The following is a 258,489-nucleotide window of genomic DNA, read 5'->3' as shown; positions in this document are numbered from 1 at the left end:
TCACCAAACCCACCAGACTCCATGTAAATAATCAGTAATTCTACTATATTATTGTAAAACACACTTCATTCAAAGTCGACATTTAACAAAAACTATCAAAAGCCATCTTGGTTCGTCTTTCCACTGTTCCAACAATCACCGCTCTGGTTTGGTTGAAATAAACCCTTAATTCACCCATTTACATGTGGAAATATGCTGGCTCTATACACGCTAAAATTACGAGAAAGAAGAAAGAAAGAAGGTGACAGACATCTGACCGAAAAGAAGGACATCCGGCGAAATTTCCAGCATAGCAATCCCGGAAGTGGAACGTCATGTTTCCCAAAGCCCAAGATGACGTCCTCAAATGTCTTGTTTTGTCCACAACTCAAAGATATTCAGTTTACTGTCGCAGAGGAGAGAAGAAACTAGAAAATGTTCACCACATTAACGACTGATGTATAAGAACGCGGCTGGCTGTGTAGGGAGGAGGTCAGGGAAGATGGGTGTACGTTCAAACACAGGACTTTCAAGCCAGAGAGTTCACTTCCCCAAGAGTTTCACCCAGGAAATGCGTGTTCCTTACAAGTGTTTTAATCCAAACTGTGATCTTTTTCCTAATCTTAACTAGTCGTTTTGGTGCGCCAAAATGCTCATATTTTGTGGACTAAATGTAACAGTAATGCCCGCCAAAAACGAGCGGCAGCTTGCGGTGCTTTGTACCCAGCTCAAAGTCACCCATTTATGGCTAAACACATCTACTAACTGCTGCTGATTTGCCCGAGCTGTGACGGAGGTCCGTAGCCTGCATCGCGAAGCTCTGTAACAGCTTAAACAACTAGCAACTGCCGGAGTTCGTAGCCACCCGGCGTCACGTTGACCAGAGGCGGTCTCCTAATTTCATAGGATATCATACAGGCCCGTCCACCAGATTTTGACTGATCTGTGAGTTTCTCTCTTCTCAATTCTTCCCATGTTACTAAAGCCCTTTTGTCCACATGAATCCTGTCACTTGATCTTTGTTGTAGCTCTCAAACCTCCGTTGCTCCTTTTTCATTAGTAGCATTGTTCTGTTCTCTTGACACTCTTACATCTTCTGCATAATGGATCCTTCTTTCCACTCTTACTTTTTGGATTTAATTGTCTAGTCTCATAACCTTACATCCACCATATTCCACATTATGCGCTCCTCCACAGTTACAGCATTTTGGTAGCACCCCTGTTTTTACACTTTTCATATTTGTGGTCATTTCGATAAGGAAACCTGGCAAGGATCCATGTAAACCCACTAGTTATAGGCCAATAGCACTAGGGGTGTCCTGAATACCAGTTTTTGTGCTTTGAAGCTTTGGCACTAATCAACAGCGAATATTCAAAGATTTGTTTGTGACGGTCGTGGCGGGTGGGACTGCTCAGGACTCAGGGCACGTTCTGACCAACAGAAACAGCAATCCGGCAATTCTCCGCAGGGTTATGCGGCAGTGGGAATGTCACCTATACGGCCTATTTGTGTGACATCCTGTTGTGTTCTTTTACCCCCCAATGTAGCACAAGAAGACTTTATATTTCACAGGTACTGTTTTCCGACCGCACTTGAAGGCAACTTCATTTCCCGGAGAAGGAGAGAAAACAGTCAGCTGCTCGTCAAACTCCCGGGCAGTTCAGTGCTTTTGTTTGGTGTTTCAAAACTTTCTTGTGGCAGCAATAGAGGCAGTGATGTTTCCTGTTTCCTATACTGGACTAGGCAGTAGGCAAATTAACAGGGACTCTCAGGAAGGGAGGGAGGCTGTGTGTGTGTGTGTGTGTGTGTGTGTGTGTGTGTGTGTGTGTGTGTGTGTGTGTGTGTGTGTGTGTGTGTGTGTGTGTGTGTGTGCGTGCGTGCGTGCGTGTAAGTATGAAGGCACTGCCTTGAATGACCATCTGCTAACAGGACCTGATCTCACAAATGGAATGACTGGAGTGCTCTGCCGGTTCCGTAAGCATCCCATCGCAGTCATGTGTGATGTAGAAAAAATGTTCCACAGGTTTCACGTTAGCAAAGAAGACAGAGATTATCTGCGGTTCCTGTGGTAAGAAAAGAGACACAAATGCAGAGCCTATAGAATATCGTATGAAGGTTCACCTCTTTGGAGCATCATCATCTCCAGGCTGTGCCAATTATGGCATGAAGCATCTCACCAGCCAGAATGAGAGAGAGCATCTTTCAGCAGCTAGCTTCATCAAAAAACATTTCTATGTAGATGATGGCTTAATAAGCCTAGAGTCTGTTGATGAGGCAATCAAGCTGGTGAAATAAGCCCAAGCTGTGTGTGCTAAAGGAAAGTTGCACCTTCACAAGTTCCTTTCCAATAATCGTGAGGTGCTGGAGTCTATCAGTGTCACTGAATGTGCTAATGAGGTGAAGAATGTGGATCTCAGCTATGATGACTTTCCAGAACAGAGAGTCTTAGGAGTACGGTGGAATGTGGAAAAGGACGTCTTCTCCTTCAAGATCTCACTTGACGAGAAACCATCCGCACGACGTGGAATTCTCTCCATTGTGGCCTCTTTGTACGATCCGTTAGGATTCCTAGCCCCGTTCATAATATCTGGAAAGAGGGTGCTGCAAGAGATGTGTCAGAAGGGCATCGGTTGGGACGAACCACTACCCAAAGAGTTGAAGTCAAGGTGGGACAGTTGGTTAAATGACTTAGGAAACCTTGAAAATATTCAGATCCCTAGGTGTTTCACACCTGAAAACTTCGGCAAGGTTCTGAAAGTTGAGCTGCATCACTTTTCAGATGCTAGCAGTCAAGGCTATGGACAGTGCTCATGCATCAGATTGGTGAGCGAAGATAATGTACACTGCGTCTTGGTCTTGGGTAAAGCGAGAGTGGCTCCTACAAAAATTGTCACAATCCCAAGATTAGAGCTGACCGCAGCAGTGATCTCAGCTGCTGTGAGCAGTATGCTGAAGGAGGAGCTGGAGCTCAGGGTTGACAGAGAGTATTTTTGGACAGATTCCCAAGTAGTTCTTGGGTATATCAACAATGAAGCTTGAAGGTTTCATGTCTTTGTTGCAAATCGTGTCCAGAGAATAAGGGAAACCACAAACCCAGGACAGTGGTACTACGTTGACACAGTGGAGAACCCTGCTGATCATGCCTCGAGAGGCCTCAAAGTAGCAGAGCTGATCAACTCAAATTGGTTCATGGGGCCCAAGTTCCTATGGGAGAGAGAAGTAGTTACAAACCAAGGATCTTCAGAGCTGCTGGTGGGAGACCCTGAGGTTAAGACAATCCAAGTACTGAAAACTGAGGCTGCAAAGCAAGTTGAGTTTCAAGAGAGACTGTCACGTTTCTCAAAATGGACCACAGTGGTAAACGTCATTGCTCGGATTCAACGATTAGCTAAGAGGATAAATAAGTCAACCCCCTTAAATGTGGAGGAAAGAAGGGGGGCTACACTCACTCTCATAAAGCTAGCACAGCAACATGCCTTCAAAGAAGAGTTGCATATACTCAGTCAGGAATCAGGAAAGCTGCCTTGTAACCACCAACTGTATCAGCTTGACCCATTCCTCCAAGATGGTGTTATGAGAATGGGAGGACGACTGAGGAGAGCATCTGCTCCTCTTGATCTGAGACACCCAATTATTCTTCCAAGAGATGGTGTTGTCACACGGCTCATCCTTGCAAACCATCACAATAAAACACAGCACCAGGGCAGAGGACAAACCCTCAATGAACTGAGAGCAAATGGATACTGGATTGTTGGCTGTAGTAAGGCAGTAGCACAGTACATAAGGCAGTGTGTTCCCTGTAGAAGAGCTCGTGGGCCACCAGAAGAACAACGGATGTCAGATCTACCTACAGACCGCATTGATTCTTCACCACCATTCACCTACTGCGGCATGGACTGTTTTGGTCCGTTCTATACTAAGCAGGGTCGCAAGGAACACAAACGGTATGGTCTCCTGTTCACGTGCCTATGCTCCAGAGCAGTCCACATAGAGATGTTGAAAGACGTGACGACCGATGCATTCATCAATGCCTTACGGCGTTTCATAGCCATCCGTGGAGCTGTTCGACATATCAGATCAGATCAAGGATCCAACTTTGTGGGAGCAAGAAATGAATTGGAAAGAGCTCTAAACGAAGTAAACAAAGAAAGAGTAAATGCATATCTGGCAGATAAGCAGTGTGACTTCCTTATGAATGTGCCAGGCTCAAGTCATGCTGGAGGCATATGGGAACGGTCAGGGGTGTGTTATGCTCAGTCATTGCACACAGTGCTGGAAGGTTGGATGATGGTTCTTTAAGGACATTCCTTTATGAAGCCATGTCCATTGTAAATAACCGCCAACTCACTGTTGACAGTATTAGTGATCCCATGATCTGATTACCATGAAATTCTCTGTTCCTCTGCCTCTACCAGGTAAATTTGTAGAGGAAGATTTGTATGCCAGAAAGCGGTGGAGATGAGTGCAATATCTGTCGGAACAATTCTGGAGAAAGGAATATCTTGCCAACATCGCTCTTAGGCAAAAGTGGCATGCTTCAAGACACAATGTGCAAGTTGGTGATATTGTGATTGTCAAGGAAGGAGAGCTCCCTCGAAATGAATGGAAACTTGCCAGAGTTCTTGAGGTTCGTAAGGATGATGACAGACTAGTTAGGAGAGTTATGCTTCGGATAGAAGAACGGAAGTTAGGAAAAGGAGCTCTCAGCAAGCCATCCATTGTAAACATGGAAACGACCCATTCAAAAGTTAGTGGTTCTTGTAGAGAGCAGCTGAATCAAAAAAATAAAAAATAAACCATCTGTCTCTTAACTCAGTCAGTCACTCATGTATCCCTTTCTTAGTGTAGGGAATCAAGTTTAACTTGTGTGTGGAAAACAGTTTTCCCAATTGATATTATAACATGCAACTGTGTGTTGAGCTATTTAGATGTCAATTTGACTGAAGAGTTTTGTACACTGTTGATTAACCATATTGCTCAGGTTTACAGATGTTCTTTGAGTGATCTTTAACAAAGTGCTTGGAAATTACCATTGATTTGTTTTGAAGAGTGTGTAATGTATTAAACTTTACTTTTCTTTTGGTTATTAATTTAATCAAAAGTAATTTGGTGGGAGTGTAGCTGATGCTGGAAAGTGTATATTTGTTGCCATGACAACACCAAAAATCAATATAAGTGATCTGTACGATTGCTAGGTGGTTTCAGTTTTATACATTATTATAAAACATTGTTCACTGAATTTCGAGTTATTTATAAGTTAAACTGAGTTGTATTTTGTCTTTTGGTATATTCAGTACAAACGACTTTTATTTTGGTAAGCTACAAAATTCAGGACCGGATGTTTTGGTGAGAAGCGCGAACGGTTAAGCTCCTGTTTTGTTTTATTCTACTGCTGGTCTACCAGGCGAACACATTTTCACAGTGTTCCATCATACTTCTATAAGGAATAAAGGTGAATATGGACATCAGTATGAAGTGTGGACTCCTTCATCACCAGGGTAGTTACAGAGGGGAAATGAACTCCTGGTTGCAGAAAAGTGTCCCTATGGAAGTCTGTGAGAGTCATGCTAGCCAGCAGGAATACAGGAATAGTAGAAGCAGCAGTATGATGATCTTTAAAATGATTCAGAATAGTGGAGCAAGAATCCCATCTTTTATAAATAAAGGAATCGTTTTCAGTTTTGAAGGTGACATCTTACTGGCTTCATGATATGATTCACTTATGTTGGGGTGGCCTCTAGTCCCCCAGTAAGAGCGTGCGCCCCATATAGGCTGAGTCCTTTGCAGCGGCCCTGGTTCGAATCCGACCTGCAGCCCTTTGCTGCATGTTTCCCCTCTCTTTCTCTCCCCCTTTCCTGTATCCACTGTCACTATCAAATAAAGGGAAAAGCCCCAAATAATAATCTAAAAAAAAAAAAAAAAGATTCACTTATGTAGCTTCCTTTGTAATAGTGATTTACAGTAAGCTACTGGTTACTTGAATTGTCAATATTTGTGTGTCTGAAATAAACCTAATGCCATTCAAAGTTGTCAGTAAGTTTAGAATAAATTACTTAAATGAATACATTTGCCACAAAAAGATTTTCCATTTTACTATTAATAACATCAACGAACAAACAATACTTTCACAAAAAGGTAAGAATGATGTGTAAATCCCACAACTATATTGCACCATTTTATTGTTTCTTTGTTTCTCCGATTTCTTGCATAGGTCAATTCAATATTTAAGAGAAAATATTTTATAGTTTCTTTCTACCAATATACACAAAATAAGAAAACGTTTTAAAGGTTCACTGTACAAAAATACTATTTTTAAAAATATAAGTTACCACTAGCAATAGAAAAATGAGTTTAAAATATGTCATTAACAATTTATGTTCAGAATATTGCAGAATTTAATAAACAGTTCATGGCTATGTCCTTCGGAAGAGGTAGAGAAAACAAACACACTGTAAATAGGGGCACAACTCCACCCAAATACAAAATTCCTACATCCAATACTGCATTATACTGTACACAAAATGGTACCACAAAATAATACACATACACACAGCTACACAGAGTTTCATTCTAAAACACTCAAAATGTCATGGTTTAGAGGTGCTGACGCAGAGGAGGTGCACTGCAGTGTCATTGTAAAAGGATAAGGGCTTTTGACAAGATATACATATTCTTCTTTCTGGGTAACAGGAGCTCGTAGATACTCACAGAGGAGCTGACCTGTACACTTTCAAGAGCTGAAAGACTTCATCAAATTACCAGGGTAACGTTTTGTGGGCAACTGCATTACCTTGTAAATCTTTCAGACAAACAACGACCTAGTCCATCTTGCCTAATGATTGGGTGGCAGCACAGTGCACCCTTACGTCTCAAGCCAGTCAAGTTTGACTTTAAATGGGTTTGGAGGTGGCAGCAACAACAGCAACAGGACTATTCAGTTAAAATTAAGCCATTCTTAAAAAAGAACAAGCTAGACATGTCACTAATGAGCAACTATAGGCCAATATCAAACCTTCCACTTTTAAGTAAAATCATTGAAAAAGCGGTTTTCCAACAACTAACCCTTTTCTCGTAACTAACAACAACAGTTTTGATGCCTCCCAGTCAGGTTTTCGACCACACCACAGCACTGAGACGGCTCTTGTTAAAGTCTTTAATGACATCCACTCAAACACAGATAGTTGCAAAACTACAGTCTTAGTATTACTCGATCTCAGTGCTGCATTTGACACGGTCAACCACGATATATTACTAGACCGATCGGAAAACTGGGTTGGCCTTTCTGGGCCAGTACTAAACTGGTTTGAATCCTATTTAAAGAATAGGGACTACTTTGTGTCTATAGATAATTATAAATCTGAGCATACAAATATGACGTGTGGAGTTCCCCAAGGCTCCATTCTGGGGCATCTTCTGTTTAATATCTACATGCTTCCACTGGCTCAGATTATGGAAAACAACAAAATAAGTTACCATAGTTATGCGGACGACACACAAATTTACATTACCTTTTATTCTTGTATTTTAATTGTTTTTATGTAAAGCACTTTGAATTGCCCTGTTGCTGAAATGTGCTATACAAATGAAGCTGCCTTGCCTTGCCTTAAAAAGAAGTGGTATCTCTCCAGTAATACGGATTAGGTTCGGTTTTGTGAGGATCAGCTTCAAGGTGAAAAAGTCTTTCACAACTAAAAGTAGCAGCACAATATGTTGAGAGTAGTAGAGTTGTTTTCCTTGTACTGTACAAGTTACTGCTTTTTAAAGTCGCTGATAGAAAATGCCTGTAATAATAATAATAATAATAATAATAATAATAATAAACTAAATTCCCTTATTTTATTTCATTTTTAACTATGTGGATAGCTTTTCTTTGACCATATTGCCCTGCTCTTTGAAAAATATACCCCACATATTTAACCTTTTAGCTGCAGATGTCATGGAAAGCTCCCATACAAGTACAGAAGGGAAAATTCTGCTTGGGGCCAATGAAATTAAAATGTCACTAATGCAAGGGCATTTGACTTGATTGAACTTAGTAACAGTTTTCGAAAAAATTACTTGGAAAGTCATTTTGGAATGAAACATGTCGAAATAGCTTCAAAAAACAAACATCTGTAAAACACATCCTGTAGCTAAACACACAGGCACATATACACATACAGTACTGTACATACACATAAGCTTAAACACACTTGAGGTTTACCACATGCCACAACGGAACGGTACATTACAAATATTTATCTCAAAACGTCATTTAATCTGCATTATATAATTAAAACTGTAGGTTGTGGAGAAATGCTACGTTTCTTTTTAATCTCAATAATATATAAATAAATGTACCAAATTCATTTTGACACATTTGTATAACCACCATAAACAAACAAAACCAGTGGAAAAAGACTGGCAACATCACTGCATTTTAAATGTTATACCATAGGATCCGATTTGGCAGTAAGTCTGATCACTATTTTACGGCACAAAAGGGTTGCATTTTCTTTTCAAACCGAGAAAAAACCTTTAGATTTTCTAATAACGGAAAGATTGAAAGACTACAATAAAGCAAAACAGTAAGGTAGAGTGTGTATCTATTGTAGATTCACAGTATATATGCTTCCTTTTAGCAACAGGAAGCAATAGACTAATATAAGCTTCAGTACAACACTGAATATTTCAAGATGTTCCTCCATCAGACAAACATCTCCTTGTTCACCCACATGAGTGTGCGCGTGTCGTTGGGTTTGCACTCATACTCGATGCTGTTGAAGCTGTTTCCCCACTGGCAGTGGTCCCTTTTGTTGTAGTTGTAGTACTTCACCTGCCACACCGTTTCAAACATCCCGGCCTCTGTGAACTGAAGGAGAAACACATGCACAGACGAGTACATGAGTCGACAGATGGGAATACACACACACACATAAAAAACCCTTGTAGACACACACCATATCATCATTTGAAAAATCATGTAAAGGTGAAATGAAGAGGAAGCATACTGACTGGACAGATGGACACACACACACACACACACACACACACACACACACACACACACACACACACACACACACACACACAGTAAACTGGACATATGGGTAGGATACATCAAACCAGATTATGTATGTAAGAATCTTTTTTACATTGTGTTTGAACCTGTAGTCCTGCTCTCTTTCTCCCTAGAAGATTAAAAAAAAGAAGCTAAAAACATATTTCAACATTTACCTCAGACAGCGGTGCTTTCATTCACCAGGAACTACAACAGCTGCTTCCTCCGACCATCTGTGTATTGCTGCTAGCTGAAGAGATTTGCACACTGAACACCAGGAACTCATTTTGCGGTTGGTGTTTGAACCAAATGGAAATGCACATCTTATAAAGATGGGTAGAACTGTGTGGTTTGACAGTGGCGTGTGTTTGTGTATCAGGGATGTTAGTATCTGTACCCCTTGTCAGAACTACATTACCACAATTCAGTCTTTAACCAATAACAGGCTGAGACACAGTTGTGGAAGAATTTAGCTTGTCTCTCAAAACTTTCTGACTTCCCCTCCTTGCTCATTGGTGTAATGTTTTTATAGTTTTTTGGAAAACAGTGGAGCTCCACAGAACAGAGGAATAAGCTATATTTGTATTCACAAATAATACTTTGGGTCTTTTCATGAGATTTGTTACATTTCTTCATTTGGCATGATGCTTTTGTCCAAGACAACAAAATGTACAAATGAAGGCTTTTGAGAATAAGTGCCTCAACACACTCTTCCACCTGACACACATCACACATGTCACAAGGCTTGCAGGTGCATGAAGTAAGATAAGTGCCTCACAAATTACTTGTTTTCTTTTTTGAGAAAGAGCTAGTGAATGTTCGAGAGAGAGAGAGAGAGAGAGAGAGAGAGAGAGAGAGAGAGGAGAGAGAGAAGAATAGAATATCACCAAACTTATCATTTAACTGTGTCCTGTCTTTGTACTACATAATCAACTGTAGCTACCTATTCATAACATCTCAACACCTTTATATCACTGCTAATACCACTGCACATATTACTACTATCCAATAAAATTCTTGAACTCAAACTTGAGTATGATTGCCTGATCTGCCTGATGTATTGTTCTGTATTTTCTTTTCTCTTTGTTTGTTGTTGTTCTTCTGTTAACTGTCGTGTTTGTTGTGGTTGTACTGTATATTTTTGTATCTAAAGATCTCAAGGGCTTATTTTTAATAAAAATAATTTCCAACTTTATCATTTAACTTTGTGGGAATCAGTGGAACTGAGAAACTTTAAATGTTGGAGTTACAGACAAGCTAAATTCAACTATATCTTTGGTTGGTTGATGTTCTCAGCATTATGTTGGATCATGGAAAAGACTGCTATCAAACGTGTTCTGTCATTGTTTCGGTTTTTCTTCTCTCCTGAACACCGTGCTTGTTTCCTTTGACTTTGAGACAATACTGTAAAAAGAAATACATTGACAAAACAATCCTGAACACTTCCTGGCTATAAAATTACTTTTGAATGTTGGGTTGCTCCTGCTTCTGCCTCCAGATTTTAAGTTAGTTCCCTGCACCGTGTAAAGTATATCCATACCTGTATGTTGATTTGAACTGGTTGCCTCTCTCCACTCTTGGTGTGCGCCACCCCTTCTGTGTCGTATTGGCCGGTATAGACCACTGACTGCGGGTCTTTAGACTGCTGCTCCAGGGGGAAGGTCACGGCACCCACACTCATCGAGCTGCAGACAGGTACACAACACAACGGACTAATCATAAACACTTGTGTTGTCTTCCATTCAACCGTGCATTTGTCGTCGTCCAGAAATCGACACTTTTTCCGACGTTTTTGTCTCTTTTTTTCGTCACTTTTGGCGCTTTTTAAAATGTTTTTGGTGCTTTTTTTTACATTTAGCGCTTCTTTTCACTACCATGTATAAACACCACTAACACCAACTTATAACTAGTTTTCCACTTATTTTTGGAAGTCATATTCAATAAACCTCATTTATAGGAAAAGTATACCTAATTTTTTAGTTAAAAAAAGCAGAACTTTTTTATTATTAATTATTTAGACAAATATTAAAGTAAGGGTATATGTCAACGTTCAGTCGGGAATACTGTTTCGACACATTTCAATTTTATTTTTCAAATGCTAAGAAATTGAATAAAACACCCAAAATTCAATGAAAGTAGAGATCCGATCATTTGTTGTACTTGCAAAGCGCATTGTATGGAATCAGCTGTGTTATTTTTTGGTAATTAAAATTAGGTAGTTAACAGGAAACTCAGATTTCTGATATAGAACGGGTCAAATTTGACCCAAAGACAACACAAGGGTTAAAAATAAAGGTTCATGTGAGACCACAGAAGACCACATCATAGCATGAATGAAAGGATGTTACATTGAGAACACGTACCACGTATTAATAAAACAAGACAAGATGTAGCCAAAATATTTGATTGATAATATGTATTAGAAATTACACATTCCATTTAAAAAGGCACTAATTCATATATTATATAACCCAATATCTTTATCTGTGAAAACTTTTATGAACTGTTACTGTAAGCTTCATACTCACTGAGGCATTGTTTGTTCCAGGTATCATGTTGACAAATCATTTAGTGAAATAGACTAGGTATGCAGCTGTGTTTCATGAGCATGATCCAAATTAAATACAACATCTCCTATGCATCATCACGTGTGACCTATTTTCACATCGAGTGCTCATATTTAGATGTTCAACACTAATCCTTATATGGATATGGAAGTACAACAAGAGATTACATAATCATGAACTATAGGCAAATCACAAGAGGGCGGTGCCACAAAACCCAAGCCTGGAGACCTACTAATCTGTGTCGGATTTGACAGCAGCCAATTGGGGTTTATGTTGCCTTCATGTGCTCTAAGTAAAATCATACTTTTGAGTGCTACACTTGGAAAAACGTGTTGTAAGTGCAGGACTTTTGGTCACACATGATATCACAAAGATATTGTAGTGTGATACGTTGAACAAAACGTTAAAAGGGACATTTGCAAGTGATGTGTTTTTTTCTGCAGCTTGGAAATCACGAAAACCTCCACTTAATTTGCGGTAGGCTCGTAACTGTCCACATATCCGACTGTCTGCGAATCCATCCTTAAAATCTGCATTTGCCTTCTGTTCAGGTCACCACTATAATTGGAATGAGCCTCACCCTTGATTCTTTAATTTACCATCAATCATTTCAATTTCAACTCATATGTAGCCTAGGCCACTCTGTGTTATTAAGAGGGAAAACTATAGTGTTCGTTTAGGCAATGAATAAAGCAGACAAATTCATTTTGTAAAAGGATAATATAGCCTAGCCCTGTTTTACGAAACAACTGAAGAAACATTTTACAGAGAGAGCAAAGATTAACAGATCAAAAATATCCCGTAGGCTATAGGATAGGCTAATAGGCTATATAGGCTACCGCCACTATAATCCAACACTCTACTAAAAGGAATATTGGGCCAATTGATAAACGGCTGTGTTGAAGCCTATAAAATGCCACATTCACACAACAAAATTTCCATTATTTGGAAGGCTCCATTTGCCCTCCCATATGGGAAATCTGCAATCTCCTTGACTGTAAATGTGTTGTAGGATTACCATGGCCTGGCCGTGATAATTTGTTATTTATTTATTTAGAATCAATAGATTTAACATAGCAATTTGGTTCATGAGCAGGTGAGGATAATCCACAAAAAATCGAAGGGCTACCTACGTGGCTTCGACCGCTCCTGGTTTAACAACCACCTCGATTTTGTATTTGGACCCGGTCAGCAGCTTGATGGTCCGGGTCTGTCCAAACCTGGCGCCGTCGGACTTGAAGTGCACCGCCGAGTTGTTGGGAAGCATCTTCAAGGAAATGCCAATTTTGACGAGTTGAGGGACGTCGGCCATGTTTCCATATAGTTTATCACCAGGATCAGTGGGCTTGAAGGGTGCGGGTGATGGTGTTTAGTGTCGATCAGTTTAGGTAGACGGAGAAATGCCGTGCAGATAAATCCATATAGAGCGCACAGCGCAGGGAATTGTGCTTCTGCGCGCCGTAATCCTATGCAGCACATGCCTAATCCCAACCAATGCTCTCTCTCTCTCTCTCTTTCTTTCTTTCTTTCTTTCTTTCTTTCTTTCTTTCTTTCCCCCTTCTCTCTCTCTCTCTCTCTCTCTCTCTCTCTCTCTCTCTCTCTCTCTCTGGAAATCCCCACCCTCTCCTCTTTACTCACCTTTAAATGTCTTAACTAGTATAATTAAAGTGTTAGTTCAACACTCGTTCTAGCAGTGCTGGGATTCTGCCGGTTAAGGCTGGATTAGGCTACTTGAATTGATCCTGGAAGGACTGGGACTGAGATGGGAATAAGAACGGCTGAACAAAAAAAATATAGCCTAATAATAAACGTAGCAATAGCCTAATTCAACAAACATACAACACCTCCTTCGCAGCGCTGTGAAGGAAGCTCTGGCAAAGCGAGACTAACCGAACACAGATGCCTAGGCTACCTCTACTCAGATTATTTTATTTTATTATATATATATATATATATATATATATATATATATATATATATATATATATATATATATATATACTGATTATATTCAGCTTTTTAAATTATTATTCTTCAAGACTAGGCCTTGAAAAAGGCCATTGAAAAAGTATTTATTATTTTTGTTGGGTGATGGCAGTGGGCTACCACAAAAAATAACGAGTAGGAATTTGTAAGAATTGCTAAATCCAGTAGGCTATTCTTTGATCTAGACTTATTTTCTATATTTTAAATAAACATGAATGAACTAATAATCCAGCATCCAATCAGCAATCTACTCTTCAGAGCCTCTTATTGGGCTATTGCTGGATGGAGCCTGCTATAGAGCCATTTCTTAACCTGGCTTTACTTCAATTCAGGAGCTGAAGTAGCTATCAAACCCTGAGTGCGCAAGAAAAAGAATTGCGGTTCACGATTCTCTTACAGGCAGGAAACGAGAGCCCCTCTTAAAACTATCGTACCCTCCTCCGGGAAATGACTCTCGGGTGACATCAAGTGTCCAATCCATTACCCCTCCTTTGCAGTTTAATAACTGGTTCCTGAGGCAGCTAGGCGAGGTTAGCATTCCCACTGTAACGTTTGTTGCAGCTGGGCTTGTTTTGCTATTTCAGACATGTCAGTGTTTTAATTCATGAGGTCAGGTGTGGAGACAAAGGTGGATTTTATCTTGAGGTAAAGTTAGGCTAGCTAGCGTTAAAACACAATTTTGTGAGTGTTTTGTTGGGAGTTTGCTACATTTTTAGCCGACTCACGTCATTAGCTTAAATGAGCTAACGTATGTTGCTTAATGTTTGCTAAAAATGTAGCATCTAGGTCTAGCACAGTTGTTAAAAGGCAGAGCCATGTATTTCTCTATCACTCTGTTAAAAGGGTGTTCAGTTTCAAAGGTTGAGTGCTATATATGCATCGGTAAGAAAGCTAAGCCAGGAAAACTAAAGTCCACTGAACAAAGTAAAATATACATTCCACTCAAATGGAAAATAAGTAGGAGTGACCAGGTAAACTCAATCAGGTAATTAGGATTGACGCAAGAACCAATAGTAATTAAGAAAGGAAGTGAGGTAAAGGAAGTGAGGTAGGTAAGGAAAGAAAGTTCCAAAATAAGAGAATATAGGGCTCTTTACTACAAAAGTGTCTGCAGCTGAAAGCAGAGAGCTCTAATATCCCACCTTGTAAAGTAAACGTCTACTCCCATCATATGCATCCCTGTGTTCAAGAAATACGTTTTTGATCCTGTAAGGGGAAATTAATTTTTTTTCACTCACAGCCTAATACACACATTACACACAGGCCCGAACGGATCATTTTGTGACATAATCCACAAATTGGTACAGTGAAGTCTTCAGACTTTTTGAATAAACGTTTATATTAGCCTCAATATGAAACTGATGACACAATATGAGTGGGAAATGATGGCTGTCTCCAAGAATACTATAGGAAAGTCCTATTGGTCATCAATATAATCATATAGAGTGGTATTAAAATAGCCTATATACCTGATACCGTATGGACTAGGTCTATTTCAAAAATTAAAAGTTCAACAAAGATGATAAATCCAGATGTTGGCAACCACATTCCTGGACTTTTTTTTTTTTTTTTTTTTTTTTTTTTTCATACTCCTGTAATACCAATGTTTGACCACTAGAGGTCAAGCTTTGATTACAGCAGGATGAAGAAGAAAAAAGCATAACATGTCTTGGTTAAAAAACAAAATCAGTAGGCTATGGTGTCGCATTTAAAAATAAATAAATGAATACATGAAAAGGGAAACTGCACGTCATGGCGTCATATAGCTGACGTCACCACGAGCTCAGGGTCGATGAAATCAAAGTGGAAAAATTCAAGTCCCCAAAAAGTAAACTTCTCTGCAAAAACTAGTTATGGATGTAAACAAAGCAGGAACAATGGGAATAATAGCCTTCATATATATATAATTCTGTTCTTCAGTGTGTTGATTATTAAACTAAAATCATCACTGAGGCTGTCGATTACGCTGCTTCCATGCCTTTGTGTCAGTTGTAGGCTTATCTTATTTAGTAACAGGTTGGAAAGACAGCCACAAAAAAAAAAAAAAGAAAGGAAAAAAGTAAACTATCCTCTCCATGGCTCATGGTCGGCCAGTAGAAAGAAACCAGTGAGCCAGCTGTTAACATAATCAGAAAGTGTGTTCGGTTCGGGGCGACGGTAGTTTGAACGTCACCGTCACTGTCTGCTGCTGAAGCCGATACAGTTCATTGTAAGTTTGATTCTCAGAATATGATCTGAACTCAACGTGGTGTTTAATCTTCAACCAATTTAATGATAAGTTTTAGTTATGGGAACACATCGTATAAAACCAGTTTCAGAATATTTTCAGTTATCAGTAGCCATGCCCAGTTCTCTCCTAAAGACTGACTTCGGAAATAAATGCAAAAGAAAATACTTAATTTAAGTTTTAAGTGTTTCAAAGCCTAATGGCAGATGGATGCAGCGTGTTGGCCTATGGATTAACGAATCAAAATGATCATGCTGGTTGTTTTGGTCATCGGGCAATTTCCTCGCCTGCGTAAAACCTGCGTCATCGGTGCATTTGTGTCTTTTGACGTTTCTTCAATTAACATTATTCAAATAGAAAATCGTAGATATAGCCGCAACTTAGATGTCGAGAACAGTCCTACTAACGCAGTGGTTCTGGTACTGCTGGCTGTGCTGCGCACTTCGCAGTCCGATAAGTAAAAGTGAAGCATGGTTTGGGCAGCACCGGCAGGCTCCACACACTTTGACAGAAAAGAAGCAAGACGGCGAGTGAGAGTGAGTTGGGGAAGAACGGGAGGGTGGGAGAGCCCTCCCCCTGCCAAATGTCTCGATGGATCCACTCCTTCATAACCCCACTCTTCTCCAGCCTTGCGCAGATGGCCAACGTGTCCAAACCGGACTGTGAATCTGCTCACACGGCCACAGGATGACAAGATGAGAGCAGATTAGAAATTGAACTCTTCTCCCACTACTTTGTTTTATTTAGTGTCTAGTGAAAGCCAAAGTAGTCAAACACCCAGCGCAAGAGCACTTGGCTCCATATGAATGTCTGCCGGTCTCCCAGCGCACAGCGCTGGTGATGCCATGCCGCGAAGTCACACCGGCGATGAGAGCAGCGGCACTGGGCTCTGGCTGAAGACCCCAACAGGACACCGGGCGCAGGACTACGCACTGAAAGATGTGGAGTCTGGGCAGAGGACGATGAATAACGCGGTGCGGGTCGGTGACGGTCTCCTGTCGCCCTCCACGATAGGTGCTGTGGGATCGGAGAGGAAGCAGGGTGCCCGGCTCAGCCTGCTGGGGAAACCGCTGATCTACAGCGCGCAGAGCGGCCGCAGGAACGCGCGGTACCGGCGGTTCCAGAACTACTTGTATAACGTGTTGGAGAGACCGAGGGAATGGGCGTTCATCTACCACGCTTTTGTGTGAGTACTTGCACTTGTAATCACTGTATAGCAGAGAGGTTTACAGCACAACTTACTTCAAATCTTTTTTCTGTTCTCAATTGAATACCAGGTAACTACATTTAAAGGCCGAATTTACAGGAAATAAAGTATACAACATAATGAATATTTCATTTAAGGAGCAATAAAATGAAAACATGCCACTTTTTTTATTTTTATTTTTTAAATCTAACTGATTTAAGTTTTCATATTGCCTTTTGTTCACCTGATGATAATGACCAGCTGGGGTCATGGTGCACACACATCATGGTATTAAACTGATGCAGTTGTATGAAGATGTGGCTTCCAAGGAAAAAGTGAATTAGGGCTGCAACTAACGATTATTTTCAGTGTCAATTAATCTGTTGATTATTTTCTCCATTAATTGATTGGTTGTTTGGTCTATTAAATGTCAGAAAATGGTAAAAAATAAATAAAAATAAAGGTTCAATCAGTGCTTCCCAAAGCCCAAGATGACGTTTAAGAAGCTGCAGTCAGGACTAATCAATCAATCAGTTTTCAAAATAGTTGGTGATTAATTGATTAGTTAACTAACTAATTGATTAATCAATTAATCTTTGCAGCTCTGAAGTTAAAGGTGCCCTGCCACACAAAACCGTTTTTGCACTGCTACCTCCTCTGTCAGCTCTAACCACTGAAAAGAAATAAGCGGAGAAATCAGGCCAATTACAAAAGCTGGTCAGTCTGACGTGGTGTTGCCTGAGCTCATTACTATTCATGAGCTCACCCAGTTGCGCTGGGTAAAGGATGCTGATAGCCAGGCTCTCATTGGCTAGCTGTTAGCCAATCAGAGTCAAGCAGCATAGCTTGTTGAATATTAATGAGAACTGGCACAAATCGAGCTGAGTCTTCCTGCAGGCTTTCTATACCACGCTAGAATGGCTTGAAACAAGGTAACTAAGGCATTTATTTCCTCAAAAAATGTTACAGAGTCCATGGTAGAACTTCAGACATTACCACAAAGTAATGACATACGTGTGGCAGGGCACCTTTAAAGTTTTTTTGTGGAAACACTCACTATTTACAATGTATTCTATTCTCTAGTCTCTCTCACATATGCAAATGAATCTCTCTTCACCCCCCCATGCATGAACACAAACATGCACAGATATGCATAGAAACACATTTTCTGACTGGGAAAGATCTTTTCTTTTTCCTAACTTTTTTGATGGTGATGCTATCATTGACCTGATTTCAGTCACCTGTTGATTGGTGCTCGTATGTGAAGATATTTTGCAATTTACAATGCACACCTATTTCATATTGCAGACCTAATTGCAAAAGACCTGCATGTAGAATCAATACATCAGACAGAGTACTTTATTAGGCCCAATCTCTTCCTGATCTTTACGTAACACTGGAAGCTCCAACAGATTTGGGGCTCTTAGAAAAGGTCAGCACACTGTCAACTGAAAAGGGTAAATGTATTATTACCTGCTACTCCCGTGCATGATTTTGAGTCTTTCACCACTGATTTGGACAGAGAGTAGCTCTGGGAAAAGTCCTGGAGGGAAACTTTTAAAGCTGACATGTTTCAATTCTTAAATTCAAAACAGCCTTCAGCTGACCACAGCTTGCTTCCTCTGGTGGGAAATAGCTCCTTCATAGCCGAAATTTCTGATTTGAATTCTCCTTTCGAAACAAAAAATACTGTAAATATTGCAGATTATTGCTAACATTTGGGCTGAGCTTTCCTGGTTTATATCTGTCTAATATGATTTGTTGTTCTTTTGCCTGACTCTGTGTCCCAAGGGTGCTTGTCAACATGACACACGCTTACTGTAAACTGTATTAATCCACACCAGTTGTTATCTTGGTGTTTTGCGAGACAGTTGCTTGGTCATATGCACTGGTAATCTGCAAGATCCTTCCTTTTCTTTTAGCTGTGCTGTTTCTGCGCTGCACGTCCAAGAGATCACCTGTCAATCAAACAGTGCAGGCGGTGCTGTGACTTGATTAAGTTTGCGTTTTCGTAAGTGAGTGACGCGCTTTTCTGTCTGCTCAGCGGTGGAAACAGTCGATGCTCGTGTTAACTTTTGTTTTTTTGTTTATTTTAAACACCTGGCAATGTATCATCATGTATCATTTATCATATGTGTGGCAGAGCATGTTTCAGAGGATTACATTTACATTTATTTATATAAACATGTAACAGGGAGTTGATGTTTCATGAAAGAGCAGGCTCTGCATTAACACAGCTGTGGTTAAACCAAAAGAATACACACTTTATGCATTTTTTTCTCACTGTCTGCTTATCTATCTGTGTATATACAGCATATATACAACATATACATATGCACTATCTCTTTCACACAAATGCACCAGCAAGCCCACCAACCACAGCATGGTTGGAGTGATGAAACACCACATCCCTTCCTGTTTCAACTTCCAACAGTCTTGTTGGAAGAGGAGCGCTGTGAGAAGGAAGCAGTGGAGCTGTCAGAGGAGGGGCTGCAAAGCCGGATGTTGACGTTTTTATTTGCTCAGGCGGGACAGCTGAGGTCGCTGGGGTTAAGTTGTTACATCTGCTCACAACCACAGCCTTAAATAAACTGTACAAGTGATATAAAGAAAACCTTTGTCAGATTAGGAAAATAATCTCACATTGCAGGCAAATTGACAGAAAGCATGAGTGTGTTTTCTTTGTGCTTTGATGCAGAAAAAGATTCATAGAATAGGATTCCGATGAAAATTATAGATGTGAATGTGTCTACTGTACACATAGCTATACGTATTTCAGTGCAGTTTATTGTACATGCCTATTTTACGCTGTGATGCTAACTAACTCTGCAAATACCTAAATAGCATGTATGTGTACGTACACAGATCCAGTGTTAGTAATGATAAAAACACCACCAGAATAAGATTGAACTCCCAATCAGCAATGACAGTGGGATTATTCCATCCGCTAAAAAAACCTGGTTTTCTCTTTTGAATGGATTTCACCATATCAGAACAATTTTATGGCCCCAAAGGGCAGCGAGAGATTACTTTGAAAATTACCTAATTACCCAAACATTTGTCTTGATCTAGGAAAGCAGGTAAAAGAAAGCTGGAGAGACCATAGGATATTTTCAACAGTCACAGTGAATGTACGGCATCTTGATTAGAAGGGTTAGGAGGACACTTTGTTTAAGTCTGAGTCATCTTGATCTAGACTCAAACTTCAGACTTGGTGATTTACACACAATGTAGGTACTTTAATATGAGAGACGATTGCGTTGCTAACCACAAAAAAGTAAGTTTCACCCACATTTGCATACTTTCCAGTGATATAAGTAATCGTATGGTTGGCTATTATATTAGCTGTTTGTACTAATGCACATGGTGACGTCATGGTCCGCCTTAATTCACAGTTATTTCAGTGTGTCACATGCCATTTAAGTAAATGTATTTCTTTCGTGGTCACTCCCCATCAGTCACTGCGGTGTGCGTTAATGCAAGATGGCAGGGAGTAGTTACCACACATATACACACATGCTTGTGCAGTGGCTTGCACACTTGCACATATACAGTAGATATGCAGTATGCAGACGAAAAAGCAAAAGTAAATACATAAACATGCAAAAAGACACAAAAACATTCATATGTTTGTGCAGATACACTCAATTGTAGACAAATGTGGTATGGCCACACGTACAAACAGTCACATGGCTACACATAAACACATTCACACGTGGTAGGAGATGCACAAACACACCCACAAACAAAAGAAAGTACATGATTTATAAAAGACAATTTTCCTTTTGATCCTTTAATTAGTAAGCGGTTTTGTAGAAACATATGCTGCATTGTGCGTTTGTGTGTGTGTGGAACTACGCTGTGCAAGCGTGTCAGAAAACAAGTTGACTGTGCATGTGTGTTAATGTGCATTTACTGTATATTTGAAATCAATATATGTATATTACTCTGTATACTATAGGAATCCCTGGTGTGCTGCTGATGTATAAATCGGGACACTGATAAGCATCTGGGCTTTCCTCTTGCCAAATAGTGCTCCCACACTGAAAAACTGCTGGCATTAAGATTCAATCTCTTAATGAGATGGCGTGTGTTGGCCTAATCACATTTGCTGAAATGTGTTCCAGCCACAGTCTCCATTATGTGCTATACCGAGATGATTCCTTTCTGTGTTTTTGTGTGTATGAGAGTAATGTTTCACCCAATTTATCTATTTGCTCAACTGTTTTTGTGTTTCATGCAAATCTGACATGACGTCTTGTCCATGCCCTAATGTTTGTATGTGTTTGTGTGTAATGTTTCTGTATCGGGAAAGTGGGTAAGAGTGTGTATTCAACAAATACTTTTTGTGTGTGTGTGTGTGTGTGTGTGTGTGTGTGTGTGTATGTGTATGTGTGTGAGATTGATTTGCTCACACGGTTTTGAGTGCGTCAGTCATTGATCCCAGGGCCATTCTGGTCCATCGACAGGTAGCACATCAACCCAGCCTGTTTGCCACGAGGCGGATACGCACTTTGTTGTAATGATCAACCTCAGTCCAGTGTTATACTTTAACCACACAGATTTGTTCAGCATCTGTGATGCATTAATTGTCAGCTTCAGTTGGCTCTTTAAAGGGAATGTCACTTTATTTCTATTTTAACAGCCACATAGCATTCACTGATAGGCATTGGGTATTACAGTATAGACTGTCTTTATCAAACGCTTTAAACAACCTATGTCTTGTTTTCCTGACAAGTGGCCTCTTGTGGTTGTGCGAATAACTGTTCTCTCACAGTAGCAAAGGTGGAAGTAGCTTGATGGTGTTGAGGCACCACAAACCTCTGAGGGCTGAGGGACCAAACGTTCTATTTTAGAAGATAAGATGTGTGAGTGTGGAGGATTTTGAGTTATTTAAAGACAGCATTGACATAATTGATTCCTTATGTGAATTATAACAAGTAGAAGCATATTGATTTGGGTTTCTTTGGTCCAAAACAGGTTTTTATTGTTGTTTGGTTTGTTGGACGTCTTTCAGCCAGGTGGATCACGTTATTACAGTTGCTGGAAGTAACAGACTTGTTGTCACTTTTCTTTTCTGGTGTTCTGGCCATATTTCAACATCTACATACCACTGACTGTCCACTATGTTTTATGAATAATTGGTAATCTGATGGCCTGTTGTTTGTATAGATATTTGTTTTCCTCTTGGTATTGCTGCCCTACCAATTGAAACCAGCCATAGCAATTTAGTTTGACCCCTCACTAGTGGTAAGGGGGGGGTGTATCATGTGGAAGGGTGACATCTGTGCTGTGACTGATAAGTTGAGTCTTCCAAAGCAGCCAGGAGTTAAGTTTTCATTAAAACATGCCAAATTAATCAGTGCACACAAGGCCAAATCGCCTCCTAAGTTACCACGTTGCAAAGGCTATTTTTAAACGAAGTCCGACGCAGTCAGTCCACATAAAAACACAATGGGGCTACATTCAGCTACAGCTAACTTCACGGAGAACAATGACGGCAGAACAGCATCACCAATCTGTTTTAACCGAATATATGGTCCAGCTCAGCTAAAAACACCGGATCTGCAGCACGTTACCGTGTTGCTATCGTTTAATTTTTCGCTCACTAGCCTGTTTGTAACTGGTAGGCTACCGGCAATGTGATCTTCCCCCTGTTCAACTGACTCTAGCAGATAGTATGCGACTGTCTGCTATTTTTACAGACGTGTGAACTAACCACAGTCAGTTGCCCTGTTCATGGACTCATGGTGCTCTTTTTTTCTACTTCATTCGATACCCATCATGTGAAAGGAAGTATTTAGTTGTGTAAAATGCCACCACCACTCCATTACTAGCTTCTGCGATAGTGGGCCAATCACATAAAGTTGCATTAAAGTGTCTGTGAGCAAAACCATACAAATAAACATTTCCTTCTAGATCTAGGTAAAAAAAAAAAAAAAAGGATCAAATGCAGTTATCGCTTGAGTGGAGAAGTTTAAATACTACTCTGTACTGGGTTAATTTCGGTTAAAATGTATTGAGTACCCATACCGAGCCCTACATCCAACGCAGTACTTGCTCATAACAAGCATCTGAAACACTAGAAAAAGGCTGTTGCACTCGCATATTATTCAAACAGCAGGTTCATTGATCCCAAAATAAAATGTAAAATGCACTCAGACTTGAAGAACATCAAAGGCGACTGCACTATGTTTCCTGAGAACATGGTGACATTTGAGACACCTGAGGACATACGTATAAGAGTCTCTGTGTTTTGGTTTGTTTTTTTTAGTTATTTCCAGGTAGGGAGGAGGCTGTTGGCTAGCACCCAATGGAAAATGCTGGAAAATGCTAAGGACCCATTAAATGGGATGAATAGAAAGAGAGGTGTGTGTGTGTGTGTGTGTGTGTGTGTGTGTGTGTGTGTGTGTGTGTGTGTGTGTGTGTGTCTGTGTGTGTGTCTGTGTCTGTGTCTGTGTGTTGTAAATACTGTCATGATAAGTTCCGGTGTTTGCATGAATAGGCACAGAGTGGGTACCCTATTAATGGTAATGTGTGTTTTATTTTATGTCTTTACTGGAGAGTGTAACACAGCACAGACACAATGTGAATTTGTGTGTCCAGGTCACCAGTTGGCATTCAGGGCAAAACAGAAGGATGGATGGAGAGGAAGCAAGATAAGATGAAAACACGTACAAAAAGAAGATAGAGTGAGAGAGGGTGAAACGGGAGGTGAAGATGAGAACAGGGAGATTCGAAAACGTTTTAGCAGGAAAAAAAAGGCATCATCTCTGATGTCTGATCTACAAGATGACTTTCATGAGATAGGTAATCCATCAGAGTGGACCTTATAGTTGTGTTATCATTATGTGGTAATGCAGTTAAGAGCAGGGAATGTGTTTTTTTGAAAGTTGCATTCAATGACATTCCAATAGCATTCCTAAATCCCCAGATCCTTAGACAATTTTGGGGAGGAGGGAGTATAATTTATAGTTCAAACTGATGATTAATGCATGATTAGTGCATCACTCCTAACACACCGTGGTTCATCAGAAAATCCCTTTTCTCCTCTTTAAGTCATACAAAACGCACTGTATTTGTCTGCAGTTTAGTGTCTTTCCAGTTCACCAGGAACGCTTACAATACAAAGATCCCCCATGAGCATCCAGTTTCAATACACCCACTACATATTCTCCTCAATATTCCAGTGTTACAGGGACGTGCACAGGTACGGGCTATTGTTGCCCTGGCAACTGCCCGTTTGCCCTGATTGGCTTAGCTGCCCCTCTGGTGAAAGAGCCTAAATAAACTTTTCTTTCTTTATTTTTTTTGTTGCTGTTGTGGCTGCAGCAATATGATAATACGACCATCATTACCAAATTTAAATCGCTATATCATGCAATCTTGCCCTCATGGTGCACACTGTCCCCAGTCACGTGACTTGAATGAAAGAGGGAAAGCCAAGCCGTTCTGCCTTCACATGAGATTATGCCAAATGCCCTGTGAATAGTAACCAAAAAAATCCACTTGAGCTTTGAATAAAGTGCAGCTTCAGCTTGTAACGTTTGCATCACGTCGTGCAGCATTGCCATTAGCTATAGTAACGTAAAATGCTACGTTATCAACCAAAGCTAATGACAGCCTATATTGCAGCAGCAGGCTAACGTAGCTACGTTAAGTCTGTTACATTAGTGTGCGTTCTGTAGAGAAGAGAGAGGCTCAGGGGTGGGATGGTTTGGAATCATGCTAGGTTATACGTTGTTTACAGTCAATATGTTACGTGAGTTTTCAACCAACAATCAGATGTGACGTTAGTGAAAGTGAAAGTCGCCTTATTTTGTCATGAAATGATAAATTAACAATTGGTTAATGTAAGAACTTTGCATTTAAAAAAAATGTATAGCCTAATGTTAGTTTTGTGTGCTTAAGTATGTCTTCACAACAAAGACGACTGAAGAAGAGAGAGAAAGAGCTCAAAGAAGCAGCTCTGTAAGATCTGCAACTTTGCAGAGCTGGAATAAAATATTTGATAATGTCAAGCAACCTTCCTGCATTATTGATTAATGTGATGTAGGCCTATTTTATCAGAAGAATTTTCTTTAAGTTGGAGTAGGCTAATAACTCATTAAAACAAATGTTTCATTAATAATAAACACACAGTTAATTGTGTCTGTGCCGTGTATAGCATTGCAAATTAGTTATTATTTTATGGATATCAAAAGCTCCAGTTCACAGAGCATTTGAGAACCTGGGGATCGAGTAAAATACTTTTACTAGCTGTAGTCACGTTGTCATTGTTCATATATATATACCATTTCAAATGTGCAAAAAGAAATGAGCTAATTAGCCTTTGTCAGAGTGGAGAGATTTGATGAACAATCAGATCAGCTTGTCGGTTTCATCAGAGAACCAGAGCTCACTGGTAAGAAGGTGCAAGATCGGAAGGGACTGCAGTGACAAATATACTATGACATCCGAGCAGGTCATACAGGAAGTGTGTGTGTGTGTGTGTGTGTGTGTGTGTGTGTGTGTGTGTGTGTGTGTGTGTGTGTGTGTGTGTGTGTTTGTGTCGAAGGGTTTGAGAGGGAAAGAGCAAGAGATCTTTCAGAGCGCACACTTGCATTTCTATGAGTGTGTGAATGAGAGAGAAAAAAAGACTGCAAGTGTTTGTGTGAGAATGAATGTGTACGTACGGTATCTGCGTTTGTCAGAATTACCGATTGTGTGTGTTCAGTATTGGTATAACACACTTACAAGCACTGCACAGGCTTTCCTTCCAGTGTATGACTGCATGAGTATGCAGGGTTACGCGGTGTATCTGTCAGCATCAGTGTGTGTCAGCATCGGTGTGTGTCTGCTCATTAGTCATCCGGCAGCACTCTCGTACATCAGCGGAGGTGCCAGTTTGCTGTGCAGACTCCAGCGCTGATGGATGGAGACAGGCTGAGCTTGTCCGTCCTCCTACCCACACAGAGTGCACCTCTGCTGGGTTTGCGTCACTACAGGGGAGGCTGTAGTGACCCGCTGCACACACACCTCAGACGTTACCCTATCAGCTCTCTAAACAAGAGTGTAACTCAAAACCACGCAGTCACGGATCCTCATACTGTGTACACATGCACCCATATTAAGACACAGGAATGCACATTTGCACTTACTTTACACACACACACACACACACGCACAGACAGAGTGAGAGCTTTTTTGGCATGTTTTCACCTGTGGACGGATCAGGGGACGTCATTAGTCATGCCAGTTGAATAATTCTAATTGGAGAAATGTTGAGAGTTAACATAGGCATTGAGAGGAAGCGAGAGAGTGGTTGGTTGAGAAAAGAGGAGATGAAGAGAGGAAGAGTGAAATGAGATTACAGATAGCGGGGTGATTTGCTTTCCAAGTAGTGATATTACTATGCACTGCTGTATGTGCTGGAAGTGAAAACACACACTGACACATTTAATTGAATTAATTTATCAAAGAACAGTCATTGGTTCCAGCTTTCGTTGTTTTATAAAATTGTATTGAATATCTTTGGGGATTTGGACTGTTGGTCAAAGAAAACAAGCAATTTGAACATGTCACCTTGTAATGAGTACGGTTTGACATTTTCTAGACTAATTGTTGATTAATTTAACAAAGTGACAGATTTAGCAAAAGTGAAAATAATTGTGACATGCATGAGCACAAGGATGTGATGATATGTGAATGCCTAAATGACTCCCATTTTGATCATTGTATTATAGCTATAACCGAAGGGTTACATACACTTGGACTTAGAAAGCACATCCCACATGCCTTATATGAACATGGGAGTTAAAGAGATATTTTGCTGGTTTAAATCCAGCTCTGTGTGATGGCAGTGTGCAGATAAACGCTGTGTGGCTTTCCTCTGTGGCCGCAGTGCACAGAGCTCCAAGCAGCCGAGGTCTGCAGTGATCCGCCGGATGACGCAAAACGCGTCATGTAGGTCATTCACTGAGATCCCCTGGGGAAAAAAAACCCAACACCGTTCATCTAAACACAATGCCTGCACAATGATATATCAGAGCAGGATTGAATTCGGCAAAGTATCACTGTAATGGTGGTGAAAAGAAAAACACATGCACCCGAAACACACACAAAAACACAAATCTAACCTATTGCGTGACATTGTTGACCAATTGCAGATGATGGTGTGCTGCCAAGTGAATGCACACTGTGGCTATTAAGGGCCAATGAGACATGTTAAATTGTCAAGTTTCCATTTCCAGAGTACTTCATTTGACACAAACTGTTGTGCTATGAGATACAACCCATGTAAGGACTTGCATATTTATTTTATACTAGCACAGTGCCCGTTCAAAATGGAACAGGCTGATTGTTTGGCCTTTGGTATTGCTGCTTGAAGCTTTCTCCAGAACCATTGTACCCCAAAATTACTTTAGAGAGAGAGAGAGAGACAGAGAGAGAGAGAGAGAGAGAGAGAGAGAGAGAGAGAGAGAGAGAGAGAGAAAGAGAGAGAGAGAGAGAGGTGGACGGTAATGAAAATGAAGAGAGTTGAGTTGATGAAGAGAGTGTTAAACTACATTTTCACTATGATACTAATTACTCTGAATCTAGTCTTTAGAATATTTGTCCATAAAGGACTAAATAATGGCATTTACTTCTGACGTGGTGGGAAATGGGACGGCGAAGCCCAAATGGGTGAAGGATTGCTGCATCCCAGTTCAGGGTCCCAAGATTAGCAGTCTCTTCTCACAGAGGAAAAGACAAAAGGGATAAATACCTGCAGTAAACTTGAAAAGTTTGTAATACGAAATGAGTTTACAATATGAGTTACGATGTTTCACAGCACATGATTGACCACAGGAAAACAGTGCCAGATTAATGGTAAACATATCCATACAACCTCCATTTTTCTCTGATCAATAATATGCAGGACTTTAGGCCATAACTCCCATTATTCATTTCCTGCAGACGCTTTATAATTGGTCCAGTTCATGTGAAACAATTTACCATTGGCTGATGACCAGCTGCAGGTAAATACACCAAAATCTCCAAGTTTTTCCCAAATGACATTGAATGCAGCTAGTGAACTTGGATGCTGCACATATCACCATGCTGTGGGACAGTCCTATATTAGTAAAATGGATATGAATAATAAATCTGTGTAGCAGCACCACAGTTTGCTTTTCCCTCATGAATCAGACGAGGATTTTTCTTTTCCTCCACATCCGATAAACTGATCACAATATGTCTACACTGATGTTTTGATGAAATTACATCCTTTTAGCTTACGCTTTTATCTAAAGTGACTGACAAAAGGTGCATTCACCCATGAAGATACCAACCAAAAGTTGCAAGAAGCATGCAAGTACATAAAAATTAATCAAATAAGCAAAATAAAAGATAAAGTTGTTTTTTTTTTTTTCACATTGTGTAGAATAACTGATTTGAATATTTATTTATATATTAATCTCAGAAGAGTATGGCCTTCCTTGACAATGCTTCAGGCATACACATAAACAGCCACATTGGTTTTTATGCAAATTGCCTATCTTGCCTGGACTATAAAGTAACCAGCTCAGCATCAATATCCAACAATCTGAGACAGCAGAGTATAAGAGATGGAGGGAGGAGGGACAGGGTTGAGAGGAAAGGAAGTGTGTAACAGGACAACAGCAAAATTAGTACAAAATAAAGTTGTTACGCGGTATTCTTCATTTTCCCATTTCATTTCATTTCTCTGTCTTGTTAACATGGAGCTAATGTGGGTAGGCATGTGAGTTGGCTTTTACTTATTGTGTGAACTTATTACAATTCCTGTGATAGAGGTAGAAACAGCCGGAGCCTTTCTTTGATGGCAGAAGTCAGACTTGAATAATCTGTCAGCTCTTACCAGTAGTTGTCTCATACATCTCTCCAACAGAACAGTTTATATGGTGTTGTTCCAGCCAATTGACATATAGAGAAGATGCTTTTAAAGCAGCTAATGAACAGAGTCAACTGAAAGTTTTCCCACAACATTTTTACGTCGGTTTGATTTAAAGATTAAAATTTCTCCCACTTCCTCTCTCTGTGTTGCCGAATCTGTTGTGAATCAATGTTCCTTTATTGCCATTAAAGATGTCTGTTCTGTTGTGAAGGCACCTTTGAAGTGCTCTGAGTGAAGAATTGTGGGCATATGTGCAAGAGTTTAATGAAACTGAGGCAAGCTACGTTTTTTTCATCTTTTATTAAAAGCTATCAGGAGCCAGAACGTGTCCCCTGAGGAGTACGAGTGCTGTCCATCATCTGTTCCTCTTTGTTTACTCAGTGAGGAATCTTTATTGTCCCCTGCTTTGAGATCAATGGGATCATTTGTTTGTTTGACTGTCGCATCTTGGTTAAACTTGGTGAGAATGATGCAACACATTGCTGCACTCCAGCACCGTACGCTAGTCACGCTTTGCAAGACCTTCCTTCACAGTGCTGCGGAGGAGGGTCTGGTTTGTACACACAGCATTCCGGGATGAGACAAAAACATGCTCTGGTTTATTGGCATTTCTTTAAACCAGTGTCAATCGTCTTATGTAGCACTAGGCACCGGGCAGAGCCACGGTGCCACTGCAAAATAGCCTCAGAAGGGAACTTGTTTTGGTGGAACGTGTACATTCAAAAGTTGTTTAAGTGTTGCAAAAGAAAACTCAGATTGGACAGATAGTCTAGCTAGCTGTCTGGATTTACCCTGCAGAGATCTGAGGAGCAGCTAACCATAGTCCTCAGAAATCAGCAAGAGTTTAAAATTCCAACACAAAGAAAGCGGAAGGTAACGGACGGCAACGGAGCAATCCCGGAAGTGGAACGTCGTGGATATGTAGGCTAGAGGGACACTGAATGGACATAGGATTTTACTGTTTCAAAAGCACAAAATGAGTTATCCTGTGATCATGTGTGTGCCTGCCTCATGCTATATACACCTTCTTTGTGGTTTATATAGATAGGTGTTGACACTTAATAGAGCACATGCTTTTGCAAGCCTGCACTATTGTGTGGTCCACAATACACAATTTTACGTTTATTTCTCACTGCTTCGTTTACTAACCATTTCAAATGCAGTCTCACGTAGCCAGCTTATGTGGGTTAATAGGTCAAGAATGCAGAATATGTACAGAGTTTAGACAGAAAATGAAAGCATACCTTCATTCCTAAATTTCATTTTTTTCACTCTGTTGTTGATTTACACATTACTGTACACACACAGGCCCAAAATACACACACATGCATTAATGTAGAAATGTCAGAGCGAGTGTACTGCCCATAAACAGGCGCACTGAGCAGTTGGGGGTTCAGTGCTCAAAGGGCACGTTTATTTGTAAAGCTCCTTTCATTCACAAAGGCAGTTCAAAGTCTTTTACATAAGGTATGTTTTACTTGCCCTAAATTACAATTCCAGGCTTGCAGTTTGTAATTACACCTCTTTTTTTTTGATTGGGGAGGACTTTGTGTGTGTCACTTTGGCTTCCCTCCTTTCCTGCATAAAGCCATTCACATCATTATTGTATGTCTTTTGCCATGATATTTGATTTTGCGCAAACAAATAAATAAATAAATAAATGTAAAGGGCACTTTAGTAAGACAAAATCTGATCTTTGATTGTTGTTGTAGTTCCGGGAGTTTCTCTGAAGCAAATGTGACAAAGATGAGGATGTAATGAAGGAGAAGCTGAAAGATTAGATTAATTTGTGAAAGAGGAATATGAGCAGGTTTTAGGCATGTGTGTGTGTGTGTGTGCGCGCGAGTGTGTGTGCGTGCGTGTGTGTAATTGCCAAGTAGGCTATGTTTCTGTAACAAAATGACTGATCAAATGTCACTTTTGTTTATGAGTTCCTTTGCAAATATTCAACAATTTATGAACGCTTTTCAGCTCTCTGTGCTTTGGAATTTGTTTGTGTACATGTACTACACTAACATTTTTGTGTATGTGTGTGCGACATCTCTACCACATGACTCAGCAAAAGCCCCCAAAGAACATGTTGGCCCTAGCAACCAGAGCTTGTACAGAATCGAGTGACTCATGTTACACTGCATGAAAAGTTCTCTGTGTTACTCTGTGTGTGTGCAAGGGTGTGAGAGGGAATGAGGCAAGAGGGGAGAGAATGTCCCTGTGAGTGCATGTGTGTGAGAAACTTTCTCTGAGTGCGAGAGAGTGTGTGTGTGTGTATGTATGTGTGTGTGTGTGTGTGTGTGTGTGTGTGTGTGTGTGTGTGTGTGTGTGTGTGTGTGTGTGTGTGCGCAGGCATTGGGCCCAGTCCATTGACGGGAGTCAGTCTAATGTAGAGTGAGTCTCTGTTTTCTTTAAGTAAGCCTTCTCTTAGGCCTGCAGCCAACAGAGCAACCAGCCTGACACAACAAGACAGCTGTTTGGATAACATCACACCTTTTGTGTGTGTGTGTGTGTGTGTGTGTGTGTGTGTGTGTGTGTGTGTGAGCAAAACAAAGAGAGAGAGAGAGAGAGAGAGAGAGAGAGAGATTTTTAAAATTTGATTTAACTTAAACAGACCCAGTTGACTGGTTAACACAGTCATGCGTACTGTATGTGTGAGAGTGATGTGTGGATGTGTATGACAATATGTGTGACAGAGTGAGTGATAAGAGAGCATTTGAGCTTTTATCTAAGTGATTGAGGAGGTTGCCCATATGTGTGTGTGTGTGTGTGTGTGTGTGTGTGTGTGTGTGTGTGTGTGTGTGTGTGTGTGTGTGTGAGAGTGAGTGAGTGAGTAAGTGTGTACTTTAAATCATGTTGTGATATAAATTTGAGTCATTTGGGGACAACATGCTGGTTTCCACAAGGTAAACCATTTAATTTTAGGGTTAAGACTTAAAGTTACACTCCTTATGATATTTATGTAATCAAACCATGTTTAGCGTAACTGTTTGTAATTTTATCTCGTTGATATCAGCCTTTTCTCTCACAGCCGTATCAGAGCTGTATTACATTTCTGTTAATGCAAATTCAACATGTTCTACTACTGCTGCTTTACATTCAAATTATTCATTGACTAACGTCGTTCATCAAAAATTATATAATAATAAATATAACAATATTTGTTTTACATTTTAATCAGCAGCCACAGTGAGCTGTGTGCTCTGTTGTGTGAAGAACTATGCACGCTGAGTTCAGCATGAAATCAGATCACAATTGCTTATGGCACGATGGAAAAAAGGCCAGTTATTGATTGACTTCTTTATTAAAACAACGTGGGTTTGTTTGGCTGTGCTTTAAACTGATACATCTGCTCTTCTATTGTATTTCTGAGAAAGTAGCTGCTCAAGGAACTTTTGCTGTAGTGTTAAACTGCACTTGCTGAGCCACATGTGCCACCAGATCAACCAGGACTGCAGTTTTAAGGATTACAACTTAAATGTTATAGTTAAGTCTCCAATGACTAAATAGAAGTTACAGACATTTCTTCCTAAGGGATAAAACTACTTTACGTGTGTGATACAGTGTGTGTGAATGACATATGACAGTACATGATGCTGTCTTTATAAATGAGGTTGCCCATCTCTGTTTCTTTATAGAAAAAGAGAAAGAGAGTTTTGTTATTTAAAAAAAATGACTATTAAACAACAAATGTCCTCTAATTAAAACACAAATTAAACATTTTCAAATCAAATAGTGCACACACTCAGGCACACATCTGGTTGGACAGAGAGAAAGAGGGAAAGAGTGTAGGAGGGAGTGTAAGAGCAGAGATGGGGGATATTTGTGAGTCTGTTGTACACTTGCTAAATGTCAACGCCATCCAATTCTGCATGAGGCTGTTTATAATGACACCAAAGGCTAGAGATGATAGCCTTCCCTTCACAGCTTTAATATATGTAAATCCTTCTAGGCCCTTTCCGACACAACACGATTTGAGCTCCCCGCTGGGTTCAGCACACAATGTGACTAGGTGTTTGGGGAAGTCGCAGAGGACAGAGCGAAATAGGGGAATACGTGGTTTTGTTTTTGCCGGCAACGAAGATGGATCTTGCCCATCCTAAAAAGCACATGCTAGCACTGGCCCAGCTAGTGAGAAGAGGAAGGGGAGCAGCAAGGAATAGGAGGCTGGGGGTGTATGAGACCCTCAGGTTCAGAGATCAGTTTGGGGAATTCACACAATATTAGTTTTTCCTGCATTTCGCCTTCCGTGCCTGGCTGGCTGCTTCGTTTCTTTTGGCCACGCGGTTATTTGGCGCAGCGCAGGCCCGCTCACGCTTTGCTCGATGCAAGGAAACTCTCTCCATATCCTTTGCTCTCTCACAGACTATTTGGGATTGTTACAAACACAACTCTCGTTCCTATAAATCACCACCATGTTGCGCAACACCGCCAGCCCTGCTCGATGAAACTGGAAATTAAAAAGGCGTTACAGTTGAGATAATTTCCGACAGCAAAATCTGATGTGTGTCGTGCTGTGTCAGATATGAACAGACACCAGGGTTAGATACTAATGGATTCATAAATGCACCCTTCAATGTGTATGTTCCATTAGACACTTTCCCTTTTTCTGCAGGAAATGTAGACATTTGAGTCCTCAGTCTGTGCAGGTTAGGAAGCAAATATAGAAAGGTGTCAAGCTATTATCCTGATTTGTCTGTGCAGGTGTTTTTTGTTACTTACCAGAAGTGCTGCTAATGCATATCAGCTGTTGAGTGTAATTGATTTTCTGAGGAATTGTTGCTGGAGCACAGTGTAACTCAAAAAAACTGCATTTGTGTTCAAAGCTGAACCACACAGTGCTTTGACATACAACCAATACAGTTAAAAAGCCAACAGTTGAGTAAAGGATAGACTGGTCGGCATCAGTGAAAGGAAAATGCCTCCATCCTTTTCTGTGAGACCTGTTGCCATTTTCCAACCGTGGGAAAGAAGTTAAAACAGGTAAAACACATTTGGTGGAATACAAATTGAAATTATTTCAAAGGTTTCCCAAAACGGCCTTAATGCCCCAAAAGATCAGAGCGACAAAATATGCCCTCTGAAAAAAGAAAATAATTTCTAAGCCTAGCATTTAATAAAACTAAAGCTTAAACATCCACAGTTAAGAATATTTAACCAAAACTAATAGATCGCTTGAATACCAATGCTGCATATAAAATGCAAATAACAGCAAGTAGCAGCAGAGGGACAGAGCTGTGGAAACTGGGCTAATATACTCAAATAATTTATTTCATCTTCTGGTTTTTGAAGAAGACTGTTCCGGCACTTCACTGCAGATGTGAAACCCTCCAATTTTAAGGCCCTCTTTGGAAAATGATGGCATCTCTTATGGTGCGATTTTGTATAGAAAGGTTATTCAGCCTCTCTTAACAGCTAGAGGATCCTGCAGGGATGTTAGAGCAAGCAAACATTCGGCTTAGAGACCCACATAGCTTAGTCACCTTGAAGCTGCACATTCACACATTCATGCAAACATAAATACCGACAGGTGATTGGACGGCTCCAAAAAGACACACACATACGTGCCTATATACTGAACTGACACACTAGTAGATCCACAAAGATTCCTGGCCCCAAATGAGCTCATCTTTAGCTCCCAACCACAATAGATTTTCCATACTTGCAGACCCAGAACGCGCACATACACATACACACAAATACAAATACAAATACATGTGACGGACCGAACCGTGACAGAGACTGCAGCTTCTCCACCACAAGATCCAAGTAACAAACATCTTCTCCCCCTCCACCCTTTGTCTCCTGACCTTGTTAAGCAAAGAAAGAAGGAGAGGGGGAGGGGAAGGCAACATGTTTCGGAGAGGCCGGTGGATAAATTATGGCCGGGGTTTCTGAGGTAAATGGTGCATTGAGAGCAGACTTGGCCACATTTAAGATATTAGGACAGGCACTGAACACAAGGTCTGCTCCAGACCAGGTCCAGCTCCAGCCAGAGTAGATGTGGACGGTCAAAGTCATCACTTCTGGGCCCTTATTTATCAAAGCATTCGTAGAACAAGTCCTAAATGTGTGTGTAGGAAGTGTCTGTAAGAAAATTGGTATTTAATGCAGCGTTTCTTGTTGTGGACGGAAGTACCAAACTAGAAAAATAAAGACGTCAAGCCATCAAATTGACTTTGAGATGAGTTGTTTTTGTCAGTAAGTACATGCTCATACGTTTGAAGAAATGATTTAAACAGATTTTTGAAATTCTCAAAATTGTCATCAACGCCTGAAATTTTACAGGAGTAATCCACCACACCAAGGATCACGGCTGTAGTCCGCTTCACAGGTTACAATGGATGTAAAAGGTGACCTAGAGAGTCAGCAAAGAACCTCATAATGTAGCAAAACATCCCTACAAACCCTCTCAAACCTCTTGTGCAGCTTAATCCAGTTCTAAACCATTGATCCATAAGCGTTCATGCACCATGGAGTACATTTGGAGTACTTTCTCAATTTGTTTGACTTTGACATAGAGATGAGGTTAAAAGTAGGCTGTGTCAGAATGGGAGACAGCTCTGGTTCAAATCTGTTGTCCAAGGTTCAATTTTCCAACCCAGCTTCAGCTCAAGTTTAGGCCCAACTATAGCCAAGTTGTCTCAGTTGCTTAACCTCAATCAAATTTGTTTCAGTGTCCTAAACAAAGATAACCTTTACTACATGTGATGAACAAAAGAAAATAGAAAAACCCATTCATGGGAATGTCACATATTCCGGTTTGTGGTGGAGGAACACAATGTTCACATAATTCATACTGACAACAAGCAATCTGCGTTTCAGAGTTCATGCTCATTTTATTTAGGAGAGCTTATTGGAAAAATATGGAAGCTTCACTCTAACTCTTACCACAACAGTGACACAGATGTTCCCCTATGCAATGACAAGGCTCAGTGCAGCCTTTAGACAAACTGTGTTTGTGACACAGTGGGAGGTAGTGTGCTTTTGTGTCTTTTATAATGGGGTTTTCAGCGTCCTCGTGCCACAGAGGCTGAAGAGCAGAACAATGACAAAAGTGTTGGGAAGCATTAACAGAAATTAGAAAAAGATTTTTATCCCGTCAATCTCAAAATAATTGCTGAAAAACAACATTTGCCGGCCAAGAAATGTCCTTTTAACTCGGCGTCTCTGGCAGCCACTGTATGTGTGGTTGAATCAGTTTCTATGTGCGTGTGAAGTTGGAATGCTTTTTTCCATTATGAATCACTTTTATTATTCATAATTAAGAAAAGCAGTGGGCCTAATACTACAAAGCAAAACAAAAACACCCCCGTTCAGAAATACAGCTGGCCCATAAACCCATTCTCTAATTGGAAGTATATAAGTGGAGGAGATCAAAACATCCATATTGACGGGTTAGAGGGTGGGAGGGGGGAGTTTGGGGGTTATAGGTGGTTCGTTGTAAACGCATCCCACTTTTCTAGAAACATCCCCTGTTTAAAATGGAAAAAACTATTGCAAAACAGCCATGCCAAACCCTGCCTGCTGACAATGATGTTATTTTCCAACTAATTGACATTAGGAAATATGTTTTGTAGGGAATGTAATGCTGTCCAACTTCTACATTGAAGTCCAGACTACAGTCCAGACTACAATGCAACCCCAGAGTTTTCAAACTAAAATGGGGTCAGCAGTGTTTCGAAACATCTCAGTTTTAAGGCCTTTGAAATGCCGAAGTAGTGTGGACACGAGGCGTAAACGTAGTAAAAGATATGCATTTTAAAACAAAAACCTAGTAGTGTGGATGTAGGCAGCTCAAAGCACTTGGTTAAGGTTAGGAAAAGATTCTGGTTATGGCTAAATATATTGGGTCAACGCTGACTTGAGGCCCGAGACAGGATGCATTTACTTTTTCAATATTTAACCAAAACCTTGACTTTTACAGGACATCAACCCCCATACTCTGGTGTCAAAGTCCTGTATATATGACAAAATGACATTGACACATTTAATTTTATTCCACATGCAGGTTAGGGACTTTTGAGTTCAAAACAAGGCAAGGTTTGTATTGCACATTGAAACACTGTTAAGAAAAGGGATTCAAAGCAATCACACACACTATAATAGGCTTGCTGTCCTCTGCTCTTTATGTTTTCATGCGTTTATCGTTTTTTTAAGCCACCAAGTCTCCTTCCACATTCATGCAGTATTAAACCTAACAATAGTGAGAGGTCATCATCATGAGTGCATCTGTGGCAAATTACACCTGCCATGCAGGGTTCACTAATACCCTCTCTCCTCAGATACTGTGGCACTGAACACGTTTATTGTAAATGATCCACTCAATGTCTGGTCCAGCCATTACTTACATCTTTCTGCTCAAACAGGAACACTGCCTTCTCTCTCACTGCCACCTCGAAGCACCCCTTTCTCCTGTGCCTTGGTCGTTTCCATGGTGATGCCCAGCACTTTGAAAAACACACACCCTATTCCTAATTCAAGAGGTGGGGGACTCAATTGATTACCACTTAGCTTGCTGGGTGAGGTCTGTGTTTGTGTGCTTGAAAACAGAGCAAACAAACAAATAGATCAATGCACAAGCCAATAAGGAAACAAGGGATCTTGTCTGTGTACTTCTTCAAGGTCATTTAGTAAGTTTTAAGTAACCAACCCATTCACAATGCACCAAATCTCATAGTGTCAAGTTCTTCACTACTAAATACTTTAAATTCAATATGCTCAATCCATTTGATTTGGTGGTTAATTTAATAAATGATGGTAGCAAATATAGGATAGAGCTTTTATAGTTATGTTTTTTAATTGTTTATTTTTCTCATCTTTATTGAATTTCCAAGGGGCACCTACAACATAAAGTAAAATGTGCAGTATACCCGCCGCAGCCGACCTGTCCTGCGCAAATGTGACATCGTGGGAGCGCCATAACTATTTATACTCGTGCGTGGTGGTCGCGACACTAGTTGCAGTCTTCTCCTGAACAGAGGTGGCACTAATGAGGAAAGGCTACCGACTTTGCTATTTCTACGGACTAGAAGAAGAAGAAAAAGGTAAACAACGGCAGAACTGGCAGCAGCATTGCCGTTAATGCTTCGATTTGATTCGATGACCTACTTTGTTGGATCAAGCCTTTCATTCACCATAAAAGAACTCCTCTTAACCCAGTAAGTTTACAAGAGAGACTTGCAGTCACTCTGAAAGTCCTGGCATCCGGTTCCCCTCGAACTTGTTCATGCTTCCTGTTTCCACTTTGTCGTGCGCCGCTGAAAAAAATAGAGTGGTGCACGACCTCTAGTCGCGCATTTAAAATCCTGGCGCGCCAGCGAGATCTGCGTCATTTTGACGTCACATGGCGCACGCGACAGGTTGGCTTTAAAGGACAATTCCGGCGTAAAACAAACCTAGGGATTATTAACAGATGTGTACCCACTCTGTTGCTCTCTGGGACATGTTTTCATGCTAATCAAATGTGTTTGTAGCTTGAAAGACGCTAGCGCGGACCGGTGATTAGCTTACAACGCTAGTATTCGGGGCACAGGGAAAGTAAAAACAAATCGCTATTTATACCACTAAAAAGGCTCAAAATGTCACCACACTTCAACAACTTGTAGCATAATAAGGGTCCCTAAATGTTAACCGAAGCATTGAGAACTTTGTAAGTGTACAGACAGTTTATTGAAAAGATACATTATAAAGACACTCGCGTACATGTTTACATGCCGCCGCCGTCTTAAAAACCAGTCATGACTTACAGCTGGCGATGCAAACTAAAATCAAAAGCAATTTGCTCAATATATCTGAAATAATCGCACTCTGCATAACTTTAGTTTCAAGTACAGCCCTGTTTAACAGAGAGGGGAAAACTCTGCGTCTCGTGTGTCACGACGCAACAGGTCCCACTCCGTGCAACACAGACACTCCTGTTCGGTGGCCATAGGTTCACAATGTCCGCAGGTACACCACCAGTTTCCCGAAGTACGAGGCTGTGTTGCGGCATTGACTACCGGTAGCTCTCTCTCTCTCTCGTAGCCCTTTCACGGAGCTCCCGCAGCTCTTCGTTCAATAAACTGTCTGTACACTTACAAAGTTCTCAATGCTTTGGTTAACATTTAGGGACCCTCATTATGCTACCGTTGAAGTGTGGTGATATTTTGAGCCTTTTTAGTGGTACAAATAGCGATTTGTTTTTACTGTCCCTGTGCCCCGAATACTAGCGTTGCAAGCTAACCAGCGGTCCGCGCTAGCGTCTTTCAAGCTACAAACACATTCGTTTAGCATGAAAACATGTCCCAGAGAGCGACAGAGTGGGTACACATCTGTGAATACCCCTAGGTTTGTTTTGCGCCAGAATTGTCCTTTAAGACAGCCACGGAGTAATGAATAAAGCCCTCCTTTTACACCTTAAAAACAACTAAGACAACAACAAAAAACTAAACAAAAACACAGAAGGTTTGCACAGATGAGGCATACGCAACGTAATCAGTCAAAATGGGTTACTTAAGCCATTGTGTGTTATCTGGAAATATTAGTTATGTTTTGACTATATATAACTTTATAGACTTTATACAGTGTTTCCGGGTTAGTGGGGTGTCAGAAGTGCCAGGGGTTTAAACAGTCAATGAGCATTTAAAAATGTACAACGTTCCGGAAACTGTCTAATCGAACAGTCCAAATTGCCAGCAGCGCTGATGACACCAGTAAATCCATCTCTAATGTTTTTTCCCCTTTTTTCACTTTTATGCCTGATGGTTTTGCACAGTAAGCCAATACGGGCGGCCACCAGTTCAGAGCCGCCAAGTCAATAAAAGCAATTAGACATGAAATCACTTCAGAGAGCAGATGATTTCTTACTGGAAATCTGCTGATCTGTGCCCCGGCTGAGCTGCCTCGCCATATAGGTGCTATAGTGCATATAGCTTGATAGGAGGAAAGAGTGGCGAGACAAAGGCAATTCTGTGGCAGTATTCAGGCAGGCTCCACTCTGTTTGAGATGAAAGATAAATCGATAGTTTTATCTTTAGGGTTCTCCTAATCACGCCTTTTCAGGTAACTCACAGAAACTTATTGGGATACCAACATGATTTACTTTTTGCATGTATTGCATAAAGACATGTACTGACTTCATATGCCTAAAACAGCCAAAATCCCCAAGAAACCTCTTGGCATAAACTTTAAAAATAAAATTAGCATTTAATTTTTAAGATTTTTTTGTATGTCAGGTCTTTAATGAACGTTTTTTAATTTAACTCTTCCTGTATGAGAGAGAAGAGTTAAGGGGAAAGCAGGGTGTTGTCATGATTCAAGACAACATTAGTTATTAGTTCAAACAGCTTGCAAGTAACATGTTTACGTTGTCCATATTGACAACGTATGGTTAGGTTTTGGCAACTAAAACTACTATGTTAGAGAAATATCGTGGTCATGGTTAAAATGCTCATATGCTCGTTTTTAGAACATAGTTTTTTTCACTGACCTATTTTGTCGTTTATTATGTGAACTTCTCAATCTGGGGAAAACACTGCTTGATGGACCTGAGGTGTTTGTGTGTGTCCATCAGTGTATGGCCCTGAGGAGCCACTGATGCTGGTCATTTCTCAGTTCATAACACTGGATTTCCTCTTCTATCCCTCAGCTGAAAAAAAGACTTACCTTGACACCTTGATCTCCGCTCCTTTTGATATCTGACTCATGCTGGCTATGGCGTATACAGTTTCAATATAGTCTTAATCTCTCTCTGAGTGAACAAGCATATATCACCAGAAAAGGAGTATGTTAGTTCTCTTTTATATATAAATCGTCTTAGAATTTTATTTTACAAAGGAAAATGTCATTAGATTTTTCAATTATGAATTACTGATTGTTCTATTCCATTTAATTTGATCTTGATGCCAGAAGAAATTATGCCGTTTTTTTTCTGTTCTGTTTTTGCTTGGTAATCTCTATAACTCTCTTGTATGTAAAGACGATTCATGAGATGTACTTTTTCAGTTCATAACAACATCCAGTTTTAAATTGTGGTCACAAAACAACAATGTATCATGACCCCTGTGACACAGTGCAGCTATCTGTGTCATATTATTATTTTTTTTGACAAAAAGGAACACTACAGTAACAACACAAATGTCTTTATGTTCTGGTTGTTTCTGTTTATTGGGTTGTACTCTAAAGTTCTCTTTTTCCCTCTGTCTGTGTCTCTGTTAGGGCTGTTGGAACTAATGTCAGAAGTCGAATATAATTCAAACAGTAAAAAAATCAATACTAATCGAAGGCTGAAATTTCTATTTGTATGTGTATTTTTTTACACATACAAAGCGAATCTCGCCCTTACCGCCATGGCCTACCCGCATGTAGAAACAAAATGCATTTGTCACGTCACATCTGATGAACAATAAAGTTAGCGGGAATAAGCAACACAAGGCATTGTGAGATCTTAGTGCAAGGAACTATGAGAGATATTTACTACACAACTACTATGAGTAGTTGTGTAGTAAATATTAATAATGGGCTGAATTTGAGCGTCATATATTTGAATGGTATTTATTAGTGGAAGATTGGCAGCTCTAGTCTCTGTCAGTCCCTCTCTCATATACTCACCTATACTGTACGTACACAGTCATCTTTATGTTTTTCCTTGCGTCCCTTTAACTCAGTGAAATGCAGAGTGTGTGGAAAATAGAGAGAGACACAAAACATTTACTATAAGGTAATCAATGCATAATTGACACATCATATGTAAATAAATGAGAACTTGACTTTTCCATCTGTATGGATGTCAGCTGTTGTACTCAGCTTTTCATGAACAAAAACATCTTGTGCTGTTATTCTGCTTTTACATCTTCTTCATCATATAAATAGTTGATTTAGTTTAAGTTGTAAAAAGTCTCTAAACATGTTTTTATTTACAAGTTAGCAGCTGTGTCATACTAAATGAGTTTGGAGAACAAAATCCAGCAGATCCTAGATGACTGTGATGCACTATGGCTAGAGCAGGAAAAGGTTGGGGATAAGATTTAGATGTCAAAGAATGAGTGTAGTTGATAGAAGATCCTCACAAGTATAGTTTGACAAGCATGTATGTGAGCGCGCTCATATGAATCTGGGTACTCTCCTGTGTCCGCGTCTCATCATCCTCTGATGAGTTTCTCTCTGACCTTCGCAGTCCCTTGTTTAAATGTTAATTACATATTTCACATCTGCTACACTGTTCTGCCTCGTAGCCTCACAGCCTACACATCATTAACAACAGTTACCTTTCCAAGGTGTTATAAACTGGCTTCAAGCTTCCTGCATTTGTAATCATGGGATACTGGCACAGAAACATAACAGGCTTTGGCAAATCAGTCTCAAACACGAACAGAGACAACCTCCTTTTCTCAGGATGTATACTGTAATGACCCAAATCTAAGTTATGAAAATGAAAATAGCATGGATACCAAAGTTATTTCTCTCTGTGGGCATATTTCATCAGCTGCTTTGAAGCATGAAGCAAGACTTTCCTTACACTGGAAGATTCAAGTTTGAGATATATTATTAGCACTATTAGCCGCTTCAGGCACGCTTCTGGGACACACCGTGATGCGGGTGGTGGAATATCAACCATTGACTTAAATGCCTGCATTTATCTTCTGATGTTTACAAAGAGCTCATGAAACAAACAACTGATTCTAAGTAATATTAGTAACACTGATAAAGTAAGCCTTTGTTACTTATGCTGAGGCAATCTTGAATTGGATATCTGTACTGCAAACAATATTTATACTGCTTGACAACTTGCTGTTAAACAACAGATGCACCTGCACTATTGTAAAAGGGACAGGGCCTTACGGGTTACAAACAGCCACAGGCTGCACACTCTGCCATCACTTTTGCTTAAAAAATGGGTTTTGTGATAGTCCAGCTGTGAGTTAGCCCTAGACTAATAACCACACCATGATTAAAAAAGAAAGATGATATCAGTTGTTTAATTGCACACCAATCATAGTCCAGTGAATCAGCATTAAAAATACAATAACAAACAACATCATACTGAATATAGACATTCAAAGCACCCCCTCTATCTGGTCTGGGCATTTGTGTCGGTGAATTTAGTGTTCTCATTTGCCGTTTATCTGCCTGACATTACAGTTGACCAGTACTCGCTGTGCTTTTACAAATGTCATTGCGGTCTGCTATTTGTCACTTTGATAATTTGTGTTCCAGCTAAGCAACTCATGGCTGGTCATCCCTACTGCTACAGGCTGAGGTGTTTGTGATAGTAAGAACGTGGTGGAAAAGGGCACATTTTAACATCAAAAATCCCATATGATTGGATTTGATTTCAAATATTTAACACAGACAAATGATTTCTCTGTATCAGAGTTTGGAATAGTTGGATAACTGCTAGAGCAATTTTCTTCTACACCCTTATAATCAGTATACTAATAGCATCATACAAAGAGCAAGTACTGTTGTTGTTTCAGTCAAAATATATTTTAATTGGTAAATTGTTGTTGTTTTTTATCTTGTAACTTAATCTTTGTGTTTTTCTACCACCGTATTAGAGCCGTATTTGCTGCGTTAAGACGGCTGAACTTTTCCTGTTGCTGCTGCTTTACATGAAAACATTCCACTGTGGAACCAGTGGGGGGCTTTTGTTTGAAGCAGCTAAAAAGTACAAGAAATGCGATATTTGGCCAGTATTTGTGATTATTGCCACAATAAAAATAGTCTATTCTACACAATAAGATATATTGTTGGTGCTTTTTCTCAGCAGTTAACTTTTTTAAGAGTGGATTGACACATACACACACCATTAAGAACACACTTACTACAGTTTGTGTGAACCAGCCCACCTCCAACATGTCATCAAGGAAAACAATGCTTTTTAATGGCTGTCTTGTTATATGAAAACCCCAAGCTGCTGTGCACACGTTTCAAGTTTTCACTCTGTTGGGATTCAATGTTGGTATGCGATAAAGATGAGATAAAAAGAAAGTTTCTCTAGTTTTTGCTTACAATAGTTACAATAGTACAAACAAAGGACAAACACAATAATTTGGCAAAAACACCTAAGAGGGCAGCAGGATGACAGTGTGTAAAGATTCCTTTTTTCTTTTGTCTCTCTTTCCCCTCTCTGTGGACTCATTGGTCACGCCTAATGATGCTGTACATATTTAATGACACCAGTTGCCCGCCTCCCTTTAATATTGCAGTCGCCAGGGAGAAGGAGCTGACTGATATGAAGTCCAGAAATAGTCGTCCTCTCTCCTTGGGTTTCTCTCCAGCAGCCCTTTTCATCTGCACAATATGAAGTTGGCGGCAATTGATCACCTCACTGCCAGCTCTGGTGTGTGTGTTTATGTGTGTGTGTGTGTGTGTGTGTGTGTGTGTGTGTGTGTGTGTGTGTGTGTGTGTGTGTGTGTGTGTGTGTGTGTGTTTTCATGCATCAAATCAAATCATTAATGTGCAGCAGTCTATACATGTAAATATCATTACATCTGGTGTGGTGGCAGTGAAAACACAGTTTAATTTGTCTCCTATGTTATATTTCCTCAGTGAATGCTCCAGGCAACAGTCCATGAGCTCTCATTTATTTATATGCCACTACTTTAATCTGCTCTGGCACTTTTTATACGTTTTATTGTCTTTCTTTCTCTCTTATGGCTCTTGCTTTCTTTCCTCTCCACCTGTGGGAGTGTGACGCATGTGTGTGTTCACACGCTGCCTGTGCGTTGATATACGTACGCCTTTGCGTCATTCCCATCTGTCTCCATACTTGATTATATTTTACAATATTGTCTTTGTGCTTTTCTTTTCCTGCTTCCTTCACAGGCTGTGATAAATGTTAGTCTTTAATTTAAATAATTTACTAACTTTTTATTAAATGTTATGCTCTTCCCCTTCCTATTTTTTTTTTTATTTCCCCATTTGTCTCTCCCTTTATACTCTTGTCTTTTCTTCTCTTTTTAAAAGTGGAAACACAGTCTGGTCCGAGGTGTGTAAAAATTCTCAGAGACTTGTAAATGTCTTTTACTAGAGTTTTACAGCTCTTCAAACTAACTGCCAAACTGTCTGATTCTTGCTGTAGCCTGGAATTGTAGTGTTGTTCACAAGTATGACAGGAGAAGATGAGATTATATAAGGTGCTTGTAATATTGAAGATGATCCTTTCAATTTGATGTAAAAAGAAATAATGTGGAAAACATGGAAACTGTAGCATAGCCAGCTGACCTCCTACAGCTAAACACACACACACACACACACACACACACACACACACACACACACACACACACACACACACACACACACACACAGCAGCAGCATGCTAACACGCTCATGATGACATGCTGATGTTAAGCAATGCTTACTTGCTCATCTTAGCGTGTCAGCATGCTAACATTAGCTAATTAGCATTAAACGCAAAGTACAGCTGAGGCTATTTGGTCAAGTATTGTGCAAATTTAAATTTTGATCTGATGATGGCGCTAGATGGAGAGTTAAGGGATCATCTATTACAGTTCATCCTGAAGGGAACCTGAATGTGTGCACCAAATTTCCAATCATTCATCCAATAGTTGTTGTTGAGACACAAATGTCAACCTCATGGTGGCACTAGAGATAAAGTCATTGGATCACCAAAGTCTTCTTTTCTTCTGGAAACTAAGAATGCCAGTACCAATATTTGTGCCAATTCATCCAGTAGTTGTTGAGATATTTTAGTATGGACTGCAGAGATGGGAAGTAATGAAGTACAAATACTTCGTTACTGTACTCAAGTAGATTTTTCAGATATTTTGACTTTACTGTTTATTTTTGTGCCGACTTTTTACTTTTACTCCTTACATTTTAACATGAATATCGGTACTTTCTGCTCCTTACATTTTACAAAATTGGTTCGTTACTTTAGTTTCAAATAATTTCAGTGGAGTTACCGTTATCAATATCGAACTCAATCTAATTGGATGGGAATATACGTTGCACTTGACGCACCACTACGAGACGACTCGACAGATTCGGCGGCATTCGTTCGCGGCAAATCATTGCGGCTTCATGGCGGTAACGTTAAGGGGAAGATTAAAAAAGAGAAACTGGATCTGTGAATTCTCACAGAATCACAATTGAATTCATATCTTGTTACTCAGTCAGAATCTTATTAACCTGGAGTCTTATATCATCACAATATCATCACAATCTGTCACAATAATCATATATGTGATGTTTTAGGCCTATTGGCAGACATCTGTTTAAAATGTAGTCAATGGCAGATAAAGAGCCTTTTTTTCCATGTCCACTGAAGTTTCTCAGCTTGCACTCTAGTAACATTTGTGTGGTCCGGGTAGCTTTGCATAAAAAATGGTTGTCATTCACAAGGCTACTTTTACTTTTATACTTTAAGTAAATTTCCAAGCCTTTACTTTGTTACTTTTACTTGAGTAGAAGTTAAATCGGTACTTCTACTTTTACCAGAGTATTTTTTAACACAAGTATCTGTACTTCTACTTGTACTTTTGCCATCTCTGCTGGACTGACATTGTCATGCTGTGAGTGTAGATCTGAACATTTTTCCAGGATTTCTTTGTTGGTGGTTTAAAAAAGGATATTACTGAATGCAAACTGAATTTGTGGAATAGACATAGAATAGTCATTATTGTTTTATGGTGTTACAAAACTTGAAAGCAAGTTTAAAAATAATCCGATCTCATGACACTGAAAGCACAATTTAATGGTTTATGTAATCATGTGACTGTAATTGTAAACATATATCGTCTTTCTCCAGGAAATGTATCGCTATTCCCCATTTATCACATTTCTCCACACACATACACACATCACATAGACCGAGACATACACACTCAGAGCAGGTCTCACAGACAGACAGGATTAGTGTGCATGAATGGGCTGAGTTTAGTGGTCAGAGTGGTGTGGTCAGAGGCTTGAGATAGCAGAGGAATGAGGAGAGCTAATCCTTTAGTAGCCCTAGGACATTACCTGTCACATGGCATCACACACACACACACACACACACACACACACACACACACACACACACACACACACACACTTTATACCAGACAAACCTGTCTCAGGAGAAGAGATAAAAGGTGGCTCGTATCTTAAAAGTTGGCACTATCTCACTGATGCCCAGAATCAAGCAAAGTTTAGAACCACATTGTTTTCAGTGAGACAGGACATCAAATAATAGTTTGTGGATTGTAATTATGAAAATGAAAAAAATATTATATTCACAGCCTGAATTATTGGAAAAATAAGTTGACTTGGTACATTTCAGTACATTTCTGTACATGTTCTGACTGATTCCGATTAAACCCAAGCCGAAGTCAAACCACTGCAGTATTTAATGAACCCAGTCACATTAAATATTTGATTTAAATAATTTATTTTCATAGTCACACACATTCCTTTTAAACATTTTTCATTTTCATATCCTAACGGAATTTTGTACCTTCGATATTTGGCGGAGCCCACAATTCTCTCTGCTGCCAATAATGTCAAAGTTGATATCTCACATTCCCTGTGGGGGCAGAGCCAAGCTGTCCTTGAGGCACCACCATGCTCATCACTTTATCTGTGTCATTTTTACAGAGGTAATATGGTAATGCAGAGAAAGCTTATTAGGTCCTGAATATTTCAGAAAGTGCTTTAACATGACATACAAACCACAAATATAACCAATGTGAGCTGGAATAGGCTCCAGCCTCCTGTGGCCCTGCAAAGGATCAGCAGGTATAGATGATGGATGGATGGATGGATGGATAGATAGAAATAGTGGGAAATTAGAGCCTAGACTTGACCAGTTGGGTTCTGGCTTAGAATCAAAGCTCTGAAGCTCATTGTGATGATGAATGTTGAATTGTCACAAAGAGTGGATTTGCTGGCAGAGGCAAAGTAAATCTGTGTGAATTTGTTGTGCCAAGTTCAACGTTGGTGAACCAACAGAAAGCCATTCATGCAGTGAGTATGAACTGCTCCACAAAAGAGACACGGTTTGCAGACTTTAATGAGAGTTGATAGTATAATTACGTCTTTTGAATAAACTGTAAAGTTATTGTCACGTCACAGATGGACAGTCAGCACATTCATTAGTTCGGAGAGCTTTGTTTCCCTTTTACTGTATATAATTCTTTTGGATGAACTGAGCCAGAGCAAAATGCCAGAGAGAGTAAACAGCCTGTTGCAGAGAAAGTAGGGCGGAGCTATTGTGACATAACATTGGCATATTCTAGGCTGGCTAGCATGTTAGCACTTAGCTCGCCAGCTACTGTAGTACATCAGCTGCCAGCTAGCCCTGCAAGAGGTTACTATTTCACCAAGCTACTAGAACTATATTTAGCAAAACTCACTTTTTCATGGACTCTTTGGCAGGTCATATTACAAGAATAATGTTTGGACTAAAACTGTAACTGGTCACTTTATTCACAAGGCCCCTCTGTTTCTGGTAACTTGCACTTTTGTAACAATTTCACAATACAAATATTGCTCTTTTTTCCACCTATTTAACCTCAACAATACTTGACATGTGATAGTTTTTGCTCAGATTCTGTGAATGTTCGCAGTAGATTGATGTGTGAAATAGAAGAAAACGTTTAGTTGATGTAAAGTATGTAGACGTGTTTTGTGTTTCCATCTTTGGCCCTGAGTTTCTGCACTTATGGGTAAAGAGAGTGCTAGAGGAAAGTGGAGAAATGGATGGAGGGTGGTGATAAAAAGAAGCAAGGGATACAGTCTAACAGAGTGGAGGTTGATGTCTCTGTTCAGCCTCACTAAACCTCTCTTAATCCCACCAGGATTATGGATGTTTAGAGATGTTTCAGACATGAACAAGCAATGTCAGAGTTTGGCCGTGACCTTTGACCGATGTCATTCAGTTGTGTTTGGGCCTGCACTGAGAGCAGGCACTACTCTGATCCAGTGGTTTTACGGTGTATGAACAGCATGTGTGTGAGTCTGTTTGTATTTGTATCTCGCTGAATGTATTTTGAACTTGTTTTGTGTGTGTGTGTGTGTGTGTGTGTGTGTGTGTGTGTGTGTGTGTGTGTGTGTGTTTTTGTGAACTAAATGGCAAGTGTCTGTGTGTAACTACCTGCTACCCTATACATATAGCATACTGTAGAGAACCTGTCAGCATCTTAGAAATCACACATGCTCATAGCAGCAATATATATCCAGATACAGCACTCTGACTCACATATGTATATGCACAACTTTAGTTACTTTGAAATTCAGAAGCATAATTCATTAATTAACATAATGTCAATTACCCATTGATTTAGTTGTGAAGTTTAAAAAAAAGTTTTCATTAGGATGAACCTTCCATTAACAACAACCAGCAACCTGGAGGTTAAAGACATGAGCTTGGGAACATCCAGCACACGTTAGAAACTTGATTCCAAAAACATGTCAATCCACATGTATAAGAGAGGCTGTTGTGAGTAACTCGATCAGATCCTCTATGATTGTCACATTCAGAGCTCGACTCTGACAGGACAGGCTATAAATACATCCAGGAGGGAAAATGCTCTGTAGGATGGAGAGCAGGAGCAGAAAGGAGGGAAAACAGGGGAACAGGGAAGAGGGCAAGGGAGGAAATGGAAGAATGAACCTGAAAAACAACAGCAAATATTTTCTTCCCGAAAAATGATGTAGACCCACTGTGAGCCCATGTTGAAATATATCTTACCCGGATTTCATCCAGATGTTATCAGTGGTGACTGATTTTGCATGCTTCATGTAGTGAAATGATAGAAACATGTGACTGTATGTAGTCAAAATATTTTTTGACAAATATGGTTTTTACCTAATAATAATTGAATAGTGATGCCACTGAATGAACAAACAGGGTAACAATATGTTTACAGGCACACTTGCGGAGCATTGGTTGTTGTTTGGGATCCAGGGGAGTGGGCAGGTCAGGCGATCTGCATTTGTATTCAAAATGCGCTGCCAACTGCCAAGCTTCGCTCCAACAACTCCGTTGAAAACACATTTGGTTCGTTTGCGGTTATGATGTTATGATCTGGGTTTAGTACAAAAAAAATGCCACGGTAAAGATTCTGGACTTTGCTAAAACCATTCGGGGCTTTAGCTAGTCGGCTGCAGGAGGGAAGAGCTCTTTAATGAATTTCTCACTCAGTCTCTTTTGTTTCTCACACCAGTTGTTGCTCAGTACATAAAAAAGGGCCAACTCAGATGGATGTTAAATGTCCAGGGCTGAGATGTTTAATATGCGTGTGTGTGTGTGTGTGCGTGCATGTGTATCCTCTACATCTCAGTGTGTGTGTCTGTCTGTAAGAAAATGTATGTATTGTACTGTTTTTTGTCTGTGTGCATGTCATAGATGGGGACTCGATTCGGACTCGGGTTGCACTTAAGTCGCACAAACAGCTGACTTCAGACTTGACTCGGACTTGACCCAAAAGACTTCAGACATGACTCGGACTTGAGCTTCGAGACTCGTCAACAACCTGTTTTCATGCAATTATTGATTTTTAAATCTAAATTTATTCATATATTTCATATATTTTCTTTTATTGGCGCATATACGTTGGGGAAACATATGACGAGCTGCATGTCCCCTGCCCTTTCCCATAATGTGCAACGTAACGCATGCGTTATGCCTTATGTGCGTGCACTCACATATAAAAAAATGCATTGACATGGCGACACCAAGTCCTCCCGGAGTTTGCCTTTTGTCATTAGTTTTGCTTTCAATAACTTCATAAACAGTGGCAGTAATCTAACAGCTACATGCAAAGTGTGTGGCACCAAGATAAATGATGCCAGATCAACAACTTCGAACTTCATCAGGCATCTCAAAACGCACCCAGATAGGTCAGTCACTTGCTAATGTGAAAGAGATGTTACATTTAGCATATATCGTCACAGGTAACAAGCTAACCATCGCAAAGTGTTGTGCTAATGCTGTGAACAGGCAAATTGTATCTTTATAGTTAGTAGTTGCTGAGGCTCAGACATCCATGGTGCACAGGAGGCGGGACGCACGGATCCATCTCCCCAGGAACAAACGCTGTGTGGGCAAACACATGTGATGCGTAATTGATCCCGTGGATGATTTGTATGCTATTAAGTGAGCAAGGTATACCCGGTCCACCAAACACTGGGCCGTCTTGACTGTCTTAATTCTGCACATATTTCTGTTACTGTAGTCCTATTTACTATTTCATTATTTCATCCATGTGTGGCGCATTTCACAAATATCACAGATTGATTTACTGAGGGATCATCTCTTAGGAGCACTAAGACTGCATTGAGACAAAGGTTCAAGGGTCAAAGACCACATGAGATTGTCCAGTCATTACTCATATGCAGACAGCAGTGTGTGTGTGTGTGTGTGTGTGTGTGTGTGTGTGTGTGTGTGTGTGTGCGTGCGCAATCTCACCTCAGTATGCCTTAAGCCTGCACATTCAAGGCCTCTGCCTGCATTTGTGTTTATATTATCTATCCTGTGCATTCTGACGCCTCAGAGCAGCTGCTGCCATGAATCCTTCGCCATGAGTCAGGCAGTAGTGAGTTGTTAGAAGACATATCTACCAGCTCACAGAGGGGAAATAATCTTTGCTCATGATCAGTGCTGGCAATAATTATGTTATATTAGTTTGGGAGCAAGTTTATTAGCAATGCCATATGGTGTTTGTATATCTGTATTATCGTATTCAAAATAGAACAAGCTGCACTCACTGTAAGACCAGCTACATCTTTAACAATACAGTAGCTAAGGGGGAAATACGATACGATACGATACGATACAACTTTATTGTCAGCCAAGGCTGAAATTCTTTGTGCATCCCTGGGTAGCTCGTATAAAGAAAGAGGACATACACATACATACAAACATACATGAGATTAATAACACCAACAGACATACATGAAATATTACCACAAGTGACATAAACTTCCAAGTAGGAAAAACAAAAACAAACATGTATAACAACAGAAAATGACATGAACATACACACAGACAATGTCTTGGAGACGTATATCCCTGAAATATGTATTGCACTGAATTTAATGTAGCTGGTTTAACAATAGGATAGATTGATGTATGAAAGAGTTTTTAAGTCTGATGCGATTAAAAGAATGAACTCTAAAGTGTCTGTTTGAAGGCAATGATAGGAAATGATTATACTTTATGGCTAAGGAAGCGCTGTAAGACTTGAAGTTGTGTGTTTGTTTTTTTGGACTGGATTACGCCACACAGAACAATTGTAACCAATGTGGTTAGGGTGTGAAGACAGACAACCTCAGCTGACGGTTTTCCCAAATTTTATTTTCTCTGCAGAAGACAATATTACATTAATTGGCTTCTGGTCTACTGTTTCCTCTGTATCTGCACCTCTGCTCCTCAGCAATACAAGACAGTATTGTCTGGGTGATCTTATTTTCTACCATACATACACAAAAATCCATCACAGTATAGCATCTCACTCAACTCTTTGTATGCACATTGCTAGCCAACAGGAGTAATTAGAATATTCTGGGAAAACCTTACTTGAATTATAACAATAGTCTATGTGACAAACATGAGAAGCAACGTTTTATATTTTTTTAACAGTTTCAGTTGGCAAAGTTAAACAGTACGTGGGTTTGGGTGACTGCACAGATAACAAAAAGAGTATAACGTCTAACAAAGAAATACACATACCTGCAGAAGACAATATTACATTAATTGGCTTCTGGTCTACTGTTTCCTCTGTATCTGCACCTCTGCTCCTTAACATTAAATAACAGAATTTACACACTCAAACTGGGCTGCAGAGCCTCCGTTATTCACGCTGCACAGAAACAGCGCGAAAATGGCACAAAAAGAAAAAGAGTCAAACAAAGCATCATTAAAACTAATATTTAACCTTAAAAACGGCATTAAACAGACTCTAGTTAATATCGTATTAGCTTTGAGGCACTAAATAGTGAAGGGTCACAACACTGTTTTCAAAGAAAACAATAATATAACATAAACATAAAATAGCGCAACAGCATTTTACACGCAGCTTACCTCAGCAATACAAGACGGTATTGTGAGGAGACGGAAGCTACAGCAACTCAGGAGGTACAATAGAGGCACAGTGCGGCAACAACATCTCCCAATACCCAACAAATCATTAAATAATGATTAAAATATGATTAAAATGAAATGAAACATAAATTGGAAATTAGAATTAATAAAGTGCATTTTTAACTCCGTTACACAATGTATTTTAATAGATCTTTGGCTGCTCTGTTGTAAATACACTTACAATAAATAAGGTGGACTGTGACACAAAACTGCTTCTTTGCCTTTCTTAAGTTAAGTATAAATAGTTTTGTGATATGACTCCTTTTGTGCAATGCAAAATGCTTCAGGACAAATGGTTTGTGTATTTGTGTCTTTAACTTGACTTATTTGGTAAAGCAGCTCCCTAGTTCTCTCCGGACAGAATTGTATCTTCTATATCTGCTATTTGTTTCAGATATTTAAAGCTAAGACAGTTTGATTTTGCGCTAGCTGGTGTTAGTTTTCTTCAGGGTGGCTTTATAGGCCCTTCAGAGCAAACACGGTTTGCTCTGCGTTTGGCACATCTACAGTGCGTTGTGCCCAAAGTCTGTGCGCTATTGGAAACAATGGGTTTCAGTGCGCAGTGGTGCTGTTACCACCAATGGTCTGAAAGGCTCTTTTTTTTAAAGCCCTACTTTCAACATATTACACAACAAATATCTCACACAGCATCTCACATCTTTGGTTAAACAGTCTTAGTGTGAGTCCAATTAAATTAGAGGACCAAGAAGTAGCTTGTGGGTTAAATCCACTGGTGGATGCAGCTCAGCGATTAGCATGTGTGAACATACAGGGGAACTGGTAGAACTGCAGTTGTAACACACAGTGAGAGAGAAAGTAAGCAGAAATCACTATAATGTTTGAAAGCCTCTGTCCTCTCTGTGTATTAAGATCAGAAAGGACAGTTAATACCTGTATCATTGCACACTTCCTGGGTTGCTAATTAGTCACTTCTCTTCTAAACAATATAAACTTCAACAACAAAGTTATTTACACAGTAGTTTGTCTTCCTTAATGCCATACTAAGGACAACACTGCGTAGCGTTTTTCTCTGTTGAGTAGCACACCACCAGTCACACTCTACAGGCTCACTGATGACATACAATATGGTCCTCTCCTCTGAAAAGAAATGATTTCTTTTTAAACAGCACCATGTACAAACATACGTGCTAGTACTCCTCCATGACAAAACAGCACTTTCTCATTTTCGGATGAACACAAAACTGAATAATATTTGACATTCTGCTCACTCCAGGGATTTCCTCACAGACATTGCTTTGATAAGCTGTGGCACTGCAGAGCAGAAGGAACAGAGACTTTTCATGTGTTGGAATACCAGCGGCAGCATCTGGCTCCCAGAAACACATGATATTTGCAGCCTCATAAAATGAGTCACACTTTCATTTTGGTCCTCATGGTGACTCATATCGCTGGATTGACTTTTCGAAAAGTTGGAATCCAACTAGCCTCCCCGGCCATACTAATAAGTTATTACTGATATAACATCCCATCCCCATTGTTCGAGGTAGTGTGATGGGAGATGGGAGTTTCTCTAATACCACAGTAGCCATATAACACACTTAATATCCTATAAAATACCAGTATTCTGTCAACACAGCGTTCTGTTGCACATCATGTTTAACAAAACATGTTGTACAGTTACAAATACATTGGATGCTATCCAACTCTCTTCAACCCACTTTTTAGCCACGCTAGCAGCTTGGCCTTATGGGTGACAATGTCTGTCGGTCAGTCGGTCCAGTATTTTGATCCAGACTGAAATATTTCAACAACTATTAAATGTATTGCCATAACATTTTGTTCAGACATTCATGGTCCCCAGAGGATGAAGTCTACTTTGGTGATCCCCTGACTTATCATCTAGCACCACCAGCAGATCAAAGTTCTCATTTATTAAGTGAAATATCTCAAAATCTACTACATGGATTGGCACAATTTTTTTTACAGAGATTCATGGTTCCAAGACGATGTATTCTACTGAATTTGAAGACTTTTTCTCTGGTACTCCCATGTTTGTATTTGTGATTTTTAGTGAAATGTCTCAGTAACTATTGATTGAATTGTTGTGAAATTTGGTACAGACATTGATGTTCCTCTAAGGATGAATTGTAATAACTTTTGTGATCCCCTGACTTTTCATCTAGCACCATCATCAGGTCAAAATTTCAATTTGTCCAATACTTTGGTTTATGATCAAATACCTGCAAACATTTACATCTGCCTCAGCTGGACTGTGTGTGTTGTGCTAATTAGCAGAAGTTAACATGCTAACACCCTAAACCAAGATGGTTTGTATGGTGAACATTATACCTGCTAAATCACCATGTCACCATTGCCATTGTACGCATGTTAGCATGCTGACGCCAGCTTTTGTGCCTGAGTAAAGCCTCACAGGGTCGGCTGCAGACTCCTGTTTCTTCTCTTTTCATGTTGATGTCAAATCTAAACTTGATGTGGGTGCTAAAATGAAAGGTAGCCTAAACAATTAAATCTAAAACTGACCGGCCAAAGTTGCCAGTTTTTGATGAAATTTTACGGATCATCATGCATTGTGCTCCCGAATTGCCAAACAGGTGCCAGCCGAATTTACAGGGTACGTGTTTATTTGTCATGTTCTGTAATTAAGTAATGAAAACAAAAAAACACTTCAACATGCTTTTCCTATAAACACACTGTAAAAATGGCATATTGCATCACATTATATCCTCACTGGTTATTCCTCTTGGGTACAGAAACACAAGCTTTGGGAGTTTTTAGTCCTTCTAAATTGATTTTTAAAAACTTTCTCTAACATACAGTACAAGACACATAGGTCAGAACAGTGGGTAACAGAGTGTGAGCAAGGCACTTTTGTCAGTTCAGTTGCACGTAAATAATTGACTGCAGCACAGTTTGCAGACACCACCCAGCTTTTTCCCTCTGCCCTTCCCTGGCAGACTCCCTCGTTCCTCCCCACTGCTGGCGTTAAAGTTTAATGAGCCCAATCTGCAGAAACTGTCCAAACAAACAGCCTTGTTGACGAGACAAAGCTTTGCATTTAGCTCTCCACTTGCCAAAAGGGTTTTCTGGAGTTCAGTGGAGACCACGGCTAAAAATGAAGTCAGTGAAAGCCTGTAAATAGAACCAAGACAGACCTCAAACCTCAGCGCTGTGCCCTGGATACAGGTTGTTTAAAAACAGATCCTCAGCAATTTGACTGCAGTAGAGTTACTTCAGAGTGGTTGAGTTGGCTGTGTTTTACAAAAACCCACAGTCACGCCCTGATAGCTCTGAGTGGCTTCTGTTTTCAGGCTTTTGAAACAAAGAAACAAACTGTATGTATGTTTATATTTTTCAAATCGATGTTGATATAGTTTCCTGCAATTCATCATTTAACATCTCAATCCATCCACTCATTATCAAAACTGTTCAAAACCTTCAATTGGCATCGTTCAATATGTAATGTATTTACAATCAGTTCTATAAAAGTGATTTCAAATTTGTCAAACATGGTCTTATTATACACTCATTCACGCACACGCCATCAGGAGCAATTTGTTTTCCGGTGTATTGCCCAAATGCACTTCAACATGTGGATCGAACCACCAACCCTGTGATCAGTAGACCATCTACTGCACTTCCACAGCCATAGTTGTAATGTAGAAAGCAGTAGAAGTATGATGGACAGTTGTAGTGACAGGAGATACAAAAGTATAGTAATACCACTAGATGTAAAATAGTAGTACTTTACTGATTCCACAGTGGAAATTTCCTATCTGGTCAATACTCCTACAAGAGGTAAAACACACACTGCAAAACTGATTTAGATAGTCACAACCAGACTGAACAGGAGAGATCAGCAACATGATGAATAATACAGCAAACAGCACTAAATGTAATTCTATGCAATATTAGGCAGAGCTGACGCTTGCTTTTTAACTAAACACATTGTTTTAGAGCCTGTGTCTACTCTCCAGCCTGTTCCAGTATGTCACGCTGCTCTTTTTAATTTTCCCATGGCAACTATTACCAAAGACTTATGATGTTTACACCAGATTACAATTGCCTTAAAAGAGCTTCACTGTGTGCTAATACGTATTTTGACATGACAAACGAGCTCTGCAGCTTTTCTGCAGGCATGTAGCTCTACTTTATATCCATTTACTTACCCTCATTAGCAAGACTGATGTCTCTGTTTATTTACTGCTTCGTGATATTATGGTATGTAATCCCAAACAAAACAGTGGGAAAAATAGATAGAAATAAGAGGTGACACAGGCGTTTATCGCCTCCATTAACAAGTAGACCCATTTTGGCAAAGCTCTACTTTACATCAGATGCTGAACACCTACATTGAGAAAACAGGAATATAGTGACTGGATTCTAACCTGGCAACCCCAAAGCTACTTCGTGTCATATTTTTCCCAAGTGTAATGCTCCCCCTTCACCCTTTGTAGCCATTAACGCTGGTAAATAGGGCCACGACCCCAGTTTGCAAGCCCGTTAATGGGTGCGTCTGTGTGGGCAAGGCTTGGCTTGCTGCTCCCCTGAGCGGGGCCTCTCTTCCAGGCGCTCTTAAACACACACACACACACACACACACACACACACACACACACACACACACACACTTGCACATGCTGAAGTCTCTACCAGTGTGGGCCCCGGGGAAGAGGAGCACTGAGACTGCATTGAGACAAAGGTTCAAGAGTCAAAGACCACATGAGATTGTCCGGTCATTACTCATATACAGACAGCATTGTGTGTGTGTGTGTGTGTGTGTGTGTGTGTGTGTGTGGGAGGGGACATAGGGAATGTAGGGCAGTTAAAAAGGGAAGGTGTATCCTTTACACCACTACACCACACATCTTACACTAAGTGGAGAGAGTGATACTCTGCAGCCGCACCCATACTGTACCTCCACAGCAGCTGAGATGTGGATTTAGAGGCAAGTTAGCCTGGAGACGGTAATACAAGCAGGTGACTATGAAATTTTCATAAAAGGAAACTCACATAGGAGCACAAAAGCAGTACACAGCAGTGTTTTTAATATAGTTTGATATTTATGACGAAAAGACCTTTATGTGATCTTCAAACCACATGAGTCTTTATCTCTCTTTCTATCTCTTATGCTCTGTTTCCTTTACACAAACATTTATAAAGACTTACAGTTATCACTGAGGAATTCACATATGACCCGGATTCCCACCACAGCCACCGGACACAGTTTGTCGTGCTATGTATAATAACCTTCACTATCTATAGACCTCACTACCATCATCTATCTGTCTTCTTGTACCCAAACCACCTCACCAGTTATTCATACATGTGGCATTCAGCTGCTTCTTGTACCTCAGCATGTTCAAAATTATCCTGGCACAAACAATGGTAATGACCACAGAAACATTTGCTGTAAATAGCAACTGCAGATGCTGAAATAAAGAAGTCTAAAGAGGTGAATTAAGGATGTTATTCACAAAAACGTAACCTGAAAGAACTAAAAACATGCACATCATTTTACATGGTCTCTACTGTAACCAAAGCATAGATGAATAAATAGGGTTCCTACACACTGCACACTTCTAATATTTCTGATGAATTTTATTGGTTAGTAATTTATTGACCGTTTGCATAGTTTATCTGTGTTTTAAGCCCCCAACGGCAGTGCTGCCAGGAAGGCACTAGGATTAGGCAATGGTTATGGTTTGGTGCCTTGAAGTCAACGGTCGCAGCGCTACCTGGAAGGAGACGGTGGGGGCCAAATCCAACCAAAGCACAATGTCTATATTTAAAAATGGTCCAAAAGACCCACATTTTTCCACATGATCTGGTCCTTTCGGGCTCAGTTCATGTTGCAGACCTCCCTGTTACAATTACTTGAGCTCACATTTTGAAGGCCATAGTTTTCCTAAAATCTTCATGTGCATAGGTTCTAGCTGTGCACGCATACACATGTGTTTGAGATCATGTGTGTGTGACTAAGTGCTCACGGATCATGTTTTAAGGCAAGGTCAGAAAGCTAAATTTGACTTTTCTTTTTAATCAGCAGTGTGCGAGCCAAAGAGAGTGCAGCTACCAGCTGTTACAGTGCTGGCTTATAAATCATTTTCTCAGTGGTGGAAAGTAACTAAGTACATTTATTCAAGTACTGTACTTTAATACAATTTTGAGGTACTTCTATTTCATGCTATTTCTGAAACTTCTACTCCACTACATATATCTGACAGCTGTAGTTACTTTGCAGATGAATACATTTAATTATATGAGTTTATATAATACAACACATTGATAAAGATTAAGCCTGTGTTTTTGGTGTGTCACCAAAAAACACTCTTTTACAAAAACACAGTCTACCTTGTCATGTTTTAGATGTCTATGAGTTGTCAGCAGTTCTACCAAAGAGACATTTCCCATCTAAATGTCTCACATGGTTTAATTTCAATAACTGTTCAAATTAGCCAATATTTCACAAATAAAGTAGAGAGAAAAACTTCCCCCAGAATCTGCCTTTCCAAAGATGCGTATTTGCTAATTTTGGCAATTGTAAAATTTGAATAAACATGTTTGAACATTACTTAGCTGCACAGTCTGTAGCAATGCAGGAGGGTCTTGCATTGTTAAGATTTTAAACACTCTGATGTGAGATGGCAGCACACAGATACCTGCCATAAAAAAAACTACAACTTATTAATTAATATCAAACTCTGCAATAATTTAAAATATGTTAGTTTAACTTCAGTATGAATTGTAACTTTGTACTTTGCATCTCAGTGTTGTTGTTTATCGTTATTTCTGTTTATTGTTTTTCCATATCCGAATCCAGGGTTACAGTTTTTACAGACCATAAAGTCTTCTGAACCAAATTTTTGATTTGTGATTTTGGGCTTTATATGACTCTTTACTTGCCACTGCAAGACTGTAAAATACACTTGTACCTTGTTACACGGCCACAGTCTCCACTTGGTATCTGTGTGTTTTTGTGTGTCTTTGAAGACAAGTGTAAATTGTGTGTAACCCAGACACCACAGTGTTGACCACAGCCTGTGATGCTGTCCAGACCACAGGCAGCTCGTAGACACCACTACTGTGTGTGTGTGTGTGTGTGTGTGTGTGTGTGTGTGTGTGCATGTGTGTGTGTGTGTGTGTGTGTGTGTGTGTGTGTGTGTGTGTGTGTGCGTTTGTGTTCCAACAAGAGATGAAACACAGCTACAGTAGGAAGCCAGACACGAGACCCACTAATATTCCATTACGTAGAGCTCTTTTCCGCAACAAGGCTGCAGGCTACTCACAGTCACATCATACAGCCATGATTAAACATTTACTCTGTAGATTAGTCGCCTCCAGGGAGACGATGTTTGCATTTACTTTTACATTTTAGGAATGTTGCTGACATTCTTTTCCAGAAAAACTTATAATGACTCTAACAACAAAAAAGCTTGAATTTATACATTTACATTTGAGACATGGAGTTTAAGTACTGATCCAGAACAGAAGTTCACACAAAGCATAGTGGTTTATTCATACTGGGTAGTGTGTACTCATTTGACTTGTTTAGTTTGGAAAATCACAACAACATCTGAACTCAAGAGTCACTGTCACTGCCCGATTTAAGTGGACTGCAGATGTGAACGGTTTATGGCATAACGTGTCATACTGAAATTTGTGAAAATAATAAACTTTTCTCATTACAAACAATAACAGAAGATGGAAATCATTTCAAAAATGTTTTAGCTATCTATGATTGTTTGATTGCTAACGTTAGCTCAAAACGCCATTCAAATGACAGCCTTTGTTGTGTTTGATTGCTAACTTGTAGCCAGCAGTGAACAAACTTCGTTATGCAGGTCCATTTTTATTGTATTGACGTTACAGAAGTCTCTTGTTAGCAGGTTCTTGTAGGCTACTTGTCGCAAAGTGATGCATGCGCAACTCACATCTGCACTCGACTCACATCGGGCAGTGACACCCACCAAATAACAACAGAAAAGCCTAAAAATAGAAATCGCCGCTTATGGATAATGGGAGACTAATAGTGACTTCCCGCAACATATTACATATTTTATGGTTTGCTTGTGGTTGTAATTGGTGGTGTAAGGTAGACCTGCAGTTTGAGAAGTAAACCAGCTCCAGAGAGTTAGTTTTTCTGATTAAACATGGAGGTAGCAGTTGTAACACAGCAGGGCCAGCAATTAAAATCACACTGCTGACTAAGAATAGGCCTATCTGTCTGTAAAAAAGGGAATTATCTTAACTTTTAGGATGCCCTTAAGCATGGCACTAGACATGTATTAATGCCTCATTAAGTGTAGTAGACAGAAATGAGACCACTGTATTCTTGTACTCATCCCTTCTTATCCACTGTTTTCTTTCTCTCTCTGTTGCTGTTTGTTCAACATGTGGGTTTTCTGCTGCGCAATGAGTAGGTGAGTACCTTTTACTGCTTTTGTGTTCATAGTCATTTCACACACATGCATGCACACAAAAGACCCATCGAAATTGTGAAACTTGCAAAAGATTATATAATTAGTGTATTCATCTAAGTTGAGTTATAAGTCGTTGGCTCTCAGAGTGACTTTCCTTACACCTTCTCAAGAGTGTGTGTGTGTGTGTGTGTGTGTGTGTGTGTGTGTGTGTGTGTGTGTGTGAGTGCGTGCGTGCGTGCGTGCGTGCGTGCGTCCGTGCGTGCGTGTGTGTCTGGGAGTGCGGCCACCCTAATGGATGGAAAATCTCTACACACTTTAACACAAGATCAAACCATCCCTTACTTGCATTCGCATACACAAACACACACAAACAGTAAATCGGAACACGTGCAAAAACGCACATCCCACATGATCACACACAATGTGCTGCACTTGCTCTTTTCTTCTTCAATTTCTTCTCTCTCTCTTCGCAGTGAATTTTAACTCACTTTAACTCTGATTCTCTCCATCAGTTCAAAACACACACACACACACACACACACACACACACACACACACACACACACACACACACACACACACACACACACACACACACACACACACACACACACACACACACACACACACATACACACACACACACACACAAATGCAATCTCTTTTCTTCTCTGTCTTTTGCTTCTTTTGGCAATCTCAAAAAACACTTGTCACGGTCCAAGTCCTGCTATTATTTTTGTTATTTAAGCCAAAAGTGCCTCATGTTTCTCAGTCAGAGACTCTGGCGTGGAGCTAGTGTCATGGAGATTAACTTTTAAATTACTGAACAAAAAAAAATGCTAAAATAACATTGGCTAAAGTAATTTTTTTTTACTGAAATAGCTTTAGAAGCCTTATGCAGAGTTAATCTCGGATCTTCTCAGTTCGGTCAGGTCCATTAAAGTCAAGAACAACACAGACAATACAAATTGTCTGGAAAGGAAATTTTATTGAATAAATTACGAATTAAATTTGGTGGTATGGCTCTGTTCAGAGGAGTCCCCTAACCTTTCATGAGCACCATGAAAAAGCAGAGAGTTGGGTGACAGCAGCAGCAGCATTAGGGGACGCTCACACAGTTTAAGACTGGGAGAGCTAAACCATTCCCCCATACGAACAGAGCAGCAACGATGACATGGAAGCAAATGCCACATTATACACGACAAGGTGGAGCTGGGGAGGAGGTGGGTAGCACAGATGCGAGCAGCAAGCAGTCAGGAGCAAACTACAGCAGCTTAAGTAGGGCGCCTTGTTTGAGTGTAACCATTTAGCAACGAGGGGAGTTGACCAGCTGATGCGCTGATGCAGATCAGCTGTTGCAGCTCAGCTGATGCGACCGTGTTGTTGGGCAATAGCGGTTAGCAGCGTCTTGACTACCTGGCCTGCCAGAACTGACGCTGACGCTCAATTTATGTTCAAATTTCATCTTTTAGATCACTGATATTCTAGCTGATGTGTTTTTTGACAAAATGATATTGTTGTGTATTTATGGATGTGTGTTATTATTATTAAAAATGATATGATATACAGTATATAAACATAATACCTAAGAAAATCTAAGCAAGGTTCCTCACTGAAGAGTAAACAGAATTGGCACCTTGTGAAATCACCAAATCAAGTTCTGCAAAATTTCCGCAACGATTTATCTGAATCCAGTATTCTGTAGTTCCTTTGCCAGTCTCAACCTGAACTAGCAACTAGCATGTTCGACTTTTTAGCACAAACTTAAATAACACTTTGGCAAAACCTTTACAGAGTGTGTCATATTGTATGCGAGTAGATTTGACTTCAATGGATGCCTTGAAGATGGGAAATCAATCGAAACTTTGTTAGGACTTCAGTATCGCTCTACAAAGCTTTCATAACTCTGTTTTGAGTCATTATGATGTGATATCATGGATGATTAAATTGAATTTGTGCGGGGTTGCCCTTCATTATAGAGCCCACTGCAATACTCCATCACTTGTCAGATCACATCAATTAGATAATGAGAGAATGGAAGCAACAAATCAGTGTTCATCTGTATGTCTGCATGCAATCATAGCAGACCAATTTAACTGTACCTCACACAAATGCACATGAGAGCAACACATAATCCTTTGCTATCACAACAGACAGCTCAGGAAATAGCTAGCAGTCCTGGACACACACACACACACACACACACACACACACACACGCACACACACACACACACACACACACACACACACACACACTGCTGGCTGTAGTCTTGTCAATGTGCAACAGCTGGGCACAGCTTAAGTCACAGACGCAAGTGTGAAGGCATGCAGCTCTTCAGTGCTCCTGTGCTTGAGTGTTTGTTTGTGCAGACCACCAGCAACAGTGCTTGGTGAGGTTATTGTATATTCAGTGTATGGTTTGTTTGTTTTTGTTTATCTTTTAGCAAAAAGTTTTATAAAAGATAAAGGTAGAAAGTAAGACATGTCACCTCATAGTCTCAAATCTTTTGTCAAAGCTTTGATTGATATTTAAAGACCTTATTTCTTTATTTCAGTCTATAAAATGACAAAGACTATGAGTATGCATGGTTTAAAAATAGTGTACTTATGATGCTGTAAGACACTTTGAGTAAAAAGGGATAATAAAACCTCACATGCTAAATCACATTAGCTGCAGGACTGATAGTTACCTCTGTATGTGATTTGATTTATAGACAAAAACATTCCCATTATCTAGTCTTAAATACTTGGATAGAGGACGGCACTTTCAGGGCGGCTCAACTGACTTAACTGATGGCCTTGATCATAAAACTATCAATGACCTTTCACTTTTGTCTTGTTTTGCACAGGTCTTGTAGTTTGTAATTGGTATTACTGTAAATTGTACAAGGAAATCATGCCAAACTCTACGTGGCTCTGTCTGTCAGCCTTTTATGGACAAGGTTGTGTCTGTTTTCTTTAAAAATGTTGGTGGTTGTAATCCAAAAGGAAACTGTTGCCATGGAAATCATTACAAAGACCAAAAAGAATGAAAAGAGGACAGGACAGGACTGAATGAACAAGGACAGGAATGAGGAAAAGAGGAATGACAGAAAAAGAGAGACATACTGTAAGTCGCCTGGAGAGAAAACAATGCAAGATAGAAGTTAAAAGGTAGATAAATATAAAATATTTACAAAAAAATACAAAAATACAGTCAAAAGAAAGCAGCAAGGGCTGTCAGCTGTGACAGAGCCCTGTGGGCCGGGGTGGGAAGTGTGTGTGTGTGTGTGTGTGTGTGTGTGTGTGTGTGTGTGTGTGTGTGTGTGTGTGTGTGTGTGTGTGTGTGTGGCATACTCAGCACCTTTCCAAAAATGGTTTCCTCAAGGCCTTACTGCTTCTGTTATACTCTGTTCTCCTACATTTACAGTCAACATTCAAGTTTCAGTTTGTCACAAGCAGCCAGTAGTGACGAACCAAAGGTCAGAGCCAATGTTACCGTGGCAACATGTGATTAAGAAAAAAGATGATACTGTCATGCTGTCATTCCCCACACTTTTCGAAAGTTTCAATATCAAACACTGATCCAAGGCTCACCTGAGCCAGTACAGTTTGTTGTCCTGATTATCCCAGCAGTTAGTGAGGTCATCCAGCTGTCTGATGTACAGAGCCACCTGTTCAAAGTACCTGTAAGCACATTATTTAGTGGGACAGCAAGGCAAGTTTTTACATATACAGTATAGCACAATTTATAGACCAAGACAGTTTCAAACTGCTTTACATACACAGAAAAAAGTTACACATAAGAGAGACAATGTCAAATGCTTCACATAAAATCAATTATTAGAGTTAATTTAAAAGATAATTTAAAATAAACTGTATCTATACATTCATTCAAATTTATAGATAAAAATACATGAAATAAACAATAAGCCTGCCTAAAAAGGTGTCAGAGTTTAGGCACACCAGAGATCCTTTGGTAATACTGATCCTATGAGCTGTTTTGTGAAATAAATTATTAAAGTAAAGTAAAGTAAAGTAAAGTATTATTTTTCTCTACTTTAGTCTTTTTCACTTCTAGTTAGTAAATTCTTGTGAGGGCGAACTTGCTTTAGAGAGCAGTGAGATTTCCCAGGAGAGAAAAAGAAAGAGTCAGGACCTTTTACTTAACAAACATACCAACATTGTAGCCGCATTGCATTCTAGTCATAAGTTTGTCACACTCCTCCTGATATACGGTCAATCATAAACAAATTACTGTCAAGCTGCAAGAAATATTTCAGCTTCACAGTAATTTGTTTATGATTGGCCATATATCCACAGGAGAATGACCAACCAAGTGATGTTACAAAACTCAAACCAACAGATCATGATCAACAGCTTTATCATATTAAGTTGGTGCATTAAATCAATACAAAAGAAGATGTAAAGTGTTCCTACACACAGATGGCCTTACCAAACAAGGAGATGGGATCCAAACAGATGCCAGGTGTTATGCAGTGCTGGCACATGCGTTACACATATGCACACACAAAACACAGACACATTGTGCACATCTCATTTATACACGCCTTCAATCATAAACAAATATCTTACACAAACAGACGTAGGCATTAGATTGCCCACAATTTCCCCTCCAATCAGACATCAAACAGCAGTCTGAGGGGCCGAGCTTTTGATCTGGTTACATGGGTGTCATTTGGGCACACGTTTCTCCCATCTCCCTCCATTAGCAAAGAGCCATTTGTCCCTATCGCTGATTATTCGTCTTATCTGGAGGCCATCAGCTTGGCTGATTAGGACATTCCGAGAATTCCATCTTTCCCCCGCTGTTAGAATGTTGGCATTTCTGCTGCTTGTTATAGTGTTGGCTCTAACTGCACACTTTTCCTTGTAATTATTTTGTTTTCATGTCTATTTTATAGGATTGTTCTTATTTTATTCCATCATATTTCAGTAATAATAATCACAACGGCCCTACGCAGTTTTACGTAGTGCTTCTACGATCAATAACATGGCAATTTATGTGTAGGATTTCGACATTTTTATTTCACATTTCCGAGCCTTAACCATTCAAATGATTGCCCACCTGATGCTTTAATCTGTGTGACCAGGAAATATTGTGTCTCTTCATGTGACTGTGTGTCTGCATCTGCACATGCTTTCTATAATGGCCTGCGTTGTTACAGTGAGTGTCCAGCTAAGTGGTGAGAAACGGTTGTATTTTACTTCTTAGTGCTAATGGCAATAATCCTGTCTAGAGCAGAGTCATGCAGTCAGCACAGCCTGCCAGCCTGTATTTCACCAGCTAGCCATTAGCAACATAGATAGATGGAGCCCAAAGAGAGTCCAGAGTGCACACTCAGGAAACCGAGTGCTATAGTTTCCCTCCAATTACACATCATTCCTCTTTCGTCTGCCACTAATGGTCTTCAAAGCAATGTTTCCTACATGTCTATTCCTCATCAGTTCTTCCACTTCATCTCCTTAGTGTGGAATGGTTTCTGCCAGTCAGACACAGAACAGCTAGTAAATTTGAATCCAAAGAAATGTTCTCTTTTAATATTCTGAAAGGTTAGGCTTCCTCATTCTTCGATCCAGTCTGAGTGGCTCTGACCGTTTTTGCATCCATCCTAGTTTACATACTGTATGAGATGGATTTTCTCCAGGAAGAAATGTTTTACATTATTCGTAACCTACTGCATACACACACTGAAATGTTGAAATGCTACCCTACATCCAAAAGCGCAATGAAAAGGACCCGGATTTTCAACCAAAATGTAGACCACTAATCTGTTTTTATCATTTATGTTATTATGTATTTTAAAACAATAATTTAGAAATTGGTCATAATGAAACGGAGTAGAAAAAAAATCATGTAGTGTGTTTTCCTATCAGTCTTGGGTTATGCTTATATTTGTCTGTTTTCATCAAATTTTATATATATATATATATATATATATATATATATATATATATATATATATTTAAGCCTAATAGCATTGTGCCACTCTCCATTGACGAGTGTTAACTTCCTTGAAGGCGGGTACTCTGGTGAAGTTTAAAACTATTGGATCTGCCCAGAGCCACTCTGGATCTGCCATAAGCAATCGCTAACGTTTGGTCATGACGTCGGCTTAGCATTGCCAGCGTTAGCCTTAGCCAACTCCTTCACCACTAACGGAGCGAGCTGGAAAATCAAACTTTTCCCGAACCCCGTGGGGAGGAGGGCCACAAAACCATGGCCACCAACACAACTCAGCAAAGATTGTTCTTGCTCGGGCTTTAACTTCTGAATATACGGCAGCGTTGCCACAACAGACCGAATGGCTTCGCTCGCATCTTTCTCCGCTGCCATTACGGAACTCACGGAAGGTTACCGAACCTCAACGTCATCATTCTCAGCCTCTCCCTCTGTTCGCTGATTGGACCGGTAAATATTTGACCGGAGAAAACCCAAGAATATATCGCAAACCCAGACGTAGTACTGAAGGAAAATGAAAATTGAGCGGTACGTAGGAGGGCAGAGCCAGGCTAGTCTGCTGCTGCATTTTATCCGAAATGTTTCAGAAAACTGCTGTGTATGAGTCCATGACAGGAACAATGGAGGATGCAGGGCCTTCTACACTGTAGAAGAGGAATGTGTTGATTTCATTTTGCATGTCTTATGAAATGAAGGAGAAACGTGATATATAAAAGTTAAAATGTGTGTTATTTTGATATGACATGAAGATATTAAAAATCAATAGTTTAGACGCAGTCACAGATATCTGGGGCTATGACGTAAAACTGTGTGTTTGCTCTCCTCCCAAAGGGGCCACGAGTAACTGTAAAGTGTATTGTTTCTGTGGCTCTCTCAAACACGTACAGCTCTCTTGGTGTCTTTTGGTTCTTTCAGGGGAAAAAAGGAAAGAGAAGGGAAACAATAACAGGAGGTGTAGCTGATTTCTTTGTAGCCTGCAGCCTGTTTGCGTCCCATTTCCACCAGACTGGAAATGGGGAAAATCTCCTTCTTCCTCTTTGTCTCTCTCTTTTTTTTCTGTCTGACTTTCATTCCTTCTTACTATCTCTAGCGCTCTCTTCTTCCATTTTCACCCTCCTTCACCAATCCTTATTAAGTCTCATCTTCTCTTCGGGGCATCATACCTTTTCCTCATCACTCACAGTCATCCTTAATATATGCACATTTTGTGATGATCACTCTCCATTTGGGTGAAAAATGTTCACTCCTAAAAATTGGAATTGATAGTGTATCTTCACTTTTATCATTTGTGCTTGACTTGATTGTTGCTAAAACTTTATGAAATGAAGAGAGAGAGGTTCATAGTTTCAAACCAAATGAAATAAAAAAAAAACATTGATTCAGCTTCCCCTCTGGAGCACATGGTGTGTTTTGTACTGCCAGCAGTAGCAGCGGCAACAGCAGGTAATTGGAATTAATCATTCCCAAACTTAATTAGGGACCATTCGGTATTTATGGAATGGACCACCGGAGGAAAATAGGGGAGGGTCATGTCTTTTTATTCTTTGTTGAGGGGAGGGTCATCCAACATTTTTTAGTCTAGGAGGGAGGGTCACCTAAATTTTGTTTTCATGAAAAAAGCAACATTTCAAAGTGGCTTGTTTGGTGCATATTTATCCATGTAGCTCTTAGTCTCTGTCCTCCTTCGCTACCAGATTAGCCTGGTTGACACCAAACCCTTCTCAGGTGTAACTGAGAGTGGGTCTGGGAAAGGTTCATTGACAGTTCATTTCCAAAGGCTGCACCAACAGACGGCACTCAAATGCCTCTGGGCGCATTGGATAGTCCAACCAATCAGACCAACGATCTGATTGGTGACGCTGCTCTTCGGTAGCTGTCATGTTGAATGTAAACAAAAAGCTGCTCGCTGCTTGCTGTCGCTGCGCTATTGTCGTTGCGTAAAGCCCGCCTCAACGGTTGTGATTGGTGTAAAGCCCGCCTCAGCAGTTGTGATTGGTGCCTTGATTTCAGGGACATTGGAAATGGGTTTGAATAGGCTCTTCGCCAGACTGACTTGCAGAGCAAATCTCAAATTTCCCGGAAGTTTGTCAGGGATTACCCAGGCTACTACCAGATGGGTCTGACCCATGAGTTTGCTGGGGTGCAGGGGGAGCTGCCCCCCCTGGTGGCTGAAACAGGTAATTGCATTGTTTAAAAAATGAGTGGAATAATTATATCTGGCATGACCAGATATTTTATAAATATCTTAAATAACACAAAACAACTAAATGGTGGTAGGTAATACATCAGATTCCATATACTGCTTTAGTAAAAAAAATATTACCTGGCTGATGATGGGAGCAGCAGGACGCAAAAAACGAAAGTTACTGTTGCACTAGTCTGGACATCTTGCCGTGCCAACCTTGCAATAAAGGTTTCCTAAATGACATGTATATAAATGTGATGTCAGCTTACTAATTGATTGCGGGTTTTTTGTAGATTTGGATTTTTATACGTTTATTCACTTTGTTTAAACGGCGAAGTGGAGAGGCCTCGTTCACCTGTTTGGAGCTGGCTGGTGAAGGTGACGCTCATATAGGCCTTGCTGGATACACCGTGACCGTTTTTGTGGATCTACTGATCGCTGTGGATTACTTTTTTTCCGTGTCATTGGATTACGGCAAAATACGGATCTTTTTTCTTAACGTGTCTTAACGTTTTATGGTGTGTTTGGAGAGGCATCTCAACAGACTGTAAGTCGAACACTGATTGTTCAATGTTACATTTTAGTTGAATTTAAGTGTGCCACCGTCTGTCTATTGCGTTCCAAGACAGCCGTGCCGTGATTGGATTTCATAAGGGCGAATTGTTAAATTGTTACAATGTAATTTAAAATCTGCTTTAAAAATAAACATATGTGTTTTGGAATATAATGTTCAGCTTCGGCAGCTTTACCTATGTGCTAAAATATACAATGACTGAGGAAGCCTAGTGACGAGTCCATAGCAACCAGTGTTGAATTTGTATTTCCCAGTATGCTTTGCTGAATGGTCACGTTAAATGTAGTGCAAAAACAGTACAGTACAGTAACATTTAAAAGCCAGATGAAGAAAATCCATAGTTTTCTTCTTATAGATCAAGCTTCTTAGAGGCTTTTCATTTGTCAGTCAGACCTTTTCACCCTTCCCATTACCTGGACCCCAGAGGAAAAGAAAAAGATTTAAAATCGAGGAAGCAGATAACATTTTTTAACCCTTAAAAATTAAACCTCTTTTCTGTGTCATGTTCAAAACTTGTAAACTAAACAGTCAGAGGGCAGGAGGCAAGAGGCAGCAGAACAGATGGGGCCATGTGGGACGATACATGCGTTGACGCACTTGATACTGTAGCTGCTTGGAGTGTTCAGTGACAGCAAATATGCATATCCATGCATACACTCAACATGCTATAAGCAGCACATATATATAATATACTAGAGACTCACACACTTACACTGCCATAAGCCGCGCTGAGTCAGCCTCTCTCCAGTTAGGTTGCCCTGTCACTGTGCCAAGGGAACCAGTCAGCCATCTGTTGCCCTAATGAGCTGACTCTACTCCACCAAATCAATTCAACACCAAAGCTTCCTCTCTAATTCCCTCATCCACAGTTCCCCAGTATGTGTGAGCCGCTCATCTTCACACAGTTCTTGACATGTTTCTTTTATTTTATTTACTTGTTTGTTCTGTTTTCTCTTAATGATAGGAAAGTTGGTCATTTCAAACTGTCCAATTACCCAGTCATCTCTACTACACACATGTCATAATCAGTTAGCTTCATACAACCTACCAGCTCCTCACTGTCCACTGAATAAAATGTGTTTTTTATTATTATAGAAAGAGGCACAATGTTTTAAAATGTGACAGTTCATCAGAGATTTTGGTGTGTTATGCTAGTAGGGGCTATTGTAGCTTAAAGCTGCTAGCCTTAAGCAGAGATAAGGAGCGGCCCGCAGGGGTCTGGTAACCTCCCTTCTTTCTAACTTAACACCTCTGGATTTCTTTTTTCATTTTCAAATTTGTAGTCTTCAGACCCAACTGACACGGTCACAAGCCTTTATATAGCTTATTTTACATGTGCAGTAGAACTCCCCAAGACCTGTAAACAGACTTTGATGTCTAAAATCGATGGAGATCCTCTTTAATTACTAAATTATCTGGACTTTTTCACAAAGAACAGGCAATTGCAAGAGCAATATATTGCACAGAGAATGAAAGTCTGCAATAGTACCAACATCAAATCATTGAAGCCAAAAGAGGATCCTAGAAATAAGTGTAACTCATCAAATCCATTGAATCACCATGAGCAATAGACACGTGCTGGATAGATTTCAAAAAGATTTGCAAAAATAAAAGTAAAACTGACTCATCTTAAAAATGTAAAATCTTCAGGATCTAAAAAAAGCCCCCTTTTTCACTTGTATTGCCTGTGTATTTTAGAGTCTATCCAATATCATACCTAACAAATATACATGTTTCACCACTAAAATTGCAATTCTGTAATGAGTTCTACTAAATATACTTCATAAGGCAAGATTATGCTTTCAAATTAGCAATGGCAAAAAACACACACTTTATTAAACTAAACAGACCTTTTATTTGCTTCCGATCTATGGACACTACACACAAAAGAAACTAAACCAAGTGCACCCAAGTTCAAATATTCCATTTATTTCATTTCCAGGTCTGGAAATTACAATAACACTCCTTCCTTTTAAAAAGAAAGCCAGTAAGCTTGCTTTCCAAATTAGCTTAAAAAAATTGTCTGGCTTGCCAAAATACAGACACAAAGCAAGAAAAGATTTCTGACAAACTATATTTTTGTCTTGGCCTAACTGAGCTCAATTAAGCTGCACAGACATTGAACTCGCTCAATCATAGCTTGCTTTGGATTGTACTAGCAAGGTCTGAGTAATGAGCCTTCATGCACATGCTGCTAGCTCACAGTTAAGTGGCATTAATCAAGGCTGCCCACTAAGCCCGGTGGATTTCCTTAGACACAAAAGGTGTAATGCCCTCTGTCATTATACACTTGATATTGCTGGCTAAGCTAAGTGGGAAAATGGCAATGTTTAGACCACTGCAAGAAGAAAGAGGAAAGTGTATCTGTTTGATTTACACAGCCAGCACAGTTTATTGTAAAATAGATAACATCAGGTCAGGTTAACTGTGCAGCAGCAACTGCAAAGTTGTGCTTGTTATTCCCTTGGCTCAGAGGTTTGATTTGGATGAGACTGTGGTTTTGTGTGCTCTGATTTCTCAGAAATGAAATGATGAAAAGTGTTTGAATGAAGTTAAGGAAAAAGAGACACAGAAGCTAAAACCCCCTCCCCTCCCCGCTCTGTCACTCCAGTTTACTCACTGTCATCTTTCGATTTTGATGCCTGATGTTTTGTTTTTGGCTTGGTTTGTTCATGATTCATATAGAATAACAAAAACATACATTATGAATTTAAAATACAGTTTTGTTATCTCTCTCTAGCTGTCTATCTTTGACTCTTGCTCTATCACACCCATTCCCCATCTTTCTCGCTGACATCTGCTGAGCAGCACACTGAACAGGAGTCTTGGAGTGTATTAGTGCTAAGATGGTTGCTGATAGGAATCTATGTATCGTGTGTGTGTGTGTGTGTGTGTGTGTGTGTGTGTGTGTGCGTGCGTGCGTGCGTGCGCCTGTAAGGCCATGTTTTTTATGAACCCTGTTAGCTGTTGGCTTTCTTCAACAGTATGTCAGCCTGCGTCTAGTTAGTGAGAACACACACACACACACACACACACACACACACATACACACACACACACACACACACACACACACACACACACACACTAAAAGCTTTCCGACTTGTCTCATACCCGTCACCCATCCTCGGTGCATCCCATCATGGAAAATTGGCTCCTGTCCAGCTCTTTTTCTTTGTACTCCTTTCCTAAACATTTCTCTCTCTCTCTCTCTCTCTCTCTCTCTCTCTCTCTCTCCGTCGCGATCACGGCTGCTTCTTGAGCTGCTTCTTAAACTTTCATACGACATGTCATCAGGGTTTGGGTCCCTCTCGGCTACTCTGTAGGTGTGGGGTTTTTTTTTTTAGATTTAAACATAGTTATTGAAATGGGTTTACAAGTTTGTTGTGCCACAGAAAAAAATCAAATGAAAACTCATACATCAACCAAAGTACAAATTCCATACAGAAAGCAAAAAAATGAGAGTATCTACATTGCACCCCTTTCTCCCATAACCCTCCCTCACTCCATTCATTCTTTCCATAAACCATAACATTTCTTAACCCTGTAAGGATTTTATAGTGATAATAGCTTATTTCCAGTATGCAGTATTTGATGAGTAGCACGATCACTTCCCAGTGTCCTGTGTATTAAATATTCAACTTTTTAATTTTAAATAAAAAAATAATGAAATTTAAAATACAATATATTGCCAGCCTATTATTGCCAAAACGGTAATACACAAAACCCCTATTGTTTTCTATGTAAACTTTTCCTTTATGGTCTATGTAATCAGGATACCCATTGCCCTAAATGTTGATAAACACCGATGCTCCAGAGAAGCAATGATGTTTCTTCTGTCTGTATGGCTCATCCACTGTACAGCTGTATGTTACTTTGTACAAACATCTAATGATGCATCAAAGATGTGGTTTGTGTGCGTGTATTTTCCTTAAGTTGCCGTGATGATTGAGTTGGTCTCCAAAGATGTTTGTTGCTGGGGTTTTTTGGAGTCCAGAGTAAGCTTAAAAAAAAGAAGAAAAAAGGCATTGGTCAAAATGATATGTAGGAAATGTACTCTTACTCCGCTGTTGGTGTTGTCATTTCTTCTATCTGTAAAGTTACAATTGTATGTGTGAGCCTGAAATTGACTAACTCACGAAGAAGAACTCAAACAATACACTTGCTTTGAGGTAAAAAGTTATATACTGTGTTTTTAAGCATGGAGCCAGAACCCTTTAGCCCTGGTTTAAGCTCTGCGTTAGTACAGATGCGCCTCTCTGAATATTCCTTAATCGAGACATTGAGTTTCTTCCAACTTGGCTGACCCAGCTCCTTGAACTATTATATATGACTATTATTATAACAACTGCTTTTGATGGAGAAAAGCATTTCAAAAGTGTGCAGAGAAAACTGGCCTGTGCAGAGCAACGTCCTTGGCCCCAACTCTGTTTGGTCAAGTAGTTGCTTAGAAATAAAACCCTATGTTTTATCGCTGCCATCATCAGGTAAGATACTGCACTCGACTGGATAAACACAAGGATAAACTAATAGACTGTTGGCAGAGAGTCAGCCTGGCTCCAACCCCCCCCTCACCACCACCACCTCTTTATCTCATCTTGCCTTTTTTTCCTCTCTCCTTGTCTTCTCTCTATCTACCAGTGTGTGCTTTAATTCAAAACTCCCTCTTGCATCATATAAGTTTGAAAATCAAAATGTGGCAGAATGAGTAGCACACACAAACATGTACTGTAAGGATACTGTAGGTATTGTTTAGAATAAAAACAGGATAAATACAATGACATAGTAAGATCCAAAGAGAGACTGAAAGGAAAGTAAAGACTGACTGTGCTCAGTCTTTTCTCTCAGCTGGGTCATCTTTTTTTTAATCTCTCTCTTCTTTCTCTCACTTTTTATTTCTGATGTATTGATCTACCTGGCCTGTCCTTGAAGGAGAAATGTTATTTATAGTTAAGCTCAATCTTTATCTTCCCATTGCAGCCCTGCTGCTTTCATCCAGGAGAACCTGCTGTTCTCTCTCCTATAGCATTCAGTCATTTTGATTCACAGGATTCAGCTTTTTTTTTTAATTGCCACTGTGGACATCTCTGCTGCTCTTCTCTTTGCATGACCCTCGTATCTCCCTCCTTTTGTACCTTCCATTGTTTCTTTTGTCCTGTTACCTTGACACCTTATGATGCATTTACTCATGCTCTTATCCAAAGCGACTGGCCTCGCTGACTCTCTCAGTTTCTCTTTTTCTCTTTCAATCTTTCGCTCTCTGTTTCCGTTCCCTCCCTTCGTCTTGATTGAAAGGGTATGCATGGTTGGCACAGAAAGAAAGAAGGAAATAGTTAATGATACCAGACCGTATTGTGTGGAAAACCCTGACCTCGCACATACCCAATCCGTCACACACACACACACACACACACACATACACGACACACACTTTCTCTCGTTCCCATTCTCGGATGCTTATTTCATATAAACACATGAAAACATGTGCACCCTTTTATAGTGTTCATCCTTTTTATCATAAACATACTTCATCATATTTACATGTTCATGATACCTTGCAAGATATAGATTTACAGTCACATATTCTGCTGAAAGTGTGTTTGATTTCAAATCTTCCACTTAGATGTGTCTTCTGAGAGACCACATTAAAAAATAAAGTCAAATATTCCTCTTTCTGAAGTTGTGTGGATGGTGTGTACTGGACTGCCTGTGTATGCATGTATTTATTTACTTATTTCTTGTACATTTAACTTGTAACTAACAAGCTTACATATGTATTTGAACACAATAATTAGTGAGCTTTAGAGTAGTGCTGGTGCTGGTATGCTGATCCCCACCACCCCCCATTTCTTTCATGTCTTTATGCTAAGCAAAGCTAACCGGCTGCTTGTCGTAGCTTCATTTTTACTTGACAAATATGAGAGTGGTATCAACCTTCCCATCTAACCCTCAGCAAGAAAGTAATAAATGTAAGTGTATTTTCGAACTATTCCTTTAAAATCATCCATGCATATTGTCCACCCTAATCGCAAACTAGCAAACCAAACTCACATTCAGACGACATTTGTGGACACAATCCATCGTAGGATCATGCACCGTCAAAATGAAAGGATAATGTGACGAGGACACATTTTCACATATTTGTTGAAAAAGTTGGTGAATAAAACAAATGAAGTAGGTAGATTAGTTTGGTTAAGTGCAAGATGAACATTTGGCGAAAGTACAATAAGGAACACCATTTAAAATTCTGTGAATTAGAAACGCACATTTTTCCAAGGACCTGATTACACACACACACACACACACACACACACACACGCACGCACGCACGCACGCACGCACGCACACACACACACACACACACACACACACACACACACACACACACACACACACACACACCTCTCCTCAGGCGTCTTTGTCAGCTTGTAGAGAAGCAGCCCAGGTTTTTGGCTGTATATGGTTTTGTCTGTGGGTCCTCAGGTCATTCATCAGCATAAAGTCAAAGAGAGTTTGTCTCTGCCATATACACCAAAGCTGGCACTCTCACACCTGCAAATTGTCTGGAGTCCACTGTCAAGCACCAACTTTACCAGATGTTGGTTTGACATCTTGACGACAGAGCGGGGCAGCACTCAGCTGAGATATTTAATAAAAGGAATTAACTGTCTGCTAAGCATCAATACCAACGTACACCCTTCCCCTGGGTAACGTTATGCACTTAAGAAGTCCATTGTATATATTAAACCGCAAAAATCACTTTGTAAAATTCACTTGCATGGACTAGAAACACTTGAGATAGGTGATCCATCATAAGCATTTCATTTAAAACTATAGTTAAAGTTAATGGAATAGTTAGATATTTTGTAAAATAGGCTTATGTCGAGAGTTAGCATAGACAAACAATACCTCCCTCATGTCTTTGCAATGGATCTAGAGTCAGGAGGTGAATAACTTAGTTTAAACTGGAAGCAGATGAGTCTGTGCAAACTTCCAGCACACCTACCAGCACCTCTAAATCTTAGACGTAGATGCAGCGTATCGGCTGGTTGCCTACCACACGTTGACAACAACACTATGGGAAGTCACTGCACCTCACTGTTGTTTTCCAAGAAATAGTTACAGCACATTGCCTAAATTGCTTCATTGCGAAAATGACAAATTGCATCCTATGGACCTTTTCTCAACAGTCCAAAGGAGATCTGTCACATATATGTCACATATATTTAATGGACAACCTTGCCTCAAATCCATACACACGTGTCCCCAAACACTAATCTTCACAAACATGGCATGACATCAGAATCAACAATTTGTTCTGTGAGTGACTACCAAGTAACTAATTCACCTCAGGACTGATCAATGTAACAGGGTTATTGATTGCATGTGTCATCGTGCTCCCATCGTTCAGTAGCAGCTTCTCATTCGTCTGTGTGCACCCACTAAATAATTTCATCATCAATTGATATGGCAGAGGTGACACTCAGATAGAAAACACACAGGGTGTCTGAGTGCATATAATGATGTTGATAATATACTGAATGCAGTATGATTTAATATTTAAGAGTATGCCAATCTTATTAACTTAAACAAAAAAGTTGGCCAGAATGCACATGTTAATGTATTTCTCGTTGCCACACAACATAATAGTTGTTAATAGTCTCCTTTGGCATATGATCTTTGTATCTGGCCTCCTCAAAAGGGAAAATGCTGCTGTAGTAGATGCAATTTTGAATGTGACAAAGGACTAACTGCAGAAGGTTTTGATAATACCATCAAAGAAAAATAATGTGCGTTTTTTAATATATACATGTAGCTTCTGAATGGTTAATTGTAGAAGCTATTCAATTTCATATAATGGGCCCATTTCGCCTGAGGCTGTAAGCAAGGTCTCTGAACACAGAACTAATGCTGTATTTGTTTCATTCACTGTATTCACGCACGTTATTCAGTTTGGTTTGTATTATTTCACTCTCATGTTTGTACACTCAGGACTTCAAAGTTCTGCAATGTGAATAGAGAGAACAGAAACGAGATTTTTTTTTCAGACCTTGAGCAACAACCCTTTTGCAGATGTGATTTTTTGATGATAATAATTTAATTTCACAATTGTACATAAAATCACATAGCCTTAATGATTTCATTTGCACGCTGACATTCAACTGAGCTTTTTATTTTACTATATTAAAGTCTGTTGTAGGGTGGAAATAAAAGTCAGGAACATTCACTTTGCTGTTGAATGTACATTATAAACCAATACAGTTTTTGAACTTGTACTATATGATACCTTACGATACAATAGGCTACATGTTATTGTCCCCATAGGGAAATTTGTCTTGGACTCAAATGTTGCAGTCATAAAGCTGTCCTTTCATAGTAGAAATACTGTGTATATATATATATATATAAAAACATAACAAAACAGCACATACTGTAGCAAAATTACAACCACAAATTACACATATTTCACATTACATATATCGCACAACCAGTAATAAGAATACCATGAAGCTATTGCTTAACCCCTGCAGCCTAAAGCAACATTATTTAAAATTGTTTTAATTGAGGTAAGCACAAATTAGTTTTTTTAACGGCTGAGTTTACATTTGGGTACTCTATATATTCTGCCAGAGGGTAAGAGCGCAAACTCGGTGTGGAGAATATGACATGGGTCAGACAATGTTCTCTGTGTTTGCCTGAGAACAGACTGCTCATATGTTGACTGGAGGGACTGGTGTTCATTCCTCCGCATTATACACTCGCATACATTGTCATTAACCCTAAAATATCATGTTCTGCTTTCAGAAATAGGGACTGGGATTTTTTTTTTTTTGTGCCATTTCTACAAATGTTACAAAGTACAATTTTCAATGCCAACTTTTTAACTTGACCTAAAACCAGTACATTATTTAGGGCATTAACATGTAATTGATCCATTCACTCAGTGTAAGAATTTGTCTGCACACCGATGCAGGATGAGGCCTGACTGTGCACACAAACACATACTGACTTGAAGCATCTTTTCCCTAAACACATCTGTAAATCTCAAAGGATTAGCTGAAAGGTCAGGCTTATCAGCTGACACATGAGAGCCTCACTTCACAGCCTAGACAACTTGATAACACCTGTTGATATGCTCAGCACTCATCAACTCTGCTTTGTTCATTAGTAGTCACTGTCTTTATTTCCATTGCACAAAGTAGCTCATACTTTTACTGTTTACATCTGTGTTTCTTTACCTGTACCTGCTTTTGTAATGCAACTGACACCTGCAAACCTTTGAGCATAGCCATTGAAGAGGACCATGCTGCTTTTGCAAATGTCTGTGTTTTTTTTATTATTATTTGCATCAAGAAAAACTGCACAAACTAATCAAAGTTGAGCTCGACAGTTCATTTTTGACCCGTAAACAGCATTGGATAAACAATATAAGCTTAAAGTCCACTTACTCTAGGTGTTTGTTCTGGAGATTTTCGGACTGTGAGTATACATTGAAAAGTGATCTAAATGTAAAATGTCTGCATTCAAAATGCAGACATTTTACATTGCAAAAGTAAAAATATTAGCATCGAAATATACTTGAAGTACCAAAGTTATTCAATATACAGAATGGCCCATTTCAGAATAATTTATATTATATTACTGGATTATAATTATGAATGCATTAATGTGTACATCACTTTAATGTTGCAGCCGGTAGAGGTGGAGCTAATGTTAATTACTTCATATACTGCTGGGTAGCTCAACCATAATTTATTATTTGATTTTAGATTTTGTATTAATAATTTAAATCTGCAAAGCAACAAGTAACTTAAGCCAATAAATAAATGTGGTGGAGTAAAATGTACAACAAGTATCAAAATATGGAAAAACTCAAGTAAACCACAACTGTACTTAAAGTACAGTACTTGAGTAAATGTAGTTACATTCCACCACTGCCAACAGAGACACAGACTTCACTACCACAACTGGATGCTGTTTATAAATCTGCTCTCCATGCTGTGTGTCTGTCTGTATGACAGTAAAGAGCTATTAAAGAGGGAGCCAGTATCCGATGCAGATGTGGGCTGGATGTTCGGAACCATCAGTCCTCCTCTGCTGTAACTCAGCCGCAGGTACACACACTATTCATACACACATGCACATACACCTCCCTTTTTATATTAGTCATGGATCCCCTGGATCCCGTGGAAAATAAATTGTGGCATTAATCATACAGGAGTGCCAGGACAGAGAAAGACAAAGTGATGTTAAGGGAATCCAGAGAGAGAGAGAAAGATGAACTGACGCGGAGATAGAGAAGGGAGGTGAAAAGGAAGGTAGAGGGAGAGACAAAGAGCATAAAAGATTAAAGAAAAAATAAGACAGAGAGGGGTCTTGAAAGGAGAGGGGAACAAGGCTGGAACACATTCTGTACACAGAAAACAAACACTGAAAGATCTACAGAGATGAGAAGACAGTAAACATCAGAAAGACAGATGGCATCTTTAAAAATGGCCTCTTTCCCTCCGTTGAGGGAGAACAGCAGGCTGGGGCTGCTGGCAAGTGCATATGTTGCCTGGAAGCTGCCTTATGAATTTGAATTTGTATTTGCTCATTAACCAAGTTACCATATGAAGTTACAAAGGACTGAGTGGTTTCCTTGCGGGCAGCAGAGGAGGGGTATTTTGGGTCAGTCAGGCAGTAACGAGGGCTCTGATTGGACTTAAAGACAAAACTATTTGTGTTTACGTTGTAATTAGAAACATTGTTTTATGGATCTTTCTGCTCCAAGTGTATTAGGGAAGATTCTAGGATCTGACCTTTGGGGGTGCTCAGCCCCTAATGAAAAGGTGATAGCAGTTAAGCTAGGGGGGGTGGGGTCCAGGGGCATGCCCCCGTAAGATTTTTTTTTTAAAACCCTTAAATATGACTTCTGGTGAGTTTTGGGGAAAGCAACAGACAGATTGAGATGTGCAATTATGACAAACTATTAACAGATTCAAGGCATCTGCTGTGAAAAAAGATGGCAACTACAAAGCATGATTATTGCAGCACACATACCCAGGGCCGTCGGACTGGGGGGGAAAGGGGACTGAGTTCCTCATGTGAGGAGGGCCCAAAAATATGCTAGAATGAAGAGCTGTGGATGCAGGGAGGGGCCCATAGAAAATGCCTTTCTACAGGGCCCAGAATTTTGAGCTACGCCCCTGCACATACCTTGAACTGGTAAAATAAACCTTAACATATTCTTAGACAGGATTATTCATGTTTTCTTCTGCTGTTAATTTTCAACTTTTTCATTTACATCATTGATAGAAACTGATATGGTTATACAGCTAAATGATGAATAATCTAATCTAATAATTCCTCTGAACCAGATGGGGAAAATCCAACATCTCTTTTTCTTAAGAGCCTAGTCCTCCATGAAATGCATATGTAAATATAATGTGAATGAAATATTTTAAGTGTTTTTGCCCGTACAATATATGTCCATTTTCTCATCTGGTTCATCCAGGTCCCTCTCTTTGTCCACTCTCTCTCCATCCTGCTCTCTCTCTCTCCATCCTGCTCTCTCCCTCTATCCCCCTCCCTCCTTCGTATCACTGACAATCACATACAAAACATTTTGTAATCAACTAGAAAATAATCTTCAAATAAAAGAGAAAACAAAACACAGTAGTCCTACTATATATATATATATATATATATATATATATATATATATATATATATATATATATATATATATATATATATATGTCTAGGCTACCTAGCCATTTTTTCACCTTGTTCATCTTGCTCTCTGCCCTTCTCCCTCTCTATTCTCCTCACTCCTTTGTGCTGTCAACCAGAAGGCGAATGTAATCAACTAATCAACAGAGAATGTATGTGTAGGCTACCAAAGGTTATAAATTCACCTATTTATAACATATGTGAATATGGGGTTGCTGTTCAGTGCAGTGGGATAATGTTAAAGGCTTATCTTATACTTTCTCACCTGAACCTGGCTATTTTCTTTAAAAAAAGAAACATATATCCATCTATGGGGAAACAGACTGTGGGTCAGGGTTTGTTGTTCCAGTGTTTCAGTTCTAATATGAATGAGTCTGATGATCAGGTTGAATTATTTATTTTTCATTGGCATTGACTTATTTATAGTATATATATATATATATTTATGATTAAAAAATAAGAAAGTGTCTGGTAGGGAGGTAACTGCAGTATTTTTAGCGGTGCTCAAGCCGTTACAGCAGGCTATTAATAGCACACTTTAAAAACTCGTTGTAGGCTACTCCTAAGCTACATTTACCTACATTTAGCAATTTTGTCTAACATTGCACAACAAAATTGGACTCCGTGGTGAATAAGCTAGGCTAATTCAGATATAATTGCCATCATTGTGATCAGGGAATCACAGATTGGTTCCACAAATACTACACTTTGAACACGTTAAGTAGGCTACAGGTGTGTTCATTCGATTAGATTTAATTTTCACTCCATTAGCCATACCTTTTCAGTGGTTGAAAGTAGCCATACTCTGACGACTGTTCCCCAAAGTTATCTGCGCAGACTGAACAGTAGGCTGACAGAGGTGCCCTCGTTTGTTGACTTTAGGCTTCAACCGAGCTGAGCCTGTCGTCATTTATCCTATTCCATCGCTAAAATCCGGTTTGCAGAAGTAATAACGTTTGAGCAATAAACAATTTCACAAAATCACAATGATAAGGACTTTATTTTTCAGGGGTGCTGAGATGATTTTTAGGGGTGCTTCAGCACCCCTAAAAATAGCCTAGCGCCGCCTATGGTTAACATAGCTCCAAACTTCCACTTTGATCCTGATAGTAGCTTTAGTATTACTGGCAACTTTAGAGGCACCACACCCCACAAATGCAATTTTTTATTGATACATTTGGCAGCCTTTATTATATATTTTCTCAGTTACCTCCATTGGTGTCTATGATAGTTTTGGTTTGAGGTTCCCAGGTTTTTGAGATATCAGCTCTGACACTTCCTCACCCTGATACAGTGGTAGATGGGATTTTGTTTTGTGGGCTCATAGCAATGAAAATAACATTCATAAAGACGTGCAAAAATAGAACCAAAACTATATGCTTAGATACCACTAGAGGTAAATGTGAACGCGGCCACTGATGAAGTTGAGCTAACAATAATGCTAAAATAACTTGCAGATTCTTATTTTAAAGGAATTATTCTTCCCTCTTCAGTTTTTTAAGTGATAACTTGACTACAAATCAAACATAGTCAAACACACACACACACACACACACACACACACACACACACACACACACACACACACACACACACACACACACACACACACACACACGCACACACGCAGAATTACTGAAAGTGAACCGGCAAGCTATAAAGTGACATGATTATTTCTCCTCTGCCGGGCTACATTAAGCAGGATATAAACCATACCAAATATTATTAGGACCAGGCTAAGCACTGTTTAAAGCTCTTATCATCTCATTCATCTCATCAAGCTTTATTATATTGCTGTTACTGTGGCGATTCAGCTGATTCACGAACTGTATGAATGAATGGAAGGCTAACAAATTCTTCTCACAATAACACTGGCTGAACAAGCAGTTGATACAGTGCTGCAGGCTATGATATTGGAGTGTGTGTGTGTGTGTGTGTGTGTGTGTGTGTGTGTGTGTGTGTGTGTGTGTGTGTGTGTGTGTGTGTGTGTGGTGTGTGTGTTGCGTTTTACTGCTGATGTGTGCATTAGCTGAGCTAATGAGCTCTTAGTGATTTTATTTTATTCATTACGCACAGCTGATTTTTGTGTGTGCATGTGTGCATTTTGTCTCCACAGGTTCATCCTGGTGTTTGGATGTCTGGTTCTCTCTGTGTTTTCCACCATCCCTGCTCACCAGGACTTCTCCACACACTGCCTGCTCATCCTGGTAGGACACACACACACACACACACACACACACACACACACACACACACACACACACACACACACACACACACACAATGATAATTTTTGCAAAAGGCTGATTGTGAATTCTCAGAACTGTCATGATTGGTCCCTCAAGATCAAAATGATGCTGTTACAATTTAATTGAAGTTAACAGTCTGTGCCCCAAATGTGATTAAGCAGAAAATCATCAGTCAGAGCAGGGAGAGAATGAAAACAACGTAGCACAAATAAACTGGAAGCAGGGGTGGAACAAGCATGTGTATGTACAGAGAAGAGCAGATACATCATAGGGCCAGTTACATAAAACGTCTTCACCTCTAGTAACAGCCTTGCAGACAGTTTTGTTTTAATTTGTCCAGGTTATGAGATATCTGTCTCTGAATTTCTGCTTACACCCTAATAAAAAAGGAGGAAAATTATTTTGTTTATAGTGCTCAAAGCAATGAAAACTCTCATTTCAAAAATTCAACAGCAACGTGTCTTTTCAGTTATTGTGGATAATCCACAGAATTCACAGGGACTATTTCTTTCTTGGCCAAGCACAATTACTTTCCATCTTGTTGTCACAGTGTGGTTGCCAGATTTTTACAAGTATTAAACAAACTAGATTTAATGTGTTCATTTGTGAGCTTTAGAGGTGCTGGTAGGTAGGTTGGATTCATTCTACCGTTGGACAGAGCCAGGCTAGCTGTTTCCTCCTGCTTTCAGTCCAAGCTAACCTAATCATAAGCTTCATAATCAACAGACAGACATGAGAGTCTTATCAACCTTCTCATGCAATTCTCAACAAGAAAGTGATTAAGTATATTTCCCAAACTGTCAAACTATTCCTTTAAAGGACATTATTTTGCCACTTATTGTGATTAATATAACTCTTTAGCATAGGTTAGCCTTTCTCACAGCACACATCTTTAACTGTCATAGCAGGAAAAGCACAGGTGTAACTAATAACAGTAACGATGGCTCTGTTCCACTGAAGTGTCGCAGTAAGTCAAACTAGCGAGCCAGCATGCGTAATGAGAGGGCCCTGGAACTGGCACACCTCAGTGGAATACAGCCATTATTAATGTTATTAATTACATCTGTGCTTTTTCTGCCAGGACAGTCAACATGTTTACCATAAAAAAAACTCACTCATGTTTTCATAGTACAAGTAATCTTTTTCACATTTGCCTTTGAAATAGTTAAGAAGAAAAGATACTTTTATTAATCCCCAAGGGGAAATTACATTTTACACTCTGTTGTTACATATTACACACAGGCCTGAAATACACAAACAGGACCTAATACATGCACTAATTGGATAGAGTGACTGGGAGTTGAACCAGCAGCACTTTGGTTCCCAAGCCAAGTCCCTACGCAATGAGCTACTGCCACCCCAAAATAATATCATTGATGAATGTTGCCAATTGGTCAGAGAGTACATGTGTTTTCTGTATTGCAGTAGTTTCAGTGGTTAGAGCACAGCTAGAACAAGCTCAGCAACAAAGTATAACTTCCTTGACCCTTTGCTAGGCCTGTCATTATTGCTTGTGCTTCTGCATTTGTAGCATTTAAAGGTTTAAATGTGTGGGTTTTGTGCGTGTGTGTGTGTGTGTGTGTGTGTGTGTGTGTGTGTGTGTGTGTGTGTGTGTGTGTGTGTGTCCTGCAGGAGTTTGTGATGATTGTAGTGTTTGGTCTGGAGTACATCATCAGGATATGGAGTGCTGGCTGCTGCTGCCGCTACCGAGGTTGGCAAGGACGCCTCCGATTCGCCAGGAAGCCATTTTGTGTTATAGGTAAATCTGTGTGTGTGTGTGTGTGTGTGTGTGTGTGTGTGTGTGTGTGTGTGTGTGTGTGTGTGTGTGTGTGTGTGTGTGTGTGTGGGTGTGTGTGTGTATGTGTGTGCACGCGTGTGTGATTGTCTTACATTGTCAGACAAAACTTGTGAAGCATACATTGTATTTGTTCATTCTTATCTTAAGCTTAATTATTCCCTGGTGTTATCATGTCACTCTTTACGCAAAAACACTTCAACTTTAGATTGACAATTAAGAAAACTATACAAAGAAGCATGTATTTCTTTTTTGATATTCACAATCTTGTACAATCTCAACACGGTTGTACTACAGTCATTTTTAGATCATCCTCAGGTAATGATGACATTTGCCAAAATGGATAAGTTGTTTTCCCAATGTCCTCCTCAGTGTGCAGTCGAAAATAGCATGAAAACACATCCATTTAGAGGACAGAGGTTCTTGATCCTTTCTAGGTTGCTCCAGCATTGAGGAAGACAGTCTGCTGGGAAATACAAGAGAAGAAAAAGTGGGAAATTTTAGGGTTGTGGACAGAATGGCAGAAGAAGACTAATAGAGACAGAAAAGGGAGCAAACAGCATATAGTGAATCAATAGTTGTTTTAAAGGTGATGGATGGATCGGTGAATGGATCTAAAAAGTAGGTGAGTCAACCACAGTTCCTGTTACTAATATTGTGGAACCCATGACCTTTCATTTTCTCTTTTACTCCCCAGACATCATTGTACTCATCGCCTCTGTTGCCGTGGTTTCAGCCGGCAGCCAGGGTAACATTTTTGCCACCTCTGCGCTGCGTAGCCTTCGTTTCCTGCAGATCCTGCGCATGGTGCGCATGGACCGCAGGGGAGGGACCTGGAAGCTGCTGGGATCTGTAGTTTATGCACATAGTAAGGTAGGACAATTTGAACTGTTTCTTCTCTTCTGAACTATGATTTATATGGTTCAGATATTTACCTAATCTGTCATCACCTGTCAATCAAGCAGTGTGTATTGTTTTTAACTTTTTCTTTTGATTTGCTTTGGTTCGTCTGGATTACCTTGGTAGCGTTTTTTTGTCCGTTTAGTCATGGTGGCTATTACTTCTCATGCTGACTACCCAGTTCTTCTGCTGTGTATTCCAGACTACTATTGCACACAGAAATGTATTACTAATAATATCACTGAACTTTATTTAGGTACTGTAGCACTTTTCAAAAAAAGAGTGACAAATTAGAGACAAACGTAGACTCTGTGTTTAAGACACCAAATCTAATGAATTAGGAGTATGTTTAGTCACTATAAGGTACAGTAACCTTAAGGATAAGGTACAGCAACATCAGCTGGACTGTAAAAAATGAGTTGTTGCAGCACCAAACAGGAGAAGGATAGAGCAAAGAAAAAGAGAATTAGAAAGTAAGAATGGAGTAATGCTGTTGTTCATGCATATACAGTAAACAGACATCAACAGTGTAAACACTTGAGCCTGTTTCAAATAAATGTATATGATAAATATAATAATTACGTTTTAATATATATGACAACACAATGCAAAACATCAGTAATAGTAGCAGGAAAATATAAAGATGAAGAAAGAATATGGTGAACAAGTTTGAATAGGCTTAAATAACTAAAACATATGTGCAGTATTGAATGACAGTATATTCACTTGAAGGTAAAACATTGGTTTATTATTTAATAATACTGTCAATTAGCAATGCTATATTTTAAGTCCCCATTGCTACAAGTACATCATATGCTCTTTTGTTTGTTCTATATATGCAGGCATTATTTGCTCTACGCATGTGCCTGTTGCACGTGCTACTAGTATATTATATCATGGCCATTTGTGTGGTTTTATGATTTTGTACTGCATACTTTATCCTAAACAGAATTTTAGGATCAACCAAACGAGGAACAGCAGACTATTTTTCACATGTACATCACAGCAAATAATTAAGGTGTTTTTCTTCCTTACTGTCAATACAGTTAGTAAGTAAAAAATTAGTATGTATTATATGACAACTGAGAGGAAACATTTTTCAATGCATATGCTGCATGGTGAAAAAACAAATTCATCAGATAAAAAGGAGACTTTTCCCTCTAAGGGGTCAATTATTTTCAGGGTCAATGTATCCAATACATTAGATTTACTTTCAAACTGTGTGAAGTGCCTAGTAAAGCTTTATATTTAGTAAATATAATGATTTTTTTTGTGTGTCTTGTAGGAGCTGGTGACTGCCTGGTACATTGGGTTTCTGGTGCTAATCTTCTCCTCCTTCTTGGTGTATCTGGTGGAGAAAGAACTCAACCAGGAGTTCGCCACCTACGCCGACGCTCTGTGGTGGGGCACGGTGAGCAAATACATATTGCACACAGATACACTTGAGTATACTAAACACCTTTAGGCCTACACACACATACACACTACATACACACATATGTTTAGGCCTTTTAAACGCCCTTTGAATAAAATCATACTGTGCTGGTGGTAACTGCTCTGAAGGTGTTTTCAAAATCAAACTTTGTAACGAAGGTGTATTCATTTATGTGATTTGATGTCAACAACAATTGCAGTATAGTTCTAAACATTATTTTCAACTTCGATCAACTTTTTGGGTGTTATTTGGTGAAAGATGTATCATTGTTCATGCTCATTTCGTAGCATCGTGTGTGTTGTACTGTATCACACAAGGTCTGGGATTTTATAGAACTATAAGTCGTTGAATTGAATGTCACATAGTGTTGAAATCATCAAATATGTTTTGAATCCGTTTTCCCTTCCAACACAGTACAATCACTCCCTTTAATCCCAAGCGAAATCAAAGGACGCAACACAATTGGAGTTAGGGTATCTCTATCTGACAACTGTGATCTATTACCAGTTCTTTATTATATATATACTCTATTACAGTTTCTGTTTGCCCTTAATGACACCTGCAATACAAGGCCTTTAGAGTCACACTTGGCTGGCTGTACTGCACTGTTTCCTCCTACATCTGAAACCCATTATGCCTTGAAAAAACACGGCCCAAAAATGGCCCAATCAATAAATTCAATTTTCTCCTGCTGCCAGGTGAGACTGACTCATTAGGCTTGTGGGACTGACACTCAGACACACTGTGTTCCCACGTTCTCTGCTCCAGGGGTATCTTTCTTTCTCGTAGATCCTAAAAGCTGTTATATCATTATGGTGAAAAGGTGAAGTTTAGCCAAATAAACTTTTAATATGTATGAGTCAACAAAAGAGAAAACTGAGAGCCATCACCACTGAACATCATCCATTTAAATCTGCTAATCAACAATTTCTAATCAAGACCTCTCACCCTTCAGATCACCCTTACAACCATTGGCTACGGTGACAAGACCCCGCAGACGTGGACCGGACGGTTATTATCAGCTGGCTTTGCTCTGCTGGGGATCTCCTTCTTCGCTCTTCCAGCTGTGAGTCAATCACATTACAACACAGAATAACGAATGAATTAATGAATACATGTATTCCGTCACAGCTCCAGAAAGTTAATGCTAACAGGAGTAGGGACCTTGATTTATCCTTGGGGATGTTTGTGCAAGTTTAGAACTCTGTGTGTTTCTGCGCGTAGGGCATCCTCGGGTCAGGTTTTGCCCTGAAAGTGCAGGAGCAGCATCGACAGAAGCACTTTGAAAAGAGGAGGAACCCAGCTGCCAGCCTCATTCAGGTAGACACGCATACATGCAGACAACAAACACCTTTCACCTCTACTGAACTTTGTTGCAGCAGCTGAGGACCAGTGTGAATACAATGCAAATTTTCACACTCTGTGTGCGTCTGTTTTGACGAGCTCTTAGCCTTTCACTGTGTGTCTCTGTCAGAATAACAGCATGAGTGTGTGTGTGTGTGTGTGTGTGTGTGTGTGTGTGTGTGTGTGTGTGTGTGTGTGTGTGTGTGTGTGTGTGTGTGTGTATGTGTGTGTGTTGCCCATCTCTGGGCTGTCAAGGTGTGAGGCTGATTATGACTGAACATTGTGCAAGGAACGATGTCGTCTCTCAGGTCCAACAGCAACACACACTGCTGGGATTTATGAGCCGTTTCCATGGCAATCAGTCCCTTGGCAGACGCTCCTCCAAGTCATCACTCATTGTAATAGACAAGACCAGCTGTATTAATTTTTAATGAACAATAAATACCTGATGTGGTGTGTGTGTGTGTGTGTGTGTGTGTGTGTGTGTGTGTGTGTGTGTGTGTGTGTGTGTGTGTGTGTGTGTGTGTGTGTGTGTGTGTGTGTGTGTGTGTGTTCTCTATGTTTGTCTGAATGTGTATCTTTGAAGAGTGTCTGTGTGTCTTACTGTATGAACTACCTTGACCTACTTTTTAAATTGAACTTTTCATCTAGTAAAGTGCCTGCTATGATATTAGTTTGTGTCCAAACTAAATGACCCTAATGGCCTTTGGGGATGATGCACCCTGCTGACAACATGCATTTTTTGTGATAGACTGAGTGAACACTGATGCAGAGGGGTTGACCTTGTTTGCTGAATGGCTGCACCTGTTTATGTGCTCGCACCTGGTGCTTTCAATTGTTCCACCTCCTGTGCCTGTAACTTCCTGAAGAAAGCTGGATGCCGAAACACGTTATATCACGTTTATCTTATTCTATTTAGAATGTGCCGGATGCATTAAAGGCATTTTATATATATGTTTCGTAAAAGAAAAGTGCCTTGGCTTCTTCCTTGATGTCTACCAAAACTTCATATTTGGAAGGGCAAATAACCCTAAAACTCTAAATATCGCTTTTTCACAGAAGACATTTTGACTTGTCACAGTAGGAAAAGCATCTTGGTATTGCTACTGCCAATCTCACTGGAACACTTGAATAGAACGGAGTGATCGTTAATGTTATTAGTAACACATGTTCCTTTCCTACTATGACAAGTCAAAATGTCTGCTGCTAAAAAGGTCTATTGTTACCCAAACTGTTTTATGTAAAAGATTACATCCGTGTCTTAATGAAGGGGTTTCTAGACCGAATATTTCACAGCACGCTAACAAGGCAACACATACAATTGCTACATTTTTCTTTCATCGATATCCCATAATTCATTCTGTCAATTATTTAATGGTGCAATCAGGCAATCAACTTGTACATTAAAGCATAGAACTATCATATGATCATGTAAATATATCACTTGAACTGCACCAATGAAAATGCCACTAAAGGGTGTAAATAATGGAAACCATAAACTTCACTGATTGTATATTGTTAATCACGGGATATTACAGTAAATGGAAATTGCATGGGTATGTACCATCATTTGAAAGTTGTACATAGTCTGTTTAAGAGAAGAATCACAACGTATATTCATCATTAAACCTCATTAAGCCACAATTTCTCAGACGTACAGTACTTACCTTAGTGATGGACACATGGATGCACTATAACAGCGGCTTATTAATGAGGACGTTATGGGTGCATTCACTTTTGTTTCACTTCCAAATAAGTGTTTTAGATGATACAGAGATTTGTTCAAACCTGTCTGGTTGTCTCACCCAGATCTCAGTATGAAATCGGTGAGATGTTTTTAGAAATACGTATCAGTTGCTATGCTTGACAAAGACCAGTTGGAGCCCAATTGATCCTGAATAACCAACTAAGGGAGCAATTAATCCTGCGTGTGTTGATCTTGTTTCTGTCTTTTTGGCTGTGTATCAAGCACCTGGGTGCTGTCTGTTGTCCCGCCAAACTCATAACATTTTCCTCAACAGGTGAAAGGAAACTTGGAAGCAGCTTTGATGTGTTAAATATGTGGATGACATTCTGTCCGTCACTTCACTCCCCCATCTCCCACAGCTCTCCCTGCTTTAAACCACTGTGTGTTGTGTGTGTGTGTCTCTGTCTGTATGCGGTACAGGATATTAGCACTGTCTTCAAGCCTCAGCAGCTGGTCGATTCGAAATTTCACCTGCTGCAACAATATTTTGCTACTGTATTTTTAGAACAACATTGAATCTCCAAATTACTTTAAAGCAGTCTCTAGACTAGCATAACAGCCACATTGACCAGCATTTGGCTTGGGACTGGTGTTAATGTCCCACCCTGTCTGTGTAAAGTGTTTATATAAAGGCTTTCCAGTCATATCACAAATCTTGTAACGGTACCTGGCGCCATCGATGAGGTTCAGTTGGCTGCAAGTTAATAATGATTTAAAATAAAAAGGAAACAATCTTCAGAAATGAATGTGGTGGATATAGGCCATTGCTGCTGAATCAGGTACATTTGTTTTCCAATAAACGTCGCTGTTGAGCCTAAGTTTTATGTTCTGCATGTGAGGGTCCATGTCCCATGCAGGCCAAAATGTATGATCACATGGACTGTACATGTGGATCGTACCGACAAACAATTCCATATATGCGAACAACCAATACACAGAACTGTGTTTGTCGTCTTTTGACAAAATCCAGCTGTTTATGTTAGCTAAAACCAAGACCTCAAAACACAAGAGTAGCATCTTGACCTCAGTTAAACTTAGACATTCTGTTTGCTAAATCTAACCCATCCATCACAGCCATTATTTAACTTGCCAATAGCCATTTAATAATAATTTATTATCCCACAAGGGAAATTACAATGTTTTCACTCTGTTGTTAGAATACACATTACACACAGGCCTGAATTACACACACACGCTCATTACCTATACATGCATTAGGATGTTGAAAAGCGCTATACAAATTCAATTTATTAATAATAATCAATGGACAGGCAACCCTGAGCAGTTGTGGGTTCAGTGCCTTTCTCAAGAGCACCTTGGCAGTACCAAGGAGGTGAACTGGTGCCCCTCCAGCTACCAGTCCACCACCATACTTTGCTTTGTATAGGGACTTGAACCAGTGACCCTCTGGCTCCCAACCCAACTCCCTACAAACTGAGCTACTGGCACCCAAGGTGACAGGTTCTGGCTGGCTTTTAAAATGTTGCCTAAGATGGCTGTACATTTTAATGTAATCCAAATAGCAAGACAACCTTTTAAAGTTAAAGTCAAAATAAGTCGTTTTCATTCTTCATGGCAATACTGAGGACCTCCAATATGGCTGCCAGCTGGTTACATCCCCTAAAACGCCCTGTGAATGTTACATGTTGTTCACATATTTCTCTTTTTCCTCACTATGTTTGTGCTGTTGCCCTTCTGTGTCATGTTTGTGTGTCTCTGTCGGTGTGTACATCTGAATGTGTGTGTGTTCTGTCCATCTGTGCTCCCTCCCCCCCACCCAGGCGGCTTGGCGTCTGTACTCCACTGACGGTGCTCGTCCCTACCTCAGAGCCACCTGGCACCTCTACCAAAGCGCCCTCCCCCCCCTCAGGCATGTATCCCCACCACCACCTTCACTCCCCCTCCCCCCCAGCTCCCTCCGACAACCCCCAGCCCCAATGCATCAACACTACCCAAAAACTAATCAGCTTTTTTTCTTTTTCTTCCCTCCTCACCTTCCTTTTCTCACTTCCTACCCAACTTATACATTCCCTCCCCCGCCCCCTTTTTCCTCCCTCACTTAATTGTTTCATTTATCATTATTTTATTTATCCTGTCGACTCTGCACGTAGTGTGTCTGGCGTAGTTATGCTGCTGATGAGAACTCGGTTTCCATTGCTACCTGGAAGCCTCATTTGAAGGCGTTGCATACCTGCAGCCCCGCCAAGTAGGTAACAACTTACAGACTTACAAACATGGCCGCTGCTGCTCAGCCATTCTCCTCATCTCTTCTCTATCATCTCCATCTGCTCCTTGCCATCAGTGTAGCTTCAACTCTTTTTCCACCGTATTACTCACTGTTATGCAGCATTGCAATCATTCTTTCATAAACATACCTATATTAACCTTCTTTTTTTTTCCAAACATGAATGGTTTGCCTAGCGTGCATGGTCTTTAATACCCTTTTCACATTCAGACAGCTGAATGCATTAACATCTGAATGGCTCATTGGAAGTCACTGAGGTATTATGTTAATAATAGTACAAAATCCTAATTAATTTGGAGATTGGGGAAGTTATATAAATGTTTATTGCTGAAAACGCTAACATGCCAGGTTCTTACAACCAGACATGTGCAGGAAAATTAAACATTAACAAAAGAAAGTGGACAACTTCCATTATTTTGTTAATATACCACTGGCATAAAGTGATTCAGCTTTGGTCAAGTTAAAAAAAATTTAAGACACAATTTTTGGAGGTTCCTAACAAAACTCAGTTTAGGCATTTATGAGTTCAGTTGCTTACTAACATTTGTGTTGTCCTACAGTTTTGGCGTGTGACTGATAAAGCAGATTGCCATTCCTGCCTTCACAAGCACACATATATACACACCAGACGTAGATCCTTACCTTTTTGATTTCCTTGTCTGTCTTTCAGCTAACGCGTAGCCTTACTGTACATGGCCATAGCTTGCACGTGATTGTAAATAATTAACCCCATTGAATCCAAGTATCTTTGTTTTTCTTTCCTTTTGGCTTCATGCGTCATATATCCATTAGTGAAAACATCTGTGTAATGCTATTTTTTAATCTGCTGGAATACTAATGTCTCTCCCTTTGTCTCCTCCTTTTTATCCCACTAACCCTTGAAGGAAAGAGCAAGGAGAGACTACTTACAGGTTTGTATGACTCTCAGTTTATTCCTCCAAAAACACAAACACATGCACTCAACATATGATGCAATTATAATTAAATGATATGCCTAATGTTTTGTAATTACACCTTTGAAACTGTGATTTCTGCTCTTATCTGGTTTGGGGACTTGTTTGGTCTATTTTGTAGTTCATTCATTGTTTGATTACAGATTGGGTCTTTCATAGGTCTCATTGTCAATAAATCGTGAATTTATTTATTTGTTTATTGACATTCACCGGATCATAGTGAATGGTTAGTGAATCAATTGAGGACATCAAAGGGTTGTGACATATTTATTTGTCAGTCGCTTGGTTTATCGATTGATTGATTTAGTGAATGACTGAACCCTTATTTACCCTATAGAACAAATACTAAGTTGTGGCATTGTTTTGACTTATATTGATGTTAAACTCTTTTTTTAACCAGTATGACCTAGCAAAGTGAAGATGATGTCCACAATAGGAGGAGAAAAGAAAAAGTTGGAAACATTTAAAGTGAGAGAAGGTACACTGCAATGCTATGAAATACAACATAAAAGGGATAATTAGAATGTGCAGAGGAGAGTTACACAATAACAAGGTTGATGTGATCAATATTTATTTACCATTTGAGTAACACATTATCTACATTATCTCATGTGCTCTGCTGAAGTAGTTATTGGTTTGTGTTGATTTGAGAAAGAGAGGCAGGAAGAGATACAGTGATAGAGACAGATGTGTTTTTACATCATACACAGGTAGACCGAAGCTATACAGCAATTGAAATACTACAAGAGCTACTTATAAATTACCTTTTTGGAAGGTACAGTGTGCTGCCCTTTCCAGCTTTCTTCTCCTTTCTTTCTTTTATATTTTTACCTCACTTTTCCAACTTTTTCTTTACGTCTCCATCTCTGTTTTTGTCTCTCCTCCTTCTTCTCTGCACTTGACTCTCAGGCAGGGAAGGGTGATGGACTTCTTTGGCTTTGTTGAGAGAGTGTGTATGTGTGTGTGTGTGTGTGTGTGTGTGTGTGTGTGTGTGTGTGTGTGCGCACACACGTGTATGCATGCACACATGCCTTTAAAGACAGGAGTCTGTACCATGTCTGTACCATGACACACTTTTTCCATTGGGATGGTATTTATATAATCATCAAAGACAAGTCTAGGAAAGACAGAGCAAAGTTAAAAAAAGGGAGAGGGGTGGGGGAGATAGGGGATTTCAGAGAGGGGAAGAAGACAGAGAGAGATTTGTGAGTTTAATTATGCTAGTATAGTTTTTACAGTGCAGCGCTACTTTGGCAACATTTGGGAGTCTTAAATTGAGCCAGCAGCTTCTTAGGCATTTAAACGTAAGACAGCCACACACACACACACACACACACACACACACAAATGTGCATCCTTAAACACAACTACTTTTAATTAGACTTTGTTGCATCCACAGCAGCATTCATCCCTCCGAAATGCTTTTGTTTAGGACTGTTTAATTACACTTTTCGTTTGTTGCAGTCCAATTTACACTTGTGAAATCGTAATTATGTGCACTTTTATGTTCCCCTCCACAGAGAGAACACACAATACTGTGTTATTAGTGGTTTTACAGACTTTTGGATGCTCGGCGGCGGTAGGTGCCGTGGTAAACAGCTAGTGTTTTTTGTTTAAGCAGACTTGTAAACACCAGCAGTAGTAAACATAAGGCGCACCACAAAGTGCTACCGCGGACATCATGCTGAGTGTATGGATATTGGCAATGAGAGGCAACATGAAATAAAGTATAATGGGGTTTAATCTGGAGTTTATGTGTGTAGGCAGGTGTGCCTTTCAGGGCGTGTGTGTTTGTGTCTCCTGGTACAGTTCATTCAAATGATTAGTAAGTGTAACTCTGATTACCTTCAACCTGGACACAATTTCTTGTCATTTAAGGGTGTGTTCAAACCTGTAGCTGACTTCTTCTGCTATGTTTGTAGTTGTAAGAGTGCTGATTAGTCACAGTGTTTAGTTACACTTTTGTTGAGCACTACTTTACGCAGCACTGCAGGCACACAGGCAGGCATAGTCAGTTAGACCACATGTCACAGAACAATAGTTGTGTTGCAAGGACATTATTTTGGAGTTGATTTGGTGTTTCTTATATGATTGAAGAGCCAAACCCAGGCAAGCAAATGTGAATAGTTTCTCACTGAAGCATGTGGTGAAACTTTGGTCTAATTTGATGGGAAAAATAATCCAGGTTTTACATGTACAGAGTAATACTTTAAAACTATACTATACTTTCATATACTGTGCGTCATGAAATTTACACTATAAATATATTTGTCATCCCAAAATGAGAGAGTTAAGATGGGTTTACCTTCTATTACATCCCTGTTTACCCACTCCCATCCTTCTCTGGAATATGTCCCCTGCCCATTCTCTGTGTATTTACTCTGCATCAGTATTGACAGGAGAGAATTTCTCTTCTCCTTCCTCTGCTGAACTCTTTTAATCTCCTTCCTCCTTTATCTTTCCATTCGCTCCTCCATCCGTCTTATGCTACTTCTTTCTAGTAAGGGTCTCAGTAATGGGAGGCTCTTCAGAAGGTACACTCGGAAATATAGGAGGTACCTACGGTACTACCCAGCATCCTCTCTGCCCTGCCCTTAGCCCCCAATAACCTGTGGGAATGACTGACTAATAGCATGAAGAAAAACAAAGAAAACAAACTTAACTTCCTTCTTACCTGAGTCCCTTTTTTAGGACTCTGTCTGGAACGACTACAGCTGCCTGCTGCCTGTCGAATGCAAACAAGTACTGTATTACAAATTAAAGGGGAATTCCACCAAAACTAATCTTTACATTGTAAAAGTAGACATGGTTTTTAAAAGATAACAATAAAAAAGTATTTTTTTTAGATAAATGAAAAAATGAATCTGAATTCACTGTAGGTAAACATTTGGCGCAATCAACAAATTGCATGTTAAGCCCCTTTTATTCTAAAATCACTTAAAAGATAGACATCATGGGATGTAGCTTGCCATGATACTTTCATACTTTAGAATTAAAAATCCATACGAAAAAAGAAAATGTGATTTCAGTAGGACCTTAAATTATCCCCCAACAACATACAGTAGTTATGCACTTTTCAGTATATTATGGATGTGGGTTTTGTAGCTTTTCCTCATTTTACTGCATGCTCACTGCATTACTGCTGCGCTTCTCTTTTCAGTCATTTTTAGCTTAAGAGATGGAAAGAATTGTAATAAATAAATGTATCAATAAATGATCTATTCTGCTCTATACACTGTATCTAACAAAGGAATGTGTGGTTGTTTCAATATGAGGGTACAGAATACAGCAGATTCAGAACAGGAAACTACCACTACCACTGTATTGCTTACCAATAATATATATATCATTTTGCCTTGAACATGGTGAGAATGCATTGTCATGTGATGTGAAGTCTGGGAAAGTAAGGAAAATGTAGCACAGGTCTAGGTTAAGGAAATTATAGTCTCACATATCCTGACCTATCTCCACATTTTGTTTTAGGGCTGTAAAGAAATTATGGCAAATTAATTAAAAAAAACATCCCAAAGTCTTTAAAAGTTTTGGAATATGCAAGTAAACGCAACTTCTGTTAAAGTGATTCAAACTGATCAAAAAACTGAATTTCAGGTGATACACTGAGATATGGAAAAATGTGAAATTGTGGCATTGAAAATGTGTTGGAACCCTGCATCTCTCTCATTGGTCTGCTGCATTGCATGCTCGTCTATTCGCCTTAGCAACATTATAGTTTACTGCCTTCCCACCAACCCCTGTAAGGTTACCAAAGCTCTAAACATTATGTGGTTAAATGCATTTTCCTTTTCAGTGGCTGATGTTATGTTTTTTTTTTTTTTTCAACTGACAAATAAGGTGATAGAGGAAGATAATACGATTCATAGTATGGTTTTAATGGTAATATAATAGAATGTATAATGTATTTTAAAGTTACTATACATAGCATTTTGACCATCAATATATTACACCATGGTGTAACTAAATTGAATAATTGAGACCAAAACAAAGGTTGTGTTTTTCAGATTAACACCACATTTCTGATAAAACACTGTTGCGTCCGGTTGGATCTTTAATTGTTTAGATTTACCAATAAACATTGATTCAAATGCTGAAAGGGATTTGCCTTCATAATCTCTAAAATATTTAGCTGTTTTTGCTCATGAAGAACGGTCCAACATTTCCCAGAAATATCTAAAGATGGAAAATCATGTTGAGGCTGTTTGAGGCTTCTCTCAATAATGGTCTCATTTGTTTAAGATAGTCTCAAAATGAATGTGGTGATAATGTATTAATGTTCCCATGCTTCACATATCACCTTAAAAATCTTACTAGCTCTGTTTTTAAAAGTGAATACATGAATAGATTATCAGCCGATCAGGTGAGGATTGCAGCACTTCAGTATCCAACTGAGGGTTTGTTTTGATGGCTTGGCGGGCAGCCTGGCTGTGTTCTGGTGTTTTGGGCATGTTAGTTGGATCGATGATGTTTGGTCTGAAGGGAAAGAAAGAATGTTGCCCTCTGTCTGCACTCTGAACTCTTCTTATTCTCTAAGGGGAAATAGGTGTTGACAGCATCCCTTTTTTCTTTCTCTCTCCTTGTGTCTCTCTATCAACCTCTGACCTCTGTCACACACTCTCTTTCTCTATCAACTCCATCCTAAACTCCCTTTCCCTAATTTTTCCCTTTTGTCTTCCCATCATCTATCACTTGATCAACTCTTCTATCCCTCTTGCTCCCTCTGTCTACCCCATCCCAAATATTTGTCTTTGCGTCTTTGAATGTTTTTCTCCCCTCCATTTCTCTTTCCACATCCTTGTTTCCCTCTATTTTCTTTCCTCCCTCCCTGCAGTCAGAAGTTGAGTTTTAAGGAGCGGGTCCGGATGGCGAGTCCCCGTGGTCAGAGCATGAAGAGCAGGCAGACGTCCATCAACGACCGCCAACGCTCTTCCCCTGGCAACGAGGTGGTGGGCGGCGCAGATCTGATGGGTGGGAGCCCTGCCAAAGTGCAGAAGAGCTGGAGCTTCAATGATCGGACCCGGTTTAGGCCGTCACTGAGGCTAAAGAGCCAGACTCGCACTGCTGTCCCAGATGGTGAGTGGGACTATGTGTGTTTGTCCATCTTACTATTAATGGCAACTAACCAACCAACACAACATCTGACAAATGACCCTTTTTAGCACAGTATGCCATTACAAACATGCTGTTTCCTAAGATACCATATGTCCGTATGTCTGGCTGAATTTGGGGCAAATCTTAATGAGATGATGCACATGGCAATGATGTAATGATGCATCAAATGATAAAAAAGACTATACATACACATACAAATAAAAGATACATTCAATGAAGAGCTGAAACAAGCTGAATCTATATGTGATACTGTCACATACAGATTCTGTGGGGAATAAGAGAATAACAACATTAAAGCTCCTCAGAAAAAAAACATTAGATCAATATTTGTTTACACTCAGAGCTTACATACAACCACAAAACCCCTGTAGTGGAGAAAATAGGTAGATTCTCAGTCAACCCCTGAACAAGAAAATACCAAATAGCCTAAAGTCAGACAACAATCATATCATATTTATTTTTAATATGAGATAACACATGTACCAGTATGGTTCTTTTAAAATGATATTTTCTGTCTATAGTGTATATTCTCTCTATATCCTAGATATATAAGATTATAGATATTATGCATTTCTGTTTTTTATCCAGGTGGATATATTGCATTTTGGAGAAAATCTTAACAGACTTATACACTTTCATGTACTTCCTAACATCTCAATTCATTTGTGTGCGCTTTGAAGGGAGCATGGATGTATTGTGACCTAAATTAGTATCTATGTCTACAGTATGTTGTGCACTAGTGTTTTTCCTCACATTTCCCAGAAACTACCCTATAGTAAAAGATGAAATTGCTGACTGTTAATAGCACCTCTGTGTCTCCTCTTATTGCCATGTATCATTTATTTGAACTGATTTTATAACCTGTGCTTACACAATATCATTATCACTCTCTTTCCATTTCTTTCCCCCTTTACTTTTCTTTTACCATTTTATCTGTGTCTGTCTCTCTGTCCGTGTCTCCTACTCTCCTGATTATTGGCAGTATTAAGGATCTATATACTCTCTTCTCTTACTTTACATAACTGAGCTGGCAAAACCCTGCCCATTCCTAAATATCCCAACCAAGCAGGGCATACATTCTCACCCCCTAAAAGCCAAAATAGTATCAGTTTGAAACATACTTGGAGAATCCTGTCCAGACACACTATGCAGAAAGCGTTTTATGAATTTAAAGACTGGAAACAATTTTGCACCGGGCTAGATTTATTGATGAAATGACGGTCTGTCTCTCTCAGTGGACACAGGCATGACCACGGAGGATTCCTTTGATGAGAGAGGCTGCCATTGCGACGTTACAGTGGAGGATCTATCGGCTCCCCTCAAGGCTGTCATCAGAGCTGTCAGGTGAGGTCCTGCTACACTTTACATGTCAGGCATTCTAGCTGATGCTCTTATCATTAGCATCTTTAAATCACCAAAATCTTACAAATGTTTGAGGACTTGTGTTTCAGTCTGTAAAGTAGATGTAAAGAGACTATGAAAAAGACATCAACAACCACATTTTCAAACGCGCATCCAATCAAGTGAGAAACTGAAATAACTTTGATTCCCTAAAGGTGATGAAAAATCATCCCTGACAGGCAACTTAGTCATGCCTGAGTTTTCCACAGCTATTGCTTTAATTTGTTGCCTTCTTAAAAAAAAAAAAAAAGTAACATTTTGGAAAAATATATTATTTCTTTAGAGTCACATGAGAAGATTGATCCCACTCTCCTGTTTATGTGGGAAATATGAAGCTGCAGATTCTTGTCCTGTTTGGCTGTTCTTTTGGCTGTTAACCAACTATAGCTATATGTTGATGATCTGATTCTGAAACCATGCTGGAATGTGTGATGGTTTGTTGGAATCAACAGTGTTTCCTGTTGGCCAGTAGTGCCATTGAAGCCCTCCTGCTCTCCCGATTGACTGTGGTATCTATTTCTATGTATTTTGTGGATTATTGACAAAGGGCATCTAATTGATTAGTCACATAATTCCTCAACTCCTCCCATAGGGCTTCTTTTTTTTTTTTTAATGCCTCCACGCCAGCGACAGCCGGAGGCATTATGTTTTCGGTTTGTCCGTACAACCATCCATCCCATTCTCATGAACGCAGTATCTCAGTTTGCCTTGAGGGAATTTCTTCAAATTTGGCACATCCACTTAGATTGGGTAAACCCAGCCCGATCTGTCGGTGATTTGATTTCGCCCTGCAGCTCAGGCTGGAAACCTGTACGTTTATCTATTCTGCCTCCGTTACAAATTTGCGGGAACCAATCACAAACAGGCTTATCCACTGGGCGCACTATTGGCGGGTTTAACACGATGACGATAGAGAAGCAACCAAGCAGCTTCTTGTTTACATTCAACATAGCGGCCACCGAAGCGCAGCAACCCGTTGATGCCGCTGTCGCTGCTGCATCACCCAGATCGTTGGTCTGATTGGTTGAAGGACTATCCAATTGCGTACAGAGTCATTTGAAGTATGCCCGTTGATCACGCCTCTTGTGCAGTAGAAAATACAGAGCAGACTCCCCAGACTAATGTTCAATCTTAAAAGATTGAGCTTGATCTGGTGATAGCCAGACTAACATCCACTTGGACTCAATGATGAACTGATTAGAATTTGGTGGTCAAAGGTCATCTTCACTGTAACATCATAATGTTCTGCAAAAACACTTTTCTTTCTGGCCATTATTCAAAGCCATAACTCACAAAAAAAACACAGATACTGAATTGGTCACACTAATCTTTAGTGATTATGATGTGGTGGTTGTATAGATCTTCTGTGCTGCCGTCTCGAAGCTGTGTGTGAAGCATCCTCGCCTTGCCAAAAAATACACTTTTATTAAATTGCTTCAAAGTCTTCACTACATATATTAAATGAGTCTGGGCAGACATGACAGTTTACTGCAACTTGACTGGTTGGAGGAGGCATACAATCACAAGGTGGTAGTTTCTCACCTGTGTCTATTGATTCTGAAACCACAGCCACCAGAACGGAACAGTTACCGGTTAAGTGGTGATGTCACTAAACTGCCTCCTCCTTTTGTGATTGGCTAGTTGTTGACCGTTTTGTGAAATCTTTTCTGTAGGACTTGTTCAAGTCCGATCGCGTTTCCTTTTGATTTATTGGCCTAAGTATTTTTTATAGGCTGTTTATGATCTGTAGCTATTGATGGAAAGGTTCGTGAATCTCTCAGTGTGCAGGACTTGTATGGCTACATGAATCCATCCAGGTTATAAAAAAAAAAAATACTACCAGCTAACAGAAGGATGCATTTATATAATGTAAAGAGTCAATGAGCTACTGTATACATGTTTTGCAGCTGGTTTGATACACCCAAACAAGTTAGTTTATCACAAATTATGACTGTTGAAGAAGATTCTAAACATTTTTGTATTTTCATCAGTGTTTAGGTGAAACCCTCTCTCCTTGTGAATCCCCTCACAGTGCTACAATAACAGATAACATAACACAACAACACAGACCCGTCTTTCTTGCTTCCACTATACATGTAGGATGGGAAAAACATACATTCAGCCATGAGTGCAGGGGTTCACACAATATTTGGTTCCCTCAAGCAAAGCTTTTTTAAAACTGATTTCTCTATTTGTTCTCCATATTGTCCTCTTTATCTGTAAGACCTACTGCTGGGTTTGAGAGTTTGCCTGAAGGGGGTTCAAGCTGTTTGTGTGTGTGTGTGTGTGTGTGTGTGTGTGTGTGTGTGTGTGTGTGTGTGTGTGTGTGTGTGTGTGTGTGTGTGTGTGTGTGTGTGCGTGTGTGTGTGTGTGTGTGCATTTCAGCAGACCCTGATCTCTTACACTGGTACCGGCACCCTGTGAGCAAATGTTTATCCAACTGGCGCCAACTGATTCTCTCACTCCACTGCTGCTTCTCACCCTCTTCACATTTTTTTATTGTAAAAATGTCCATTTTCACCATCAATAAAGCAGTATTTCCATTAAAAAAAAATTAGATTGGGGAGAAAAATCACGTCTGGTTCAAATATGATGTAGTTGCGATCATTTTCTGTATGTTATTAAGAATTCAGAATCATTTTTAAGGTAAAAAATATATATATATATTAAAATGACATTATTATTTAACCAATAAAGCTGTTTATGGTTATTACTGGGTGACGGGAGAGTACTGTATCACAAATAAAAGGTCTGAAATTCTAATGCAAGATAAAAGACCAAGCCAAAGTCATTATGATTTGCAGTGTCCTCCTCCATTAATGTAATTAGCTTCTGAGTCTGTCTGTATACAAATGTAATATTTTGTATCTTACCAAAAATGTTTCCCCCTGTATTACTCACTCCAATCACATTTTCTTAATTTTTCTAAGCTAGCTATAGCTCTACCAGCTACACCTAAACATAAACCTGTGTTGTATACAGTGCTAGGTGGGTATAACACAGTGTGTCACATCCAACTTTATCCATATTGGAATTTGTAGTTTTTATCTATCTGTTTGTTTTTTTTAAGATATTTTTTTTGGCATTTTAGGCCTTTATTTGATAGGACAGTTTGGGCATGAAAGGGAGAATGACATGGACTGAGCCTCTGTACATGAGGCGCATGTTCTACCACAGGGATCTTCAACAGGGCGTCCGGGACCCCTAGGGGGTCCTCAAAGTCACTGCAGGGGTTTGTGCAGAAGTTTTTTTTAAAATTAAAAAGTGAATCCAACATATTATTAGCAAATATAAATCCACGCTGATGATAGGCTTACAGGACTATAGGTAAGGTAGTCACTAAGGTAGCCATCCACAGATACAGTTCATCCTAAGGATTCAAAACCATGCCAACAATTATAAGGCTTTTTTAAAAGCTTAGTATTCTATGCAAAAAAATGTATGTATAAAGGCTTGAGGCCGCCCTACACGTTACTGTAGGCCCAGTTTAATATGCAACTTAATTTTATACAATATATGTAGTAGGGGGTCCCTGCTCCGTCTCTCTTTCAGTTAAGGGGTCTTTGGTTTAAAAAACGTTGAAGACCCCTGCTCTACCAGGTGAGCTGACCAGGCGCCCCAGTTTTTATAATTTTAACAGATAGTACAAGTTATGTAACAATTTCCAGTGGAATCTTTTTATAATCCACATTTGACACAAATCAAATTTGTTACAATGTTCCATCTTAAAATGATAGTTTGGTGATAATATCCAATCAGTCATTACGTCACTTGTTCTGAAATTCCGTTATATTTGCAGGTTTAGAAAGATATTTCATGCCAAGACATTATCTTGCTGTAGGGGGGGGTTTCTGATACCAAGCGTGAATTAATAAATTATCAGGAAACTGAGATGGTGCAATAATAAGATCTTTATTTAATAAATAAAGATCTAAGTTCAAGTCTGCAGACATACAACTGAAATTACTAAGCAGTTACTTAGTACTAGTGAATCGAAGACCATCAAACCCCCTCTATTACCAGCACTTCTGTTTCTCTATACTCAGACACACACACACACACACACACACACACACACACACACACACACACACACACACACACACACACACACAGATCACCACAGATCACCCGTACCACCCAACCCCGGCCTCCTCCACGGGCAGCCAGAGCCCAGGGCTTTCCCAGGGTGTCAGGTTGATGGTTGGACACCCCCTCCTCTGTGAGGACTGTTATTAGAGAGGGTCATCTGTCACCGTTTGTTCCATTTGTGAGAAAAACAGGCAACTGGAGAAAAGCAGAGCCACCGGGGAATCCAAATGCACCAAGTATATGGATCCCCTTACCTGTATCAATATTATCCGCTCAGCAGTGGCTCTGTTCACCAAAATAAAGGAGATAGAAGAATACGCTCAAGTTTCAAAGTCATTCATTTTGATTGTTATGGATTTGACAAGACAACCATGTTTTCATTATAACACTCCAAAGAAAGATCAACAAGCGATATGTAACAAGGATTGTCCCAATGCTGCTGCTACCATCTAGTGGTTCCTTGTAGTAATTACATCATTATTTTTCAAGCCCCCTTTGACTTTGTTACTAACTTCAGCATCCCCTGCGTGTGTGTGTGTGTGTGTGTGTGTGTGTGTGTGTGTGTCTGTGTGTGTGTCTGTCTGTGTGTGTGTCTGTCTCTGTGTGTGTGTGTGTGTGTGTGTGTGTGTGTCTGTGTGTCTGTAGGATCATGAAGTTCCACGTGGCAAAAAAGAAGTTTAAGGAGACATTGCGTCCGTACGATGTGAAGGATGTCATAGAGCAGTACTCTGCAGGACACCTGGACATGCTCTGTCGCATCAAGAGCCTTCAGACTAGGTCAGGACTCACACATACACACAGACACACACACACACACACACCCCAACATACAATACATTCACATCACAAAATGTGACCTGTCCATCTAAAAATCATCCTCTAAACATTTAGGCAATGTTTTTACCCTTTTTTAACGTGAACTTGCTCTTATCTTCATGTTTACTATTTTTTATTGATATCTGTTAATTGTTCTTCATAAAAGTTTTTATTCCAGGACTTGTATGTTGCCGCCAATGTTGCTGCAGTTACGACTAGTCCTATACATATAAAAGAGGTTATCACTCTACAGATAATTCTTTTAAATACAATTAACCAACTTTAACCTTGATCTAACTTCCAACTATGTCTTTTCTACCTAATGTGTGTTTGTGTGTACGTACTGTATATGTACACCTGTGTCCCCTTTCTCTCCCAGACTAGACACTGTAGTGGGTCCCCCTCCAAGGCCTTTCAGCAGCCGTGTCAAGACCTTATCCTCTCCCTCCCTGCATTTATATTACAGCCAGGCCCGGAGGAAACAGTCTGCACCGGGGTTAGACCTACCCTGTCCTTATCTGCTCGCCAACTCCTTCCCCGCTAACATAACGAAAACTTTGAGGATGTTGCACCTGGGTCAAGCAGCATGCATTCATGCATGTGAAAATGCAGTGCGTCCTTACACTTGAATAGCCCATAAAGGTTGGAAATAGCCACGGAAGCTTTGGTTTATTTCTGTTAATTGTGTTAAGATGCAGTCCTGTTTAAATAATATTCAGTTTGTTTTTAGTTTACTCTGAGTCAAAGTTAGGTGAGGTTTATTGAATCTGAGATAGTAGCCTTCATACATTGTACATGCACAAAACAATTTACCAAATTGGCTGCTTGACCCACGTCTGGCTTTAGAGGTCATTAAGGAGTTCAAGCAATAGATAATGGACAAGGTTTTACAAAGAAAAACAAAATAGCTGTGGTGATCTGGGCCTCAATGATATGCATTAAGAAACAAGCATTGGAAATGTTTTCTTACCACATTGTTCAACTAAGGAAGTGGTGCTTTATCACACCATTTTTATTTGATTAGTAGTAAGTAACATAATATTTTAAGTACTAACATAACTTATTTCTGTCTCACTGGAAACTGATGATCCTGATTTGGGCTCCTTGAGGACCTCATCCAACTAGAACATTTTGCCAGCTAACAAACATAAGAAAAGATACTCAGTGCTACCTAGAGAAGCAATGCATCTATTTTGTCCTCATGTAAAAGCTCCAATCCAGAATTTATTTTAAGTCATACAACTTCATTTATCATATTAGATACATGAAGAAACTGATTCATCATAATTCCTTCAAAATCCAGCTGTTTTAGTTCCTATTTCCTTTTGCAGCTTCAATATAAACACTTTCAGTTCTTGTATAATAAGTCTATAATCACTTAATTTATTTAAAGCAAAACTGGAAATATTGTTTCAGCAGGGGGTGCTATGATGAAGTTATGGATTGGGACTTTCACATTTACAAACCATGTTTTTTAAAAGGAAGTTTGTTTTAAGCTTTTGATCATCTTGTGTTTTGTTGTGCTGAGTGATGCTAGACGATGCCAGTGTTGTCAGTAAGACTAGAAGTGTGTCTATTGGCTGTAGGTACACACAGACCACCTGAGTGCTGCAATCTACATTTACTGTATCTCATTAGCATTGCTACTAGACCGCCATTATGTTGGTCTTCTTAGTAATATTATATTATCACAGGTTTACTCTCTGAGGATGATAGAAATAACGTAATAATAATAATGTAAACCTTACTGTGGCCAACATCATGACAAGCAAACAGAAGTGCAAAACTGATTCTTTGAATTTGTATAAATTCATTGTTAAACATGGCTTAGAGGGGAACCTTTGACCTGTGGATAAGCTATGTGCATGCTATGGCATGTTTGCCACTGCTGTATGTTCCTCCCTCATCAAAAGAGTCTTGTTAATCCAGACATAATGACATGAAAAACATACTTTTTTCAGTTATCTTTTGTGTGGGTTATTATTGACACATCACAGTCTAAATGCTGTTTTATAAACCTATCTGCATTGACATGAATACAAATGTGGGACTAAGACTGCAAATATGGCCAAACTGAAAATAATTAAATTTCAAAATATTAAAAAATCAGAGCATGCCCATCTAGAAAATGTCAGTACCAATATTGGCCTTTGATAACTACATTTTTAGCCTACATTTCCCTCTCATCTTCTGTGTTTATCTACATGCCAATGTCAGCTGGTATAGGACTGGATTTGTTCATTTGTCCACCTGTGCTTCGTGCTTTAGTGTGTGTGTTGAGAGACAGACAGCCAGAGAGAGAGAGAGAGAGAGAGAGAGAGAGAGAGAGAGAGAGAGAGAGAGAGAGAGAGAGAGAAAGCGAGATGTATCTGACCCAGTATTTCTCCTGTCTCCAGACTGGCCAGTGCAGCGGGCTCTGGTCCCAGCCTGAGTAGCCGATCAAGGAACATGTCTTCTCCTGCCCTGCACTATTATTACAGCAACCACAGGAAGAAGCTCCCTGGCTCAGGGTTACTTTTATTTAAATTCATTTAAGTTTTACCTACACTAGAATCCCATTAGTTCCCCCTATGGTGACCATTAGTTCCCTTGATGTCCTGAAAAGTGTCTGACTGACTGTGAAATGTCACATGCAAACAGACTTTCTTACTACACCAGATGGTTGGAGTTTGCATTAGACAATTCAGACACACAAAAAGGGTTTTTAAAAGTAAAAAGCATATTCAAATGTTGACCTAAAACATGATTATTCTAATGCATTTAACTCTGGCCATTTGGTGAGGTTTTAATAAAATAAATGTTTGCAAATGTGTACTAACGTTTATACACAAACCAGCCCAAACACATCATCCCTGTTGTAACATTAGATCCCATCCATAGGGAAACATTTGTGCCTGTGAATGTTGCTAACTTGTGTGCAGTTGTAAGTGTTTGAAAGTGTTTTCCAATCAATTCATGTGTTTTTGTTGTAGATAAAACAAAATCATGTGTGGCATTTTCTGGGTGCTGACCTTTACTAGATCAATGCATGTTAGAGATGTACGGACTTTATTAACTCCACTAATTCAACAGTATTACAGTGTCAAAGAACTTGTGTAATTTGATCAATGCTGACATTCAGAAGCTGGCTGCAGATTCACTGGTAATTTGAATGCAGCATTTAGCATCTAGCTTGGATTTTAAATGTCTTAAAGTAAAACATAATGAAATATATATGTCTACCTTATTCCTTTTGGAATTGAAATTGAAATAAATAGCTGGTAATGGACTTACACCCACAAAATTGTTCTGCAAAAACCTTGTAACTTCAGTATTGGTATTTTTCAAGCGGAAGGGTAATCCTGTAGGCTGAGAGCATTTTCTGAACACTTGGTCTGATGAATTCATTTAACTCAAAACTGTATTGTCATCTTGTGATATCAGGTTTTCACCCAACATCAACAATATGATCTTTGTTTTGAACATACTGTATTTGTTAACCTAATTTTGAGATATAGTTCTCATAAATGACTTGTGCTTTTATTCCCTTTTCCTATGACTGGTGAAAATGTGATTATTATTATTATTATTTTATTTTTTGGGTTTTCATTTGTTAAAAACAGCCCATGAAACCCATGCAGGCTGCATACTGCATTTAATCCAATCTGAAAATGCTGTTTATCTTTATTCCAGAAAAACAATGACAATTTTGGAGATACAGGGTTTTCATATAAGGGCACTGATACAGCCAAGCTATGTGTGATGTGTGTTCTACTAACTCTAATCTTAACATCCTACTGCTGCTTTAGGTTTGTTGCCTGACTTGGGATAACCTGAAATGAAGCTTGGGCGTCTACTTACATTACAACATCAATATTTTTTCAAGTATATTAACACCAGTTTGTGTGTGGATCAGGGTGGATCAGATTCTGGGAAAAGGCCAGATTCCTGTGGATAAGAAGATGAGGGACAAACTGCACCCAGATGGAGACTCTCTAGAGAGCATGAGCATGCTGGGACGTGTGTGTAAGGTGGAGAGACAGGTGAGTTGAGAAAAATATCTAAATGGGAAAAACGACATCAGCACTATCCTTTACTAATGCAATTGCAAGATTGTATTCCCCTTTAGTGTTGATGATCTGCAAGGAGCTGATTTGGGCTTTTGATCAATACCAATGACTCAGGAATTATTTTGTCAGGAGATTTCTGGCTTTCAAAACTCACTTTGTGGTCTGAAATCTGTTTTGAAAACACCAGAGATCTGTCAATGTTACGGGAAAATTGTTGGTTGAAAATTGAGATCAATAAAAGTCATAAATTGCTTAACAGCTCTTCAAGATTCTCTCTCTCTCTCTCTCTCTCTCTCTCTCTCTCTCTCTCTCTTTCTGCCTCCCTCCATGTTCTCACTCTCTTACGCTTTTCTCTGTGCCCAGGTAACTTCCATTGAATCAAAATTGGACTCTTTGCTTGAAGTTTACCGCCAAGTCTTACACAAAGGCCCCACAGCACTCACCCTCTCCTCCCTCCCCCTGTTCGAGCTGGACAACCACCAGCATCGCAACTCTGACTACCAGACCTCCATCATTGGCAGGGATTTACCCTCCCCCCAGAGAGGTGATCCGGCTGGAGGCGGAAGAAATAACAATGGGGGCATACGTCGTTCTCTTAGCGCCAACCCTAGAGGCCTGCGGCTCATCCTGGCACCCGCTGATGATGACGGCCCCCCAGACTCAGCACCTCCATCCTATCCCCCGTCAACAGCCTCGCTCTCCCCATCACCCCTGCTGCTTCCCGATAGCCCCTACCCAACCTTGCTCACCCCCAATGGTAACTCCAAAAGAGCACACTTCCCTGACCTCCCACCACCACCTCCCTCAACAGGGGGTTTTACCCTCCGGCTGCCCCCCATGATGCATCCCTCCCACCTCCGATACTCTGCTGATCCCGTCCCAGATGAAATGACAGATGGAGTGCCGGTGGATGAGGGGAGCCTGGGCCCCTCTTTTGTTGTTGGATCCAGTGTCGATGCTGATGAGGAAGGGGACAGTGAGGCAGGCCCTACCCAGGGAAGGGTGCAGCTGCGGGAGAAGACTGGCTTGAAACCTGAGGGGGTTTGGAGGAGGCACATGAGCCTGGAGCTTGATCCCCTGCTACTGCTCTCTTCTAGCCCAGAAGAGAAGCCTTCAGACTGGGAAGGCAGTCTTGGAAAATCCCTCTCTGTGAACAATCTCAACCAGCCTTCGACCAACCATGCCCCTGGTCTCGCCTCCGTACTCAACAACAGCAGCAGCAGCAATGGTAGCAAACGTGGCAATGCCTACGGTGACCTTAGAAACTGGGATGGAACAGAACTCTTCATTAGGGAGTGCAAGCTAGAGCCAACAGAAGAACATTTCAACTTACTGTCCCAGGGACCTGACAGCAGCCCCTCAGACCTTTTACAGACTGTGGAGGATGCTGCACCTCACCCCGAGTTTCTCAGTCAGTCCCCACACGTACAGCTGGCATAACTACACACACGCACACACACGCACACACACACACACACACACACACACACACACACACACACACATTTGCATACTGTATGTACAAACCATTGCTGGGGAAGCCACTTTTAAAGTATTTTTACACTCTACATATATTGTGTTGGAAATATCCAATCAATGTTTTCTATATGGACATACAAGGTTTCACATTTTGTCTAACATGATTATATCCACTCATTCATTATGTTACATACTTTTTATAGGGTACTAAAATTACTTTTATTAAGAATAAAAGTATAAAATATGTATGAAAGTGGGCATATTTACATTAGACAAAATATACAAACAATACACAAATACAAGATACCTTCATTTAAGAGAATTTGCTTTGGTCTTTATCTAAAGATACTTAGATATTTAGATTTTTACAAGATCATATATTAATAAAAAAGGTTGATAAATTAAAATTAAGAGCAAGAAAGGGATGTTACCTGTGATTTCTGAGCCTAGACTAGACATCGAAGTGTAGAAGCACGTCAAATAATTTGGTTCACCACAAAAATATACTGTGAGTAATGTTAACTTTCTTTTCAATGTCATTTCCAGCAGTCTTACATTTTAACTTCTGTCTGATCCTAAACATAAACCAAAGTAGTTTTGGCACATCACTGAAACAAGCAGGAGTGTTTGTTGTAGAAATTAAAGGACATCTGCCTTGTGGCAACCTTGACCATTGAATGAGTGAATCAAATCAGAAGGGAATAGTGTATGATTGTCTCACAGCCAAAAATAGATGCAAGTTACAAAAGCCAAGAGTGTAGTTAAACCTCAAACAAGCCACTGAAAGCTATAGGTCAACCACTTCTTTCATATGCGCGCATACACACACACACACACACACACACACACACACACACACACACACACACACACATACACATACAGGCAGACAGGCAGGCAGGCAGGCAGACAGACAGATACATCCAAGTGAGCTGTAACTGACAGATTACTGTCTAATACTTTAGTTTTTCAGACAATACTTTTCATTCAAAGACTTTCTTGGAAGAAGAGGAGATTCAGTCACTCTCCTTATTCACTGTCAAATGCTTTCATACATATCACTGCATGAACTGTTTCCAAAAATATATTAATGAAAGGAGAATTACAGTCTGTGTGAAGCCTGGTGTGATAGGAATAGCTCAGTTATAAAAAAAAAAAAAAAAGAGTTAATGGTCAAATCCATTGTCCCAATTCTTTTCATTTTCTACAACCAAAGAAATGTAGTTAATGTTTTTATGGTTGCTTACAGTTTTTGCTGATTGCTTACACATGTGGAATTTGGCTCATTGTGTCAAAACTCTTCACCACAGCCAAATAAGAAACAACACTAAATAAATATCTCAGTTCTATGTCAAGATGAAACTGCAATCAAAATGTAACAATCCTTTTTGAAAACGGCATTTTTGCAACAAAGTGATACACACATGCACCACTTGAATTACTCTTTCAAAGCAGCAACAACGCACTGATGTACTTTATACAAAACACTGCTCTCTTTGGTAATTTACTTTGTATACCTATTTTTCTTATACAGGCTCCTGTGAAAGTTCCAGTACAGAACATTTACTTACATTTCCATGAATGTAAAAAAAGAAAGGCATCAGAAAAAAAATATATACAGTTTATTCTTTTTTACAACAAAAAAACACAAAGAAAAGTAGAATTACAGTACAATATGTTACTGTTTACAATAAAAAATAAATAATTGCAGTAAAATTACAGTGCAATGGTAAACATTTCTTTTGTAAAGGATGGGGTGGATGGTTAATGGATCCTGCCTTCCTCTGCATGCCTCTTCCATTGCTTGCAGGAGAAGCATGTTGGCATGTGGTTGGCGTTCATACACTTTCCAACGCCAAGCTAAAAATAATTCCTCTTTCGGATTGAGAAATGGGGAGAAAGGGGCCAAGTATACAACTGTGAAGTTTCAACATTGTTGTTGGTGAACCAGTCCCAGACCAGAGCAGCCAGTGGAAACTAACAATATCCCAGATGACAACGAATCCTCAGCTGCTGTGGTCCGTCCTGTATAGTGCATCCAGAAATATGATTATGTGTGCAGTATTGTAGGGACCTAAAATGGCATGATGAGGGATAACTCCTTGCAGACTAATGGCGGCACACAAGGTGATCATGTGTGTGGGTGTGTTGCTAATTTCAGATGGTGTTTTGCATTTCCCAATGATTGCAAGAGTTTTCATTCTTGAACAAAGTGTCTAATGCAAGAAACAGTGTGTAGTGTTTTGCAAGAAGTGTGTTGCAGAATTGCAAACAAAGTGCAAAGCCGAAAACGTGTTTGTACTTTTGGTGCCTTTGTTTAATGCATATTTACAAAAGTTAGGGGTTTTGAAGCTTTTGTCTAAGCATTCACTTTTAGTGTGATTGCAATCGGCAAAAACTGTAATTTCATTTGTCAGCAAATTGTCCGTAAATTTGGATGAGCCAATCCTATTGGGGGGAAACTGGCCTATCAGCAATCACTCAAGATGAGGTGCTGGACTAGTTGGTCTGAATGCTGAATTGCTGTAGGCTTATCAAATGGGCTTTCTCAGCCAAGCATGAGATGCTGCATGTCTAAGCTGTTGCAAGAGCAGTCACACACTCGCTAGTGGCCTGGCTGTCCTGCATGTTAAAGTAATGTTTCCTCCAAATCTTTAACAAAAAGTATCCACATATATGAATATTATATTCTAATTTGAGAGTAGTTATATAAATAACCCAATTACTACATCAGGATACATTTTTAGAACAAACCTTTTGAGGTCTTTTCAAGTTTTTTTGGACAAACCCTATTTTTTTACTGGGTGCTGGTTGCATCGTGTGCATCAATGAGGATTAAAGGCTGGACTGAACATATTCCCTCCTACCAGTCCAGAGCAAAACTAGGTGCAGTGTGGTGATACAGGGAGAAATGCACAATGCACATACTCCCTTTATAACATAGAAGGTTATCTTGGATTCAGATGAGAACTCATGATAACAATATACTGTACATGCACTGTTGTTGATCCAGTATGCATGTTGTTACTTGATCCATGTCTCCATTCTGCTGCTTACAGTGTCAAAATATTTGATATATTTACATGCTAGAATAGGAGCGGGAGGGAGTGAGATTATAAAAATGTACTCCTGTAATCTCAATACAAAATCCTAATTGATACCGTGACTTCGGTACTTCAGCACTCAGCCGGTGCTCTTATCCAGAGGAATTTCCTCAAGGAACCTTGAGACTCACAGGCAGTAGACTAATTAGACAAGTCAGCATCTCATCTGAGATTGAAATTAAAATGTGAGTTATGTGTGGCCTCTTTACAAAGAAAAGTATAATTTACCAGGATTTTGAATGTGCATGCGCTCCCTCCTCACCACATTAATCATAATTACAATATTTTACCATTTAGGATTATTATAAAGCTTAAAATTACTCAAGTGTACACATTCATATTTTGGGACATTTAGTCCATATTCAGATTGAGAAGCTTTCACTGACAGGTCTATGGAAACTGGTGTTTTGCAAGTTTCTCTTAAATGACACTGTCCTAAAACTACACTTGATAGCACAAAACTATGTCAACCATCTTAATTTTTGTTAGCCATTTTGATTTGTTTTTGCATGTTCACAGCAGTCTTAAAAATGTATTTAATGTGTTAATCACAACCTTTATTCATCATTGTTTTTCAGTTATATTCCCTTTGTTTTGAATGGTAAGTGCATTACTTAGCAAATTAACATTTTGTAGTAAAATATAACAAGTATTATCTCCTAACAAATGTCAATTGTAAACACTTGTAGATTGATTTTGAAATATTCTACAGCCCATTCAGAAGTTGTTTTGGGATGATGATATATATTATCAACTTGAAAGCAGTTGTTTTGTGTGAGTTTGGGAAGCCTGAAAATGTGACATGGTAGTTTAATCCCTAATATTGGAATAGAATGTTTGGTAGGTATTGATTAAGGTTTGCTACATATGAAAAGAGGCCAAGCAAAACTAACAGTTATTTTGAAGCAATACATCGAACACAAGGAAAGCCTATGGATTATTCCCCTCATAAAACATGCTTATTTTTGCAATCTGGAAAATGCTTAAGGGTGCCTTTCTTGTATACGAAAAGTCTTCATTTTTTCTTTACATGGCTATAAGGTCCTGTTTGCCTATAGCCCATAGCATACTGTATAGTTGAAGTCAAACTGCTCATTTTGGGTTGGGAATCCAGTTCACATTATGTCGCTTAAGCCACAGACTTTATATGGCTTTGATTGCTAAAAATAACATTTCTCTACTGCTTGAACAGTAATTTATTTCACAAATGGGCCTTAACGCTTGATGTTAACATTATTATTTCTTTGAAATTAATTTATTAAAGTGCACATTATGTTTTCTGGATGAGAAATGCTAAATAATTTTATTATTCATTAATAAAGTACAAATTAACTAAGCTGCTCTGTTTTTGTGTGTCTTTTTTAGCAATAAAGATTTATAAAATCGCAGAGTAAAAGACACATGGTCATGTTGCCTTTTGCGGAATGAGGATTTAACAAGTTCGGGGTTGTGGATAATGGATATAAAGGGTACGGTATTTAAAAAAAAATATTTATTTGGCAAATTTCTTCACCTTTTAATGCTATACTTAAAATATGTTTTGATTAGGCTACATTCCATATTTATTAATACAATATTCATCAAAAATCTCTCCAATATCCCAACGTACCAAACTCACAGAGTAAACTTGAAGGCGGCATAGTTTTTGATTGACAGCTTGACAGTTAGCTAATTGCGGTTAGTGAACTAGCTAGCTGGCAGGCGTGTGGAGCCAAATTTAAAATGTCTGACTGGGAAGATGAGTACAGCGAGGGCGGCGTTGCTATCCAGAAGCCTGCTACAAAATCAACTCCCAATGAATGGAATTTGTCACGGTATAACAGTCAAGGCCAAAATGTAAATTTCGGTGTAAGAAATGGAACCAGGTCTGCAGCCTCAAGAGAGTGGAGAGCCGATCGTAGCGAGGGGTTCGAAAGTCGGAGAGGTAGAGGCGAAGTCGGTCCGTTTCCCCGGAGCACGGATCGCCCTGGACGACGAACTTTTGACGGTGAAAAGTCGGACTCTTCCCAGCCTGTGACTTTCACCGTGGAAAATGCTTTCGTTGGGAGGGTAATAGGTAGGTTTCTAAACCATTAGTTTCAGCTTTAAAGGGTGCTATAAGTAACACGTTTTAGCAAAATACCGGTTGACTTAGCTGTCAGCTAAATTAACGTTAGCTATGCTAACAAATGAGGTCGACATGATAGTGTAAAGTTAATCCCCATTCTACCAATTTTCATAAACCGTTATAACAATGGAGCTAATATGTTCCATTGCTGTAACGTTAACTAGCGATGTAATGTTAGCTAGAGATTTTGCCCAGACTCTAAATACATTTTAATTCTGTTAAAGGTCGCGGAGGAGCCAAAATTCGTGAACTTGAGGAGAGCACCGGTACAAGGATCAAGGCAAGTTGACTGTTAGTTTCAACCTTGTGACTTTATAGCGCATCCATCAATAGGTTACTGGTGTGGCCAACATTAGTGTACACTTGAAGGGCAGCGTAGACATGACTGACGGTGCTTTGACGACATATGTTCTTCCTTGGGTCTGAAAAAGGAACAAATAAATGAGATTGGGCATTTCTGTTCGTCTAAGTTAACCAACATTTGGCTGTGATTGTAAATGACGTGAAGTCAGATTACCAGATGTAATTGTAAAATCAACAATTGCATGTCATTTTATTCATCAGGACTGACAAGAACCAAGACAGCTTAATTTCAAACCATAGGGGATCAGGACCAATTCCAGACAATGTAAACTGGAAATGGATTGTAGATTTAGTAGATTACCTGAAATGTAGATCAAGCTGTAAATCATCTTCAGAATTTGGCAAGATTGTTGTGCTATTGCTCTGTATCCTTTGCTAAATATTGTGAATGTTGCTCTTTGCATGAACTATTCTTCCTCGGTGGGACGGACTAAGACGAAAGGAAGCGAAGGAACCGGGGATGTTGGGGAAACCTGTGACGCAGCCCATGTAAAGGATATTTGTTTTCTTCCCTGTTTGTAACTCTGCTGTTTTTTTTTGTTTTTTTTTAGATAAACAATGGGGACCATGAAGCAGAGGTGGTCCTCTTTGGGTCCTCTGCTGCCCAGCAGAAGGCCAAGGAGATGATTGAAGAACTGGTAGCAGATGGCAACTCTCGATTTCGAAATGGTACAAAGTCATTTTTCTAGAAAATGTTGGTCTTGATCTTAAAGGATTCCTGGCAGTTGTGTGTTAAAGCGTAACTCTCGCCAAAATGCAACCTAGGGTCTTTCTGTGAATGTACCCGAGTCAAACTTTCGTTTAAAAGCATATTTAGGACGGAATAGCCACTTTTAAGATTTACCGTATTTTCGTTTTTCGGTCAAATGGCCTTTTGAATGGGAGTGCTAGGGGCACTTTTATGCTAGCCTCAAAATAGCTATTTTTAAAACACTAAGAAGGCTCAGAAATGTCATTCTTATGAGGCTCCTTTTTCAACTACAACAACAATTTCTCGCTTTTTTCAAAGTTATTGAAAAAAGCGAGAAATTGTTGTAACTTTTTTGTTGTAAAAAGTAGGACAGTAGAAGGAAGGAAGGCAAGAATAGGTCCAAAGAAGGCGACACATTTTTGGTAGGGAAAAAAAAGTCTACATAAAGAGAAACAATGTTCTGGACAACAGCCTTGTAACTATTGAACATCAGGGTCATACGCATTTTAACCAATACTTTTCCATGACTTTTTCATGACTTTTCCATGACTTTTCCATGACTTTTTGGCAAATTTCCATGACTATGTATTCCTGAAAATGTCAGTCGACATTATACAATAAGAATAAAAATCTGTGTTAAAGTTTACCCTCAGATGTTTAACAATAGAATTAATGACAATTTATGTGGTTCATAGTGGGAGTTGTAATATCGCGCCCCGAAGAGAACGTTGAGGTTACGACGACGTGAAATACATTTATTAAATCACATATTATTATGCTGTGTTAAAAAAAAAAAAAAAAAGATTCCATGACTTTTCCAAAACTTTCTGGGTATTTTTATGTTTCCAAAACCTTTCCAGGCCTAGAATTTGCATTTTTTCTTTTTTTTTTTTTAAATTCCATAACTTTTCCAGCTTTTTTTCAAAACGTATGAACCCTGAAACATTTTGTTAAATATCTCACGTACCCCCTGCAGTCCTCCAAAGTACCCCTAGGGGTACACGTACCCCCATTTGAGAAACACTGCTCTAGATAATATCTAAATCGGCCACAATGCACTGAGTGCACTCTACCTGGTAGCGTGGTGTCCACCACAGCATTTGGTCTAAGGGCAGCCTATTTTCTGTAATGCTTTGCACTGGGTGCTGTACATATTTACACTATGCTCCAAACACCAGCGTCATGACGAGGCGCTGGGTGCCTATTCTGCAATGAGCGATGCACGTTTGGAGTTTTTTCTGGTCCCCGGGAGTTTCACCTAGCCGTTCAATCACAGTTGAGGAAGGGTGGGGAAAAAAACCCACAACTGTCGAGACGAAAAAGTTTCAACTTGAGTGAAAAATGTGTGCTTATCCCGGAGCCTAATGAATGTACCTCATGAATGCACAGAGGAGGAGAAAAACTGCAAACACTGGGCGAAAACAACGGAAGGAACCTGAGTTCCTGACTGATACTGATCTGTTTCCAAGGTCCTGGTAGAGGGGGAGACTATGGTGGAGCAGATGATGGAGGAGGCTACAGATGGAGAGGTGGTGGAGGAGACCACAGAGGGAGAGGTGGTGGTGGAGGAGGAAGGGATAGCTCTGTCTGGTCTGCTGCAGAATTAGACGCTGCAGATGCTGCCCCGCCCCCTGTATCCATAGACTGGAACACCATCCGGGAGAACAAGGACAAGTATGCAGAGCTCAAGTGGAAGGGTGAGGGCTCATAGTCGCTACTCTACATACACTGCAGTCCACAAGTATTTGTAAAGTGATATATTTTTCATTGATTTGGCACAAAGTCCAAACAAAACTGTTTTATGTATATGTTTTCCTTTGCCCTGTTGGTTTTTACCAGCTTATGATGATTAGTTTATCCTTGTGATATGACTCCAGCATTTCATTTGCAAAAATAAGTGGGCCTCATTCCTGACTTAAAAGTGTTTGTAATAGTTTCATCTTTCTTCAGACCTCCCACCCTTAAAGAAGAAGTTTTACACTGAGGCAGAGAGTGTATCCATGCTCACAGCAGAGGAAGTCAAGGAATGGAGGTAATTCTGCCTGTGTATCACATCATCTTCCCTGAGGGTGTAAATAGGGGTGTCCACAATGTTATACAATGCAGTAATATTTCAAAAAATATATAAAGAAATGTTATGAGTAGAGGCAAAGTCAAAAGCAAGAACTGAAGGTGTTACGAACAGGCTTGCAAACCTCAAATCTCCCTTTTCTTTTTTTTTTTTTTTTTTTTTTGCTGGATTTCTTCAACTAACACTTAAGTTTGCGTTATCTGCATTGTTTTCCATTACAGCCTCAGACAAATAGGTGGCGCCATTTATCCACCTCTTCGTGTGTTATCTGAGCAGGTCCAGCTGTAATACTTAAAGTAAACTGTATGCACATGTGTGATGTAGACACTTGCAAGCCTGTTGACTTGAAATTAGTCAGAGGTTCTCAGTCTTTAGGGCCTCATATTAAGGGAGAGAGAGAGAGAGAGAGAATTGCTGGGCAATACACGAAAAGTAGTTGACAACAAAGGATTGACAGTTGTCTGGTTGTGCAGGACTAAAAGGCCACAGTTGCATCAAGCCCTGATCTGTAGGTTCTCAGGACACAAGTTATTAAACTCTGTTAGCTGTGTGTCTCTGGTTGTTTATTTAAATTATTTAGTGTTACTTGAGGGCTTTGATTTTGAAATTGGAAGAATATTCCATGTTCAACTTGTAAACAAAGTACAAAAACTTAGGCAAAACGCATTGCGTATTGGTCTAGGATGGTAGTGCGGTTTGGTATCAACCACTGTTATTCTTGTTTGTGTTATATCTTTTCCACAGGAAGGAGAATAATGATATCTTTGTGGACGACCTGAAGGAGGAGGGGGAGAAGCGTCTTATTCCCAATCCTTGTCGCACCTTTCTGGAGGCCTTCGAACTATATCCAGAGATCATGGAAAATATTGAACAAGTTGGCTTTCTCAAGCCAACCCCCATCCAGGTATAAGCCTGGCCCCTGGGAAAATGTATTTTGTAATGTATCACTAATTATACTTTCAAATCCAACAATTATATGGGTCAATTACTGTGTAAAAGTAAGTATACAACCAGATAAAAATTGCCATCTGCCCTGTAAAATGCACATAGTTTTAATTACTAAATGGGCACCTTATTTTGGAATTTTCTTTTTCCGTGTGGTATGCTAATGAAATTTGGTTAGAAATTGCACAAATGCAGCTGTAGTGACGTGTCTTGTTCACTGTCTGTTTCCATGGGTAATCCCCGTGATTTACCAAGATCCATATTTGGAAATACCAGTAAATGGCTGCCTTGACAGGAAATATGGAGCCTTTTGTTAAAATAATCTATGGTTGTAGTCTCCCCAAAAAGCAGAAATGAAAGGAAAGCTTGGATAACATTATGTTGATGATAACTGAGGGGGAAAAAAATTTTGTAGATAAATTACCTCTTCTGTTCATATTCTCTTGAACCGAATCTTTGCTTAGAATAATTATTCAGTGTTTCCACTGTATTCACAGTAAGGGGAAGCCACCATAGAAGGTATATTATCCCTATTGCCCAAGGGAATAATATAACATTGAATGCACAATAAAAATTGTTCCCAACTTGCTGAACTTGCTACTTTAGCACGCAGACGTACGTTTTTTTTTTAGTTTTTTTTTTTTTAGTTATTTATATGTAATTCTGAGAAACCTTTTCATTTATCTACTTTAATCATTAAATTGTGGCTGCAACAGAGATGTAAAAATGGGTGCTACATTAAGACGGAGTGCTTTTGTCTGAAGTAGTAGTTAGTGAGCATTTTAACTACAGAGTTTTTAATTTTTATTTACAGTAAGTTTTCTATCTTTCCAACTCTTTCCTCACTTTGGTAAAGTTTTTTTATGAAACATAAAATCATGGGTGTGCTGCAAGGGGAAATGAAACGTCATCATCGTCCTCTCAGATTCCACTTTCATTTTACAGTAAAAGGCTTGGTCTGATGGAATGTACTGCCTTCACTGGCCTGTGCATTCAAATAGTTCTACAGTCAGTTTTGTGTAATGCAATGACAGTATATTAAACAGGCTGAACATGCTGAATCCTGTGGTAGCTGTGAAGCTGGTGTACTGCCACACCCTCTACCGTCATCCACCCTGCATCTCTACTCACACATCCTGTTTTTCCACCGGATTTTGTGAGACTGTTTACGTGGGCCTCAGGTCCTCCAGTGAGGTCTGGGGGCGTTTAATGCTATCTGTAGATAGCTTTTGATAATTAGTGAATTTTGTTTTTACATGTCTTACATTTTGTATTGCATATTAACTTTTAATGCAGTATATTTGTAAAGTAGTTACTTGATTAGTGTCGTGTGTGTGTGTGTGTGTGTGTGTTTTCAATCGTTTTGTATGAATGTACAATGGTATTTTCGGTTGTTTCTTCACCAGTCTCAGGCGTGGCCAGTGTTACTGAGCGGAGAGGACCTGATAGCCATTGCTCAGACAGGAACAGGCAAAACCCTTGCCTATCTGCTTCCAGGGTTTATTCACATGGATGGACAGCCTTTGTGAGCAATTTTTCTTAAGGCATCAGTTATTTTTCAAAAACAGTAAAAGTACTGTTTATTTTCATTTGTTTCAGATGGTTGCAACTTTGATAATTATGTCAAACTCTTTCTGTGTTTTTGTCCTTCCTTTCTTGATAGGCCTAGAGCTGAGCGGGGTGGTCCAGGCATGTTGGTGCTGACTCCCACCAGAGAGCTGGCCCTGCAGATTGAAACCGAGTGCAAAAAGTACAGCTACAAGGGCTACAAAAGGTCCAGCAGTCTTATAGCATCATACGTCATTAAGGATGAGCTTAGAATCAATAGTTATTTGCGATGTAGAGGCGACATGACCATCACTGTTCCTTCTTTACCTTCTCTCAGTGTCTGTATATATGGCGGAGGGGATAGGAGAGCCCAGATCAACCTGGTGAGGGGGGGCGTGGACATAGTGATCGCTACACCAGGCCGACTAAATGATCTACAGATGAATGAGCTCATTAATCTTCGCTCCATCACCTACTTGGTCAGTTGTTTGTCTCTGTGCATCTCAGTGCCTCAAGTCTATTTGTGAAATTCTTCATGTCTTAGGTGTTAGCTCAAACCAATGTAGCAAAAGTTTGTGCTTTTTGTTTTGTATCTGTATGTGTTTTTTTTTTTTATCTTTTAAAGTTGTGTGAGAGAATACAGATGGGTTGCTCTTAATAACTTCTCTGATCATTGGGCAAAGGTGCTGGACGAGGCTGACCGTATGCTAGATATGGGCTTTGAACCCCAGATTATGAAGATTCTCCTGGACATTCGCCCAGACCGACAGACTGTCATGACCAGGTACAATACAAGTCAAGTCACATGAAGCACTTTAAACAGTAATGGACAGGACATTAGGGCACAAGTACAGATGCAGCCCCCTCTTGGAAGCATTTACATTGCTCACCTTGAGCATTAAGACCATCCAGTGTTGTCATGTTTCTTCCACAGTTTGGAGAGTGTGTTACATTGCGTATACAGGGCTACAGGGCTCCAGACTAACTTTTTGCCTCGGTTGCACTGGTGCGCCTAACTTTTTTTATTTAGGTGCACCAACACAAAATTTAGGTGCACCCAAATTGTTCCTCACGTCGCCGTTAACGCTGAATTGGTCGCACTCTAGAGCCCTGGTATATTAATGGAGTCTGGGATTATGTTTGTTTCACCAAGTAAAAAAAAACGATTGTCATAAGAGAAAATGTATATATGCTGTATCACAACTATGTATAATTGATCTCCATTTTCACAAAAGAAAAGGAAGATCATACCATAAAAATGTAACTTTTTAAAAGCAAAATGAACCCCCGCATTTGTGTACTTACTTTTGACACTGTTCTTTACAGAAGTGCTTTGGAGATTTACTTTGAAATGTTGTAGGATGTGCAGTATAGAATTGCAAATGAACTTCCTTTATCCATCTTTAACTCCCATGTTTCAGTGCCACCTGGCCTACCGGCGTGAGACGATTGGCCAAATCTTATCTAAAGAATCCCATGATGGTATATGTGGGCACCCTAGACTTGGCGGTACGTGGAAGTGAATACAGTCAATCATTTATTCGGTGTGTTTACTGGGTACTTGGATGTCTCTGTGTTCTAATCTCCTACTTTGTCCCACCTGATTACTTACTTAAGTTGAATGGCTTTTAGAAAGTGAATTTCAGATGCTGTCTGTGTGGAATCCATGGTGTCATGCTTCCTGTGCTTCTCTGGGTTTTAGGCTGTTAACACAGTGCAGCAAACCGTGCTGATCGTCCATGAAGACGAGAAAAAGTCCTACGTGTTTGATTTCCTCAGAAACATGCTGCCCACTGATAAAGTCCTCATCTTTGTTGGCAAGAAGCTTGTGTGAGTGGGGAATCGGTCACTAACCAAGGGGACATTTAAAGGGAGTAAATTGTGTTTTCGGCTGCCACCCACAGTTGCTGGTAAATACCAGAGTTAACCATACGTCGACATTGGCAGCGCTTAGCACCTTTTACTAACAATTCCATGTGTGTCTGTTTTTGTCTCTAATTTGCATGCAATCTCAGGTGTGATGACCTGTCCAGTGACATGTGTCTGCAGGGCCTGGCTGTGCAAAGTCTCCATGGTGACCGTGAGCAGTATGACCGTGAAGAGGCCCTCAAAGACTTTAAAGATAGTACGTAACCGAATGGAAAGTGTGGTTTTAAAAATAGGCTTTCCCTACCTCAGGAAGGCAGAAGAGACTGAAACTTACATTTTGGTGTTAAGCTGGGGATCTTATCCTGAAGCCAATGAGCTGTCATAAGTAAAGGCTCAAATAATTAAAGGATTAATTGATTAGAGAACAACTGTTTATTTTTCCAGGCCGAGTTCGTATCCTGGTTGCTACAGATTTAGCATCTCGAGGGTTGGATGTCATTGACATAACGCATGTCTTTAATTATGACTTCCCACGTAACATAGAGGAGTACGTCCATCGCGTGGGCCGAACTGGCCGAGCAGGGTAAGCGTGTCTCTGTTTACAGATCACTTTACTCTGTCTGGCTGTTCTTGGGTTAGGTTGTGACGTTGATGCATTTATGTACCAGACGCTTAGGTGCTGCTGTTACCCTGGTAACGAGACAAGACTGGAGGATGGCCGCTGAGCTGATTCCCATCCTGGAGCGAGCGGGACAGGTTAGGGCACACACATTTCATTTGGACAACACATTTTATGTTTACCTTCTACTGGTATTTCACTGCAGACTGATGATTTTGTATTAACAAATAAGCCATAGAAGGCTATAGTGGGGTTCACTCCATTGGCAGCATTATTACAGACTTGGACTTGTTTGATGAAAATCTTTTGATTTAGTTTTTTATTAAAAAGAAAATATTGTTCCCCACTCTTTATGGCACTAAGTCACTAAATCAGAAAAGAATGCTTTGTTCCCAAGTTGTATTTGCAACCTCAAAGCTGAGCTGGAAAGTGTTATCAAGTAGGAAGCATGTAGAGCTGTAACGAATACCATTTTTTTGAGCTTCAGTGCTTTCCAATAGCGAATATTCGAAGCTTCGGTGGTGGCAGCAGCAGCAGCAGCAGGGGAAACGGTTTTCGACCGCACTTGAAGGCAGCTTCATTTCACGGAGAAAGAGAGAAAGAAAAGAGACTGCTTTGTTGTTGCAGGACACAGTCACCTGTTGTAACACAAACTCCTGGGCAGTTCAGTTTTTTTTTTTACCATCATAGTGTTTAAAAAGATTGAAAATCGAATACCTACCCATTGAACAGATATTCAGATCCAGCCCCAGAAGCATGTTTTCTTAGTTTTTATAGATTTAATAAAATCACCAGCAAACCCTAGTAAAATGCATGTAATCTTTGTGAATCCTGTTGCAGGAGGTCCCTGAGGAGCTGGTGCTTATGGCAGAGAGATACGAGAAGCACAAGAGGGAAAAGGAGCTGTGCAATCCAAGAGGAGGGGGAGGTGGAAGGGGAGGAGGTGGTGGAGGATGGGGAAAGAGAGATGGTGGAGGGAGAGTAGGCAGGGATCGAAGCCAAAACTGGGGATTCTAAATGCTTGATTGTCTAAGTCCACACATACCACAAGGTTTTCTACACAGGTCTACAAAAGGACTCGTATATTGAAGTATTAATGGAACGAAAAGTAGGTATTCTGATTGAATAATAATTTAGGACTAATTTAGATTTTCCTGTGCTTTTTTTTTTTTTTTTTCTCAGCAAGGCAAAACAAGATCTGAATCTGCATGTTGTAATTTCTTTTGAATGTATGTTTGATTTCTTTTTCTTTGAGTTATTTATTTGTTTATGTTTTGCTGGATTATCATCCATAATCAGTGAGGCAGTTCCACCTCATTATGTTGTGCTCCTGTTTTTAAAACTGTTTAAAATGCACAATTTAGTTTGTTTGTTACAATGTTGTTTTCTGCTGTCTGTAACTCACCAACCATAGCAGTGTTTAGTATCACACTGAATATTTTGTTTATGTAATTTGTGGATTTGGGCAGAAATAAATCCATATAATAAATTCTCCATTTGAAGAGATGTGACACCCAGTGTATTTTATTGGCTTTGTAACTTTAGTTGGCACATTTTCACCATATGATACAGTAATCTGCTTTGCACCATTTATAACCACAATTATGGTAAAAGTTTACCTGGAATGGAATTTGCTGTCCTCATGCCTCCTCGCATCATGCCTAAGGCACGTTCACGCAGATTAGCAGGGATCCTGGGCATCTTTCTTTTGGTGTTTTTCAGTCAGTAGAAAGTTCTCTTTCCTAATTTTCTTTTAACTGTGACCTTAATTGCCTACTGCCTGCAAGCTGTTATTGTCTTTTAGACTGATCAACAGGTGCATGTTCATTAATTGTTTATGGCTCATTGAACAAGCATGGAAAACATTGTTTAAACCCTTTACAATGAAGATCTCTAAAGTTATTTAGATTTTTACAGAAGTATCTTTAAAATACAGTGTCCTGAAAAAGGGCCGTTTCTTTTTTTGTCGAGTTTATATACGAGTTTTTGACAATATTTTATGATATACTATGACTTTTTTTTGAAAACATTTATTTGACGAGTTTTTTATGACATACTGTGCTGTGACTTTTATGAGATTTTTATGACATACTATGAATTTACTGTGACCTTTTTAATAAAAATTAGAATGACGTACTATACTATGACTTTTTGGACTTTATGACACTTTTTACTATGACTTTTTAATGAAATTTTAATGACACTTTTTACTATGACTTTTTAATGAAATTTTAATGACATACTATGACTTTTGACCAGACATGCAGCGTCAAGCACAATTCATTTGGATGCAAGCGTTACATTTTGGAAGATAGTGGGGGTTCTGAACAGCGATGCCCGCGCTACACGCGCACCCACACATACACAGCAGAGCCGAGAGGTGTGTGTGTGTGTGTTACAGCACATGTACCTGTACTATGACTTTTTTGGACATTTTTCTGAATTAGATTTTTATGACCTACTATGACTTTGACGCATTTTTTGACACTTGACAAGACTGACTTTTTTGACGACATTTTAATGACATACTATACTACGGCATACTATACTATGACTTTTCTGATTACATTTTAATGACATACTATACTATGACTTTTCTGATTACATTTTAATGACACTATACTATGACTTTTCTGATTACATTTTAATGACATACTATACTATGACATACTATACTATGACTTTTCTGATTACATTTTTATGACATACTATACTACGACATACTATACTATAACTTTTTGATGACACTTTAATGACATACTATACTATGACATTTTTGACATTTTATGAAAGTTGAACTTTTTTGACATTTTTATGATGTACTATACTATAACTTTTTTGACATTTTTATGACATACTATGACCTTTTTTTGACATTTTTGTGACATAATATACTATAGACTTTGACATTTTTATGACATACTATACTATGATTTTTTTGACATTTTTATAACATACTATATTATGTCTTACTTTTTCAATTTACATACTATACTATGACTTTTTAATGACATACTATACTATGACTTTTTTGACATTTTTGTGACGTACTATATGACTTAACTTTTGTAATGACATACCATACTTTTTTTAATGACATACCAAACTATGACTTTTTTTACGAGATTTCTATAACATACTGTTATGTCTTTTATGAGTTTTTAATGACATACTATACTATGACTTTTTGACATTTTTCTGGACACTATATTAATTTGAGTTTTATGACATACTATGACTTTGATGCATTTTTTTATGACATACAATACTATGACTTTTTTGACAAGACTGACTTTTTTTATGAGATTTTTATGACATACTATACTATGACTTTTCTGATTACATTTTAATGACAAACTATACTATGACATACTATACTATGACTTTTCTGATTACATTTTTATGACATACTATACTACGACATACTATACTATAACTTTTTGATGACACTTTAATGACATACTATACTATGACATTTTTGACATTTTATGAAAGTTGAACTTTTTTGACATTTTTATGACATACTATGACCTTTTTTTGACATTTTTGTGACATAATATACTATAGACTTTGACATTTTTATGACATACTATACTATGATTTTTTTGACATTTTTATAACATACTATATTATGTCTTTTACTTTTTCAATTTACATACTATACTATGACTTTTTAATGAAATTTTAATGACATACTATACTATGACTTTTTTGACATTTTTGTGACGTACTATATGACTTAACTTTTGTAATGCCATACCATACTTTTTTTAATGACATACCAAACTATGACTTTTTTTACGAGATTTCTATAACATACTGTTATGTCTTTTATGAGTTTTTAATGACATACTATACTATGACTTTTTGACATTTTTCTGAACACTATATTAATTTGAGTTTTATGACATACTATGACTTTGACGCATTTTTTATGACATACAATACTATGACTTTTTTGACAAGACTGACTTTTTTTATGAGATTTTTATGACATACTATACTAGGACTTTTCTGATTACATTTTAATGACACTATACTATGACTTTTTTGACTTTTTCATGAATTACTATATTATGACTTTTTTTAAATATATTGGGTTTTTTTGTGGCATTTTTATGACACACTATCGTTACAAACGGGCTCAGGGAATGCGACAAGGACGGACTCTCCGACTCTAATATCTCTCGTTACTTAAAACCAACAATTTATTGAATTACAGTTAACACAAATCCAACAATGGAGTGTGTAGATTAACAAAGTCGGTAATGAAAGCCATGCGTGGATGTGTGTCAAGTGTGCTGTGAAGGTGTTAAAGGTGCAAAACCAAAACAACGATTTAGGGTGGATGTCTGCTGGAACAAGAGACAGAGATACAGAATAAACACATTGTTCCATTTTTATATCCGCAACACAAAACATACCTTTACAATACAAAAGGACAATACAATATTAAATGTAGAGAAAGAATTAACATTTCCCTACTTTTTTTTTTAAAGATTATATTTTTGGAATATTTAGGCCTTTATTTTGACAGGACAGTTTAGACTTGATCCAATCTTGCACCCTTGATCCAATCTTACACCCAGCAACCTTGGATTCAGAGGAGAAATTTAATGATTTGAAACTACTACATGCCAGAGCTAAAGTATATAGTTACATGACATTTAATGAAAAACAATAGGACACAATATATAAAACAGTACCCTCCTCAAAATGATTGCGGAGACCAGGAAAGCGTGTAACCGACCAGTGAGGAGTATGGTCAGCAGAAAATTAGAATTTAACCCTTGACCCAAAGTACACATCAAAATGTTCTGCTGCTGCATCTAGACAAAACATAGTTGAAGATGTTCTGCCTTTACAAAATTCCATCTACCAAAACTGGATTTAACACATAGCGCTAAACCAAAGTAGCGTACCCAAAGGTTCTTGTAAACCAAGGCTTACTAGCCCACCAAGTCGTCCATAGACTCACAACACAAAGAGTGTGAAGCTGTCACTTAAAAATAGGAAATCCATTTTCACATTCCTCCCTGATACGATGAGCCAGACTTTTGCACTTCGACTGGTTGTGACCGGAGAGCAGGTTCTGAGTTGGGATAAAGAAATTGTTGAGTACACCAGCTTCAAGATGGGCTATAAAGTCATTCAGAAGCAGCTGAAAACAGTGGCTCAGGTTTGAGCCTCTCCAGTCACTGTCTTTAGTTCTAGAGCAGCAAGCATGTAAGAATGTGGTCTTGGCGTGGTAGGAGCAGAACTTGTCAAATGAGGAGTCCTTTTCCTTCAGCAGATTGAGAAGGTGCTTTAGGAGCTTCAAACACTCCTTCCTGTATGTAAAGAGAAAGGAATATACTTGTTATGAATTATTAGCTGAGGACAATAATTATATGATGGTCATTATTTCCAAACATACATAGAGACATTTTTTATTTAACTTTATATCTATTTTCAATGTGACGGAAATAAGCTGTATGGACTTAGATACTCTTGTATCCAAGTCTATACAGCGTTATACTTTCACTTCAGGAATAAGTTAATTAAAATCTAACCTGCAGCATCGTTCTCCGGCTTTCTCACAGCATGTCTTCTCCGAGCCGTGATTCTTCAGTATGGCCTTCTCAACATGAGAGAATGAAACACGCCAAGTATCTACATGTCATAGAAGACAAAATAGGGTTACACTTTACTTGAAGGTATCTACATAAGAGTGACATGAAACTGTCATTGGTTAGGGTTAGAGTTAGGGTTAGGGTTCATGTGTCATGACAGTGTCATGTCACTCTTATGTCGATACATTCAAGTAAAGTGTTACTCAAAATAGTCAAGGGGCAAGGGAACTTGATGCTTCCCTTTTTTCTAGTCTTAATCCATGAAACGGTTTACATGAAACCCCCAGAATGGTGTGCACGTTGAGATTTAGGCTAAGTTAAGAGTTAGACTTACCCTTGGCAAGGACCCCGTCATGTTCCACATTACCCCTGCCTTCGTATTTTGGTACTAGATAATATGGCTTTCGCTTGTATTCCTGCTTTACTTTAGCTCCCAGCCAGCCATCTATTTTAATGCCTTCATTGGTGAAAGGTGGCCAGCTTGATTTAACCATGATACTGAGAACAACATCCAGTGAAATGGTGATTGATTGTACTGTTGTGATTAGGGTCACTGCAGGGCAGCCTTTTTTCTTTGTTGTCACCTTCCATTCTGAAAGGAAAAAATAGGAAATGCCAATGTATTTATTATAAACTGTATACAATCGGTTACACTTTACTTAAGGGTATCTACGTAAGACTGACATGACACTGTCATAAACATTATAAACAAGTCAAACGTTCATGACAACACTGCTTTTAGTAAGTGTCATTCGGTTTTTATGGTTAGGGTTAGAGTTAGGGTTTATGTGTCATGACTGTCATGACAGTATCATGTGTTCATGACAGTCATGTCACTCTTATGTAGATACCTTCAAATAAAGTGTTACCATACAATCTTACCAAATCAGACGTTTTCTTTACGATTTCTTTCTCTGGATCTTTTTTATTAAACATTTACATATACAGTGGGGCAAAAAAGTATTTAGTCAGCCACCAATTGTGCAAGTTCTCCCACTTAAAAAGATGAGAGAGGCCTGTAATTTTCATCATAGGTACACTTCAACTATGAGAGACAAAATGAGAAAAAAAATCCAGAAAATCACATTGTAGGATTTTTAATGAATTTATTTGCAAAGTCCTCGGGAAAATAAGTATTTGGTCACCTACAAACAAGCAAGATTTCTGGCTCTCACAGACCTTTAACTTCTTCTTTAAGAGGCTCCTCTGTCCTCCACTCATTACCTGTATTAATGGCACCTGTTTGAACTTGTTATCAGTATAAAAGTCACCTGTCCACAAACTCAAACAGTCACACTCCAAACTCCACTATGGCCAAGACCAAAGAGCTGTCAAAGGACACCAGAAACAAAATTGTAGACCTGCACCAGGCTGGGAAGACTGAATCTGCAATAGGTAAGCAGCTTGGTGTGAAGAAATCAACTGTGTGAACAATTATAAGAAAATGGAAGACATACAAGACCACTAATAATCTCCCTCGATCCGGGGCTCCACGTAAGATCTCACCCCGTGGGGTCAAAATGATCACAAGAGCAAAAATCTCAGAACCACACAGGGGGGACCTAGTGAATGACCTGCAGAGAGCTGGGACCAAAGTAACAAAGGCTACCATCAGTAACACACTACGCCGCCAGGGACTCAAATCCTGCAGTGCCAGACGTGTCCCCCTGCTTAAGCCAGTACATGTCCAGGCCCGTCTGGAGTTTGCTAGAGAGCATTTGGATGATCCAGAAGAGGATTGGGAGAATGTCATACGGTCAGATGAAACCAAAATAGAACTTTTTGGTAAAAACTCAACTCGTCGTGTTTGGAGGGGAAAGAAAGCTGAGTTGCATCCAAAGAACACCATACCTACTGTGAAGCAGCATGCTTTGGGGCTGTTTTTCTGCAAAGGGACCAGGACGACTGATCCGTGTAAAGGAAAGAATGAATGGGGCCATGTATCGTGAGATTTTGAGTGAAAACCTCCTTCCATCAGCAAGGGCATTGAAGATGAAACGTGGCTGGGTCTTTCAGCATGACAATGATCCCAAACACACCGCCCGGGCAACGAAGGAGTGGCTTTGTAAGAAGCATTTCAAGGTCCTGGAGTGGCCTAGCCAGTCTCCAGATCTCAACCCCATAGAAAATCTTTGGAGGGAGTTGAAAGTCTGTGTTGCCCAGCGACATCCCCAAAACATCACTGCTCTAGAGGAGATCTGCATGGAGGAATGGGCCAAAATACCAGCAACAGTGTGTGAAAACCTTGTGAAGACTTACAGAAAACGTTTGACCTCTGTCATTGCCAACAAAGGGTATATAACAAAGTATTGAGATGAACTTTTGTTATTGACCAAATACTTATTTTCCACCATAATTTGCAAATAAATTCATTAAAAATCCTACAATGTGATTTTCTGGATTTTTTTTTTATCTTTTTAAGTGGGAGAACTTGCACAATTGGTGGCTGACTAAATACTTTTTTGCCCCACTGTATTCCCATCTATAACCCAAGACAAAATTGCATGTTGTGTATAGTGTGGGATGTAGTCTGAACATAAGGAGGGCATTTTGTTTCTGCCTGCCACAGTGACTGATTCCCATACTGCATTTGACCAACCCAACAATTAAAAAGTGCTAATTTTGGTACTCACCTGGGAATTGCTTGACACATTTCTTCACTTCGTCCCTGAACTCCTCAAGCATTTTACTGGCGGATAAAGTGTTGGTCTCTTGAAATTTATGCAAAGGGCTCTTGTCACGTTTTAATTCCACACTGTAATAGGCTCCAACATCTCCGAATGGATTAACCTTCACTCGCTCAACAGGAATGGCCAGCATGATGTCGAATTCATCAGGATTAGAAATCTGTATAGATAAAAACATCACCGTTTAATGCACCACGAAATATACAATGACATAATTGTACCGTTCCAAATGTGAGTACATTTATTTTAATCAAAGTGCTATGCACACACACTGACCACTAACCCCTCTCCTCAAAAAATATGGAACCCAGTGTTTGTTTGAGAGAACTCAGACTTTACTCACCTTTAGATGTTCATAGTAACTTCCAGTGCGTAGTTCTTCTACTTTGTTAAAGCATTGGGTGTTCTGTTTCAAATGCATACTTATAGTTTTTACTATTGTATTGATGACTTTTGCTGCATCTGATTTTTTGTCCCTTTTAATCTTCAGATTTTCCAGAGTTTTGTTGAGGAATGAGTTTACTTCACACCTTTCTTGTGGTACACAAACCTTTGTGGTGTCCTTTGGTGTCTCTGGCAGCATTTCCGTGGTTGTCTCTGTGATTTTTCCTGGTGATTTGGCTTTGCGGGCGCATGTTTTTGCTTTGGTTGTCTTTATAGAAGCCGTTGTGGTTTCCTTTGGTGCATCTGGCTGCACCTTCGTCACCTCCTCTGAATTTTCTTCTGCCGATTTGGCCTTCCCACCACATTTTTTTGCTTTTGTGGGCTTCAGAGAGTCCTTTGTAGTATCCTTTGGTGTCTTCGTTATCTTTTCTGAAGATTGTTCTGTTGTTTCAGCCCTGTTAGCACAGGCTTTTGTGCCTTGTACAGGAGCCTTTGTTATTTCTGTAGGTGTACTTTGCTGCTTGTTGGTCTTCTCTGTGAATGGTTTTGTGGTCTTGTCTTTACAGGTGCTCTGTACACATGGCTTCTCCTCAAAGTGGACTGCCTTTTTCGGCGCCTTTGGTTTCTGTTCCTTTGTGGTGCGTTTCTGCTTCTCTTCTGCAAAGCCTTTCCCTGGACTTTTGGGCAGAGATACTGGTTTCAATTCCTCAGGTCTAGTTTTACCTGTGGCACACTTTGTGTCTGGACTCTTTGCTTTGCGCGGTCTCCCTCTACCAGTCATGGTGATGCAATGAGAGGAATGACACTGCTCTGGTAGTTACACTCAGAAGATTTTCCGGGAAGTGTAGGAGAACACACCTCTTAGCACGCCCCTGTAGTTTTTCTGGTAAACGTGATTGTGTAATAGTCTTACAATTCATTAATTTCATCCTTTTTTTATTCCTATACCAATACCTCCATCTTGTGGACACGAGTATGTATTGTAAGAATGCTCTGATTTCTGTCAGACTGGTTTTATTTAAGATTACAGTAAATCAAGTTGGGAAAGTTAAAGCCTTCTGTTGCCCTGTACTTCTCTGCGGCACACCCAGAAAAAATGACTAATGACCACAGCTCAACATTTTGGTTGAAACATGTTTAATGTAACAAAGAGGCTCATGCCATCTTACAGTAAGTTAAAGTAGCTTATGCCAATTTAAGCTTTTCCAGTGGAAGTGCAAAGTTAGCAAAACGCCAATCAAAGTGCTTTAAGAATCAACAGGTGGTCTACTCAGAGTCCCTCGGGAAGGACAAATTTGGACCATTTGTTTTAAGTGCTTTTTATAGCTTAAACACAACAAATCACTAACTACTACTCGGAAGAACGTAGTTTTATCATCTTGTATAGGCTCCTACAGAGCACCATGTAGTTGCAAACACTAAAAGTAAGACAAGCACAACATATACCATGTAAAGAGACCAGTGCCTGCACTTCAGAGAGCTAGAGCGGTGATACATTTCAATACCTCTAATTGTTCATTGAAAACAGAAAAATATTGTCTTAAACCAAATCAACAGTGCACATTTAAAACTATCTGTTTGATATGACATAGTACGTAATGGTAATCTAACCACTTGAAATGAAGTCAGGAGTGCTGCCTCAAGGACGTAAGATCTAAATGTTGTTCTTTCCTTCGAATGCTTTTGCGATGCATTGTGATGATTAACCAGTCTTTGATTATTAGGTTGAAGCAGCCAATTGTCGGATTGAGTTGGATGACCGATGTCCTGCCCTGGGAGACCTTGGGGTCGGCAGAGTAGCACAACATTCATTTGTTCTTCTGGGCCTTCTGGGCGGACTTAGTAACTTTACCAGTGGTAGAGACCTTCTTTTCCACGGCCTTAATTACGCCGACGGCCACAGTCTGGCGCATGTCACGCACAGCAAAACGACCTGCAAGGTAAAGAGGAGTAGAGCTGGATATTTTAGGTCATGGTTTCATCTCGTATGACTTACAGTGGAGTCACAAAGCCTTTGATGGGTGAAAGAATCAAATGATTGATGGGTGTTGGGAAGCTGGTGAAATTCAACAAAACCTCTACACTTGAACTTACCAAGTGGAGGGTACTCGGAGAAGCTCTCAACACACATTGGCTTTCCAGGAACCATATCCACAATGGCAGCATCTCCAGACTTGAGGGTTTTAGGGTTGTCCTCCAGCTTCTTGCCAGAGCGGCGATCAATCTTCTCCTTAAGCTCTGCAAACTTGCAGGCGATGTGAGCAGTGTGACAGTCCAGGACAGGAGCATAACCAGCACTGATCTGGCCTGGGTGATTAAGGATGATCACCTACAAACCAAAGAGATAATGTGATTGCCCTATTAACAAAAGATTATTTCCTTCCTGTCAAAGAAGTTCACTGCAAAGATTCGACTGTTGGCTTGTTCGGATTGTTGCTGCGATTGTCTTATTTTGACACCTTCGCTCAATGTCAGTCTAAGTGGGTTTTGTGGTAGAAATTTAGACAAACTTGCAGCTTGACTTTCCAACTGTTGTTGTGGCTAACGTGGGATTTCGAAGATAAAGATAGATTTGATATCAAATATTCCTCAAGACTATAAATAGTTATAGGCTAAAGAAAGAGCTGATTTGAATCATGTTTCATTTCTAGAAATAGATCCTTTGTAATGTCTACCTGAGCAGTGAAGTTGGCAGCTTCCTGCGGTGGGTCGTTCTTGCTATCGCCAGCCACATTGCCGCGGCGAATGTCCTTGACCGACACATTCTTGACGTTAAAGCCCACGTTGTCGCCAGGTAGGGCCTCAGTCAGCGCCTCATGGTGCATCTCCACAGACTTCACCTCGGTAGTCACATTGACGGGGGCAAAGGTCACCACCATGCCAGACTTCAGTACGCCCGTTTCCACGCGGCCTACAGGCACTGTTCCAATACCTGAGAAGAAGTTCAGCACAAAGAACACTCAATAAAGGACATTTAAAGGGAACATTAATGTAGTTTAGACCTACACTGTTCTGATTAATAAAGCTGACCAGGAGCCATGTTTTGAGAGTCTATTTCACAATAACACTATCCCCTGTTGTAGTTCAGATTTTATCCATTTCTTAATCAGTGCGCTACGTGCCTCCTATCTTGTAGACATCCTGCAGGGGCAGACGTAGAGGTTTGTCTGTTGGACGGGTGGGGGACTGGATGGCATCCAGAGCCTCCAGTAGTGTGGTCCCTGATGCATTGCCTTCTTTCCTATTGATCTTCCACCCCTTAAACCATGTCATCTAGAGACAAGAAGATAATGTACTATATTATACATTTTATACAATTACTGTCAGTTAAGAGGTTTTAGGCTTATGGTCATAGTAGAAGAGAGCAACTGATTAGATTGCCATTTTTTAGCTGGAGTACATTGTTTTTAGGTAATTAATGTTGACCAAAAAGCTCCAATGGCTCAATTTGTGTAAATAAAGTTAGACTACATAACTTTTTAAATAAAACACAATCTTTCTTTTTTGAGTGAGGCGCGGAATTCAAAAGCAATAAAAAGCACTTTCCCAATTAAATACACTCAGGGGTTTTGCTGCTACAGCCGTACTTGGTCTGCTTTGACCAGTAGCACATGGTGGCTAATGTTAGCAAACCTAAGCTACATATTGCTGTGTAAGTGACATACTGAGTCAGTTTTCTGATATTATGGCTCTTCTATACTTGTGCTACTGCCACAGTGGTCGCTGTTGAGCAATAGTTACATAGAGCTGCTTTAAATACCTAACACAAGGGCCACTTATATGTCTACTTAAAAGGGAAAAGGGTTACTCAGACTGTTTAGCTGCTCCGATTGTTTGAATTGGACCGGCAGTCACAGCAACTGGTTAGCCTTTGAGCTACAGCGTCCCATCCCTGGCACCAGCCGTGCAAATTAGCAATCAAATTCAAAGCTGCGTGTGTCTAAGGAATTGTTATAGCATTTGTATTCCTATCATTTGTGTTCTACTTACATTGGGGCTTGGCTCAAGCATGTTGTCTCCATTCCAGCCTGAAATGGGTACAAATGCAACGGTGTCTGGATTGTAGCCAATCTTCTTGATGTAGGTGCTCACTTCCTTCACAATTTCCTCATAACGCTTCTGGCTGTAGTTTGGCTCGGTGGAGTCCATCTTGTTGATGCCCACAATGAGCTGCTTTACTCCCAGAGTGTAGGCCAGGAGGGCATGCTCACGGGTCTGTCCATTCTTGGAAATACCAGCTTCAAACTCTCCTACACCAGCCGCCACAATCAGCACAGCACAATCTGCCTGAAGATGCAGAAGATAAAACATTAGGACTGTTAGTACTACAGTGGCTTTGGCCGTTGTACTAATTAATTTAGGACTTGAAGTTGACAACAATATGAAGAAATTGTACTGTTCAACAGGAATCTAGTAAAAGAACTTGTTGATACATATTGGATGCTGTTTATTATGACACGTGGCTGCTTGTAATGCTATTTACTCAGGGACAAGTCACTATAGATGAGAGTCACTGTTTATTCTTTCTCAAAGGCACAGAGGCTGACAAACGACACCACAACTGTGACACACAGGGCTGAGTGAGCATCCTCATGTTACAGACCTGGGAGGTCCCAGTGATCATGTTCTTGATGAAGTCCCTATGACCCGGGGCATCGATGATGGTCACATAGTACTTGCTGGTTTCAAACTTCCACAGTGAGATGTCGATGGTAATGCCACGCTCCCTTTCTGCCTTCAGCTTGTCCAGCACCCAGGCGTACTTGAACGACCCCTTCCCCATCTGGGGGGAAAAAAAATAGTGATATGTTCATAGTCGGTATGGCTTTTATCTCATGGTCAGAGGGGTTGGGGTCCTGATCTTGAGAAAAGATGTTAGTTGATTCAAGGAGGCCTGTATCTCCTCACCTCAGCAGCTTCTTTTTCAAACTTCTCAATGGTTCTCTTGTCGATGCCCCCGCACTTGTAGATGAGGTGGCCCGTGGTGGTGGACTTGCCAGAATCCACGTGGCCGATCACAACAATGTTGATGTGGAGTTTCTCCTTTCCCATGTTAACTGGAGCTGGTTGAAGTCACGAGGTCTGAGTCTGTCAGCTAAAACCAGTGTTAAATAAATTACAGTTAGTACGGTATGCAGGTGGTTCGCAGGGCAGGAAATGGAAACCTTTCATGTGCTAGTTATTGTGATTGACAGATATTTTAAGGTGTTGTGTGAGCAAAAAGAAAACAAATGATTGTTTGTGTACTGTTAGAGAGGCTGTAGGGTCTGGTAATTTAACACCGTCAGATTGAATGGGCTTTGCAAGCTCACACAGCAGGAGATTGAGCAAATGCATTGCAGGACGAGGGATAAAAACACTGGTAGAGTGATAATGCCTGTGGTGACTGGCGCAGGAAGAATTTGAAATGCTGCACAACTTAGGAGTCTATTTTCTTTAGTTCATCAGCCCTTAGCTGACTGTACCGTCTGTTTGATCGATCCTGGATATGTTTAACTCAGGTTACTGACAATGACGGCACTTCACTGGCAATAGATGTCTTCTTAAACAGTGTGTCTCAGAAGATTAGGGATGGTATCAATGGCCACTGAACTGCGCCAAGTCACAAAACCCTGTGCCCCTCCTACTCTCTATTCATCCATCCATCCAAGTGCCTGCTCTCCTCTTTCACATCCAGCCTGCTCTCCTGTCCTCGCTACCCCGCTCTGCTGCGCACAGACACATCAAAAACAAGGCTCTGATGTTTTACAGTACTGACCTCTTTTCACAGACTTACTACAGCCTCATTCCAAGCCTGAATCCACCATTTTGTCATGTCCTAAATCCACTGATAGTGTAGCAGCCATTTCTTTCAGACACTGCAGTGCACTGCACACAGGTTAATGCAGAGGAGAGTAAACACTGTTGTTAACTCTGTAGAAGTGTCATGGTGATAACCTTGACTACAAGAATTGACACATGCACTACAAAGTCGTCTTCTAAATAAGCCCTGTGAGGATTTCTTTGATCTGAATCTAGTTTGCAGCAGGTATACAGGCCAGTGGCTTTAATCCAATTGTAGCATGGTGTCTTGGCCAGACAAACTCAGTGCCAGGACAGATATTTACATGTGCGTATTTAACTCTTCTCTCGTGTACTGTATAACGTCACGACAGCTGCCGCAGTGCGCTTTAATTTATTAAAATATATCTATAAAACAGCGGACAATACGTACAAATCAGCACAGCTACTGCGATTAATTTTATGTCTGGAATATTTAACGGAAATGTCAACCTCACGCCATGTTCTATCATTTGCCCGCTCATTGACGCTGGATGCGTACTAAGTACCAGGCGCCTGCCCTCTTTCCGGCATCATAACAACAACAACACTATTCCCAAAACACTGCCTGGAGTCTCAGCCGCTACAGAAAACGCTCATTTATTTTCCTGATAACATCGATAAACAAAATCCCTCTCAATGCATAATGTCATCTAGGCTACTGTGTCGTACCTGAGAGCTGGCCGGTGTTAGTTTGGGTGCAGGACCGGAGAAGCTGAGGAGAGACGCTGATCCGGTTATAGCGCACAGGGCAGGCGGGGTGTTGCGTAATTGCGCGCACCCGCTGTTGTACATCATCACAACGAGGGACCAGGAGAAGTTACCGCAAACGAGTTTATCATAGGACACGGCTACCGCCAAAGCATCCATTTGTCGGACACGACCCGTCTGAATATGCTCTATTCCGTGAGCGTGTCCAGAAAACATTTACCGACGCATCATAGCCCAAGAACTGTGACACATTTTGGCAACCGACGTGAATTCTATCTTTGCTCTCCTTCTGTGCCTTTGTAACCTTTAGTTTGTAATTAATGAGTTGTGACCTTAAAGCGAAGCACTATTTTTGACTAGGTAAGGCTGTGTGGGAATTAATATAGACGTCGCATACATTACTTTACGTACATAAACAAAAAGTAGATAGGCCTACATGTAATTAACCGACTCGTGTTCTTTGTTGTCAGCTGCTGTTGTATCTGCCTTAGTTAGCGTTGTGGAAAAAGTATCCGAGAGGAATAAAATCGCACTACAAGCTGCAGAATAGTATCCAGAATTATACCCAGTGGAAGTGGGTCACTAGAGAGCTACTATAGTGTAGGTGGTGAACAAATGAAGCGAGCAGCGTCTGTCACGCGCAGCAGATGCAGCTCTCACCTTTCTAGACGCTCCCTAGTTGGATTAAAAAGAACCCCCATTCTCTTAACTTCTTTCCAGTGCGTGGGTCTGCTAATTATCACGAAATCACGAGGGAGAGCAATCTCCAGGTAAACATAGTGTAGTTATGACATTTCTAATCATGATACACTTTTTAGGGATACAGTGGTGCTCATAAGTTTATGAACCCATGCTAAAGTCGACTAAAAAGAGGAATAAAAAAAATCATCTTTTTGTAAATTGATCTTAATGCCTTAATTAAATTAATGATTTTTAATTAATTAAAAATCCAACCTTTAAGGGACACCAATTTTCTTTGTGAATGAATAATGTATCGTAAATAAATAAATGTTCTTCCTTAAAACACAGGAGGCATAAGTAAGTACACCCTTATGTTAAATTCCCATAGAGGCAGGCAGATTTTTATTTTTAAAGGCCAGTTATTTCATGGATCCAAGATACTATGCATCCTGATAAAGTTCCCTTGGCCTTTGGAATTAAAATAGCCCCCCATCATCACATACCTTCACCATACCTAGAGACTGGCATGGTTTTATTTCAGTTAGCCTAATAGCTGGTTTGATTTGCAATGAGAGACGATTTCATGATAAGTACCCCATGCCAATGAGTAGTTTTTAGATTGCATATTTAAGGTAATTGGAATCCAGATGAATTTAAGAGGTTATCAACATGTTGGTTAATTTGATCTTCTCTTGCACCTTTTCATCAGAGAATTAAATAATTAGAACAGCAATAACGTTAGTAGTAACAGTGGTTAGATAATGAAATAATAACCCAACACAATATCAGATTAGAGCATATCTGTATATGATGAAGTATTTACAATACATGACAGTGATTTATGATACATTTCTGGAATGTTTCCAGGTTAAAAGTTTACAATGACTACTCAGTACAGTGTGTATACATTTACACACATACAAAGGTCCCTTTATACGTTGTATATAGACACTGTTAAAATTAAATAATAAAGAGCAGTAACAAAATGATTCCTTTATGAGAACAATGAGTCTACAGTCCTGAATTGTCTGACCCTGTTTAAGCTAATGTAATAAGGCATTGCATCTTAAATTGGGATGCTGATGCTACTTGTTGACATAAATTAAAACCATGACTACATGTTTTCCTTGTGGCTTGATTCTGATTTGCCCCTCTATGTAAAGGGGCAAGGTACATACCATACCCAGTATTACAGGTGACCTGATACAGTGCAAACATTATGGGAACAATTATATTTAATCAGCTGGTCATAATGATGAAAAGTTGATAAGAGAATTATGACCAGCCATATTTTGAGTTGTAAACTGTGCTATTGGAAATCATTTTAATTAATTAATTTAATCTAATTCAGTTGACGGTTGTGGTAGATCAATCAATCTGTAAAAAGTAAACAAATATCCTTTTCGATCCTTGTAAGACATAAGATACCTGAGAATTGACACAAAGTGCAAATCCTGTGAGTAAAATAAGGTCCACCAGAAACCTCTTTAAAGCATTTTTTCTTACCCTTCATCAGAAAGGTGCCAAGAGGACCAACAGCTTAACATCTTCTTAGTGTTACAGATTTAAAGATATAACGACCCGTGCTTTCCATACGCTACATAAACAAACAAAAAGAAGAGGTGCCTGGTGGACATACTGTATCCTTAAAAAAAGACAACACATATTGTGCACATAAAATCTCTTAACGGCACCATATGACAAGTAAATACAAAAAATGGTCCATTTGCAAAGACAAAGTTAGAATTTTAAGGAGGCTTCACTATAAGGCAAACAAGTTTTTGTGCGTGCTGTGCAGTCACTCTCAAAGAAGACGTTATCGAATGTGTGCGTCTAGTTCGGGATGACATGTCCCTTGTTACATGCTATTTTTTGGGCAAACCATTTCAACACCTAAAAACAACACATATTGGCACTTAGTTATGGGTCGCAAAGTAGCATATTTTGTGTTATCCCAAACTTTCCATACACAAGCGAAAGAAAACACCCTTCTTAAGAGCGTAGACGATTACTATGGCAATAAATCTCTGAAGGGTTTACTGTGGCGTTCTTGGGTAAAAAAAATATTTTAAAGCAAAGTGGTCTGGATGCAGATATAACAATTGAGCCTAGCAAGTTGGTTAACTGGCAAACCGGAACACCAAAAAGGAACAACATTGGTAAAATGTGTCTTTCATAGCTTATTTACCACGGTGTTCATAATGTTTGACAATCAACAAGGTCTAGATAACCTGTAGCTATCTAATTTACTGGCTACATTACCTTTTTAAGTTAGTGACAAGAGTGCTTTTCTTCAAAATAACAGCCTCCTCTGTCACTTCTTGGAGATGCATAATGTGATTGTTTGCTCTGCTAAATAATAACTGCCTCCAAAAAATATTCACTTTACTTAAATTGCAAACTTCTTTGTTCATTGTTGTGACTATGTGTCAACACCCACAGTCACAGTAAAGAACATCCTTGAGGCTATTACTGTATGGCTGTTACTCACTGTTAGTTAGCCGCGCTTCAAGAATCATTAGCACAGCTGGAACACATCTCTCGCTGATTACCGTTGTATAAGCCCGTGATTGTGACCCGTCTATCTGACAAATCAGAATCATCAAATTGAAGAGTCCGACACTCGTCTTCTGCCTTAGTCTCCATGAGAGAAGGATGTGTGGACGGCCCAGGGCTGCACCGTTCCTCGACCAAACAGAGTGTAGAACGCAGCTCCAAACAGGTTGATGGCAGCAGCGATGTAGAAAACAGTCTGCCATTCTTCTATGGTGTTCTAAAGGACAATCAGCACAGTTGATAATGAGTATCAAAATACAAATAAGGCTTTGGCCCTCAATGGACTAGTGTGTCACTAGTGATTTAACTCAATCACTGGTGAATTCTGTGAAACATTTACACATGCTAACCCTATTTACTAAAATGACTGTTGCCCTCATAGTCAGCACAGGACAGCACAGGGTCAACATTTTACAATGTCTTTGTTACGACCTGGTTTAGCAAAAGAAAACCTGAAAGTTTGGTTTGAACATATATTCACAACATTCCTTTAAATGTCTTTTTCCAACAGTGTCAACATTCTTTTATAACAAAATGGTAATAATTCATCTTAAAGAGGAAAACCTGTTTAACTGCCGAAAACAAATTACAATCAGACGATTATCACAAACATTTGACTATAACGGTGTTCAAATTAAGTCATATTTGGAATGTCCAAAAAGCAAAATGTTAATTTGCTAAATCAACTCTGTTCAATATTTCATTGAGTTTAGGTTAACAGTTTTAATAATTTAAAAGGTGATGTGATTGGCTGATTGGGTTATAGACTTATTGTCCCCTAGTTGCCATTGTTGAGGATCTGGATGACAAGACTGTTTGATTATTTGACTAATAAACTGATTGTTCTCAACTGTGTGGCTTTGGCCTGATGTCAAAATCTATAATCTGCTCTTTCAGAGAGCAGCGTAGTACTACAGCAGTGACTGCATGGAATCATGTCTTCCCATTTTACGCTATAGCGTCCTTATCCTCTTTACAGAGAAATGTATAATAAAACAAGTAACAAGGTTAATATATTGGCTATCATCAAGCTAGGGCTGCACGATATGAGGAAAATATCGTGTTGAATATCGTGATAACGATATTACTTAAAAGGTAAATAAACAGTGTGCTCAGTTCTGCTGCTTTCAGTATACTTAAAGCAGCAGAACTGAGCACACTGTTTATTTAACACATTTCTTGTTGAATTTAAAACAGATGAAAGGAAATCATTTCCAACATTCTTTTATTGAAAAAAATTGAACATCGAATTGAATATAAAAGGCACCACTAAAAAAGAATTGACAGTTACATTTTAAAGTGCCGTTTTCTACTGATATTTTCTTTCAACTAACAAAAAAAAAAATCTCAGTGTCTTTCGAGATATGTTGCAACCTTTTGCGATGTATATATTGCGCCAGCTGATATTGCGATGACGATTAACAAAAAAATATATATCTATATATTGTGCAGCCCTACATCAATGACTGTGTTGCTTTTCATAAAGGACTGTCGATGCCCCCTGGTGGCCAAATGTTAACATGCTAATCCTGGACTGACTAAACCAATTAGATAGGAAATGAAGCATCAAGTAAAAATACCATCTGTTTAGTCCAGACACTGGAGGTCAGGACACATAGCAGCAGTAAGCAGCAGCATACTAAAAAACCATGACATGAAACTGGGCAGCTGTTTAAGGTTGTCGTAATTGTTTATATGAAATCTAGACTTAAGTCTCGACCTTTTGAAACACAAAACAGTTACTGCTCTGTTAAATTTTAGGACTCAAATCCACCTAATAAAGTGTGATTGTACATGAGTTTCTTACTTGTTTGGTGAGTTCTCTTGCTATGACTGGTCCCACCATGCCAGGAATGGTGGCAAAGGTGTTGGTGATTCCCAGAAGAATACCAGCATACCTGCAAACATAAGTACATTAATGGTTGAAAGTCCTGAGTAGTTATTAACCCGCTAAACCCTTAAACACTTAGGGCAAAAAATTACACATTTATTTGGTTTTCTTGCATCATGAGCAGAAATTCACTATTATGTTTACAGTAAGAGGTTATTTTGATAAGAGAACTAGGTAATTCTTACGAAGGCGCAATGTCAAGGTGGTTGATGTTAAAGCCAGAGGCCGACACTCCGCCCAGAGCCGAGGAGATGGTGAGGAAGGTCACAGCCAAGGTGTAGTTACAGCCTGTAAATCCTGCTGCCAGCAGGAACACCGCCGGCCCGATCATACCTGCAGAAACAACGCAATAACCGTCTTCAGGAGTAGTAGACACGGTGTATTCAGAAGTCAAGAGCCTGTATAGTGACGACTCCATGATTCAGCAGTGATATTGTCATTTCATACCAACAATGGAGAAGGACTTCCTGACAACGACGGTGGGGTAGAGGCAGGTTTCCCGCAGGTAATCGGCAAGCTGACCACTCAGCACAGCCAAAACAGCGCAGCCAATGTAAGGAAGAGCTGACAGCATACCATTCTATTGTGGACAAGAGGAGACAAGAGCACATGAATATGTTTTTATGGTTACATAGTCTGCGGTGTTCAGTGCATTCCAAAGAGTCATTTTGTGATGAGTGTTGTAAAATTCCCATTTGGGTTTTATCTCCCTTGTTTATTCGGTTACATACATTATTGTTACTAATGTACAGGACAAATGTTTTCCCAATACCTGGACTTAAAAGGTGCTCCGGATTTGCTACGATACTAACCTTAAGTGAAGTTTTTGAATTTAATATATTGAATGGATACGAAGAGGATTCGAGGCGATTGTATTGTGTACTGACTGTATTGTTCTTGGTTCTTATATACAGTATTATGTGAAGTTTGGATGGGTTATTGTTCGGTTTCATTTAACATGCATGAAACATGGCAATGGTATAGGATAGCTGGGAAAAACAATGTGAATACTTATGTATGTTTGTATGTATGCATGTGTGTATATATACAGTATGTATGTATGTATGTATGTGCGTGTGTATATATACATATAAATAGGTAAAGAATGAATCGTTTTATTATTTTACTAAAGTAGAAATAATAAGAGAAGGGGGAAGGACCAGAAAAACTTGTTACATAAATATAAACATGTTCAATCAGTTACTGTGATTTTGAACGATATGTTTGCTGAGGATTTTGTTTGTGGTTTTCTTGCCTGTACTGAAATGTACGCGTTATATTTATCTTATATTTTTTATAGAAATGCAATAAAAAACAAAAGATGCATGGCTATGAACACTGGCTTTTGATTTGATCACCTTTTGACCCTTATCTAACTCTTCCTGTTAGTGTTTGCCAGCATCTCGGAGCATGAATGAATGAATGGCTATATGTGATGTAGACCTTACCTGCTGTATGCTAAATCCCAGTACGTCATTCATGTAGGTCGGCAGCAGGGTGAGGAGGGTGTAGAAGGTCCAGTTGTAGGAGAAGTGAGCCACGACGATGGCCCACAGCGGCATGGACGTCAGTATGGCTCGCCAGGGGATGTAGCCTGCTGAGGTGGACAGCTGGGACACACAGGAAGTAGCAAACAGATTGATTGGGAAGTTTTTAATGAATGCATCCACCCTTAAAAACGGATACAGCATACAGGCTACATCTCCAATTATCTTTTGACCATATGTTGTTAAGTCATTTTATTTCTTGTGTTATTTGCTCCCCCTTATGGCCACAAAAAAAAGCCAATAGGTTTTCCTACTTCATGTTGTGTTCTTGGTTATTTTCTGTTTCTAAACACTGCAAATAACCAAAACAAGCTGGTAAGAATCCAACAGTTATACTTCAGTGACATAAAGGTGTCCAGAGTCACGAGGCAGCATCTGAATTGTCATTAAAAACTGAGGAGTCATGGTGAGTGGTGTGACCTTACAGCTGAGGAAGACAGATAAGAGAATAAAATGCGGCAATACACTAAGATTAAGGAACATTAGTATCTGATTACTGTACTGGACAGGAAATGACTGCAAGCACTCTGCTGCTACTGTCTTAACAGTAACAGAGTGAAGAACAGTACATAATATGTCAAAATGGCAATTGGGGATATAATCTGCCATTACATAGCTATAACAGCTACATCTTCTATAAAGTAAAGGAAACATAACCCTGTTTTATTTTGCCTTTTAGTCTGTTAAACATTCTACTTTGTCTCTTTCATGGAGTGTATATTATTTGTTACACACTGAATGTGGGACCTAACAAGCACCAAAGGAAAATTGTTTTTTTTAAATCAAATCTATTTTAGCAATGCAAGTCACAATATGTCCGTCCAATAAACTAACATTTCCATCTCATTTCATACAATAACCTGTCTGTATATTCTCCAGTGTTTTTTTTTTTTTTTTTTTTTTTGAGAAATTGCACTAAACCATCTTTTTGGAATTTCTGATAAGGACTTCCTCTATGGGAAAAATGTCCAAGACAGTAGACCAGTGAGATAAGGTGAAAAAAAACAACCTTTCCCTGAGCCTATGAAACCTTGTTTACTTTTTTTAAAAAGCATATAGTATAGTCAGTTTCTAGTGTTACCTCATTCTTGAGTGAGGTGGTGATGTAGAGTCTCTCCCGCTCGGATATCCGTGGGTGGGTGTTCGGACTGTCAAAGACGAGAAAGGACCACAAGAAAAACCACACCAGGCCAACAGCACCTGGACACACAAACAAGCAAGACAGCACTCATTTTACCACGGGTCTACATTTATCCAGCATAAATCCTGATTTTACGTAGTCAGCATTTGCATGGATTATGATGATGTTATCAGAAGATAGTGTGTTTTGGTGGTTTCCTGAAACCAAACTGAGGTCTGAGCAACTCATTACCTCTACTTTACCTGTATCCACAGAGAATAATTGGTGTGTTTTTGACCAGGGGCGTTTCTAGGACTTGAGGAGGTTCGGGGCTTAGGTCGGAACCATTTCAATAAACTGAATGCAGTGGGGTCCTCCCCCAGAAACTTTTGAGCATTAAACACTTCATTTCCTGCATTCTTATGCACCTATTTCTACCTTTTTCTGAATCAATATGCTGGAAATATCTTTATGTAAAGGGAAACATAGATTACAATCCAAAACATAATGGAATATATTGCAGTAAGGCTGTCAGGCATTCTGTATTGCTTTCAACTATTTATTCTCCTGTAGATCGACTTTTCTAAACTCTGAGTCAGCACACATGTAGCCTTGGCATCATTTACCCCTCCCTCCTCTTTTGCGTCTTTTGTTGGGGAAGTAACCTCCTTAAATGTGCACATGACAATTATTCACCTCAATGATACATTATTGATTTTAATTTATTAATAAATCCCTGGACTGTAATATTTCAGATGTTTAAGCAAGATTACTGCTCATGTTCAAAACTTTGTGCACATTCAAAATATAACTCATCCCATCTGTGTTCACTGAGATTTGGAGAAGTCGTGATATTTTGAGAAAAATAAAGTTATAACAGGCTATTACAAGAATAAAGTCACTATATTTCAGAAAATAATCTACCTGCACCATAGTCTGCTGTGCATTACGTGATTGCTCTGCTGATAAGGTAGATCTCAGACCTTCTGACAGACACACAGCCCCGTTTGGGTCTCTGGTCTCTGAATGAGACCAAGTTTAGGGAAGTGGCTGTACGCTGCTCTACGTTGGAGGTGGAAAACCAAAACTACTGCAGAAATACACGGAGCACAAATGCGTCACATCTGCCGCAGCATGTCGACAGCAGAGCACGTCCATTATCAACCTGAAGCTGCGCAGCTTTTTACAGCGAGAGTGGACACAGGTCGCTTCAGAGCGCCGTGTGTTTGAGTCTGAACCGTAGGCTGGAAACGTCACGTCACAGGAACCTCATTAGTATTGCGCTCCTAAACTTTGTGTTAATGGCATCAATGTATTAGACTGATTTGGCTTTGATTCCTCCAAAAATTAAACCTTTCACAGCTTTCCTCACGTAGACATGGTTGCTAGGTGATAGCAACAAATACAGCATGGTCGGACCTCGCACATAGCCGGCCGTTCTATTCGCCTCGGAAAAATAAACCGGACAAAGTTACAGTTCTACAAAAAAAATAAAATTAAGAACTGCGAGTGCGTTGGAAAATAATTTTCTTCTTAATTTGCATGTGCCATTCTGGGGCTTTTTTATTCTATTATATTTATTATTGTAAAAAAAGAGCGAGAGAGCGTGAGAGATCCGGGGCTATTCATAAAACATTCGGGGCTGTAGCCCCAGCAAAATCTGCTGACACCGCCGGCCGCCGGAAATTTTGCCGGATGTCCCTCTTTTTAGGCCGGATGTCCTAAACCCTCCGCTGCCTTTATGTTGGCATTCTAAACTCTGGTGGATTTCTGAGGACTATGGTTAACTGCTCCTCAGATCTCTGCAGGGTAAATCCAGACAGCTAGCTAGACTATCTGTCCAATCTGAGTTTTCTGTTGCACGGCTAAAACTACTTTTGAACGTACACAAGTTCCACCAAAACAAGTTCCTTCCCGAGTCTATTTTGCAGAGGCAGCGTCATTGTGTCCGGCGCCTAGCGCCGCCCAAGACAATTGTGATTGGTTTAAAGAAATGCCAATAAACCAGCTAACGTTTTTCTCCCATCTGGGAATGCTGTGTGGACTAGCCAGACCCTCCTCCGCAGCGCTGTGGAGGAAAGTCTGGCAATGCGAGGCTACATTAGTAGATCCCCAGGAAAGCAAGTAGTAAATTAAGTGAGATGTCTGCAGTGGTTCCATTGTGAGCACATTTTCTTCTTTAACTTGCTAAATCATCATTTCCACAGATCAGAGAGGAACAAACGAACAGACACTGGAAACCGCTTGTCTAAGGCTTAAAAAGCACTGTGGTGAATAAGTGTAAGGAGGAAATGTATTACCAAATACATAGAAGACATAGGTCCAATCCAGGTAGAAGCAAATTTCACCAGACAGAGGAAGCGATATTACCGTCCCCAGCTGGGCTCCTGGGGTGGAAGAGAAAAGACAAACATATGTATCCCACAGCTGCCTGAATGCATATAGTGTAACTACTGAATGATGAGACCATGATGATGTGACAGATGATGCCAACCTCTTAAGTACACATGGTTAGGTTGAGACTGATATATCAGAGAAAGTTTCACACAGTGCCTACATTTAGGGAGGCAATTAGCAATTCTTTTTCACTGTTGGCCAGTGTTGGAGAAGTTACTTTTAAAAAGTAGTGTTTGCTCGTTACTTCTTAAAAAAAGTAATCAGTTACTTTACTTCGTTACCCCCTATGGAAAGTAACTTTTTACTTTACTCATTACTTTTACGTTACTTTTAAAAGCAGGCGTCTCTGGCAGAGACTGAAGTTAATTATACAAAAACTATCTTTGACCATAAAGCCAATCTCTGGTTTATGGGTGAAGTGTCTGAACACTGCAGAATGGATTCTCTGCTCACAGAGTGACGGCCGATTCATTATGAATGAGTCCAGCGCAGGTTGAATGCACATCAGCAGGTCATCGGCGTTACACGGTGTTAGTGAATACTATGTAATGTCTGTATTGACTTGTACCGGTCGCGCAGCCACGATGGTCCGTGAATTGTCGTAGACACATGCAGCCTCTTTTCTGGAAATCCTTGCGTTGTCCGTGCAACCGACACAAGTCGACAGCGGTCCGCTGAGTGTATGTATGAGGTCATCTCCACCGCATCCATCTGTGAAGTTGTCAGCTTTGTGTCTGCCTGGCTCAGAGCGCCGTCCAGCAAAAAGCCACGAAGCTTAAAACGCTCTCAAAAGTTAACTTTGGCTGCTTCTTGCTTGCCATGATTACTCTGCTACCAGCCTCTGTCACGTCCTGTGTGGAGCTTGTGAGCACGCAGCTGAGAAGGCAGCGTCGCTGTCAAATCTATCCCTGGGAAAAGCAACGTTGCGCCGAATTGAAAAAGGAACTATGTTTCGTTACCAAATTTGAAGTAGTAGCGCATTACACTACTTTTTACTGGAAAAAAGTAGTTATTAGGTGTAACGTGTTACACCCAACACTGCTGTTGGCTAATCTGTTTGTCAAACATTTTTGTTTGTGTTGACATTGTACCCAAGTGTCTTACCAATGTAGGAAATTGTGAGCAGTCGGCTCCTCTCCAGTGGTGGGGCCCACGCTGCCCACATGGTGTACATTGCAGGGAATGTTACTCCCTGAAGACAAACACAACAAGAACATCAACAGGAGTGCACTAAATCCCTCAAGAACAATCAATTATCCACGTATCTATCTATGCAAACCATCTCTGTGTTAGTTTGTTGGGCTGTCTGTGTCTATAACTCTATTAAGATTTTTTTTTATTAACACTGTAGAACACATTGATTATGGCTGCTCAGAGGTACAATTTAATAGGCAAATAAGGCGCATTTTATATTTGAATGCAGTGCAGCTGATACTTATGGTACAAACAACCGGCTTCAACAAATCCTTTCAACTCTACTTTCGGTGTCCCCCTGTCTTCATGTCAGAATTAAACGACCTACCTCTCCTATCCCTTCCAGCACTCTGACACCGATGAGGTAGCTTGCACCCAGGTCAGCAGCCACAGGGGTGAGCAGCGTAAAAACTACAGTTCCCAGGATTCCAAAGCCCATCAGCCACTTGGGTCCAAAGCGGCCAGACAGGTAGCCCCCAGGGATCTGTGTCAGGATGTAGCCGTAGAAGAAGGAGCCCAGGATCCAGCCCTGTGTCTTAGAGTCCCAGTCGTATACACTGGCCTGTCAGGGGAAGAGTTAAGAATTATATTAGGAAATAAGCTAGGTCAAATAGTATGAAGCCTTACTGAAGAATGGAAAATACAATGTTCCTGGTTGTTTGGATATAACAATGCTTGTGTGTACATGTGTAGGTGTAACTAAAATAACAGCATCTTTGCTAAACTGTTGTTACATAAATGCAAGAGCATTTCTGTTCTCTGTCCATGGGTACCTTGACAGAGGTACGAGTGATTGTTATATACTCTAATATTGGTATTATAGTGTGAAAACCAAAACAGATCATATTCCAGTAAACTGGGACTTTTTCTAAGCATAGTGGCTCACTTAACACACTGTAATTAGGATTTCTGATGTTGCCATGTCATACCAGATGAAAAACTCATAGAAATAGCTACATCATTATCAGCCCAGAATGTGATTTGCCCCTGATACACTTTTTCCAAGACAAACTGCTGAATATCAGATGTCAACTATGGTCTCCTGATTCACATAATCCTTGCATGTTTAGGGCTTTTAATGGACAGCAGAAAAATATGGCTTAATACATGGCTTTCTTTACTAACCATTGTTTTCCAAGGGAAGGGTTTGAAGCCGGCCAACAAGAGTTTGCCATTTGGAGTGAGTACTGGTGTGATAGCTTGGGCTCTTTCAGCCTTTAAATCGATTTAATACAACAATATGTTTCTAAATCTCCACCTTGGAACACACAAGGAGGAGTGAAATGACACACTGAAAGCCCAAATATCTGTGAAATGAATAAATGAAGATTTTTCAGCGGTGGTAGTTGGCACTTACTTTCTGTTTGTAGTTGGAGTGAATTTAATTATTTCTAAGTCTTTTCAGGCAGCAAATGCAGTTATACAGTGCCACAAAAATTCAACTGGCATTGTTGATACTTGGTAAAATTGACTTAATTTATCAAGAAAGAGGCTCTTATGTGGGATTACACCGTACCATGGAACAGTTCAACCAGTTTTCATCATTAGTCTTACTAAGTTGCGGTCACGTTCTGGCTCTCACCGTGTGGTTGTGTTTGGGCCGTGCAGGGTTGGCATGAGCAGGACACACTGAGCTGCTGTGGTTGGTGCTGGATTGGTGGGTGTTGTTAAGCATATCCACCATGGCCACACTGAGGTTCACCCGCAAGGAGTAGACCACAAAGAAGCCAAAAGAGGAGAGCAGCGCCAGGCCATAGCGCGATGAACAACATGCTGGGGCTACAGGGTAAGCGAGAGACAGAAATAACAATAATGAGTCCTGTTTAGCAGGTGATACTTAATGTGTGCTGTAGTTACCAGATCCATTAAACAATATGGAAAATGTATTAGGTAATATTCTTAGAGGTGAGTGTCCTTGCAATGCAAGGCAAGCATGAGTATAGTTATTCTGTCACTATACAGACAAGACATACAGAAAAAAACATGGAAACTTTTATCTTTAAACTCAAAATGGAAACGTTTGCTCTTGCACTTTTTTTTGCATTTTGCTTGTTTATTCACTGACTATAACCCATCAAGGCTAATTTATATTGGGCTGAAACTATGACTCCATAACTCTACTACAATGTTCTCGATTGAATTAATCATTTAGAAAATGCCAAAGTAAAAGACCATCACATGTTCCTAGAGCCAAAAGTTGTATCTTCAGATTACTTACTCATTCTAATCTGCAGCCAATAAAGGACAGAGTAAGTTGTTTTTCCATTATAAACTTTGCTGTACGATTAGTCTCTGGATTGTGCATAAGCTGCAACAATTTGTATATGTCATTATGTTAACCACTGCTACTATGTTGCTCATGTAAAAACTGGAAAGCACCTACTCTCTCAGTCTTTATATAGCAGACAATGGCAATTTAGCACATTCAACTTTAGTGTCCTTTTCTGGCAGGTCCATGCCTACACAGAAAACATTTGAAAATAATTTGTTTTAACAAGGCAAACATTACACTCTTATACAATGATATGCTGTTTCTCAGCGCTACTAGAGCTATCATGTCCAGACTTTGCATGACTTTCACACTGGTATTTTCATTGAACTATCTACGTCTGAAAACATGACATAGTTAATATGTAACCTTAAACAGTAGATTTGTCTTAAGACGTGAGCTCAGGGCAGATGTCCCTAAACTCGTGACTCGTGACTAATTAAAATGTCAGCATGTGTACAAAGGCACAGGATTGGGTGTGGAGAATGCATTAAAAGCCTTTTATGTTCAGATGTACCTTGGGTGACAGAATCATGCACCCTGCAACAAAAGCTTTCTGTAAATATATTAACGTTAGCTGATAGTTGTGGTAAATGTAAACAGTTGGACACAATAACACCTGTACACTACTGTAATACAATACAACGCCCCTGAAATAATAACAATGTTAGTGACGCTACTACCGTAATGCTGGATTTTATGTTACACTATAGTCAGATCAATCTCGATCTCTTAGGTATTCTAAGGCGTTTTAGAATATTAGATTACATAGGTGCATAGACAGGTGTTCATGTTATCATTATGTCTCCTCGCTAAGTAAAGATGCCAAAGGGCTAACTAAATTATAGAAACGGACGTTGCTTTTCCTGGCCTTACATTTTCCCGATTAAACTGCGAAAAACGGGCGGCTTTAAGACATATGTTACCCGAAATGAACCTCGCCTACGGGAAACCTTATTGTTAGCTAGCTAATGTTAGCTGTTTATATTTTTGTTTAACCTCTCTGGAGTTTGTCTTCGTTTCCTCGGTGAAGCAGCGGTGTATCGTCCCCCTCCGTGTCCGACTCGCCCCGCTCCATTTTCCAGTCAAAGGTAAACTGGGTCTACTGCATCACAGACTATCCTAACGGCAACAACAACAAAAGCAGCACGAAGCTGAGCTAACTTCACTGGAGCCTACAGTCAGCTGAGCTCGAGCTCAACTACCGTTACGTGAGTCACCGGACCGGAAGATACTAGATCGGATCCGCTAGAAGTGTCGACGTCAAAGGACGTGCCTCGTGGCCCGCCTTATTCTGCCTCTGATTGGCTTACCTTGGTATTCTTACACTAACCCTAACCAATCTCCACTCCTCATGCCTAACTACTATTAGATCTACCATTCTAGCAGATCTAATTTAGGATTTACCGTGGAAATGTAGCAAAAATACTATGAAAACCAAAATTGCACATTATGGTGCTATAAATAAAAACTTTTGCAAAACTAAATAGTTTTGTATTGTTGTTGACACTGTGTCAGAAAGTTGTCGATTCTACCGTGCTTTAATTCTTGATGTATTTATGTAGGCAGTAGGCTAGTATGTATGCTGGCTATGTCATAAAATAATATGATGTGTAGGCCTACCTATATTTGTATTTAAATTAAATTTTAATTAAAATTATTATTGTTATCATTATACATATTATTATTATCGTCATAACTGAGCCAAAGGGTTTGATGAGCTGAGCGGACATATAGTTCGTCCTATTTACTGGAGTAGTAAACGTTTCCTTTACAGGCAGGATAGGGAGAATGTCAAATATAATATGTTATAGTAGGCTATAGTAATTTACCCAATGATATGGCCTTTACAAAACCGATGGCACGGATTGTGAATCTGTGGGCACAGTTTACAAAACTTCTCAGCTGATAACAGGGGGCTCCTTCTTGTCTTATAGAAAACTCTATGTGGTCTAGTTATAGTAAATTGCATTATATAAAAGGTCATATTTTGTCCACATTGGTTATAAACTGACACGCTGTGGCTGTCAAAAAAGAAAGGAAGGAGTTCTGTCCTTTCTACCATCTTGATGATACTCATTGTTACTGGTTTCTTTTTAATTATATTGGACTCAGACCAAGAACCAAGGACACAACCGCTTTCTTATTATGACTGTCTGACAGAGGTTTTTCTATTTTGTGCTGTAACCCTTGTGTTAGAAAAACAAATATGATATGTATGGTCTACATAAGAAAAGGCCAAAGAAATTGTTTCCTTGCATAACAGACTGGAGTATTGTTTCTTCAGGCTGAGACCTGCATAGCAAAAAGGAGGAGCAGGCTTAAGTTTTTACAACTCCTTTCTCCTTTATTTAAAATACAGATGCAGCATACTCTGTTGAGCCACGGATTCCTTATACTTACTGGTCCTGTATTACAGTATAGGTTCCTGTGTAGAAAAGGGGCGTGGAGTAACAATTCTTTACAGGATGATCATGTTATTTAAACATGTGTAAGTTAAGTTATGAATCAAGGCATATTTCACAGGTAAAGGCAACTTGTGACCCTCTGTAAAATGATGACACAATATACACACTTACAACATTAGGCTGTAATAAATGTTAAAACAGAAGATAAAAAGCATTATAGATGGTTAGAATAACATAAAAGAATTGTACAACAATAATAGATAGGTTTAATAACAGTTTTGAATGTTTAGGCCGCGAGGACATCATCATCTTCTCTAAACCCCATTTAAATTATTGGTAAATCAGACAAGTTTTGTTGTGTTTTTTTGTACAGAGACAAAATGGACAGTACATTCTCCTTGCTCATACTCGCATGTAACCAGAGAATCAGATGATGGTAATGATGTAACCTTCAAACACAGGTTTGTTGTTGAAATGAAGAGCAGCTCAGCTGTTTGTCTCCAGGGTTTAATTTCTCCAATGCAGAAAGACAGAGGAAACAAAGAGACATGCTGTAGATATCAAGTGAGAGAGACCGACTGACAGGAGCAGACAGATAGGCTTCTAGCACAGTGAGGTACCGACATGGACGTAGAGACAAACAGGCTTCTGGCAGCCATGGGGCATCGGTTGTCAGTCTAACACATGCTTACTGTTTACACATGTGGAGGGCAGGGGCGATTCCAGGATTTTTTAAGTGGGGTGGCACAGAGGGGACCAATAATCAGTCGGGGAGGGGGGGGGTACAGCATGGAAATTGGAATACAGCATGGAAAATCTGCTTAGAAATATATAGGAAATAAAACAACACATTCATTGTTAATTTCACTTGTTTTCATTTTAAACAAATTGTATATCCCAATACAATTTCTATAGACTCAGTCTGCCAACAACAATTCCAGTGTTGGTTCCATGGTATCAGAATTTTGGGAAAGTCAGCCTCTGTAAAAACAATTCTGAGTCAACTATCTTGACCTGCCCATTGACAAGCCGTTGGACATGATGGTTGGGGAGAAACTCTTCATAGTGTCCTTCAGCTTGAGGAGCTAGGTTCAGCCAGCAGGTGTCCACCCTGCAGACAGAGTTCAATGGTTGCTGTTCCATAGCTGACCCTGACCTCTAACCATACTTTTTATGAGAAAAAAAAAATGAAAATAAAATATTCTAGGGTATTATTCCCTAGAATAATATTCCCTTGGAGATGTCTACCCACTTTAAATAATGACATATTGGAAATTACAGTGTGCAATCAAATCTACAGATCATAAAGTGAAGAAGACTATTACTGACAATGGGTTTTTGGTGGCGTAGCCTCTCACTTTAAAGCTGCTGTGATTAATATTTTCATATAAACAGAGGGTGGCTGGCATCTCCCTTAGAGATAGGGTGAGAAGCTCAGTCATCAGTGAGGAGCTCGGAGTAGAGCCGCTGCTCCTTTGCGTCGAAAGGAGCCAGTTGAGGTGGTTCGGGCATGCACCATGACAATGACGTGACGTACTTGGCAATAAAAACCCTTTCTGATTCTGATTCTGATTCCGTGTGTTCTAGGCACGTCCAGCTGAGAGGAGGCCTTGGGGAAGACCCAGGACTAGGTGGAGGGATTATATCTCCAACCTGGCCTGGGAACGCTTCGGGATCCCCCAGTCAGAGCTGGTTAATGTGGCTCGGGAAAAGGAAGTTTGGGGTCCCCTGCTGGAGCTGCTGCCCCCGCGACCCGACCCCGGATAAGTGGACGAAGATGGATGGATGGATGAATATAAACAGTGGGCCATATGACTACTGTATGTGTAATGTGAAATGTGTTGCTTGTAGTGACGAATCCACAGGGAATAATCACTCTGAAAGTTCCTTTCAGCTCTACGGAGCTCAACACCATCTTTCAGTTCATTTTCATTTTACGGCCCGCACATTTTACTGTTTTGGCTCACTCTTACCTGCTCTCATCTACATTGTTTCCAGCAGCAGCTGTTTTGATAAACTCACTTCATGCTCCCTGCTCAGCACCGAACCGCAGACAAACACGGTAAGCAACTAGCTAGTGAACGTAGTGGAGCATTTAGCTGCTAAAGAGCCAGATATGTTTCTCAGGAATTGGTGGAGAGCAAAGAGAGCTAAAAGAGAGTGAGTATTGGACCTACATTAATCAAGTCGCCGTGAACACAACACCAAATGGTGATGTTGCTCTATGTGTGCTAGATGTGGAAATAGGCAACTGCTGCTAATATGTTCGCCACACTAACATTATAAGGTGATGAGCGTTGAGATTACAGCTTGTTGCACTGAGCCCACATGGCCAAGAAACACTCACTGTGTATGTTTGGTCATGGTGGCTCTGCCTGCCTGTGATCTCACATAGCCTAGGTATACAAATATGTTACAGCCTGAGCAAGTCAAATAAATGAATCTGGTAAAGGAAGAGGGAAAAAAAGAAACACGTTTTAAAACACATGAACCTAGTGATACATCTACCAACACATGCTCCCAAATCCATCCACGTAAACTACACTGCAGCTACAAACTGGACTCCTGTGAAATCCTCCACTTCCACAGCAGGGGAGTGCAATCAAGCTAGTTTCACTTTTACCCACAGCAATAACTGTATTTTCTGTATTTATTCTGATTAGTGCTGCTGTGTAAACCCTACATACAACCAGTCATGCCTCCTTAAATCTAATGAGTTAGTGACAGTGTGTGGCTGTCAGATGAACAATTTCTCTCTCTCTCTCTCTCTCTCTCTCTCTCTCTCTCTCTCTCTCTCTCTCTCTCTCTCTCTCTCTCTCTCTCTCCCCTCCTGATCTTTCCCTTCTATCGCTCTATACTCTCTAAAGACAAGGACCTTTTTGTGTGAAAGGGAAATCATAGGACTCACATGCTTTGGAAGAGAGAAAGTGAGTGATCACAGCAAAGGATAGGGTTGTTCAGAAGAGAAGAACAATTTAGAGGAGCGGACTGAAGTCATCTTGAGCTGGATAAAGTCTTCAGAACCGGACAGCTGTGAGCTAGACTGGACCACACCGGACAGGATACATAAACATGGAGAATGGCAAAACAGAAACAGAAGACCAGACGGAAGGTGTGTCAGAAGGTAACAAGTAACAGGTGTCAAAATACTTGAGATGTAACTTGAAAAACTTGGACGAAAAATTCAGTTTTTTACTGCCACTGTGTTAATTCTATCTTTCAGTAATCAATTCATTGTTTAGTTTATAAAATGTCAACATCAGAACTTCTCAGATACCAAGGTGACATCTTCAAATTGTTTGTTTTGTCCGAAAAACAGCCCAAAGAAAGAAAGTTAGACATTTAAAAGTTAAATCTTTTCTTTTCTTCGATGGCTATGGATTATTTGAAATGCAACAGGTTTGGGCCGAGAAAGCTTCATTGGTTGAATGATGCCACAACCCAACAGAATTCATCTGATCGCAGATGTTTTGACACAAAAAACAATTGTCCCTCATCCAACAAGCTACCAGGCTATTTATCATAACATCTGCATCTGCAAAGAGCATAAAACACATCTTTTCACTTTAAGAGATGGAGCAGAAGAGCAGCAGCAGTCTGGCAAAACAAGCAGTAAAAAATAGAGCCCGACCAACACTGAATTTTGGGGGCCAATAACAATATTAATATTTCATAGTTACAAAAACTCCACTGATAATACATTAGCAATAAGCTAATATTGACCAATAATATTGGCCCGTCTGATTTAGCTTTAGTAGGAAATAATTCAACATTGTAATAAACTTTTAACGTCATCATTCCAGGAGAAAAGCCAAAAAAAAGGATGTTTGAAAAGACTAAAGAGTGCCCGAACCCATCACACAATAGTGTTTACTGGATTCCATGTACAATGTGCCATAGCATAATGGCATAATGTTGTACTATTAGTTTTAATGTTGTAATGTTGTAAATTAATTTAAATAAACTTAACATTATGTGTTTTCCTATCAGTGCTCCGATCACAGAAGCACATCCTCTTGGTTTGCCAATGGTTACCACTTTTGTCTTTATGCCTGTCACTCTGGGACAATATAGCTTAATGTTGACATCTTGACGCCAACTTTTTCTGAACTGCAGCAACTAAGCCAAGTTTTCAGAGGAAATTTGTCATGCCCTATGACAGAAAGACTACATTGTTGGACCCTGTATATTCTTTTTTGTTGTTGCTCTGTCACAGTTAAGAAATGTTACTCAATACAGATATGGTACATTGTGCCTGCGGGCCTCGTTAATTATGCATGATAATATATGTTAGTACGTATTTCAGATGACCCTCTGCAATGTTGACATCAGCCTCGATCTGTGACATTTCCACAACAAACACAAGCTTTGTGCTTTTATACAACCAGTTAACTGTCCCAAACTGTACTGCATCTAAAAGAAAAATCCATCATAAAAAGGAATTTCCTTGTGCAGCACTTTCTTTCAGCACTCCAATTAATTTGTTAACATGAACAACAGTCCCTCAAAGTTCTGCTGCAACGACTAATCAGTGATTTCATCGGAAGACACTTCCTGGAGCTGTTCTATTTACAAGGAAAATAGGAAAGACTGACAGTTACCACGAGGCACAGGAAGATCTTAACTTAAAGGAGTGAAAGACATAAATGATGCTTGTTCTTGCGTGTAGTTTGATGAATCTCTTTTCTGAGAAGGAAAGGCATGTGTAGCCATTTCAGATCTTAAACCTCACTGACTTCTATGGCATAAGTTTTTTGTCATGAAACCTGGTGCAAATTGTTTTACCTCAAACTCATCACATGCAGACACACACCCTTCACCACAGAGACTTTTTAGTACAGATATGAACACCGTTCTCTTATAGTCACTCTGTTTAATTTTGTGTCTAATGATTCATATGATTCACAGTGTTTTTGGTTGTTGTTTGAAAGTAGGCCTATATGTTAGAATTGAGAAGGCTCATGGACCAAGAGTTTGTAAAAGGTATTCCTGGGAGTTAAAAAGCATATGTCCTTGTAATTGTAAGTTTTTAAATAAATGCATTTACAGCAAAGAAAATAGTCCATTGCATCAACAGTGTTTTGCAGCCTTTACACAGCATTTTATAATATATATAGTAAGAGTCAACAGGTTGGATTTAATGGAAAATCAAAGGTTAAAGTAAATTAAAGGTTTTTACTCAAGCAGAAAACTAGAGGAGGGCAGCTTCTGGAAAATCATCCAAAGTCATTTTAATTTTGGGAAGCACTGATAATGGTACTGGAGTGAGATAAAAATGCTGCAAACATCCCTACTGTGTTCTCTGTTCTGAGTATATCATTCTTTAATTCTGATGAATGGGTTGATAAATAAATATAAAACTAAATTAAATGAATAAGGTTTTCCTGTGACAGCAGTAAGGTGTATTGTTCACAGTGGAAGTTTACATCTCTGACATTCAAGCCAGCGTAATGTGAACTTACATTTTCTCCACATTCTCATCTAAGGTATGGATGTGTCATCCATTCGTGCCTTTTCAGTGTGCCTACTTGTGAATATGAAGTCATCAATCAACACTTTCACAAAGTGAACTGTTGCCTCTGCCGGTGCCTAACTGGGTTTTCTTTTCTTTCTTTTAGTTAAAGAAGAAAATGTGGAGGAAGCTAACATAGAAATTGCTCAGGTAATCAATATCTCTTCTTTTCTACACATCTTATGAAACCTTTTCATGGCCAATGACTGTCATTATTTCATCGACCAATCAGCAGAGTTGACAAAGCTACCACTCACTTTGACTGAAAGCTGGTAATACTTTGCCATGCCTCTCTTGTCATTCAAGCCTTCCCTCCATCTGTCAGGAGCACAGGACTAAACCTTTATGCATTTTAACCTTTTCTACATTAATCATAACTCACAAAAGCTGCAAAACATGAAATATTATTGTTTTCAAATGGAGTTCTGAATGAGTCTCACCGAGGCCACTAATGTCAACTTCTAAACATTGTAGCGTTTACATTTGTGTACACTCTTACTCACTTCTTCAAAGGAACCAACCACGTTAGCTAAACTTGCAATTGATATAATCAAGATTTATGAGAAATCCATACTGTAATGCTCTTTAGATCTGCAACCCAAAGTATAAAGACGTAGCATGTTGACTACTAATAGCATCAGAAAGGAAGGAGAGCAGAAGGCAAACAGACAGATGCTCTATTCATTGTGCTGCCTGATGCCTTTCACATGACCAAAAGAGAGCGAGCAAGAGAGAGGTGGAAAGACTGGACGAGAGAGAGAGAGAGAGCTCAACCCATGTTATGTTCCCATGAGCTGATTCAGTTATGCCGGCTGAATTAATTCAATCAGCTATGAATGAAAAACTGCAGAGAAAAGGGGAAGCTGATAAAGAATCCACTACTTAAATAATATAATTAAGAAAGGATGTAAACATTTGTTTAAAAAAAGCAGGAATAAGTATGTAAGACAAAATGATGATGAAGGGATGAATGTAGGCTGCTGAAAGAAAATGTTTTCTCTACTATAAAAGAAGTCTGAAAAGACCCAAATGAAGATGCGCCAAAACCAAAATAAGATAGAAACTGCTGGAAAAACAAGACTCGTAGACCTAAAAGACAGTAAAGAAAAGTGGATATTAAGAGAACAAAACGCACTCAAACACTGAAAACAACTTCCCGCAGAATACTAAAATCGAAATAGCTGATGAAATATAAACAGCACAAAGATATCGGAATAAATGTAGAGAAACAGAAACATTGCTAAAAGAGCGAGTAAACATCCCATAGTGGAGTCCTGATAGTGCACTTATTATTTCTTGCTCTAACTGTCTGTATGGTGTCTTGTTGACTTCTGTCTGTATAGTTTAACCTGTACTAATGTCTTGCTGTTTCCTGTTGCTCTGATCTAAAATTATCTGGCCAAAGGACTACAGTCGAAAATTAGCCGGCTGGCTAACACTGGCACATTTACAGAAATGTTAATTAATGTGTGTTGTCCTTTATAAAATAAAGAATAAGAATAGAGGAATTCAACAACAATTCCTAGATAGATTGTAAGACTTGTGGCCTTAAAATAACGAAACAAATGAAGAAAATGAGGGAATTTAAAATAACTCAAGTAAATACTTCGACAACATAAAACACACCACTAAAAACATGACGTAGTCCTATGCTTCTTGTGGTGCAGCTGCAGGGCCTGGTGGCTGAACTGCGCGTGGGGCTCCATGCTGCTTTGACGGAGCTGTACGAGCTGCGTCAGAGGGACCACGGCCTGGAGGAGAAGCTCCAGGCCTATCAGACTGACGTGGATGATAAGATCATGGGCCTCAAGAACTTGCTCAACACTTTCAAGGTGCTGGAGATACCACTACACAGTGAAAACACACACACAGAGTCTATTCTTGGTGAGATGGAGAGGCCGCTGTAACATAATTCAGAACATCTGACTGGAACTGTAAACTAATTTCATTTATTAGATAGGAAGGCAACTCTTTCAGACTACTTACTTCAGAAATACTGACAGGCATGTACATCTTCTGTGTTGTAGGATTTGTGGAATTTATCATTTCCTGTTCATTACATTTATCCGCACAGACACAAACACACCAACTTCATAAACCCACAAAAGGGTGATTCATTCATAACATCATGAGTTTTTTTACTTTCACACGATGCATCATGGTATATTCTTTTTGATGGCTATATGGAATATAACGCAAGATTGTTAAAGTTGAACATACACGCACATGCCAGTATAATAAATGTGTATATGTGTACGTTGTTTCATATTTACTATGATTACCACACCTCAGATGGTGCACAGAATTATTTTCTTTAGTTTTAGTGACATTTAGAATACATTTCCCATAAATCCTAACATTTTTTAATGATTTTTTTGTGTCTGTGGCTTCACTTAAGAAGTTCTCCGTGTTGAAAGAGATTTTTCCACCTGCTTTAGTAATAGTGCTTTAACTCTAGTTGGTCTATAAGAAAAATGCGATCTTCTTTATTTGTGCACTCAGCTCCCAGCAGATTTCCCTCCAAATCGTACCTGGCAGCACACAGTCTAAAATATTGCACTGGCACTTTCAGTCTTGACACTAATGCAGTTCCTTTGTATAATCTGCTTGCAGGATGAGCTCAATGTGGCATTGCTCCAGATAAAGGATGTGTCAAGCAGACAGAGGGAGGTGCAGAAGAGGATAGAACTGTTTCAGTCAGAAAACGATATCATCTCTGTTCCACAAAGGTAGGGCAACATAGGAACATACGTAAAAGGGATGTACTGTAGATATACACACATTTGTTTCATCCACAAAAATACATTAGAATCCCATTTAATGTCACACTATTGCACTCTTCTCACTTATCTGCTGTTTTGATGTATATAAACGTAGCACAAAAAGTAAGGAAATTTGTGTTTGGTAGATTATTTCTCTGTGGTAACAATGCTTTTTGGCAATAAATCTTGTTTTGCAATATGTCAGTACATTGTGTACTTTGAACAATATGTAGGCTATTAGGTTTGGGCAATACGTTAGCTGTGCAATATTGTACTGGGCAAGGGCTGAGCCACACTTATTGCGGAGAATACAGCCGACGGGGTTGTTCGATGGGAAGTGCCAATGAAAGGAGTAGTTAATGGGCTTACTATATGTATATGGAAGCATGTTTGTGTTGCATGAGAGTATGTGTTGAGAGATACTTGTATTTTGTGTTTTTTCTGTATTCTGTGTTGTCTTTGTAACGCTGCAGAATGGACAGAGTCCAAAACAAATTTCCCTTCGGGGACAATAAAGTCTATCTTATCTTATACCGTTGGAAAGCCTGTTTAGTTCCCTTTCAAATGGTGCCCCATTTGTAAGGAACATGCATTTGTGGGATGAGCAGCAGCGCTGAGTATGTGGGTTGTGCCCATGAAAAATTTGCCAAATCTTCTCTGCCAATGCCAAACAGCTTATTCTGCCATTGACTCGTTTGGTGTTTTGTGGATTGGATGATTGAAGTTTGAAGAACTAAGACATATGATTTGTCGCAAGTCAGCCAACGTGGTTGTGTCACTCTGGCACGAACAGCACGCCAAGCTGATCCTACAAGTGTTCAATGGGGTTGAGGTCAGGACTGCTGGTTGAAGAATGGGATGCCATCCCACAGCAGTGTGTGACCAGGGTGATGACCAGCATGAGGAGGAGGTGCCAGGCTGTTGTGGCTGTGTATGGTTCTTCCACACGCTACTGAGGCTCCTGTTTGTGAAATGAATAAATTGTTCAATTGCCAATATGTCTTGTTTCTTCAAACGTCAATCATCCAATCCACCAAACACCAAACGAGACAATGGCAGAATAAGCTGTTTGGCATTGGCAGAGAAGATTTGTCAAATTTTTCATGAGCACAACCCACATACTCAGTGCTGCTGCTCATCCCACAAATGCATGTTCCTTACAAATGAGCCACCATTTGAAAGGGAACTAAACAGGCTTTCCAACGGTATAAGATTTATTGACAGAGAAATAATCTACCAAACACAAATTTCCTTACTTTTTGTGCTAAGTTTATGATGTATATACAGTATGTGTAGCCCTCTAGAATACCTACTAATGACATCACAGTGCAGTTGAGCTGAACTATGTTGTGTAACTTGTTAAATAAGTTGTTTTTATCTTCTTTTACTTGGCTCCCAGCCAGCCAGACCTCAGTGTTATTCAACACTTCTTTTCCAGTCTGCCAAATAGTAGCTCACCACAGAGGAGCACCACATCCACACAGAGTAAGTCTATGAGTGAATGTCATTCACGTCTATCCACTAAACTATAAGGGAAGACGCATACATGAAGAACATTAAACAACAGATTTATAAAAGCCATTCACTCACATGTATGCATATATGTGTGTGTGTTTGTGTGTGTGTGTGTGTGTGTGTGTGTGTGTGTGTGTGTGTGTGTGTGTGTGTGTGTGTGTGTGTGTGTGTGTGTGTGTGTGTGTGTGTGTGTGTGTGTTGCAGCCTCTACCTCTGAACAGGAGGCTCAGCAGCAGCAGAGAGGTTGTCCGTCCCGATCTCCAGCGCGGGGAGAGAGGAAGAACAGCAGAGACGACACAGAGACCAACAGCCAAACCGAAAACAGTAAGAAATGATAATAGTACCACTGCACTTCCATTACCACTTACCACCACGAGTCACTACTACTACTCACAGTTTGCTCAGTAATGCCACTACACACACAATACATGCCCATTCATTAAATAAATAGTTTGACATTTTGGGAAATACACTCTCGCTGTCTTGCCCAGCGACCAGACGAGAAGATCAATATCACTTTCATGTGTGTCCATTAAATGTAAGGCTACAGCCAGCAGCCAGTTAGCTTAGCTTAGCATACATACTAGAAACAAGGGAAAATCTAAAGCTCACTAATATTCTTATACTTAACATAATATCTTGTTCTTGAAGTTTTCTTGTCACCTTAAGTTTTCCAGGCAACTAGAGTAGGCTCCAGGAAGTCCCTACGCTCGCTCAGGAAATAGTAACCATAACAGCACGACATTTTTAAACACACAAGCTATGTGTTATTTAATTAACTTTAGAGCCACTGGTAGGTGGATTTTTATATCTTTGGACAGAGCCAAGCTAGCTGTTTTCCTTTGTTTCCAGTCTTTATGCTAAGCTAAGCTAACTGTCTCCTGGCTCCAGCCTCAAATTGAATGGACAGATATAAGTCAGATGAAGTGTACTGGAAGTGTATTTTCCAAAATGTCAAACTTTTCGCTTGACTTGAACAGATGTTTAAGTACATATGGCAAAACATATAGTTTTAGTCTTATATTATGTGTGTGTGTGTGTGTGCAGATAAGAGACAGAGAGTCGCTCTCGAGTTGCTGGAGTCAGAGAGAATTTATGTGTCCCACCTGTCTCTGTTACTGAAGGCCAACATCTCCTTTAATGGATCAGAAGCTCTCACCTCCAAAGACAAACGGTAAGCCTGCAGTGCGGACACACAAAGACAACCAAATTCAGTTTGACAAAAAGGGTCAATTTCTCAAAATCTTACTTGGACATCCAAAACACACCTAATTCAAATGAACCAATAATAAAAATGGAGGTAATTTAATACTTTTTCTCTGTAGACAGGTCTCACTTAAACAATAAGTACATATAAGAAGGTGCACACACAACCTTTGGAAATGCAGAATGACCCAGACATCGCCAACCTTATCTGATGTCGAAAAGATCTCTCTATATTGTGAGCCATAAACTTAATAAATATCACAGATTACAGTGATTTCTATATTTGTCTATCACTAAATAACTAATCCACATAAACACACACAGATCAACACTCACACATTTATTCCAGGAGTGGCTACTGATCTAATTTCAGAGCTTACAGTGAGGGGATAACAGGAAATAAACTAATTAAATAAAATCAGGTTATAAACACCAGTGAGACAGAGAGGATACTGTTTTAGAAAAGACTCTACACAGCTTGCTAATGTAATCACTGCTTCAGCTTCAGCACACGTGTTCCCAATGACCAAAAGCACCAATGAAAAGGTGCAAATGCTGAACTGGGTCCTAAGGATTGCATTTGTTTTAATCTGATTTACCTGCTGCCAGATGTCTGTCACATAAGATGGCACAATAATTGTCACAAAGTTCAGTATATTACATAAAAGGTCAAACATGAAGGATGTTTCCAATTATTTCCGTAATGGGCCAGTTCTGGGAGCTGAAACAATATTCACATTTCGAAGAAAAAAATGAAATTTTACAAAAACGTGCATTAAAACCATTTTCACATGTTGGCTTCACACGTAATTTTTCCGTAAGACAAGAACATGTTGTATTCTTATTTTATCAGTTTGTGCCTTCTCTTGTTCTATGTTGTTGCAACAAAGAAAGTTTTCTCTGTGTACCCTCTTCTCTCTTTCTCGCTGTCTTTAGTCCGTTTCCCAGCACTCTGAGGTTTCTGATCCAGCAGCACCTTGAGCTCCTCCATACTCTCCAGGAGCGTGTGCTTAAGAGCCAGTGGCAAGGCATCATGGGAGATGTGTTTATGAGGCTTACCAGCAAAGAGGTAAACCACAAATGCAAATTTTGAATATAGAGAGTCATTTTTATGTGTATTTTACCAACTTTCACCATTTTTTTGAACAATTTGCAAGGTCAAAATGAAGTTGCTTTACAAGACTGTAGCCCATAAAGATGCTTGTGCTAGCTCGGGTTGCTGCACCAATGTCTGTATACAGTCCAGGCTGAGTAGCTTGTGCAACAGATTGCTCCACTTCTTTGAACTTTTTCACTTCTTTTTGAAATAATTGAATCACTGTTTACAAAGTATATTAAGGAATTGTTTGGTATAATGCAATTCGATACAACACAACTACCCCAAACCACAGCCTCCAAAATGACCACAAAGTTTAATCAGCAACAATAACCAAACATGAAAATCTCTAGAAAAGTAGGATATATCTACAAAAGATGTGGACCTCCACATTATTTGCTTGTAAATCAAAGACTTCCTACTAACAATGCACTGTGCTGTTCCAGGCTATTTAATGCGGAGGGGTCTTGGTCTTGTGACTGGCTGTTTATAATGAATCTGAATCACTTTGGCAGCCATGACGGACATTAAAAGAAATGTCAAATTCCAGCAGAGCCATGTTGAAAGTTGGAGAACAGATGTAGTACAGAAACAGCAGTGATTCTTGTTACCACTGTACACAATTACTGATACTAATCCTTAGCTGACAAAATTACAATTATTTGAAAGACTTGACCCCCCCCAAACACACACACACACACACACACACACACACACACACACACACACACACAGGTATTCTATCGACACTGAATGGTGATGGTAATGTTCCGATTTTTACATATAAAAGGTTATTTCTATAAAAAAAAAAACTTCACTTCTGCACTTCAGGATTTCCATTTTCATTTGAGGGAACTTCCTCTCAGACAAAATTGGGAATTCAATTTGCCACAAAGTTTAAAAATGTAAATGTTCCAGGGATGTGTGGACTTTAAGAATCAAAAATCCTTTACTGAAAGTTAAAAGAAAAACTGTTTTGTAATATTAGGAGGCTGCTAGTGGCAGCCAAACCCTTGCTGAAAGCCAAAAGCAAACACAATACACTGGAGCTGATGAGTCTATTCTATTAAAGCCAATGTGTGGCTAATTGGCTCTGAGTGAATGGGAGGAAATGAAGTAATTGGTTAAAATTAGAAAAAATAAAGGCATGTTTACAATGCATTATGGGTCCTCGCTCACTGATAGCCAGAGAGCTTAAGGAAGAAAAACAGCAGGAAAGAAATAAAAAGAATAAAAGAAAAGGAATCCTAATTACAAACTTATCAAAATAGTATTACATGAAAGAAATGTCTTTATACAGTTATTGGACTTTTGTAATAGTTTTCCTTTTTAAATATTTTTTTACTTAAAAGTCCCTTCATTTAGTTTGTTATATGTGCTTATATTTCATGTGGATTAGAGGAAGGCCTGAAAATGATAGATTGTCCTGATATGGTTTCTTGGCTTGGAAAATGGAGGGTGACCAGTGGAAGTGCAGCACAGACCAAGTGGAGTGGTGTGCCCCCCCACCCCCCCTCTCCTAACTACTCAGGGGGTGCCTGACATGGCCTAACATCTCTCTCTACTTCTTCTTTCTGTCCTCCTATAGAGTGACTTCTTGGACTTTTATGTGTCCTACCTGAAGGAGCTTCCAGAATGTCTGTCGGTCGTCACCATGCTTGCCTCCACCTCAATGAAATCTTCTGCCTTCCTGGAGGTAACACAAAAGGAGACATGATGAGATCAGGGCAGGAAGTGATGTGATAGGCCATGATATGACATGAAAAGCATTACATGACAGTATGGTAATTCAGAATATGTTGAAACTTAAAATACCAACACCAGCATCCCTGTTATTCCAAAACCACTCATAAATGCTTCAGTGTCTCTAACTTAAATATGTAGAAGCCACTTTGGCTGGTAACCCAAAACGTTAATATCAAGTCCTGTTTGTGTACCATAGCTACAGATACAGCTGAATGAAGACACATTGCCTATACCTGCTGTACTAACTGGTTTTGTTCTTCCATCCTGATTGGTTGCACGGTGCTTCTATCAGAGTGAAATAACGGGTGATGAATCCAAACCCTCCCTCCACACTCTGCTCCTTCAGCCGGTTCAGAGGATCCCTGAGTACCTGCTCCTGCTACAGGTTGGGTTAAGGCGCACTTTAAAATGCCATACACGTCACAAATGTCAATTTAAACTCAAACATTATAAAGCACATGTCATACATGTAACGAAAATGCCATGCACTTTATATTGAAAAAGATAATTGAACAACAAATATTGATGCATGAAGAAAGAAACATGATCATGGAGTGGAAACAGAAAACTATGACTATTTAATATCTCATTGATGCTGATGAATCTGAAGACAACTTCTGCTCAAAGATGTGTGAACATAAATAAGTAAGTTGTATATCTGTGTTTGTGCAGAGGCTGCTAAGGCAGACACACGCAGAGCACCCAGACTACTACCTGCTGCTGGTGTGCATCCAACAGTTCAGGTCCTTCACGGCTCAGTACCACCACCTCCTCCAGCACAACCAGGAGCTTCTGCTGCACAACCGCAAAGAGGTGAAGAGGTTAGTATTACCACTCTACAAAAAAATAGCATAACATGCTTAAAGGTAAGAGGTTAAACAAGACATATTCCCACTGTTTGAACCTAACAAAATAAGGGGATCTGCGCTGCAGGTCTACCATGAAACAGCTGTTAAAGACAGTAGAAAGTGGGATTCCAGTTAACAACATTGGCACACCGTACCCTTGCAACAGTGCCACATTGTGAGTATTTTTACTCACAACGATTACTACCTTCCTATTTGTTGCTAGGCAGGTAACATACAGTGGGTTTATCAGTGTTTTGCCGTTAAAAAAGTTGATGTATCCTCTTATATGAATCATCTATCCCTCAAAGAGAACATGTCAACCAGGTGAAGTGGAGCAAGCAGCGTCTCCTGGAGCAGATCCAGTCTCATCATTTCCAGGAATGGGATCACGACCAGGAACCCGAAACTCATTGTTACGACACCCAGTTCCACTTCTTCAGCCCCGAGCTGGACTCACAGAGCCACAAACCAACAGGTCTGTAGTCACAGAAACTTCTAATTATAATCTTTCCAGGCATGCTGGGTGTTTTATTTGGTAGGTGTGTGATTCAAATTAAGTGCTTGTCAGATTGTCAAACAGCTTCTGACACACATCTTTTTTATCATTGTGAAACTCCCAATCGAAAACACATGCCCACTTCACGCAGCTGATTTATTGTGTCTCTCTATGACTACTGGTTTTTCATCTATCAACCAAATATGGCCATTTGGGACAGGCATAAACACATACCTTTAGACGTGTTCAGACAACACTTCTTCTCAAGCATACTGAACCTTTTAAGTAGCATACCTGGAGTTGGTATAAATTGTCTTCTTGCTTAAGAACACAACAGGGTGACTGCTTGCCAACACAGGGGTTTAACCCTGGTCTACCCTGGTAATGAAAGACCTGCCAAGGCATTACATCGTGTTGCCCAGTGACAAGAAATAGGAGAAGAGTAGACTTTTAAAAAGTCTTATGCCAAAGTCTAACCCCCAGTGAAATCAGACATTTTCTGGCAAATGCTGACTAAAATCGTCAATCCCTTAAGTCCAAGACACAGGCCTCAATGTCTTGGGTCAATAAGACAGGGTACACTCAGCATCTTGGCACCCTGGGCTTTGTAGACCTGTTTGCAATTATTTTATTTAGGTCGCTTTATGTATCCCAATATACGGATTCGGCAGAAACCAATATGCAACTCTTAACCCTAACCCATGTTTTGGGGCAATTGCCCCATCGGTCAATCAGTGAACCAACCTTTGGCTTTCAGGTCTTGGCAGTATCCCAAAGAGTGAAGCATCTGAGAGGTCCATGTCATGCCAGCATCATCTGCTCTCCAGAGCTGCAGATGTCCGTCAGGTTCAACCGGGCTCTGCTTTGGCCGATGCCCTCGGAGAATTCCTTCTCCCTCCAGACCCTCCAGGGATGGAGAGCCTATATGAAGAGGACAGAAGTTCCTTTCATGATGTCTCCATGTTCGACCGCTGCTCCTCTGCCTCTTCAGATTCCTCTATTGACATTGCTTTTGTGAGGTGCCCCAAAGCGCCTTCAGCATCACATCACGCAATGGCAGCCAATGTGTCAACAACCCGAGATGTCTTTGGCAATGGTGGAAGCCATGGGAATGGTTACAACCTGCCCAAGCGAGGATGTGTATCTCCAGATGAAGCTGTAATGATGCGCCGCAATCAGCACCGTCCTCTTCAGGCCAGCCAGCGTAAAAGCAAGGTGAGCATGTATGTGCTTATGCACGTAGAGAGAAAGACTCTACAGTAAAATGATTCTTAAATGTGTAAAAATCAAGTATCTTTTCTCTGCTGTCTAGTCACTGAACGGTCTGCAGATGGACAACACAGTGAGTGGTCTGGATAGTGGTCCTCTATCAGACCACCCCAAAAGGTTGGGACTGGGCAGCCATGCCAAGCTGGAGCGCCAGGGCAGTAAGGGCAGCAAGGGGTGTCCCACCCCATCCCGTAAGGTCCACAGCCCCTTGGGGAACAGAGTGGATATCGACAAGCACAGTGATGAGCTTCATGGGCTGCTCAGCATTGTGGGTTTCAGCAAATATGGCAACAAATCAATATGTCTTTACCTGAAAGCTGTCCGTCCCAATTAACATATGGTGTCAGTTGAACATTGAGCACAGAATGAATGGTACCAAATGTAATCAAACCATAATTGAAATAAATCTATTGTTGTGTTTAACCCCACCAGGATTCCGGGTTTCAATCATGGGGGGACGAGTCAAAATGGAGAGGCGGGACAGAGGAGAATAACCACACCCCATTCAGCGAGAGGAGTCGGAAGCAGGACAAAGGAGGCTTCAGGAGCTCGTTCAAGAAACTCTTCAAGAAGAAGTAAGAATGGAAATGAGCACAGGAATGGCTTGATACTGTAGCTGTTTTGACTGATTGTGGAAAGAGGGAAGTACATGGACACTCTGACGTGGAAGAATCAAACTGACCTACATGCTTTCTTTCCAATAGGAGCAGTGATGAGAAGAAAGAGAAGGGAGGTGAGAAAACACCAGAAAACCAAAACAACGGTGAACACGAGACAGCGGGGAAAAATCCCAAACTGGTACAGCTGGAGATAAACCGTGGCACAGCTGTATGAACACCACTCTATCACACACAGACTGATCAATTAGAAAGTATAATACATACAATTTAAGATACAAACTGAGGTTGTTTTACATTTACAACTGCTATATAAATGCTGTACATGTGTAAGCCATTTAGCTAAGCAACTTTTCCTCTCATCATTTCCAAATATAAATTAAGTTTTATTTGAAAGACAAAATCCTGCCCCTGGCCTTTATACAGAGGGAAAGCATTTGACATTGCTGTGGACGCCATTTATCAACAAAACAGTACTGAAGGTTTTAGTCTTTGTAATAGTACGAGTATAGTAACGCTTGCCCACACCAAGATGACACAGGAGGATAAGGTCCTTAGATTACATGTGTTTTGAGTCAGTTTAGATTAAATGTGACTATGCAGACCAAATTAGACTTTTTGTTACTGAAGATGTGGTCACAAATGTGTCCACTAGAGGGCATAGTTTGACACAATCCATCCCTATACTGTAAATAGCTCTGCTCTACCTTCAGTTTTCCAAATTTTTTTCAGAGAACAAACTCCTTTTTTTCCCCAAGGTGTATCATTTCTACCCCAACTTTCAAATCTGTGCAAACCTAATATAGAGCCTCTTTTGAAGTGTTTAAAGTTTGATTTGACAGATGGTTCCCCATTTATCTTTTATTGTGGGAGAATAGCACTCTAAATATGAGTGCTATTCCTAAATTTGACTATTTCACCCCTTAACCGGCTCTGACACCTATTTCTTCAGTACAAATGTCTACCAGTCGGCTTAAAGTCTTAAGCCATAAACAGAAATTATTATATTGTGCGTATACTCAGGAGAAAAAAACCTTAAGCTGTTACTTGTTATTTTGTGCATTTTGTTTCAAAACAAAACATTCTATGTTTTTCTTTATGACAATTTTTTCTATGCATTGAACAGAACTGTTAAGAGATGAATGTGACAATCAAGAGACATTGAAATTGTTCAATAAAAAGTCCACATTGAAAATGCATTATGTTGCTCAGCTGGTTACTTTTCCTTGAATCACTGGGTTATTAAAATTAGCTATACAGATTAAAATGGACTTGACTTGGATATATGTTGTTATAAATAGGCTATTATCATTCTAGTTATCAGCAGATGAATTGATTAAAAGTTCCAGTCTTTCACCGTTAACACTTAATTTGATTCTGTAGGTTTTTTTTAACCCCCACTTACAAAACATTTAAATCATTTTAAACACTCACTCACTCACATTCAGCAGGCTGCAGATTCTTCACAAGGACCAGCTGTTTGGTCCTTGTTAGAAATGCCAACTTAGCTCAAATAAAAGAAAGAGGGAACATTATTGTGTCACACTATCCTTTAGTGGATATTAAATAAAAAAATAAAACAAAATCAGCTTGTGGTTATAAAGCACCAAAAATCAGCTTTTGAATTATTCTTTTTTTATTATTATACTTTCTTAAGATATGAACTTTATAACATTAGGCTCTTTCCTTGACCATTAGAGAAGGGAGCTTACAGTAAGTATCACTGTTTGAAGAAATAATCATCATGCATACTTAAAATGTAACTTATGAAGCCTCAACTACTAAACAAAATTGCCATGAATTAGTTTTCTTGCCTATAGATGGTGCAGGTTGAGCTGGAAATGCAGCTTTGCAACTGACATAAACTGGACCTGGAATCAGGTTCACATCAATGTAATTGTGTATGTTTATTTTGGAATTGGCCCTTTTTAGCTCTAAAATGAAGATCAGTAATTAAACCGCTCTAAATAAAAGCATCACTTTTTTACCTGGTGGACCAGTGCTCTTAGAGAAAAACACCCTTTTTAGTAGACAAAAGCAAACATGTTACTAATAATATGTATGTAATATCTGTTCAATTCAAGTGTCCCAGTTAGCCATGACAGTGAGTGTGACCATGAGCCAGAATGTACAACAGCAGGACCCTGAAAGCAAAGCAGCTAACCACGATTCAGCCATCATGAACTTCTACATTTGTGCTTTTCCCACTGTGACGTGTCGACATGTCTTAAACTCTTCTGTCCGTCAAAAATAAACACCACAAGACCCCAAATGTTTTGAGTTCCTTCTTTTTAATGTGTTAACCTGTCATCTCATAAATCTGTTACACTTCTGAAACAAAATATAGGCAATTATACAGTATGTAAAACAAACCCATTTTTATTTTACACTATATACATTTTATAACGTGTGCATTGCATTATGAAAACAAAAGACAAAGGTGATGTAAAAGTGACAGAACAGAGGAGGCTTACTGTGTTTTGTTTTCTATTGGGAGGATCAAACAGCTTTTGCAAATAACTCATCTGTGTTTACTTTAATCTGCTCGGAGCACCAGATGGATGGGGTTTACCACACGGACACTATGAGAGCCATAAAGAACCGAATGCCAATTTACTTATCTTTCATTAACATTCAAGACATGAACATATCACATGTCTACATCATCTTTAAACAATCCCTTTGAATTACTTTCACACATCATTTGACCCAGGAGTAGTTGAGCTCATAAAACAAAACAGACTTTTTAACAGTTTAGCACAATGGAAGGCCATGTTGGCATCTGCTTCAGGGGAATATACATAGAGTAAGCTTATGTCTATGACAGCAAAATTAGAAGCCACGGCAGCATCATTCAATCCCACAGCTACTGTATGATACAGGATGAGTTTTAACTTAGGCTTAAGATATTATAATTAAAAAGGAATTGGATATTTCAGGAAAGAGAGAAAACCTTAAAAAAGAAGCTGCGAGTCGTTTTCAATGGAATCTCTCATTCATTTTGTCTTCATGTGTTTTAGTAAATTGTATTCATTTCTCATCTTCTGATCATTTACATAAGTCAACTTATGTAGAGAGAGGACAAAGATATTTTAACAAGAGTTTTAGAGAAGATGTTTTGTTTACCATTAACTTTATACTCTGTAGATGGCTGTCTTTTTTTTGAATCAGACATACATACATACACATATATATATACATATGTATATATATGTATATATATGTATGTATATATATATATGCTAATACATATATGTATGTATATATATATATATACATACATATATACACATATATACACATATATATATTACGTATATATATATATACACATATATATACATATATATATATATATATATACATATATATATATACTACATATATATATATATATATATATATATACACATATATATATATACACACACACATATATACATATATATATATATATATATATATACACATATATATATACACACACACATACATACATATATATATATATATATATATATATATACTATCCCATACATTATATATATATATATATATATACACATACATATATATATATATATATATATATATATCCCATCTAGGACATATGAGGTAGACTATCTAAACTTGGCCATAAAAATGTTCAACATATTTTGGCATTACATTTAAAAATGTAAAATATATGTTTGACATTAACCGATCCCTAATGTAAATGAATGTGTGATACATTTTTTCCCAAAAACTATGATGAACCAGTAAGGAAGAAAGGCATCAATCAAATCAACTGAATTGAGCATAAATATGAAAACTGATTAATTAATGATTGGCAATGTCAATGCGAGCCTATTGAGTATGCTGGGTAGTAATCCCATGTTTTTGACACGGAATGAACAAATTGATAAGAAAATAGTTTTGTTAAATAATCTGACTGTGAATAAAACTTGGTTGCAGCACTCAATCTATGACACGTTTCTATTTATGGGTGTTGGCTAGAAGCACATATTTTAGCACGATCGTGGCTAAGTCGCTCATCTGGGGTAGTGAGTTCTATGAAGGGCACAACATCAGGGAATACATTTTCCACTCCAAACTCAATACATGGCAATTAAGTGTGCTATCTTCAAGTCTTATATGATTCATATTTCTGACTTTTGTTTTCTAGGTGCAAAGCAACACTCTGTGGGCATTTTATACAAGAAAAGTGTGCACAGGCGATAAAAAAAAAGAAAGTACACAAATAATTGATATCCTCACAGTGGATTCAAGCTCTCTACACTTCACTAGACTATCCTTGTTTTAGCTACTTCGCCACAACAGTGCAATAAAGTAGCAGGAGCTGGAATCCAGTGAGAGGATCTGTTTAAACCCCATGAAAGCATAGTGAAATAGTGTGTAGGGTGTGATTCTTGTCACTTAACGTTTGGAGGAGGGACATGCTGCCATGTTGGTAAAGTGACAAAAAAGAAAGGTTGAGATTATGACTTTCTGAGCAGTGGAAGGAAAGCTTTTACAAAAAGATTTTACATTCTTTTCTTAAATTGTCCCCCAACATGGCGACGTGTCGCTTTTAAAACCACCTTAGTAACATTCAGTGACACATCTAAAAAGAGCTGAAATGTTGTCCTCCATTAATAAAGCTTCCATTTACTTCGTAGGTAGAACATTTTAAAACTTTGTAATTGTTGCCGTTGCCATTGTGTCAATTGGATTTCAGCTTTGATGTTAGCAGTTCAGTAACTTTACACGTTTTTGTTTGAATAGATACTGTATATTTGGTAGCTGGTTGGTTTACTTATAAGCGTATACCTGTGTTTCTATGGAGAAAATGAAGAAATGAATGAGAAACTGACTCCTAGAAAGTGGCGCACTTGAAAGATGAACCCAAACATTTCAGCTCTTTAAGATCTCAGGTTTAGCGATGTTGTCTCAGTTAAATTCCGCTAAACTAGCGTTCGCTTCCTCTGAAGCAACCTCTAGTGTCACAGCTTGTAAAGACTGGTAGTGTACAGCCACATGTAGACTCTCCTACACACCACAGAGTGCACATCTACATGCATGTAGTGATCTCTTATACAGATGCCGGCCTTTAAAAAAGCCACAGCAATGAAGGCCAAAGTTAAAAACTTCTCCAAATATGACTAATAGGACTACAACATTTGGACTTACACAGAAGTTCAATTTCCTGCCTAGTAGAGGCTAGTGCTAGGCTCGGGCCTTTAGCTCTTTATTTTACTCTGTACAGTTAATGTGTCCATGCTTGACAGATCTGTTTCAGGCAGAATTTTAAAACAATTTGTAGCGTTTGTCTTATCCTCTTTGGAGTACCATATGGGTTTTCTGCCACTCGTTATTCAAACTGTTCCAGATTATTCATAGTGAAATATATTAAACCATTGTATGTTATTGTTTTAATAGAACAGCTCCTTGCACTTTTATATGGGGCAAACTCGACCTCAGTTCAATTTAATGCTAGAAATGATGGCTTACGGTGAATATATATCCCAGGTCTATGAATAAATATAAATGATGTGTCCTTCTGTGTAAATTCAGCTTTTTCTTTTTATTGGTTTTTAATATCTGTTGGTGCTCTTTGAGTGGCCTCGGGCGGAAACACAACTGTCACATGTTCAAGACCAGATCTGTACATGACGCACTTGTATGTGCATATTCTACGTCTACACACACACACACACATACACACACACATACTGTGCATACACACACGGTCATATATTATAATGACATCACATTTGTTTATCAAATACCTTTTTCTCTGTGCAAATTTGTAACACCAGTGGTTCGATAAAAAATTTAAAAAAAAACAGCAAAATAACAAAAAGCTTTTTGATTAAAACAGCGTTAAAAAAAACAAAGGGAGGATGTCAAAACAAAAGAAATGAACTTAAATGAGCAGTATTTGTAACGGCCGTTGCCCCGACGACTGTCGCTATGGTGCAAACGAGCAGGAAGTGTCGCAGGTGACAGATGCAACATGAAAATGACCAATCAGTGCTGCTTCCTGTGTTTGCTCAGTTCAATCCTGAGCTCCAGATTATTAGAGTAATATCAGATTGCTTAAGCTGTCCACCTGAGGAGACTGCGGGGGTCTCTGCTTCCGGACCCTCGTCACAGGATCGGGGAACTAGGAAGTGAATTTACTGCCCTTGTTACTCCTCCTCCACGCCTGTCTGTCTCTCCGTTTGTCTGGTTGTACAGAGCAACTATACACACGCCTATCTACATGACCAGTCTTTTTAGTGTTCGTCTCTGTCAAAAAAATACTACATTTATATTTACAACAATTAAATAGAGGTCAATTAAGCACTTGTGTGGTGTTGTGACGGGATATTGGAATTCGATGCTAGCAGAGGTGGCAAAGCTTTTTAAGTCTGTTTTCTCTCTCTCTCTCTCTCTCTTTTTTTTTTTATATAATCCTTTTTAAAAAAAAACAAAAAAAAACAGGAAAGCCATCCTGGTTGTTAAAGTTACATCATGCCACAATAAATAAAGGTGTAGTAAAAAGAGGGAGGAAAGGAAAGAGGGAGAAAGGACGATGAAGGAGAGAAAGGTTTTCTGTGCAAGATGGCTCTTCTGTGAAGCTTTAGCGCAAGTAGCAGTAGTAGTAGTAGTATGTGTAGAACTAGTAGTAGAAGTAGTGTTGATGTCAGACTTCTGTGTTGGATGCGGATTCCCCAGTGTGCAGTATGAAGGGAAAAGGTGGGATGGTATCAGGAAGGATTCTTGGTTGAAGTCGCTCCACTGAGGTGCAGATTCCCTCGGCTATCTCAACCTAAACTGGCCTCAGACCAGCAGTTTTAACCCTCGCCCTGTCAGAAAGAGCTCCACTACCCGCTGCCCTACTACAACACGCTTAACTAATACACATGTAACTGCGGTGCATTTTTAAACGTCTGCAACTGGGGATCGACATCTGCACCCATGAACAGCTCATCTCCCAGTTACACAGGAGGGTGGGTGGGTTAGCAGATAGGATGGGCTGAGTGTGTCTCCCGTAGGCTGTTTAGAGAGTGTGTTTATGTGTGGGTCTCTGTGTGTGTGTGTGTGTGTGTGTGTGTGTGTGTATATGTGTGTGTGTGTGTGTGTATATGTGTGTGTGTGTGTCTCAGTAGCTGTTTTCATGGCCTGCCAGGATGTAGAGGTTGCTGTGGGCTGTAGGGTTGTCTGTAGGCCTGCTCTCCAGCACCACCACCCTGCAAGACAAACACACACACACGACATCCAGTTTAGTTTCAAAACATGAATCAGTCTTTATTTCACCTTCAAATCCCAGACAAAAGAACAGCCCAGTCTGCTTCTGGCAAAAAATAAATACAACACTGAGTAAAATAAGAAGACATTGTAAAGACCCAGGATGTATTGTAGCAATATGTAGAGACAGCCAGAAACCCACACAGGATATGGTCCAAGCCTGTAAAAGCCATGTTATTTGGAAAAAGGCAGCAGAGGGAGATGACTTGCTCGGACACTAAACCCTTCACAAAGTACACGTTTCACACATCATAACATCGGAACTCAAAAGGGACTCAGCTGCTCAGTAATGAGACAATAAACACCAACAATTATCTATTCCCTATAAAAAGGTAGTTCTTGGTATTATTTTGTGCAGGTTTTACCAATCCCTGACACAAAACCAGATGCACAGCATTTGTCTAAAGAGCTACTACAACATCTCATTGTCCAATTTTGAGATATTGCTACTGTCTTACTATCAGTTTAAAATAGTCTTAGCCTGCAGCGTCAGGCCAGACAAATGATTTTGGTGTCTATGCTGTCATGACTGAACAGGTAAAATCCCCCAAAACCTTGCTGAATTTCCTCAGACACACTCTCTCTTCCTCTCACACAGCCTTAAAGCTCCTGATCAATGACATCCGGCGTCAAGCAGATCTCAGACAGAAAGAGGCAGCGTTTTGAGCTGGCAGTGGCCAGCGAGTAGTGAGTGTACCTGGGCAGAGTGAGGCCTCTATCATCAGCATCTGGATCTCTACAGTCGAAACGTCTTCAGTGATAAGACATCAGAGAGGATGTTAACAAAGACCTGTGTGTGTGTGTGTGTGTGTGTGTGTGTGTAATATATATTTGAAGTGAGGAGATGTGTGCTGGTGTGTGTTCTCACCTGTCTGATCCCAATAGTCTGAAGATGCGTGTGCTGTCAGAGATCTCCTGGGTGATCTGATGAATGTATGAGGAAGAGAGAAAATAAGACAAAGAGACACAACGTCAAGATCAGAGCTCGCCAGGAGAATCCAGTCCAAATGTTGGATGCTGACTAAATTTCAAGTATTGTGGCCAAGAATTAAAATAGGGATATTATATGTATCCTGATAAAAAAAGTTGCTAATTTAGGCTTCATTTCATGTTTTTTTGCAGGTCGGAAACGTCTACCTATACTATTAACCTAATACCTGCTCCATTAATCCTCACATCCTTACATTTGAGGAATTCAGAAGCTAAAACAATGGTAATAGTCTGAAATCAAATAACATCCTGTCGCGACACCTGAAAGTGAACTGCGTTAGGCGGTCGAAAGATCACCTCTACTGTGCATTTCCTTCCTAAATGGGCATACACATACAGAGACACTCAGTATCAATCTCACCTCATTGGTCTTGAAACTGCGTCCCTGCATGCCATGCCTCCAGAAGGCCAGTACACTGTCTTGGAGACAAACTGCAAAGAAACGGAAACAATATCAAGGTACAAATAAACTTGTATAGTATAAATCCACTAGTAGATCAGCATGTCAATTTAAGTTCCTTTAATAGTAAGAAACATTACTCATTCTTTCAGTTCATGAAAGACATTTTGGTGTGTATATTTATGTCATGAGTTATAGTTTGGTGGATTAAAATATACAAGTGCAAGCTCTTTTTTTTCCTTTTACCTGTGGCTTCAATCTGGAAGTTGAAGGTGAGCTCGGCTGACAACTTCCTGCTGGATTTCAACCTGCCCTGGAGGTTCACTATTTTTATACACCCTGTAGCAAGAGACGGAGAGATCGGGAAGAGAGCGGAAGCAGCGGAGTGAAATTCTGGTAAATCTGTTGCGAAAAACGTGTTGAAGCAGCACAGTGCAAATGCACAGATGTGAAAAAATGTGTTTGTGTTACTCACTGTCGAGGCAGACTAGGATAGTGTCTCTCTCTAGCTGAGTGACATGGATCACGCACGTCTGGGGTGTGTCTGCAGAGAGAAAGCATTATTTTGGCCTCCATGCTGTACACAACAACATCTGCAACATCTCAGGAAAAAAAAAGTCAAGTGCTGTAGGTGCAACATAACAAGAACTGGTCGCACTGTTCTCACCTGCTTCTGTGAACCAGGAGGAGGTAGAGTTGGGGTTGACGGTGCCGAACCGGACCACCTGGTTGAGTTCGGTGCCTTTACTGACCGCCACACAGATCAGAGGGTAAGTCTGCTCCGGGACCACCAACATCTCAAAGACCTCCAACGGACACGGCAACGGGAAGTCGATGTTCTGTCGAGTAGATGAAGAGACAGTAGGTAAGAATGGGAAGTTGCCTTAGTAGTGTCTGTAATCTCAGAGGACACGGGACTACTGACATCTCCCAAGGAGGTCAGCAGAACGTTCCGCTAGAGAAATAGACAACTGTAGTGCTTTAGACAAAAATCTTACAATAGTGCAATATATAAAAAGATCCAGGTTTATTTGAATCTAGCAGGTAGTATCGCTAACACATAGCTGAGTAAGACTTTTCGGTAACACTTTACTTGAAGGTATCTACATAAGAGTGACATGACACTGTCATGAACACATGACACTGTCATGACACATGAACCCTAACCCTAACTTAATGACAAAAACCGAATGACACTTAATGACAGAAGCATTATGTCATAAACATTTATGACTTGTTTATAATGTTTATGACACGTTCAGGACAGTGTCATGTCACTCTTATGTAGATGATACCTTCTTTAGATAGATACCTACCGACTTTTCTAAGGATTTAGCTTCAATTTCAACATTAGCAAACATTGGAAACATAGGATTGGGTACTGTTCACATTTTTACCGGTACCATTCGGTTCCGGTACCAAACGGTACCTTTTTGGGTGCTTTCCCTCTGTAATAACAACACATTTATTTCCGTTGTAAAAATAATTCCAAACCTATTTCATCTATTTACTTAGAACATTTTGTTATTTATTTAGAACTCCACACTAAATAAAACCCCTTCCTCTTGCCTCCCAAACCCAGTCCCTACAACCTATTCAATCAAATAATTATTCATTTCTTACACAGGACTTACTCTTATTCTATTTTAGCTCTTTTGAACTGCTCTTTAATGTTTAAAGTAACCTACTTTGAATTGCATGTTGCTGAAATGTGCTATAGAAATAAGATTGCCTTGCCTTACAACCTGTCAGTCAGTCACCAGGTCAAATGGTACACTGGTGTTCCTGCCCGTCTCAGAGGAAGTGTTAACCGCACCGCGGTCGCTTTCGCATCGTAATTATATTATATTGCAGTGAGCGTTGTCCGCGTGTCGTTTTGAAAAATGTAACCACACTTGCAAGGGCTTTACAGGCATTGCCGTGACTTAACAAACTGCAGAGTCAACGTAGTTTCACTTCGTCCGCACCACAGCTCTGTGTGTGTGTGTGTGTGTGTGTCGGAGCTCCGCACTCTGTCAAGCTCGATGGTGTTTTAAGCCCCCAAGGTCTGGAAGGAGACCTTGGGGGCTTAAAACACCGATAAACCTCTGTCAACATGCAGAGAGGACAGATTAGCACGCACTTACGCGCTCTCAGGTTCCGAAATTTGGCACATTTTGATTTAGCGTGAATCGGTCCTCGGCAGTACCAACATTATTTGGTCAGTACCCAAAAAAGTACAGAGTATGGTACCCAACCCTAATCAAACATTTTAACCTTTAAAGACATTAGACCAACCTTTGAAATTTTGTTACAAGTTTATACTCTTCATACTCTATGGGTTTTGTAATAAAATTAGCTAAAACAGGAGATCAGGGAACAAACATGAGAGGTTTCGAATAGCAAAAACTGACCTTGATGAGCATGAACCTCTGCATGGGCTCCACCCACTCCAACAGCATGACACTAGACTGAAAGGCTCCACACAGGTATTTATGGCCTGTGTACGGGTTACGAACTGCATGGAAACAACACCAATTATCAGTAATTTGGGATTTTCTTTCTTGGTAAGAAAATCTTTGTATCTCACTATTACCTGTAAAATGTTTTGGTAATACTTTACTTGAATGTATCGACATAATCGTGACATGACACTGTCATAACTATGACATGACACTGTCATGAACGTGCCATAAACGTTATAAACAAGTCATACACGTTTATGACTTCTGTCATTAAGTGTCATTCGGTTTTTGTCATGACAAGTCGACATTGTTTGGGTTGTCTTGATTATGACAAGTTGACATTAATCAAAGTGACAATACCAGAAGTTGTCTTGGTCATGACAAGTTTACATAAAATTTCTTTGGAGTGTCCTTATTAAGACAATTTGACATTAAACAGGATGACATTATGTCAACTTGTCATGACCAAGACAACTTCTGGTAATGTCACTTTGATTAAGTCAGCTTTTCATAATCAAGACAACCCAACCAATGTCAACTTGTCATGACAAAAAACGAATGATACTTAATGACAGAAGTCATAAACGTTTAGGACTTGTTTATAACGTTTATGACACGTTCATGACAGTGTCATGTCCTAGTTATGACAATGTCATGTCACAATTATGTCGATACCTTCAAGTATAGTGTTACCAGTGTTTTCATCTTGTATAAGGTACATTTTGTGGGTTTACAGTGTTGCACTTTTAAGTGTAATTTTTTACTGATGAGATCTACAATAAGTACCAACAGTAATATCATACACATTTTTTTTTTTTATTAAAAATGTATAATATACAGGTTAACACCAGAATAACATCAAGTCACTTCTTCTATGGTTTTTATGTGTGGTTATGTAATTATTGTAACAGGCCAGATTTCAACAAATTTAGTCTCGAACTTGCTGTCGAGCCATGAAACAAGCAGTATTTCTAGTCACAAAAAAATAACTCCTCCTCCACTAAAACTCACCTACGCAGCACTTTTGGCACCCTTTAGTGTCTGGAACTTTATTGGACACTGCAAACTTCCTATAAACAGACAAAGAAATCAGAGTCACTCAAAAAAGGTGTTTTTTTGTGTTGAGATGATTCAAAGTGACATGAATGTTCTGTTTTCATTGGAAGTTTTTTAACTTTTCTATGACTAAAGACAGATACGTAAAGAGGAGTAGAGGATTACAATTCAGTTGATGAAAAAAGTAAAATACACTTTTAGTGTTTACATTACCTGGGAATCATCTTATCAGGCAGCTTGTGTGTGGGAATGGCTACTGGTAACTTCTGTAACTGTCTGGCCTGTTCGAACATACCGCTCAGACTATGGGAGTACAGCTGTGAGGCTTTTCCTGGAATAGAATAAAACAGAAGAGAACAGAATAAGAAAGGGGAGAACGGAAAAGAAGAAACCAAAAGTAAAAATGAATGATGTTGACTTTAGATACAGGATCTATAAAAGGGTGTTATGCAAATAATACTATTCATATAGTCAACTTCCATCACACAGAGGTGTTGTAGCTCACCAGATATGGAAAGAAGACAATTGTTCATGACATATAGCCAGGTGCACCGCCGAGGAAAGAGCTGCAGACAGAAACAAGGTAGAGTGAGAATTAAGATGAATCAAGACAGTTTCAAAGATCAAAGAACTTTTTTTTAATAATTGCGGTTTCTGTTTGAAAAAAAACCCCCAAAACATCATACCAGATATGACTACCACTGGAAAGCATTATTATTTAGGAATTTCTTGCATATAACAATAAAAACGTTTAGTATAGTAGTATATTCCTTTCATCATAAAATGCATGATCCCTGGTGTCACCTGTTCCATGGAGGTCTCATGTAGCTCATTAAGGTTTAATGTGTAGATCCCCTCTTCAGCTCCGAATATCAAATACTGGTCTGAAACACACACAAAAACAAACATTTTAGCTCACATTAGACAACACTGAGAAGTTCCGTCAATAGTCAGATTGGTTTGATTCAGGACACATTCATCGCCCTGTAAATTGATATTCAACACTGTATCAGGTTTCCTCTTGGTTACCTCTGGTGTCGGGATTGATCCAGGAGGTGGCACAGTGGATCTTCAAAGGACAGCCGTTGAACACCTTGGAGAAACACGCACCCATCTGCGAATGGAAGGAGACGAACGATAAAACTCTACAGATTATGATGCTTGAATGTGTTGCGTTCTTTTCTTCCTCTGAGTGTTTTTTTGCTCAGAGAAAAAAAAACTTCACCGAGACAGATACTGACTTTTCTTGCAGGTAGGGCTGGGCAATATATCGATATTATATTGAAATCGTGATATGAGACTAGATATCGTCTTAGATTTTGGAAATCGTAATATCGTAAATGGCTTAAGTGTTGTCTTTTCCTGGTTTTAAAGGCTGCATTACAGTAAAGTGATGTCATTTTCTGTCTTACCAGACTGTTCTAGTTCTTCTATTATTTTTACCTTTACCCACTTAGTCATTATGTCTACATTACTGAAGCTTATTTATCTAAAATCTCATTGCGAAGATATTTTGTTAAAGCACCAATTGTCAACCCTATAATATCGCCACAATATCGACATCGAGATATAAGGACAAGAATATCGTGATATCTGATTTTCTCCATCTCGCCCTGCCTTACTTCCAGGGTTGTTGGAGTTTTCAGAAAGCGCAAAGAGTTTGGTTTAAAGAACTGATCAGTTGCTATAGAGAAAACCAACTGAAAATACAATGTAATGCAAAAAAAGATGTGAAGCATGTGATTAAATAGTTCTTGAAATGTTGACTTTGTCATTTCAAAGGTTCTGTTTTACTGGACAATAGCACGCAAAAAAGACTGTTACTTACATGGACTTTGGGTGTAGGGGGGAGGCCATTACTGATTGGCTTCTAGGGCAGACAGATAAACACACACACATACACACACATAAAGTCAGTCAGGATAATAAAATAACTTGGTAACATGTTGTAAGTGAATCTTACATAGGGGGAATAATGAAGCTGAAGGTACACAGAAAGATACAGTCCCATAGTTTCTCGTACAGCACCAACAATTCCTACAAATGCTCAGATGTCAGTTCCATTTTTTTAACTCTGTGTTTTAAACATCCCTGTGCATTGGGGACTTTGTTGTTGTCCTTTGCACAGGCACCCTGACCGACCACTAAGAGTCGCTAGTGCAAATAAATGCAAGTGATTGGCATCCCACCAGCAAAACACAGCCAACTGCATTCAACAAAGTCCTTGACTTTTTTTTCTTTTTTTTTTTTTTTTTTTGCGCCACAGCATTAGGTCAATAATTAACAATATTATGAAGGAGTTCACTTTAAGCTAATTCAGTTAAAACATCAAGTTTAAAATTTGACACACAGGAACTTCCTCAGAGATCTCTGGAGGTCTCCGAGCCACCGCTCTACAAGTCTGCTTACCGGAACGTCCTTCTTGTCTTTCCGTATCGGGACACTAGGGGGCATGGTGGACTGTCTGTCTGCTGGACTGTCCCTCTCTCCACCATGTGGATGTGGAGCTGTGTTCAGCCCGTTACCTGCAACAACACAAACACAACTCAATGTGTGAAAGACAAACTCCGAGAAAGTGAATGTGTGTGAGGGACAGAGATAGGGGGAGAGAGGGAGGGAGGGAGAGAGAGAGCGAGAGAGAGAGAGAGAGAGAGAGAGAGAGAGAGAGAGAGAATATGCAGCTGTGTGTTTGAGAAAAAAAAATGAATGAAACAGACTCAGCTGCAGAACACACTGCAATAACAATCCACTCACACTGACATTTTCTCATACATATAATTTGTTTTAATGAGTACAACCTAATCTTCAGGGCTGAAGACACGGAGGAGTTAAACTAAAACAGTAACAAACACACTACTGGGAGCAGAGAGGGAGGGAGGGAGGGAGGGAGGGAGGGAGCAGGCCAGCAGGAAGAATACAGAGGATCAAATATAGTCATGAGCGAAGCAAGGTGTTAATGCACCACATACAACCTGCTAGAAAGTGAAGTCAATATTGGTCAATTCTGACTGGTAGGTTTGTCTACTCTACCACTCTGGCAAGTAAACAACACATCTGCATGCCCTACTCTGTTAAAAGAGTTAAGAGTTGGCTGATAAAAAAGTAAAATAATGAGTTTTTTTGCAGTAGCAATGGACAAAAACATGATGAATGGGAGAACAGTCACACACACAGACGCACAGTGCAACTCCACCAATGCGTGCCTGCTGAAGACTTATAGGACCATTCTAGCATAACTGTATAGTTCTAAACTTTGATTTCTATCTATTTAATGTTTATACTGATTTGTTTTGTAACAACAATAAACCATATTCTTTCCAATCAGTTTTTAATCTCTGTGATTCAACTCCAAACACGACAGTTAACATCTCCAGAGAGAAAGTTGGTTCCAAAATAATTGGTAAAATTTCTAGAGCACAACCAAATTATTAGTTTCTACAAATAGAGATCAGTCAACCAATAACCAACTTGTTATAATAGGACGCGACACCTTGTCTCATTCAATCTTGTGAGCAAACAGGTGAACCAAACTTCTGCTAATTTTCTAGTCCAGAGATTATCATGGAAATTAAAAGTTAGATTTTACAGAACTGTGGCTTTTATAAAATGCCCTTTTTCTTTAGTCGAAGTAATCAAAATATAAACTACAATATATTTTAGCTATGATTAAATGCACCAGAAATGATTTGAGGTAAACGGTATTGAGATTAAGTGTATTCCTTCAGAAGTATCCTTATCAAGTTCAAAATCAAATGAAATAATAAAGTCTGTTTCTGCTTTGGTGTTTTCTGTTCAGCTTCCATCTCTCATGTATTAATCGTGAGAGAGAAAAGTTTGCCTCAAAAGTAAATTACATTGTTTGAACTCGTGCCTTGATGTCAGGTTTGATGTTCGATTACTGTTCAATGAAACTGTTCATTTCCATTCATAAAAGCTGCTAACAGGAACAGAAAAAAAACACATTTAGTCAAAGTGAATCAAATAAGAATCAAAAACAAATAAACTAAACCAAACAGAACAAAATTCCTGACGTATCCGCTCTATTATATCGTGTCATGTGTCATATCACGATCATGTGTTGTTGCCTGAGTTCTCCTGAGCTGTATGCAGGCTGTAGCAGGCTGCTAGCTATTGACTGACTGGGTTAAACAACCACAAAAAAATGACACTTATATTGAGCAGGAGCGGATGGGACGGAAGAAACTACAAACAAAAGATTTAAAGCACTGATATTAATGGACTCATGGAACAAAGAAATCAGACTACGAAGACTTTACTAATGGGAGACCACACAACCAATCGAAGGGGACGACAGGGTCTGCGGACACTACCAATCTATCAAGGGGCTGCTCTTACTCTCTTCCTTTTCCTCCTCTTTTTCCTGCTCCTCTTTCACCTCCTTCAGCACCTCCCATGCCTCCTCCAGCTCCTCCTCTGTGTGAGGCGTGTGGAGCCACTCCCAGAAATGCCTAAAGCTCCCATCATCCTCTGGAGCGGAGTTTTCGACGTCTGCGCACGTCGGGCTCTCGTTACCTAGGCTACTGCGGCGGTGGGGCGGCAGCTTCGGGGGCGGGGGCCGCGGAGGGACGTTGGAGGCGGCCTTGGCGGGGCTCGGCGTCTCTGGGACTGGACAGCGTTTGATGGTCCCTCCCCCTCCGCCGTCGTCCTCGCTGTGTGATTGGCTGTCGTCATGTTTTAGTTGCTGCTGCTGCTGCTGGGGTTGGGACGAGCAGATCGACTTGGGCTGAGGGGAAATACAGAAAAGGACAAAGAGTCAGCTCAATTACCCAAAAACCACCACATCACATTTTCAATGGCATTAAGCAGAATTCAAAGACAAAATACAAAAATTTGACTTAAACTGATCTTTAAAATGAAACCTCAAATGACAAATTCATTGACTGTGGCTGGTGGATGCATTCAGTTGTTAATACCTTGGGAGGAAGGGGAGGTGGGACCTTTGGCCTCATGATAGTGCTCGATTTACTGAAGAATGAGAAGAGAAAATTGGAGATTCTGCTTGACAAAACACATAATATTGACTACTTCACATTGTTTATTACAAACAAGAGTTGAACTAAAAACAACATACAGGTTATGGTTTAACTTGCCATTTCAAAGCAATTTTCCCTTTGACCATACATGACAGATATAGTAAGATCACATATTGTAGTATCCATACCTATTCTAAAAAGTCAGTTGCTTTAAACTGTTCTTTGGTGAATAGGCTGGATCACATAGAGACAAAAGAAGAACAATCACACTGTTTAAATCTACTGTAGGTTAATAAAGACACTGAAACATTTTCTGTGCATCCAGACTAAACGTAGTATTTTATAGGGTGATCAGATGTTAAAAGAAACCCTGAAATGACAAGTACAACCATAGCCCGACACCATTCGACACTGAGACAGACACGAGAACAGCTTGACTGGGACACACGAGATCATTAAGAACAACTACAGATGGAGCATGTGTATAATCTCTGAGAACAGCAGTGCTGATACTGAAAAACTGATGGCAATTACAGCCAGTGTTGCTTAAGGATATACATAACTTTCCAATAGACCTTTTCAGTGGAATTCCATTGTTAGGCAACAGCATGACTCCTGGTTAACGTCATTCCAATACACTACAACAGGAAACCAACTTCGGGCCATTTAGAATGTTTATGTTTACAACTGTGAAAAGGTCTATACTTCAAATTTCTATAAAGTATGCTTATTTGTAGCCATCGTTGTTAAACAGAATAATAATTTTGACTGTAGACCAACATTGCTTTCGCAGAGACTTTATCCATTTTGCCTTGTAGACTGCAGATGTATTGAGCAACTTGTTAATGACTGACAGACAAAGAACCAATCAGAGCATCCAAATCAAAACAGACCAAGGCTGGGGGCCAATCACAGTGAGCACAAATACAGAAACACTAATAAAAATGAGACAGTAATTCAGTTAAATGGCAGATATATGGCTTAACCCCTTAATGTAAACTTTATCAGTAGAAACTCATCTGTAACTGACACGGTTTAACAACAAGTTAGTCTGTGATTGAACTCGTTAAAGCTATAGTGCGTAGTTTCTGTCGCGCCCCCCATGAGGAATCTAAGTAATGACAACAACACTGTCGGCGCATCCAAGTATCAAGCATTCAAGCCTTCAGTGATCGCGCACCACCCCCACCCCTCCTCCACGCAGACGCTAACACGGAGGATTCAAAAAACATGATGGACTCTTCAGAAGAGGTAATTATCTTGTTATTGTTATGTCCTCTTCGTCTCCAAAGCTGAACTCTGTTTTCACAGTGTGTTCAGGGGACAGGCAGCTAGCGGATAGTGAGGAGATGTTTGCTGTATGTGACAAAAAGAACGCGTGACATCGCTTAGAGCACCTTTAATCTAAAATAGTCGTGCACTATAGCTTTAAAGGGAGAATGAAAACTATGTATTTGGAATTTTGGCATTGTGTTTGGCAAATAGCAAATAACCTACTTCAGGAGAGCATATAAGGGTACGTAAGAAAAACACCGTTGCAGAAATTGGGGAAGCCGGCATAAAAGCATCTAAAAAAAAAAAAAAAGCAGGTTCATTTGTAACACAATCTACGGGCCCTACTAACACAAAATGTTTGTGACAATGAGCTACAGAATTAGCAAATTCATGTAGCAAGCCAGCATGGTTAGCTTTTCCTAAAAGCTAAATGTTTAGGCCTATATTTGGAGCTAATGTTTTGTCATTCCTTTTTGACAACTTGGGAGGGACGCACTTGGCACAGATTTTGAAGGGCGAGTGTACACCTGAAATGGTTTATTTTCTGAAGTGATTTTGGCCATACAACATTAGCTTATTCAACATGTTTATTGCCAGAAATGGTTGCTCTGATTGCACTTCACACTGCTATTGATTGCAGTCCATTTAGGAATCCAGGTTGTTTCTATTCTTGCAGTCGTTGTACTGGGGCCTTTCTGACTGCGGTGGAAAATATATGACTAGAAAGAAAGCTCTGGCCTGCTGAAAACATTTGGCTTTTACACAATGAGCGATGAGGCTAGACGCCAAATGCACAGGCAGGAGAGGACAGTGTGAATGCGCGCGCTCACACACACACACACACACACACACACACACACACACACACACACACAGCAAGGAGGCGCACAGATGGCGATGCAAGTGGAGAACAAAACAAGACAACAGCAAATAAGATGTCTGTCAAGGTTATAAGGATCACTTATCTAAGCACCGAAACTACACCCAGACCTCCTATTTCATGGATCAAAAAACAACTAAGAATCCAGTGAAAATGAATTGATACACCGTGCCAGAATTTTACATGTAGCTGGGTTAACATGTAGCTACCGTGTACTCTTTAATGCTGTGGTGTTTAGCCCTACCCATGGCTAAAGTTATTCACTGTCCCTGTGTATCTATGGAAGTCAAATGTAGAAATAACTGAAAAAGAATCAAAAACATTCTATGTTATCAGACTCCAGGTGAGTTGTTAGGGTTAGGGTTACTGTTAGTAGCTATTAAACTTCACAAAAGACAGTAGTAATGGCATAGACAACACACACACACACACACAGTAAACACACAAACACAGGTGGAATATGTGGCGTGATGGTGGGGTGTGCTGCATAGAAATGCGTTGATGAAACTGTGGCAAAGACGGGGAGCCTTCCGCCTCGTCTTCCTCCTCTTCCTCATCATTTCCCCTTTGAAAAGACGGAGGAACGGATGGGGAAAGAAAGGGAGATGGGGAGACACGGCGGGAGAGGCTACCAGACTTCCAAGACTGGGAGAAAACTTACTGAGTGTGAGTTTCATCATCATCTGCACCATCATCATCCTCATCATCATCATCCCCTAAGTGTGCCACATGGCCCCTGGGAGAGGAGGTGAAGATAGGAGGAGGGTGGGTAAGAAAGGAGAGGGGAGGGGTGGGAGAAGGAGGGGAAGAGAACGGAAATAAAGGGTTGAGGCAGAGAGGGCAGAGGAGGGAGAGATTAAGGGAGCAAGCAAAGGAGGTAGGATGACAACATGAGGAGGAGGAGGTGGAAGAGGATAGAGGAAGAAGGGACAGGGGAGGGAGATCTGAGTGAAGCTTCATCCACAAACTACTTCTATCCCTTGAACCCTGGGCAGATCTGAAAGGACTGAACAGATCCAAACTAAAAATAAATTCTTCTTTTCCCATTCCAACAACAAAGTCAATAAATTCCGATCTCCGGTCATTCCTCCAGACCAGGACAACCAGGCAAGATCAGCCACAACATGCCACTGACACTCAACTTACTGTTTGAACCTGTACAGTCCTTACAGATCTACACACCCCTCTACACAGTAGACCTAACCTCTAATCAGTCAATTCATAGCAACTTGGCCTCAATTTTTATCCCGTAAATTCTCAAATATTATTTGAAACAACAATTGGACAACAACGATACATTAGACAGCAGCTTTTCCGTTTATGATTTAATCATGTTTTAGAAAGACTTCTGTTTTTTTTAACCTGCTACTGTTTTTGATTTGATGTTGGAAGTTGAATTGAACAGAAATACTGCTCTCCCTCACAAGATAATCGCAGTTGCTTCTTCTCTGTCATTCTCTTGATCAGTGTAGCACAGTGGCGGAAGACGTATTCAGATCCTTTTCTAATAAAAGTAAGTAAAAGTAGTAAAAGTACTAATACTACACATGTAAAAGTCCTGCATTGAAAATGCTACTTAAAGGCGCCGTAGGTAGGATTGTTAAGATCCAGGACTTAGCCAAAAAATGTGAACATCGACAACTTCTCAGTCCCACCCCCCCTTTCCACTAAAGCCCAAAATGGTCTCCTAAGCCCCTCCCCCCACAAGGGAGAATGAATGTGTGTGCATGAGCAGTGATTGACACACAGTTCTGTGTTTAATCGGCTAATCATTTCAGCTGCACTTGTAGGCCGTTATATTGTTGGGTAGTTTAATTTATAATAACACATCGTATTTTATAAACCACATATGTTTTGTGTGCAAATATCTTAATTTGTAAAGTTACTAAAGCTGTCAGAGTAAAAAGTACAATATTTCTCTCTAAACTGTAGTTGAGTAGAAGTAGAAAGTGGAAAGAAAAGACTCAAGTGAAGTACAAGTACCTCAAATTTGTACTAAAGTACAGTACTTGAGTAAAGGTACTTTGTTACCTTGTACCACTGGTTAAGTGCCTGCCAACTAAACTCAACACTTCCTGTAGATGTTTCAAAGTAAAAGTCTATCAGGAAAGGGAAGGGATCCTGCCTTTTGAGCCACTGGAAGGTTTTTAATGTGAAACATCTGTCCAGAAAGTGTTACGTTGCATTGACAAAAGCTTTAAACGGATCAAAAGAATAGCATAGTAGAAGCGATTTAAATCAATTAATGAATAAAAACAGCATTACTGATCAACTTGACAATGAGAGTATGCTCCTTTAAGATTTTTACCTGGGCATTTATTTTTTTGCCCAGTCTTTCATCTGTTCAATCATTTTTTTCATTATTCAAACATTTGAGAATGTACAGTATTAACAAAGTCTGTCTATGTTGGAATACTGCATCTGTTCCAAATAGACAACTTTTCAAGATCATTACATTTCTGAAACCTCAATGCAAAGTGAATATACTGTACCCATTCCATCCAGCTAGAATTCCAGGCCACATACAGTATACTGATATTTGTTTCTTGTATTTAGATACAGTAAGATGTTTTAAAATCTGCTGTTTCAAAACAAGAAACTAAAAAAACCACAGTCAGACACTTAACTACCAAACCTGGCACCTTTGAAGAAAGTTTGAACTGCATTTTACCCAGGTCTGTAAACTACTGACTGTTTTCTGAAACAGGAGATGTAATGTAATACAACCACAAAGACTGAAACAAGTAAAGACTGTTATCTACTCTACTACTCTCTCTCGGTCAACCAACAGAAACAAAAACTGAACCTAAAGAAACTACATTTTAAGTGTGTAGACAAACAGCCTTATACAATATGACATCTAGATCATATATGTCAAATATTGATTCAGCAAACCTGGCTTTAACACAATATAGATTTGCGGCACATATGTGGTATCAGATTGTCTTATAAAAAATAGCAAAGCACGATGATCATCATTATCTTTGGGGCAATAAAAAAAGTCTTCACAGACTTGCCAGAAAAATTGCTAAAGACACCCACTGCAGCTTTGGCTGGAAAACTGTATACACGCGCATGTGTGTGTCTGTGTGTCTGTGTGTGTGTGTGTGTGTGTGTGTGTGTGTGTGTGTGAACACACATATGAGAGTGTGAGTGCCTGTGTGTGTACGCCATGCTCTGCATGAAGCTCCTATGAAGCACAGCCTTCTCCTGTTGACATCAAAGCGTGAAGCAAGCTGCAGAGGGAAAATAAAAACCCAGAAGAAGCCAAAATGCTGAGAGCAGTGACAGACTGAAGTCATTACAACAGTGTTAGTTGCGTGTGATTGGCCCGTTTAGTCCTGCCATTAAAAAATGATTGGCTGATGGGTGGGTGTGGTTAGAACACCAGCAAATCAAGAGGCCCTGAGTGAATCGGGATATGAGAGGGGTCTGACTTACCTCTGCTGTAGCTCCTCCTCCACAGATTTGAGAAGACTCCTGTTTTGTCGGACAAATTAAGAGAAAAGTATAAATGAGAGAAAGAAAGTAATAATTTACAGAGACAATCTACATGCTTGAGGAAATAATTTGCCCTGATCTGAACCTGAGTTTCGGCTTACTGCACAAAGCACACTTGAAAGCAGAAAGCTCACACAAACACACAGCTTAGAGTACACCCTCTAGCTGCAAATTATGAATAAATCATCAAGCATACTGTACAGCTTATTAAAAAAAACATTCTTGCTCTCCCTGTTAGTCCACAACCTAACAGCTGTGGACTAACAGCAACTGAAGATGAAAGAAGGGGATAATCTTGAGGCATCACAGAGATAAAGAGATGAAGGTGTAAAAAGAGAAAGAAAGAAAGACATCAGGACAAAAAAAGACAGCAAGAGAGAGACAAAAGGGCAGTAAGTGACTTACTTGTTTCCTCCCAGTAGACTTGGTGAATCGTGCCCGTACTCCAACTGCAAGTCCTACAAGACAAACAAATGACATTACTACTGTGACATAATACTTCATAACTAGCTCATTGAAGTAGGTGCTACTGTACTCGATTTCTCAAGGGACATAAACAGGGCTGAAGATCCTGGCCTATTGCCACAATAAACCACGTTGAAATAGTGACTACAACTGAAACCCTGTTCAATAGTCAAATTACTGCAGGGGCTGCTACTACACTGTAGCGGCTGTGGTGACTGCTATAAATAATAATATCCCCAGTAAAACAGCAATTTAACTCCAAGTTAATTTCATAACCATAGACAAACACAGATGTACACAGTGAGCCTATGCAAACTCTACGTGTATAGATTTGACTCTTGCTGAGTTCACATTGTGGCCTACAAATATATATATATAAATAATAAGATCCCTCTTGTCTTCATAGATTTGATAAAGACAATGCTCGACAATAACAGGGTTGCTGATACAATAGAAACTGTACCTATTAAATTAAATTTAAGGTGCAAGGTAACATCACAACCTTTCATCAAAAGGTATGACCTCTGTTCAACCAGACAGAGTTTTATTTTAGGCCCCCACAGAGGTGAACGTATCCAGCATTTCACAAAAAGCAGAACATTTTCAACCAGCAGATTTGATCAGCTGTAGCTAGCTGGCTACTTAAGCAACCCTACAATCTGATGGGGAAATACTATACAGTGGATGTGCTAGTTGTGAACAGGGCTTCTAACGTAACCTGTAACTCCACAAACTAATGTTACCTAGTTAGTCAATGGGCTCCCTATGCCTTGGAGATAACACTGTTAAATAGTTTGATAGACATGCTAAGAAAGCTTAAAGCAGATCAACTCTTGTGTTTTTGGAAAGGCGATAAAAAAAAAAGACACCATCCATCAAACTCTTTAAATACAGAGTATCTCTCTCTGCTTCGGCAGAGAAATCCAGAGTTTGACAAGCGTGCTGTGCCTAGTTACAGTTTCTAAACTTTGATTGGACAATAGCCGTTTGGTAGACCCTCATATACATTTTGGGACCCCTAGGGGGATGCCGGCCCTCAGATTGGAAGCCATTGTTTTATGAAATTTAAGCAATGAATCATCAATATGAAATCAGGTATGTTAAAAAAAGTGTTCTTTCTAAACCTGAATGAAAGACAACTTAGCAGAGCTTTTTGAATGTGTGCTGGATAATTATGATTCATATAGTTTTATAGTTTATGTTCCTGTAGCACCTTTCAAACCAGGTGCAAGTTGATTAAGGTTGACAATAAGAAGCCGTGGCTGAGTTCAGCGCCATTCTCTGACTGAAATAAATGAATGCTTGGTTTCACATCTATAACATGAAGCCACAATGTGAATGCAGCGTCGTGTCACAAAAACACTTTTAAAGATAATGACATAACCTAGCAAGCGTGCAAAGGGAAACGCACACATGCTGCCAACAGACACACACACACACACACACACACACACACACACACACACACACACACACACACACACACACACACACGGCCCCGTTGCTCTGGTCAACTACAGGACGTTAAGAAGTTAGAAAACATATAAGCAATAGTGTATGGAAGTGAGACAAACATTCTGTAGAGAGAAATACATACAAATAAATATATAACAGGCAGGTATTATACAGCAAACATTAAAAGAAGTGAATGTTTATAAATTTGGATATAAAATGTGTGAGTAGGAATGCCTGTGTTCAAACCTACAGTACGTGTCCTCACTAAGTGTACATAAGCAAAGCACTGCATCGTTACCAACCTTCCGACGTGCAGCTCTACAACTGAATCTGACCTCTGAACTTTGTCTGTCTTTGTCTGTGTGTGTGTGTGTGTGTGTGTTAGTCTGTCTCACACAAACTTCATATCTAACACACAAAAAGCAAGATTTACAATCTGATTTGATTGACTGTATTGTTTGTGTGAAAGTGTGTATTGTACGTATATCTGAAAACAACAAGAAAGAACAACAACATCACTGAAGACTCTTGTCACCATGACAACTGCACCAGTTAGTGAGACAAAAGCCAAGGCTGGAAGAAGAAGAAGAAGAAGAACAACAACAACAACAAAAATGAACAGTAACAGACGGACGGACCAGAATAGATGGAACAAAACTGTGAAAATGAACAAAAATACACGGAGCAGCCAAAACAATCAGCACTCTGGGAAATAAAAATAAAAATGTAAGAGACAGCAAGGGCTCAGAAAGCAAGAGAGCCAAAGGGAAGGACAGGGACTTGTCCTTCAGAGAAAGACGGAGGTATAAAAAAGAAGACATTAAACAGGTTAAAGAAATGGAGACAGATTGAGGAGAAAAAGAAAAAAGGTCAATGTAGGTGGACAGGGAGAGGCAGAAAGAGAGTGAGACGGATAGATAGAGTACTACCAGATTAGATCTCGCGGTATAGTAGAGCTCCTCAACACAGTCCAGATAGGGCTCAGATTCACACTGGTCAGCAAGACAGAGCGAGAGAGACCTCAGTTAATACATTAACCTGGACTGATGGAGGGAATGGGGGGGTACACTGACACTGATGCAAGAGAGGATGATGGATGAAAAATGGATAAGGCCAAAATGGACTCTGAAGTCCATGGATCAGCAAGACAGATAAGAAGGGAGATACTGGAATCTTAATCTGAAGAGAAGAGGGGATGAATCGGGGTATAGGATGAGAGAGGAAAGGATGGAATAAACTGGTGTAGATGGGGGTTCAAAATCAGCAAAACTGAGGAGAGACAATAAATTACATGTATGTACCATTGGTGCTACGTGAAGCTTAAGAAATATAAAATGAATATAGATAGCTTTGTATATAGCCTCATTCAGTGAACCCATGAGACAATTGGTAGCCTCTGTTTTATTCCAGTAATATTATAAGTAGCATTTCTTTGAATTGAGACCACATGTTTCCTTAAGCAAGGTTCTTGAGTGTTGCTATGGGTGTGTTTGTTTTTTGTTTAGGATTACACAAGAGGTTAAACATGACGAAAGTTACTCCAGCCATTGTCTCTTTGCACCATCTGTGTTTGCCAGAGTCTCTTTTAAGCAAAGATGCCACAGAAGGCTGCTGCTCATCGGTAATTATGTTATTCATAATATATAACAATATTAATGTGGTAATGACTTATTGATTTTAAAATGCTACATATAGCACCGTAATCCTGAATGGACAGATCTTGGAGGGCTGAAAACCACACTGGTCAGCAGGACAGAGAGAGACCCCGTGTTATTATATTACTTTCAAGGAGAGGGTAGAAACGGAAGGACAAATGATGAATGTAGACCTACGCTGGTGACTATGTTTGGTAACATTAATCCAAATTGCTTGATAAATAGATGGAGGGAAAGAGGAAGGACGAAGGCCTTTTAGGATGGATTTCCTCAGCCGACTTGAAGGGAATATTTGGGGAGTTTGTGGAAAAGTGCAAGTGCAAAGGAAGGACAGAAAAAGTGGGAGGGAGTGAGCGGAGGACTTTAACAAGACGCTGTGATTGTGAATGAACCCTGCACCATCCCATTTGTCCACAAGCGAACACTCCTTTCAGCAGTTCTAAAAGTGATAGGTAATAGCATAACCAGCTTTAGTTTCTAGAAAATCAACTTAACAAGCAACTACGGCTCAAAACAATGCATATGTTTTTTTAGGGCAGTGCAGTACAATAACCATAATGTTATGCCAAAATCCTGCATACATAAATTAAGTATTTTCACTCAAACATAAGGCAAAGATACCCTATCTACCCTTACATTTATATCCAAGCTGGTAGATATGTGTCCCATCCATCAATGTAAATAAGGAGAAACTGTGGCAAGAAAGCTAATATTGACAGTGTTTCTCGGTTCACAGTTGTTTTTGTGTCCGTGTCAAAGGCTGCTGGCTGGCTGTCAGTCAGTGTCGGCACCATGCCGAAGACAGAAGGGAGACAGCTAATGCTTTATGCAACTTTATGCTTTCTTTCTGCAACTTTCAACTTTCTGCTGCTTATCTAGGCCAGAGGCTGTTGTTCTCCCAAGTAGGGTCGTCCAGCATTTACAGGGGGAGCCTGAGGCTTCCCAGGCCAGGTCGGACTTGATTATCCCACCAGCATGTTCTGGTTCAATCCGAGATTTGGACATGGCCTCCATAGGAGGAATCCTGATCAGATGCCTTTACGACCTCAACTGGAGCCCTGAACCTAAAAGGACAGCCCTGACACTCTGATCTCAATTCATCTGATTTCGCTCCTGCCTGCTTAAAGATTTTTGAACCTCGGCTGGCATAGATCGGGACATCATTACTTAAAATGCCTCAATTTTGAAACTGCCAGAGTAAATTATGTGGATGGGCTTCATGTTTGGTTCAACACAGATTGACAACAACATGGATTGTTTTGGGGTGCTTCCTGTGAGTAGGTGAGAATCAGCCATGCTGGTACCAGTGAAGTGACGACCATACAGACATACAGTACACTCACTCTCTCTCACACACACACACACACACACAAATGCCACAGCTAATAACTCACCGGTTCATGATGAGGTTCTGTCTCCTTTCTTAAGGGAGGATCAAACTTCACTTGACCAACTGAGAAAGATCAAGTAAGATACAGAAAAAGGGGTAAAAAACAACAACAGTGAAACACAGAGGGGAACAGCACGGGATAGGGGAATACAGTAAACACAGAGAGTTAGAATGTTCTGGTCACTTCTGTTTTCTGTCTGAAAACATTTGTTAACGTTGACCTTGTGTATGAACTCACAGTTAATCTCTGACAGCGTCTTTCCCTCTCTGGCACTCCTGCTGGTGGAACGAATACGATGAGGAACAGACACCGGAGACTATCGGGAAAGGAAAAACACACACACACACACACACACACACACACACACACACACACACACACACACACACACACACACACACACACACACACACACAGTCAAAGAGCCGTTTAAAGAATATACACAGTGTAGTAGTTAACATGCCACTTGGTATGATTACAATAGGCTTAAAAAAAAAAAAACATAATCCCTCTGCTATTTCCTGTGGGTGGGATTTGATGACACAGCAAAACAGCCAGTCACACTCTGCAACCACACAACCAAAACATAGCAACGCAGTCGACGGAAAACACAAACCTTCCCTGGCAACATCAACGTTTCCCCTGAGCGTTGAAACTGTCCTCATGAGTCCCTGTAAGGTAACATTCCCTCTATACATATGATAGAGGATATTCTTCGTCTCAGACTGCCACTCAGTACCTTGAACACATATGGTTTAGGTGACTTATGTGGCAAACAGCTGATCCCAACAGTCTTGGCATCACATTCTATCCACTGCCCTCTACTCTAACCCAGGCTGTGTTCATTTAAAAAGGTCCCATGGCATGAAAATGTCACTTTATGAGGTTTTTCAACATTAATATGAGTTCCCCCAGCCTGCCTATGGTCCCCCAGTGGCTAGAAATGGCGATAGGTGTAAACCGAGCCCTGGGTATCCTGCTCCGCCTTTGAGAAAATAAAAACTCAGATGGTCGAATCTGGAATCTTCCCTATATGACGTCATAAGGGGAAAGGTTACCTCCCCTTTCTCTGCTTTGCCCATGGCAAGCTGATCAAGGCCACACCCCCACCACCCACCTTGCTCCCCCACCCTCCTCCTCAATAGCATTTAAAGCTACAGACACAGAAATGGCACATCCTAAGGAAAGCTCATTGTGGGACTGGCTCATAGTGGCTGTAATTCTGCACCAAGGCTGAATTTAAGGCCTATATAAAAGCATCCAAAAGCAGCATGTAAAGGACATTTAAATACACTGATCAGACTACTGTATGTGATGCTAGTTGTTGGTTTCCTTTAGAAATAACAGAAGTATTGTTTCATTACCATTATGTTTATGTTTAGACGGTACAACTGGCCATTCACAGATTAAACTACAGTAGGCTGCACAGAAATAACGGATTTCCAAACTCTACTTGACTTCATGTCTTCAGTATTTAATCTCAAGATTTAAACTCATCCTTGCAGAATAGCTAAAACCACAGCAACATCAAACCATGCCTGTGAAGCACTGGAAAAAAGACAAACCAAGACTATACAAGAAATGCATCTATCAAAGCCACATTTGTAGAGCAGTTCCACTAATAGATTTGTCAATTTAAACCCACTTCTTATAGGTGTAATAAAGTTCACAATCATAACACACAACTCATGGTTAGTACCTGTAATGGCAAAGGTAGATGAAGATGGCTTCCATGGCTGACATATACAAGTACTCCCCACCCTTTTCAAAAGGCAATCTGCAGCCCGTGTTTCCAAACCGCCAAATGGAGAGACAAGATTTTGATCTTTTAAATCAGAGCTGGGTAAAACAATTGTTGCTGTCTATTTTTTTAGCTGCTTGGAGAAACAGATGGGCAGCCTTTACTGTACCACTGATCAAATACTTCTCCGAACCTAAAACGTCCCTATACTGAAGTCAGTGAGAAACACTACCTCGCTAGCATTTAAGTGGACAAAAACAAACCACAATGTCCCTGACACTATTTGTTGGCAAATACAATTTGACCTGGACGTTGGTTTAGATGCATTATTCTAAGGAGTTTGATGATGTCACATTTTGGTAGCCATCTTCATGAATTGAGCCATTTCTTTATCGGCAAGCTGCCGCCACAGAACTAGAATGAAAAGAGCTGACATTTAGTGATCTGCTATGAATTAGCCAAAATGGCAATGATGTTGTCATGGAATTGAGCATAGGTTTTTTCAGTGGTCAGTGTGTGTCACTATGACATTCTAGTATTAGTTACAGCCATATAGAAATTTAAGTATTAGTGTTGCATACTGGGAAATGTGTTTGAGTTCTTGCAATGAGAAGATTGAGACCACTCTCCTGTGTGACGTAAATACAGTCGGCAGGCTGCAGCTTAGGATAAAGACTGGAAACAGCTAGCCTGGCTCTGTCCAAAGTAACCCCTCCTAGAATGACAATTTACACTTTTTGTTTTGTACGGATAAAAAAACAAAAAAACAACTAGATATAATGAGTTGATTAGCGAGCTTCGAGTTGCTGGAAGGCAGATTTTATTACCTTTGGACAGAGCCAGACTGGCTGTTTTCCCCCCAGACATGAGAGTGGTATCGATCTCCTGATCTAGCACTTGGCAAGAAAGCAAATAAGCGTATTTCCCATAGTGAATACTAGTAATATAGCTATACTAAAATCATTGGCAGTGTGTTCTTCATCAGGCCAAACATGCATGTGTAGGTCTATGAAATGTTTTAAAATAGATTATATTCCATATTTTTTTAGTAAAGGTCACTACAACTGTGATTGTATAATAACATCATTGTAGTGTTGTGATTATATCAAAATTACGATCATGTGCTTACTGGCATGTTGAGCTAAATACGCGACTGCCATGGTAATCCATCAACCGTCTGATAAATGACATGCCGATGCCAGTTTCCATGACAGCACCAGCAGACACCGAATTAAATGGAAATCCACGTTCTATTCATTCCGTTCTGCGGTCCTCCTCCAAGTGAAAAAACAACTGACAGTATCGTTCGTGTTAGAATGACATCACTGCAGACACCGCAGCCCAAACTGGTACCTTCCTATGGGCCGCAAAACGGGGTGCACGTCGAGCACCGGGGCTTATGGGTAGAAAATGCCCCCTGTACTTAAACTGAGGAGGAGGTAGAGGGCGGGGGATAGGGACAAGAAGACAGGAGAAAAAAAGGAAGGGAGAAAGAAGAAGAAGAGAAAGGTAGAGAGAAAGGAGAAGTGCTACAAGGAGGAAGAGAAGAGGAAAGAGGACGAAGAAAAGCAGAAGAAAAGAAAAGATGAAAGCCAAGAAGAGCGAAATGAGAAAACCAAAGAGGAGAAAAGAGCACAAAGACAGCAAGGAAGGGAAAGAGGGAGAAGGGCAAAGAGCAATAAGATGAGTCACATGTGCCGGGGAAAAGGCAGACTGAGGTTGTGGCGGGTGAATGGTGGTTGACAAAGAAGGAATTTAATGAACAAATGAGGAGACAGAAGGGATTTCACGATTTGAAGGGAAGAAAAAGAAGCAAGATCCAATGAAACCATAATCCCTACTCTGTTGACCCGTCTGCAAGCTCCATGACACTTTTGTTTTTGAAAGAAAAACCTGAGAAGGTCAAAGGTTACCTCCGGTTCGGGGTCATCGTCATCAAAGTCATTGTAGGTGCTGTGGTCGGGGTTGTTGGCTTTGTCCAGCAGTTCTATTGCCAGCGTCCTGCTGAGAGGCTGGGACACAAAAGGATGCTGCAAGACAGCCACGAGAGAGCAAGAGTTGTGTTAAAATGACTTTTTGTCTGTGTCGGATCAATACTTAAATAACACAAAAGGCATTCAAGTATTTTGCACTGTGACAGGTGTTTGGTGTTTCACACAGTTGATTAACATTTAATCTAGCCCATTAATGGATGACTAATGGCTGTGGCACTAGCGAGAATGAATTTAACAGCCAACACCTTGTGATTAAATATTATCACAAGTAGATTTTATGCTTGGCTTCTGTCGTTTACATTTTCACAGTGGTGTTTGTCCAGTTAAATGTCACATGCCATAAAGTCTTCACCACCAGAAGCACACACTAGTATATATGACCCAGTCATGTGGGAATTTGGTTATATTTTATATCACGTACCACTGTAGCAATTCATGCTATTGTAAAGTTTACATACTTGTATAAATAAAACAACATAATGGGCCCTATCTTGCACCCGGCGCAAGTGTCTTCGCTAGTTTAAGACTGACGCAGTTGTCAATTTCCCGCCCAGCGCCCGCGTCGTTTAAATAGCAAATGCACCGGCATTTGCATGCACCTTACAGGGAGGTGTGTTCAGGTGAATTCTTGGCGTATTGTTAACTTGAGGCAGCAGGAAGTGATTGCGTCATTGACCAACAAAAACCTGGTCTAAAGTCAATAGTGCAGCATTTCATTGTTATTTTAACAGCAAATTAGTAAAATACACCTAGGCTCGTGCAAAGCGCGCACACACTATGCTTGTTGCACACACAGCGCAGCAGCACACAAAGTTTACAAATAAAAATATTACAGTGCAAATCCGCCATCATAATAGCAATGTGCCAAGGTACAAACGCGCCTGGCTTTTAAAGGGAATGGGAGATGACACTCTGATTGGTTTATTGCATGTTACGCCCAAAACACACCTATGAATTAATGAAGACACTAAGTACAACCCTTTTGAACCATGCGCCCGGTGCACAGACCCTTTTTTCTGCCGTCAAACTAGCAAAAGTAGATTTGGACACGCCCTAAACGCACCTGCGCCATGAGCTTCACGCCGTGCTCTTAGATCGTTGAAATAGGGCCCTTAGAGTGATTTCTTTGTTTTTAAGAATTATTAAAAAAACAATTGTTTTATTGCTCACCTGCAGCAGTTTCTCAGCTGTGGGCCTCTTCTTTGGGTTCTTGGTGAGGCCCAGTTTGACAAAATGGTGAAAGTTATTTGTCCTGTAGAGAGAGGGAAAGAGAAAGGGTTAATATTTCAGTCTTGGAACAAGCAAGGCACATATATGATACAACTGGGTAATCTCAACAGTGCGGTGTTGCAATGTATCTCGGCTGAAAATAGTAAAGAAAGACAAGTGAGGGAGATAACAGAAATCATGGACAGGGTGGTCTCTTACCACTTGACTTTATCTTTCAACTTAGGAGGCTGGAAATTACTCTTGGTCATTAAGAAGAGAGCCCTGAGGAAAAAGAGACACACAGATTTAACCTCAAGCCTTTACAGCGGAGTACTGGTACATAATGGTGAAAGAGCCTCAAACCACATATTTTTTTTTTTTATTGTTTTATTATAATAACAAGATCAAACTGTGGAGCAACCACTGTAGCATGTAGGCCTCTCTATGCTATGGTACTTAATACAACATATGTGTTACATTTACTGAGGACACCAATATTTATATGTACAGTATATATAACTTTTGCGAAAACAAGCATTAGTGCTTTAAACACTGATGGAACGACTCTGCTCCAATCACACTGTGTGGTAAGTTTTACATGTTCCATATCACATATTAGCATGGCCCTTTCCTTTGTAATTCTAACATTCATCCACATCGACTGCAGGTCTCCACTCTGCTATCAGAGCCCAAACAGGTATCTCACACACACACACACACACACACACACACACACACACACACACACACACACACACACACACACACACACACACACACACACACACCTCATGGGGTGCAGGTCAAACATGGGTGGCTGTAGTTCAGCCAGCTCTATTGCAGTAATGCCCACAGCCCAGATATCACACAGCTGGTTGTAACCTCCTTTCCTCTCTACTGCTGCTACCTCTGGAGCCATCCTATGGAGAGAGAGAGAGACAGACAGAAAGAGGACATGAAAAAAAAATAATAATAAAAGAGGGAAAGAATGGGAGTAAAATGTGTTCTAATTTTTACCAAGTACTTAATCAGGTTAATTAAACCGCTACACACATGAGCAAAGTCAGAATTTTCTACAGGATTTTTCTCTGGCTGCAGCAACTGCACAACAGCAGCAGCTCTGCGGGGCTCCGCCATGGCCCTGATGTTCACCTCTATGACTTTATCACGATTCTGCTTCTGTAGGAGCACCTCTTGGACCCAAAACAAAATGCTTTTTCATTCCTGCTTTGTTACAGTTTTGTAAAGGGGTGAATAGTCTGATTCTACTACAGCAACACATTCTGGTATATTCCTGTTGCATGACCCATTAGAAAAAATCCTTCATTCTGCCTGACGTCAGAGAATTGAGTGAATTCCCACACTTTCCTCAACTGATTGATGCAGAAAAAAATGTAGATTCTATACATTTGCTCTGCCTGCATGCATATCCATATGCAGTATCAAGGGAGCTGATGGAGAAAAACAAGCACAAGTTACTAACCAGTACGGCGTTCCAATGAACGACTTCCTCTTGGCTAGGGTTGCTGTAATCTGGGCCGATACACCAAAGTCAGCTATGGAGAGAAAAAGGAGAAGAGAGAAAAAGAGGGGAAGGGAATAAGAAGGAAGAATGAGAATAAAGGAGGGGGGAGGGGTGACAGAAATGAAAAGGGAGAAAGAGAAAGAATGTGATGAGGGAGAAACACATTTTTAAAAGTGGGGGAGTAAGAAAAAAAATGATTATACGAAGGGGGTACAGGAGAGAGACAGAGGAGAGAGGAAGAAACCAAGTCAGTAAATGAGGCCATTCAGATTCAGTCTTTTGAAGTAGAAGGTACTTGCAGATGCTTTGCGGGTTCCACTCACCTAGTTTAACATAGCCGTTGTCTGTCAGGAGGATGTTGGCTCCCTGTCAGAGACAAACACGCCACGCATCAGGATCCAACACAAGATCTCACACCTCAGGTCAATTTAAATTAACTTCAGAGGCGCATTCAGCAGTGCAAGTTTATTGCAAAGTGGTTTGTCATTGATCAATGCAGCCTGCAGCTATGATTCAATAATCATTTCCCCCTACACAAACACCATCAGCTTTGTCTCAACAATAATTTGGGGATCAATTTTCATTTTCAACATCACTAAATGTATGTGCCATATTCTTTGTTTGATAAAAACAATATATATATTATTTCACCTATCATTAATGATAATTAATGCTTTATCAGAATTGCCAGAATTGAATTGAACCACTTCACTTCACATTAGAGCTAAAGATCTATGCTGGGTTCGGACTTCATTTCTATCATTTTACAAGGGCTCGGGCTGGGCTCATGCTCCGGGTTGCGCGGTAAATGGGCGGTCAGTTGATGTGTTTCGATTAGCGCGAAAATTGATGCCGAGGAGGTGAAACGGAGGCTGGCCTCTGGCGATTACGTTTTGGTTGCACCAGCAAAGAAAGCAAGGTCTGAGCCTACGTTAGTCATGAATAAATGATGTTACAAAACTGTATAAATGACTCATTCTTCACAAAAGGCAAAAGAGCTGTGTGCGTGCGCACATTTGAATAATGTCGGGCTGTAAACGGGTTCGGGCTTTTAAATAGCTGTCAATCAAAATGTACTTGTCGGGCTCGGGCCTTGTCGGGCCGCACTTTTAAGGCCTGATTACGGCTCTACTTCACATACATGTGTTGGACAAAATAACAGAAACAGCAGTATGATCTGAAGTCATCTAATACACTTAAAAGGAAAAGGTGTTAATTCAATTGTGTGGCGATTTGTGAGGCTGTTGCCAATTGTACTGAATGACACCCTTCAAAACAGTAGGTCACGATTAACAGGTGACTTGGAAAGGCCTTCATAATTTAAGGTTTTGCTGACATGCATATTCCATACCGTTTTTTCTCCAAACTCACCTTAATGTCTCTGTGCATTTTGCCTTTATTGTGTAGGTAGTATAAACCCTGTAAACAGAATCACACAGCAGCTGGTGTTATTGCCACTTGCAGAAAAAAAAAGGAAACGGGGCACTGAAAAACAGACTAGAGCTCCATTTTAAAATGTCTGTAAAAGGAGATATTTATATATTCCTTACCAGAAACAACTGTTGGTTAAATGAAAATCAGATGTTTAGGAGATTGGCTCAATATACAGTTGGCAGCACCGACATATCAGCCGTGTCTCTGACAGATGACTGGCTCCAGTGTACAATGCTAACACTTTGCAGTATTTCCTCTGTAACTTTATGCAGCTGTGGTGCTTTGGGGAATAACTCCAGTTTGGTCTCAATGTATGTCAAGTTTGTTTACTTCCAACTTATGTTTCTATTTAAATTGATACTATTTGAATTTTAAAATGTAGAACACAAATTTGATCTTGGGACCATAAAACATAAAAAAAATCTTAAATTAAAGTTTTATGACTTCCTGAATGTACAGCAAGTAGCCAACTCTCTTTCAGAGTCAATGCTAAAGTGTTAGCATGAAGCGCTGGAGACAATCAGCAGTTGGGCTCTTTAATGACTTTGGTGTCTATGTTCTCATTATTTCACAGAGAAATTGAAGTTTCGGCTAAGCAGAGGACCAATGCCCCAATATGTGTGTCTTTGTTTATTCCCCCTTTCCTGATCAAAAATATAACTACACTGACATAAAACACACTGTATACGCTACCTGCAGGGTCTCCCGTGACATGTAGGCTATCTGTGACTCTGACAAAGGCCCGGTTACTGGAGGAGTGAAACAAGGGAGAGGCAGACAGAGAGAGAGAGAGCGAAAAAGAAAAGAAAAAGAGAGATGGATATCACAGAGTGAGAAAGGGTAAAACAGCAGTGTCAACATCAAAACGTTGTTTAGGTGCATGTTGTTCTTACCGTGATAGATATCCTGCAGAGAACCTCCTCCACAGTACTCCATACTGATCCATAACTTATCTCTCCTGCACGCACACAGAGAACACCTTGTCAGTAAATCTTCACACACACACACACACACACACACACACACACACACACACACACACACACAATTTCCCTTACACATCTGTCCTTCACTTTCTCACACATATCAGCTCATCTCTCTTTTTCTTTCTCTGACACACGCACGCACGCACGCACGCACACGTGTGCTACGGTAAAAGGCTGCAATGTCATGCACATTGTACATCTGAAACACACACATGCACACACACTTACCGGAGATAACTGCCAAAATAGGCTACGATGTTGGAGTGTTTACAGTCCTTCATCATTATAATCTCTTGCTGGACGACAGCAAAGTCCTCACCTGGAGTGACAAGTGTACACACACACACACACATTATATGGCTATATTATTTGCAAAAGAAGTGAAAAGGAGTCTGATGAAGAAAAAAGGCTAAAGGAAAAAGATGACGAGAGAGAAAAAAAGAAGAATGGAGACAAGTTTATATAGGGATAGAGAGGAAGATAAAGCAGCAAAAATGGAGATAAAGGAAATACAAAGAAAGATGAAATAACTCACCTGGTTCCAGTTTAATGACTTTGATAGCAGCCAGCTCTCCTGTGTTTACATTACGAGCCTAGAGAGAGAGAAAGTAAGTCATTGAATTACAGAAGCCAGGTTTTTCATTTACATAATGTTAAGGAATCAGAAAATCCGGAAAAAGGTTAGCCTGGCTCAACCTTTGCCACAACGCAATGTGAGGCCATCCGGCAACGCACTGTGTTGATTAATCAGATACGTGCACGCGCGTATTCCTATTTTGTAACGTGAACAGTGTATTTCTGTTGACGACGGTCATGGAGGATACAATTATTGCAGCTGTGATAACTTTTTACAGAGTTGTAAACTCCTGTCCACTTAAGCCTTCAAACTCATGGATCTGTTACTCAAACTAACCTTCCTCTAACCAACATCCTCCACCGATGCAGCCCCTTGCGGTAGAGGTCATAAAGCTATGATAGAGACATGTGCATGGGAGAAACAGCAGGCATGATGGGTAAGTGTAATTCATACTGCAAAGAAATTTCAGGACAGCTGAATCCCATTTAGAACTGTTGCATAATTACCTATAATCCATTTGTGAGACACACAATGCCTCACCCTTTATCATATCGACTAATGCACTTCGGTTGCTATTAAATGCAGAATTTCTGTATCAGAAAAGCTTTTCAGCAATTTTCATTAAATTCGTATATAATTTACACAATTGAGATATTATCAGTGATCCAATTTTGGCCCTGATGCAAAATTACGTGACTTACATACATGCTCAGACCACTAATCATTCGATGTGTGATGTTGTTTGCAGACAGTTTAGCAAATACACCAGAATTCATGCATAGCACATTCACAACTCATTCAAAACACACACACACTCACATAAGGCGAAGTGACAGAGGAATGTATGGACTTCAACAGGAAATCAAGACAGTTTTTCCTCTATTCCTGAAAATCTGACATTTGTCAAAGAAAGCAGGGGTTTTGCAGGACGCTGAGGCTGGTTTTCTATAAATAGTCAGCTGTGTTTACATTTAGCAGCAGAGCTATTGAGGCAGGAGAGGAATTCTATGTGAAATATTCATGAATAAAAGATTTCAGAGAAGACATGAATTGCTTCTCTCAGGCCAAGAATGTGCAAGTATGACTGTATGACATTGCAAAAGTATGTGTGTATGTGTGTGTGTGTGTGTGTGTGAGTGAGTGAGCGAGTGAGACAGAGAAAGAGACGTTTTAGGTTAACTGATAAAACCAGAATGTTTCAACATGAGAGACAAAACAAGAACTTTAATATCACCAACAGCCTGGGAGTAATGTGTCATGTCTCGAACGCTTCTAGTCTCAATGCAGAGACCGACAGAAACAAAAAACACCCCTACCTACCCGGATCTTGGCTGCAGCCTCACTTGCATATTTATACAACATTCGAGAGAAAAAACATGACATTTTACATTCTGGTGTGTTCACTTTATTGGGACGGTGTCACATAATGCAGGGTAAACTTTCTGTTTATAAGAACATCCATCAAGCCCAATCCAGAAATGTTCTTTCAAATCAAGACTTTTCAGCAATGTTTCAGGTTTACATTTACAAATTACAATATACTAAAAATGAGAAATGCTCTGTTCTCTATTCTCAGTTGTTTGTCCTAACGGAACTGATCTCCAAGACTACACTACTTATACTAAAAAGTGCTGGGGGCTCTCATCCCAGAGTCCTTGAAGTTTAAGAAGACTATGTGCAGTATCAGTCATTCGGGAAAGTGTCTCCAAACGTTTGACTGGTACTGTACATGTAATGTCCTGGTCAACACATTCTCACTCCCATCACGTAAAATACAGATGCTTGGTCAGGTGCCTTTGGCGTTGTTATTGACGCTAAAAGTCTCCTTTAGCGTCATATCTAAACACGCTTTATCTAAATGTGCTTGGTCGGGACTATTGGCGTCACATTTGACGCAGTTAGGTTAAGTAAAAGGTTGTGGGTGGACTTACGTTTCCATGACACGCTGGACAAGAACGGGGCGGTTGGGTTTAGGAAAAGAAGAACGGGATGGTTGGGTTCAGGAAAAGAAGAACGGGACGGTTGGGTTCAGGAAAAGAAGAACGGGACGGTTGGGTTCAGGAAAAGAGGAACGGGACGGTTGGGTTCAGGAAAAGAGGAACGGGACGGTTGGGTTCAGGAAAAGAGGAACGGGACGGTTGGGTTCAGGAAAAGAGGAACGGGACGGTTGTGTTCAGGAAAAGAAGAACGGGACGGTTGGGTTTAGGAAACGTGACACGCGGGACATGATCCCCGGTCTCCTGGGTGAAGGTCCTGTGTTATTTGACCCATCCACCACCCCAACCAACCTCCCTATGCAGATTGTCATACTACTCGCTACCGTAGTCGCTCTTAATGCTACGTCATCTTCAAATGCCGTGTAGCTGCTGCTCTCCCTGGTGCGTTCTACACACACGCTGAAGGGCGCTTTTTTCGTCGTATCTGACACTGAGAGCCACTGCCCAAACTTCCGTATTTATGAGTTCGGAGTGAGAACGGGCTGTCCTGTCCTGGACCTTTTGTTAGGCTACAATTTTCTGTTCATGTTAACGGCACGTTATAATCCGGTGCTAATATGCCACCGATGCGGTATCTACCGGACCAAATAGCAACGCGGATTTCGGTGCCACTTAGCTAGCCAAATGTCTGCGCTGCTCTCTGATGCTCTGAAACCCACGTTAGAGACAACAGAAACATCGCTGCAGGTCACTCTAGTTAACACTAGTAACACGTTACATAGCAGGTAACGTTAGCCTACCATTAGCTACAGTAGTAACTGGATTAAACACGGTTAAAATGCTGACAGTTAAACGGTGTAAAAGTGTGACTGTATTTCACTGTAGAGGATTCCAACAGTCTACCGCTAAAGCTATGAGCTAAAAGACACAAACTAGCACTGTTGAAGGCTGACAATCATCTTTTCTGCCACGGCGAGCCTGCTTCATGTGTCTGTTCATCATCCAAGTCCCCGTTTTATTTGCTGTCATAGAGTAGCGTGCCGCACTTAGCCTAATGCACTCGACAAAGCCGACACATTTGTTGTCACTGCCCACGACTTGTTTAAAATGGTTCCATACCTCCGACTTTCCTCCAAACTTGCTCAAAAGGTAATTCTCCTGTTTTTCTTTTTTTCTTTACATCCTCAAGCTCCATGTTGCACTTAAGCTCCACCATACAGCCCAGCAGCCCCGGTGTGATGTGTGCGAGAGGAGGAGACTCCACGCATGACACGTGTTGCATTTTGTAACTGTAGTCCAACCTTTTGGACACATTTGTTACTTTGGCCTAAATATAGCCTATATAGATAATATTTCTGATTATGGCATAGCTTTCTCCGCACCCAATTAGGCTAATAAAGTAATGATTAAAAAAAACACAAATGCTTGATCAAGGGCCCGGCCCGAGGATAATGGCGGAAAATAACGGCCCGCTCGGGCAGAGAATCTAAACTCTAATAGTTACATAAGAAATTAATTGCTCTAAATATAGGCAGTATAAAACATGGCAACCGTATTGTCAATTTCGGCAACCAAAAGCTGATGCCTGGTTGCCAAGCCGGCAACCACTTTCAAAAGTTAGCCTTGAGCCCTGTGTAATACAAAATAAATGACAGAAAAAATACTTAAAAGTGCTGCACAATAGAAGGAAAAAGTTAAGCTATAATTAAAGGAAGACTTGCAGCACTGGCTTAATCAATGTTCCTACCCTATTATAGTATCAACATGAGAGATTTTGACAAATTATGTCAAATTCCATTTAAGTTTTCTGTGATACAGTGATGCATAATATGCAAACGGAACTGCATAGTCAGCATGAGCAGTGATAGCCACCATGGCTTAAGGGGGAAAAAGTGGCACCAACAGAAACTCAAATTTCACCAACAAGGCAGTGGAGTACTGCAGAGGACTGCAGAAACACAATAGCGATGAGAGGATAAAATAAAACAAAGAACTCAAGGACAACCACGGTAAAAACAACTGTACTACCCAAATTAACCAGTTATATTAAAGACAATAACAGATTTTTGTTTTGTTTAGTCTAACAGGGAGGCAAAGATTTAATTTGGAAAGATAAAATGATAAAATACTAGAGGCAAAAGGAGGAATTACAAGAGACCTACCCACACAAAAGTAAAGCTGTTAGGGCTGCTTGATTATGGAAAAAAATATAATCACGATTATTTCGGTCACAAATCACGATAATTTAACACGATTACTTGTTGAGTTCTGGAAAGATGTTGCAATTATTGAACTTAAAAAACAGTGGAAAAAGTTAAATAAATCAACAGTAAAAACATACAACTGTGAAATTTACCTTAATACTTTTCCTATTTAAGGAAAATTTTTATTTTTTCATTCAGAACACAAGAGAAAATAAGAGTTTACTTGCAAAATGTAATGAGCTAAATAATTGTTTCTCTCGATTATTCTGTTTTTGTGATCATTGGGAGTCGAAATCATAATCACGGTTACATTTTGATTAATTGCACAGCCCTAAAAGCTGTGGCGGGAGGGAGGAGATACAAAGAGATGCAAAGATAAAAGAAGCCGAGTGGAGAGCAGAGACAGTGTGTCTTCAGTCAGCAGACAGACCAGAGATGACTCATAGCGCTCAGTGCCACTGTTGGCCTGACTCGACTCGACTGGCTGGCTGCTGTGACCGTCCGAGAGGTTTTAGGTTTGATCACCAACTAACTAGCAAACAAACATGGTGCTGCGCTCATCTATGCTAATCAGAAACAACTAGTACGAAACATTCTCACAAACATTCATGCTTAATCAAACTCAACATTTGTGCCAATCAGTGGGATTCCTAAAATGTTCCAGTCCATCAAATCCAATTAGTGTTCTTGTACAAATAAGTGGGCTTTTCGGTGTAATATTGAAAATGCCACAACACAAAAATGCCACAACACAATCCATCATTCCCTGACATTTCAGAAAAATCCATTCAGTGATTGCGCAATGACTGAATAAGCAATTATCTTATAAATGAGCAAACAAAGGAACCACTGAATAGAAAGCTGTTTGTTATTAGTTATATTCAATGGTTGGAAAAACAAAAAGCAAAGTTTATCTGCTCATTTTAATTTATTCTGGGTGAGAACTCCAAACCTAACAGCTTAAATGTCGTGTAAATGTATGACTGATGATATCACCAGTACATTAACACAGCTTGGGAGCCTGACTGTTACATGTTGAGGCACAGATTACTGGGTGTGATAGTGACACAGGCCAGGGGGGGGGGAGTAATTAGGGATGCGCTGTATGTACTTGGGAATAGAGCTCGGTATACTTTAAAGAAATGCTGATACTTCGAGGACTATAATTTTTTATTTAACAAAAGAGTCCAACATTCTCAGTTGTACATTAAGTGAAAATAGTCAAAAAGTATGATTTAAATAAGAAAACGTCACATCTGAAAGGAAAAAATAAATAAAACATCAATGTGTCAATGTGAGCAAACATTTCATGCCAACTTCCGGTACTTAACTGTGTTATGGACGCATTTTTGTTCGGTACCCAAAAACAAGGAAAAGAAAATGTAACAATTTATCCCAACTTAAAAAATATGAAATGGCTGGACCAGTGATTTCTTGTGTGGTTATTTCTTAATGTTTTTTTGGGTTCATCTGTCCAGATTATTTTGTTCTTGTTTTTGTCTAAAAGAGTTGATTTGTTCAAGCCGATTGAGTTAAACATGGACACTGATGGATGCAAATTAAATTTCTATTATGAATAATGAAAATTAAGAGGGGGTAGGACTAGAAAAGTTCTCAACAATAATTGAACAAAAATTGCCGTTTGTTGAAGAATTATTTATTATAAGCAAATGTTTTACTTTGTATTTTTTTTTTTTAACATGTTCAATAAATTGACTAAATAAAAGATTAAAAAAAATAAAAAAAATATATATATGTGTGTTTAGGTGTGATACCCTGCCCTACATGGGAAATTTGACCTAATAAGAATTAACTCAAAAAAGGGACCAACAAATGAAGAAATGTACAGTTTCCCTCAAAGCAAGGCCATGTATTGTATTGCCAGATCAGCAATGGCCTTATGAGGGCTTCTACAGTACAACGCAGTAATGAAGAAACTTAGCTAATATCCATCATTAACACCTCCATTAGGTTGCGTGCGTGTGTGTGTGTGTGTGTGTGTGTGTATATATATATGTGTGTGTGTGTGTGTGTGTGTGTGTGTGCGTGCGTCATATCCTCAGCATATGGCCAGCTCAGTGGAGGATCAGTGTGGCATTTCACTCTCTCCTCTCTGACCACGAAAAACAAACAAGAACTGCCTAAGCAATAGCAGCTCACCATGCTAATCAGCCCACTCAGCTTGAGATGTAATCCTGCAACTTCTGTAAGAACATACAAGGGTGCGCCATTTGATTTTATTCTAAAAGGTTGTATCCTTTAGCAATCAAGTCACAAAATCAGCTTTCTACCATCTTAAAAAGATTTCTAAATCAAGGGGCTTTCTGTCAAAAGCAGACTCTGAAATATTGACTCGCGCATTTATAACAAGTAGATTAGATTACTGTAACGGTCTGTTCACCGGCGTCCCGAAATCAGCTGTGCAGCGACTACAATTAATTCAAAATGCGGCTGCGCGCGTTCTGACTGCAACACATAAGTTTGAACACGTTACACCTGTCCTTAGACTTTTACAATGGCGCCCAGTCAAGGCTGGAATTGATTTTAAGATTCTGCTCCTATATTATAAAGCTCTTAATGGCAATGCAGCTAGACACGCTCGTTAGATATGAACCAGCAAGAACCGTCAGATCCACAGGCAGCGGCCTCTTAACCATCCCTCGCTTTAAAGTAACACTAGAGAACTGTTCCCGCTTCGGACCCCCTACAGGTTGGAAGCAGAATTGTCCATTACATTATGCAAGTTTGCCAGATCGGGTAGCGCGAGCTGTAGTTCCAACGAGACAACCTGTAGGGGGACCCAAGCGGGAAAAGTTCTCGTGTTGCTTTAACTCGAGAGCTTTCTGTGTCCATGCCCCAATGATATGGAACACCCTGCCAGTGGAACCGAGAGAGGCTTCCACACTGAACACTTTTAAAAACAGGCTAAAAATCCTGCTTTTTACAAAAGTCTATGAATAAAAAAAATAAAAATGTTTGTCGCTGTTCAATGCTAATTTTCTAGTTTGTGTGTGTGTGTTCTTTACATGTTTGTATATGTTTTACTCTGTTTAATTGAGAAAAGTTTTATTTCATGTCGCTTTTGTACGAAAAACGTTGTGTTACATTAACTTGTATGAAATGTGCTATAGAAATAAAGTTTGATTGATTGATAGTCCTTTTCATTTCGTCTTAACAAAACTATTGTTAATTCCCTACAGCTCTGACAAACTTCAGTAGTATTTATATTTAATCCTATGTGACAGTATTCTATAGTATAATATATCAGCTAGATGGACTGATTTTAATTGTGTTCCTTTGTGATTCAATGTTATGTAATTCTTCAGACTTGTTTGTTTTATTGGAGTGTGCATAATAAATTGACTGATATATTGTCAATAAGCATTCTATTTTATACAGACGGTTAACTCTGTATGTACATGAGTTAGTCTTTGTTGTGATACAGAAACTTTTCACTAATCTATGTACTTTGTTTTATACGTATTACATAGTTCGTATAGAAATGTATAAGAATACCCTATGATAACCTATAAAAACTTCCTTTTGGTAACAAAAAAAAAACAAGGGGAAAAACAGAAAAAATATTTTATATACATAAAAGACATTTTAAAAAGCACACTGGTGGTAGGGCTGCACAATATATAGTTTTTTTTTTTAACTTGTCATCATGATATCAACTGGCGCAATAAACATATCGTGAAAGGCTGCGACATATCCCGAAAGACACCTGAAAAAATGTTGTGTTAGTTGTCAGAAAATATCAGTAGGAAACTGCACTTTAAAGATGTAACTGTCATTCTTTTTTAGTGGTGCCTTTTATATTCAATTCAATGTCCAATTTGCTGAATAAAAGAATGTTGGAAATGATTTCCTTTCGTTTGTTTATAATTCAACAAGCAGTTTGTTGTATTTTAGCAGAATACTGAAAGCAGCAGAAAGGCGGAACTGAGTACACTTTAATATCTGTTTATTAATTGCCAGTAATATTGTTATCGCTATATTCAACAACGTTATTGCATATTTTTCACATATGGTGCAGCCCTAATAGGTGGCTCTCTCATCCAGGCCACCTCCTCTCCTCTCATGGTCTCATACGTTATTTAGGACAACTTGGAAAACTTGCCTGCTGAACTTTCCGTTCAGATCACAATCTCACGCTTACTGTTTTTCTTCTAACAATTTCTGACACTCACACACATATACAGGAGCAGCCAGAGCCTTCTACTGAAAGCCACCGAGCAGCTCCATTACAGTGAGTCAGGGTGTTAAGGAAGGCCTGGGGCAATAACTTCTGCAGTAGTTGTTCATTCACTCCCTCTGACAAGATTTTTCCGAAAGATTTGCGGTTTCAAACAGGTGACCATTCGATCACAACCATGCTTCTCTGGGCTTTAAGATAACCAATGTACAGTATCAGGCCAGGCAGCAATTGCATTTTGCTTGTTTTATTGCTTATTGACATTACATAGTGACATGCATTTCCAATGTTCACATTACTACTGTCGGGTACTTCAGATAAAATATTATCACCTTATCTGTTGGTTAACAAACTTCTAAAGCTTATAAACACCTTCAAAATACACTGACACCAAGCTAAAGACAAAACACTTATGGCGCTTTTCCATTACATGGTACCTGCTCGACTCACCTCGACTCTACTCGCCTTTTTTGGTTTTCCATTACGAAAAAAAGTACCTGGTACCTGCCAACAGGTACTTTTTTTAGTACCAGCTCAGTCGAGGTTCCAAGCGAGCTGAGCCGATACCAAAAGGTGACGTGAAAGCGACAGGGGGGGTGTCCTGAACAAACCCGCTATTTTTAAATAGATTAGCCAGCTGTGTTTTTTTTTTTGCTGCCTCCAGCTTCATTTGAAACTAAATGTGTCTTCTGGCTGTGGCAACAACGACACACCTTCCACGTTCTGTGTGTGTGTGTGTGTCGCGTTAGGTCACGGCAGTTTACTGCGGCGCCGCTTGTTTTACACTTCTGCGGAGGCTCCAGGCAGAGCTTTCGCCATAGCCTACGTACACACACACACACGGCCGGCTCGACGCGCGCACCAGCGTATATACAGTATAAACATCAGGCCACTTACATAGGCTACGGCGAAAGCTCTGCGTGGAGCCTCCACAGAACTGTAAAACAAGCTCAAGTGGCCTGATGTTTATACTTGTGCGCTGGTGCGTGCGTCAAGCCGGCATATAAGACGACCAGCCACGCTGAGGCGGTACTAAAATCTGCAATGGAAAACGGACGCACAGGGTGTCTAGGCGAGTAGAGCAGGTACCACGTAATGGAAAAACGCCATTAGTTTCCATCATTTTTGAAACATTTTGAAATAGATTTATACATACACAATCAGCCAAATGAGCACACCGCCCAGGTCTCCTATTCAAAGTAAAGCTTCTTCTTTTTTTAACGCCGTCATCGTATCATTCCTTCCTAGGAGCCAAGGGGTCAACAATTGGTGGCTATCACGCACATGCAAAAAGCATCCTTTGAGTAGTATATTGAGTTTAAAGCATGATTCTTTAGAAATCATTTGTATGGCAAAAATGGTGAAGGCCCAACTCTGCAGCTTGTTTCCCCAGAAAGCTTAGTCTTACCAGCTAAACCATTATCAACACGTGGCCCCCGGAGGGGAACAGGTGAGGCGACATGCACTAAAGTGTTTTTAATTAGCACACCTGTCTTTCAACAAAATAACCACCCACTCAAGCAAAACACGCATTAATGCGCACACGCACGCAAGTATTCATCTACCCAGAAGAGTCATTCAATCCAGCATTCATATTGAAATCTTTCTTTATAAAGCAAGTGATGAGCTCTACCAATAGCAATACATTGACATTAGTTACCAATACAACTCAGCTGGGCTGAAAGGAAATCACTAAAGTGGAGCGGCACTGCAAACTAGTGAAATCAATGACAGAGGCACAAAATCACCGATCTACAATGCAGTTTATTTATGAATTTATTTCTTTATGCAGTAGTTTTGAAACAACTTGAACTCATCACCCTACTAGTTTCAAATACTTATGTCACATAACATTCTTGTAACAAGGTTGCGATTGGTGTTTTAAAACTAACAACTAGGGATGGGCGATATGGCCTAAAATCCATATATTGCGATATACATTGCAGCCTTCACGATATATAAATTATAATAAACCATTTCAGAACAGGTTACATAGACCCTAAGGAAAGCCAAACTGCTAAATGTATTTTTTTAAAGAAAGAAACCTAGTATGTAGTTTTGAGAACATTCATTGTGCAAAACTGTAATTATACAACATGATGTTGCAGATAAATAAAATTCAAGTACACTAGTTGCAGAGACTTTAAAAGAAGAAAAAGCTTAAAGTAATGGGGTTCTTTTCTTTAGTGCAAACCATTCTAAAAGGCACTACACTTAGTTAATTTAAATCCTTGGTTCTTAAATGCCACCCAAGATGCAGAGAACAGGAAAAACGGATGTATTTTTAGTTAAAGAACAGACACTGTACTGAAAATACTTTCAGTATTAGGCAACGAAAATTATTTTGTTGCTTTGCAGCCAGTTGCAGCTCGTGGCTCTAAATTTCGCGGGTAGATTGCGACATCAACATGCATTATAGTACAATATAATTAAAACCTCTATCGTAGGCCAATTTTGTATCGTTTCTATTGCATATTGTTTCTATCGCCCATTACTACTGACAACTCTGAAGTTCTACCAAAGTTACATGTTTAAGGAGACAAATGTGACCGATTCTCCCTCCGCACCAATGGCGTTCACATTTGGTGCCGGCCTGTGAAGTCACATACCACACACTTCACACATTCCTACTACATTGACCTACCCAAATAGTGTGTGTGTGTATGAATGCATGTGCAGTGTGTCTAGTTGTAGTTTTAGAGGAGTCAGAGGAAAAACTCAAGCAACAATAGTCAGACATAAACATTCCTGCCACCTTTGATTGTTCATGTGAATGTTTCCTCAGAGGCATTCAGCTGGTATTAAACAATTATTTAGTCCAAGCCATGTTTGAGCACTCCCAACTCCATCACATGAGCACACAATCTCAAAATAGGATTTGACACTTGTGCTAACATGGTGCCAAGATTTTCAACCTGTTCAGCAGCAGAGTTGTAGCCCTGGCAGCGGTATGAACACCAAGGTGCTCAAAACAAGCCTCAAAGACTTAATCCCTTTCTGGTAACTTAGAGATGAGGCAGCTGCTTTACGTTTACTCTAGTTTGTCATGGTAATGCAAAATAATTCATACTAAATCCATATTAATTAGTGGCCGTACCTTTGTTTTCACACAAGCCTTTATTACACCCCCCAGTCTGCTTTATAGTGAATCATGCACAACTTGAAGGAGCTAATGGGATTACATTTCACTGGATTGTACCTCGATTGATTAATTAAAATACAGCCTTGTTGAAAGAGGAATTCATTTGTGAGATTAAATGAGTCAGACCCACTGATTGACAGTAGCAGCTCCTCTATTTAAAGAGAGTACAACCTACTGAGGGGATGTTTTATAAATTATGTGTGTTTGCAGGGGACGTCCCACAGACTTCTTCACTTGTCACACCATTATTTCTATTGTGTTGACCCACCCTGCAGAGAGTCATAGCATTCACTTATTGTTGCAGACATTGTGTTAATCACTTAAGGCTAGGCCTGGTACAGTATGTGTTAAAATAGCAAGCTACAGGATATTGTATTAAACTTGATTAACATGGCACAATGTACTTTCAATAGCTGGTTATGCCCTAAACCGCATAAGCTTGGCCATTCGTTTACATAGTTGAAATAAATTAAGTGCTTTGAGCAGGAGATACACGTCAGTTCTGATCCGTCTATGTAGAGGAATGACTGTAAAATATTTCACTTTAGGCTGTGAACACATCTGTACAACAATACATATTAGACTGCACTTCCTAAAACGAAGGATAGACTTTCTACTGAATGTAACCACTCTTAATAAGACCTTAAAGTAAGTCTACACTGAACACCACTACTTGATTGAGGGCAAAGTGATTGCCTTGTTAACAGGCCTTTTGTAACATTAACAGAGAAACCAAACGTAATCCCCCGCTGCCTGACTCTACAGTGGATGAATGTAAAATGACTTCAGAGGGCTATTTTTACTGCTGCATCTGGTTTTGTCTCTTGCCACTACAGCGTGTCATTAACTACTGTGTAACTATGCTAGTTATCAGTATGTCACTGCACCAGTGGCACAGATACAAATTCCTGCACAGTACATTAATTGTACTTGGCAAACAGAAAACAGAATCCGAAATTTCCGATCTGAGGCCAAAGAGGATTTCAGGAACCTTGCTTTGCTTCAGAGCTATTGTGAATGCAGGCTGAGGTCTGTATCCACCTCAGTGAGCAAACAACTGGAGGAACAGCGACAAAAACAGGATGGTTTTGGGCCAGCAGATTTTTAATTGTGACTCTAAAGCCATATGTCATCTGGTTTTGTTTGCGTGTTGTGCTGCAGTGTGAAACAATAGGACATGAGCACACACACACACACACAAAGGAAGTGAAGATTCCTGCTTTCCTGGACCACGGCTGCCCAGCTGTGCCACACACACACACACACACACACACACACACACCAGGGTCTCGCCAGAGGAAATCGTTAGTCACCACATGTATTACTGTTGAGTAGATCAATCTTGTGTTAAATACATTAGAAGCGTGAATGCATACATAGAAAGCCTCGTAATATTTTTTGCTTTAATGAACTAGAGATGAAGGCCTTCTTGTCTTGAAGATTTCAATGCCTTTTAATGGGATTTGAATAGGAAATTCTTCCCCAAAATGGCCAAATGTACTGTTTTATCATGTTATTTTTTAATTTATATTGATAACATGCACCAAATAACCATGCCAGCTTTGGGATAGTTAGGTAAACTAACTTAAAAAGAGTTTTAAAAAGTGAGCAGGCATAAACAAACGCTGTCTGGTAGCATTGCTTGCCCCTTACGTGTGAGTCCAAAAATACCCAGATGCCTGGCATGTTTCTAGAGTACACTGCGACTGAAATTGATTTTTCATTAACTGATCTCTATCCCCACTGAAGGCCGTTGTCTGCCTCTACTTCCTCAATCTGAAGCCACTGTCACCATGAGAAAACGGGTCAGTCGTCCTATTTAAACATTTAAAAAGTTACGCCAGATCCCGTGCATTGGTAAATACTTGGCCTGTGCCACATCTTCTGAAGCACGGAGTGTGAGGGAGGTGAATACAGCAGCAACAACAGATGAGGTTTTCATATAGAGCACCATTTCAAGCCGATACTGGCATTTATTGAAGCTCTTCTGAAGCAGTCTAAATGACAAAGTGTGACTGCAAAAGAGGAGCGTCTCGTACTCCGCCCATCTGAAGTGACAACTCAATACAATTAGTATACATTTAATATCAGTAAGCAAATGGGCCATTCATAGTTTGCCTGGCTCATCAACGTCAGATATTTCTCTTCTCCAGTTGGTTTATTTTTCTTTGGTTTTCAAGCATCACACACCAGTCAGATAACATGCTGTGTGGAGTTTACTGGCATCACTAGGCTGGGTATCAAATTGCCTTGTAACCAAATTGCCTCTAAAGTATTGAGTATCAAAAAATGCCTTGTCATTCAATACCCAATTTCAATACCTAAGGAGTAGATCTCTTCAGAGGCAGTGAGCCAATAAGCACGCAGCATGCTTCTACCAAGATCTAATAACGCTGGTGATTGGCTGTTTAACGTTACACGTCGTAGAAGCAGGCAGGAAAGATTCTACGTCATGCACAGAGAAGGGGCTCATGTAGTAGGAACTGAAAAGTAGATCAAAAGATTTGTGCCATAATGTAATTTATTTATGTTTTAGAAAATTGGTTTCGAAAAAATTACCGTTTACAAAGCAGTATCGAAGTCAATATATTGGTATCGGAAATGTTTGAACGATACCCAGCCCTACTCAAACTGCTCCTTTCCAGTGGCGTTTTAAGCCACAGACGTGAGAGGCAGCCTAATGCAGCTTTGAAAATTGGAAATCACTCAGTGCTGTCACCTCCAATACGAGTGGAGTAGGGTGGCTTTCTTCCAATATCGACACAAAACTAAAGATTTGTGTTTAGGAGAAGTAGGCCCAAATCACACGTGAACATGTCTAGTTGGTGTTATGTACACAGGACTATGGTGAAACTGGTATTGTCAAGTTTTTTCAGGAATCACTCTTGGATTGTAAGTACAATGATAATCAATACAGTGTGAAACATATATATTGCATATAGGGTTGGGTATCGTTTGGATTTTTAGGATTCTGATGCCGAACGGGTACTTTTAAAACGATTCCGATTCCTAAACCGATTCTTGAAAAACTGAAAAATGACATCAAAGACAGGCTCTTTTATAGAGTTTTTTTTTTATTATTTAAATTTAACATGATATATTAACGTTTTAAAGTACTTAAATATATAATAAGTAAACCTAGGTCACCTTGGCTGTGAAATACAGCCACACTTTCGACCGCTTCGCTTTAGGCATTTTAAATGCACTAAAAGCTAGCTAGCTAACGATAGACTAGCAGAGCAAGTGTAATAGGTTTACTAGCGATCACGTGCAGTGAATGGTTAATGTGCTTTTACGTCCGTTTTGGTGAGCCCAGAGGGAAAATATGGCATTTTAAAAGTAGCCTACATTTACGGTAGCCAGCTAACGGTAGACTACAGAGCAAGTGTGCTATTTTTACGTCCGTTTCGGAGCGACAGAGGGAAAATATTTCAGTCAACACTTCAAGTGGAACCATAATGAGGAACCGAAATCTGCGTTGCGTAGGGTTTTGGTACCCAACCTAGCCCTAAATGCAGTATTTTTCTCTTTTTTTTTTTTTACTAGACAGCCTCAGGGGGTCTGTAGAAGTCAACCCTGCCTCGCCCTGCCTTAAGGAGCAACTAAAGAATTTCATTAGTCTGAGTTTCAATGGAGAGATTTGGTGGTGCTGATGATCCGAATGCTTTTGAGGTACTTTACTCCGTGGAAAGGATTCAGTCCACAGGTTAATCTTCGGCATGAATTGAATCATGAAAATGGCCCAGTTTATTGAAACTATCAGCAAATAATTGGTATCTGAAAACAAACAAACTGGTCCCTCCCTTACAAAAGAAGATACCACTTCACTGTACCCTATAACATCCCCTTTGGAGGATCAACCCTTCAGTCTTGTGGTCAGGAGGCCCGTCACGCTATCAGCCAATCCTCCTCCTTCACTTTTTAACTAATACAGACAAAGAGGCTACAAACAGAGGAGAAAACAAGCTAGCTAGGGTTCACACTTTGTTTCCTGCTCAAACATTCCTATCCAAGCCAAGCCACAGATTTCACAGAGCGGTAGAACCAAATATAGGCATCAATGAGGTTTATCAAGTGCCCTGGTGCTTAGATGGACATCCTTTAATCCAGAGGTTTTAGGTTTGAGCCCCCAAGTGTCCATCAACAAAACCCCCGTTGTTACTATGTACTATATCACGTAGCATCAGCTACAGAACAATTGACAGTAACAATTCTCTACAGTATTGTCAGCTTTATGAATGGATGCATCAACAGTCTGCACAACTGAAGATGTCTTACTTATCCTGTCATGATTATGTATAATAGATTACGTGTTTTGCTCCTTTTTTTAAATGTTTTTACTAGAGATGTTCCGATACCGATACCAGTATCGGTATCGGCTCCAATACTGCCTAAAACGCTGGTATCGGTATTGGGAAGTACTGGAGTTTATGTACCGATCTGATACCACGTAATAAAGCCCTCAAGAAAATCTACATTAAAGTAGTTCATTTATGTTCTTTTTCTGTTATAACTGACTGTCAAACTGCATAATAAAAGAAAGTTCTGTGGCGTTCATTGTTCATGTTTCACAAAGAGTTTAACCTGAGCCAGACCGATAACAAAGATAGAAATAATATCACATCCACACAGGGATAGTACTATACAGTTGTTAAAACATAATAAAATATATGACACACTGGTATCGGATCGGTATCGGCCGATACGCAAGTTCAGGTATCGGGAAGCAAAAAATGGTATCGGGCCATCTCTAGTTTTTACATAAGTGCACATTAATCAGCTGTGCACTGTGACAGCTAGCAGGTGAGTTAGCTCTGAAATGCTGGCCTGCTGAAGTGATCCTGTCAGACCTACAGTATCTGCAACAAGATTAGCTGCAGCAGGGATGGATACAATATGGAAACACACACAAAGTAAGACATGACAGGTAACAGGGTTTTGTTTTGGGATATACTTTTAGAATTAGTGGCATCTTTACATTTAAAACGACTGGAAATCGTTCATGTCTCGTCTTTAACATACATTTGTATTCCTGTAATTACCACAAATAGCCTAGAGGTTAACCAAACAGCATTGAGTCCTGTTACAGTGTTTAATGAATCTTCAGTCTGCCAAAAGCCTCTCCCCCACACAGCAGCGAAATTAAATACCTCAATAAAGTGACTGCAGCACAAACAACTACAAGCTAAGAGTTTGGATGTTTAACTTGCATAACCTCACTGATATACTATAGAGAGCTGATGTCCAAACCCATCAAGGATGAGGCATCAATAAGATCTCAATACTTGTTTTAATAGGCTACTCAGAAGTGTGCTTCTCTTGAAGGTATCATACGTTATGTTTTTTTTTAACTGATATGGTGGGAATACAGTATCCTACGAGGTCTGTACTTATGTATATTGTGCCCAGCTGTGGATTTATAGCAACCCCTTCTTGCATGGATTGCATTTGTTTGTATGTCCTGCAGCATAACTTAACCGTTTTCTGTGATATTATTAATTTTGCATGACCTGTAACAGCCTTGCTGTATTTCTACATTGTATTCCACAAGTTGTGTTATAGGATTATGACAATTACAACTGTTCTATGTAACACATAATAAAAATGGTGATACCCCAAAAGTCTGTGGTGGAGTTAGGTTATACTTCAGGAACTGCCTTCTCTTGGGTAATAACCGTACCAAGCAGAGTGAAAATTGTGAATTTCCCCTTGCGGGATAAATAAACGCAAGTCTTCTTCCTTTTTCTCTTTAGGATGCAGGCTGTCTGCTACCAGCACAGGGCCTTGGTAAAGTGTATCACCAAAAATAACAGCTTAACGCCACATAAATCAGACAGTGTACATAGAAATCGACGCCCCAGTTCCTTAATAACTGCGACTAGTTCTTACTGGTGTTAAAACGCGAATGAAACAATACGGAGTGATGAAATTATGGTTGTTGTTGTTGTTGTTGTTGTTGTTGTAGCTTGCTCAGCCCTGAGCGCTTTAGCCAAACCGGATTTCCAGGCAGGCAGCTGTCAGTCTCTCAGAGCAAAACGAAGACAGTTTTAACTAATTCAGCAAAAACTCTGCAATATTACGATTAATGGTGAACCTACTAGGTTGCCCCTGCTTCAGTTTGTTTTACCGCACAGGTAACAAACCAGTCCTTGTTGTCATTTTGTCACAATGTTTCCACGACGTTAGCTTATTGATGCTATCTACTGCGTCCTTTCTCGGACAGCTAACGGCTAATGTCTTTTATCGGACACTTCTAAATCAATCGTTATTTAATATTAACGGTAAGTTATTCACCGCAATTTTTTAGACAATGGCCACAGTCTACGGCGAGTAAACACACATGTCGCCAAGGCATGCGTTAATTCTTTGTAACGACCAACACTTGTGCAACGTTAGTACAACGTGAATATTGCTGCATTCAAGTGATGTCGGGATAATCGGAAAATGAGGAACAGACTTGGAAAATCCACGTGAATGACGACTCAAGTCGGAACGACAACTAGAAAGTGGGCGAAACGGTTGCTACGACTTTCCGAGTTGGCGTCCTAATACGCAGTTACATTGCGGACGAAAGTAAATATTGGATTAATGATAAGAAACTTTATAAATACACGAATTGCATATCATTTTTTTTAACCCACATAGGACCTAATATTAGTTTGTAAGAGTTAGTCGCTAGTTAGTGACCTAGATTAGTTAGAAAAGTTATTAGCCTTAACCCTGATAAAAAGTCAGGTAAAGCAATATTGTATTAGTTTTTACTGGTGCAGCAACACGTCTGGGACAAACTCACTCGTATAAAGCTTCAATGTGGAAACAAATACTGTTGAAACGCTCTGAGCAATAAAATACAACACATCTTTGTAGCCCCATGTTTGTTTGTTTTTTTGTTTGTTTCGCCACATTACGACTTAAAGATCATAAACACACCGAACTCGGAAGAACGACTCCCTAACTCGGGAAAATTGACCATCCGAGGAGCACCTGAATGCAGCGTTAGATTTCTGCTCGACAAAATCAGATTTAACGTAAAGTATGCGCCCGAGCTCCGACTGGCGGTTTACAGTCAACGTTAGCTATGGTTATTTATGATTACTCGGCAACCGAGAATTGGATCTACTAATTGGTATTTCTTCAACGTTAACCCTGATGTACATAATGTCGCAAATAGTCGGGGAGAAAGGCCAAAACAATAACAGTCATAAAACATCATCGCTGCTATGTGTCCGACAATGGAATTAGGTACACGAGTACCAGACTAAATACTGCATCAGTAAACATCAACACGAAATAAGACAAGTATTTCAGAAACAAGCTAATGATGGCTACATGGTTTGTTTTCCTCTGTTACGACAACACTGAAGGGCTACAAAGGAAAACGTTGCGTGTCTAACCACTGTGTCCGATAATGGACCTCTGTGGCTGCTTCCCTAACTGCAGTTGTACCTTGTACACATCTCCGTATGTGCCGCTTCCTATCCGCTGGATCAGCTCGAAATCCTCCTGCGGATTCCGCCGGGACAGGTCGACACTGGAGTTCATCATTTCCAATGCCGATTACGGCGCCGATCGCGCACGTTTGACGAACTCCGACAATGTATGAAAACAGATATTTTAAGAAAAACATACGGCGTCAGAAAATCTCAGCCCGAACCCACTGTAGCTCCAACATGGCTTCCAATGCGCATTGAGCATGCGCAATGGACATCATGGCGTACACTCTCCATGGAGTCTGACCATGGATGTATTAAGAGTCTGACCAGGAAGATGGAGCTATTGAATTTAAGATTACAATTGGTTTCAAGAGATACGTGTGGTGATAAAACTACAGTTACTACTACTACTTTTACTACAGCTAACTTTTAATTTAGTTATGCAGGTTAAAATTAAAAAGGTCAGAAAAACACCTTACACCTGATTTTCACCTAAACGAATATTTTTTTACTTGATCAATTTCAACTATTGAATTCAAACAATGAAGGTGAAGCCACATTTTCTAATATGTACAGGCAACAAACATACAGGAAATTTACATCTCAGGGGAAATTAATGAAAACACTAAGCCCTGTGTGGCCTTGTCTGGTCCTAGTATAAAACTGGGCTAAGCAGGGCTAAACAGTGCAGATGGCAACATTGTGATTCAGCTGAAGGGGTCTGCCTTACAGGAAGAACAAAAGTTTAGTTGTCATTCCAGTCACCTTACAGGATAAGGCTAGTGACATTCCATATTTTTGGCCAATAAAAGACCCAAACCAACAATGAATTGAGCCTAACAAGTGTTGTCGGTGTAGCAAGAGACTGGTATAGCTTTTTCTTCTGTGCGATTGACCTCCAGAAACTATCAAAAACACATTGAGCCACACACACTGGGTGACATGTTGCTTCTTCGGCATGAACATGGGCATTCACCGTCCTAGTGTCGTTAATACTCTCAAGAGCACCAAACATGTATTAATTAGAAGACACACTAGTTACTCCTAACATTTGGTAAAGACTGCAGTGCCAAGTTGTTTGAAGGTTAGTGACACTATACATTTGCATATTCAGTAGGAACCAATGGGTTTGGGGCTGAGTGCCACAGACAGTGTAGGGAGTTTGCACAATTATGAGAGACAAACTGGAACATTGTTGGTTTTTTTTGGTCTTTTAATGGAATTTGCTGACAATATGAAGAACAGAATAGCTCCATAGGAGTAATACTTTAAAAGCACAAATCAAGACCTTTGCCACAAGTCAGGGTCTTTCAAATGCAGTTACCATGATTTGAATGTAAATTAAATGTAGGATAGGAAAATGGATAGATTATTTATCTCTGGAATAGCAAAATTTCAAATACACAGCTCACACGACTCAAAATTCAACAGTGTTTTAAAAAACAATATATTTCTTCATATGTTTTGCAATTGCAGTAGTATTAGTCCTAATAATGTGTGTCATTTCAACAAAACTACTTATTTTTCATGACAAGTAACAACAAGAAGGTAAATTACTTTCAAATGTAACTTCCAACAACATTAATCAAGTTTCCGTCTTGACGTATTTATGGATAAGTCCATCTATCGCACCTAAGCTGACTCTAAGAGTTGCCTGGTGCTTCAGGGAGGAGAGAGGGGGAGGCAGACTGTGTTGTAGCACAGACCAAGGGTCTGTTTTCTGGGTAGGTGGGGAGTTGACCCCCTGGACGATTTGGAATGTCTGCTGCTTTGAGCAAGATGGAGAAGGAGATGGGCAGTCTTGTATCCCAGTTTGAGGCTTTGTTTCCTGGTTAGACGTTGGTCCAGAGTCTTTCTGTGCCAGGAGTTTTTTCAGGAGACAAGATAACTGAGGACTCAGAAGGAGAACCAGGGTACCACCTATACAGAGGATTCTAAACACACAAACATTAATTAAATTAACTATAGGTATTATTCTTTTTTGTGGACAGACAATATTTTTCCAAGCTTATTTGAAGACTTTTATGAAATATATTATTGAATTAATAAAAAAAAGAGCATGTTTTACTTTAAAAACAACAGGACAAAATGTAATACACACACACAGCTATTCAGCAATTTTCATTAAATTTGTATACACACACACAAACACACCATTTTCTGATTCACTAAACAATTCTAAAGGAAGCGATGGAAACAGACACACAGAGGCACAAACCTCTCCACCTCAGTGAGGATGAGTGGCAGGTTGGCAGCCATTGTTGTTTTGGTGCCAAACTTCCTGCCAAATGGCAGGTCACAGACTACAGCATCTACACTGGCGCTGGGCAGAGGCAGCACTACACACACAGAGGACAGGGAAGCCAAGAGGTCATTTAATACACGACAGCAGGGTTCACTCTCACCTCCCACTCACTTATTCCCATCCAACACATGCAACTTTGGATCCCCAGATCACAATAAAAGCTAAATAAAAAACATTTTCTAAAAGCTAGATATGGATTAAGTAAAATGCACCATCACCTGGGATTAATGATCAAATTTATCCAAGAGATTAATCATATTTGTAACAGTGTGGCACACTGACAATGCTTTAAAAGTGTTCACAATGTATTTCAATTTGAGCTATATTTATGTTCATGTGACAATTTTCTTAAAGGCAAATATTTCCCCTTTTACAAAAAGCAATGCATTAATACTGTACGTTTGGCCTTTGACTATTTGTATACATAGCTGTACCATAAAACTCCTACCCAGAAATTAATTTTACTGAGACACCAACTGTAGCTCTCTCTGGATATGAGCATTACCTTAATGAAAAAATATATAAAAAGGTTTAATGACAAACATCTAACATTATTTCAGTGATCATTTTGTGCATGTTTCTTACTCATACATGAAGCTTTCAGCAGGTGTATCCTGTTTCCCAGCACTGCAAACTCTACGTTCTCATTGGCCTTCTGCAGCTGTCCATCATCAATGTCCATACCCAGAAAATGGGACGCCTGGAGATCACATTGAGAGTGAAAGATGGTATTATAGTAGGAGTGTTCCAATTGCACTCCACAGTATACACTATTCTAAAAACGACACTATGTTTTAATCTTTGTACTTGTTTTGATATTTCCATTAAGACTTGCTTTGTCAAATTAAAAGTAATCAATAAACAAACATGTATTAAATCATGTCACAAACCAAAAAAGGTGCACTAATTGTGACTAGGAAATATTCCAATTAGACTGTATTAGTGCTTTTTTATCATTTAAATTGGTAGGCAATACGTGAGAAACAAACATCAGGTCAACAACTGTATAAAATGTGTAGCGATGTGTACAATCATCGAACCATTTTTCAAATGTTTTACACGTTTTGTCCAATTCCAAACCCTAAAAAGTTCACTATTCCGACTTTTCTACACTTGACATATATACAGGAGCTCTGTAGATTTCTGTCCTGACCTTATGTTCCTGTGCGGCTTCTATTAAGATGGTTCCCACTCCACACATTGGGTCGACCACACAGAAGCCTGGCTGGGAAACAGGAGATAACATACAGTACATACAGTTGGTCAAAAGCATAAGGTGACTGACGAGCAGTATTGCATCACAGTCACACAGACGGTCATGTTATAGACAACAAACATCATGCTAAACGTTTGAAAATGAGGACAGCTGTAGTGTAGCAGCTTTAAGGCTCAATGGTCACATCTAAAGAGTCTAAACCTGCCCTGCTTTTTTAGGGTATTGGTAAAACAAACAAAAACTCTAAATGGCAAAGGATCTCTCTACAACGTAGACAAAAAGAAGGCCCTTGCTTACATAATTTAATAATGCCTTCTGATTTGCATATATAAGATAGTTTACTCATGGTTTTCAGAAGTCAAAAATGTACAAACCATAAATAAAGAATACAGCAGCAGGCACCCAGCACCTGTGTGTGTTAGTACCTGTATCTGAGCCAATGAGGCCATAGCCCAGGCTACAGTAGATCTCAGTCCTGTGGTTTTAATGTAACTCCGGTGAGCCAGAGGTAACCTGAAGGAAAGAGATGGGAGACCCATTACTTATGACTGCTTATCAAATTAAATGAAGATGCAATATGGTAAAAGGTGTATAACCCACCACCATGTCCAAATCCACTATGTTTCTGAGACTTTGATTTTCAATAATGTTTTGGGATTATTTATACAGCAGCACTTGCTGTTGGTGAGTGACTTTTGATTCTGGATACCAAGTGAGGCGATTGGCCACAACACCAAGAAACCATAGAAACTACAACAATGGTAGAAAGCAGTAAGGAATACAAATTATCGAAAGCTAAACGTGCAGCAGAGATTGCATGTTGTTATTACAGATTGGCTCTGTTCAAAGTCAAAGTCTGCTTCGTAAGCAGGCTTTGATGGACAGTCATTAAGTAATAAGAGCTAAATGTAGAGAAAGAGTTTTTGTCAATAACCTGGTTAGTGGGATCCCCAGCAGGCAGTGGTCATCACTCAAATTAACATTTACCTGCAGAAAAAAAAAAAAAAATCAACCAACAACTTATTACGTTGCATTTGAAAAGAAAGGCAAGAGAGCCGAGATTATCTGCCAACACCATTATCCAAAGAGGGAAAATATCACACGTTAGGCCCATAAAGGCATTCAGAATATTATCTTTTGAACTAGCTAGGCACAAATCAACACAACTAGGAAGATACAGTAAAACAAAGTTTACCTCCAGCTGTGGATTCTTCAGGTCAGTCTTCCAGCCCAGCAGTTTGCTCAGGCCTACTCCAATCACTCTGCTCACCTCCTATATTAGATACAATATGCAAACACGCAATATTCCTCTGAACACAATATCCACTTATTTGTGTTTTATGTCTTTTATTACTTCTTAGCCTAAACATATGATTGCCAGTGACAATATTCTGACTTTACTATGCTTTGTCATGTGCATTCTTAATTTCCACTACCTGTGTATTAAAGTATCGTGACAGAGATCCAGTACATTTGCAGCTAATCCTAAAAGAGACCGGGTCAGGAGAAGAAGGCTCTGGTTTGATCCTGCTGGGTTGCAGTAGTGTCTTATCGCTTCCTCCAGTAGGCTTCACTTCATCACATGGAGGCAAACACAACAAGGCAGAAGGGAAGCAACACGCAACAAAATCAGCAACAGAAATAAAAGGCCTTTTAAATGTAAATGTTGAATTAAAAAAAAAAAAAATAATAATAATAATTAAAAAATTATTTTATTACCATGTCCCACATTTTTCACAGCAAAGTCCTTTGCCATGTCATCCATCTTCATGCAGCTTCTTTCCAGACTGTGGTCTTGTTCTGGTGTTGCGTTGACACAAACTGATCCTCTGCTATACAAATCTGTGTCTGATATCATTGCTCCTTTTCCATTTTGTCCACAGCTATTAAACTCCATAACCCTACTCCTCCCCTCTTCATCATCCTCTTTGTATGGTCTCTTTCTTTCTTTCTCAGATGTCCTCTGTTTCTCTGCCTTTTTGTCACTATTAGACTCTTTTTCTTCAGAATCCCTCTTTCTCTTTTTCTCCAGTATTTGGGCTTCCGCTCCACAAGTTTCGCCGCTCCACATTTCCCCTCTCTGTGCAGTCTCTCTCTTACTCTTCTTTTCCTCATCGCACTTCTCCTCCTCCTCCTTTCCCCTCTGTTCTTCAATCCTGCTCCCCTCCTCCCTCTTCATTGTCACTCCCAGGGCAGTGCTTGGTGGGTTGACAGTAGTCCTTCTGCCTTCCAGCTCCCCTTGCAGGTGGCTCCATGTCATTACAGCACTGGTCCAATGATTCTTGTCACCCAACACTCTGGACTGCAGCAAAGAGGCTGCTTTTGCTATGAACATTACAGAGCACACAACACTAAAGTCAATACAAAATTAAGGCAATTAGGCACTGAATTATTTATGGTGGTTTTGTTTCCATTTTGGGATTTCTTCTTTCAGTAGTGTGGGATCATAATAATGATGCCATTATGAGTTTAGACTTTTAAACTTTTTTTTTAAAGATTATTTTTTGGGCATTTTTAGGCCTTTATTGACAGGACAGGTGAAGACATGAAAGGGGAGAGAGAGGGGGAATGACATGCAGCAAAGGGCCGCAGGTCGGCGTCGAACCCAGGCCCGCTGCGTCGAGGAGTAAACCTCTATATATGGGCTCTCTACCAACTGAGCTACCCGGGCGCCCAGACTTTTAAACTTTTAAGGTGCACAATAATTGAAAGACAGGCATACAATTTAATACCTGCCAAGGTATTCCCCATGTTTTGTATTACATGTATATGTGCATTCAACGTACCTGGGTTGGTGTTAGCAGATAGCTGCACAGGCAAGTCTTGTTTCAACAGGAGGAAGAGTCTCTCTGCAGCTTTGAGCTCACTGACTCTGTTGATCCCCACAGAGGAGCTGAACAACACTTTACCTGGCATCTGACACACCTGGAAACACAACAACAAAAGGTTTTAAAGACTGCTCAACTCTCATCACAATTCATTTTATTTATTTTTTAACTTAAAGTGACTATATGTAAATTTTGAATGTTTCTGAAACGGTGTAATTTTTCATCCGATGATCATAAATGACCTGTAACAGAAAACGAGACTAACAGTGAAAAGAACACTGTTTTTATATAGTTTTTTTTAATGCCTCTGCACGGCTCCGATTTTTCCCACAAAGTAACAAACACATTCTGACGGGTCACAGATTTCGGTGTAACACAGCCTGTGTTATTGTATCCAGTCAGGCAAAAGGTAGCAGGAGATTTCTTTATATAGGCCTAATTGTATTTTTATTTTATTTTAGAAGTTATCTGCTGTAGTTATGGCTGATGCTGGAGCAGGGCCATCACAGAAAAGAAGGAAATTAAACGAATAACTAAAAGCTAAAAGGGAAAGTGAAAGACGACGGGCGAAACCGAGCCAATCTCATTATTTACCATAACAAGCAGTGGTGGAAGAAGAACTCAGATCTTTTGCTTAAGTAAAAGTAACAACATCATGGTGCAGAACTACTGTTTCAATATAAAGCCATGCATTTCAAATGTAAAGTATTAGGATCGCAATATATATAAAAAAAAAAAAAATACTCATTTTGCAGAATAGCCCATTTTAATATAATGCATATTATATTATTGGATCATGATTTCTGATGCATTAATAACTTTAATATTGCAACTGATAAAGGTGGGGCTAATTTTAGCCTAGCTATGTCATTTTATATTTTGCACTGCTGGGTAGCTTGTGAATGTCCCGGGCCCCTGGGGATGAATAAAGTGTTATTGATATATTAACATCATCTTTTATTTTGAATCCTATTTCATAATCTAAATCTGGAAAGTATCTAAAGTTATCAAATAAATGAAGAAGAGTAAAAAGTATGTTTGCCTCTGAACTGTAGTGGAGTATAGCCTATTAAGTAGAACATTTAAACTCAAGAAAAGTACAAGTAACAGTTACCTTTAAAATTGTAACGTTATTTGAGTAATGTTAATGTGTTATTTTCCACCACTAGTACCACGCTAGTTAAAGCTAATTCTGGATTTTCAGCCAACGTCTGACAAAATATTTTAAATGGGTTTAGGTTTAAACACAGGTTACAAATCAAAAGGGCATCTTTCACACGTCTATCAAGTTCTCTAAAACTAACGTATGGCGAATAGAGTTGTTTTAACAGCCGCTGTGACTGTTGGTTTGTCTCTCTTTGCTCGTACTGACAAAAAAAACACGTACATCTTCCGCTGCCAGCTTCCGCTTCACCTCGTCGATTAAGAAATGCTCCATCCCGTTGCCGGCGGTGCAGTAGTAGCGAACTAAACTCTCCTCACTTCTGGTGTCAGTCATTATGCTGAATAATGTGTTCAATGTCAACAAACGCTTATATCTGGTAGAAGTTTGCCATGCCTTCTAAACGTCGCCATATTTGTTGTTTGTTTACACCGGAAACGGAACTACGTCTTCAGACTGCAGTGACTAGTATTGGCCTTGCCAGTAGGGGTCTCTCTTACCATAGACATTAAGCTGTGTCCAAATTCAGGGGCTGCAGCCTTCGGAGGCCAATCGATATATCATTTTTAGTTTAAAAGTGTGTAAACAATATGTTGTAATTCATTTCACAGTTGCTACGTTAAATAGGCTAAATTTAGCAAGTGTGTGTGTGTGTGTGTGTAGTACTTGTAAATTGCTGAGCTCAGCCATCTCTCACTGAATCCTGACTGGAATGACTAAAAACCATTAATTACCCCACTAACACAGAACGTTTAGGTAACGTTGGGGAACGTTAGTTTCTGTTTCCCTAAAGGTTAGTTCGAACCAAACCAAAAACTAACGTTTATGGAACGTTCCCTCATGGTTGTAACGTTCCCTAAACGTTAAGAGAACCAACCAAATGAAACGTTCTCCTGTGGTTGCACTGTACCTCCACACAACGTTCCCGTTTGGTTGTTTTTGGTTGTTTTTGGATGTTCTGAGTGCGGTTTTGAAAATGTTTATTTAAACCAGCTCCATTTAAGTTTTTGAAGTAGCATATACAAGGTTTGCAGTAACTTGATTTAGATTCACTCAAAAATGATTGGTCTTATACAATCTAAGTAAGATAAACAACATAGCAAGAGAATATATTTATTTTTAGGCTGATAACAATTTTGTTAAAAACAACACTTTTGTGCTTGATTTCGTTTTTGTAACTGTATTAGGCGAAAATACTTAAAACAAGAATCTATCAATAGAACGATTTTTCTTTCATTTCACTTATAACTAACAAGTGGTTCAGTTCAGTGTACAAATCCAACTGTTACACCCCCAGCCAGTAGGGGGAAGACAGTGCCTCTGCTTTCAGGTGACCGATTGAAGTCCTGTCCTGATACACCTGGCGAACAGGGCAAACAAAAGGTTTTAAGATCCGTTCGTTTGGTCCCAAATTCGAACTGAAATACTGCCATTGACTAAAACATGTGCTGGCTATACTTCACCGACAGTGTTATAACGCAAGGCAGGACAAGATACCAAGAAATACATTGTCGGCTGTCAACAATAAAGACTTTTCTCCGCTCAAGACTACTAGCCCGGATGCTAACGCGGGAAACAAGTTAGCTTTCCACAGCTGGCTATGCCCTGAGCGCTGCTAGCTATGGATACAATACAGTTGGCGACAGAGACTGAGCCTTCCCTCGGACATGTTTTAGCCGCCATAATGAACCTGGACAACAAGGTGGGAGATTTTGGTAAACAACTTAAAGAAAGCTCCGACATGGTTGCCAGCATTATACAGCGAGTCGAGCTGAACTCAGTCGGACTCACTGAATGCACGTCCAAATTGGAGGCTGTAATTCACCATGTGTTCTATTAATACATCCATGGTATTATCTTATGAAACATCCGAGGGATGTATGGATGGATGTATGCATGTATGCTGTAAAACCTGTTACATGGATGTAACGTCATTAGCGTTTCCCAAAAATGCCGGGGCTATCGGCTGAAGCTAAATAATGGAGCTAGGTAGCTAGCTAACTAACGTTAACGTAATATCTTCTGTCTTACGATACATCCGATGGCTGTATGCTGTAAAGCCTGTAACGTGGATGAGAGATAAAGCCATGGATGTATTAAGAGAAGTTCTGTTAACGAAACTGCATGCTAACCTAGCACGACATAATGATTACACCTCTTTGGTTGTCTAAATACATCTATCGTTTATTTTTAGATAATGGTAAGACCTCTTAAGTACAGACTACTTTATTTACACAATTCAAACATTCTTTTTGCAATCCGTACAAATTGTATGGTCTTTTATTTCAGATGAATCCGTTCCACAAGCAAGAAAGCATTCCAGGACGGAGCGTGTGTCCGGAAGCCCTGTCCGTAAGTTAACATTTATTATTTATTTATGCATGCGTTTAAGAAACCAGAGTCATATTTCCTACCATGGAACTACTGACACTCAACCTGGTGTATATCACGTGACTGTTCTGATGTGTTTGTCTCTTCCTGCCTTTTTTTAGGTCAGCAGACATCACTGCCTCCACCACCTGCATGTACGTTTTTTTAGCGATGTCTAATGTAACAGCATAGGTTCATCTTTTGCAGTGGCATGTGCAAGAAACCTACCATAAATGAACTGACCAATATTCATATCTACTTTCTTTTTAGATGAGTCAACACCACACAGGAAACCAGCCGGTCGCCCAGAGCTGGATGGGTCTATTGTAACGCAAGCTCGGCCTGTCACTTCATCTTGGGACCCTGTTGAAGGTACAGTGGCTTTGAATTTTCCATTTTCAATTCAATACAATTTCATGACAAGGAACTTGAGAGTAACTTAACTTTTTTTGTTGTTGTAAACAGCAGAACTCATCACACGGGAGACGGAAATGAGAGGTAAGAAGACTCTAAGACACTAAGTTGTTCACATATGCAAGTATATAATAATATAATGTATTACAACTAAAACTAACACCATTCATTTTTCCATAGCCTTGATGAGAAGCTGGATGAGCTGCTCATGCTCTGAAGGAGCTACCAGTCACCTCCCTCTGCTCCAGTTGATGACATGTTGCTGTCGCCCTGCTCGACAGTCACAGAGCTGCATGAGTTCCGACAGGAGTCTCTGTCAACAAAATGGTAATTAAGTGGCCATAGTCCTCTTCCCTACCCTGCCCTAAGAATAACACTATATAATTGCATAAATTCAAATTTGTATTTCTATATGTTTTACAGCAACTTTTCCTGACAACCCTTGGAGGTTTGACCGGAGGTACTGCCATCCGTCGCATGCTACGGCGAGTGCCAACCAATGACGTTCTAAAACCGTATAAGCCTACAGGGCAGAAAGGCAAAGAAGGCCTTCCAGGACCTGACAATCTGCAGGGTTATAACAGGCAGGTGTTATTTTATTGTTCACATCATTATTATGCTTAGCTTGGCTGATAAGAGGTTTTAATTTGACTTGTAACTTTGCTTCATTTTGACTTCTACTCTAGCGGCCTCCCAGAAAAACTTCCCCTACGCAGACTGCATCAGATGTGGAGGACCCCACAGTGCCCCCCCTCCCTCCCCCTCCCCAATATCCTAACAGCCCAGTGTCAAAGGTGGACTCATTCAAGTTTCTGGGCTCCATCATTTCCCAGGACCTGAAGTGGGAGTCTAACATCAACACCATCCTTAAAAAGGCTCAGCAGAGGATGTACTTCCTACGGCAACTGCGGAAGCATGGCATGGCAAACAAGAGCTATTGGCCGTCTTCTACACTACTGCTATCCTCCTGCTTCCTCCCCTCTGGCAGGCGCTACAGATCCCTGCACAGAAAAACAACCAGACACAAGAACAGCTTCTTTCCCACTGCCATCACTCTCCTGAACTGCTGATAAGTGTGGTCATCCCCACTTTGGCCATTCACCTACACATTACATACGTTGTCATTCCAATATGCATCTTGCACTCTACATCCCACTCCATTGTTTTTTTCTTCTTATTTGTATAGTTTCTGATTGTTATATTATTTTTTTGTATTTTGTTAATTTTATATTAAAGTTATAAATCCCATCAAGTTAGTTATTTAAAGGTTAGGGGAATGTAAAAAATAACGGTAGGGGAACGTTCTCTAAAGGTTACAACGTTAGGGGAACGGTCGATGTAACCAAAAACTAATGTTCCCTAAACGCCAGGAAAACTTTCCATGGGAACCAAAAACTAACCTTCAGGGAATGTTCCCACAACCAAAAACAAACGTTCCCAGAACGTTCTGGGAACCAAAAACTGTTACCTGGGTTCTCTCTCTCTCTCTCTCTCTCTCTCTCGACCCTGGCTTTCCTCCCCCTGGTCACCCTCTGCTGTACTTGGCCCTGGTGTGTCGTCAGGGACGAAGGCAATTAGGCCAGGGGGTCTGGTGGAATGTCCTAATCCAACATCTATCAGCCCATAATATTGGATGTATCCATGTAGAAAGGAGACATCAATACTCCTTTTAACAGCTGCCATTTGCAATAATTAGCCCTGCTGCTACTTGAACACAGCAGCTTCACAAAATGGATGCCGCTTGGCACACCAGCCATGGCGTGATGTATTACTGTACATTAAACTTGTTTTTATTATCCCCTACACTGCATAAATGATCAGAGGGAGGAGGATACAGAAGATGGAGGATGGAAGAGGAGACATGATGATGAGGGGAAAGACTCACAGAATATAGATAAAAGAAATGGACGGAAAAGAAAAATGAAATGAAATTTATATTAAGTATGGTTTCAAGTGGACTGTCATTTAGAAGGCCAGACTGTGTGTGTGTGTGTGTGTGTGTGTGTGTGTGTGTGTGTCTTAAGGTAAGTTGAGTCCATTTGTCATTCTCCTTTAACTCCTCTCTTTTATCAACATCACTTTTACTTTGTCTCACCCTTCTATTCTCTCCTTGCCTAATCTTTCCTTTTTCTCTCTTCTCTCATCTCTTTCTCACCCTCCCTCCTTTCATCTTCACTTCCCTCTCAGATGGAAATTAGACCTTTACAAAGAGACGGAGCGAAACAAATCAAATCGAAAGCAAGAGGAGCAGTGAATTCTCACCATTTAACCATGTACAGTATATGTGTGCATCTCTGCCCATTTAAGTATGTACTGCTTTCGGAGAAGTGTAAAGTGTGTCAAAACAGCCATCCATGGAGTGAGACAGAGAACAAGAGCGACACGCACAATCCCAGCACCAATAACAGGAGAAGTAAAATAGAGCAGGTGGATGGAAAGCCGACTGGATGGAGAGAAATGAGGAAACGTGTGTGTGTTGGTCCATGTGCGGTTTGTTTGTCAAATTCACTGTGACATCTTGGTATACCAACCATAAATAAGTGAGCACACCAAGGTGCCTCTAGCTCACACAAGTTGTATTATTTAAAATAAACACTATTTATATTATCCATTTCAATAATTACTTCCCATGTGTACCCCAAATATTATGTTTTCTTATTGTATTTATCTTAATTCACATAAATTAACCAAACTTCTTATCCTATGAGTTATAATCTCTCTTGTCCCAGGTGTTACTAATAACATTAACGGTGGTTTTTTTTCAAGTGTACCAGGCTCTGTGACAGTGAGCCAGCAAGCCATCATGTATTTTTATATATACCTCTTTTCATGTCAAAATGTCTAATTTAAAAATGGCCTATTTTCCTATTTGTGGTACAGTTGGTTACAGCCAAGTTAGGTTATCTGCTAAATTCTGCTACTCTAATTCCAAAAAGCTTCTTATCAGATTGGTGAGAGAGTAACCGAGCTGCCCTCCCCAGAAATAAATGCTCTGGCACTCTGAAACCTGAACAAATGTGCAATGAGCTTATTTCAGTCCAATATTCTTATAAAACGGGGCCGGAGAACAGCATGTGTGTAGCAACACCTTCTCCATACCTTTGCCAGCAACTTGATGTGACATTCTGGAGTCCTTGCTGGAATAAAAGATACTTGCATTAATAAGTCTGCTGGCCACTTGGGGTCAGCCAACACTTGCACAACACAACATGTTGCCACCTTTTAAAGTTGATATGGCTCATTATAGCAAAAATTTGCTTTGTTACCCATCTACTGTAGCAGTTACGGAGCAACATTAGCATTAATTTGGAGTCGTGTTTCTGACCACCAGATGAATGTAAGTTCAACATTCACTCTCTTTGAGCTCTGGTTTGGCCAACTTTAAGGGAAATATCAGACTAATAAGCAACTACAATTGCTCACACACCAATTGGAAATAAGATAAAATAATGGTTTGAAACTGATTGTGAAAAACAGGTGACAGTATGAGGAGGGCGGTCTAGCAACTTTAATCTAAAGGATTAACAGATATGAAGACATGCACATTATCCTGAGCTCAGGCTTAAGACAATTCCGGCGCAAAACGAACCTAGGGGTTAATAACAAATGTGTAGCCACTCGATCGCTCTCTGGGACATGTTTTCATGCTAATCGAATGTGTTTGTAGCTTGAAACAAGCTAGCGCGGACCGTTGATTAGCTTACAACGCTAGTATTCGAGGCACACCACACTTCAACGGTAGCATAATGAGGGTCCCTAAATGTTAACTGAAGCATTGAGAACATTGTAAGTGTACAGACAGTTTATTAAAAACATAGTTTAGAAAGACAGTAGCATATTAGTATACATGAACGCGACTGTCTTTATAATCTTTTTAATAAACTGTCTGTACACTTACAATGTTCTCAATGCTTCGGTTAACATTTAGGGACCCTCACTATGCTACCGTTGAAGTGTGGTGATATTTTGAGCCTTTTTAGTGGTATAATAAGCAATTTGTTTTTACTTTCCCTGTGCCCCGAATACTAGCGTTGTAAGCTAATCAGCTGTCCACGCTAGCTTGTTTCAAGCTACAAACACATTCGATTAGCATGAAAACATGTCCCAGAGAGCGATCGAGTGGGTACACATCTGTTATTAACCCCTAAGTTCGTTTTGCGCCGGAATTGTCCTTTAAACACAGTGTGGGTGATTTAATTTAGCTACAGCTGGTAATACACACAAAACTCTGAGGAGGCCTGACAGTGCACACAAGTCCTTGTCCCAGTTAACAAAGAACATCTCTCACACTACATAAAATCCCAAATCCCCTTGCACCATATCTTATGTAAAAAAAGTCAACATCACACCACCACCACCAAGGCCACTGTTCCATTTAGCTAAATAAAAAAAGCTGAAAGCCCTTGGCCTAGTTTTTCAATGTTTAACACAGCCATAACGAGTTTGCAGCCAGGAAGTCCCCTAAGCACAAGGATAATTAGTTTAATTTCACTATCATGCATTCACATACAGATAGCACTACAAGAGTGCAAAAAACTATTCTCATTGGTTTTAATTCTCCATGCACCAACAGAAAAGAGGCAACAAAAACCCTTTCAGATGGAGATTACTGAGACAAACTCTAACAGGCTGACTGTCCCCAGCATTCACAGTAGCCTAATTGCATTTCCTGGTCACTGCAGCTAGGGGGAGGTCTAGGTTTACTGCTCAGCTACATTCGGCTGCTGTGTTGTCTTGGTTAATCTTTTCACTGCAGCAGTGATGGACAAAGGAGGAAGTGGGTAGATGCTAGATCGGATCCGCTAGTCGTAGTTAGGTTTAGGAATGGGGAGTGGGGATTGGTTAGGGTTAGGTAGGGTAAACCAATCAGAGGCAGAATAATGCGGGCCACGAGGCACATCCCGTGACGTCGCCACTTCTAGAGGATCCGATCTAGCATCTACAGAGGAAGTGGGGCGGTGGAGAGAGAGGCCATGCAGAGGCCGCCCAAAGCACAACTGTACTGCAGTAACTGAGAGATTAGATGTGACTGAAACGCTGCTGGAACGTCAGTGTAAAATTTGACGGTGCTATTTTGGAGGTATTTTGAAAATTAACGTCTTGCTTTCATGATGAATTAAATAGTTTGCTTGTGTCTTGAGTTCTCTAAATATATTAATAACTTGTATTGAAACCCGTAAGGTCATAGTTTAATTGTGATGTTTATATTCAGGGTTACAACATTAGCACCATTTACCAGCCGAATGCTGGTCAAATATGCAAGTGGCTGGTAGATTTGCTTCACCAGCCAAAGAAACCCCAATGGGGATCTATTGAGTGGCTGTTAAAATGTTAACATTCACTAGCCATTTGGCTGGTGGACGAAAAAGTTAATTTTGAACCCTGTTTGTATTTAGTAAAAAAGAAAATAGGAGACTGTAATTACACTATTATCTGAGTATGTGATTCACTATATAAGCACCAGATATTCAATGCTAAAGGTTTGTATTTATACCCTATTAATTCAATTTCAATTCAATTTTATTTATAGTGTCAGATCATAACAGGAATTATCTCAGGACACTTTACAGATAGAGTAGGTCTAGACCACACTCTATAATTTACAAGGACCCAACAATTCCAGTGATTCCCCCAAGAGCATGCATGAATGCGTAAGGAAAAACCTCGGGCAGACCCAGGCTCTTGGTAAGCGGTGTCTGACAGTGCCGGTTGGGGGTATGATGAACAATGGCAATAATAGTCACAATAAAGATCGTGTAATAGTTATAATAGTTCATGGTTTCGTAGAGCACAGCAGGGCGTAACAGGGCGTAGCAGGGCGTTGGCCGGACATAGCCTATATTAGCCTATATATTACTTACATTACTTTTCTCTCTCTTTTCTCTTCTTCAGAAGCTGCCATAAATACGAACTATTTACTGGTTTGTCTCTACACAGGATATTTTTATACAAATACCATTATGGGCCAGCTGTTCTCATCAGAAGAAGAGCTTTCTCAAGTGAAGGATGCGATTGGTTCTCTCCTCTACGATGCCATGTTGGAGGGCGGTGCCGTACCTGTCCTCAGAGTCGTCCACCCTCTTCTCCTAGCCAATCACGATGAGAGCCTTGACTCCCAGGCCGCCAGCCTCCAGGAACAACTAAAGCAGGTTAATGAGAGTGAAAAGAAAGTATTTTGGGTTGATGTTCAACATCTTATAAGAATGAAAACTAGCCAATCAATTCAGTTTGAGGATAAAGACATAATTATTTGTTTTGAAGGCAATGAGATGATTGAGATTTTGTACAATATATATAATCTTGTAAAAGAAGAAATGGGCGGACTCCAAACCAAACTTTGAAAACTTTTTTTCAAGAACTGCACCAATACGGCAACACTATAAGAGACGTTAAGAATAATTAGGCAATTAAGACTGATTTTGTGTTTGATAAATTTCTCATGTAAGCCTACCTATGATACATTTGATTTAATGTGTATTAAGTGTATGTAGGTACACCTCTGGTAGTGACTTTTTGTATATGTACATACTGGCGATGTACTTTTGTTCTTTAAATGAAAATAAAAGTAAAGTAAAGAAAATAAAGTGTGCCAGATCAGTGATAATGATGCTTAATATGAACAAAACATAGACCGACTACAAAACACGAGTTGATCTGTGCCTTCTGAAATAGACTGAGCGGGCCAACTGCTCATTGATTTCCCCTTTAAATCATCTGTTCAGTAATGCGATGCAGGTGGAGATGAACACGAGGGGAAAGAAAGATGTTGTTGCCTTGAGACAGTTAAGAAAGGGCATTGTGCAAAATAATGAAGCACCACTCAGTATTAGAAATGTGGTCCTGTTGGGGATTGTAAAGAGGTTATAAAATCAATACAATGGCCAAAAGGAGCAATATGATAGTGACAAAATGCAGTTTAAAGTTGTTCTTGAAAAGTAGAGAGAGAAATCAACTAACCTCGCATTTTTATTTTATTGAGACAGATAGTAAGAGGCAGTATGCTGAAATTCTGTTACCATTAAGCATGGACATTTGTGTTCATTCCTTCTTAACCAGCTGCAGGGCGACATTGGGAAGAGGGCGCCGACCTACCTGAAGGATCTGATTGGCCGATTGGCATCCTTTTCAGATGAGCCACGCCTGGCTGGCCTGGTGGGATTGGTGGTTACTATGGTGATGGACATGGCCTACACGTCATCGAAACAGTCACCAGGTGTGAAAGGGAAGTCAGCGGGGTCATCATCATGCCAGGTAAAGCCTCTGATAGAAAATAATGAGGGGAATAAGTAAAAAGATTGCTTGATATAATATTAAAGTATATTCCTGTATATATCTACTGAGACATTTCAGCCAACTTTCTTTTTGACGAGACTGCTAAAAGTTGATTTTTATTGTAACAACAAAGTGATGAAGGGACACAGAACATTTAGGATAGTTATGAATCCACAAATTAGAGCCGCAAATATTAATCGATTAGCTGTCAACTATTAAATTAATCGCCAGCTATTTTGATAATAGGTTAATTGGCTGGAGTCATTTTTTATAAAAAATAAAGTAAAACTTCTCTCATTCCAGCTTCTTAAATGCGAATGTTTTCTTGTTTCTTCTCTCCTCTGTGACAGTAAACTGAATATCTCTGAGTTGTGGACAAAACAAGACATTTAAGGACGTCATCTTGGGCTTTGGGACACACTGGTCGATCACTGACCACTTTTCACCATTTTCTGACATTTTATAGACCAACTATCGATATAACAACTAATCGATTAATTGAGAAAAATAATCGACAGATGAATCGACAATAAAAATAACCGTTAGTTGCAGCCCTAATACTCCAAATCCAGATATCAAGGTCGGTGCCAGAACTGCAATACTGCAATTTCTATGCATTCACTTCTACCTCCTGCAGAGAGTTTGGGAGCTCCAGGAGGTGATGGAGGAGTACCTGAAGCGCTGCAGGATCAACCTGAGTGACAAAAGCAGGCTGATCCAGGACTCCATTAGACTTGAGGCCCAGCTCAGCCTCACCCTCACCCAGCTGAAGACCTGTCTGCTGGGGGGAGACTGTGACTCCAGGTGAGACAATACAGTACAGGTGTTAGGATAATTGTTTATCAAAGAATGGACAACCCAGTAAGTACAGACAAAATGACTGACTATGTGTTCACAGCAGTTTCTTTTTATAACAATCAGGGAGTGTATTACAAAGGAGATACTGTCTAATTATCTCTGGTCAGGCCCGGCATCTCCTCCACATGCGCTCAGCCCTCAGGGGCATTCTGTGCTTTTCACAAGGTCAGTGGCTCTCATGGTTATCTCATGAGAGGCAGAAATAGTTAGCATTTACTTCAAGCAAGTAGTTTAACACTGAAAGAAAAGAAAGCATAACTTTTCTGACAACAGGTGAGCACAGTGGAGTAGAGGATGGTGTCATACAGTAGAGCAGCATACAGGGGAGTGGAAGAATTGTTGCACAGGGTCTAATAGAGGGTTTTCACCGACGTCACGTTCTGGGCGGTAACCTAGTCGGCGGCCATATTGGAGGCACTCGGTGTAAACAACTGGAGTATTGTGCACTTTGGATACTATAATACTTTATGTCTAAACAACAGAAAAGCTCATCAAAACGCATCCAAGATGCAAAGGCATGGAAGGACTTGGACCACAAAAAAAGGCGAGATATTTTGAGAAATTACAGTTTACTGGCGGTGCAGATCCCTACAAGTTGGCTCCCTCTTCTTGGACCCATGGCGACCCGGTGATTCTTCCTTCAGTTGCATATCCCAATTTAGTCAACTACCTGATTTTCTCGCCGAGCCCATACACAGCGGAAGACCTTAAATCCTACAAACGTTTGGAGGCTTATAACCAGATGGTGTGTGGATGGGTGAGGGAGACGCAGTACCAAGTCATTAACGACCGTTGTGTTGTGAAGGCCAAAGTAAGTAATGCAATAACGTCTTTAATCAACCTAACCTTAACTGTATGATATCATTGTGATACTCAAGGTGTAGCCAAGTGACTCTCAATAGTTTATTTTCATTTCAAAGACCGAACAAGACAGATTGTTCCCTCGTAGATCCTGGTTGAGCTTTGCCAACCACAAGCGCCTCCTTTCCTCTGATAACTTCTGGCATTCCTCTCTCTGGTTTTTAATAACTTTTGGAAGTCGATAATATTCCAAATGTTTTTCTCGGTCTGACCTATTGGTACAACCTAAAACACGGCAATAATTAACCATTTTCCTTAACGCCGTTCAGGATCTACTTCAGTGCCTGTGCTTTGTTGTGATGCGGAGTACCTCCAACATGGCGACTTCGGGTCTGATGACGCGTCGTGAAAACCCTCTATGTTACACATTATAGACATGGTTTTTCGCGGGGTCTTAAACAGTCTAAAAAAGTTTTTAGGCCTTAACAAGTCTAAAATATTGTGTCCTAGGTCTTAAATAGTTTTAAACAGGTCTTAATTTTCCTACGTCAATGTAACACTACTTCAACTGCTCACTGAAATGTTCCCGCAGCGCTTTAGAATGTTTTTTTAAAAAAAAATTTTATTGTGTGGTGTTGTAGTTCTTTCTGTCGCTAGTCCGAATATAATTCACTGTATTACGACTACAAATGAGACCAGCATGCAACTTATTTTGCAGCCAATCTAGACACCAGTCCTATAGTGCCAAAGAGAAAATCTGGGAATTGTTTCAGACAATGTTTCTGACATCTGACTTTTTATATATGTATATATATGTTGCATGGAGAAGAGCAGAGTACTATTCAGTATAATGCAATAGAACACTGATCACTGATTAGTGGTCATGATGGGCTGTTCCTCCAGGTCTCTGAGGCACTGGGCCAGTGGAGCAGCATTTCATACCCAGATGTTGGTTCACCTAGCTGGTTTTGAGGGCCAGGCTGAGCCGCTGGCTGCAAGGGCTGCACTGGAGCAATACAAGGAAGACCTCACACAGATCATACCTGCTTACAGGTAATACAGTAGTGGCAGCAATCTACCAATCAACCAATTAAATTTTATTTATAGTGTCAAATCACAACATAAGTTCTCTCAGGACACTTTACAGATAGAGTAGGTCTAAATCGCACTCTATAATTTATAAATACCCAACTATTCCCCCCAAGAGCATGCATTTGTTGCGACAGTGTTGAGGAAAAACCTTCTTTAAACGGGCAGTAACCTCCGTAAGAACCAGGCTCTTGGTGGGCGGCCATCTGCCGCTGCCGGCTGGGACACAGAGACACAGATACCGAAATATGATAGAAATATGATTTATAATAATTATAGCAGTTGGTATGATGAACAGTGGCAATTATATTTACAACAAAAGTAATAGAACTAGGACTAGAAATAATAGTAGTAGCAGTGCAGGGCGTCAAGCAGGACCACTGCAGCAACTGCAAACACGTTTCAGGTGGCACCACAATCCAAGGAAATCTGTGAGGCAAGTAAGTATAAGGACTTTGGGGAAGAAGCGCTCCGGGGAGCTAAGTTAGTAACATGCATTAATGGGACATGAATGGATGGGACCATAGTGGAGGGTCTCATCACATGTCCATTTGGTGAACTAATGGGTTTGTGGGGTACTGGCTCCATAGAATCACGTGTGTATGCCTATTTGGGCCACTAATGGTGCTACAAAGTGTGCTACAATTTGGAAATGGTGTCTGGTTACTGTGTGGGTGAGACATGATAAGTTGGCAATTTTTGATTTTTTATGTTTTTTTAGATTTACCCATTTTGGCTGGGATGTTGATGTCTAAACGTGCAACGAATGGAAGAGTCAACTCTTTGACTCCACTTTGTTGGCAATGACCTGGACATTAAAAATGCTGGGAGTTGACTCTTTATTTGTAATGACTTATTATTATTTTTTTTTTTTTTTAAATAATTAAACATGTTTGGGCAGCAAAAAATACAGTTGCATGAGCCATTCACAGTGCCATGGAGTCTAATTTAACTGATTATGATTGGTAGAGCGGGAGACTGTAGGTGGACAACCTATGCAGGAAGTGTACTACACAGCATACGGTCAACTACAAACACTGAAGATTTTGAGACCATGTTGTCAGACAGCAAACACACAGCACTTCGGTGGAAGCAGGAGCCTAATAAAGCATATGACAGTGAAAACCACAGCCACACAGGGCCTGGCTGTCTACTAGGAGTCAAGCCCTTCAGCCTGCACCAAATTTGACAGGAAAAACACACAAAAAGCACATCAGACTGTCATAAAAGTCTAGCCGTAAACCTTCAGCTTACAATTTAGAGTTGCTGCTTACAGTAAAAAAATATCCAGTCAGACAGGCAATAACTGCAATGATGACAGAATCAACAGCATGTGAGCAAAATGGGGAAAAAAACATGAAAGCCAAAGGTTATTACAATTTCTTCATCAATGGGTCAGACAGGCCCTCGCCCATTAAGTCATTAATCAAATGTTGCAACGATGAATCCAGGTTTCTGTCTAAATTAATGAATGCATTTATAAATCGTCTGTTCTTTCCCAATTCTATCCTGTCATCCCCCCATCTCTTCATTATAGGCGTTATAAGTCTAATTCAGTGTGTGTCGTGAAATGTCGAGGGGGTGTGGCATCATGCGACCCCTCCAGCGAGGTGCCAGAGGAGGGATCCATGACGGGACTCATTGTGACAGACAGAGAGACAGGAAAGAGTGTGACCATCCCTCTATCCGCTATGAAGACAGAGACAGGTAGACTTTCTAGAAATAACCAAGGAAACGGCTTGTGCCTTTCTCAATCGAGTTGCATTTAACTGAACTAAGTTGAACTTAACAGGGAGAAGAAGGAGCGTCTCTGGGCTGGATACCACCTCTGCTACTGTGTCCTCCTCCATTAACCTGGACCTTATCACGTCAGATCAGTACGCCCAGGCATACCTGCACCATTTGTTCTCTGATAAGGGACCTGTGGCAGAGCTGGAGAACTACTTTATCAAGGCTAGTGTCAATCTGAGAACAGTAAGAATTGAACCAGGATGTACAAATAAAACGGGGGTGGGAAATGGTATGGAACAGAGTGATGGAGTGCATCTTAATGATTGGGCCCAAGGCACTGATGGAGAACAAAGAGTGGACAGGGGCCAAGGAGATTATCGGGGCAAGACGGACAGGAGAGCAAGACGAGACGAGGCGGAGGAAAGTGAGCAGAGAGATGAAAGTTTGCAACTGAGTATTGTGGAGACGCAGCCGGATGAAAGCCTCAATCATCATGCAGCAAGTACATGAAAGCCATGACTAGACAGCAGCATCAGAAAGTTCCCATCCTTTATTGAAGAGAAACATTAAACCAAACTCAGAAACATGAAGGATTTTTGCAATGTTGTTTGTAATTTATTGAGATAACTTATAACTGACTGCTGGAAAGAAGCTGAATGGCGGTTTTGCTGATTTGTCTGCAATGATATATACTACCAAAGTGTCAGCCTTGGCCAAATATCAACTTTGGGTTTCATGTGATTTCTATTAAGTGTGTTTCACACAGGCTTTTCAAACCTGTACATTTTAGTAACACATATTAGGCAATTTCATTAAACCTTTACAACTTTCAAGGAAAGAGTTGCATAATAATAATAATAGAGCCATTTTCGGCTGTAGCCTACTTTTTTTTTTTTCTTCCTTGTTTGTACATCTGCTCAATACCAAAATACAAATACACATGTAAATAAATCACAGAAAAAAAATCTTACCAAAAACCCTACATTTGTCATCCCCCCCCCCACGGCAAAATGTGAAAGCGCAGGATGGATACATATATAATTTAAAATCATTCAGACAAGAATTTGTTTATTGAGAATTACTATTTATTTCTATGATGAAGGTAAAAAAAATAAAATGCAAATTGAATTCTTGAGGAATTGTGATTGATTGGTAATATTGTGTTTGGCCTAATGATGACATTTTTGTTTCTTTTCTGTGCTTTATTATTAAATTCAATGAGATGAGCTGTTTAGCTTGTTGTGTTTTGTGAGTATAAGTGTGTTTGACTGTATGTGTGTGGACCCCAGGAATAATAGCCAATGCTTATGCTAGTGCTAATGGGGATCCTTATAAAGAAATAAATACAGAAAGAAACAGTTACAAGAAGAAGATCAATAAGCTTACTGTATGGCTTCTCTTGACAAGTAAACCTCAAATCTCAGGAGCGTAATAGCTCCAGATAACCAGGCAATCATCTGTAATTTCACAACACAGTAAAATGGTACTAAAAGTTATAAGGATTTTTTCTTTTTACAAAAGCTCAAGTTAAAGTTTACTATAAATTAGTAGGAATTGAATTCCAGACTAGGACCTTGGTACAAACTAAAAGTTTAGCTAAGCCATTAAGGCTAGAAATGTTGATAAATCGCACGTTAGCAACACTTCTGCTTTGCCTATGGATACAGAAAGTGATGGCCCCAGTGCCAATAAAGAGACTAAGGTACAGTCTGGAGGAAAATACTTCCATGATAACGTGCAAGCTAAATTTATTTTCCCCAGAGAGATTTCCTTTGAAACCTTAAATCCATATTTGGACATGGATCATCATATTTGATGATGGGTATAACAAGGTCTGTGGTCACAGTTCTGCAACCTTTCTAGGGTTACTGATTGTTTACCAGAGATGGCAAAAGTACTCACTTCCCGTACTCAAGTAGAAGTACAGATACTTGTGTTAAATAATACTCTAGTAAAAGTAGAAGTACTGATTTAACTTCTTTAATCAAGTAAAAGTAACAAAGTACAGGCTTGGAAATTTACTTAAAGTATAAAAGTAAAAGTAGCCTTGTGAATGACAACCATTTTTTATGCAAAGCTACCTGGACCACACAAATGTTACTAGAGTGCAAGCTGAGAAACTTCAGTGGACATGGAAAAAAAGGCTCTTTATATGCCATTGACTACATTTTAAACAGATGTCTGCCAATAGGCCTAAAACATCACATATATGATTATTGTGACAGATTGTGATGATATTGTGATGATATAAGACTCCAGGTTAATAAGATTCTGACTGAGTAACAAGATATGAATTCAACTGTGATTCTGTGAGAATTCACAGATCCAGTTTCTCTTTTTTAATCTTCCCCTTAACGTTACCGCCATCAAGCCGCAATGATTTGCCGCGAACGAATGCCGCCGAATCTGTCGAGTCGTAAAAATAATAACGGTAACTCCACTGAAATTATTTGAAACTAAAGTAACAAGCCAATTTTGTGAAATGTAAGGAGCAGAAAGTAACTAATATCAAACGATCACAAGCACAACAACCTGTCCACCACCTGCACAATCCTATTTCCTCTATGTATGTGAAAGGAAATGCATGCTGAAAAAGGGGACATTTTGAGTGACGTTCACAGGAGAGATGGCAATTTTTGTTAAGTGTTTCTCACTCAGAAAGGTTAAAAATATGCTTTCTCTCTCAGTAATGTGGTGTGCGATGCAGCAGGTGGGCGAGAAGCACAGGAAGGAGCACTTTTGTGGCATAGCTGGCAGAACAGTACGAATGTCAAGCTGGGAAAGAAGTGTGTGTGTGTGTGTGTATTTCTGTATGTGGGTGTGTTGGTGCGAGTGTGAGAAAGAGTGTTTGTGATTGCACGTGTGTCTGTTTGTATAGATTGAGATGTGTGTGTGTGTGTGTGTGTGTGCACAAAAAGAATTTGTGTAAATTAATTAGAGAATAGTGATTGCAGTACAGAAAGAAAAAGGGACAGTGGTACAAGTGGCTGATGGTTTTCAATGGGTGTGTGTGTCTCAGGTCTCGCTAGCTGTTGATGAGTCACACTTCACAGCTCCAATTACTGCATGGTCTCTGCTCTGCTAATGCTCTCTGATTGGTGTTATTACTCCCCCGCTCTTTTATTCTCTTCCTCCCTCTGTCTTTTTTCCTTTTCTCCCACTGGCTATCAGATTAGTGTGACTTTATTATTCAATGCAATGTTATAATCTGACTGGCTTTGTACACACACACACACACACACACACACACACACACACACACACACACACACACACACACACACACACACACACTAATGAATAACACATAGAACTCACATACACCATACTGCAGCGCAAATTGCAATTATTTGCATAGCACTCATTCTCTCTTTCTCTGCTCATGTTAATTTTTCTCCTGCACATTTTTTTGGTCTTTTTGTTGTACTGTTTTAATATATTTATTTTTTATTTCTCTCTGGTTTCCATCTCTGATCTCTAATTTATTCTTGCAGCATATACTGTCTTTTTTCTAGTAATTCAGCTCAGTTTCCGATTAATATATTGGCAGGGTATAATGCTACTTTCAAGATGTCAGACAACATTTACACCAAAATCATGTCATAACCAGCACAATTTAACAAATCACTACAGTATACTATCCATTCATTATCTATACTTGCTCATCCCAGCTTTTTTTTCAGCATTATTCAATAGGGTGGCAAACATGATTCTACAGGCCAGTTGGAGATGCAGCCTTATATGTTGTCAATGTTTTATTTCTTAGTATAGTATAGTATCTTAGTATTTTAAAGTATTTTATATATTTTAATAATAAATCAGATTTATAAAACGTGTTAATGCTAGTGAGTGCTAACAGAATTACAGCAGCTTATGTTATTGTAAAACTCATTTGGCAGAAAATAACTCATACACACATACGTATGCTCTGTGTTGGACTCATAGACTGTTAATATTAATGGACAGAGCATGTGTGACGTCACCCATTGGTTTGTGGAGATCTGCTATGAGTCGTCGAGTTTGCTGTTATGGGTGCAGCCATCCTGGTTGCAAATGTGACGATTTTAGACAAGACGGAGGAGTGAGGGAGGAGCTTGGCTACGCTGCTTACACTCTACGTTACGTTACACACTTTCACTGGCAATCACATCATAGCCACGTCCTAAAACACCCCCTGCTTTATCGCTGATTTTAAAATCAACAAGACCATAATTCAAAAAATTAACATCATTCTGTATTGCAGAAGACTATTGTTTTATGTTTACTGAGGTCATAAATCAAGTGAGAAGTGGGTCACTTTCTCATAGACTTCTACAGAAACCGACCTCCTTTTGCAACCGAACGTGTCGCCCCCTGCTGGAATTCTTATAGAATGCAGGTTTAAGGGACTTCCGCATTTGCAGCACTTCGCCGAACCAGATGCTTTGTCCATTAATATTAGTCTATGGTTGGACTACAAAATATAACAAATTGATGTTATGATGAAATTGTTTATTGGGATGACTAAGCCTCTCAAAATCTGACGAAAATCTTTTAAACTGACCTTTGTCGATCTGAAATGAAGACAGACTTAAAATGTTTTCAGAAACACGTTTCGGTGAACTATTTTAGTAAAATATGAGATTGTATTCTTAACAAGCCGCCATGACAGTCTGGCTTTGAATTTCCGGAGAAACCAGACCCACATGACGCGTTCGTCCAATCAGCTGCCGGTTTACATTTTTTGGCCGACAATACAGATTAGCACCGCCTGCTGTTATGGAGACGCATTACACGCTCAAGTCAGCATCGCTTCGGTGTGTTCTGAGGTACTTTTTGGACCTCAGGGACCCGACTGATCAGTCCGACTGCCTTTTCTGCCAACGGTCGGACGTCGGGTTAGTGTGTCAGGGGCTTTAGTCATGCTCATCCCGCTCGTCATATCCGGGTTAGCACTCCACCAATCAGATTGGTCATAGTCCGACTGCCCGCCCTCCGACGCAACATGTCAGGTCGGCCAAAATGAAGGCCGACAGCTCCTCGGACGGACGATGGCACGGAACACACCGAACAGACTCGAGTCACTGACCTTGCCAGACTGTCCGATAGCCGATTATCGGGTTGGTGTGTCACTGCCTTTAGAGAACGTTATCCTGTGAGTGAATATTGAAGTTAGGATTCCCTGCCATCCAGATGCCATCTCAACCATTCAACCTGGTTTAACCTGCTGCACACCGTTCTGAATATTCTGTCGTCACAAATTTTTGTTCATTACTTTACACTAGAGACTGAGGTATGGTTTATTTTTCCCTATTTTGACCGTGGACTGGGAACAGTTAAGTCAGCAGCTAAGGCTGTAATACTGTTCACGATAATGGACAATAGACTTCCGCTGTCATAGACTCTGGGAGCAATTTTCAGCGGACTCAAAGCTGCACCTTTGGAGGGACAGTGAGTGGTAAGGATAATTTGCATGCTCTGTTAAACTGTCAATAATTTACTGAAACTGTGCTTTGGTTTTTGTTGACTGCAAGCTGGTTTTTATTTTTCTCTGTGGAATATCTGTTTAAAATGGTTAGGGATTGTCTACAGTGAGAAACATTTTTTTGAAAAGAGAGGGAGTCAAGTCAAGTGTGTTTTATTGTCATTTCAACCATATACACGAAACAACGTTTCAAGTGGTGTTACCCATTTAAAATATATAAAAAGAACATTATATAAAAACAGGCTACATTTAGTGCAAACACATTATAGGCTCCGTAAAGTTCAGCTAACGCATTGTTAGCATTAGCGCTTGGTTGGAGGTAGCTAAACACAGAGTTTAAACACAGCCGTGAATTTGCATAGAATGGTTGGCATTTAACAGTCTCCCTCCACCATCAACTCCACCAGCGGTGAGCAGTAGTTGGATACAAGCACCATATTTCTGCACCAGTCCTTTTTAACACAACACACCTCCATGAGTCTTACCCGGCGACAGAGCAGCATCTCTATCTGCTCTGAAGGCTAGCAGGCCTTCAGAGCACTGTTCTGTGGGAATTACTGGAATTGTTGGGTCTTTGTAAATTATAGTGTGGTCTAGACCTACTCTATCTGTAAAGTGTCCTGAGATAACTCTTGTTATTATTTGATACTATAAACTTGAATTGAATTGAATTGTTGTTCAGCCATGTTTCCACAAAAACAAAAACACAGCAGTCTCTGAACTCGAGTTTCGTTGAAGTTGGATGTTTGTTGTCTAATGAGCGGACACTTGCAAGCAGGATGGGTGGCACAGTTGGCCAGCTAGCGTTAGCTTTCCACCTAGCCCCCTTTCCCCGGCTAACGGCATCGAGCGACACCGCAGGCTGAGGTGCTGGTCGCCGTAGCAGGCGAAGCTCGCGTAGTGTGTCGAGACAGTCTGGCGAGGTTAGTGACTCGAGTCTGTTCGGTGTGTTCCGTGCTGTCGTCCATCCGAGGGGCCGTCGTCCTTCATTTTGGCTGATTTGACATGTATAATTGGCGGGGCGGGCACTGCCGGCAGTCAGACTCAAATGACCCATCTGATTGGTAGAGTGCTAACCCGGAAACGGAGAGCGGAATGAGTGTGACTAGAGTCTCTCAAAATCTTACGAAATTTTTTAAACTGACCTTTGTCGATCTGAAATGAAGACAGATTCAGCAACTGCACGGCCTATTTCTCACTTAAAATGTTTTAAGTGAGAAACACGTTTCGGTGAACTATTTTAGTACAATATGAGATCGTATTCTGAACAAGCCGCCATGACAGTCTGTCTTTGAATTTCCGGAGAAACAAGACCCAAGTGAAGCGTTCGGCCAATCACCTGCTGGTTTTCATTTTTGGGCGACAATACAGATTAGCGCCGTCTGCTGTTATGGAGAAGTATTATGTCTCGTCGCTTTGTTGTGTTCCGAGGCACTTTTTTTACCAATTTGGGGAGATTGATCAGCCCAACTGCCTTTCTGCCGACGTTTGGCCGTCAGCTCTGTGTGTCTGGGCCTTTAGGTACTGGGGCCAATTGTGCTAGGATGTACGGACCCAGATCTTGTACTCTTCCAGTCGTCCAGAGCAGAACTATACTAATAATACCCCTACATAGTGGGGCTTATCCTCCGCTACACCCACTTAATTGTAAGGATTTAGATTAGTCTGTATGATGCTCTAGGCTCTTCTTCTCTTTCTTATCCACATTGTCCCTGCCTCTCTATCTTCCTAAACTCTGGTGGGAC

The 258,489-nt window shown here is 39.8% G+C and overlaps 11 protein-coding genes across 23 annotated transcripts; 5 read left to right on the top strand and 6 right to left on the bottom strand.

Annotated features, from left to right (window-relative positions):
* Window positions 1-8,666: 8,666 nt before the first annotated feature.
* Window positions 8,667-12,899, bottom strand: cnrip1b (cannabinoid receptor interacting protein 1b). Its single transcript, XM_078273771.1, has 3 exons — window positions 12,721-12,899; window positions 10,561-10,705; window positions 8,667-8,831 (listed from the first exon to the last, which is right to left on the bottom strand). Exons 1-3 carry the CDS (start codon window positions 12,897-12,899, stop codon window positions 8,667-8,669), a joined length of 489 nt encoding a protein of 162 aa, XP_078129897.1.
* A 3,305-nt stretch (window positions 12,900-16,204) lies between these two features.
* kcnq5a (potassium voltage-gated channel, KQT-like subfamily, member 5a) lies at window positions 16,205-111,694 on the top strand. Its single transcript, XM_078273008.1, has 15 exons — window positions 16,205-16,986; window positions 83,900-83,990; window positions 85,665-85,791; window positions 86,525-86,700; window positions 88,013-88,138; window positions 89,118-89,228; window positions 89,387-89,482; window positions 93,365-93,459; window positions 94,383-94,409; window positions 99,298-99,539; window positions 100,814-100,922; window positions 105,717-105,848; window positions 106,267-106,383; window positions 109,783-109,909; window positions 110,300-111,694. The coding sequence occupies exons 1-15, from the start codon at window positions 16,607-16,609 to the stop codon at window positions 111,374-111,376; spliced, it is 3,033 nt and encodes a 1,010-aa protein (XP_078129134.1). The 5' UTR covers window positions 16,205-16,606; the 3' UTR covers window positions 111,377-111,694.
* A 4,547-nt stretch (window positions 111,695-116,241) lies between these two features.
* On the top strand, window positions 116,242-126,259 carry ddx43 (DEAD (Asp-Glu-Ala-Asp) box polypeptide 43). Its single transcript, XM_078273774.1, has 16 exons — window positions 116,242-116,575; window positions 116,851-116,906; window positions 117,541-117,658; window positions 119,150-119,377; window positions 119,631-119,712; window positions 120,496-120,655; window positions 122,103-122,221; window positions 122,360-122,470; window positions 122,582-122,723; window positions 122,928-123,028; window positions 123,666-123,753; window positions 123,947-124,074; window positions 124,260-124,369; window positions 124,558-124,696; window positions 124,782-124,869; window positions 125,573-126,259. The coding sequence occupies exons 1-16, from the start codon at window positions 116,242-116,244 to the stop codon at window positions 125,747-125,749; spliced, it is 2,181 nt and encodes a 726-aa protein (XP_078129900.1). The 3' UTR covers window positions 125,750-126,259.
* A 2,658-nt stretch (window positions 126,260-128,917) lies between these two features.
* Window positions 128,918-134,233, bottom strand: cgasa (cyclic GMP-AMP synthase a). The gene is made up of 5 exons (XM_078273622.1): window positions 133,375-134,233; window positions 132,978-133,191; window positions 130,679-130,936; window positions 130,285-130,384; window positions 128,918-130,062 (listed from the first exon to the last, which is right to left on the bottom strand). The coding sequence occupies exons 1-5, from the start codon at window positions 134,194-134,196 to the stop codon at window positions 129,732-129,734; spliced, it is 1,725 nt and encodes a 574-aa protein (XP_078129748.1). The 5' UTR covers window positions 134,197-134,233; the 3' UTR covers window positions 128,918-129,731.
* Window positions 134,234-134,412: 179 nt separating this feature from the next.
* eef1a1a (eukaryotic translation elongation factor 1 alpha 1a) lies at window positions 134,413-140,794 on the bottom strand. The gene is made up of 8 exons (XM_078273624.1): window positions 139,908-140,794; window positions 138,324-138,510; window positions 138,019-138,198; window positions 137,406-137,702; window positions 136,538-136,688; window positions 136,091-136,347; window positions 135,510-135,744; window positions 134,413-135,348 (listed from the first exon to the last, which is right to left on the bottom strand). The coding sequence occupies exons 2-8, from the start codon at window positions 138,465-138,467 to the stop codon at window positions 135,224-135,226; spliced, it is 1,389 nt and encodes a 462-aa protein (XP_078129750.1). The 5' UTR covers window positions 138,468-138,510; window positions 139,908-140,794; the 3' UTR covers window positions 134,413-135,223.
* Window positions 140,795-141,412: 618 nt separating this feature from the next.
* Window positions 141,413-154,833, bottom strand: slc17a5 (solute carrier family 17 member 5). Its single transcript, XM_078273623.1, has 11 exons — window positions 154,601-154,833; window positions 152,915-153,111; window positions 151,661-151,894; window positions 151,243-151,330; window positions 150,042-150,128; window positions 147,703-147,821; window positions 146,523-146,684; window positions 145,522-145,654; window positions 145,260-145,407; window positions 144,991-145,081; window positions 141,413-143,400 (listed from the first exon to the last, which is right to left on the bottom strand). The coding sequence occupies exons 1-11, from the start codon at window positions 154,677-154,679 to the stop codon at window positions 143,263-143,265; spliced, it is 1,476 nt and encodes a 491-aa protein (XP_078129749.1). The 5' UTR covers window positions 154,680-154,833; the 3' UTR covers window positions 141,413-143,262.
* A 4,248-nt stretch (window positions 154,834-159,081) lies between these two features.
* Window positions 159,082-174,753, top strand: arhgef33 (Rho guanine nucleotide exchange factor (GEF) 33). The gene is made up of 17 exons (XM_078273040.1): window positions 159,082-159,133; window positions 161,628-161,671; window positions 163,189-163,353; window positions 164,135-164,250; window positions 165,683-165,768; window positions 166,003-166,122; window positions 166,846-166,972; window positions 167,941-168,073; window positions 169,689-169,796; window positions 170,139-170,231; window positions 170,519-170,667; window positions 170,780-170,869; window positions 171,003-171,169; window positions 171,948-172,405; window positions 172,503-172,727; window positions 172,892-173,034; window positions 173,164-174,753. Exons 1-17 carry the CDS (start codon window positions 159,082-159,084, stop codon window positions 173,291-173,293), a joined length of 2,406 nt encoding a protein of 801 aa, XP_078129166.1. The 3' UTR covers window positions 173,294-174,753.
* A 5,217-nt stretch (window positions 174,754-179,970) lies between these two features.
* Window positions 179,971-229,475, bottom strand: LOC144532002 (mitogen-activated protein kinase kinase kinase kinase 3-like). Of its 8 annotated transcripts, none has more exons than XM_078272443.1 (35): window positions 229,248-229,475; window positions 210,279-210,336; window positions 209,972-210,062; window positions 209,651-209,715; window positions 209,451-209,506; window positions 208,695-208,742; window positions 207,647-207,689; window positions 207,282-207,354; window positions 206,587-206,718; window positions 206,018-206,080; window positions 205,760-205,841; window positions 204,509-204,625; window positions 201,092-201,170; window positions 200,858-200,916; window positions 198,738-198,800; window positions 196,294-196,346; window positions 195,829-195,867; window positions 193,049-193,123; window positions 190,173-190,224; window positions 189,595-189,982; window positions 187,648-187,763; window positions 187,067-187,108; window positions 186,268-186,352; window positions 186,043-186,122; window positions 185,744-185,804; window positions 185,452-185,569; window positions 185,194-185,252; window positions 184,132-184,235; window positions 182,406-182,577; window positions 182,214-182,282; window positions 181,985-182,077; window positions 181,700-181,770; window positions 181,217-181,272; window positions 181,046-181,099; window positions 179,971-180,290 (listed from the first exon to the last, which is right to left on the bottom strand). In XM_078272443.1, the coding sequence occupies exons 1-35, from the start codon at window positions 229,344-229,346 to the stop codon at window positions 180,203-180,205; spliced, it is 3,003 nt and encodes a 1,000-aa protein (XP_078128569.1). In that variant the 5' UTR covers window positions 229,347-229,475; the 3' UTR covers window positions 179,971-180,202. The 8 variants fall into 8 exon arrangements, with proteins under 8 accessions (XP_078128569.1, XP_078128570.1, XP_078128574.1 ...); XM_078272444.1 differs by having other exon boundaries at window positions 187,067-187,105; XM_078272448.1 differs by having other exon boundaries at window positions 189,772-189,982.
* Window positions 229,476-230,432: 957 nt separating this feature from the next.
* Window positions 230,433-237,189, bottom strand: thumpd2 (THUMP domain containing 2). 3 transcript variants are annotated; one of them, XM_078273550.1, is made up of 11 exons: window positions 236,971-237,189; window positions 235,542-235,680; window positions 234,475-235,080; window positions 234,192-234,328; window positions 233,951-234,028; window positions 233,690-233,742; window positions 233,181-233,268; window positions 232,693-232,764; window positions 232,125-232,239; window positions 231,453-231,573; window positions 230,433-231,168 (listed from the first exon to the last, which is right to left on the bottom strand). In XM_078273550.1, the coding sequence occupies exons 1-11, from the start codon at window positions 237,079-237,081 to the stop codon at window positions 230,820-230,822; spliced, it is 1,869 nt and encodes a 622-aa protein (XP_078129676.1). In that variant the 5' UTR covers window positions 237,082-237,189; the 3' UTR covers window positions 230,433-230,819. The 3 variants fall into 3 exon arrangements, with proteins under 3 accessions (XP_078129676.1, XP_078129677.1, XP_078129678.1); XM_078273551.1 differs by having other exon boundaries at window positions 232,131-232,239; XM_078273552.1 differs by having other exon boundaries at window positions 230,970-231,168; window positions 231,461-231,573.
* An 896-nt stretch (window positions 237,190-238,085) lies between these two features.
* Window positions 238,086-240,777, top strand: LOC144532755 (uncharacterized). 3 transcript variants are annotated; one of them, XR_013503372.1, is made up of 8 exons: window positions 238,086-238,447; window positions 239,035-239,097; window positions 239,238-239,270; window positions 239,386-239,487; window positions 239,581-239,613; window positions 239,710-239,856; window positions 239,953-240,113; window positions 240,216-240,777. XR_013503372.1 is itself a non-coding variant. In XM_078273689.1 (8 exons), the coding sequence occupies exons 1-7, from the start codon at window positions 238,891-238,893 to the stop codon at window positions 240,030-240,032; spliced, it is 510 nt and encodes a 169-aa protein (XP_078129815.1). In that variant the 5' UTR covers window positions 238,457-238,890; the 3' UTR covers window positions 240,033-240,113; window positions 240,216-240,777. The 3 variants fall into 3 exon arrangements, 2 of the variants coding, with proteins under 2 accessions (XP_078129815.1, XP_078129814.1); XM_078273689.1 differs by lacking the exon at window positions 238,086-238,447 and adding an exon at window positions 238,457-238,945 and having other exon boundaries at window positions 239,584-239,613; XM_078273688.1 differs by lacking the exon at window positions 238,086-238,447 and adding an exon at window positions 238,460-238,945.
* A 3,696-nt stretch (window positions 240,778-244,473) lies between these two features.
* Window positions 244,474-252,506, top strand: LOC144532637 (uncharacterized). Of its 2 annotated transcripts, none has more exons than XM_078273516.1 (7): window positions 244,474-244,609; window positions 245,422-245,678; window positions 246,586-246,780; window positions 247,439-247,605; window positions 249,364-249,513; window positions 251,087-251,256; window positions 251,342-252,506. In XM_078273516.1, exons 2-7 carry the CDS (start codon window positions 245,490-245,492, stop codon window positions 251,788-251,790), a joined length of 1,320 nt encoding a protein of 439 aa, XP_078129642.1. In that variant the 5' UTR covers window positions 244,474-244,609; window positions 245,422-245,489; the 3' UTR covers window positions 251,791-252,506. The 2 variants fall into 2 exon arrangements, with proteins under 2 accessions (XP_078129642.1, XP_078129643.1); XM_078273517.1 differs by having other exon boundaries at window positions 244,475-244,609; window positions 245,467-245,678.
* Window positions 252,507-258,489: the final 5,983 nt, after the last annotated feature.

This window comes from Sander vitreus, chromosome 17 (genome assembly GCF_031162955.1).
Source record: "Sander vitreus isolate 19-12246 chromosome 17, sanVit1, whole genome shotgun sequence".
NCBI classification, from domain to species: Eukaryota; Metazoa; Chordata; class Actinopteri; order Perciformes; family Percidae; genus Sander; species Sander vitreus.
The sequence above is the reverse complement of the archived record's forward strand: the minus strand, read 5'-3'. Positions and strand labels throughout refer to the sequence as shown.

Excerpts from the sequence above, each read along its gene's own strand:
- cnrip1b (XM_078273771.1), bottom strand. The coding sequence starts at position 12,899 with ATGGCCGACGTCCCTCAACTCGTCAAAATTGGCATTTCCTTGAAGATG. Across the intron at positions 10,706-12,720 it reads CCAGGAGCGGTCGAAGCCAC|CTCGATGAGTGTGGGTGCCG; the intron begins GTAGGTAGCCCT and ends ACCTGTCTGCAG. Across the intron at positions 8,832-10,560 it reads CAGTTCAAATCAACATACAG|TTCACAGAGGCCGGGATGTT; the intron begins GTATGGATATAC and ends TTTCTCCTTCAG.
- kcnq5a (XM_078273008.1), top strand. The coding sequence starts at position 16,607 with ATGTCTGCCGGTCTCCCAGCGCACAGCGCTGGTGATGCCATGCCGCGA. Across the intron at positions 85,792-86,524 it reads GAAGCCATTTTGTGTTATAG|ACATCATTGTACTCATCGCC; the intron begins GTAAATCTGTGT and ends TTTACTCCCCAG. Across the intron at positions 89,229-89,386 it reads CCTTCTTCGCTCTTCCAGCT|GGCATCCTCGGGTCAGGTTT; the intron begins GTGAGTCAATCA and ends TTCTGCGCGTAG.
- ddx43 (XM_078273774.1), top strand. The coding sequence starts at position 116,242 with ATGTCTGACTGGGAAGATGAGTACAGCGAGGGCGGCGTTGCTATCCAG. Across the intron at positions 120,656-122,102 it reads TCAAGCCAACCCCCATCCAG|TCTCAGGCGTGGCCAGTGTT; the intron begins GTATAAGCCTGG and ends TTTCTTCACCAG. Across the intron at positions 124,075-124,259 it reads TTTGTTGGCAAGAAGCTTGT|GTGTGATGACCTGTCCAGTG; the intron begins GTGAGTGGGGAA and ends ATGCAATCTCAG.
- cgasa (XM_078273622.1), bottom strand. The coding sequence starts at position 134,196 with ATGACTGGTAGAGGGAGACCGCGCAAAGCAAAGAGTCCAGACACAAAG. Across the intron at positions 130,937-132,977 it reads ATGTGTCAAGCAATTCCCAG|AATGGAAGGTGACAACAAAG; the intron begins GTGAGTACCAAA and ends TTTTCCTTTCAG. Across the intron at positions 130,063-130,284 it reads GCCGGAGAACGATGCTGCAG|GAAGGAGTGTTTGAAGCTCC; the intron begins GTTAGATTTTAA and ends CTTTACATACAG.
- eef1a1a (XM_078273624.1), bottom strand. The coding sequence starts at position 138,467 with ATGGGAAAGGAGAAACTCCACATCAACATTGTTGTGATCGGCCACGTG. Across the intron at positions 136,689-137,405 it reads TGCTTGAGCCAAGCCCCAAT|ATGACATGGTTTAAGGGGTG; the intron begins GTAAGTAGAACA and ends TCTTGTCTCTAG. Across the intron at positions 136,348-136,537 it reads GGATGTCTACAAGATAGGAG|GTATTGGAACAGTGCCTGTA; the intron begins GCACGTAGCGCA and ends ACTTCTTCTCAG.
- slc17a5 (XM_078273623.1), bottom strand. The coding sequence starts at position 154,679 with ATGGAGCGGGGCGAGTCGGACACGGAGGGGGACGATACACCGCTGCTT. Across the intron at positions 146,685-147,702 it reads CCACCTCACTCAAGAATGAG|CTGTCCACCTCAGCAGGCTA; the intron begins GTAACACTAGAA and ends TGTGTGTCCCAG. Across the intron at positions 145,082-145,259 it reads CACCTTGACATTGCGCCTTC|GTATGCTGGTATTCTTCTGG; the intron begins GTAAGAATTACC and ends TTATGTTTGCAG.
- arhgef33 (XM_078273040.1), top strand. The coding sequence starts at position 159,082 with ATGGAGAATGGCAAAACAGAAACAGAAGACCAGACGGAAGGTGTGTCA. Across the intron at positions 161,672-163,188 it reads CTAACATAGAAATTGCTCAG|CTGCAGGGCCTGGTGGCTGA; the intron begins GTAATCAATATC and ends CTTGTGGTGCAG. Across the intron at positions 170,232-170,518 it reads AGTACCTGCTCCTGCTACAG|AGGCTGCTAAGGCAGACACA; the intron begins GTTGGGTTAAGG and ends GTGTTTGTGCAG.
- LOC144532002 (XM_078272443.1), bottom strand. The coding sequence starts at position 229,346 with ATGATGAACTCCAGTGTCGACCTGTCCCGGCGGAATCCGCAGGAGGAT. Across the intron at positions 196,347-198,737 it reads ATACCGCGAGATCTAATCTG|GACTTGCAGTTGGAGTACGG; the intron begins GTAGTACTCTAT and ends TTTGTCTTGTAG. Across the intron at positions 182,283-182,405 it reads CTCCTGGTTCACAGAAGCAG|ACACACCCCAGACGTGCGTG; the intron begins GTGAGAACAGTG and ends TTCTCTCTGCAG.
- thumpd2 (XM_078273550.1), bottom strand. The coding sequence starts at position 237,081 with ATGACTGACACCAGAAGTGAGGAGAGTTTAGTTCGCTACTACTGCACC. Across the intron at positions 234,029-234,191 it reads CACGATACTTTAATACACAG|GAGGTGAGCAGAGTGATTGG; the intron begins GTAGTGGAAATT and ends TATCTAATATAG. Across the intron at positions 231,574-232,124 it reads GCTGAAAGCTTCATGTATGA|TGCTGCCTCTGCCCAGCGCC; the intron begins GTAAGAAACATG and ends CTGTGTGTGTAG.
- LOC144532755 (XM_078273688.1), top strand. The coding sequence starts at position 238,891 with ATGATTACACCTCTTTGGTTGTCTAAATACATCTATCGTTTATTTTTA. Across the intron at positions 239,271-239,385 it reads ACTGCCTCCACCACCTGCAT|ATGAGTCAACACCACACAGG; the intron begins GTACGTTTTTTT and ends CTTTCTTTTTAG. Across the intron at positions 239,614-239,709 it reads ACGGGAGACGGAAATGAGAG|CCTTGATGAGAAGCTGGATG; the intron begins GTAAGAAGACTC and ends ATTTTTCCATAG.
- LOC144532637 (XM_078273516.1), top strand. The coding sequence starts at position 245,490 with ATGGGCCAGCTGTTCTCATCAGAAGAAGAGCTTTCTCAAGTGAAGGAT. Across the intron at positions 249,514-251,086 it reads CAGATCATACCTGCTTACAG|GCGTTATAAGTCTAATTCAG; the intron begins GTAATACAGTAG and ends TCTTCATTATAG. Across the intron at positions 251,257-251,341 it reads CGCTATGAAGACAGAGACAG|GGAGAAGAAGGAGCGTCTCT; the intron begins GTAGACTTTCTA and ends TGAACTTAACAG.